At 42.3% G+C, this 239,010-nt stretch overlaps 1 protein-coding gene across 1 annotated transcript; it reads left to right on the forward strand.

Annotated features, from left to right (window-relative positions):
• The first annotated feature begins 13,078 nt into the window (after window positions 1–13,078).
• On the forward strand, window positions 13,079–230,635 carry FASN (fatty acid synthase). The gene is made up of 43 exons (XM_033960321.1): window positions 13,079–13,220; window positions 57,688–57,833; window positions 66,340–66,492; window positions 69,533–69,706; window positions 77,137–77,337; window positions 77,660–77,782; window positions 88,156–88,271; window positions 89,778–89,912; window positions 93,044–93,503; window positions 93,945–94,132; window positions 99,598–99,787; window positions 99,880–99,974; window positions 100,287–100,421; window positions 108,013–108,216; window positions 110,613–110,728; window positions 110,981–111,156; window positions 112,822–113,013; window positions 122,457–122,537; window positions 125,549–125,737; window positions 145,946–146,125; window positions 146,203–146,406; window positions 150,342–150,652; window positions 150,829–151,218; window positions 152,467–152,631; window positions 155,193–155,311; window positions 159,170–159,324; window positions 159,544–159,747; window positions 163,107–163,257; window positions 165,860–166,038; window positions 166,517–166,636; window positions 169,215–169,337; window positions 194,580–194,803; window positions 211,639–211,840; window positions 213,720–213,871; window positions 215,547–215,638; window positions 216,140–216,291; window positions 223,329–223,574; window positions 224,362–224,550; window positions 225,308–225,535; window positions 225,671–225,891; window positions 227,534–227,632; window positions 227,718–227,969; window positions 228,382–230,635. Exons 2-43 carry the CDS (start codon window positions 57,707–57,709, stop codon window positions 228,520–228,522), a joined length of 7,554 nt encoding a protein of 2,517 aa, XP_033816212.1. The 5' UTR covers window positions 13,079–13,220; window positions 57,688–57,706; the 3' UTR covers window positions 228,523–230,635.
• The last annotated feature ends 8,375 nt before the right edge of the window (window positions 230,636–239,010 follow it).

Genomic DNA, 239,010 nt, shown 5'->3' on the forward strand with positions numbered 1-239,010 from the left:
GTAACTATCCTGAGGAGGTGAGTCGCCACTCTGAGTCCGAGGTAAGTGCACACACTGTAAACAATACATTAGGGGTCACACTAACTCAGGCGGGGAACTCTGTACAGGGACTTAGCAAACATAAGGTATGGAGAGCTATGTATGTCAATGCACACAGTTTGGGCAATAAAATTCTGGATTTAGAGACGGAAATACAAGACAAAGTCTGCAGCGGTCAAATCGGCAGTCAGGGAGGCCAAACTTCGTATGGAAGAAACTCTAGCAAAAAACATCAAGAAAGGGGACAAATCCTTCTTCAGATACATTAGTGACAGGAAAAAGAACACAAACGGGATAGTGCGCCTTAGAACGCCAGACGGGAATTATGTGGAAACTGACTCCGATAAAGCCAAACTACTGAATGATTACTTCTGTTCAGTCTTTACCTGCGAGGCACCAGGGCACGGGCCTCGGCTGGATTCAAAGCAAAGCATGGATGACCCATTTCAGGAGTTTGAGTTCACACCAGCTGATGTTTACAAAGAACTGTCAAGGCTCAAGGTGAACAAAGCCATGGGACCGGACAATCTGCACCCAAGAGTGCTCAGAGAGCTATGTGATGTTTTGGCGGAACCGTTAGCCATGCTCTTCAATCTCTCCCTAAGTACGGGTACCGGGGTCCAGTCCACAGTTGCAAGCAAGGCAAAGATCAGAAGACCCATTCTGGAATTTCGAGTTTACTCCCAGCAGCGTCTACTGTGAACTATCAAGACTCCAAGTGAACAAAGCCATGGGACCAGACAATCTACACCCCAGGGTGCTTAGAGAGCTCTGTGATGTCCTGGCAGAGCCGTTATCTGTGCTCTTCAATCTTTCCTTGAGGGCGGGAAGAGTCCCCTTGGACTGGAAAACAGCCAATGTAATCCCACTCCACAAAAAGGGCTGCAGGACAGAGGCTGAGAATTACAGACCGGTGAGTCTCACATCCATAGTGAGTAAACTCATGGAAACACTAATTAAGCATAAATTGGATACGATCCTGGACGAGAATAATCTACGGGATCCCCGCCAACATGGATTTACCAGGGGCAGGTCCTGCCAATCCAATCTAATTAATTTCTTTGACTGGATAACAAGGAAACTGGATGTGGGTGAGTCCCTAGATGTCGTGTACTTGGACTTTAGTAAAGCTTTTGATAGCGTCCCACACCGCAGACTATTAAGCAAGATGAAATCAATGGGACTGGGAAAGACATTAACTACATGGGTCAGTGATTGGCTAAATGGTAGACTTCAGAGAGTGGTGGTGAATGGTGCCCCTTCATAAACGTCAGAGGTGATCAGTGGAGTGCCTCAGGGCTCGGTCTTGGGCCCGATCCTCTTCAACATATTTGTGGGAGATCTGACTCAGGGGCTTCAGGGTAAAATCACATTATTTCGCCGATGACGCCAAACTATGCAACATAGTAAGTGAGAACACTTTACCAGACAGTATGACGCAGGACCTACTTCTATTGGAACACTGGTCCTCGACTTGGCAGCTAAACTTCAATGCTAGAAAATGTAAGGTCATGCACCTTGGCAGCAGGAATCCATGCAAAACTTACACACTTAATGGTGAGACCTTAGTTAGGACCAAGGCGGAACGTGATTTGGGGGTAATCATTAGCGAAGACATGAAGACTGCCAATCAAGTGGAGAAGGCTTCATCAAAGGCAAGACAAATGATGGGTTGTATCCGTAGAAGTTTTATCAGCCGAAAGCCCGAAGTTATAATGCCGTTGTACAGATCCATGGTGAGGCCTCATCTGGAGTATTGTGTACAATTCTGGAGGCCACATTACCAAAAAGATGTGCTGAGAGTTGAGTCGGTTCAACGAATGGCCACCAGGATGGTCTCGGGACTCAAAGACCTCCCGTATGAGGAAAGGCTGAATAAGTTGCAGCTATACTCACTCGAGGAACGTAGAGAGAGAGGAGACATGATAGAGACGTTTAAATATATCACGGGCCGTATTGAGGTGGAGGATGATATCTTCTTTCTTAAGGGTCCCTCGGCCACAAGGGGGCATCCGCTGAAAATCAGAGGTAGGAAATTTCATGGCGACACCAGGAAGTTCTTCTTCACCGAAAGGGTGGTCGATCGTTGGAATGAACTTCCACTTCAGGTGATTCAGGCCAGCAGCGTGCCAGATTTTAAAAGGAAATGGGATACACATGTGGGATCTCTAGGGGGTAAAAATGGAAATGGGATACACATGTGGTATCTCTAGGGGGGTAAATTCAAGGGGGTGGGGTCGTTAGAGTGGGCAGACTTGATGGGCTATGGCCCTTTTCTGCCGTCATCTTCTATGTTTCTATGTTTCTATGTCTCTTTGGACTACCCTGGATAGTAGATGCCGATCTTTGTTTCCGTTCCATTTGTTCCCTGAATTTTGGCCCATAGAGACTCTACCTTATATTTTGTCTCCGGCATGTTCTCTCTAGTAGACTCAATTCCCTCTATGCAGAAACATGGATGCATTTATTTTTTACAAAAATTTCTAACCTGCCTAGACCTAAGCTGCTTACAAAAATACAAACATAATCATATAACTTACAAATAAGTGCCTTGCAGCCCACAAACTGTCGTTACTACTATTAATGTTGATACTATCAGATGTACACAGCAATACTCCTTAATTCGTTGTATGTACAGCTTCTATTTATTGTATTTACAGTTTCCCTTTATTGTTAACCGCCTAGAAGTCGCAAGATTGTTGGCGGTATATAAGAATAAAGTTATTATTATTATTATTATTAAACAAACATATCTGAAACATCTTGAATTAGGATCCGAGGTCAATCAAGAGAATGCCTCCACAAACAAAGTTGTTTTTAATAGTGTCTTGAATTGATGCATGTTAATAATGTACAGGGTGGGGAGGGGTATCCAAGACAAGGGGACATGCAGGGGCTTGTGCAGCTGCTCCTGTCATCCTCCGGATCACTATGCAACAATCCTCAGTGCAGTGTTATAGAATAGGATCATTACATGCCCAACCACCATTAGCTGCGTGCCAGTGTTTCCAGCAGGTTTCAGCAGGCGTGAGTCTTTGTGCGCAAAGCTGGATACAGGAATCCAGACTGAGCATTATTTGTAAAGGCTGGTGCTTGGCATGGATCTTCCTGGCTGCCAGTTATAGACTTCTCTCCTAAGTGATATATGTGTGCCCACAGCCTGGTTGCTAAAAGCTTAGCTAATATTTTAATATCCACTGTGGTTTCTTTTCCTGTTTGTTTTTTTTGCCAAGACTTATCACACAGTTTTCATTCCCACCACTAATTTGCCTGTTTTTAGTGCAAAGTTAAATGAGGAGCTAAAATATCCCTTCCCAGCTTTTAGTTCTTTCACTTTGGGCTCCTTTTATCAAGCCGCGCTAGTGGGGTTAACGCGCGCGACTTTTCATCACGTGCTAAATCCCACGCTGGCCTAAAAAGTACCACCCGCTCAAGAGGAGGCGGTAGCGGCTAGCACGGCTGGCGGTTTAATGCGCGTTAAACCGCTATGTCTCACTTCAGCCACTGTCTTTGCTCCTCTTCCACTGAAGCTTTTGTAAATGTATTTATAAGCACTTTGAATGCTTTCCAAACCGTACATTGTAACCTCCAGGGTAACTTGACCCAGCCTCTTAAGAGTGTAATCTGACCTTGAACGGAATAGGTAAAGGTGGAATAAAAAACTTAACATTTCATTAAGGCCCTCTTTTACTAAGCCACAATAGAGATTTCTACCACAGCCTGAAACACTAAGGGTCCGATTCACTAACATGCCTGATAGTGACCGATCCGTGTCCGATCCGGGCAGGGCCAATCGATTCTGGAAGCCAGAATATTCTAATAGGGGTGATCAGAGGCACACCCCCATCTGCCAACATGGATCGCTAGATAGCAATCCCGATGCATGCGCAGACCATCTACTTTGCCTGTAGATGGTCTGTGCATGTATTTGTTGTCTGTTTTGTTTTTTAAACTTTTTTTTTTACTGACCCCGACTCACCTGCTCTCTGCCACCCTTCCCTGCAGTGCGAGCCCTTGGTTATACCCCTCAGGTTTAAAGCAGGTTAAAACCACGGGGGAGGCAGAGAGCAGGTCATGGCGGAGAGCTGGGGAGCCAGAGAGAGAGTCGGGGGAGCCAGAGAGCAGGTCGTGGCAGAGAGCAGGAGAGCGGGGAGCAATAGAGAGAGTCAGGGAGGCAGACAGCAGGAGAGCAGGGAGGCAGAGAGCAGATCGCGGCATTGAGCAGGAGAGCCAGGGAGGCAGAGAACAGGTTTATTTCAGGGCTTCAGGGCTGGCAGGACAGTCAGAAAGGATGTGAGTGACTGGTTCCCAGCAGTCGCTTCTTAGTGATCGGCCAGCCCAGTCGGTGTTCAAGAAAAAAGTTTAGTGAATCGTGTCCCTGCCTACTTTTGCATGCCGCTTCCCCTCATATGCATGCATGGATTAGAACCGGGTCGGTACACAGATTAGTGAATCAGGTCGCAAACTGATCAGTACATGATCAGTTTGCTTAGTGAATCTAGCCCTAAATGCTCCAACAGTCATAGGAGCATTTAGCACTCCAGGCCGCAGTAGAAACCTCTACTATGGCTTAATAAAAGTGTGTGGCGGTGGGGGTGTTAAGATAATCCACTCCATCTCTTTCCCTTCTCCTTATCATGTAGAAGTCCTTAAAATACCTTTTTATATTCTCATCCTTTTAAACACACTTTTCCATTCTTATCATCATGGTCTCCAGTTTCACCATTGTCAGTTTAGTCACCAAGGCCATTCTAGGTACCTAGTTTAATTTTTTTTACTTGGCTTAATTGGTGCTGAAAACACCATTAAAAATCAATTAGCCGATAGGTGCCTAATTCAGTAGGCGCCTTCAACTCCAATGTAGGCGTCTATACCAAGGTGCTTACTTTGGCAAATAGGCATTATTAGGGGTGGATTTAGGTCAGAGTTTGGGCATGGATTAAGTTAGGCACTGGTGTATTAGACCAAGAAAACCCTGGCTTAATATACTGGCGCCTAAATTATTCACACCTACTGGCAAGATGCAATTCTACAAACTGACAAACTGTGATTGACCTGCAGTAGGTGGCTGTTTTCCTAGGCGTTATTTATAGAATCTGGACTCAAAAGTCTACTTGTTTTACTATTTTCTCTGCATTACTCAGCTGCTCACACAGCACAGGTGCCTTTCCTCTATTGCTATATTTCTCCCTTTCCTTCCCTTCTCGTTTCAGTCAATTTGATCGTTTTTGAATTTTGTGTTAAATCAATATGTCTGTTTTAAATTTTACTATACGCTTTTTAATTTTTGATGAGCAATTGAATCAAATTTTAATGAAACTTGAAACCTACTTTCTGGTAGGCACCTGCCACCCAAATAAATGCAATTAATGTCAATTATGAGTTGTTAATTGCCAATTATCAGCGCCGATTAAGTTACGCACCTAGATTGGCTAGGTGCGCTGATCTAGGTACTTAGCTTTAGTTGCCATTATCCAGTTAGCATGTACTAATCAGAATGTGCTGGCTAGATCAGTGTTTCTCAACCCGCGGTACATGGGCTGCCTGTTGGGGGTACGTAGGCTAACCACTGCCCGCCCGGGATCTCTCCCTGGCTGCTCCCCCACTGAAGCCACTGCTGTCGATTCCTCCCTGCCACCTGACATGCTCCATCCCCCCGCCCGCCGCTGCTACCACCTGACACGCTCCATCCATCCTCTGCAACTCCATAGAAACATAGAGTATGATGGCAGAAAAGAGCTGACGGCCCAACAAGTCTGCCCACTCAAGAACCCTCCCTCCTTCGAGAATCCATCTTTTAAGCATTCCTTTTGAGCGACCCCCCCTGTCTGTCCCATCGTCCCTTGAAGTCGAGCGTGGTATTGGCCTCAACTACCTGACTTGGAAGACCATTCCATTGATCAATTACCCTTTCGGTGAAGAAGTATTTCCTGGTGTCCCCATGAAATCTTCCCCCCCTGAGTTTTAGCGGATGCCCTCTTGTCATCGTTGGACCCGTAAGAAAAAAGATTTCTTCCTCCACTTCAATGCGGCCCTTGTCCCCCCTTTCTCTGCGCTCTTCGAGAGAATATAAGCGCAGCCTGCTCAAACGTTCTTCATATGGGAGATTTTTAAGTCCTGAGACCATCCTAGTGGCCATTCGCTGAATCGACTCCATTCTCTTCACATCTTTTTGATAATGTGGCCTCCAAAACTGAACACAGTACTCGAGGTGAGGTCTCACCATGGATATGTACAACGGCAATATAACTTCAGGCTTTCGGCTGATAAAGCTCCTTCTGATGCAGCCCAGCATTTGTCTAGCTTTGCTGAAGCTTTCTCCACCTGATTGGCAGCTTTCATATCTTCCCGGATGATTACTCCCAAGTCCCGTTCTGCTACAGTTCTGATTAAGTTTTCATCATTCAGGGTGTATGTTCTGCATGGATTTCTGCTACCAAGGTGCATTACCTTACATTTTTTGGCATTAAAATTTAGTTGCCAAGTACTGGACTATTGTTCTAGTAAAAGTAGGTCCTGCACCATAGTGCCGGGCATAGTTGCGCTATCAGGTTCTGCTGCGCTGCCCACAACGTTGCATAGTTTAGCGTCATCGGTGAATAATGTAATTTTACCTCGAAGTCCCTGAGGCAGGTCCCTTACAAAGATATTGAATAGTATCGGGCCCAAGACCAAGCCCTGAGGTACTCCACTGGTCACTTCCAACGTTTTTGAGGGAATACCGTTTACCATTACCCTTTGAAGTCTACCGCTAAGCCAGTCTTCTACCCATGCAGACAGTGTTTCTCCTAGGCCCATCACGTTCATCTTGTTCAATAACCTACGGTGTGGGATACTATCAAAAGCCTTACTGAAGTCTAAATACACGATATCCAGGGACTCTCTCTTATCCAGTTTCTTTGTTACCCAGTCAAAGAAATTTATCAGATTGGATTGATAAGACCTTCCCTTCGTAAAGCCATGCTGGTGGGGATCCCTTAGTCCTTCGTCATCCAGAATCGTGTCCAATCTGTTTTTGATCAACATTTCCATAAGTTTACATACTATTGATGTGAGACTCACTGGCCTGTAATTTTCGGCCTCTGACCTGCATCCCTTTTTGTGGAGCGGAATAACGTTGGCAGTTTTCCAGTCCAAGGGAACTTTTCCCTTGGTTAGGGAAAGATTAAAAAGCTCAGCTAACGGTTCTGCCAGAACATCTCTCAATTCCCGAAGTACTCGGGTGTAGATTATCCGGGCCCATGGCTTTGTTTACCTTTAGGTAAACATTGCCTGCGGTAAATGCAAAGTCCCGGAATGGGTCCTCCGAGCACCCCTTTGTCTGTGGCTGAGGTTCGGATCCTGGCGCTTCACAGGTGAAGACTGAGCAGAAGTAGTTATTGAGTAGTTCTGCTTTGTCCGCGTCCGAGTCTATAAAGTTGCCATCAGGTTTCTTTAGGCGCACAATACCTCTTGAGTTCTTCTTCCTGTCGCTAACGTACTTAAAAAAGGATTTATCCCCCTTTTTAACCTATCTTGCTAAATTTTCTTCCATCCGGAGTTTGGCTTCCCTGACTGCCGTTTTAACATTTCTAGATTTCGCCAGTTAGGTTTCTTTAGCTTCCGGCCGTTGCGATTGTTTGTAGGTTACGAATGCACAGATGGGCCAGGCACGTGCAGCGACTGCACTCAGCCAGCCCACAAGCCTTCTCCTGTCAATCGCTGCTTGGCTGGCCCGGAACCTTTTCTCCAACATCAGAATTGACATCAGGGGGAATGCTTGTGGACCTTCTGTGTGCAATTGCTGCATGCACCTGGCCCTTCCTTGCCTGGAGTTGCGAGGACAGCAGGGAATAGATGGATGGAGCGTGTTGGGTGGCAGCAGCAATGGCAGGGGAGGGGGCAGGGGGTGGATGGAGCATGTCAGATGGCAAGGAGGAATCGGCGGCAGCAGGTTCAGCGGGGAGCAGGTAGGCTTCAGTGTGGGTCGGCTTCAGGGGAGGGAGGAAGGAAGGGGATGGGACAAAGGCTGGAATGTAGGGAGGGGGAGGGGCACAAACTTGACAGGAAGGGAAGCATGAACATTGGAAACAGAATGGAAAGAGGAAGGGGGCACTAAACTGGGACATAAGTGGGGAGGGAATAGAAAGGGAGAATTGTTGAGTATGAGTGTGTGAGGGAGAGATGGTGCACATGGGGAAAGAAAGAAAGGAAAATTGGGCATGGAGAGAGAGGAGTGAAGTAGAGATGCATGGAGAATAGAAGGATGAGAGGGAGAAATGTTGGATATGGTGGTGGAGAAGAATCAGAGGGACAGACTGAAGGGGATGCAAGGGGGAGGAATGTTGGGCATAGTGTTGGAGGGAGAGATGTGGCATGGTACTGGAGACGGGTGATAGAAGGAGAAATGGGCATGGGACTGGTGGGCAGTGGTGAAAAATGCTGCACATGATCTGGGGGATGAGAGCGGAAGAAAAGTTGGACTAATGGAGTAAGAGAGAGAGATGTTGATTAGGGAATGGAATGAGGTCTGGAGAAGAGGAAGCATGCAGGAGGCAGAAAGAAAAAGAAAGAAAAAAATATTGGATACATTGTCAGAAGGAAGTGCAACCAGAGACTTGTGAAATCACCAGAAAACAAAGGTACGAAAAATGAAATTATTTTCAATTTAGTGATCAAAATGTGTCAGTTTTGAGAATTTATATCTGCTGTCTATATTTGCACTATATTTGTCTATTTATCTATAGTTGTTACTGAGGTGACATTGCATATTTTAAAGTCATCTGCCTTGATCTCTTTGAAAAAAAACCCCAAATATAAATAATAATTAATGTTTTCTCTGCGTACAGTGTGCTTTGTGTTTTTTTTAATTTTGTGATTACCATTAAGTATTAATAAGATGGCAGATGAAATTTAATGTGGACAAATGCAAAGTGATGCACATTGGGAAGAATAACCTGAATTACAGTTACTGGATGCTAGGGTCCACCTTGGGGATTAGCGCCCAAGAAAAGGATCTGGGTATCATCGTAGACAATACAATGAAACCTTCTGCCCAATGTGTGGTGGCGGCCAAGAAAGCAAACAGGATGCTGGGAATTATTAAAAAGGGATGGTTAACAAGACTAAGAATGTTATAATGTCTCTGTATCGCTCCATGCTGGGACCTCATCTGGAGTATTGCATTCAATTCTAGTCTCCTTATCTCAAGAAAGATATAGTGGCGCTAGAAAAGATTCAAAGAAGAGCGACCAAGATGATAAAGGAGATGGAACTCCTCTCGTATGAGGAAAGACTAAAACGGTTAGGGCTCTTCAGCTTGGAAAAGAGATGGCTGAGGGGATATACGATTGAAGTCTACAAAATCCAGAGTGGAGTAGAACGGGTACAAGTGGATCGATTTTTCACTCCTTCATAAATTACAAAGACTAGGAGACACTCAATGAAGTTACAGGGAAATACTTTGAAAATCAATAGGAGGAAATTTTTTTCACTCAGAGAATAGTTAAGCTCTAGAACGCATTGCCAGAGGTTGTGGTAAGAGCGGATAGCATAGATGGTTTTAAGAAAGGTTTGGACAAGTTCCTGGAGGAAAAGTCCAAAGTCTGTTATTGAGAAAGACATGGGGGAAGCCTTGTTTGCCCTGGATCGGTAGCATGGAATATTGCTACTCCTTGGGTTTGGGCTAGGTACTAGTGACCTGGATTGGCCACCATGAGAACGGGCTACTGGGCTTGATGGACCATTGGTCTGACCCAGTAAGTCTATTCTTATGTTCTTAAGATTATATTGTGTGTATATGAAAAATGGATGGAAGAAATTGCATTACAATTAGTACTATTATTGTGGGGGTGGAGTCTGGGCGGGTCTGGGTTGGAGCTTGGCTGGGGGTACTCAGTTGGTATTTGTAGGCTTAGGGAGCACTTGGCTTGAAATGGTTGAGAAACACTGAGCTAGATAACACTTCCACAACGCCTCTGAAAAAAAATTTAAAAATTAAATAGTGCACAATTAGCATATGCTGATCGGAAAATTGCCGTAAAATGTTTTAATGTATTTTGCAGTAAGCCTTTTCCCCCCATATTAAGAACATGCTAGCACTTAGCACCATTTGGTTAAAAGGCGCCTAAGTTTGTACCTCTAGCATTGGATGGTTGTGACGCCCAAGATCACAAAGAGGGGCAGTGAGATTTGAACCCTGGTTTCTCTGGTCTTTAGTCTACTCCTCTAACTACTAAGAAACTTTTCCACTGCATGTTAAGTCATGTACAGAGTTTGAGAAATTGAAGGAGGACAGCGCATGACTGGGAATCTAAATGGTACTGACATTTAAGGTGGGAAACAGCAAAATAATGTATATGGGAAAAATAGCCCAGATCCTAACTAGTGCTGCCCGATTCAGGAAAAAAAATTTCGATTCGATTCAGCCTATTGAATCGATTTTTCGATTCGATTTTCCTGCCCATTTGGGTGGTTTTCTCCAAACATCCTGATGGGTTTATTTTATAGCCTCTTCACCCCCTTTGCCCTCTCCTACCCACACTGGTCCTGTGGTGTTAACAAAATAAACAAACAAAAAATACTTTTCCTCTCTGTATTAAATCCTAGCTCACGTTTGCGATCCAACACCAGCTCTGGAAGGATACACATTTCAAATCTGACATATTGTAATCACAAAACAGAAAATAAAATTATTTTTCCTACTTTTTGTTGTCTGGTCATTTTTCAAATCTTGTTGGTCCCATGTTGGTCTGGTTGTCTTCTGATCAGATTCTCCTTCTTTCTCCATGCTAACTATCCATCTTCCATCTCTGTCCTCCCCTTCTGTTTTCTTTTTCTCCCCCGGAGGTCTGGCATCTTTCCTTTTTTTCATTTCCATCCCCCCACAGCTGCAGTGATGGACTCCACCATCCACAGATCCACCATCTCTCCTTTTCTCATCTACCCTTTCATCCAGCATTTCTCTTCTGTGTCCCTATTCTTCTCTCCAGTACTGTCCCCCTTGTGTCCCTGTTCCTATGCTCCCTCCATGCCCAGCATCTTAGCTCTCCCCATATCCAGCTTCTTCTTTCTCTCTTTCTTACCTCCTGTATCCCCTTCCCCCAGGTACAGGCTTTCTCCTATTATCTCTCCTGCCATCCTGCACCCTGCCACCTACTTTGGAGCAGTATCTGTCCCTTTTGTACCCTTCCCCCTGTGGTCTTACATTTCTCTCTCTCTCTCCCTCTCTCCATTAGTCCAGCACCTCTCCTCTACTTTCCTCCCCCCTCTTTTTGGTTTGGTCTCTGTCTTCCCTTCACTTCACCCCAGGTCTGGCATCTCCCTTCCCCTCTCTTACTCCTTCCTCCTCCTCCCTCTGCACAGGCCTGCCTCCCCGCCGCTAAAGGAACTCTTCCTCTTCCCTCTGCACAGGCCTGCCTCCCTGCCCTGAAGGCCTGCTCCCACCGCGAAGACCTGTTCCCCCCTGCCGCGAAGGCACTTTCTCTCTTCCTCCCCACCGCGAAGGCCTGCTCCCTCTATGAAGGCCTGCTCCCCCCCCCCCGCCGTGAAGGCCTGCTCCTCCCGCCGTGAAGGCACTCTTTCTCCACCACGAATGAACACCTGCTCCCCCCGTAAGCCTGCCCCTTCCCCGCTCTTACCTCCTTAAAGCTAATAGGGCAGCCTGCAAGCTTGCTGGTGTTATAGCGATCCCTGCAGCTGCCCATGGTCTTCAGCGGCACATTCTCTCTGCCGCGATCCTGCCCCTGATATCAGAGCAGGGGCAGGACGTAGCAAAGAGAACGTGCCGCTGAGGACCACAGGCAGCTGCAGGATCGCTATAACACCAGCAAGCCTGCAGGCTTCCCTATTAGCTTTAAGGAGGTAAGAGCGGGCAAGCTGGGGGAGCGGGCAGGAGCCTTAAGGAGGTAAAAGTGAGCAAGCTGGGGGAGGCCTTTCTGTCTGACCCTCCCCCCTCAAGCAGGAGCAGCAGTGGATGGCCAGCAAGAGGCAGCGCTGCAGCTCCTGCTTTAGGAAGGCATGGGGGAAGGGTTTGCCATTGAATCGGGAGGCTGATTTTTTATTTTTATTTTTTTAATGAATCGATTCAAATCGTGCATCGGGCAGCACTAATCCTAACCACACAAAGGTGGGTTCCAGATTAAGAGGCACCATCCACCTTGAAATCTGTTCTGTGTGCACAGCAGCAATCAAAATAGCACATGAAGTGTTATGAATTATTAGGACAGGAATAGAGAATAAAAGAAAGCGGATCATAATGCCTCTGTATGGCTAGCTATACTGTATGGTGCATATATAGAACGTGGTTAGTCTGACATCTCTGCTGAAACCTTTGGGAGGCCCAGCTGGTGGTGAAACTACCATGGCATCACTTTCAGCTTCTCAGATGAGTGCAAGCCCCAGTGGCACGACGAGCCCATGTACCGTGACTGGAGTTCACCTTGTGTATTGTGTGCAATTCTGGTCAGCATCTCTCTCAATAAAAAGGTACAGGCAGTCCCCGAGTTACAAACACCCTACTTAAGTACCCTTCATTTGATTTCACTGAGCAGTATTTCCAGCAGCATAAACTCCTACACTTCTGTAGCAGATTCAGAAATGATGCATGGCCACATTAAGAACAGTGTGTGGTTGTGCATGCTGTACCTTAGGGAACACCGGTAGGGACAGTTGATCCTTTTGTCAGCTGGGAGCAGAATCTGAAAATCTACAAGTTCTGAGTTACATACAAATCTGACGTAACTCGTTCTTAACCCGGGGACTGCCTGTATAGGAAAGTGCAAGGAAAATAATAAAGGGGATGCAAGAAGTCCCCTGTGAGTAAAGGCCAAAGATATTAGGGCATTTCGTATGAGTGACTGTGAGCAAGGGACAGAAAAATACGAAAGTACAAAGATAAGGGAAGGTTACTGCAGTCTAATCGTTTGCCTTCCGTTGTGTCGGTCAATGTGCCCACCACTCCCTTGGCAAAATTGGACAAGTGCCCCCTCTAGGTGAAGCAGGGAGGAGCCGCTCTCTCGCTCTCTTCCTCCTCCTCTCTGCTTTTGGGAGAGGGGGGCGCGGATCACCCCATGGCTCTCATTGGACTGCGCTGGGGAGGAAAGTGTCAGCCCATGTGGCGTGGCTCAGGCAGCCTGTCTGGCACTTTATGAGTCCGGGCAGAGGCGTCTGAGCTGCAGATCGGCTGGCAGGGAAGCAACCAGGTACTGTAATGCCGACTGGGGTGGGGGAGAGGGCAGTGGTGCGGCAACATCTGTCTGACTGACAGCTGCAGCTCAAGCCTTCTGGCTATGCTTTGCTTCGCCCTTTGTGCTGCGTCTTATAGGACGCTCCTTGCCAGTGATGCGTGGAAGAGAATCAGCGCTTCCAGATCTGAAAGCCGGCAGCAGCCATTTTGCTCCCACGTCATGCTTTGCTTCTTAGTGTTGTATGTGAATTGTTTCTCTGTCACTTGTTACCCATAAATAGAGAAAAGAAAGTATTCATTTTGGTTAGTGGGGAGGGGGGAAGGGCTTGTATACCAATGAGGGATTAAGTGACTTGCCCAAGGTCAGAAGGAGCAGCGCTGGGGTTAGGATGTTTTCTTTCTCTTAATTATGTTAAGCTTATTTTTGCCTTTCTGGGCCTTACAGACCTCTTCATATGGATTCAGTGATGCTCCCCATTACCCCTCCCCCCCTAATCATCTGTCATATCCTGTACCACCTGGTCTTTCCCCCTCCTTTGAGTCATAAGCACCCAACTACTTGAATGTGGCCAGGGAGGAATAAGCATTCCAAACCATTAGAAAAGTGGGCTGCTATGGGTCCTCTTACATCTCACTACGACCACCAGCTTTCCCATTAACTCCTGTCTCATCCAACCATGCCACCTTTTCCTTCAGTACATCTGTCACCCCTGGCATTTCTCTTAGCTGATGTGTCACTTTCCATCGATCTTTCCCCTCAACCCACTATTTTTGGTCTCATTTTTATGATGATGATTTTCTGGAATAATACAGACAAGTGTCCAGTGATTCATATGGTCTAGATTCCATTCAGGAAAAAGATCTAGGTATCATAGTGAGCGATGCATTGAAAAGGTGGAATAACTCCTGTGTATGCTCCAAGGCACAAACTCACCTTCTATGCAGTTCTGCTTCCCACATCTCAGAAAAGATCTAGCAAAATGAGAAAAGGGTCAGAGACAAGTGAACAGAATCATTAAGGAGATAGAACAGCTCTCATTTGAGAAAAGGCTGAAGAGGTTACAGGTCTTTTATTTTGCACAGGGGAAACAGGTAGATGCAAATTGATTGTTTACTCTTTCAAAGAATACAAAGTCTAAGGACATGCTATGTAATTATGTACTGCCTGTAAGCCACTAAAACATTGGACATTCAGGTACAGTGGAGGGGGAGAGTGTGGCATAGTGGTTCAAGCGACAGCCTCAGCACCCACGCTGTCACTTAATCCCCCATTGCTCCAGGTACATTAGATAGATTGTGAGCCCACCGGGACAGATAGGGGAACATGCTTGAGTACCTGAATAAATTCATGTAAACCGTTCTGAGCTCCCCTGGGAGAATAAATGGTGAAAAGTTTCAGCCTCTGATAACCAGAGCTGGTATTGTGATGTCATAATGCCTAAGAGCCAACCTTATCAGTGATGTCACAATGGCTGGATTGTCCTACACTTGGATCACTTTTACTACATTTTGATTTCTAGAGTGGCGCAGTGGTTAAAGTTACAGCCTCAGCAACCTGAGATTGTGAGTTCAAACCCACGCTGCTCCTTGTGACCCTGGGCAAGTCACTTAGAACATAAGAACTGCCATCAAGGTCCATCAAGTCTGGTGATCCGCTTACGCGGAGGCCCAGCCAGGTGTGACCTGGTGAAAACTTAAGATGTGCATCTAACTTGCCCTTTAATCCTAAAACGGTGGGTTCCGCAACAACCTCCACCAGGAGAGCGTTCCAGGTGTCCACCACTCGCTGTGTGAAGCAGAAACATAGACATAGAGTATGACGGCAGATAAGGGTCGTCGGCCCAACAAGTCTGCTCACTCAAGACTAACCCTCCCTCCCTGGGGTATCCATCTTTTAAGCATAACTCTGTGGTACCCCTACCTATTTGTCCCATCGCTTCTTGAAGTCAAGCACGCTACTGGCCTCGACCACCTGGCGTGGAAGACCATTCCATTGATCAATCACCCGCTCGGTGAAGAAGTACTTCCTGGTGTCACCATGAAATCTTCCCTCCTTGAGTTTCAGCGGCATTTGCCCTGAGCTTGTCCCCCCTCAACTTCAATCCATGACCTCTTATCCTAGTCACATTTGACATCGTAAATAACTTTTATCCTGCTCTATCTTGTCGATTCCTTTTATTATTTTAAAAATCTCAATCAGATCCCCTCGCAGTCTCCCCCTCTCAAGGGAGAACAGTCCCAGTTTTATAAGTCGTTCTTTGTAGTTCAAGTTCTCCATACCTTTTACCAGCTTCGTTGCTCGCCTCTGCACCCTCTCCAGCAGTTTTATATCCTTCTTTAGGTAGGGAGACTAGTGTTGGACACAGTATTCCAAGGGTGGTCTGACCATTGCTCTATAAAGCGGCATTATGACCCTCTCCGATCTACTCGTGATTCCCTTCTTTATCATGCCCAACATTCTATTTGCTTTCTTTGGTGCCGCTGCACATTGTGCTGACGGTTTCAGGGTCCTATCTTTCAGTACCCCCAGGTCTTTTTCTTGTTCACTCTTACCCAGAGTTGCACCTGACATACTTAATCCCCCCATTGCCCCAGGTACATTAGATAGATTGTAAGCCCACCGGGACAGACAGGGAAAGTTCTGAGCTCTCCTGGGAGAACAGTATAGAAAACCAAATCAATCAATCAATCTGTCCCCAGAGGGCTCACAGTCTGAGTTTTGACCTGAGGCAATAAAAGGTTAAGGAAGAAGGAGCTGTAGAAGGATTGGGATTAAACTGCGATTCGCTGACTCCCAGACCTGTACTCTAATCATTAGGTTGCTCTTCAGAAAAAAAATACAGCTGCCTCTGCACCCAGAGGTTGTGAGATCAAATCCCAGTGCTGCTTCTTGTGACCCTGAGCAAATCACTTAATCCTCCAGTGCCCACCGCTTTGAATATCAGCTTTGAAATGCCAAAGCCACAAAAAAGTAGTATGCAAGTCCCTTTCCCTTTCATCAATCCCAGAATCCTGCTTCCAACAGTGGCCAACTCAGGTCCCAAGTACCAGGCAGAAACCCAAAGAGTAACAACATTCCAGAGCTGAGATTGTGATGTCATAAAGCCTCATTCTACCAATGCCCAAGAGCCAACCTCATCAGTGATATCACAATGGCTTAATTGTCCTATAATCGGATCACATAAGAACATAAGACTTGCCATACTGGGACAGACTAAAGGTGTGGCTTGCTGGTTGAGCTGCTGCCTCTGCACCCAGAGGTTGTGAGATCAAATCCCAGTGCTGCTCCTTGTGACCCTGGGCAAGTCACTTAATCCTCCAGTGCCCACTGCTTTGAATGTCAGCTTTTAAATGCCAAAGCCACAAAAAGGCAGAATTCAAGTCCCCATTCTCTTTCTATTTTCCCTTATTTAAGTTCTGAAATTTGTTGCCAAAGGATGTGGTAAAAGCACTTAGAGCCGGACTTCACAAACAGCGCCAATATCAGTCAATCACGCAAGGGTGCTGTTTGTACAATCACGGCTATGTGAAAAGTAGGTGCTGGAAATGTAGGCCAGGATTTTAAAGGCCCTACCCTTCACGAGAACCGTGCTGACGGAGGCTCCTTATGATATCTAATGCCACTTCTGGCATTAATCACGCCTACAGTGGCGTCAGGCATCTTAAGGCACCTCCATAGGTGGGTTACTGGCAGCCTTTTTGGAGACGCCCTTAGGCGCATTCATTTTTTTCATAATAACATTTTAATTGGGTTTTAATCGGCACAGCCAATTAGTGTGCCAATTAAGTTAGAGGGCGATAGGGCACATTTTTAGAATCAGGCCTTAGTGTAGCTGAGAACCAGAAGAGAGCGAGAGGGCACTCTTAGTTAGAAGGGAAAAGGTTTCGTACAAATGTAAGGAAGTTCTTCTTTACCCAGAGAGTGGTGGAGGTCTGGAATGCTCTCCCGGAGGCTGTTATAGGGGAAAGCGCCCTTCAGGGATTCAAGACAAGGTTGGATAAGTTCCTACTGGAACAGAACATACGCAAGTAAGACAAGACTCAGGGCACTGGTCTTTGACCTAAAGGCTGCCGCGTGAGCGGACTGCTGGGCACGATGGACCACTGGTCTGACCCAGCAGCGGCAAATCGTATGTTCTTATGTTTAACCTAAGCAGGTAACAATAGCAACAGAGAATCTAAACATCTCATCCAATCTGCATATCAAATGTACATTTCTAAAAAACAAGTGTGTCTCCAGCCTCCTCTTAAATTCACAGACTGAAGACAAAAGGCGGATATTACCCTCAGTCTATCCATTTAAAATTGTCTGGACAAAGGTAGAGTAGTGAAAGTCACTGCTTATCCCAGGGGTCAGTAACATAGAATCTTGTTATTTGGGGGGACTTTACCCAGGTATTTGTAACCTGGTTTGGCCATGGTTGAAAGAAGGATATTGACTAGATAAAACTTTAATCTTATCCAGTATATCATGTTACCATATGGCTCCAGAAAAAGGAGGACGGATTGAGACATCTGGGTTTTCCTTCCATTGAAAGCAATGGAAGTAAAACCCAGATGCCTCAATCTGCTTTCCTTACTTCCATTGCTTTCAATGGAAGGAAAACCCGGATGCCTCAATCTGCTTTCCTTACTTCCATTGCTTTCAATGGAAGGAAAACCCGGATGTCTCAATCTGCTTTCCTTACTTCCATTGCTTTCAATGGAAGGAAAACCCGGATGTCTCAATCTGCTTTCCTTACTTCCATTGCTTTCAATGGAAGGAAAACCCGGATGTCTCAATCTGCTTTCCTTACTTCCATTGCTTTCAATGGAAGGAAAACCCGGATGTCTCAATCTGCTTTCCTTACTTCCATTGCTTTCAATGGAAGGAAAACCCAGATGTCTCAATCTGTCCTCCTTTTTCTGGACTCAACACACGACAAAAAAGGAACACACAGTCTTCCTCTAATAGTTAACAACGGAGCTCCTTTTTTGTTCCTTTTTTGTCGTGTGTTGAGTGGATCAATTTTTGGAACACTAAGCACATAAGCACATAAGCATTGCCTCTGCCGAATCAGACCATAGGTCCATCATGCCCAGCAGTCTGCTCCCGCGGCGGCCCCCCAGGTCAATGACCTGCAGTGATCCATTACTCTACTATTCTTTTACTCTTCAGCCTTTTGTACTGTATAGTAACCCTCTAATTGTACCCCTGGATCCCCTTTTTCTTCAGGAACTCATCCAATCCATTTTTGAATCCCAAAGTCATACTCTGCTCAACCACCTCCTCTGGAAGCGCATTCCAGGTGTCCACCACCCTCTGTGTAAAGAAGAACTTCCTAGCATTTGTTCTGAACCTATCTCCCATCAATTTTTTTGAGTGCCTTCTAGTTTTTGATGTTCCTGCCAGTCTGAAGGATCTGTCTCTCTCCACCTTCACTACACCCTTCATGATCTTATAAGTTTCTATCATATCCCCTCTTAATCTCCGCTTTTCCAGGGAAAAGAGCCCCAGCTTCTTGAGCCTCTCAGCAAATGAGAGGTTTTCCATGCCCTTTATCATTTTTGTTGCTCTTCTCTGGACCCTCTCGAGTATCGCCATATCCTTCTTAAGGTACAGTGACCAGTACTGAGCGCAGTACTCCAGATGTGGTTGCACCCTCGCCCTATACAGCGGGAGGATAAACTTCCTTGGTTCTGGTAGTGATACCTTTTTTGATAATGCCCAACATTCTGTTCGCCTTTTTTGAGGCTGCTGCGGTTTCATTGTTCTATCTACCTAAACCCCCAAGTCCTTTTCTAGGTTGCCTTCCCCCAGTACCATCCCTCCCATCGCATAGTTGTACATCGGGTTCCCTTTCCCTACATGCATAACTTTACATTTTTCTACATTGAAGCTCATCTGCCATTTATTTGCCCACTCACTCAGTTTGTTCAGGTCCCTTTGAAGTTCTTTACATTCCTCTACAGATCTAACCTTACCGGAGAGTTTTGTGTCATCCGCGAATTTTATAACTTCACTAATTTGATTTTGCATTACCCAGCAGTGTGTTAGGGGCTCCTTTTTCTGGAGCCATATGGTAACCCTAATTCTTGTGCCCCATCATGATGACTCTGTCTCAAATGATAATGGTATATGAAAGAGTCAAAAACAATGAGTAAATCACTTCCTGTCTCATTCACCACTGCTGGATTTTCCCATCAGCTCTTGTCGGTTTCTAGCCACTACCCCTGGTCTTCTCCTTTAGCAAATGTCTAAGAACATAAGAATAGCCAGACTGATGTCCATCTAGCCCAGTCTCCTGCTTCCAAATGGTGGCCAATCCAGGTCGTAAGTACCTGCCAGAATCTCAAAGAGTAGCAACCGATCCTGGGGATAGCAGTGGCTTTCCCCATTTCTAACTCAATAGCAGACTATGGACTTTTTACATTACATTACATTAGGGATTTCTATTCCGCCATTACCTTGCAGTTCAAGGTGGAATACAAAAGAATTATCCAAGATGTATTACAACAAGAACTTACAAAAAAAAAATTGGTCATTTTCAAAGAGAGTAAGGTTATTTGTTTGGGGTAGTTGGCTTTAGTGAGAGGTGGAATTTGAAACTTGTGGTATTATTTCTTTTTTCAGAGTTTTCTTGAAGAGTATGGTCTTTATTTCTTTTCTAAAAGTCTTGTAGTCGAGGGATGACGTCAGTAGATAGGCGATTTGATTGTCTAGTTTGGCTGCTTGAGTGGCCAGGAGGCCATCATATAGTTTTTTCCGTTTGACCTCCTTAATTGGGGGGTATGAGAATGGGGTGTGAGTTTTCCTATGTCTGGTTGCGGTGTTGTGGATAAGGCGGTTATTCAGGTAGTTTGGATTGTCTCCATATAAAGTCTTAAATAGTAGGCAGTAGAATTTAAATTGTATTCTTGCTGGGATCGGAAGCCAGTGCGATTGGAGATATGCTTCTGTAATGTGGTCATGTTTCTTTAATGAGTAGATGAGTCTTAGTGCTGTGTTTTGGATAGTTTGTAGTTGTTTTGTTATGGTTGTAGGGCATGGGAGGTAGAGGATATTACAGTAGTCAAGTAGGCCTAGTATTAAGGACTGAACTATGAGCTGGAATTGTGTTTTCTCGAAGAATTTCCGAACTTGTCTTAAGTTTCTCATGACTAAGAATGACTTTTGTATTGTTTTATTGATTTGCGGTTGCATGGTGCAGCATCTGTCGATAGTTATTCCTAGCAGTTTTAGGGTGATTTGTATGGGGTAGTTGATTGCATTGATTTCAATGTTGGTTATGGTTGGTATTTTGTTGTTTTCTAGGAGGATGAATTTCGTTTTATCTGGGTTCAATTTCAGTTTGTGATCTTTCATCCAGGTTGCTATTGATTTTAATGTTTGGTATATTGTGTTTGTCATGGAGAGTTCAGGTTGATCGAAGGGTATGAGAATGGTAATGTCAACGGCATAGCTGTAGGAGGTTATGCCTTGTTTGTCCAGGTGAGAGCTGAGGGAGGCTGTATAGAGATTGAAGAGAGTCGGGGATAGAGGGGATCCTTGGGGAACTCCGCAGGAGTTTGATCAAGGTTCAGATTTTTGTTTGTCTGATTTTACTCTATAGGTTCTTGATTTAAGGAATCCTTCAAACCATGTGTATACTTTATCTGTGATACCTATTGTATCTAGGATTAGGATTTGTAGTAGAAAGTTATGGTCCACCAAGTCGAATGCAACGGTCAGGTCTAGTTGTATGAGCATCATTTTTTTTTCCTGTGCTGTGATGTTGTCTGGCTGTGTCCAAGAGAGATCCTAGCAGTGTTTCCGTGCTGAAGTTGTTTCTGAAGCCGGATTGTGTGGGATGGAGTATGTTATGGTTTTCTAGGTAATTGGAGAGGAATTTGGCAACTAGTCCTTCTATTATTTTGACGTAGAGTTGAATAGAGGCAATGGGTCTGTAGTTGGCTGTTTGGTCTATCGGTCCTTTGAGGATCGGGGTGATGATGATTTCGCTGAGGTTGGTAGGGTAGTGGCCGTTTATTAGCGAGATTTGTATCCAGTTTAGAAGAAGAGCGCGGAATTTTGTGCTGGATGTTTTTAGGAGATATGGTGGACAGTTGTTGAGGTCACAGAATGCATGGCTGTATTTTTTGTAGTATTTGTTGAATTCGGGCCATTGTATGTTGGGGAATTGAGACCATATTCTATCTGCTGCAGTAGAATCTCTATCTATGGGGAGAATTGTGAATTCGTTAGGATGGGTAGAGGTGCCATTGAGGGTAGCTCTTGCATTGGTAATTTTATTTTGGAAGTGTTCTGCTAATAGAGTGGCTGAGGGGGGGGTAGTATTGTTAGTGGTCAGGTAGGGTTTGATGTCGGTTAGGGTTTTTAGAATTTGGAATAGTTTTTTGGTGTCTTGGGTTTCAGTGCCTATTAGGTTGGTGTAGTGTGCTTTTCTCTTGTCCTTTAATTGTGATTTGTATTGTTTGTTGATTTTTTTCCAGGCGGATTTTGTATGATCCGAATTCGATTTTCTCCATTTTCTCTCTAGTCGTCTACATTGTCTTTTGAGTTGTAGCAGTTCGTAGTCGAACCATTTATCTGAACTCCTGCTGGGTCTGGATTTGGTTTGCAGTGGGGCTAAATCATCAAGGGTGTTGGAGCATAGTCTTTCCCAATGTAAGATGAAGTCCTCGGGGTTGTTTTCTAGAATAGTTTCATCTATTTTAGACCAAAATATGGAGGGTTTGATGTGTTTGCATGAGGTGTATGTTACTTTATTGAGTTTTGTTATAGTTTTTTTGTTGTTTTTGGTCCAGTTGATGTTGAAAGTGTAGGTATAGTGGTCTGACCAGATGGATCTGGACCATGTTCTGTTAGATGTATGAATTTCTGTTAAGGATGGTTGGTGGGTCATGAAGGCTGCAATATCAAGTTGGTGGCCTTTTTCATGAGTTGTTTGTGGATTTAGCATTTGGAAGGATAAGGGTTTGAGAAATGAGAGAAAGTTGTCTACTTGTTTGGATGATTGATCATCTAGGTGTAGATTTAGGTCTCCTAGGAGTAGGTTGTAGGTTGCTATTAGTGAGTTTTGGTATATGAAGTCTTCCACTTCGGTTCTTGCTAAAGACCAGTTTCCTGGTGCTATGTAGCAGAGCATGCAGTTTAGTGTGTCTTTTAGTGTGGTGCTTGATGTTAGATGTTTTCTCAATTATATTAAGGGTTAGATCTTGTTTGATTAAGATTGCTAGGCCTCAGCCTCTTTTTTTTTCTCTGCAGACCACTGTTATTTTGTATCCTTGTGGGCAGACTTCAGTTATTCTGGGGTCTGAGTCGGAGGTTAACCAGGTTTCTGTGAGGAAAAGACAGTCCAGGTTTTCTTGTGTTATCCAGGTTTTGATAACCGCTTAGATCACCGGCAGGCCAGTTTCGGCAGAGCCTCCTCTCCACCCCTCCCCCGTGTTACAGGGGAGAGAGCCCAAGAGAGGAGCAGCGCATTCGGCGCTTGGACCACCGGCAGGCCAGTTTCGGCGGCTCTGTCCCGCAGAGCCTCCTCTCCACCCCTCCCCCGTGCTACAGTGGAGAGAGCCCAAAAGAGGAGCAGCGCATTCGGCGCTTGGATCACCGGCAGGCCAGTTTCGGCAGAGCCTCCTCTCCACCCCTCCCCCGTGTTACAGGGGAGAGAGCCCAAGAGAGGAGCAGCGCATTCGACGCTTGGACCACCGGCAGGCCAGTTTCGGCGGCTCTGTCCCGCAGAGCCTCCTCTCCACCCCTCCCCCGTGCTACAGGGGAGAGAGCCCAAAAGAGGAGCAGCGCATTCGGCGCTTGGATCACCGGCAGGCCAGTTTCGGCAGAGCCTCCTCTCCACCCCTCCCCCGTGTTACAGGGGAGAAAGCCCAAGAGAGGAGCAGCGCATTCGGCGCTTGGACCACCGGCAGGCCAGTTTCGGCGGCTCTGTCCCGCAGAGCCTCCTCTCCACCCCTCCCCCGTGCTACAGGGGAGAGAGCCCAAAAGAGGAGCAGCGCATTTGGCGCTTGGATCATCGGCAGGCCAGTTTCGGCAGAGCCTCCTCTCCACCCCTCCCCCGTGTTACAGGGGAGAGAGCCCAAGAGAGGAGCAGCGCATTCGGCGCTTGGATCACCAGCGGCCAAGTTCGGTGGCCCTTTTACTGCTGGGCTCCTGGCCTCATCTCTACCATCCCTACGTTTGAGTAGGGGAGAGATCGAAAGAGAATCAGGGCCATCGCCAAACGGAACCAACAGCCACATCGGCGGGTCTCAAGTACGCCGCTCCGACCTTCCCCTCGACCCAGCAGGGGTAACTTTTTCTTATGTTTAAGCTTAATTTGTGAAACCCTTCACCACTAAGTCTATCCGTGTACCCATCTCACTGTAAACTACACTTCTAGCTACAAAAAAAAAAAAAAATTGACATTTCCATTGTACCTCCAACCATCATCCCCCCTTTGGCTGGACTGTTCCGTGTCACCCCAATCCTACGTTGGCTGGACAGTGTTTTTTCTCTCCCCAACCACAATCCTCAGCCTCTCTTCCCATTCCTCCTTCAGAAAGATCTGTATCATGGCCTGCCCCAACTCCCAACCGTGCCTACCACTATTCCTACTCTATCTGATCTGGCTCAGAATTTACCTTATCAACTCACTCACCCCTACCCCTATCCCTGTCCTTAACCCCACATTCCGTGCGGTCAAAACTAACACCCCTACAATCTCTCACCGCACACTATATGATTACTCTGATGCAGGCCCCTTCCCAATACCAGTTCTACCACCACTACGCAGACCGACCAAACCATACATTAAAAAAAACGATCACTAAAAAAACTGACTTACTCACACATTTGTCCAATTGACCCGGCCAACTACCAGAACCTACATGGCTTTTACTTAAATATAAGATCCATGAGGAACAAGTCCTTACTTATTAAGGACTGGCTGAAAGAAACCAGTCCCGACTTCGCTCTATTTACAGAAACATGGCTACTATCCGATAACGATATTATTATCCAAGACTGCCTTCCCCCAGGCTTCAAAATTTTATCACTAGCCAGGACCTGGGGCAGGGGGGGGAGGCCTAGCCATAATTTTTAAAGACAACCTACACTGCTCCATTCTAAACTCAAAATCCACTCCCAACCTAGAAATTCTTTCACTCTCACTATCGTCCAAATCCCTAGCGGCTGCATTAACAACCCTGTTTTATGTTCCACCAAAAAAATGGAACCTTGCCAAGGATGACCTCTCCGAAGTTTTACTAACTAACTCTCTATCTTGCCCTTACAACCTACTGTGTGGAGATATCAACATCCACCTGGAAAAAATAGACCAACCCGAAACCACAGAACTCTGGTCACTCATCTCTTCACTAGGGTACCTCATACCTACCCCAGTTAAAACCCACCAAAGAGGCCATCAATTAGATTTAGTTACTTTCTCCTCTAGGGAGCCACTCAACCCCAAAATATTCTGGAAACATGAACACTGGACTGACTCATTATGGTCGGATCACAGTCTTTGCAATTTTGAACTCGATTCCCAACTAAAAACTACAAACCCAACAAATAATAACCCAAAAACGAGAAATAAAAAATTCCACACTAGCAGGGGTAAAATAAATCCCGTAGAATTTTGGTCTCACTATGAGATCATATCAGATCAAAACGAACAAACCGATCAATTTATGAACTCCTGGATTGATGACAGCACCAATATCCTAAATAAAATGGCTCCCATTAAAACACGCAGAAAGAGACTTAAAAACCTAGAGGGCTGGTTTGACACAGAACTGCTAATGCTAAAGAGAGACCTAAGAAAAACAGAAAGACTCTGGCTAAAATCAGGATCACAAGAGCACAGAATCGCCTGGAGACAAAAATTAAAAATCTACAAAAATCGGACCAAAGAAAAACGCAAAAACTTCTATGCCCTCAAAATCGGCGACATCTCAACCAACAGTAGCAACCTTTTCAAGCTGGTAAATGATCTATACAATATAGAAACATTTATCGACACACCCGAAGAGCCCACTCTAACTGCAAATAGCATGGCTGATATCTTCACCACCAAAATACAAAAACTAAGATCCTCCCTCACCGACCCAACCAAGCCCCACTGGTGTTACCCTATTCTACTAGACTCTGACGATTCCAGAGCCGACCTATTCTGGAATACATTCTCACCCATAGATTGGCAAACTTTTAGCAAACACTACAATAAGTATGCCAATTCCTACTGCAGACTAGATACTTGTCCTCCTAATGTCATGAAATTAGCCCCAATCAATTTTAAGGCCAAAATGATGATTTGGATGAACTCTCTTCTATCCTCTGGGAAGTTCCCAGTAGAACAAGGGCACATTATGATCACACCAATTAAGAAAAATACTAAAGAGCCATCTAACACTGCATCCAACTTCAGACCTATCGCCAATATCCCCCTGACTACCAAAATAGCAGAAGGAATAGTAAACACCAAACTCAACACATACTTAGAAAAACACAATATCTTACATGACAACCAATCTGGTTTCCAGTCAGGTCACAGCACTGAAACAATTTTAGCCTCTCTGCTTGATTACCTTCATCAATTATTCAGCCTAGGCTCAAGCGCTCTAATATTGCAACTCGATCTGAGTAGCGCTTTTGACTTGGTTGACCATGCCACTCTACTAGACTGTCTATCATCTATTGGAATCTCAGGTCACGTTCTCAATTGGTTCCACGAATTCTTGACAACAAGAACCTACAAGGTGTTCAAGGAGGACACTACCTCTTACAGCTGGGACAACCCTTGCGGGGTCCCACAAGGCTCCCCCTTGTCCCCCACCCTATTTAACATCTACCTTGCCTCCCTAGGAAACCTCCTGCAGAATTTAAAGCTCAAATTCTTCATCTACGCGGACATCACCATAATCATTCCGCTCTCTTACCTTACCTCAGAGCTTCTAAACTCACTATCTTTCACCCTAAATCAGATCGAACTCTGGATGACAGCGTTTAGACTAAAGCTAAACCCAGAAAAAACTAAATTTTTCTTAGTATCCCCAAATGACAAAATCAAGGAAACTGCGCTACATGTTAACGGTCTAGACTACTGTATTGAGCAATCCTTAAAAATACTAGGAGTCACCTTAGACAAGCATCTCACACTGGAGAAACACACTGACCTAGTGTTTAAGAAAAGTATCTCAGTGCTCTGGAAACTCCGCACCATTAAAAAATACTTTGACGACACCTCCTTTTGTCTGCTGGTCCAAGCTTCTATTCTTAGTGTCTTAGACTACTGTAACATCATTTATCTAGACGCCTTCAGAAAATCACTAAGAAGCTGAGATTGGTCCAAAATACCGTCATCCGCCTTATCTTTGGCCTGAAGAAATGGGAACACATATCCCCTTTCTACCACAAGTTGCACTGGCTGCCATTCGAATCCAGGGTCCTATTTAAGTTCTCTTGCATCTGCTACAAAACCGTATCTGGTATGTCACCAGACTACCTTTACCCCCACTTCAACCTAAACTATAATAATAAGAGCTCCCGCAGAATAACTATGTTTGCTTTTCCCTCACTGAAATCGTGTCATCTTAAAAGATTCCTCGAACGAACCTTCTCTTTTCAAGCGGCCAAACTAAATTCATGGCTCGCCCAAATTATACTTGACGCCTCTTCATACCTCCACTTTAGAAAAAAGCTCAAAACTCTACTTTTCAATGGACCAAATCCTTAATGCCCCCCTCTTCCGCATTAATCGTTCCCCCTCGCCACACTAGAAAAATAGAAAAACAGATCAAAATCCCTTCTTTGCAACTGAGCAATTCCTTAACCCTCCCCTCCCCCTCCTCAACGCTTCCCATCTTCTCCTTGTTGCCCCCCCTCTCATCTAATATGCTCTGTTCCCCCTTCTCTTAAATCCAGTTGTATTCTCTTACAGTACTTACTGTATATGCTCTGTATTAGCCCTTAACCCCACCCAAATTGTCAATGTAAACAAGTTTTGACCTTTCGATTGCCTTGCTATGTTCCTCCTTGTTCAATCGCACTGTATGTAATTCATCTATTTGTTGTGAACCGCCTAGAACTCCCTGGGTATGGCAGAATACAAAAAAAAAAAAAAAAAAATTAAATTAATTAAATAAGCTCTGTTTTTAGACCTAGCGCTCTGATATTTAAGTAGGCGCATTTGAGCGTTGATATCTCTGTGTGATAGTTGTGGGTTGTGTTTGGATATATAAGTGATTTGGTGTGCCGGTGTGGTTTAGTCTTTTCCTTTAGGAACATGCCCAAAGCTTTTTGTTTAATCCAGATGCACTAATTGCTGTTACTACATCCTCCAGCAATGGGTTCCAAAGCTTAACTATTCATTGAGTATAAAAATATGTCCTCATATGTGTTTTAAAAGTAATACTTTAATAAAAAAAACTATTAATGTTGCTACTCTTTGGGGTTTCCCCAGGTACTGGATGGGCCACTGTGGAAACAGATGGACCATTTTAGTCTGACCCAATATGGCTACGCTTATGTTCTTACCACATAACTTAATTGACTGTCTCCTAGTCTTTCTACATTTTGATTCACCACTCAGGATTTTGTAGACCTCAGCCCTCTCTTTTCCAAGCTAAAAAGTACTAGCTTCTTCAGCCTTTGATCATTCCCTTCATCATTTTTGCCACCCTTCTTTGAACTTTCCACTGTCTCCTTTCCTCTCAGTTCTGGATCAATGCTATTGTTGCTAGGCATTAGGCTCCGCCCACCCCCCTGTGTCACTGGAAGTGACATCACCTAGGAAACGCCTTCTAGCTTTAACGACTTCTCTGCGATGCTCATACTCTGCAGGTTTTTGTCAATGCAGAATCCCCTGTTCCACCAAGTCTTCCCTGTTCAGTGCTGTTCTGGGCCATGCCCACCACCCTCTTGCTTCACTGGGGGTGACATTGCCAAGCTAACATCGTATATTTTCAATTTCCTCTTCATAGTTCTTGCCACTGGTGTGAGGCTTATCAAGGCCTAAGACCTACTTGTCCTATCATTTTCTGCTTGCTGATTCTTTGTATTTTGCCTAACCTATCCCAATATTGTGGGTGCACAGTTCTCCTTCCCTCAGCCTCATAAGGTAAGATGTCCAACTCTCCTTAGAGTTTCATGTAAAGCTCTTTCATACTCTGCTGCTTCTGCACATTGACCTTATCTTACTCTCTCCACACTAGTCTCATCAATGTCTGTTCTCTGTGCTTTAAGCTTCACTTGATCCATGATTTTTTAAATGGAAGGAAATGAGATAGTCTGTGTTTTACAGCAACCTAGCTGTTAAAAAATAGTCAAACCTTTTTGGAGTAATAGTGTTTTTAACCATGCCTATAAGCTGCTTTCCTTCCCTTGGTGCTTTGAATTAACCATCTCCACTTCTCCCCATTTCTTGAGGGTCTCTTTTTCTGCATTTGCTCTAATTACTCTCACTTGTTTTTATTGGTCTATTCCACCCCCCACAACCCCTATACCCCAAGCCTTTGTTTAGCCTGTCTATGATGTTCAATCTCTTTATTTACTTTGCTTCACTTCTCTTATTCTTTTAGGGGACTTTAACATCCACTTCTTTAAGAACATAAGAACATAAGAAATGCCTTCACCGGATCAGACCTTAGGTCCATCTAGACCGACGACCCGCGCACGCGGAGGCTAAGCTAGGTGTTCCCTGATGAATACCTTGTTTACCCGTATCCCTCAATGTGATTCGCAAGAAGGTGTGCATCCAACTTGCCCTTGAATCCCAGAATGGTGGTCTCCGTCACAACCTCCTCTGGGAGAGCATTCCAAGCGTCCACCACTCGCTGTGTGAAATAGAACTTTCTGACATTTGTCCTGGGCCTGTTCAGTCCATGACCTCTTGTCCGTGTCACATTTGACAATATGAATAACGATGTTTCTTGTTCTATTTTGTCGAATCCTTTTAGTATTTTAAAAGTCTCTATCATATCCCCTCGCAGTCTTCTCTTTTCGAGGGTGAACAATCCCAGTTTTCCGAGCCGTTCCTTGTAGCTCAGATTCTCCATACCTTTTACTAGCTTCGTGGCTCTCCTATGAATCCTCTCCAGTAGGGTTATATCCTTCTTTAGGTAGGGAGACCAGTGTTGGATACAGTACTCCAAGTGTGGTCTGACCATTGCTCTGTAAAGTGGCATTATGACGTCCGCCGATCTACTCGTGATTCCCTTCTTAATCATGCCCAATATCCTGTTCGCTTTCTTTGCCGCCGCTGCGCATTGAGCCGACGGCTTCAGGGTCCTGTCTATCAGTACCCCCAGGTCCCTTTCTTGTTCGCTCTTGCCCAAAGTTACACCTAACATTTTATATTCATGTTCCTTGTTTTTCCTGCCCAGGTGCATGACTTTGCACTTTCCTATATTGAACTTCATCTGCCACTTTTCCGCCCATTTCTCCAGCTGGTTCAAATCTTTCTGTAGTTCTTCGCTGTCCTTTGTCCTTATTTGACTCAAATAATTCAGTAGCTAAAGATTTCAGAGTCTTCTTGTCCATTCATAATGTCACTCAGCATATTACTGTTTATACTTACTAGGCTGGCTAAACCTTGGATCTCTTAGTTACATCATCTCCATCCATAGAAACATGACGGCCCACCACTGCATCCGCTATCTCCTCCTCTCCCTAAGAGATTTCATGTGCCTGTCCCACACTTCCTTGAATTCAGACAAAAACTTCGTGTCCACCATCTCTACTGGAAAACTATTTGACTCATCTACCACCCTTTCTGTAAAAAAATATTTCTTTAGTTTACTCCTGAACCTATCACCTCTTAACTTCATTCTATGACCTCTTACTCTGGAGTTTCTTTTCAATTGAAAAAGACTCACCTCGTATGTATTTATGGCTTATGATGTAGACCACCGACCATTTTAGTAGCGTTCCTTTGGACCAGCTCCATCCTGTTTATATCTTTATGAAGATGCGGTCTCCAGAACTATATATAATATTCTAAATGAGGTCTCACCTGAGTCTTATATAGGGGCATCAGTACCTCCTTTTTCCTACTGGCCATTCCTCTCCCTATGCACCCAAGCATCCTTCTAGCTTTCACCATCGCCTTTTCAACTCGTTTGACCACCTTAAGACCATCACATACTATCACATCCAAGCTTCACTCTTCTTTCGTGCTAACGTCATTCCACTCCACAAGAAAGGCTCCAAGATGGAGACAGCAAACTACAGACCGGTGAGTCTCACATCAATAGTGTGAAAACTAATGGAAACTCTAATCAAACGCCAATTGGATATGATCCTGAACGAGGAGAATCTACGGGATCCTCGTCAACATGGATTTACTAAGGGGAGATCCTGCCAATCCAACCTGATCAGCTTCTTTGACTGGGTGACAAGGAAGCTGGATGTTGGGGAGTCCCTGGACATCGTATACCTGGACTTCAGTAAAGCATTCGATAGTGTACCACACCACAGGTTGCTGAGCAAGATGAGTTCTATAGGATTGGGTGACACATTGACGAAATGGGTTGGGAACTGGCTTGGAGGTAGGCTTCAGAGGGTAGTGGTGAACGGCACTCCTTCCGAAATGACGGAGGTAATCAGTGGAGTGCTGCAGGGCTCGGTCCTGGGCCCGATCCTATTCAACATCTTTATAAGAGACTTGGCAGAAGGGCTGCGAGGTAAAATAACATTATTCGCCGATGACGCCAAACTATGCAATGTAGTGGGCAAAAGCACAACAGACATAAATTCAATGTCCGACAACATGATGCACGACCTACTCCTACTGGAGCGCTGGTCTAGGTCCTGGCAACTCAGTTTCAATGCCATAAAATGCAAAGTCATGCACCTGGGCGCCAAAATCCATGCAAGACTTATACCCTTAATGGCAAGATCCTAACAAGAACTGAAGCAGAACGAGACTTAGGGGTGATCGTCAGTGAGAACATGAAGACTGCCAATCAAGTGGAGCAAGCTACATCCAAGGCAAGGCAAATCATAGGTTACATATGCAGGAGTTTCATCAGCCGTAAGCCTGAAGTCATTATGCCATTGTATAGATCCATGGTGAGGCCCCACCTGGAATACTGTGTGCAATTCTGGAGGCCGCATTACCGTAAGGATTTGCTGAGACTGGAGTCAGTCCAGAGAATGGCCACCCGGATGGCCTCGGGACTTAAAGATCTCCCGTACGAGGAACGGCTGGATAAGTTGCAGCTGTAGTCACTCGAGGAACGCAGAGAGAGGGGTGACATGATCGAGACATTCAAGTATCTCACGGGCCACATCGAGGTGGAAGAAGATATCTTCTTTTTCAAGGGTCCCGCGGCAACAAGGGGGCATCTGTGGAAAATAAGGGGCGGGAAACTGCACGGGGACACCAGGAAATTCTTTTTCACTGAAAGGGTGGTTGATCGCTGGAATAGTCTTCCACTTCAGGTTATTGAGGCCAGCAGCGTGCCTGATTTTAAGGCCAAATGGGATAGACACGTGGGATCTATTCACAGAGAAAGGTAGGGGAGGGTCATTGGGGTGGGCAGACTAGATGGGCCATGGCCCTTATCTGCCGTCTGTTTCTATGTTTCTAACAGTTCTTCATTCCTTAAACTACAATTTCCTCGGGGTTTTGCAGACCAAATAAATGACCATGCATTTCTTAGCATGAAATCTTAGCTGCCAAATTTCAGACCATTTCTCAAGCTTTGCAAAGTCCTTTCTCATGTTATCCACACTATCAGGGGTGTCTACTCTATTGCATCTGTAAAGAAGCAAATCTTACCAGTCAGCCCTTCGCTTTCAAAAATGTAAAAAAAAACATTGAGGCACACCACTGGTAACATCCCTTTCCTCAACGCGATCTCCATTGACTAGAAACATAGAAACATAGTGGCAGAAAAGGGCTATAGCCCACCAAGTCTGCCCATTCCAAAGTATTCGCTCCCGAATTTACTCCCTTAAAGATCCCACGTGAGCATCCCATTTACTCTTAAAATCCTTCACGCTGCTGGCTTCAACAACCTGCAGTGGGAGTTTGTTCCACTGATCCACCACTTTTTCGGTGAAGAAGTACTTTCTGGAGTCTCCTTGAAACTTCCCTCCTCTGATCTTCAGCGGATGCCCTCTGGTGGTCGAGGGACCCATAAGACGGAAGATATCATCTTCCGACTCAATGCGACCCGTGATGTACTTAAACATTTCAATCATGTCTCCCCTTTCTCTTCGTTCCTCAAGTGAATACAGTCGCAACTTCTTTAGTCTTTCTTCATACGTTAGATCCTTTAGCCCCGAGACCATCCTGGTGGCCATTCGCTGAACCGACTCGATCCTCAGCATGTCTTTACGGTAGTGTGGTCTCCAGAATTGAACACAGTACTCCAAGTGAGGCCTCACCATGGATCTGTACAATGGCATAATGACTTCAGGTCTCCTGCTGACAAAACCTCTGTGGATACAACCCATCATTTGTCTTGCCCTGGAGGAAGCCTTCTCCACTTGATTGGCAGCCTTCATGTCATCACTAATAATCACTCTTAGATCACGTTCTTCCTTGGTCCTAACCAAGGTCTCTCCATTTAGTGCATAAGTTCTGCGCGGGTTTCTCTTACCCAGGTGCATTACCTTGCATTTTTTAGCATTGAAGCCCAACTGCCAAGTCGTTGACCATCTTTCCAGCAGCAGTAAGTCCTGTGTCATATTGTCAGCTAATAAGCTGTTGCCTACAATGTTGCAAATTTTGGCGTCATCGGCGAACAGTGATACCTTTCCCCTAAGCCCTTGCGTCATATCTCTTATGAATAAGTTGAATAAAATCGGGCCCAAGACTGAGCCCTGCAGTACTCCACTGAGCACGTCCGACGCTTCTGATGGGGTACCGTTCACCACCACCCTCTGTACTCTACCGCTCAGCCAGTCCCCAACCCATTTAGTTAGAGTGTCTCCCAAGCCCATTGATTTCAGCTTGTTCAATAACCTTCGGTGTGGGACGCTATCAAATGCTTTACTGAAGTCCAAATACACCACGTCCAGTGCCTCCCCGGCATCCAGTTGTCTAGTAACCCAGTCAAAAAAGCTAATAAGATTGGATTGGCAGGATCTACCCTGGGTGAACCCGTGTTGGTGGGGATCACGTAGATTTTCCTCATCTAGGATTGTGTCAAGATTCCGTTTGATCAGTGTTTCCATGACTTTACACACTATAGACGTGAGACTCACTGGCCTGTAGTTTGCTGTCTCTGTCTTGCTGCCCTTTTTGTGGAGTGGGATTACGTTGGCGGTTTTCCAGTCCAAGGGGACTCTTCCTGTGCGTAGGGAAAGATTGAAAAGCACAGATAATGGTTCCGCCAGGACTTCACATAACTCCCTGAGTACCCTGGGGTGTAGGTTGTCTGGTCCCATGGCTTTGTTCACTTTGAGTCTTGATAGTTCGCTGTAGATGCTATCTGGCGTAAATTCGAAATCCTGAAACGGGTCTTTCTGGTTATCTCCCGTCTGAAGCTGTGGACTGTCTCCCGGTGCCTCACATGTGAAGACTGAACAGAAATATTTGTTTAGTAGTTCCGCCTTGGCAGAATCCGATTCTGCAAAGTTACCGTCCGATTGCTTCAGGCGTACAATCCCATCTTTGTTTCTTTTCCTGTCACTAATATAGCTAAAGAAAGATTTATCTTCTTTCTTAATGTTCTCTGCTAGATTTTCCTCCATTTGGATTTTGGCCTCTCTGACTGCTTTTTTGACAGCTCTGGATCTGTCTAGATAGCCCTCTTTCGCCTCCTGTTTTCCTAAATGTTTGTAGGCGATATATGCTTCTTTTTTCTTTTTAACTAGGTCTGAAATATCTTTGCTGAACCATTGGGGTTTTTTGTTTCTCCTGCGTTTACTTACTGTTCTTATGTAGCGGATTGTCGCTTCATGTAGGATGGACTTTAGAGTCGACCACATATCCTCCACATTGTCAGCTTTTACCTGTTTATATAGCTCTTGATGGATAAATTCTCCCATGCGGTTGAAGTCTGTGCCTCTAAAGTTGAGAACCCTCGTTGCTGTGTGTGACTTAGGGAAACCCTTCTCGAGATTGAGCCATACCATATTATGGTCGCTGGAGGCCAGTGTATCACCTACTGAGACTTCCGAGACGCTATCTCCGTTGGTGAGTACTAGGTCTAGTATTGCCTGGTTCCTGGTGGGCTCCGATACCAATTGCTTGAGACGTGCACCCTTTATGGAGGTTAAAATTCTTTTGCTGCTACTTGTAGTCGCGGAGAGTGTGTTCCAATTTGTATCAGGCATGTTGAAGTCTCCTAGACTACTACCCTTTATCCGATTCTCTGGTCACCCAGTCAAAGAAATTGATCAGATTTGTTTAATAAGACCTTGACTCTAGTGAATCCATGTCCTGTAATTAACTGGATTCCAGAAACTCACTATTCTCTGTTTTAAAAGTGTTCTCATTAATATACGTACCACAGAAATCAGACTTACTTGCCTGTAGTTTCCTACTTCTTCTGTACTTCCACTTTTGTGGAGAGGGATCACATCCGCCCTTCTTCAGTCCTCCGGTACCACTCCCGACTCTAGAGAAGCACTGAAAAGGTCAGTCAGCGGAGCCACCAGAACTTCCCTAAGTTCCTTCAGCACCCTCGGATGTACACCATCAAACTCCACTCCATAGCTTTATTCACCTTCAGTTTAACTAGCTCCTCATGAAAACAATCCTCTGAAAATTGATAAGGGTCTACCACACCTCCATCCCTATTTGCATTGTGCGTCAGCTATGAACAAAGAACAGAAATATTTGTTAAGTAATTCAGCCTTTTCTTTATCAGTTTCTATACATTTCTCCTCTTCACCTTTGACTCTCACAATGCCACTTTTGCACTTCCTCCTATCACTAATATATCTACAAAATGTCATGTTCCCCCGTTTTACCATGTTAGCTGTTTATTTTTTTTCTTCTATTTGTATCTTTGCTTTCTTGACTACTCAACCAGCCTCTTAACTTTTCTGGCTTTTGAAAGCTATCCTCTTTTTCCTTACTTTCTCAGCTTCTACATTTGAGAACCAAAGTGGCCTTCTTTTCCTTACTTTCCTTACAAAATGGTTTGTTTCCCTTACAAAAGCTCCTTTCAATTTTGCCCACTGTTTTCCTACTTCTTTCAGATGTTCCCATCCAGACAATTCCTTGATGTAATCCCCCATCTGAAGAAAGCTAGTTTTTTTAAAGTCTAGAACTTTTACTTTTGAATGAGCCCTTTCTACACCCATCTTAATATTAAACCACACCATATGGTAATCACTGGATGCCAGATGGTCACCCACTATAGCATCCCCATCTCGCGTGGGTTCCTTAATCACCTGCTGGAACAACTGTAGAGAATCCAGGATCTCCCTACTTATAGGACATCCTGCAATAGGGATACCCCAATCAGCATCTGGCTTATTAAAATCACCTATAAGTTGTATTTCCTCTTTCACAGCTATATTTTGAATGTCTTCTATTAAAGCTCTGTCCATTTCTTCTGTCTTTGAAGGAGGCCTGAATATCATATCAATGTAAATACATTTTCCATTCCCTTTTTCTAGTGCCTCTTCCCTACTCTGTAGATCCCGCAATCATTAAAATGATCTTTAACATATAATGCTACTCCCTTCTCCTTTTCTTCCTACCCTATCTTTTCTGAACAGATTATAGCCCAGTATAACTACATCCCAGTCATGGCTCTCTGTGATCACTACTAAATCCAACTCAGCTTCTTCCTTCAGAGCCTCTAGTCTTTGTCATTTTTAACGGAGTAAAAAATTGATCCACTTGTACCCATTCTACACCACTCAAGATTTTGTAGACTTCAGTCATATCTTCCCTCAGCCATCGCTTTTCCAAGCTGAAGAGTCCTAACCTGTTTAGTCTTTCCCCTTTATCATCTTGGTTGCTCTTCTTTAAACATTTTCTAGTTCTGCTATATGTTTTTTGAGATAAGGCAACCAGAATTGAATGCAATACTTCAGGTGGAGTTGCACCATGGAGTGGTACAGAGGCATTATAACAGTCTTAGTCTTGTTAACCATCCCTTTTTAAACAATTCATAGCATCTTGTATGCTTTTTTGGCCGCCGCCACACATTGGGCAGAAGGTTTCAGCGTATTGTCTACAGTGACACCCAGATCTTTTTCTTGGGTGATGACCTTGTTTCCTATACTTTGAACATTAGTATATACAGCTTTCTAGACATTGATTCTTTTTCCCATTTGTGTAGTGGTATTTAGTGATTCACTTACCTGAGGACTTATACTCACCCGGAGGCTTTGATCACCCTGCCCCAATGATTCTAGTTTAAAGCCCTTTTCAGTAGGTTAGCCAGTCTGCTGCTGAAAACACTTCTTCCCTTCTTTGATAGATGCTCAGCAGCCCTTGGAAAATCCCCATATTCCAGGAAGCCAAAATGATCTTGACGACACTGTCTATGCAGCCAAGTGTTCATCTACAGGATGCAAGCTTCTCTGCCCAGATATTTACGCTTGACAGGGAGGATCAACGGGTACACCATCTGCGCACCTGACTGCTTCATCTTCTCTCCCAGAGCCATGAGGTATTCCGAGGGATACCTAGCAAAATCATTAGTGCCAATATGGATGAGCAGCAGCAGATAATAGTCATTAGGCTTGATGAGTCTCGGCAAGCTCTCCATAACATCTTGAAATTTTGGCACCAGACAGACAGCACACCTCCCAGGACATCATGTCTGGTCTGCAGATGGATGCCTATGTACATCTCAGAAGGGAATCACCATTCGCCTCCTAGTGGTCACAACTTTGGGGGATTTTGAACTTTGGTCCTACCTATTCCTAATGTGGCATAAAGAAGCAGATGGATGTTTTTATTGCCAAATCCTTCCAATTCACTATTTTCAAAGTGTATTATGTAGACTAGTGGTTCCCAACCATATCCTGGGGGACCACCAGCCAGTCACGTTTTCAGGATAGCCTTAATGAATATGCTTGGGGCAGATTTGTATAGAGAATAGTTAAGCTTTGGAACGTGTTGCCAGAAGATGTGGTGAGAGCGGATAGCGTAGCTGGTTTTAAGAAAGGTTTGGACAAGTTCCTGGAGGAAAAGTCTATAGTCTGCTATTGGGAAAGACATGGGGAAAGCCACTGCTTGTCCTGTATCGGTAGCATGGAATATTGCTACTCCTCGGGTCTTGGCCACATACTAGTGACCTGGATTGGCCACCTTGGAAATGGGCTACTGGGCTTGAAGGACCGTTGGTCTGACCCAGTAAGGCTATTCTTATGTTTTTATTATATGCAAATCTCTCTCATGGATATTCATTAAGGCTATCCCGTAAACCCAACTGGCTGGTGGTCCCTCAGGATAGGTTGGGTTTATGGGATGGTGCTTGTTTGCAGTGCTTCTAAATCTCAAGGGGTGTGTTGGAGGCATGGCATGGGTGGGCTTATGATTTGGATGTTTTTCTGCAGTAATTTAGCATTTTAGAAAACGTCCAGTACACAATTTGGATCTTCGGGCAAGACCTGTTTTAACAAATTGACCAGATGACCTTTGGAGGGATGAAGGCATGACCCCTCCCACCCTCAGTGATCTGAAGAAGAAGGGGTTACCTTTGAAATGTAATCAAACAATGCACTAAGTTAGTCCAATAAAAAAGGTAGAATCTTTATTCCTTTTGTTTTATTTTTATTTCATTCTATATAATATCTGAAAATTACAGAAATGTAGCTGCTTACCAATTACAATAATTTCTTGATAAGGTGAATGCTCATCACCCTTACTAAACTGGGGGCTCCTTTATCTAAGGTGTGCTAGCGTTTTTAGCACACACAGCAGATTAGCGCACGCTAATCCCGCGCTACGTGGCTAGAACTAACATCAGCTCAATGCTGGCGTTAGTGTCTAGTGCGCCCTAACGCAGTTTAGTAAAAGGAGCCCTGAGTTTAGGTAAAACTTCTCTACTGAGCATATACTTCTAGCCTTGGTTAACTTCACCCACATAACTTTGGACTGTTTCTTTCTCTAGACCTTGCTGCTGCCTGTGAGTTGGTTCACCACCAAAATCTTCTTTACTGCTTAGAATATGTAGGATTTACAGGGTCTGTGTTATCATGGTTCCGCTCATATATGATAGAGCATTTCAGGTCTTTTGGTGTAATTCTTTTTCTACTTCCCAGAGAAATTATTCAGGGTTCAGTCCTTGAAACTGTCCTCTTTAACAGTATTCTTTCGCCTCTGGTATTGCTCGTTCAGTCACTTGGAATTCCGTTCTACATCTTTGCTGATGATGCTCAGTTATTTTTCCCTCTTCACTCTCATTCAGATCATGCTTTTTCTGAGGTTTGCAGTAGGCTAAATCTAATTGCAAAGTAGTTTTCTGACAATAGGCTAAAATTGAATTTGACCAAAACTGTTGCTGTTCTTTTCCACTTAAAGGGTCCGTCATAACAGAGATGCTTATCTTTTATTCAATACCTTGAATAAAGATAGGGTGGATTCAGGGAGAATCTTGGGCTTAGGAGCCAACTTTTCAAAATGATTGGGGTGCTTGACTCACCCCAAATTACCAAGTCCATCTAAAGGAAATTAAAGCATGGTGGGCTGTAAAGACAAAAAGCATAGCAGGAGGAGTTGTGGGTAAAAGAAATGCCAGGGGTACCACCACAAGACCCACCAAGTCTCTCTTGCTCCCCAACCCCAACTCATCGTCACAGTTGACCATCCTACTCCACATTCATGCTATGCCTTCCATTCTACCCTGGTCCATCTATACAACTCATATTCTCCCCCCTCCCAGCCAGTCCTCAATAGTTCATCTTCCCTAACAAACCACACATTTTCTTTTCTCTTAGACCATCTAAGTCCCTCTCTGCCTCGATGTCTTCTTCCTCCTCTCATCTTCTTATTTTGTTTTCCCTCACTTCAAGGCAGTTTGACTTTTGTTTTCGAGTAGGATGTTTAATATCACCCCCATTCTCTGCTCTCTACTAATTCCTTCCCCCATTGGGTTTCCTCTCACTCTACCTTGGTCAGTGCCCCTCCCCTGCAAGCTAAGCTCACCCATCCTTTATACTTCTGCGCCTTTCAAAATGTTTATCCCCACCCTTCCTGGCAAGGATCATATTCCTACTCCCCCTTCCCAGAGTCCCAGACACTATTTATATCTAGAGCTCACAGACTACAATACAACAGCAGTTCCACATCCAAAAGAGCCCTGTGAGCTGCTCCACCACCTGAATGCCCAAACCTTGGATGCTTAGCAATCTTTTGCTCTCAGACTGAAAATCCCTGTGAACCTAGAGGTATACATTCATATCAACCCATCATGTGCCAGCGCACCTGCTAAAGCTCTAGCGGTTATGGAGTAAGTGCTTGAGTGGGAAGCGAGTTAGCACTGACTCTAGTGCCCTCTGCAAAATTGGAAACTGGCATCTCATTTGGCCCGATGCCCCCTCCTTTATTAACGATGACTCCAGCACTACATCCTTCTTACCAAATACTAGGGTTACCAGATTTTTTAAGTTAAAAAAGAGGACACGTGGCCCTGCCCCATCTCATCCCCAGTCACACCCTGTTCCACCCTTAGCCTGGCCCGGCCCTGCCCGGTTCTTCCTCAGTCATGCCCCCATGCACACCTGCCCCACTTCATCACTAGATCACCAGGGCTGTAAGCTAAGGTGTAGAGGGGTCCTGGAGGTGGGAGGCTCGCGAATAACCACATTTACAAATGCAAAACTTGCAGATATGGAAGAAGACCCATATGTGATGCCAGAGTTTGAAAAATTGCTGGAAGAGGTTACAGGAGAGATGGGTGAATTTGGAAGGGGGTAAGAGGTTCTTGGTTTGATTTTTTTCTCTTGGCTCAGCTGCTTTTCATTCTCATTATCAGCACAGCTCTGCCATAGGCTAGCTTTTGGGCACCAAGTAAAGTGTGGAGGGGTCTGGGAGGTGGAGGAGGGCGAGACTTAAGGTTTGGGGGGCCCCTAAAGTTATTTGCAAATACATAGTATTTACAAGGGGACTGTCCCCAATCCCTGTGAATATGGAGCGGGAAGTGCACTGGCTCAGTCTCTTCTCCCCCCTCCCCCCTTGTCCTTCCAGTAAAAACATATTAGTTCTGATTACTACAGGGCTGTATGAGAAGGCCAAAATATAGCTAATTCCTACCCTTGACCCAGCCCAGCTGGCACAGAAATCTTTACTAAATCTTAAACAATTTTCCAACCTTTGTGTCTGTAGTTTAGCTTCTGTTTCTGCTTGATCTTGGTTTTTGCTCTGTCCTCAAGTTCCTTCTTTGAAGAATTCTCTTCCAGGCTTCCTTCATCATTTTTTTTCCTCCATGTATATTTATCTCTCTCTATAGGATTACCATATTCATGCAAAAAAGAGAACATGTGGCCCCACCCCCAGTCCCATCCCCATGGGAACCTCTTCTCCTTCAGTGAACTTGAGCCCACATGTGGAGGATGCGACATGATGACGTCAAATGCATGTGTGCATGTTCACGTGCACGGACGCCCTCTAGAAGAAGCCCTGAGCTCAAACTGCCAGGTTTTCAAAAACTGCCCAGACACACAGGCAGTCCTCTAAAAAGAGGACATGTCCAGATAAATCCAGACATATGGAAACCCTATCTCTATTGCTTCTCTCATCTTATCACACTTTCTTCTAGTCTTACTTCTTCCTCACTTTCATGTCTGTTCTCTCCACAGTGATCCTCTCCCCCTTTTTTGCTTGAGAGCGAAACGTGGCCATGTCGGGTCTTTGTGGCTAATAAATCATATGTCTTCTACTCGGGCTAATCTTTGTTGTGGTTGTTGTGCTCATTCCTGTAATACCATGATCAAATTACTGTAATTCTCTTCTCCATGGCTTCCCCTGGTGTCAACTCTGGAGATTACAGGTGGTTCAGAATACTTGAAGTTTGATGGTGCTTCACCATAAGAGCATAAGAATTGCTGCTGCTGGGTCGGACCAGTGGTCCATCGTGCCCAGCAGTCTGCTCCCGCGGCGGCCCTTACGTCAAAGACCAGTGCCCTAACTGAGTCTAGCCTTACCTGAGTATGTTCTGGTTCAGCAGAAACTTGTCTAACTTTGTCTTGAATCACTGGAGGGTGTTTTCCCCTATAACAGCATCTGGAAGAGTGTTCCAGTTTTCTACCACTCTCTGGGTGAAGAAGAACTTCCTTACATTTGTACGGAATTTATCCCCTTTTAACTTTAGAGAGTGCCCTCTCGTTCTCCCTACCTTGGAGAGGGTGAACAACCTGTCTTTATCTACCAAGTCTATTCCCTTCATTATCTTGAATGTTTCGATCATGTCTCCTCTCAGTCTCCTCTTTTCAAGGGAGAAGAGGCCCTGTTTCCTCTCTTTCCTTTAAGGACCAAATAAATTCCTTGGTCATGAAAAGCTTCTTTAGTTTGCGAATGCTGAGGAAGGTTAGACATCTTTTTTATCAACATAATTTTTCTATCTTAGTTCAGTCAATTATATTATCTCGTCTTGATTACTGTAACACTATCTACCTCGGCATTACAAAAATTTGTCTTCATAGATTACAATTAATTCAGAATACTGCTGCAAAGCTGATCTTTGGAAAATGTAAATTTGACCATATGACCCCTTTGCTTCAGAGTCTTCATTGGCTCACGGTTTATTTTAGAATTCAATTGGAATCTTTTATCCTCTTATCCCTTTATTTTGGAATGTTTACCGATTCTCCTTTGCAATTTAAACTCTCCATTCCTTCTAAAAAAGGGATTAAAGGAGTCAAGATCTTCAGTCAAACTTTCTCAACTCTGAAATGATCTCCCTTTTATTGAAGGAATTCCAGTTCATTTCAATTTTTCCGTAAATCTTTAAAACTACTTTATTTGCCAAACATTTTGAAAATTAATTCTTTTGAAATTTTGCTATTATCTTCTTTTCATCATTTGTAAATCATTCCCTGTTTATTTAATTGCTGTAAACCGAGTTGAGCTTTCTCAGAATGATGACTCAGTATACAAAATTAAGCTTTAGTTTAGTTTTCTCTAACCTCTCACTGTACAACAACTCCTCCAGCCCCTTAACCATTTTAGTCGCTCTTCTCTGGACCCTTTTGAGTAGTACTGTGTCTTTCTTCAAGTACGGCGACCAGTGCTGGACGCAGTATTCCAAGTGGGGTCGTACCATGGCCCGGTACAGCAGCATGATAACCTTCTCCGATCTGTTTGTGATCCCCTTCTTAATCATTCCTAGCATCCTGTTCGCCCTTTTCGCCGCTGCCACACATTAAGCGGACGGCTTCATCAACTTGTCGACCAGTACTCCCAAGTCTCTTTTCTGGGGGGTCTCTCCGAGTACTGCACCGGACATCCTGTATTCGTGTATAAGATTTTTGTTACCGACATGCATCACCTTACACTTATCCATGTTAAACCTCATTTACCATGTCGCGGCCCATTTCTCGAGTATGTTTATGTCATGTTGCAGGTCTTTGCAATCATTCTGTGTCTTCACTACTCTGAATAACTTCATATCGTCTGCAAATTTTATCACCTCACTCACCGTACCAATTTCTAGATCATTTATAAATATGTTGAAGAGCACAGGTCCAAGCACCGAACCCTGCGGCACTCCACTAATGATGCTTTTCCAGTCCGAGTATTGTCCATTTACCCCCACTCTCTGCTTCCTATCCACCAACCAGTTTTTAATCCACGTGAGTATTTCACCCTCGATTCCATAGCTCACAATTTTTCAAAGTATTCGTTCATGCGGGACCTTGTCGAACACCTTCTGAAAATCCAGATATACAATGTCGACTGGGTCACCCTTGTCTATCTGCCTGTTAACTCCCTCAAAGAAGAGCAGCAAGTTTGAGCAGCAAGTTCGTCAAGCAAGATCTTCCTTTGCTGAAGCCATGCTGGCTGGTCCTCATCCAACTAAAGAACACTGGTTTCCTGAATACTACCAGATCATGTTTAAGATTCCCTGTCTTGCTCATCAGATATACTATTCTGGTATCCCATCTTTTAGAAACATAGAAACATGATAGCAGATAAAGGCCAAATGGCCCATCCAGTCTGCCCATCCGCAGTAACCATTATCTCTTCCTCTCTCTAAGAGATCCCACGTGACTATCCCAGGCTTTCTTTAATTCAGACACAGTCTCTGTCTCCACCACCTCCTCTAGGAGACTGTTCCATGCATCTACCACCCTTTCTGTAAAAAAGTATTTCCTTAGATTATTCCGGAGCCTATCACCTTTTAACTTCATCCTATGCCCTCTCATTGCAGTTTCCTTTCAAATGAAAGAGACTCGACTCATGCGCATTTACATTACATAGGTATTTAAACGTCTCTATCATGTCTCCCCTCTCCCGCCTTTCCTCAAAAGTATACAGATTGAGATCTTTTAAGTCTGTCCCCATACACCTTATGATGAAGACCACATACTATTTTAGCAGCCTTCCTCTGGACTGACTCCATCCTTTTTATATCTTTTTGAAGGTGCAGCCTCCAGAATTATATACAGTATTCTAAATGAGGTCTCACCAGGGGCATCAATAACTCCTTTTTCTACTGACCATCCTCTCCCTATGCAACCTAGCATCCTTCTAGCTTTCGGCGTCATCTTTTCAACCTGTTTGGCCACCTTAAGATCATCGCATACAATCACACCCAAATCCCGCTCTTCTGTCATTCACATAAGTTCTTCACCCCCTAAACTGTACTGGGTCAGACCAATGGTCCATCAAGCCCAATAGCCCATTCTCACGGTGACCAATACAGGGCAAGCAGTGACTTCCCCCGTGTCTTTGTTAATAGCAGACTATGGACTTTTCCTCCAGGAACTTGTCCAAACCTTTCTTAAAACCAGTTACACTATCTGCGCTTACCACAACCTCTGGCAATGCGTTCCAGAGCTTAACTATTCTCTGAGTGAAAAAAATTTCCTTCAATTGGTTTTAAAAGTATTTCCCTGTAATTTAATCAAGTGTCCCCTAGTCTTTGTCATTTTTGATGGAGTAAAACCTGTTCTAACCCTTCACACAGACTCTTTGATCTGCTCAACATCACTTATTGGTAGAAGCAGATCTGCTGCCATTCTGCTAGAGCTTCTGGTTTTATGTCTTTTTGTCACCTCTACACTGTGGTATTCTTTGACTCTTGAGCTATGACCTGACCTTTCCTCCAGAAATTTAAAGCAATCCTTAAAATTCATTTTTTCCCACAGGCCTTTCCTTCAACCCAACCAAACATTTAACATGTTCTGATGATCTGGTATTTTTATTGTTCACTGATTACACTTTCCTTCTCTCTTATTGTGTCAGGCCTTAACTTGCCCCTTATTCACTTAAAATTCCCATTTATGACCAACTGTAACTTGATTTTCCTTCCTCCTCCTAGATATTATTGTTGTAAAACATTTAGATATTTAAATAAAGCTGAAATGTGAATCTGTGATATATTTCAATTGTTTTCCCCCTCAGTTTCTAAGTGTTACATCTGCTGCAGGGCTTCTTATTTGCTTCATCTCTTCCCTATCACATCCCACCATTGTAGGCCTGTCCCCTTTGCCTGCTCCTAGCTTTCCCTTCAGCTCTTGTGTGTCACATTCCACAATCATTTGCCTTTACCTTCAGCCTATCTATTACATCCACCCATTTTCACGTCATTTGCTTTATCTTCTTACCTTTGCCAACTTTTAATGGAAAAAGATACCTTCTTCAGCCTAAGACAAACTACAATATAGAAAATGTGGTTTCTATCATCACTTGCCCATGTTCTCTGATGTATGTTGGTAAGACATTAAGAAAGAACATAGAAGCAGTATCAGATGTGGTCCAACATTCTCCGATCTACGTAATCAAGTCGCATTGGAGAGTAGGATAGAACGATGCTGTATAGGAATTAATAATGAATGAGATCTTTCTGGGACAGACCGAAGGTTCATCAAGCCCAGGATCCTGTTTCCAACAGTGTTGAACCCAGGTCCCACTAGATCCTAAGTAGCAAAACAGATTCTATTCTGCTTATCCTAAGAATGAGCAGTGGATTTCCCCAAGTCCATCTCAATAATGGCCTATGGACGTCTCTTTTAGGAAATTATCCAAACCTTTTTAAAACACTGCTAAGTTAACTGATTTCACCACACTCTCTGGTAACGAATTCCAGAGTTGAATTACATGCTTAAATCTACTACTTACTAGCTTCATTGCCTCCCCCTAGTCCTAGTATTTTTGGAAGGAGTAAACAGGCGATTCACATCTACCCATTCCACTCCACTCAGTATTTTATAGACCTCTATCATATCACCCCTGAGCTGTGTTTTTTTCACGCTGAAGAACCCTAGCCGCTTCCACCGTTCTTCATAGGGAAGTCATCCCATCCCTTTTATCATTTTTGCCACTCTTCTCTGTACCTTTTCTTATTCTGCAATATCTTTTTTGAGATATAGTGACCAGAATTCCACACAGAATTCAAGTTGCGGTTGTACCATAGAGCGATACAAGGGCATTATAACATTTTCATCTTTTTCCATTCCTTTCCTGATAATTCCTAACATTCTATTTGCTTTCTTAGCAGCCGCTGCACATTGAGCTAAGGGTTTCAATGTGTGTTCAACAATGACACCTAAATCCTTTTCCTGGACAGTGAGTCCTAACACAGAACCCAGTATCACATAGCTATAGTTCGGATTCCACTTTCCCGCATGCATCACTTTGCACTTGCTCACATTAAACATCATCTGCCATTTTGACGCCCAGTCTTCCAGTCTAACAAGGTCCTCTTGCAATTTTTCACAATTCTCTTGCAACTAAACAACTTTATGTCATCAGCAAATTTAATTATCGCACTAGTTATTCTCAGTTCTAGATCATTTATAAATATGTTAAAAAGCAGCAATCCCAGCAGAGACCCCTGGGGAACACCACTATTTAAAAATAGATAAGCTGAGAACTTCTTGCTAGAATCAAACATGCAGCATGTAAACAGATGTTCAAGGAGGAAAAGCCTCAGAACCCTGTTAGGGAAAACCTTTCTCTAACTCGAAAGAGTATAGATAGCATCATGGGCATAAAAACCTCCTCTCTGCTGTATTACAGCTGATGTTTAAATATGCACCACTTAGGGCTCCTTTTACTAAGGTGCGCTAGCAGGAAATTACACCACGTGCTACGCTTTTAGAACTAATGGCAGCTCAATGCTGGCGTTAAGGTCTAGCGCATGCGGCAATGTAGCGTGTGCTATTCCGCACGTTAAAGCCCTAACGCAGCTTAGTAAAAGGAACCCTTTAGTGTCCATCATAAGTGAATGCAGTCCAAAGAAACTGTTGATTGTTGTTAGCAAAGTAATTAGAATAAATTATAGGAACTGTTTCGTGTTCTAGACTAGTATCGTGAGGAAGTACTGCAGGAAAAACGTATCTCTTAGCTTATTTTGCAATGAGAAATGTTTTGACCGGCTGGAATTTTAGACAAGTCCTACAAGCTTGACTATTGTAATAGTATTTCTTTAGGATTACTGGCTATATGTACAAAATTCAGCAGATTCCTAGATTTCAATGGGGAAATCCCGCTTTGAACATATCGCTCCAATTTTAAAGAAACTTCACTGCTTACCAGTCCATCTTGGTGTACAGTTTAAAGTTTTTCAGATAGTTCAACAAGGAATTTATGGTATTTCACTAAATGCTTGGCCTTCTATAGACCAGTTAGGTCATTACAATCAGAAAACTGCATGTTATTTCCCACCGTCAAATCCTCCTTTTCTGCTGCAGGACCACTTTTGTGGTATGGTGTATCAGAATGTGTTACAATATAGGAAATGATTGGGACAGTTAGACCATGGCAACATAAGACCTTTGAGAACAGGTGAAGAGCTCTCTGAGTAGGATCATTTTATTCATTCTGCATATCATCATTGTTATGTTGGGTTTTATTATTTTGTATGTTTTATTGGGAGCAACTTAGGCTTTTTAAACGGGTTATAAATACAGTAAACCTAATCTAATCTAATCCTTAGGTTTGTATACCGCATCATCTCCACGTTCGTAGAGCTCGATACGGTTTACAGTAGGAGAAATAGGAAGGAACTACAACAGAGGATTAGAGGTAGACGTGTGAAGAAAATTTAGAGGACTTGGGATGCCAAGATAGAAGAGTTTTCTTGATTCCTAAGTTGGAGGGAGACTTACATTTTTTGAGAAAAGCCAGGTTTTCAGATGTTTGCGGAAAACTTGGAGAGGGCTCAAGTTCCGAAGAGGGGAGGTAAGGTTGTTCCAGAGCTCAGTGATTTTGAAGTGGAGGGAGGTCCCTAGCTTTCCTGTGTGGGAAATGCCTTTTAGTGAGGGGAAGGATAGTTTTAATTTGTAGGAGGATCTGGTGGTATTAGGGTTTGCAAGTGTTTTGCAAGACATTTTATTAAATTTTAACTTATACAAGCAATGTCTTGCAATACAAGTACATACAGTATACACACGTCACAACTTAACCGATGGTTCTTCTCTGTCTGACGCTGCAAGAGTGTAGTGACTGTTCTAAATAAGCGACGTCTTGCAATATGAGTACATACAGTATACACACGTCATATCATCACAACTGATCCGATGGCTCCTCTGTCTGATGCTGCAAAAGTGTAGTGACTGTTCTAACTGAGCAAGGTCTTGCAATACGAGTACGTATGGTATTTTGTATTAAAGGTTTGGGTTATGGAACGAATCGTCTGAGTTTCCATTGTTTCCTGTGGGGAAATTCACTTTGAAATACAAGTGCTTTGGATTACAAGCATGCTTCTGGAACGAATTATGCTCGAAAACCAAGGTTTTTACTGTAAATTAAATAAATAAAATAATAAATATTTTAAATAGATATTTAAGAACCTAAGAATAGCCTTACTGGGTCAGCCCAAAGGTCCATCAAGCCCAGTAGCCCGTTCTCATGGTGGCCAATTCAGGTTATTAGTACTTGGCCAAAACCCAAGGAGTAGCAACATTCCATACAGAATCTGTATTCCATACAGAATAGCAAGATTCCGGAATCCCAGAGAGTAACAAGATTCTAGAATCCAAAAGAGTAGCAAGATTCCGGAATCCCAGAGAGTAACAAGATTCTAGAATCCCAAAGAGTAGCAACATTCCATGCTACCGATCCAGGGCAAGCTGTGGCTTTCCAGGGAGAGACGAGTATCATTTAACCTGGGCGAAGAATGCGGCTTGTTATATGTACGTAAATAGACAGATGTCTTTGTATTTTGTATTTAGAGGAGCCACCTAGCTGTAGAAAGCAGGAATTGCATCTTAAAGCAAGTATTGTACTTAGTAACATAGTAAATGAAGGCAGATAAAGACCTGAACGGTCCATCCAGTCTGTCCATTAGTTACATGCCTTATAAATTCATGATTAAGTTAAATTGTGTTGTTTCTTTGATATTTCTGGGTCATAGACCATAAAGTCCACCCGATACTGTCCTTAGGTTCCGTTGAAGCTCATTTCAGCCCATCCAACCGCATCATCGTTTTTGAGATACAGACTAAAAGTCTTCCCAGCAACGTCCTGATCTTCCAAGTTACTGGAGTTCCTATAGATGCCCTCCCCAGCCCATCCTACACTGAATTGCTATATACCAGCCTCAGTTCTTCAGTTTATACCACAGTTCTTCAACCGCCGGTCCGCGGACCGGTGCCGGTCCGCAGAAAATTCCTGCCAGTCCGCACAGGACCAGCGAGATCAACATCTTTAATTTCCTGCCGGTCCACACAGGACTGGCAAGACTGAGGAGCTGTAGTTCACGCAGGGCCAGAGGGATAATGGGGAGCCTCCGACAGCGTGCTTTCTTCCCTCCCAGCGGCTCTCCTTACTTACAAGAGCAGTGATTCAGGAAGGAAGCCTTGGAACTTTTGCTGAGTCGGGCCGCCTCTGATGATGCAACTTCCGCTTTCCTCAGAGGTGGTGCGACCCAACAAAGGACCCAAGGCTGCCATACTGAATCGCTGCGCTGGCAAGTAAGAAGAGTTGCAGGGAGGGGAGAAAGCCACTGTTAGAGGCTGGGAAGCTGCCGGGCATGGTGAAAAAAAAGGGACAGCTGCTACTGGACCTGGAGGGGGAGAAGGATAGATCTTGCTGGGAGGGGAGGATGGAAGGAGTCTGGGAAGCTGCTGGACAAGGGGAAAAAGGGACAGCTGCTACTGGACCTGGAGAGGGAGAAGGATAGATCATGCTGGGAGGGGAGGAGTCTGGGAAGTTTCTGGGCAAGGGGAAAAAGGAACAGCTGCTACTGGACCTGGAGAGGGAGAAGGATAGATCTTGCTGGGAGGGAAGGAGGGAAGGAGTCTGGGAAGCTTCTGGGCAAGGGGAAAAAGGGACAGCTGCTACTGGACCTGGAAAGGGAGAAGGATAGATCTTGCTGGGAGGGGAGGAGGGAAGGAGTCTGGGAAGCTGCTGGGCAAGGGGAAAAAGGGACAGCTGCTACTGGTTCTGGAGGGAGGGAGAAGGAGAGATGCTGCTGGGAAGGGAGGAGGGAAAGGAAAGGGAAGAGAGTTACTGCTGGACAGGGGGAGGAGGGAAGGGAGAAGAAAAAAGGAAGGAAACAGCTGGCAGGGAGATTAGAGGAGGGGAAGGGGAGAGATAGGAATGAGATGGGAAGAGGGGTAGCAGAGAAATTGAGAGGGTCAAAGATGCTAGATCCGGTGTAGGAGAGATAAAAATGAAGAGAGCAGTGAAGATGGAATGAATCATGTAAAAAGGAGAGAGGGGGCTTAGGCTGGATGGAAAGGGGAGAGGGGCATAGAAAGAAGACAAATAACCATATGGAAGGGGGAGAGGTCAGACAGTAGATGGAAGGGGCAGATGCTGGATTGAAGAGACAGAGAGGGCAGATGCTGGAAGGAAGAGAGTGAAAAGAAGATGAAAGCAGAAACCAGAGACAACAAAAAGGTAGAAACAAATAATTTTATTTCTATTTTGTTATTAGAATATATCAGATTTGAAATATATATCCTGCTAGAGCTGGTGTTAGACATAACTGGGGACTGCAAAGTGCAGGCGATGGCTTAGGGCTCTTTCTGACCAGGGGTGCAGTTGCCCTACTTGCACTCCCCTAACCCTATTTCTGCTATGTGTGACTGCGGTATTCTGTTAGCATGATATTTCTGTGTAGCATTCTGTAATAATTTGGCTTATTCAGTTTTTTCGATAGTAGAGGGGATATATGTGAAGGGGAGGGGAGACAGGGGTTTTGTTGATCCTTGCTCTGTATTATTTGTATTTATAAAATGACAATTGTACAGAATATTATTTCATTTTATACTTTAATAAAATACATTCAGTATAAAATCATAACTGAGGCTTGTGCAGATGGGATCAGATGGTTTGCGAGGACCGAGCACGTGGAGACGGGGCGGAAATGGTTTTTTTAAAAATTTCAGTCTTAGTAGTTTGCCGGTCCACAAAATAATTTTTTTTTGTCCGCCGGTCCATAGGTGTAAAAAGGTTGAAGAACACTGGTTTATACCATTCATTTTCTAATTAGAGATCCTCTGTGTTAAACCCACGCTTTTTAAAAATTCTATCACTGTTTTCTTTTCCACCATCTCCCTCGAGATGGCATTCTAGGCATCAACCACCTTCTCTGTGAAAAAGAATTTCCTAACATTACTCCTAAGTCTACTTCCCCACAACTTCAATTTATGCCCTCTAGTTTTACCATTTTCCATTCCCTGGAAACATCTGTATCATATCACTCCTGTCCCTCCTCTCAAGCATATACATGTTCAGGTCTTCCAGTCTCTTCTCGTACTTCTTTTGACACAAACTGAGGAAGGAGAATAAGGAGTAAAACCTTCATTGAAAATGAAGGTGAAGATTTAGACCCCCTTGAGAACCTGGAAAGGAACATTTACTGTGTAGCTGCATTAAAAACTTGTCCAAATCACATGCACATTGCAAGAATTATATCTTATTGTGTCAGCATTAATAAGAACCCATCTAAGAGAAGTTCATCTTTGCCTTAGAGACTGACAAAAAACATCTGATTACTTGCTGAGAGTGACAACTTTGAACATTCTTGGATTTTCCAAAGAAGAAATAGTTGGGTCAACAAACCATACGACCTCAGGTCAAGATGGCTTACCAGAAGTCCTATCGAAAAGTGCTGACAGATCTACAATCAAGCCCTGATAGGAGGAGGGCTCACTCCCAGAAATTATTGACCTCAGCATTAATAATGCATTGTCAGGGGATTGAGGGGTATAGCTAAAGGGGTACTATAAAGGATAAAATGTCTTAAGTGAAAGAACACTACAGGTCATGGACCTGGGGGGGCCGCCGCGAGTGCGGACTGCTGAGCACGATGGACCTATGGTCTGACTCGGCAGAGGCGATGCTTATGTTCTTATGTTCTTATATTTGGCACTAGGTGACATAATGCTTCAGTGTGACTCTGTCCAATCAACATATATGACGAACATGATAATCCAATAGAAAGTGGTTATGTGATTTGTAACCAGGAAATATCTTCTATTTTGGGCCACTAAAATGAAGTATAAAAGTAGCCCACTTGATTCATACTTCAGAACGGATTCCACATATCAGATATTTTGGCTATTCTGTACGTCATCCGTTAGCTCAATCTGCTGTATCTTTGGTCCATGTAAGCTGACTTTTGTTTATTATTAATAAATCAATTTCATATACAGCAATTGGGTTGTCAGTGTGAGGTCATTTCCTTGAAGGTTTTGCAGCGGCCTTCAAAACCCCTTATCATTTTTGTTGCATTCCTCTGGACTGCTTCAAGTCTTCATATATCCTTCACCAGATATAACACAATACTCCAAGTGTAACATCACCTGTACAGAGGCATCAACACCTCCCTTTATCTGCTAGTTACTTCTCTTTCTCTACAATCTTTCTTCTTTCTACAGCCACTGCCTTAACACACTATTTTATCATCCTCAGATACTATAACCCCCAAGGTCCGTCTCCCCATCTGTGCATATCAGCCTCTCACTTCCCAGCACATACTTCTCCCGAAGATTTTTACTCCTTAAATGCCACACAAAAAAGCTCTATGGGAAACAAACAAAATCCAAAAAGAGGTAGAGATGGAACATTTTACGTCAACCAGGGATTTTCCATAAAATTGAGTCTCCATGATGAAATATATTTGGAAGAATTTCTTCATCATGGAGACTCAATTTTGTGAAAAATCCCCGGTTGACATGTACTGTTCCATCCCCACTTCTTTTTGGATTTTGTTTTACTTCCTAAATGCATCACTCTGCACTTCTTTGCATTGAATTTTAGTTGCCAGGTGTTAGACCATGCTTCTAACTTTTGCAGATCATTGTTCACATTTTTCATTCCCTCTGGGATGTCCACTCTGTTACAGATCTTGGTATCATTCGCAAAAAGGCAAACCTTACCTTCTTACTCTTCGGCAAAGTCGTTCACAAACATATTGAATAGAATCGGCCCCAGCATCGATCCTTGAGACACTCCATTACTCACCTTTCCTCCTTTGAGCTAATTCCATTAACCATTCAGCATCTGTCTGTCAGCTAGTTTCTAATCCAGTTTACCACTTTGGGCCCTAACTTCAGCCCATCAAGTTTATTCAAGAGCCCATCAAAGGCTTTGCTGAAATCTAAGTAAATAATCCAGTTCTCTGGTCGCCCAGTCAAAGAATTCAACCAGATTCATTTGGTATGATTTACGTTTAGTAAAGCCATGTTGCCTTGGATCTTGTAACCCATTAGATTCTAAGAAATTCACTATCCTTTCCTTCAGCAACACTTCCATTATTTTTCCAATTACCGAAGTGAGGCTTACCGGCCTGTAGTTTCTTGTTTCATCTCTGTGACCAGTTTTGTGAAGAGGTGCCACATCTGCTCTTCTCCAGTCCCAGAGAACCTCTCTTGTCTCTAAGGATATATTGAACTAATCTTTAAGAAGATCCACCAGAACCTCTCTGATTTCCCACAATATCCTGGGTTGGATGTCATCTGATTCCATGGTTTTGTCCACCTTCAATTTTTCAAATTGTGCATAAATACTTTCTTCTGTGAACGGCACAGTACCCACTCCATTCTCACATGTAATTGTGCCAGCCAATCACGGTCCTTCTCCAGGATTTTCTTCCGTGAACATAGAGCAGAAGTATTAGTTTAGTACGTTTGCTTTTTCCTCATCATTCTCCACATAGCAGTTCTTAGCTTCTTTCAGTATCGCAATTCCATTTTTTATCTTCTTCTTTTTACTAATATACCTGAAATAATTTTGTCTCTCTTTTTTACATTTCTAGTCATTTGCTCTTCCGCTTGTACTTTCACCAGACATATCTGTCTTTTGGCTTCTTTCAGTTTTATCTGGTATTCCTTTCTGTATTCCTCTTCTTGAAGTTTTTTATATATCACAAATGCCAACTCTTTTGCCTTTCTTTTCTCTTCCACTAGTTTGGAGAACCATATCGGTTTCCTTTTTCTCTTGTTTTTATTTATTTTCCTTACATAAAGGCAGGTAGCCATTTTTATTGCTCCTTTCAGCTAGGTCCACTTTTTTTCCACTTCTCTTATATCCTCCCTTCTTCTTTTATTCAGATAGTTTTCAAGTTTTTTCCAAGTTTTATTAAAATTTTGTTATACCGCCAAATCAAATTTCAAGGCGGTGTACATCCAAAGGTTAAAAAGTATATATATTTATAAATATAGAACACTAAAGGCTCCTTTTACTAAGCTGCGGTAGCTTTTTTAGTGCGTGCTGCAGATTGGCGCGCGCTAAAACTAACACCAGCTCTATGGAGGCATTAGCATATAGTGCTCGCGGCATTGTAGCGTGCACTAAGCGTACACTAAAACCGCTAGCGCAGCTTAGTAAAAGGAGCCCTAAGTTTTAGGTTGTCATACAAAGACTTGACAAAATAAGCAGACAAACTGGAACAAGAGGGAACTGGTAGAACTAGAGTATTTAAAATAGAAAGCACAAATGGAAAGAACACAAGGAGAAGGATCAGGTGTCAGGTAAGTCAATAAAATTCAAGAAGGTTACGTCCTTAGCAGGATGGTTATACGTTAAAAGCGTCCTTTGGTAGATTTTTAATTTGGACTTAAAGTCAGTAACTGACTTCTCTTAGGTAATTTGGTGTAGCGTTCCAGAGGGTAGGAGCTGTTATGCTACTAAAGTTCGCATGTTTGAAATCCAGGACTTGGAGTTTTGTGTGGCCACCCTTCACTTTAGCTGAATCATATGATGATCACTACCTCCCAGGTGGGCCCCCACAAGGATATTAGAGACACTTTCCCCACTTGTGAGCACTAGATTCTCATGGCGTCTGAGCAGAGCTCCTTGAAAGGCATCCATGATCTCTCTAATTCTTTCCGATTCCACAGACAGAGCTTTTCAATCCATATCTGGCAGGTTGAAATTACCCCACAACAGCACCTCCCCTTTCTATCCCAACTTTTGCATATCTGTAATCAGATCTTTATCAATTTGATGTGATTGGGTCGGAGATCTGTAGACAACACCCACATGGATATAAGTTCCATCTTCTCTTTTCAAAGTGATCCATATTGCTTCCTCTTCTCCCCAGGCCCCCTGCATTTCAGTCGTTTGGATATCAGTCTACTGAGCTACTCCTCCACCTTTTTGACCATCTCTGTCCTTCCTAAAAAGATTATAACCCAGTATGTTTGCATCCCATCCATGGGAATCACTGAGCCATGTCTCTGTGATAGCAACAATATCCAAGTCTGCCTCTAACATCAAGGCTTACAGATTTGCAAAAATTAGACAGTTCTAAATCTAATAAATGCTGGCACTGTAATCTGGAACCAGGGACATTAGATCACTTACTATATCATTGTCCCTACATTAAAAGTTTTTGGAATTCAATTTGGCCACAAATTAATAAATTGATGGAAAATCATATAGCAATATCATATGATACAGTATTATTTGGAATGATGATGAGGAAAAAAAGTCAAATTTCACCAGAAAATAACAAGCTTTTATTAATTATGACAGGGGTTGCCATTCAGCATATAACCAACAATTGGAAGAATTATAATAACCTAAATTATACATTTTGGTGGAATACAATATGTCATATATTCAAAATGGAAAGAACAATAGCAATACAAAGAGGGACATATACTAAATTTATAAAAATATGGGGGCCATTGACAAAATACTGCAATGAATAAAAAGTAAGATTTTTCTTCTTCTTTTCTTCTTTTAAATATCTTCTTTGTGACACACATAGAGGGAGGGTAGTAAAAATAATTTTACATAACAAACTATAATATGATATATAATATGTAATGTATGATTGAAAAGTAATAGAAGGGTGGGGGGAGGGAGAGGGATAAAATATATTTAGAATATAATGTATTAGATATAAAAGTGATATTGTGTATTTATCAATTGTAATTTAATATTTTGTACACTTCATGTAAAATTTGAAAATAAAAAATAATATGAAAAAAAAAAAAAAAGGCTTACAGATCCTGATTTTTGTTGCTTGAACTGTGAGCGTTGTGGTCATTGCTTTCCAGCTACCATTCTGTGGCAATCTTGTATGTATAGTTTTTAGTTTCATCTCATTTCCTGTTGTATTACTAGGAAGTGAATTACTAATATTGCTGTTTTCATTGCAATTTTTATTACCATATTATCTTGTTTTTTGCTGGGGGTGGCCACCGGAAGTAACCTCCAAATGTACGCCACCCCCACCTTCTAGTTTAAATGCCTAGAAACATATTGCCTCAATTTCTCAGCTAGGATTCTCTTTCCTGCCATAGTAAGGTGCAGCCCATCATTACAATACAGTCTCTTGATCTTCCATGTATTGCTCCATCCTCCTATGCACCTAAAGCCTTCTTGATGACATCAGACTTTCAGCCACCTATTGAAGTTCTCTGTTTTGCACTCTTTCCTCTCCCTTTCCATATGTAGGCAATACTTCCAAAAAAGCTACAGTATTTACAAAAGGTTATAACCCCTCCCCCAGCTCCCGAAAAGCTTTCTGTACTGCAAATGGGGTATTGCTGGCTAGGTCATTATTCCCAAGAGGATAACAGCATCAGCTTTAGAATTCTTAGTTTCTTCCCTAATTATAGACAGTATTTGTTTGGTATTCCTGGTACCTAGGATCCTGGGAGACACTTCACTGTTTTAGGCTCCTTGACTTTATTCTAAGGTTAATTACATTACATTACATTAGTGACTTCTATTCCGCTCGTACCTTGCAGTTCTAGGCGGATTACAAAGAAGCTAACTGGACATTTCCAGGAACATTACAGTTTAGAAATTAGGACTACAAAGAAGCTAACTGGATATTTCCAGAAGATTTGCAGGTTCTAGGTAGCGGAATACATGGTTGATACTTAGGAGAGAAAAAAATTGCCTTTGGTGATGGAATCCCTTAACAGTCTGGTTGGAGCATTCTTATTTTTACTCAGGGGATACTTTTCATCTTGAGTTACTTTCACTAGTTCCAGTTCCATCTTAATTCTTTTTTTCTTTATCATTGCAATACTCTAAATGGAGCAAAATAATTCTGTAGGGGCAACAATCGTGAGGGTGGATGTTTGTGTCACATGTCGCAGTCTACCTGATCCTACTGTGATCCATTTATTCCTAGGTTGTTTCATTCATTGAGGCAGTGGTGGTAAATTGATTATGTGGGATGATCATATTTGCTTTAATTGCATCCAATTCCTGCTTAAGTTTACAGGGCTCCTGTTTAATATTAGCAAACTGAAGACAGATGGGGCAAGCCTTAAGCCTCCAGATGGTGTGCCTTGGAACTAAAGCACCATATACTCACCTATGTGGATATATCTATGTGTAAATGACCAGCATTCCAGCTCTGCAGTATTCAGTAAATACTTGCCAAGATGCAGTGATTCATACTTTACAATGCAGTGATGCGTACTTTACAGTGGCCATTGAAATAAGCAGAGTTTGGGTAAATTGTGGCCAGGGTGCAAACTTACATACATGGGAAATAAAATTTGTACATGTCCACATATAATTTATTTATTTATTAGAATTTAAGATAAGGTAGCTTATGTTAGTAATCTATGAAGAAAAGTAGGACCTTCAAATAGGCACTTTCCTAGCACCTAAATCTAGGTGGCCTATTTTATAATTACCCTCCCTGTGTTAATCTAATACCCGCTTAAATCTGATTTCCTATAAAATACAGACTGGGCAATGCATCCTCTTTAAGAAAATAACTCACTCTTGTATGAGTTAAAATGAATGTACTGTTTGCCCCTTATGACTAATGTAAAATTAAGACTTTTCATTGTTTCCTCTGAAAGCACCTATTTTACAAGCTTTTATATGCTGGTATGCGAGACCCACATAATGACTAAGCAACTACAGTGTGCCTAGGTAGAGAATAGAGATATACAGTAGAGATAGGATAAACCCAAAAAGTAGAGGGAAAGAAGCCCAGATAATTACATCTGAATAATATTTTTCCTTTCAATCATCTTTGTGTTGCAGTGATTCTATCTTTGCAGAGATGGAGGACATTGTGATTGCAGGAATCGCTGGTAGGCTTCCAGAATCTGATAATCTGCATGAATTCTGGGAGAATCTTATTGATGGAGTAGACATGGTTACTGAGGATGATCGGAGGTGGAAACCAGGTAAGCCAGCTATAGAAAATTAGAAAAATAGAAAACACAGAAAATCCAGGGGGATGAACAAAGAAAGGGAATGTGTGGGCTGGGACATCTACCCTACAGAAGTAATGCTAGTGAAGAGCATAATCTGAAATCTTATTCTTGCCAGACTTTACCGGATTAGGGAAAATGAGTTAAAAAGATGGCTGCTTAGCAGGGTTTGTGACTAGAGCCTCATGCTTAAGAGGAAAGGAAAGATCAGAATACATCTCTTGGAGTCTTCAAAGACCTCTTCTCCTTGCTTGATGGACAAATCCTTGGCAACATTGGAAGTCCATCCACTGGATATAGAATCAACCCTGAGTCTTGAGGATAATTTCTTGACTACAATTCCTAGTGTGCATCAAAGGTCCTCTATTGTTACAGGTACCACGTCAGTAAGACATGACTACGGTAGTGGTGGATGAAGGAGTGAGGCAGGTCTTGGAGTTCATTAAAGATTTTCCTGTGGCTACTAAGCTGATTCTTGTGTCATATGATGATTTGAGATGCTGCATTTGGGAGCCAGATGAAGGCAATTAAATCAATCTTCTGTTATATTAGCTCAACCATGGGAAAAGAGTAGTTCAGTAACACCTGGGGTTGTTATTTCCAGTTCCATGTGACTGGCTGTAGAATCCTTAAAGCTCATGTTGCTAAATGTTTGGAAGAACCTATGGTGTCCTTTAAAGCTATGCAAAGAAAATGTATGAATTTTGAAAATAAGGTAGGAGGTCATTCTGTAAAGCTGAATAAATAGAGTAATGTGTTGCAGAAATATCTGCAACAGAACAAGATGGTTGTTACAGTGATGGGAGGAAGAGACTTCATAGCCCGGGGCGGCAGCATAATTTTGGGAGTACCACCAATGCTGCCGAATATGGCTTAAAAATCATTCTCCCACTGAGAGAAATGTGGAGGTCCTGGGCTTAGGGAAGGATTGTCTTCAATTGAAAGAAAGTGCATTAGCTTTTCAGAACCTGGTTAGTATATTACGAGCTCTAGAGTTCAATCCCAGCCAAGTAATTAGTGCAAGAGAGCCAAACTAAGAACATAAGAATAACCTTACTGGGTCAGACCAAAGGTCCATCAAGCCTATTAGCCCCGTTCTCATGGTGGCCAATCCAGGTCCTTAGTACCTGGCCAAAGCCCAAAGAGTAGTAAAATTCCATGCTTCCAATCCAGAGCAAGCAGTGGCCGTAAGCGTGAAGTCATTATGCCATTGTATAGATCCATGGTGAGACCGCACCTGGAGTACTGTGTGCAATTCTGGAGGCCACATTACTGTAAGGATTTGCTGAGACTGGAGTCGGTCCAGAGAATGGCCACCCGGACGGAAGGTCTCGGGACTCAAGGATCTCCCTTACGAGGAACGGCTGGATAAGTTTGCAGCTGTACTCACTCGAGGAACGCAGAGAGAGGGGTGACATGACCGAGACATTCAAGTATCTCAAGGGCCGCATCAAGGTGGAAGAAGATATCTTCTTTTTCAAGGGTCCCGCGGCAACAAGGGGGCATCCGTGGAAAATCAGGGGCGGGAAACTGCACAGGGACACCAGGAAATTCTTTTTCACTGAAAGGGTGGTTGATCGCTGGAATAGTCTTCCACTTCAGGTTATTGAGGCCAGCAGCGTGCCTGATTTTAAGGCCAAATGGGATAGACACATGGGATCTATACACAGAGAAAGGTAGGGGAGGGTCATTGGGGTGGTAGACTAGATGGGCCGTGGCCCTTATCTGCCGTCTATTTCTATGTTTCTATTGATCTTAGTTTCAAGAAGTCAATCAAAACTTATCTCTTTGACAAATTTCTCTGACTCCACTTCTGCCTTGATGCATTCCTAAAACACTCCCAGGTAAACTCGATTAATCTTAACATGCTAATGTAATTTTGAAAGTTTTTTGTATTATCACTGTCTGTATAGAGTCTCTTCCTCTGTAAACCGTTTTGAACTATTTGTGGTATCGCAGTATATAAAATAAAGTTATTATTATTAATCTGAAAAAAGATTTGTTGTAGTTAGTGTGTCAATCTGATCTCCAAATGATAGATAAGAGTTCAGAGTTATGCCTAGTATTTTTGAATGGCGGCTCCTGTTCCCATTACATTTAGATCATTTAATTAGTATAACAATGCCCAGAAGATACAAAGAAAACAGAATATTATTAGACACTTGGAAAACATTAAGATATATAAATAACCTATCACCAGATCCAATTTGTAAATCACTAAATCAATCTATTTGGGTAAACTCCAGGATCAAAATTGGCAGATTTAAGATCGTCTGGAAACAATGGATAAGTGCAGGTATACGAACATTAAATGATGTCATTTCAGAAGGTTCACTGCTTAGTTTTTCACAATTGCAAAATAAATTTGGCTTAAATAAATCACAATATTTTAAATGGATGCAATTGAAGCAGGCCATTCAGGTAGGGTTCCCTGAATGGAAAAATCTTAATACTCAATATAGTTTGCAGGTTTTATGTTTCCAGGCGGATTTCTTGGGTCACCAAGCCACAAAATGGTACAAATTGATATATGGATTTTTAAATAAAAAAAAGAAAACTGGTCTTAGGGATATTTGGAGTATTGAGATTGGACAGACAATTTCTGCGTCTCAATGGCCACGATTTTGGTCCTGGAGATTAAGATCTACAAAGTCAGCATCTATGAGTCAAACATGGATGTTTTTATTACATAGAGTGTTATGGACCCCTACGCGCTTGCAAAAGATAGATAATACTAGATCCAATAGATGCTGGCATTGTAAAATAGAAATAGGGACGTTAGATCATCTAATTTTTTTTTGTCCCTGTGTAAATGCCTTTTGGAATATGATTTGGCCCCAAATTAACAAATTACTAGAAAATCATGTAGGACTCTCATATGACACTGTATTATTTGGAACTGCAATGAGAACTCAGAGTCCGATCTCAGTAAACAATAATAAACTACTATTAATATTGACAGGAGTCGCCATGCAACAAATAACTCAGAATTGGAAAGACTATACCAAATTAAATTATACGTTCTGGTGGAACTCTGTCTGTCATATATACAAAATGGAAAAAGTAATAGCATTACAACACGGGAACATTCATAATTTCAATAAAATTTGGCAACCATTGACTAATTATTCTAATGATTAGATTTCTTAGCACAATTATAATACTTATATAGAAAAGGGGAGGGACATGTATAATTTTTAGAATCATTAATTGGAAAAAGGGGAGGGATGTATAACTTTTGATTATATATAATATATACTGTTTATAAATTAAGTTGTATTAATGATAGATACAATGATATATAGTAATTAATTATATCACTTGAATTTCAAACATTGTAAAAATTGAAAAATTCAATAAATAAAATTAAAAAAAAAAAAAAAAAAAAAAAAAGAAGATTTCTCAATCTTGAGTTTCTCTCCTGTTGACAACTTCAGATTCGTGGACAGTAATGAATCGTAGTCTCCAACCCAACCACTTCAATCTTTAGTTTATTTAGTTTAAGGGAGTTCTTCTTTATCTACATGCCCAGGTAAAAATATAAGAATAGCCTTACTGGATCAGACCAATGGTCCATTAAGTCCAGTAGCCCATTCTCACAGTGGCCAATCCAGGTCACTAGTACCTGGCCCAAACCCAAGAAGCAGCAACATTCTATGCTACTGATACAGGGCAAGCAGTGGCTTCCCCCATGTCTTTGTCAATAACAGACTATGGACTTTTCCTCCAGGAACTTGTCCAAACCTTTCTTAAAACCAGCACACTATCCACTCTTACCACATCCTCTGGCAATGTGTTCCAGAGCTTAACTATTCTCTGAGTGAAAACAAATTTCCTCCTATTGGTTTTAAAGTATTTCCCTGTAACTTCATCAAGTGTCCCCTAGTCCTTGTAATTTTTGATGGAGTGAAAAATCAATCCACTTATATCTGTTCTAATCCACTCAGGATTTTGTAGACTTCAATCATATCTCTTTTCCAAGCTGAAGAGCCCTAACTGTTTTAGTCTTTCCTCATACGAGAGGAGTTCCATCCCCTTTACCATCTTGGTTTCTCTTCTTTGAACCTTTTCCAGTGCCACTATATCTTTCTTGAGATAAGGAGACCAGAATTGAATGCAATACTCCAGATGAGGTCACACCATGGAATGATACAGGGGCATTATAACATTCAATAACCCCTGCTAAATATTGCAGGATAGCATCAAAAGACTTTTTATCTAGGAATAGGAGGAAGATATCATCAGCATAGGAGAAAGTGTGGACATGAGGCAAGAGAATCTTTTTCCCAAGGTTCTTAAATGTAGGTTAAACAGTGAAGGGGACAGTGGAGAGCCTTTTGGTAGACCACAGAATGCTTTCCAAGTTTGAGAATTCTTACTTTATAAGTTCTATTTCCTAAAAATTCAGCAAACTATTTTAGTAACATAGAAACATGATGGCAAATAAAGGCCAAATGGCCCAACCGCAGCATCCACTATCCCACATGCCTATCCCAGTCTTTCTTAAATTCAGACAGTCTCTGTCTCTACCACCTCTTCCGGGAGATTGTTCCACACATCTACCACCCTTTCTGTAAAAACGTATTTCCTTAGATTACTCCTGAGCCTATCACCTCTTAATCTCAACCTATGCCCTCTCATTCCTGATCTTCCTTTCAAATGAAAGAGACTTGACTCATGCATATTTACGCCACATAGGTATTTAAACCTCTCTATCATATTTCCCCTCTCCTGCCTTTCCTCCAAAGTATAAAGATTGAGATCTCCAAGTCTGTCACCATACGCCTTATGACGAAGACCACACACCATTTTAATAGCCTTCCTCTGGACCGACTCCATCCTCCAGAATTGTACACAATATTGTAAATGAGGTTTCACCAAAGTCTTATAAAGGAGTGTCAATACCTCCTTTTTCCTTCTGGCCATACCTCTCCCTATGCACCCTAGCATCCTTCTAGCTTCCGCCATCATCTTTTCAACCTGTTTGATCACCAAATACAATCACACCCAAGTCCTGCTCTTCTGTCATACACATAAGTTATTCACTCCTGAAACTGTACCTATCCTTGAATTCCTAATTCACTGAACTTCAAGAGTAATAGAGAATGGTCTACTGCATCGAATGTGGCCGAGACATCAAACTGCAGCAATTTAAGTAGTGCCTTTGATTTAGTCGATCATGTTATTCTGATTGATTGTTTGGAGTCAATTGGATTTTCTGGTATGTGTTAAAATGGTTTCAGGGTTTTATGAGTAAACGATTGTATCAAGTCTATAGTGATAATAAACAATCCTGCAGCTGGGTAAACTCTTGCGGAGTTCCGCAGGGTCGTCCTCTATCCCATACATTGTTTAACATTTACCTTGCCTCATTGGGGAATTTATTACAAAGTTTAAAAATCAAATTTTACATCTATGCAGACAATATCACTATAGTTATTCCCCTTACAACCCTGACCTCAGAGACAAAGAATCATCTGTCATTTATTTTAAAGCAAATTGAATTATGGATAGAAACATAGAAACATAGAGTATGACGGCAGAAAAGGGCTATAGCCCTTCAAGTCTGCCCACGCTAATGACCCGTCCCCAGACTTCACCCCGCTAGAGATCCCAAATGCATATCCCATTTCTTTTTAAAATCGAGCATCATTTACCTTGACTTCCAAAAAGCCTTCGACAAGGTACCACACGAAAGACTGCTAAGGAAGCTATGGAACCACGGGATGCAAGGGGAGGTCCACCGATGGATCAAAAACTGGCTGGCGGACAGGAAACAGAGGGTTGGAGTAAAGGGACATTACTCAGACTGGCAATGGGTCACGAGCGGAGTTCCACAGGGGTCGGTGCTGGGACCGCTCCTGTTCAATATATTTATTAACGACCTGGAGGCAGGAAAAAAATGTGAGATTATTAAATTTGCGGATGACACCAAACTATACAGCAGGGTCAAAAACATGGAGGACTGCGAAGATCTCCAAAAAGATCTGACAACGCTGGAAGAGTGGGCCAAAAAGTGGCAAATGAGTTTCAACATAGGGAAATGCAAGGTCATGCATATAGGGAAAAAAAACCCAATGTTCACTTACAAAATGGGGGGATCACCGCTAGGGGTGAGCAACCTAGAAAGAGACCTGGGAGTGATGGTAGACACAACATTGAAGGCGTCGGCGCAGTGCGCCACAGCCTCAAGGAAAGGAAACAAAATGTTGGGTATCACGACCAGGACTAAGGAAGTCATCCTGCCACTGTATCGTGCAATGGTGCGCCCGCACCTGGAGTACTGTGTCCAGTACTGGTCGCCGTACCTCAAGAAGGACATGGCGGTACTTGAGAGAGTTCAGAGAAGAGCAACTAAGCTAATAAAGGGTATGGAGGACCTCTCATATACTAACAGACTGAAAAAGCTGGGACTTTTCTCCCTGGAAAAGCGGAGACTTAGAGGAGACAAGATAGAAACCTTCAAGATCATAAAGGGCATAGAAAGAGTAGACAGGGACAGATTTTTCAAATTATGGGGAACCACAAGTACAAGGGGGCACTCAGAGAAATTGAAAGGGGGAAGGTTTAGAACAAACGCCAGGAAGTTCTTTTTCACCCAGAGGGTGGTGGATACATGGAACGCGCTACCGGAGGATGTGATAAGCAGGAGCATGCTACAGGGCTTCAAAGAAGGTTTGGATAGGTACTTGGAGGACAAAGGGATTGAGGGGTACAGATAGGAGTAGAGGTAGGTTATAGGGATAGGATTAGAGGTAAGTTACAAAAATTAGTCAGGGACCACTGTTCAGGCAATAGGCCTGATGGGCCGCCGCAGGAGCGGACCGCTGGGCAAGATGGACCTCTGGTCTGCCTCAATGGAGGCAACTTCTTATGTTCTTATGTTCTTAATCACCTGCAGTGGAAGTTCATTCCAATGATCGACCACCCTTTCGGTGAAGAAATACTTCCTGGCGTTGCCATGAAATTGCCCGCCTTTGATTTTCAGTGGATGACCTCTTGTGGTCGAAGGTCCTTTAAGAAAGAAGATATCGTCTTCCATCTCGATGTGGCCTGAATTCAAATTGAAACTTAACTCAGATAAAACCAAATTTTTTTGGGCAAGCCCAAATGCCAAAATTAAAGACTCATCGATTTCTCTGAATGGTCAGGACTTCCCTATTGACTATTCCATAAAAATTCTGGGAGTGACTTTGGACCGTCACCTAACTTTAGATGTACACATGGATTTATTGGTTAGAAAATGCTTCTCAATATTATGGAAACTCAGAGCCATCAGAAAATATTTTGATGCAGTATCGTTCTGCTTATTGGTTCAATCTTCCATTTTAAGCATGCTTGACTATTGTAACATCATTTATTTGGGAACCTTCAAAAAAAAACCTTCAAAGACTCCAAATTATTCAAAATTCAGCAGTTCGATTGTTTTTTGGTTTAAAAAAAATGGGAACACATAAGTCCCTATTATCAAAAACTTCACTGGCTGCCCCTGGAAGCAAGAGTTTTGTTCAAATTTTTCAGTCTTTACTTTAAATCAATATTTGGGCTAGCCCCTATGTACTTGGCCTCTCAATTTAATTTGAATAGCTCTCTTAGGCCCACACGTAGAATTCATATGTTCACCTATTCACCAATAAAGACCTGCTGTTATAAAAGATTCCTGGACAGAACTCTCACTTTCCAGGCAGGTAAATGGAACGATTGGCTGGGTAACATTATCATGCATTCCTCATCCTATTTTAGTTTTAGAAAATCAGTAAAAACAAAATTGTTCAATCGATTTGTGACCTAAGAATTCTATAGTTTTTACTTCTTCTATTCTGTATGCATGTATCTGATAACTCTATATTGTGACTATTTCTCTGATTGTCCAGCACCTCTTGTTGTAAACCGCCTCAAACTATTATGGCTTTGGCGGTATATAAGAATAAAATTATTATTATTACCCTTACTTAGGTCAAATGTTGCTTTTGAAGTTAATTCTAGCAATAAGGATTCAGTACTGTGCATTGTCCTAAAGCTATGTTGTGAACTGTGAAAACCATCTGTCAAGTTTAGGAAGCCTGATAGTTGTGCCAGAATGCAGAATTCTAAGAGATTTGTGAACCATGGTATTACAGACACTACTCCCTGCTTTCCATATTTTATATCCGAGGAGTGCTGAAAAGTTCTCAGCCCAACCAACCCACTTCCTAAATTCTGAGCGTTATTTTGCCACTGTAGCTGAAAAGAGTGTTATCTTATTTCATCAAGTGCCAATCTGCAGAAACAAAATTCTATGTTTTGACATTGTTGCTGATCATTCATTGAACCATATCCATGTCATTCTCATCTTGGTTGGGCTGAGAACTTTACAGCACTCCCTCATATATATATATATATATATGTGTGTGTGTGGAGAGAGAAAAAGAGAAAGAACATCTTGAATCTCATTTGTTATTAATATTTTGAATTTCTGATTAAAGTTTCTTCTTCTCAGGACTGTACGGACTTCCAAAGCGAAATGGCAAGTTGAAAGAGATCAACAAATTTGATGCCTCTTTTTTTGGAGTTCATCCAAAACAAGCTCACACAATGGATCCTCAACTACGTTTGCTGCTGGAAATATCTTATGAAGCAATTGTAGATGGAGGTAAATGGAACCGGACTGGTCTTCTGATAGTTACATTTATTCTGTCAGAAGAAGTGAAAAAGACCTAGGGCTAGATTCACTAAGCCCACCAATCATGTTTGTGATCATGTACCGACCCGATTCACTAACCTCTGTGCCGATCCGATTTGATCTGCACATGCAAATGAGGGAGAACGGCATGCAAAGTAGGAAGGATGCAATTCACAGAACAATTTCAGGAGCACCGACTGGGTTGCCCAATCAAAAAACAAGTGACTGCTGAGGACCAGTCACTTGTACAAAAACCCTGCTCTCTGCCCCTATTCTTATACTCCAGCCAGTACTTCTCTCTGCCCCGATTTTCCTGCTCTCTGCCACAATTCTGCTTCTCCTGCCCAGATTCTGCTTCTCCTGCTCTCTGCCCCGATTCTCCTGCACTCTGCTCCAACTCCGTGGCTTTAACCCACGGTGCAGCCCTACTTTTAACCCGCAAAAGTTTCCAGCTCTAAAAAAAAAAAAAAGTTTCCAGCTTTTCCTTCATGGTGAGCATGCGCAGACCATGTACAGGCAAAGAAGATGGTCTGCGCATGCTCAAGGATCGCTCTCCAGTGATCTGTACGGTCAGTGGGGGGCGTGCCTCCATTTACCCCATTTGCATGAGGACACGTTGAGAATTCGTCAGCCTGCCACGGATCAGACACGATCAGGAAGGTAAGTGAATCTAGTCCCAAGTTGCTAATGGTAAGATAAAGATCTGGAGGCAGCAGGAGTTTTTGATCAAGAAAGTCGAGATGGGAGGGGTTTAAGCAAACAGTGTGGATGGCAGAGGTGGGGGTGGGGGTGTTAGGATTTATTTATTCATTGATTAGGCATTGTATTCCATCTAATACCGGAGTGGCTTACAAAATCACACAGATAAAAATGTCAAATCAAGTATAAAAGCAACAAAGTTCTGACAAAGAATCATACAAGCAGAATCCTTATTCATACCCACCATAAGCTTAAACCAAAACAAAAAATGAAGACTTGGAAAATGGGAGTACAGTTATGAGAAGGATCAAGAGGGCTGTGTCAGTGACAAGGACTAGAGGTTAGAAGGCTGCAGTTACTGCGTCCAAACTGACACAGCTGGCGAGAGGCCATTTTTTAGGTAAAACCAATTTTTATTGATGATAACAGGCAAGAGTACAAACCAATGCAACAAAATGTCAGCAAAATATCATCAAGATTTACAATATCAAGCAGGATCCCCAACCCTCCTCCTCCCCGGTCAAAGTGCAAAGAAACCTCCCAAAACCCCTCAGCCCATCCTCCCAACCTCCCTCCCCAAAGAAACCCCCCCTTTGTTCCAAACCCCCCTATCCTAGGAATACTACTCATACCCTTATCTAACCCCCCCATTTCAGTCCCCTCCCCCAGCCCCCAACTCCCAAACCCAACCCTACTAATGTGTCTCAGGTGGATGAATCCTAGTTACAGCCAAGGTGGTATGTGTAGTAGAGTCCCCAAGTTTGTTAAGGAAAGTAACTGCTAGTGCTGGGGTCAGCCTATGAATATAGGGCCCCCAAGAGGCCATTTTTTCTCCAATAAAGATTATTACATATAGATTATAGGTGGATTATGAAGATAAAACAAAATCATTTCTTCTCTGTGGTTTTTGTTTCCTTAAGGGCTAATGTGCTAATGGATTTTGCTATATCATGTGTCTGGGAAGAATGTTTAGAATATCTTCTCATAAATCAGCTTTGCTAATGATCTCCACCAAATTACTAGATTGATTGATTTACTGGGATTTATTAACCGCTTTTATGAAGACGGTGATGTAACATCCTGACGTTGGTCCAAGTACAAAATAAACTCATCTCCACATACGTGGAGGGGCATAATCGAAAGGAACGTCTAAGTCGCAAGTTGTCCAAAGTAAAGAACAGCTTAGGACACATTTTCAAAAAATACATCCACATTTTTTTCCTTTTCAAAAATCATCTAGATATATGTCCTGTCGATCTGATCATCCAAGCCGCTAAATCGTCCATCTTTATATCACATTTTCGTCCCACTTTTCGTCCAAGTCAAAAATGCCTAGAACAAGCCCTGTTGGACATGGGAGGGGTCTGCAAAGTGATGGACTGAACACCCAGACATGACACCTAAATAGTGAGGTACCTAACAGGGCACTGCTGTGAATGTCACAAAAAGGGTGCCATGTCTTCTCACTACAGCTCCCTTATAGGTCATGGTGAGCCCCCACACCACCTCCAGAATCCCCTAGACCCACTTATCTACCACTCCAATAGCCCTTATGGCTGCAGGAGCCACTTATATGCCAGTAAAAAAGGGTTTTGGAGGTGTATAGGGGAGTGCACATGTTTCAATATCAGTGTAGTGATTACAGGGGCTTATGGGCATGGGTCCTCCTCTCTATGAGTCCCTAACCCACCCCCAAGATGACTTAAGATGCCTTTGTGCAGCATGACTAGGCTTTCCTATGCCAGGCTGCCAGGTGATGATGTTCTGGAGGCACAATTTTCAAGTTGTGATTAATATTTTTATGGGGGGGAGTCGGTGATCACTGGGGTAGTGTGTGTGAGGTCTGTATTATGTGTTTGCAGTGCTTATCTGGTGACTTTAGGTGGGTTTTTGTGACTTAGACCATGTTTTAAATGGTCTAAGTCACAACGTCCAAGTTCCGTCAATCCTGTGCTATATAACTTTCGGTTATACATGCAGTACAACTAAGTCTAAGCCTGCCCATGTCCCGCCCTGAAATGCCCCATTTAACTATGGTCGTTCAGCGGCACTATGAAGGCCTAAGTCATTTAGAAATACGTTCAAACCTGGTTTTATTATCGACACTTGGATGTATTTTGACAATGTTCGTCCAAGTGCCGACTTAGGCCGGTTTTTGGATGTTTTTCTCTTTCGATTATGAGCCCATAGGGTCATCCTAAATTTTTCTGCAACACAAAAAGGAGAAGGTCAATTTATAAGCCTCAAAGGCATCTTGTACAGGTCTTTTGGTTGATGCCCCTGCATAATGTATATTTGGTTTCTTTCACAGGTATTAACCCTGCTGTGTTGAGGGGTTCAAACACAGGTGTATGGATTGGGGTTAGTGTTTCTGAGGCTGGTGAAGCATTCAGCCGGGACCCAGAAGAGCTTCTTGGCTACAGCATGACTGGCTGCCAGCGTGCCATGTTCGCCAATAGAATATCCTATTTCTTTGATTTCAAAGGTAACTCTGAGGACAAGGATGTTTCTAGAGAGCTTTAAAGGAAGGGAAAGGGATTATATACCGCCTTTTTATAGTTTTACAACTACACTCAAAGCGGTTACACATTGCCCCTCTCCTCAAATCATTTCATTGGCTCCTCATCCATTTCCGAATACAGTTCAGACTCCTCTTACTGATTTACTCAGCAGCCCCTCCCCCCCTTTGCTCCCTCTTGTGAACTCCGTTCATCGGGTAGGTCCCTCCTATCCGTACCTTTCTCCCCCACTGCCAACTCCAGACTCCATTCGTATGCCTGGAACAGACTGAGACTGCCTGACTTATTGCGTCAGACTCAATCACTGGCAGTATTCAAATCCAAGCTTCTGGGCTCCTTTGAACTCCTAATTCCCACACACCGTAAGGTACCTATGCTCAACCCCTATATGTCCTCTTTGTCTGTCTAAATTAGATTGTAAGCTTTTCTTTTTTTCAGTTCAATCTTTTTATTATTTTTTTCAAACAAGTGTACAAGGAATACCAAAGCAAAGATATGAGGGCATACAGGATTGTGATTGTAAGCTCTTCTAAGTAGGGACTATCTATTATACGCTAAATGCATTTCCTTCTCTGAAAGGTATTAAATGCACTGGGAAGTTTAGTAAATCTTTTACTTTTAAATTGGTGAGAATTTGGAATGGACTTCTGGATTCTCTGGTAGATCAATTATTTCAATTTCGAAAAAGTTTAAAAACCTGGTTGTTTTCACAATAGTTAATTTGATTTTAGATGTCTTATAGTAATTTTAAGCAATTCAACATGCTTTTTTCTAACTTTTTCTATCCATCTAATATAACCAATTTCTGTTTTTACTTGTTATGTTTCATTTTTTAACGAACTGTAAACCGAGTCGAGCTCCTTAGGGAATAGATTCGGTATATAAAATGAAGATTAGATTAGATATACAGCACTTTAAAAATAATAACTCATAGTAGCCTACTACGCATTTTGAAAGCACATCAGGTAGGACTTATCTACTCTGTGACCCTTTTTCTTTTCTTTTCATAATCTGGTTCTGTGATCTCATTTCCATTGTTGCCCAATATATTAATTAATCTTTCAGTATTTTATGGTTATCCTCCTTGCTTTAGAATTCCTTTGTGTCAGTGGGATGCCTTCATGAAGCTCTTATAAAGAGAAATGAAAGAGCAGGCCATAACTGGCAAAAGCTGCCCAAAATGCTCAGGAAAGAAATAAACCGAACTGGAGAGGCATTTTTTGTGCTGTTTCTTTCTCACACACGCAAGTAAGAGCATAAGATTATTCCCTCTCTGCCCTCATTGTGGATCAAAATCTGTAAGCACGGTCTCATGCCATTCACATTTTTACTGGTCACCAACAGTTTCACTACTGGGATAGTTCAACCTCCTGGAAAAATGTATGAGTGACACCCTTTACTCACTCTCACAGCCTCTAATCTATACTTCATTTCTAAAATCACTGAAAAAAATGTATATTCTCAATTGCTTGACTTTATCTAATTTAATCTAATCTTCTATTTCTGCTTCACACATACCTAAGCAGGCTCAAGGTGACTTACAAAGAAAAGTAAGAAGGAGCGGAGAGAGGCAGGGAGAGAAGGGGAGGAGACATGGGGGGAACAGAGAATTCAAGTGTCAAAGAGGTAGGTTTTCAGTTTTTTCCGAAATGTGATGTAGTTGGGTTCCGTTCTGATTGTTTCAGTGAGGTCATTCCAGTGAAAGATTTGTTTGTACTGGAGATTCTTTGTTGAAGGAAGGTTTAGTAGGATCCAATTAAGGGTTCTGTGGGAAGAGTTAGATGAGTGGAGCTGCTGAGTTTCCGTGTATTATTTGGAATATGATGCATGAAGTTTTAAATTTTATTCGCGATGGAATGGATAACCAATGTAGTTGTTTGATGAAGGCTGATATTGAGTCATATTTTTTCAGGTTGAAAATTAGTCTTAGAGCTGTGTTTTGTATGAGTTGCATTTTATGGATCAGTGCGGTGTTGATTCCCATGTAGGCAGCTTTACAGTAGTCCAGCTGTGGTAGGATCATCGACTGTACAATCAGAGCAAAGTGATGCTGATGAAAGTATGGTCTGATGAATCTTAGCTGCCTCATGGTAGAGGGACTTTTTCCGGATGTTAGAGATTTGAGCTTCCATGGTTAGCGTGGAATCAAGAATGCATCCTAGGATTTTAGATGTTTTATCGACAGCAAGGGTGTGGCCCGATCGGAGAGTGATACCTGTCGGTGCTGTATGTTGGGCTGTGTGGAAGTATAAGATTTTGGTTTTGGTTTGGTTTAGTTTTAGATTGTTGATTGTTGCCCAGTTTTGGATTCTTTCAATATTGGTTGAGACTTTGTTAGTGACATCTGACTGGTTGTTGGTTGTGGGGATGAGGAGCAAAATGTCATCTGCGTAGGACATTATGCTTTCATCATCGAATTTGATGTTTCCGAGGGAACTCTTGAAAAGGTTAAACAGAATGGGGGAAAGTGAAGAGCCTTGAAGGCCTTCCAGGGTTTGGAGATCTCTTCATTCTTTTTAATGATGTATTCTCTGTTTTGTAGGAAGTCAGAGAACCATGTTAGCACTGTTCCTGTTATGCCAATTTTAGACAATTTTGTTAATAGAAGGTGATGACCCACGGAATCAAAAGCAGCTGAAATGTCAAATTGCAGGAGTATTGCTTGACGTCCCATACTGAGTAGTTATTTGGTTTTTGTGATTAAAGTGAGGATGAGAAGTTCAGTGCTGTGTTGTTGACAGAATCCGAATTGGGTCAGGTGGAGACATGAGTGTTGCAAGTTGTTTACTTACATGGGTCTCGATGATTTTTGTTAGGATAGGTATGCCAGCGATGGGTGTGTAGTTGGAAGTCACGGAAAGATCTGCTTTTGGATTTTTTGGCATGGGTGTAAATGCTATTTTTCTCAAACCATGATCCTGCATCCATACAGAAACCACAGTCACTTCCATTTTCAGTGATTTTCACCCACTGCAAACTTGTGTCCAGGCAATAGCAAACTGGTTGGTTATTGGCCCACAAACTCAAACTCAACCCCGATAAAATAACAGCATTCTGGATCTCCTGTTCATTCATTGACTCCTCCCTCCGTTCTGTTAACACTCTTCAACTTATCCATAACCTCAGTCTGTGGCTTTTGAAATCTGGGTATATGGATTGATGATAAGTTATCATTCATATAACAGATCTCTAATGTAGTTAAATCTGGTTTTCTAGTCTTCTCTCAAGGATTTTCTTGAATTCAACTTGCTCCATATTGCTATCCACACTTTCCTTACACTTCACAACTGTGCTGCCCACTTTCTGTGTAAGGCTTCCAAATATGATCATGTTTCACCCCTTTTGGCTCATCTGCATTGGTTACCACTGTGGAGAAGGACTTTCGCTCTGGAGCTTCCTTGTACTTCTCTTCTGTTCTGTAAACACTGCCTAAATCCCTCGGCATCTACAAAAATGTACGCCAGCTGTGTGTTAATTATACTTAAGCGCCATGAACGACACCTAAGAAAAAGCTTAGACAAGTGCAATGTATGCCAGTGTTTTACTGGGCTACATTGTAGGCGTCTAAGTTCTTTAGTGAATTGTGTCTAACAGCGCCTAAGTCCCACTCCGCTCCTAATCAAGCCCACTTAGGCGTAAGGCGCCCTTAGGCATCCTGCTGTAGATGTGTTAATGGCACCAAACTGTAGATGACTCCCGGCGCCTACTTATTTTTTTAATGAGTTTTTAATCAGTTTTAAACAATGCGATCAATTATTGCACTGATTAAAGCCAATTACAGCATCATTTCTAGAATATGGTCCTTAGAGTCCACCAGTCATACATCCCTTTAAAACCCAGCTCTTCTCATTACCCACAAATTGAACAGACTATTGTGTATTTGTGTATATTTGTTGTCTGTTGAATGATGTTTCTGTCCTATATTTTTATGGAGTTCCTTTTCTTTTCATAATGAATCATTGCTGTGTGTAAACTGCTTGGACCCTTAACTGGCACAGGCTGTATATCAAGTCAATAAATAATAATAATATTGTGCCAGAGGTTGTGGTAAGAGTGGATAGCGTAGCTGGTTTTAAGAAAGGTTTGGACAAGTTCCTGGAGGAAAAGTCCATAGTCTATTATTGAGAAAGACATGGGGGAAGCCACTGCTTGCCCTGGATCAGTAGCATGGAATGTTGCTACTTCTTGGATTTGGACCAGGTACTAGTGACCTGGATTGGCCACCATGAGAATGAGCTACTGGGCTTGATGGACCATTGGTCTGACCCAGTAAGGCTATTCTTATGTTCTTATTATATGCAAATCTCTCTCATGGATATTCATTAGGGCTATCCCAAAAACCCAACTGGCTGGATAGGGTTGGGAACCGCTGTGGTAGGCGGCTTTCTATGGTGCTTGTTTGCAGTGCTTCTAAATCTCAAGGGGTGTGTTGGAGGCATGGCATGGGTGGGCTTATGATTTGGATGTTTTTCTGCAGTAATTGAGCATTTTAGAAAATGTCCAGGGCACAATTTGGATCTTTGGGCAAGACCTCTTTTAACAAACTGACCAGATGGCCATTGGAGGGTACTGGGCTCGATGGACCGTTGGTCTGACCCAATAAGACTTCTCTTATGTTCTTAATTTACTGAAGGACTTTGGAAGACTGGTTATTCAAATGACAGATGACATTTAATATGGACAAGTGCAAAGTGATGCCGACAGGGAAGCAAGGTTCCAGTGTCACCACCTAGGAAAAGGATCATTTGATAAATTCTAGGAATTATTAGGAAAGGAACACTCTTTATCATTTGTTGATGCAATCACACCCCGAGTGTTGTGTGGAGTTCTGGTCACTTCATCTCAAAAAAAGATATAGTGGGACTGGAAAAGGTACAAAGGAGGGCAGCCAAAATGATTAAGGACAGACTCAACTTATATAAGAACATAAAAATAACCTTATTGGTCCATCATAGGGGTTATCAGATGTCCGGATTTACCCGGACCTTTCCTCTTTTTAGAAGACATGTCTGGGCATCCGGACAGCTTGTCAAAACCCGGCTTCCTTTTCAGATTGCATCGGGAGGGGGCATCTGCGCTTGCGTGAACGCACATATGCACGTGATGTCATAGCGTCCCATCCATGCATGTGCGGATGCCCTCCTGACTGATGAGAACAGGCTGAGGGGGGCGGGGCCGGGGCGGGGCGTGGGCGTAACGGGGATGGGATGGGTGGAACTGGGTGGGCCTGGGGGGCGGGTGTAAGTAAAATCTGGTAACCCTAGTCCATCAAGCCCAGTAGCCCGTCCTCATGGTGGCCATTCCAGGTCACTAGTACCTGGCCAAAACCCAAAGAGTAGCAACATTCCATGTGGAATCCCCAAGGAGTAGCAACATTCCATGTGGAATCCCCAAGGAGTAGCAACATTCCATGTGGAATCCCCAAGGAGTAGCAACATTCCATGTGGAATCCCCAAGGAGTAGCAACATTCCATGCTACCTATCTAGGGCAAAGCTGAAATGAATAAGGCTCTTCAAAGGATCATGGAACATATAAGAATATAAGAATTGCCGCTTCTGGGTCAGACCAGTGGTCCATCGTGCCCAGCAATCCGCTAACGCGGTGGCCCTCTGGTCAAAGACCAGCGCCCTATCTGAGACTAGCCCTACCTGCGTACATTCCTGTTCAGCAGGAACTTGTCTAACTTTGTCTTGAATCCCTGGAGGGTGTTTTCCCCTATAACAGCCTCCGGAAGAGCGTTCCAGTTTTCTACCACTCTCTGGGTGAAGAAGAACTTCCTTACGTTCATACGGAATCTATCCCCTTTCAATTTTAGAGAGTGCCTTCTCGTTCTCCCTACCTTGGAGAGGGTGAACAACCTGTCTTTATCTACTAAGTCTATTCCCTTCAGTACCTTGACTTGGTATACCATGTTTCTGTGAGAACATTCAGAGTGGTTTACATTTTTTTACTTATGCAGGTACTTTTTCTTCAATTTGGAGAACGACATGGGTTAGAGCTCTATAAAATAACAAGTAGAATGGAATCAGTAAATGTCTTGAATTTATCAGGCAATATATAAAAAAAAAAAATCTGATAAACCATAATTAGCCTCTGGACTGTCTTGCCAGAGGTTGTGATTAAAAATTGCTGGTATGCATAAGAACGTAAGAGTTGCCACACTAGGTAGTCCAAAGGTCCACCAAGCCCAGTATCCTGATTGCAACAATGGCTAACCCAAGTCACAAGTTACAAATAAAACAGATTTTGTGCTGCTTATGCTAGGAATAAGCAGAGGATTTTCCCATGCCCATCTTAATAATGACTTAAGTGGACTTTTGTTTTAGGAAATTATCCAAACCTTTTTTAAACCCTGCTAAGCTAACTGCTGTCACCACATTTTCTGGCCACAAATTCCAGAGTTTAGTTAAACACTGAGTGAATATATATTTTCTCTGGTTTGTTTTAAATCTACTACTTAGTATTTTCATCAGATGCCCCCTTGTCCTACTATTTTTGGAAAGAGTAAACAAGCGATTCAGTTCTACCCATTCCAAATCTATCAATCCATCGTAGCAGGATTCCATTCTACTGACCCCAGGGGTAAGCAGTGGTTTTCCCCAGGTCTACCTTAATGGTTTATGGACTTGCCCTGGCAATGAGTTCCAAAGCTTAACTTCTCATATATGTTAAGAATGGACACTGCAGAGCTGACGTAATGGCAGGCATCGTTCATCGCAGCAATGTTATCTGTGAATTTTCAGTAATACTATCTGCATATTGCCAGGCGGGACAAGGGCAGAGTCTGCAGACGGTTGCTGATTTTCAACCACTGTCAGTGGCTACACAAATAAATGTAGGCCAGAAATTATTGGGCAATAGCTGTCACTGGCTATCTGTATAGCGGTGGCAGTCACTGCTCTATAAAGATATTGTAAAAGTAACAGCCACTTTTAGTCTTTTGGCGTGAGTTCTCACCATTGAAGACGCCGTTACTTTTACAAGACTATTCACCATTTCAGTGATCTTACAATCCCCTGAGGATGCCAAAACCGGGATCCCTGTTGGGACATTTGAGAAAACCTCTCTTATACAGACAGGTCCTCAATTACAAACTTGGATCTTTCACAGAAAGACTGGTCAACTATTGACTTTTTATGACTTTTAAACGTTGTATTAATAAAGTATCTCTTTTGCCTCGTTGTGATTGTTTGCATTTGTGTATTTTGAGGCAAATTTCTTCTTTCTTTACCTGCTTTGCTTGTTCCTCTAAAATGCCTCAGACCTTCAAATCGAATTGTGTTATGTACAAGGTACAAAATGACTGGCCAAAGACTTTCATGGTAGTTTCAGTACTTTTTGTGCTTTGTTACAAATCAGGAAATGCACTTAATCTGGACAAATGATTGATTCCAGGTCCCAGTTTGGCTATTGACACAGCCTGCTCCTCAAGTCTCCTTGCTTTAGAAAATGCGTACAAAGCAATAAAGCACGGAGAGTGTGATGCAGCCATTGTGGGAGGAGTCAACCTTCTGTCCAAACCCAACACATCGGTCCAGTTTCTGAAACTAGGCATGTTGAGTCCAGACGGCACTTGTAAATCCTTTGATGCTTCAGGTAACTATATTGCTTCTCTTGTGACTAATTCTTCAAGAAATTCCTGAAACAGTCCTAACATCACAAATACCTTCCTTCCTCCCTCCTTCTTCCTGCAACACAGATACTACCTTATCTACTCTTTACCTTCTCTAGAAATGACCAATGATCTTCCATTGTAACCCACCGTTTATAACTCTTTTGTAATCCGCCTTGAACCGCAAGGTAATGGCGGAATAGAAATCTCTAATGTAATGATTCCTTCTTTTTTTCTGGCAGTATAATAAGAAAATAAGGTTATTCTTGCTTTCACTTTTATCTCTCTCTCCTCCTCCTCTTGTAGGAGATGGATATTGTCGCTCTGAGGCAGCTGTAGTCATCCTAATGACCAAGAAATCCATGGCCAAACGGGTTTATGCTACAGTTGTAAATGCTGGGAGTAACACTGATGGCTACAAAGAACAAGGTAATTGAACGGGAAGAGGGCCTGACAGAATCTTCTCGACTGGACTCTCTGAGAACATTTGTGTATATATGATTGCAATATTTAAATTTGCTGCAACTAATTCAGTATGGATGAATCAAAGGATGAAACTGGTACAATTGCTGAAATGCATAACATTACTTTTCAGATTTTCAAAAAACAGTCAGGCAGTATTCAAGCAAAATTATACATTGACTGGGGCCAAAGAGCATAAGAGTGTGGATTTTCAGCCTTTCATTAGACTGAAAATCCATCTGAATGGCCCAGTTCTATCTGTATAAGAAATATGTGGAGGGAGACCAGGCTGAGAAATTTTCTTGAGTAGCAAGATTTAGCTGCTGCATTGGTAATTCTTATAGAAATATGATGGCCCATCTAGTCTGCCCATCCACATCATCTACTGTCTCCTTCTCTCTCAGCTGGTCTCTGTCTCCACCACCTCTTCTGGGGAGCCGATTGTTCCACGCATCTACCACCCTTTCTGTAAAAAAGTATTTCCTTAGATTATTCCTGAGCCTATCACTTCTTCACTTCACCCTATGCCCTCTCATTCCAGAGCTTCCTTTCTAATGAAAGAGACTTGACTCATGTGCGTTTACGCCACGTAGGTATCATATTTTCTATCTCCTGCCTTTAAGTCTGTCCCCATAAGCCTTATGACGACGACCACATGCCATTTTAGTAGCCTTCAGAATTGTAGACAATATTCTAAATCAGGTCTCACCAGAGTCTTATACAGGGGCATCAATAGCTCCTTTTTCTATAAAAAGATCTTTTGAAAAGTTTTCTGTATAAAGAGGCATTTGAGACATGGATAAGATAACTTGCTTGCACTTATATCCAGGTCTCAAATCCTCCTCTCTTATTTCGCCTTTCTCTTCATTTGTTGCCCCCTCCTGATGTGTTACCCATAAATGTTTCTCCTCTTTCTTTAATGATTGTAGCTCATCCCCCTTTCCTTTTGTATCAGTAATAAATTTGTATGTATATATTTTATTGTGTAATAAACTGTCTTATCATATGTCCCCTTTTTAATTTGTATTATGCATTGAAATATCAAATTTTAATAAAACTTGAAACTTGATGAGTGAGTTATATCCCAGTGCTCCACTCTGGAGTTTTTCTGAATTCCCCCTCCTTTTTTTCCTTCTCTTCACGCAAGCCTAAAGAAATGTTTCTGATCTGTTCTGCTTATTTCTTTCTATTTGGTTGGTCGAAAGTCCAGCTCTGCCTGCGTGGAGAAGAAGCAGACTGAGGCCAATCCCTGGTGGTACCTGTTAGCCAGCCTGCAGAAGCCTTTTTGGAGCTCGTAACCATTTCCTCGTAGCATTTCTCACCTACTGTTTGCAGGGGCTGTCAGCAGTCTCACAGGGTGCCGGCGGCATTTCGCCTCCCCTCTTTTTTGCACATCCGCGGTCTGTGGGGGTTGGAGGCTCAGTCAGACGCCCAAGGATTCAGCACTAGAAGGATGTTGAGTTGTGAGGCAGTGATGCATGTTTGGTGCCAAAATGCTGCTGCAGTGGTCATCTTGGATTTCCTAATTTTTTTCAAAGTTCTCCAAAAGCTCCAAATCACCTCATTTTGCCTCAAAACTGGCAGGGCTGAAGTCTTCAGGCTCCTTTGACCCTAATTCATGTTAGGTTGGCGCTGGATGGGCGCATGAAGTGCATCCATGCACCATATGCCACACAGTATGTGAAGTGGGATGGGAGTGGCTGCTCTCTAAAGCCAAAGAACAGGCGGGAAGACCTTTGGTTGGGGCAATTTTCCTTTCTAGGCCCAAGAATAGTGGTCGTCCTAAGCGCAGGGGCACGGAGGCCGTGGAGTCCAACAAACGCAAACTAAAGTCCTCTACAGGAAACTCAGTGCTGCCTAGTATGGCTTTTTCTCTGGAATTTGTTAATTTCATGTGGAGAGCCTTTCTGGACAGCCGACCTTTCAAGGGGAAGTCTGGCAGCACTTCAGACAGCGCACAAGAGGCAGGGGCTCCCAGGGTGTGTCTACCTCCTAGGGTCTAGGGGACCTTTCCAAGGGAGATTCAGATGATGATGGATCTCCTTGCTATGCCACCGCTGTCTCAGGACTGTCAGGGGATACAGAGTCGCAGTCAGGCATGTTAGACCCTGTGGTGGCTCTTGATCTGGGGGGTGATCCCATAGTTCTCCAGTTAGTCAAACCTTCGGCTCTCTTGGACCTGATTACTGATTTACTTTGGGAGTTGAATTTGCAGCATTAAAAAATAGCCCTAAATGAGACAGGATGTATAAATAAAAATTTGCAGAGCATCCTGAGAAGCCTTGAGAAAAGGGTCCCTGTCGGGCTTGTCAGAAACTCTGCACACTTAAGATAAGTAGCACTTCAAACCAAAAAAGTCTACAGTATATGGGACAGTAAGAAATAAGTTGAGCACTAGGAAGAGGAAGGCATAGACAGGGGGTGGGTAAGCAGAGTGGGCAGACTTGATGGGCTGTAGCCCTTTTCTGCTGTCATCTTCTATGTTTCTATGGGTTTGTGATTGAAACTGTGAACCATTGAGTCTTGGTATTGGGTAATATATCCCTATCCAAGTAGGTTTCTGAGACCCTTAATCCTTCTTTCTCTCTTGAAATATCCTAAGGTGGGATTTTTGGTGGACAAACCATCTTCCCTGATTTCTTCAGTTGAACGTGGACTCCCAGCAGGTCCCTTCTGCTATCTTCTCTATCATGAGTGGAGTGAGAACCCAGTCTTCTACACTTCCCTGGCATCCTGACATTGGGATGCTCTGGAAGGGTCCTTAAAGTTGCCAGGACTATGGCTTGGCTGTAGCCGATGACACCAGAGTGTCACCAGCTGTTCCTTGGTAGCGCAGGTTACAAAGCGCACCTCCCTGCCGAGTGAGGGAGGCGTGGAGTTAAAGCAGGATCATACAGTGGATGTGGTTCCCAAGAGCTGTTTGAGGCTTTGGCTTTAGGAATCAAAGCAGCCACAGTGGCACCCTTTCTGACCCTTGCCTGCCATTCTAGGTTACTGAGTCTTGAGCGCCAGAATGACGAGCCTTTACCCCAACTCCTATTAACAGGAGTGGATTATGTAGCAGATGCTCTATACGACATCATCAGAGTCATGAGCAAAGCTTTGGCTTATTTAGTTTAAGCCCACAGGATGCTCTGGATCAGGTAATGGGCTGGTGACTCCTTCTCCAAAGCTATTCTCAGCAGACTTCCTTTCAAAGGGGAAATGTTATTCAGGAAAGGACTGGATGATCTCATGACCAGTGTAGCAGACCCAGAACTTCTAGAGGCTCAGGGTGTTCTAATTTTGATGGCTCCAGGCAGTCTTGGCAGTACTTGGGAGCCACATCCCAGAGATCCTTACAGGGATCCAGATGCAACCAGGCCTCCAGTTCCCTTCCAGCATCATCTGCCAAAAAACCACAATGACATCAGGTCCCTCTCAAGATAGGGGGACAGCTCTTGGACTTTCTGCAAGACTGGGCTCAGATAACCTAATTGCTGTATTCTGGAAATCATTTCACCTGGCAGTGACCAGAAAAAGTAGACAGAGTGGAGGCTACAGTGAGATTCAGGCCATAGAACATATGCCACCTGACAAATACTCCGGCTCAGACAAATACTCCATATACTTAATTGTGTGAAAGAATGGCTCAGATGATTGGAGACACATTCTGGATCTTACGTCAATGTGGTGCTCATGGTTTCGCGCTTTCACAAGGAGACAGTTCGTTCTGTCATAGTGGCGGTGGTTCTGGGGGAATTCCTGGCCTCTCTGGATTTGACAAAGGCCTATTTGCATATGCCTAAGTTCCTGAGGTTTCATGTTCTAGAAAACCACTAGTTCTCACTCCTTCTCTTTGGCCTAGAGACTGCTTGCACTTTCACCAAGGTGATAGTGGTAGTGGCTGCCCACCTGCGATGACTGGCTGATCAGGGCTCCATCATTTGTCTGAGTTCTGGAGAGCCTGGGCTGGATAATAAATTTTTGAAAGAGCCAGTTGACTCCAACTCTGTCCCTAGAATATCTGGGTGTCTTGTTCAGCATGGCAGACGGTCATGTCTGTCTTCCAGAGGTAAGCAGACAGAAGCTTTGCTCTCAAATAACAAGCTTGCTAGCCAAATCAACTCCGTCAGCGTGGCACTATCTCCAAGTGCTAGGTTTCATGGTGGTCACAACAGATGTGGTTCCCTGAGCTAAAGCTGGCAGGTTTCCTCTCCAAAATTGCTATTACATTGGTCTCTTTAGACAGACTCTCTGCAGAGGTCCCTGCCCTGGATACTGGAAGCCCAGGCCAGTATGGACTGGTGGCTCCACCCTAAGTCACTAACCAAGGGCATACCCCTTGCTGGTCCTGGTTCGGGTTGGGGCAGCTGAAGATGAAGAGAAGCTTCCCTTGAGGCTTTCCAATCTGCTCTCTGCTCTTCCTGGCCGGATATCCTTTGAGGGAGGAAGGGGAGAGGCGAAGCGATCTCCCACAGCAGGTCCCCTTGCTGGTCCTGGTTCAGGTTGAGCCAGATCATCAAACACAATCACCCCCAAGTCCCGCATTTCTTCCATGCACAGAAGTACTTCGTCTCCTATACAATACCGTTCTCATGGTTTTTTGCAGCCCAAGTGAATGACCCTGCATTTTTTTTTAGCATTTAATCTTAGTTGCCAATTACCAGACCATTATTCAAGCTTTGTCAGATCCTACCTCATGTTATTCACACCCTCCGGGATGTCTGCCCTATTACATCACTCACAAAGATGCCCAAGGACAGTTTGTGAAAGTAGAATAATTCCAAGTAAGAACATAAGAATATCTTACTGGGTCAAACCAATGGTCCATCAAGCCCAGTAGCCTGTTCTCTTGGCCAAAACCAAAGGAGTAGCAATATTCCATACTATCAATTCAGGGCAAGCAGTGGCTTCCCCCCTGTCTTTGTTAATAACAGACTATGGACTTTTCCTCCAGGAACTTGTCCAAACCTTTCTTAAAACCAACTACACTATCTGCTCTTACCACAACCTCTGGCAATGCATTTCAGAGCTTAACTATTCTCTGAGTGAAAAAAATTTCCTCCTATTGGTTTTAAAAGTATTTCCCTGCAACTTCATCGAGTATCCCCCTAGTGAAAAATCGATCCACTTGTACCCATTCTACTCCACTCAGGATTTTGTAGACTTCAATCCTATCTCCCCTCAGCCATCTCTTTTCCAAGCTGAAGAGCCCTAACCATTTTAGTCTTTCCTCATACGAGAGGAGTTCCATCCCCTTTACCATCTTGGTCGCTCTTCTTTGAACCTTTTCTAGCACCACTATTTCTTTCTTGAGATAAGGAGACCAGAATTGAACGCAATACTCCAAATGAGGTCATACCATGGAGCAATACAGGGGCATTATGACATTCTTAGTCTTGTTAACCATCTTTTTTAATCATTCCCAGCATCCTGAAGTTCTTGTATGTATAATAGGTTGAGTTTTCTTCAATTATATTAGAATGATAAATGAAGAGTAATACTGGAAAGTACTGCTCTTTCTTCATTTATATCTACAATAAAATTCTATGAACATTTGTTTCCAAAAACATCTCTCAATAAAATAACAATAAAGTAAAAAGAAAAAAAGTCCACCCGCTGTCCTTTCTTTGTACATTTGTGGATGGAGAGCAAAACAGCCCCACTCAGAGATGCACATCTACATTCTTCACACTGTAGCGGTGAAAATTATTCTAATAAGTGCAGGACATTCCTAGTGTTTCAGTAGTGATGCTTGTAGGAAATTTTAGTGAACACATTTCTGTGGTCCCAGTAGTGAAGCATGCCAGGGCTTTCTGCTACTTCTATCTGTTGTTGCTAAAGGATTTGGGACATTAAGACAGCTTAGAGCTATTAGAGATTTTTTTAGATGAGAAATCATTGCATATGTTAATTGATGCCTTTGTATTGTCAAAGTTAGATTATGGTAATTTAGTATATGCAGGTATTGGGTTAGGACAGTTGAAACATATACAAACAGTGCAAAACACTGTTATTAGATTATTAGGCCGTGCATATATTTGTGATCATGTGACACCTCTCTATTTAAAATTCCACTGATTACCAACAGAATTTAGAATCAAATTTAAGATCTTGATGTTGGCACCTAGAGCATTATTTGAGCTACAGCCTGGTGTTATTTTATGCCCCGAGACGTCTATTACGATCTTTGAATGACAATAGGGTAGTTGATCCTCATAGCTCAAAGGCACATCTTGCATCAACTAGAGATTGTGCGTTCTTTGATCTAGTTCTGCCGTTATGGAAGAATTTGCTCATAGATTTGAGAAAAGAAGAAACATACATCAACTTTAAAAAGACACCTAAAAGCGCATTTTTTTCAATTGGCTTTCTCAAATTGAATATTTGAGTTTGGGACTGTTATCTGTAATTATATAATGATTAATTTTTGATATGGAAAACCAATTTTTTAACTGTTTGTATTAATTAGGATTGTTTTTATTAGAATTGCTATTAGAATTATTATTATGGAGATCTTGATTGCGTGGAGGAGCATAATCGAAAGGGACGTCTAAGTCCGTTTACATCCATCTCGCAAGTCGTCCATAGTTAAAAAGAGCCCAAAACACATTTTCGAAAGATATGTACAACTTTTTTTTACTTTCGAAAATCATCTAATTATACGTCCTGCCGATCTGATCATCTATCTTTGGACCACATTTCCGTCCAACTCCAAAACGCCTAGAACAAGCACTGTTGGACGTGGGAGGGGTCTGCAAAGTGATGCACTGCACACCCAGACATGCCACCTAAATAGTGGGGTACCTTACAGGGCACTGCTGTGAACTTCACAAAAAGGGTGCCATGTCTTCTCCTCCCTACAGCTCCCTTATAGGTTATGGTGAGCCCCCCAAGCCACCTCCAGAATCCCCTAGACCCATTTATCTATCACCCCAATAGCCCTTATGGCTGCAGGAGCCACTTATATGCCAGTAAAAAAGGGTTTAGGGGGTGTATAGGGCAGTGCACATGTTTATGTATCAATGCACTGATTACAGGGGCTTATGGGCATGGTTCCTCCTCTCAATGGGTCCCTAACCCACCCCCAAGACGACTTAAGCTGCCTCTGGCCTGGACGACTAGGCTTTCCTATGCCAGGCGGCCAGCTGATAAGAACATAAGAAGTTGCCCCCGCTGAGTCAGACCAGAGGTCCATCTTGCTCAGCGGTCCGCTCCCACGGCGGCCCATCAGGCCTAGTGCCTGAACAGTGGTCCCTGATTAATTTTGTAACTTACCTCTAATCCCATCCCTTTAATCTACCTTTACTCTTATCTGTACCCCTCAATCCCTTTGTCTTCCAAGTACCTATCCAAAGCTTCTTTGAACCCCTGTAGCGTGCTCCTGTTTATCACATCCTCTGGTAGCGCGTTCCATGTATCCACCACCCTCTGTGTGAAAAAGAACTTCCTGGCGTTTGTTCTAAACCTCTCCCCTTTCAATTTCTCTGAGTGCCCCCTTGTACTTATTGATCCCCTTAATTTGAAAAATCTGTCCCTGTCTATTTTTTCTATGCCCTTCATGATCTTGAAGGTTTCTATCATGTCTCCTCTAAGTCTCCGCTTTTCCAGGGAGAAAAGCCCTGGCTTTTTCTGTCTGTCAGTATATGAGAGTTCCTCCATGCCCTTTATTAGCTTAGTTGCTCTTCTCTGGACCCTCTCAAGTACCTCCATGTCCTTCTTGAGGTACGGCGACCAGAACTGAACACAGTACTCCAGGTGTGGGCGCACCATAGCACGATACAGTGGCAGGATGACTTCCTTTGTCCTGGTCATGATACCCTTCTTAATGATACCCAACATTCTGCTTGCTTTCCTTGAGGCCGTGGCACACTGCGCCGATGCCTTCAATGTTGTATCTACCATCACTCCCAGGTCTCTTTCAAGGTCGCTCACCCCTAGCGCTGATCCCCCCCATTTTGTAAGTGAACATCGCGTTTTTTTCCCCTATATGCATGACCTTGCATTTCCCTATGTTGTAACTCATTTGCCACTTTTTGGCCCATTTTTCCAGTGTTGTCAGATCTTTTTGGAGATCTTCGCAGTCCTCCATGTTATTGACCTTGCGATATAGTTTGGTGTCATCCGCAAATTTAATAACCTCACATTTTGTTCCTGCCTCCAGGTCGTTAATGAATATATTGAATAGGAGCGGTCCCAGCACCGACCCCTGTGGAACTCCGCTCGTGACCCATTGCCAGTCTGAGTAATGTCCCTTTACTCCAACCCTCTGTTTCCTGTCCGCCAGCCAGTTTTTGATCCATCGATGGACCTCCCCTTGCACCCCATGGTTCCATAGCTTCCTTAGTAGTCTTTCGTGTGGCACCTTGTCGAAGGCTTTTTGGAAGTCAAGGTAAATGATATCTATGGATTCCCCTTTATCAACCCAGCTGGTTACCCCCTCAAAGAAGTATGATAAGTTCGTGAGGCATGAACTGCCCTTGCAGAAGCCATGCTGGCTCGACTTTAGCTGCCCATAGTTGTCGATGTGTTCCCAGATGCTGTCTTTAATCAGCGCTTCCATCATCTTTCCCGGGACCGAGGTCAAGCTCACCGGCCTGTAGTTTCCTGGATCTCCCCTTGAGCCTTTCTTGAAGATGGGCGTGACATTTGCTATTTTCCAGTCTTCCGGAATCTCTCCAGTTTTTAGGGATAGGTTGCATATTTGTCGAAGTGGCTCAGCTATTTCGTTCCTTAGTTCCTTGAGTACCCTTGGGTGAATGCCATCCGGACCTGGCGATTTGTCGCTCTTTAGCCTGTCTATCTGCCTGAGGACATCCACCTTGCTCACCTGGACCAGATTTTCATCCTGCTCTCCTTTTACGATCTCCTCGGGCTCCGGAATGTTGGTTGTGTCCTCCCTCGTGAAAACTGACGTGAAGAACTTATTTAGCCTGTCAGCTATCTCCTTTTCCTCTTTTACCACTCCCTTTCTGTCCCCATCATCCAAGGGTCCCACTTCCTCCCTTGCTGGTTGCTTCCCCTTAACGTACCTGAAGAATGATTTGAAGTTTGTTGCTTCCCCTGCCAGTCTCTCTTCATATTCTTTTTTTGCTTTCCTAACCACTCGATGACACTCCTTTTGGTGTTTTTTGTGTTCCTTTTGGTTCTCCTCTGTTTTGTCCTTTTTCCATTTTTTGAATGATGCTTTCTTGTCACTTATCGCCTTTTTCACTGCATTTGTTATCCACACTGGGTTTTTTGTTCTATTTTTTTTGCACCCTTTCCTGTACTTGGGGATGCACAGGTTCTGTGCTTCGTGCACTGTGCCCTTGAGTATGGTCCAGGCATTTTCTACGGACTCCATCTTCCTTGCGCTGTCGTTGAGTTTCTTTCCCACCATTTTCCTCATGGCATCATAATTCCCTTTTTTGAAGTTAAGTGCAGTCGTTGTAGTTCTTTTCACCTTTGATGATCCAATTTCTAGCCTGTACTGGATCAGGTTGTGATCGCTGTTTCCTAGTGGGGCTAGTACTGCCACCTCCTTAGAGGGTCCCCCTAGTCCGTCGAGGATTAGGTCAAGAGTGGCATCACCCCGTGTTGGTTCCGTGACCAGCTGTTCCATGAAACAATCCCTCGTGACCTCCAGGAATTTGGTCTCCCTCATGCAGTTTGAGTGCCCAATACTCCAGTTTATTTCCGGGTAGTTGAAGTCTCCCATCACCACCACACTTCCGCTTTTGCATACCTGCCTCAGTTCAGCCTCCAGATCCTGGTCGATTTCTTCCGTTTGTCCAGGTGGGCGATAGTACAGACCCAATTTTATGTCTGCTCCAGTTCCTCCTGGTAGCTTAACCCATAGTGATTCCAAGTCTTCCGCCCTTACAGTTGTTTCCATCCTGGTTGAAGGTATGTCCAAGTTCCGTCTAGGCTCTGTTGTTAAACTTTGGGTTATACATGCTGTACAACTAAGTCTAAGCCGGCCCACGTCCCACCCAACTCCCGCCCTCGACACGCCTCCCGAAATGCTCCATTTAGCTTTGGACGTTGAGCGGCACTATGAAGGCCTAGGTCGTTTTTAAATACATCCAAAACCCGGTTTTATTATCGGCGCTTGGACGTTTTTGAAAAATGTTCGTCCAAGTGCCAACTTAGGCTGGTTGTTGGACATTTTTCTCTTTCGATTATGAGCCCCTTTAGGAAAAAAATAAATAACGACATTTGTAACTTTTGCTATACTCTTTTCTATCCTATTTTTAAATGGAGTTCCTTTCTTGATGAATCTGTATTATATATTGAACACCGCTTGGATCCTTTTATAGGCTGTTATGCGGTATAGAAAGTTAAAAAAAACCCAAAACATAAACATCTGTCCCCAGGTGTGACATTCCCGTCAGGTGAAGTTCAGCAGCAGTTGATGGCTTCTCTGTACAAAGAGTCCAGGATCCAGCCTGCAGAAGTGGAATATGTGGAAGCTCATGGCACTGGCACGAAGGTTAGAACAAATATGCTTTCTATGCATCTTTCAAAATGTACCCAGGAAGTTTTCTCATCACTTATGCTCCTCATCCCAGGGCAAGTGTTAGGGGACCCCTCTCAAGTTTCTGCCCTGGACCCAGCCTCATCCGACACATTAGGTAAAAAATAGATGTCATCTCGTAGCACAATTATTTGTGACTGTTATATATATTTTTTTAATATTCTTTATTCATTTTCATATTTTACATCCAGTGCACAAAATATTAAATTACAACAAATTATTACACAATATCACTTTTATATCTACTACATAAAATTCTAATAATATTTTTACCCACCCTTCAACTGCTTTCCAATCACCATATACACATTATATAACATATTATAACATATTATGTAAAATTATTTCCATTACCCATCCCTCCTGATGTGCCATAAAGAAGAAAAAGAAAAGAAGAAGAGAAAAACTGATGATTATTCACTACAATATTTTGTCAATGGCCCCCATATTTTTATAAATTTAGTATATGTCCCTCTTTGTATTGCTATTGCTCTTTCCATTTTGAATATATGACAAATTGTATTCCACCAAAATGTATAACTAAGGTTACTATGATTAAGAACATAAGAAGTTGGCCCCGCTGAGTCAGACCAGAGGTCCATCTTGCTCAGCGGTCCGCTCCCGCGGTGGCCCATCAGGCCTAGTGCCTGAACAGTGGTCCCTGATTAATTTTGTAACTTACCTCTAATTCCAGTTGTTGGTTATATGCTGAATGGCAACCCCTGTCATGAGTAATAAAAGCTTGTTATTCTCTCGTGAAATTTGACTTTTTTTCCTCATCATCATTCCAAATAATACGGTATCATATGAGAGTGCTACATGATTTTCCAACAATGTATTAATTTGAGGCCAAATAGCATTCCAAAAAATTTTAATATGGGGACAATAATAAAGTAAATGATCTAATGTCCCAGGTTCCAGATTACAATGCAAGCATCTATTGGACTTAGAACTATCTAATTTTTGCAAACGTACAGGGGTCCAAAATACTCTATGTAACAAAAATAACCATGTTTGTCTCATAGATGCTGACACTGTACATCTCATTCTCCAAGACCAAATTCGTGGCCATTGAGATGCAGTAATTTGGTGCTTAATGTCAATGCTCCAAAAGTCTCTTAGACCACTTTTTGGTTTTTTATTCAAATATCCAGATAATAATTTATACCACAATGCGGCTTGATGTCCTAGGAAGTCTGCTTGGAAGCATAGAAACTATACTATACTATACTATACTGTTATTAAAGTCCCCTCTGCATCTCACCTCATTCTGTCTCTTTGGAAATGAATTGAAACAAAGATTGTACTGGCATGTGATATGAAATGTATTGATTTAAATGGTATTTCTGATTCCCAAGTTTAGGTGAAGCAAATGCTCTTGTACATTCATTATATCCGTGGCACACTGAGCTGAATCCCCCCTCTTTGGAAATGACACATTCTGCTTTCTCTTTCTGGTAGGTTGGAGATCCCCAGGAAGTGAACGGAATCGTCAATGTTTTTTGTAAATCAGACCGAGAGACATTGTTGATAGGGTCCACTAAATCAAACATGGGACATCCAGAACCTGCCTCTGGACTTTCTGCATTGGCTAAGGTAACTGTGCACCGCAACACCCTAAAGAAACCTGCAGTAAACAAGCCATTGGGATGTAGGGGGGAGGGGGTCAGCAGTTTTAGTAGACTGGCCACACAGACATCTCAGGAGAGCAGTGGGGCATCTTTGGGAACACCACAGTGAATGTCACATAAAAAGACCCACCGTAATCCCCTTATAGTGTTTGGTGAGCCTGGACCCAACTGTACACCATAACAATAGCCCTTAAGCCTGCTGTGTGGCATATGGTGCATGGATGCACTTCATGCGCCCATCCAGCGCCAACCTAACATGAATTAGGGTCAAAGGAGCCTGAGGACTTCAGCCCTGCCAGTTTTGAGGCAAAATGAGGTGATTTGGAGCTTTTGGAGAACTTTGAAGTGGGATGGGAGTGGCTGCCCTCTAAAGCCAAAGAACAGGCGGGAAGACCTTTGATTGGGGCAATTTTCCTTTCTAGGCCCAAGAATAGTGGTCGTCCTAAGCTCAGGGGCACGGAGGCCGTGGAGTCCAACAGACGCAAACTGAAGTCCTCTACAGGAAACTCAGCGCTGCCTAGTATGGCTTTTTCTCTGGAATTTGTTAATTTCAGGTGGAGAGCCTTTCAGGACAGCCGACTTCCATGGGGAAGTCTGGCACTACCAATTATATGAGATTTAGGTGCTCATTTCAAAGCAGATGAGCATCTTAAAAAACTATCCAAATCCTGATTTTAGAAAGTCAGCATTTTGACATTCCACGCTGCAGTTTGTCCAAATAGCAAGGGGGGCATGTTTTGTGCAGGACTAGGGAATGCCCTAAAGTACGCCATGCAACAGGGAATTTTGAAGAGAAGAAACACCCATGTCTAGACCTGTTTCAGTCATGTCCAAGTTACAAAACGTTGCTCTAATTGAGCAACTGACTACTGGAGAGATTAAGGCATGATCCCTCCGTAATCCCCTTCCCACACCCCTGAAAGGGAAACCAGGCTCTATGTCAACTACAGGGGTTATGGCCATTCGGAAGAGTAGCTTGGTGGTTAGTGCAGTGGAGTGTGAGCCAAAGGAACCAAGTTCAAGTCTTCCTTCAGCTGTACCAAAAGATCTAGGACACCTGCAAGCCTGAAGGATATTGAAGTGGTGTGCACTCAGGTTCCTGGAAGAGTCAGAGTGGGGTTTGAATCAGTGTTCCTTGTTTTACAACTCCTTGCACTGACCATTGAGAATGACATATGCACAAATATGTCCTTGTCCCCGTGCGATCTCAATATTCTGTCCCTGTCCCTGCCCCATTCCTGCAAACTCTATCCTCTTCTGCACAAGCCTTGAATACTTTAAAATCATAAGTGTTCGAGGCTTGTGAGGTTACGGCAGAGCTTGCAGGAATGGGAAAGGGACAGAACTCGCGGGGACGAGGACAAATTTGTCCCCATGTCATTCTCTACATCTGTTCTACAGGGATGTCTGTGTGGCTATTGTTTTGAAAATGATGCCATAGATCTCAATCTGTTTATTTTAGAATTTGAAATGAAACCACAAAACAGTTTTGAACATTGTATAGACACAACAATGATGCAATAATGGTAGAACAGCTTTCAAATATCACTTCCCTCCCCCCCCCCTCCCACCCACCCACCCAGCCATCTGTCCTTCCCACCAGCTGCGCAGCTAACATAAAACACCTACAGAATTCTGATGATGATCTGAGGTCTCGGCTCTTATGACCCCAGACAGATGTTCACGTTCCTGGTTTTTGGACATTCAACAGCTGGATAATGGCTATTTATTTTGGATGTTGCCTCATAGTCATACTTGAACAGGAAGTCTAGATGTTTCCTGTTTGATTCTGGCTGTGAAATGGACTTTTTTTTTTTTTTTTTTTAATGCTCCTCTTAAAGCTTTGTTGAGGGAGATAGCAGTGTCCTCTAGGGAGTCTCCTTTTTTTTTTAGACTTGCTTGGCTTACGTGTCTTAGGTCTGTCCTGTTAGTTTTATGGAGTTCCTTTTCTTATCTGGTTTGATGGATTTTATATTGTAATCCGCTTTGGTCTAGAAAAGTTAAGTTTTTAAATAAACGTAAGCACACAGGTTGGCTGGTGTCAGGGAAAGGTCAACTTTGATGCTGATGATCCCACTTTCCCTAGGAAGCAACTCTGCATCAGCGGACAACATAAGCTTTATTTGCATTTGCAAACAGAATACAGTCTTCTCCTGGGCAGCTGAGTTAACCTGTAGGATCCCAGTCAGTGGAGCCAGTATAGGAGGAGGGTTGAGGATATTAAAAAGCAAAGGTCTCCTTTGACTAAAGTGCACGAACAATGAACACACACTAAATGCTAAGAAGCCAATAGGAATAAAAAGGAATTGTTAACACACCTCAGTAAAAGCAACCCAAAGACTTGTCTGTGGAATTCACAATCTATTGAGCTGCCTTTTGACATTAAGGGAATTCAGATGAGTATCCGTAAAGATAGCCTGCTAGAGCTGCCACACTCTGTGGACTTGAAAGAGAATTTTAGCGTGCACATGGACGTTCCACCCCTATTCCTGTCATGTTCAAGTTCATACCCTCTGAGATAAGTAGTTTTAAGAAAATGTTGAAGAAACACCTCTTCTGTAAGACGAAATATGGAACTTGATTGATAGTTTTTGGATGTGAGGCGCTGGTAGCCTCTTTGTCATTTGAGGAGGCTTTATATTATCACCATTATGTTTTATGCTGTTCGATTTGTTGTATTGTATGTGATTCTGTTTGTGTATGTACTTCACTGTGACCCGCCTTGGGAAAGGCAGGGTATAAATGAAGAAATACAAATACTAAATTCAATTTTTGAACATTAATTAAAAAAAAAAAAAATACTTCACAGTCTTCCAATCACTAGATAGGAGGTAATATTGATGGAGCATATTGGCTTGATATCTTAAGGACTTGAGACAGTGAAACCTACATAAACTGATCCTATTGTCTGGGTCTCACTGCTTCTGGGTAAGTGGAACCGATATTTCAGCCATCATGCTGTGGCTTTCTTCAAGTAGAACCTATCCAGACTCGGCGAGACCCGGACACCAGCCGCAGAAGCCTAAGAGAATGACATAAACTTCTTTGTTCCATAAAGTCAGCAGAGATGTTGAAGTGTTCATATGTGTCTTCCAGGTGGTTCTTAGTCTGGAGAAAGGACTGTGGGCCCCCAACATTCACTACCACACACCAAACCCTGATATACCTGCCTTACAGGATGGGCGTTTGAAAGTGGTCACTCAGCCAGTACCAGTGAGAGGTGGCATTGTTGCTATTAATTCTTTTGGCTTTGGAGGATCTAACGTCCATGTCATTTTGAGACCAAATGAAAAAAAGCCTGTCTCTTCTGACTGTCTCAGTTTTCCACGATTGGTGCAAATCTGTGGTAGGACTCAGGAAGCTGTGGAAACTCTACTGGAGCAGAGCCAGAAAGTTGGCCAGGACACTGCATTTATAAGCATGCTGAATGATATCTCTGGGATCCCGACCTCAGCCTTGCCATATAGAGGCTACACACTGGTAGGCGGTGAGAGCGACGTGAAGGAGATTGAACACATTCAGTCTTCTGGGAGACCCCTTTGGTATATCTGCTCAGGTAATAATCAATTCAATTTGTGATTCTTTGCTCCCTGTTACAGTTATTGGAGATGGGTCCTTCTGTAGCTTTACATCACCCTTTAGAAATCTCCTTCACACTCATCTGTCTTTTTTCTGTAGCACTAGCAGTTTAATACAGGTGCCCAAGTCCAGCCCCTTGGGTTACCTATTCTTCTGATGCCACTTAAATTATACAGGAAAGTTATTGGCATATCTTTCTGTGGATTTGCAACTGACCTATCTGTATAAATCAGTTATATGGCTAGTAGCATAATATCTCTGTATTCTTAACCTCTTAATCACCATCCCTTCCTCAATTGATTTATTGAATTGATATATTTTTGTAGCTTCTCTTGTTTTTCAAACACTCACCATTGGGTGGTCTTGAACGTCAGCCCCTAAGTGCTAGAATCTCTGATTGCCATATTCTCATCCATAGGTATGGGGACCCAGTGGAAAGGCATGGGACACCGACTAATGCAACTGATGCTCTTCAAGCAGTCCATCTTTCGCTCAGACCAGGCTTTGAAGGACACTGGACTGAAGGTGTCCGATCTGCTCTTGAATGCCGATGACAATACCTTTGAGGATACAGTTCATGCGTTTGTTGGACTGGCAGCTATACAGGTAGAAATCTTACCTTTTCTGAGAGCAAAAGCAACTGTGACTGGTTAATAATATTTTTATTTTAAAAATGTTTATATCACCTAAAAATCTAGGCATACAAAATAATTCAAAACAATCCTTCATCTATCTACCCACGCTGCCGATCATATTCACATAAAGGGGTCCTTTCACTAAGGCACACTAAACGCTAATGCGTCCATTAGCACGCCTTCGTAAAAGAGGGGGAAAGAATTGTCTGATCTTGCATCAATTCATTCACATAAACACATCAACTCATACCCTACAATAAATAACAGATTGAATCCCTTCCTATCAATAATTATTTGTATGTATACACTGTACATTTATTTGTATAAAATTGTTTTATTTTTGTCTCCCAATTTTAAATTGTCATACGCATTGAAGTACTTGACATTGCATGTACAACAAACTTTTAATAAACTTGAAACTATTGGAGAGATGTACAGTTGGGTACAGTAGGTTGTGGGTGACCTTTGGAGGGATCCACACAAAGTGTAGAAGAAATCCCACCTATCAAAGCACAATAAATGTTTGCATGAGAGGAAAAGGAGTTCAGAAGCTTTAACCAAGACACGGTGGCTGTGGAGCGGTGAATGGCCTTGTCCTCGCAGTTAAGGGAAAGAATGCACGCGGTCCCTTCCCTCCTTCCTACCTACCGGCCGAATCTATCTCCCCCCTCCCCCTTACCTTCGCGGCACGTTAGTTTCCAAAGTAACTTGCTCAAGCCGGCCAAGCCGGAAGTTGCGTCAGAGGAGAAGCTTCCGCCCACAGACGCACGCGACTGCAGGCAGGCTCAGCTGGCTTGAGCAAGTTATTCTGAAAACGCGCTGCGAAGGTAAGGGGGAGGGAGATTCTCGGGCCATGCGAGGGGTGCTGAAGGGCGGTGAGGTGGCGAGAGGGCAGGGTGGTGGTGGAAAAGAAAGGAACAGATGCTGAAGGGGGGTGGAGTGGAACAGACGCTGAAGGGAAATGGGGAACAGAGAATGGGGAGAAGACGCTGAAGGGAAATGGGGAACAGAGAATGGGGAGAAGACGCTGAAAGGAAATGGGGAACAGAGAATGGGGAGAAGACGCTGAAGGGAAATGGGGAACAGAGAATCGGGAGAAGACGCTGAAGGGAAATGGGGAACAGAGAGTGGGGAGAAGATGTTGGAAGGGAAGAAGACAGAGATGCCAGACTATGGGGGTACGGAGGGAAGAAGATGGATGCCAGACCAATTGGGGGGGGATGTGAAGGGAGAGGCACAGTAACAGAGCAAATGGAAGACGCAGAGAGAAGACAGACAGTGGATGGAAGGAATTGAATAAGAAGATGAGGAAAGCAGAAACCAGACAACAAAGGTAGAAAAAAAATTTATATTTATTTATTTTTTGCTTTAGGATAAAGTAGTATATTAGTTGTGTTGATAAAAATTTATAAACAAAGCCCTGCCAGCTGAACATCTCTTTCTCTAGTTCAGCAGCCAGAACTTTGATTTATAAGAAAGGAATAAGCTAAATATTGCAGTTTTGAAGCTTGTATGGATGCTGCGGGGATAGTAGTCACGGGGATAGTGGTCATGGTGGTGGGGCAGTGACAGGGATGGTGATCGCGGGGACAGGGCGTTGATGGGGACAAATTTTTTCCCTGTGTCATTCTCTAGTTCCACGTTTTTATCATCGATCCTGAAAAACCTCTCATTCCTATTCTTTTTTTTATTTAATTTTTTTTAATTCATTCAAACTTTAAAACTTCATGCTTGAACAAGTGCAGCATGCTCAATGAAACAGACCACGCTTCTCTTAGTGGTTGCAGGCAGCCCTGGCCTGGCGGGACCCGTTTTGCCATACTATCGGCTTTCTCAAGGGTTCTCTTGGGATTCTGCAATGTTTTAACAGTCAGTCATAGCACTTTCTCTATCAGTTGTATCCCCAATGGTGGTTTCATTGAGCATGTTACACTTGTTCAAGCATGAAGTTTTAGAGTTTGCATGAATTTAAAATAATTAAATAAAAAAAGAATAGGAGTGAGAGGTTTTTCAGGATCGATGATAGAAACGTGGATCGCTTATTGAGATAAAGACCTGATCCAAGATGGCCGCGAGTGGCTGAATTCTGGAAGCGTTCCTCAGATGCTCGGGAAAGATTGAAATTACCTTCTTAGTTTCTTCAGTTTGACTGAACGAGTGTTCTTCATGCCGAAAAGGAGGGGGAGAAGTGCTGCAGGAGCCTCGCGGCGCCCTGAAAATCCCCCAACGATTACTATCGAGCAAATGTTGAACCTGCTTCAGAGGGAGTCAACGGCATCAGGGAATTGCCCGTTGGAACCGGCGACGCAGAGTGACGTCACTAAAGGGATCCCTGGGCTGGAGGTCACGCTCAGCCCTGATGCAAGAGACACTCCTCCTCAGCCACAGCGCACCAGCTCACCACGGGAACCAGGCCTGTCCGAAGAGATAGGGTCTGCTATCTGGGAGGCTCTTTCATCGGTGAGTCTGGAGACAGATATCCCCCAAGACTTTTTGAGTCTTGGAAGAGATACAGAAGCGCTGGGAACATCGGAGAAGAGAGAGGAAAAACAAGACAAACAAACTACATCTTTGGAAGGTGAGAATGGGTCCTCTGTGGTTAAAAAAACCCACTGAAATCACTATGGAGTCTCTTTGGGATTTAGTAATAAAACCGGGAAACACTTTGACTCCACAAATTAGAGAAATGGAAAAGAAGATATGCAAACAAGAACAAGAATTAAATAAAATACAAGTGGATATGACCTTAATTAAAACAAAGTTGGAAAAAAATGAACTTGAAATAACTGAGGCTAAACAGGTACAAGAAATAGTGGTTAAAGATTGTGTGAAGATTAGACGGAAGCTAGAAATGATTGAAAATGGCCAGCGAGCCAATAATTTAAGATTTCTAAATTTTCCTAGGGTTTTATCTATGACACCCAGGGAAATGTTAAAGAAATACTTTTTGGAAGTTTTCTCAGTGTCCGAGGAACTAATTCCGCCTTTTTCCCAAGTATATTATTTGCCTGTTAAAAAAAATGGAACAGCAATTGGGTAACCAAAAACAGCAGGAACCACAAATGGATATTTCCATTTTATTGGAATCTTCTACAAAGGATTTGGTCACACCAACAACATTGTTAGCTACTGTTGCTTTAGCACCAGATAAGAATTGGATTATGAAGATGTTCTTTAAAAATAGAACTAAAGAGTTCCTGGGACAAAAAGTACAGATTTTTCTAGACGTTATCAAAGAGACTCAAAAACGGAGAAGGCAGTTCTTGTTATTAAAACCAGGAGTAATTTCAGTGAGGGGAAAGTTTTTTCTTAGATTTCCCTACAAATGTATTGTTCTTCATGGTTTAGATAAATATGTTTTCTTTGAACCAATGCACCTAACAAATTTTGTGGCTTTGAAACGTCTTGAGAAAGAAGGAACAACTGGAATAATAACTGACTCATGATTAGAAAACTCCCTCCACTTCAGCCACTTTGTCTTGCTTATTATTGGTTATTTTTCCCCCCCTTTTTAATTGGTAATGTCACTCTTTGAAAGTCTTGGATCCAATAATTGGGGACTATAGATTGCTTAAGTGTAAGAGAATATGTTATATGTTTTCTTCTTATTATTTATGTTAAGGATTACATCTTACTGTACAAGATATAATGCTTGATAATTTTTTTTTTAAATGATAAATAAACAATTAAGAAATGTGGAACGTCATAAGTCTTGGTTAAAGGTTCATGCCAGAAAATCAAGCAGGTTCCTGAGATCCTTTTCCTCTCATGCAAACATTTATTGTGCTTTGATAGGTCAGATTTCTTGTGCATCTCCCATATACTATCTTTGTTTGGATATCAGTACTGCACTGGATTTTAAAGATGACCTTTGGAGGGCTCACTAAACTAAACTAAAGCTTAACTTTATATACCGGGTCATCAACCTAAGGATGCTCGACTCGGTTTACAACAATTAATTAAGAACTGAAAGAAATAAGAATAGAAGTTTCAAAAGAGAATTAATTTTCAAAATGATAGAAAAGTTTTTGGAAATTTACAAAAAGATTGGAAAGGACTGGGGCTCCTCAAAGTTAAGGGGAGTTCATTCCATAGTTGCAAAAGTTTAAAAACCAAAGATTGACTTTAATTCCTTTTCTGGAAGGAAGGGAGAGTTTGAATTGTTGGATGCCTCTTGCATAGGAGAATCTGTAAACGTTCCATAATAAGGGAATGAGGGGAATAAAAATACCTTATAAATTTTGAAAGAGATGCAGGCACATTTGAATTGAATTCTAAGATAAACCGGGAGCCAATGAAGACTCAGGAGCAAAGGGGTCACATGGTCAAATTTACTTTTTCTAAAAATCAACTTCGCGGCGGTATTCTGGATTAATTGTAATCTTTGGAGACAGTTCTTTGTGATGCTAAAGTAAATAGAATTGCAATAATCTAGTCGGGATAATATGATTGATTGGACCAGAACAGAGAAGTATCGATGATGAAAAAGATGTCTAACCTTCCTCAATATTTGTAAACTAAAAAAGCATTTCTTGACGAAGTAGTTTATTTGATCCTTGAAGGTAAGAGAGGAATCAAAAAGGACTCCCAATATCTTAGAAGATAACTCAATCTGCAAAGAGGCCCCAGATTCCAGAGCTACAGTAGGAGGAAGGCAGTCCAGTTTCGGGCCTAACCACAGAAGTTTAGTTTTAGTTGTATTAAGCTTCATCTGGACAAACATAGCCCAGGCTTGAAGTTTGGAAATGCAATGATTTACTTTAAAAACTAAATTGGTAGTATCCGAATCAATCTCAATCAGTATAAAAATATCATCTGCATAGGTGAACAGCATTTCCCAAGTTGACAACTTAAAGGTATTCAGTGTGGTCATATAGAGATTAAATAGAATTAGAGAAAGCGGAGAGCCCTGGGGAACCCTACAAGGAGGCCGCCAGGAATTGGAGATATTGCCATCAATATTAACTGAGTAAGAGCGAGACAGTAAAAATTTGGATAACCAATCCAGAACAACCTGATAAAGACCTATATCTGAAAGTAAATGGAGTAAAATGTCATGATCTACTACATTGAACGCTGCAGATAAATCAAACTGGAGCAAAATAGAACATTTATTTTGAAGTCGTAATTGTTGAATTTTCAAAAGAAGAGAAATCAATAAGGTCTGCTGGGATGGCCGTGTGACTAGTCTGCTAAGAATGCTCGCCACTCCTACGTCCCAATGGCTGGCTTTTGTGTGGTTTCATAAATGGTTCAAGATAGACATACTGAGGTCTAAGAGGTGGCCATTGTCGAAAAAATAAAGATAGATGTTTTTCTGTTTTGAAAATGGTCATTTTCCCTACTGGAGTTTTGGACATTTACTTGGATTTAGACATCATATCGCAAATGCCCCTCTAAATCTGTTAAACTTTTCTCTCATGTTGGCTTTTTAAGATTGCTCAAATTGATATCTTGAAAGCTATGAATCTGGAGCCAGATGGCATTCTTGGCCACTCTGTTGGAGAACTCGCTTGTGGTTACGCAGACAATTCCTTGAGTCATGAGGAAGCCATTCTTGCTGCGTACTGGAGAGGTCGGTGCATCAAAGAGGCCCAGCTGCCCCCTGGAGGCATGGCTGCTGTGGGTAAGAGCTTGGATGTTTTATTGATAGGATTTATTAACCACCTTTAAGACTTCAGTTCTCCTCATGAGTTTTGCCATGTGTATTTTCTGCAGGTTTGACATGGGAGGAATGTAAAGTTCAGTGTCCTCAGGGAGTTGTTCCTGCATGTCACAATTCAGAGGATACAGTCACCATTTCAGGGCCCAAGGTAAGCAAAGAAACGTAACCAAAAAGTCAGATGGAGGAAGTAGTTTTAAGTCTCAAACCAAGAGGCTGCTTCTGTCTGAGAGAAAATCAGAAGGGACTCTGCAGGCTGGCACATCCATGGCAGGGATTTAGAGAGATGAGAGGGTTCTGTAGTTGTCTACTAACGTCCAAAGAAGTGTACTGTATATATTTGGCCTGTAATAGTAGAGTCTGTAAAGAAATGAGCCCTGGGAGAGAGTCGTGAGAAATCTCTGCGAGGGATTCAGATGCAGAGTCACAATAATCTGAAGCAAACTTTTGTCCTGCCTGCTAGGATGCAGTGAGTGAGTTTGTAAGCAAACTGAAAAGAGAAGGCGTCTTTGCTAAGGACGTGCGGAGTGCGGGAGTAGCATTTCACTCGTACTACATGGAATCTATCGCTCCCTCACTGCTGAGTGCCCTGAAGAAGGTAAGATTGAGTAAAATGCTCTTTCTAAGATCCAGTAAGTGCTAGTGTGAGTTTCCCACAGCTTAAAGTGACTTACTGTGAGTCAAGCTCAGGAGTGATTTTGTATCTGCACGCACAAACCACATACTTAAAAAAAAGTTGGATTAAGCATCAAATTTCTGCTTCTCAATGGCCACGAATTTGGTCTTGTAGAATGAGATGTACAGTGTCTGCATCTATGAGACAAACTTGGTTCTTTTTGTTACATAGAGCATTTGGACCCCAGTTAAATTACAAAAGTTGGATAGCTCTAAGTCTAATAGATGCTGGCATTGTAATCTGGAAGCGGGGACATTGGATCACTTAATTTTTTTACTCTCCCTGTATTATGACCTTTTGGAAATCAATTTGGTCTCAAATAAATTGTCTATTAGAAAATCATGTAGCCCTTCGTATGATACAATTCTATTTGGAACATCTATGAGAATAAAAAGTCAAATTTCATCAAATAATAAACTTTTATTAATAATGACAGGAGTTGCCATTCAGCATATCACCAGCAATTGGAAAGATTACACCAGACTTAATTACACCTTCTGGTGGAATTCGTTGTGCCATATATATAAAATGGAAAGAATAATTGCCATACAAAAAGGGAACTATAATAACTTTAAAAAGATTTGGGGGCCATTGATAGCATATTGTAATGATTAGACACCTTTTGCATAAAAAGTATATTATAGTAATGGAATGGGGGGAGATATATAGTTATACTATTGGTTTTTTCAGTATTTTTGAATATAATATATGTATAATATGCTTGATTTATATTATTTCTGGAAAGGGAGGGTGGGGGAGGGATTTATATTTATGTTTATGAGGATAATAGTATCGATTTTCAAGTGATCTGTTTGATTTATTTGATATAATATTGTACACTTGTTATAAGATGTAAAAATGAATAACGATTTGGGAAAAAAAAAAGTTGGACAGCTCTAAGTCTAATAAATGTTGGCATTGTCATCTCGAAGCAGGGACTTTAGATAATTTATTGTTCTACTGTCCATTTGTTTTGGCTGTTTGGAAATCAATATGGGGCCAAATAAATTGCTTGTTAGAAAATCCAGTGGCATTATCCTATGATACTGTGCTTTTTGGCATGTCAATGAAAACTAAAAGTCAAATATCATCTAAAAACAACAGGCTTTTATTAATAATGACAGGAGTTACCATACAACAAATTACGAGCAATTGGAAGAACTGGACGAGGCGTAATTATAGTTTTTGGTGGAATTCACTATGTCGTGTATAAAATGGAAAGAATATTAGCCATTCAGAAAGGGAATTTTAAGAAATTTCAGGAGATTTGGGAGCCATTAGCAAATTACTGTAATGTTTAATTAATATTTTTCCCTGGAAAAGCGGAGACTTAGAGGAGACATGATGGAAACCTTCAAAATGTTTAATTAATGTTTTTCCCTATGTCATGCACATCCGGGAGGGGGAGGTCGAGGGTCTGTTAGATTAATAAATTTAGATATATTGGGGTTCATTATAGAAATTTTATGTGATTGCATTGTGATTGTTCAGGAGGGAGGGGGGATTAATTCTGAAATGGATTTAAATAGAATATTAAGTGTGTTATTGATGTATAAAATGTAGTATTTATGGTTACACTTACTGTAAGTTTTGAAAATAATAAAGATTTGGAAAAAAAAATAATAGTTTTTCTTGGGGGGTGGGGGTTTCTGCAAACCGTTTATTGTAGGATTAGTGCCAGTCTCAACATATAAAATACTTCTACTTGTACTTAAAATTAAATTTTCCCATTCTCCTGCTTTCTTGGACAAATACCTTATCCCACATGCTCTCAGATCCTCCAACCAGAACCTATTAACAGTTCCCTCAATCAAAGACCATTTTTTCTGTAATTGCCCCTTCCCTCTGGAATGCAATGCCATCGCATATCCGCAGCGAAAACGCTTTAAACAAATTTAAAATCAATTTCAAAACATTTGAATTTAAAGATGCATATCAAAATAAAATAAATGAATAAACAAACAACAACACAGAACTGCTTTTAAGAAGCAACTTCCCTTCCTTTCATTTTTATTTTCATAATGTAATTAAAACTTTCCTTCCCCCCCCTTGCTCCCCACATATTATACCTATGTCTTGGTCTTCACTACCCCATTTTTATTTCCATTTTAGTTGTTTTACTTTTAAGATATTTACAATTTTTAATATTGTAAGCCGACTAGATAAACTTGGAAACTCTTATTGCCTACAAAACAGGTGTCCTTAAGTGCTCATGTGCTAATATTTTTAATGGATGACAAAATTAGAGCTTGGCCATTAATGCAAAAATATAGAAACCTGGCCATTTTCTGACACACCATGGCCAATTTCTACTGCAGTTTAGTAGAAGGATCCCTAAGTACTACTACTCAGAGACGTAGCGAAGGCGCCTGGGGCGGTGATACCCCTCTCCCACCCTCTTCCCAACCCCCCTGCTATGCACACGCATCTCTTCCCTGTACCTTTTTAACTTTGGCACAACAGTGAAGAACTTGCTGCCCGCATTGGACTGAGAAAGACATGGGGCAAGCCACTGCTTGCCCTGGATTGGTAGCATGGAATGTTGCAACTCTTTGGGGTTCTGGAATCTTAGAAGGGTATAGATAGAGGATTACTATACAGGTCCTGGACCTAATGGGCTGCCGCGTGAGCAGACTGCTGGGCGTGATGGACCTCTGGTCTGACCCAGCAGAGGTACTGCTTATGTTCTTATGTTGAGATTCCGGAATGTTGCTACTCTTGGTTTTGGCCAGGTACTAGTGACCTGGATTGGCCACTGTGAGAACGGGCTACTGGGCTTGATGGACCATTGGTCTGACCCAGTGAGGCTATTCTTATGTTCTTATCAAGACTAAATAAACTTGAAATTCATCCCTGTCTTTGGAATTTGGTCACTAAGGAGATGAGGATGACATGGAATGACACTGTTTTTACAAACATGTTTCTTGATAATCTTTTACTCAATCATGGTATTAAGTCAGGGAATCCATTTCTGCTGTTTTAATTCTTGACTACTGCCGTATGACTAGACGCCATTGCTTAAATGATCTATTTTTCTTATGTTATACTAGCTGATGCCCCGGCGTTGCACGGGTATTTAATTATAGCAATAACACTGTAAATGGATTCAAATAAAGATATTTTATAGTGGTGAATGAAATTATTTTTTTACAGCTTAATAAAAAGTACAATATTCAAATTATAATGTGAAATATTTGACAAAATGAATACAATACAACTAACGCAAAACGTGATTATAAACAACATTTTTAATTTCACCTCCTGGAGCAAGAACATATAAATTCTTGGGTGAACCCAGCTTTGAGCAAGCAACATAGAGTTGTGGGCCGCGAGACCCCCAGAACATATCACCCCAGGTAGTGAGGGATCTGCATACCAAGTTTCGTTCAAATCGGTCAAGCCGTTTTTGAATTACTGTGAGAATGGCAGCTTTTTACATTTTTTCCATTGACATGAATGGGTGAAATCTGATTTTCTGTTTGTAGCTCCGCCCACGTGTGCAGGTGGGCCGCGAGACCCCCAGAACATATCATCCCAGGTAGTGAGGGATCTGCATACCAAGTTTCGTTCAAATCGGTCAAGCCGTTTTTGAATTACTGTGAGAATGGCAGCTTTTTACATTTTTTCCATTGACATGAATGGGTGAAATCTGATTTTCTGTTTGTAGCTCCGCCCACGTGTGCAGGTGGGCCGCGAGACCCCCAGAACATATCACCCCAGGTAGTGAGGGATCTGCATACCAAGTTTCGTTCAAATCGGTCAAGCCGTTTTTGAATTACTGTGAGAATGGCAGCTTTTTACATTTTTTCCATTGACATGAATGGGTGAAATCTGATTTTCTGTTTGTAGCTCCGCCCACGTGAGCAGGTGGGCCGCGAGACCCCCAGAACATATCATCCCAGGTAGTGAGGGATCTGCATACCAAGTTTCGTTCAAATCGGTCAAGCCGTTTTTGAATTACTGTGAGAATGGCAGCTTTTTACATTTTTTCCATTGACATGAATGGGTGAAATCTGATTTTCTGTTTGTAGCTCCGCCCACGTGTGCAGGTGGGCCGCGAGACCCCCAGAACATATCACCCCAGGTAGTGAGGGATCAGCATACCAAGTTTCGTTCAAATCGGTCAAGCCGTTTTTGAATTACAGTGAGAATGGCAGCTTTTTACATTTTTTCCATTGACATGAATGGGTGAAATCTGATTTTCTGTTTGTAGCTCCACCCACGTGTGCAGGTGGGCCGCGAGACCCCCAGAACATATCACCCCAGGTAGTGAGGGATCAGCATACCAAGTTTCGTTCAAATCGGTCAAGCCGTTTTTGAATTACAGTGAGAATGGCAGCTTTTTACATTTTTTCCATTGACATGAATGGGTGAAATCTGATTTTCTGTTTGTAGCTCTGCCCACGTGAGCAGGTGGGCCGCGAGACCCCCAGAACATATCATCCCAGGTAGTGAGGGATCTGCATACCAAGTTTCGTTCAAATCGGTCAAGCCGTTTTTGAATTACTGTGAGAATGGCAGCTTTTTACATTTTTTCCATTGAAATGAATGGGTGAAATCTGATTTTCTGTTTGTAGCTCCGCCCACGTGTGCAGGTGGGCCGCGAGACCCCCAGAACATATCACCCCAGGTAGTGAGGGATCTGCATACCAAGTTTCGTTCAAATCGGTCAAGCAGTTTTTGAATTACTGTGAGAATGGCAGCTTTTTACATTTTTTACATTGACATGAATGGGTGAAATCTGATTTTCTGTTTGTAGCTCCGCCCACATGTGCAGGTGGGCCGCGAGACCCCCAGAACATATCACCCCAGGTAGTGAGGGATCTGCATACCAAGTTTCGTTCAAATCGGTCAAGCCGTTTTTGAATTACTGTGAGAATGGCAGCTTTTTACATTTTTTCCATTGACATGAATGGGTGAAATCTGATTTTCTGTTTGTAGCTCCGCCCACATGTGCAGGAGGGCCGCGAGACCCCCAGAACATATCACCCCAGGTAGTGAGGGATCTGCATACCAAGTTTCGTTCAAATCGGTCAAGCCGTTTTTGAATTACTGTGAGAATGGCAGCTTTTTACATTTTTTCCATTGACATGAATGGGTGAAATCTGATTTTATGTTTGTAGCTCCGCCCACGTGTGCAGGTGGGCCGCGAGACCCCCAGAACATATCACCCCACGTAGTGAGGGATCTGCATACCAAGTTTCGTTCAAATCGGTCAAGCCGTTTTTGAATTACTGTGAGAATGGCAGCTTTTTACGTTTTTTCCATTGACATGAATGGGTGAAATCAGATTTTCTGTTTGTAGCTCCGCCCACGTGTGCAGGTGGGCCGCGAGACCCCCAGAACATATCACCCCAGGTAGTGAGGGATCTGCATACCAAGTTTCGTTCAAATCGGTCAAGCCGTTTTTGAATTACTGTGAGAATGGCAGCTTTTTACATTTTTTCCATTGACATGAATGGGTGAAATCTGATTTTCTGTTTGTAGCTCCTCCCACGTGTGCAGGTGGGCCGCGAGACCCCCAGAACATATCACCCCAGGTAGTGAGGGATCAGCATACCAAGTTTCGTTCAAATCGGTCAAGCCGTTTTTGAATTACAGTGAGAATGGCAGCTTTTTACATTTTTTCCATTGACATGAATGGGTGAAATCAGATTTTCTGTTTGTAGCTCCGCCCACGTGTGCAGGTGGGCCGCGAGACCCCCAGAACATATCACCCCAGGTAGTGAGGGATCTGCATACCAAGTTTCGTTCAAATCGGTCAAGCCGTTTTTGAATTACTGTGAGAATGGCAGCTTTTTACATTTTTTCCATTGACATGAATGGGTGAAATCTGATTTTCTGTTTGTAGCTCCGCCCACATGTGCAGGAGGGCCGCGAGACCCCCAGAACATATCACCCCAGGTAGTGAGGGATCTGCATACCAAGTTTCGTTCAAATCGGTCAAGCCGTTTTTGAATTACTGTGAGAATGGCAGCTTTTTACATTTTTTCCATTGACATGAATGGGTGAAATCTGATTTTATGTTTGTAGCTCCGCCCACGTGTGCAGGTGGGCCGCGAGACCCCCAGAACATATCACCCCACGTAGTGAGGGATCTGCATACCAAGTTTCGTTCAAATCGGTCAAGCCGTTTTTGAATTACTGTGAGAATGGCAGCTTTTTACATTTTTTCCATTGACATGAATGGGTGAAATCTGATTTTCTGTTTGTAGCTCCGCCCATGTGAGCAGGTGGGCCGCGAGACCCCCAGAACATATCATCCCAGGTAGTGAGGGATCTGCATACCAAGTTTCGTTCAAATCGGTCAAGCCGTTTTTGAATTACTGTGAGAATGGCAGCTTTTTACATTTTTTCCATTGACATGAATGGGTGAAATCTGATTTTATGTTTGTAGCTCCGCCCACATGTGCAGGTGGGCCGCGAGACCCCCAGAACATATCACCCCAGGTAGTGAGGGATCTGCATACCAAGTTTCGTTCAAATCGGTCAAGCCGTTTTTGAATTACTGTGAGAATGGCAGCTTTTTACATTTTTTCCATTGACATGAATGGGTGAAATCTGATTTTATGTTTGTAGCTCCGCCCACGTGTGCAGGTGGGCCGCGAGACCCCGAGAACATATCACCCCAGGTAGTGAGGGATCTGCATACCAAGTTTCGTTCAAATCGGTCAAGCCGTTTTTGAATTACAGTGAGAATGGCAGCTTTTTACGTTTTTTCCATTGACATGAATGGGTGAAATCAGATTTTCTGTTTGTAGCTCCGCCCACGTGTGCAGCTGGGCCGCGAGACCCCCAGAACATATCACCCCAGGTAGTGAGGGATCTGCATACCAAGTTTCGTTCAAATCGGTCAAGCCGTTTTTGAATTACTGTGAGAATGGCAGCCTTTTACATTTTTTCCATTGACATGAATGGGTGAAATCTGATTTTCTGTTTGTAGCTCCGCCCACGTGAGCAGGTGGGCCGCGAGACCCCCAGAACATATCACCCCAGGTAGTGAGGGATCTGCATACCAAGTTTCGTTCAAATCGGTCCAGCAGTTTTTGCGTGATCGCGGCACATACACACACACATACATACCTCCGATTTTATATCTATAGATTGTTGTTTTTCTGTTAGTTTCTTTCTAATTGGTTTATTTTATGCTGCTAGGCCACTCGGAGTTCTTAATGGAAGTAGGGGAGATACAGTAAACAGATGACAGTATTTTACAGGGCTTTACATTACTATAGCATGAAACTGGAACAGCAAACATGATGGACGATAACAGAAAATAGCCAACAAACCTGTCCAGTCTGTCCATACTGCTAAGGATATTTTCCAGCAGCCAGCCACAAAATCCTCCTTTAGATGCCACCATTTTTAGGTAGAAGAACACACCTAATTTCCCTTTTTAATCCTTCTCATCACCCCACCTAACCCTTTGTGTGAATTTATTTTCAAAATATCCAACGCTAATGCTGTATTCAGAGAAGAGGTTTGGATTCTAACTTTGCCCCCGCTGTTGTAGGTGATCAGGAATCCCCGGCCTCGCTCCCCCCGCTGGATCAGTACTTCTATTCCAGAACAGCATAGTTCTTCTGATCTGGCCCAGCTGTCTTCTGCCGAGTACCACGTTAACAACTTGGTGAGCCCGGTTCTGTTCCAGGAGGGCTTGAGGCATGTTCCTGATAACGCTGTGGTGGTAGAAATTGCCCCACATGCTTTACTGCAGGTATCTATAATTTATTCTCATTAATACATTTGAACCAGGCAAAGATAATTAGAAAAGAAGCTGTTATACCATATATGTTAATGTAATGGGATATCACAGAGGGTTAACTCAGGCTTAGGGCAAGCTCTCGATGTGACTAAGCCAGGGCAGAATAATCACATGAGGATACCAGGCCCGGGACAGGCCAATACAAGCAAATTGTGCAAGTAAACCAGACCAGCAGAAAGATAAATCAAGCTTGGGATAGCAGTGAGGGAGAATAATTATGGCATGATAAAACAAGTGAGCATGTTGGTATGTGTAATAAAAAATTTCTACTGAATAATTTTATATACTTTTTAAAAATGACTACTTAGTCTGATCTGTCACTGTATCAACCACCAATATACAATTTCTCCAGAACCACCTAGACTAGACTAGAAAATGACCCTCATTTGCCTTCAGGGCACTTGTCAGACAGATCTGTTGTGTAACCTTTTCTCATCACTCTCAGTCTCAAAAGAAGTCACTTCATCCTAACAGTCCTCTGATTTAATTTGCCTGGCATCCCAATGCTCTGTTCTTTCATGAATCAGACCTTACACATTGTAAATAAAACAAATTCTTTCCCATTCCACTCATTCATTTCACTTATTCCAGTCATATTTTCCCAGTTATAGCTGGAATACCCCATAAAACACCCTCAATGGGGTAATTTGGTTTTCTGGTTACAACTATGAGTATTAAACCCTGAAAATCATCCCCCTCCTGCCTCGAGACCACTTGATCTTCTCAGTGAGCACAGAGACAGACAGACGGTTGCAGCGCTACCAATTTGGAGAGTAATATTTGGAAAGATGAGAGGGAAAACGACATAGGATGAGGGTGAGGAAGATGAGGTTGGGATGTACATTCTTAAGTTGCAGTGTGCGTTTGAGTAAGCTGGGGTTGTACATGGGTAGGTTGGGCTGTACACCACATACCCCATCCTCAGCAATCTCTTTTTAACACTGCTCCCACCCAACCCCATCAATTATACTTCCCTTGTCCCACCATGGCTTGAGTTCCCTACTTTTTCCCAGAGCCAAAGCAATCAATCTTTCCCTTTTCCCTTGTGCTTCCAGAAGGCATTTCCTCCCCCCCCCCCATCTCTTGCAGCCCCAGCACTCGTGCCCCCTCCCTTTCTCACATGATTCCCTTCCCCTAAGGCTCCAATATTCACTCTTCCTCCCTTCCTCATGGTTCGAGGAGTCATTTTCCCTCTCTTTCCCCACTTCCTTTGTGGCCTCGGAGGTCACTCTTCTGACCTTCCCAGTGTCCCTCCCATGTGGATCTAGTAGTCACTTTTCCCCTTCTTCTGAAGTCCCTGCAAATCAGTCATTCTTCTCTTTTCCCCTCATGGTCCCAGCAGTCACTGTTCCCCTGTTACCTGTACCCCAGAATCATCTCCTCCTTCTCTTCTCTCCCAGCCACAGCACTTCCTCTTCTCATTCTTTCCCCTGCTTTGGCCCCTATAGTTGGGTTGACCTTTACACTCTCACCTCCCCCCCAACCACAGCAGACATTCTGATAATTCCCTCAGCTTCCCCCAGCCCCAGCAGTCACGTTTCCTTTTCCTATGTGTTTGTAATAGTATTTCACCCAACTTACTTCTGTCCTGCATTCCTCACAGGCTCTCATTACCTCATACCTGCTCCAGCTTGGCCCACTGACCACAGGGCTTCCTTCTCCCACACTGTTTCAGCTCAGCCCATGGAGAACAGGGACTCTTGCATAGCCCTACCAGAGAGCTCCATTACAAAGTCTAGCTTCCCTTAGCCTTACCCAGTATACAATTACTGTGACATTAGAATAGCTGGCGACGCAAGCAGCAAAACTTAACTACTCCATCTCCAACCTGTTCACAGCAACAGGCGACCTCAAAACTTTTCGAAAAGAAATCAAAACCCTTCTTTTCAAAATATTTATCCAGATATCTTAACCCAACCCTTCCCCCTCCTCCTAGATAAATTCTCCCCCAAAACCTCCACTTAAATAATCTCTTCCTCCCCAAAACACCAACCAAGTATTCAGATCCCTGAAATGTAACGTAATCTTATTTGTACTCTAACTGTAATCTATTTGTTATATCACACAGTAACGTACAATCAATTTAATATCTAATTTGCAAGTTCTTCCGGAATTAATCCAGCTACCTCTCCTCCCTTGTAACCAAAAACAAACAAACAAAAAAACTGTTGTAACTTCACTGGAAATGTCCAGTTAGCTCTTTTGTAATCCGCCTTGAACTGCAAGGTATAGGCGGAATAGAAGTCCCTAATGTAATGTAATGTAATGTAGTTACTTCAATCTGAGCCTAAGAAAATGTGAACAAATTGACCATTGACAATAACTTTTTTCATTATATGCATACCCAGGCTATTCTGAAGAGAAGTTTGAAGCCAACCTGTACAGTCCTTCCCTTGATGAAAAGAGGACACAGCAACAACTTGGAGTTCTTCCTAACACATGTGGGAAAGATCTATCTGAATGGGTAGGAGCAGCAGAAAAGGAAGAAACAACAGGAATTAAGGAGAGTGACAAAGAAATAGCGAGAAATGCCCAAGAACAAAGATGGAGGGAGAATGACAGATGAGATAGATAGAAAGAGACTGGAGGAGACTAAGGAGGATGAAAACAGCAGACCGTTACCAAACGCAGATGCAGACCTAGTACTGATGGTGTCACCTGTCTCTCTGAGACAAGATAATGTTCCTTTATTACATATGTTCTTTCTTTCTTTTAGGATAAATGTAGACTCAAATAATCTCTTCCCACCCATTGACTATCCGGTACCTTCTGGGACACCTCTCATCTCTCCCTTCATTCGCTGGGACCACAGTCAAACCTGGGATGTTCCAAAAGCTGAAGATTTCCCAGCAGGCTCTGGGGGATCCACATCAACCACTGTCTATAATATTGGTGAGTGGCATGGAGATTTTAACAGGCAGCCTAAATCTTTTGGGGAGAGCACACAAACAGCCTTTGTAGCACAGAGGAGAGAGAAAGTGTAGATTTCCAGAAAAGTCAGCAGATCCAGTGTGTCTTGGAGTGTTCACAATGAGCTATTTGGTTTGTCTAAAGCAGGGTTTCTCAACGCGGGGTACGTGGGCCACTCATTGGGGGTACATGAACTGATGGCTGCCCGCTGCCGCTTGCTTCCTGACCGCCGCAACAACTCCAGGAAGGTAAGGGAAGAGCCAGCGTGCAGCAATTGCATGCCACCAGCCTACAAGCCTTCCCCCGATATCTGCTGGCCTGGACCTTCTCTCCGATGTCGGGGGAAGGCTTGTGGGCTGGCAATCGATGCACGCTAGCCCTTCCCTTCCTGGAATTTCATCGAGCGGCAGTGGCGGACCAGGGCAGAGGAGGAGGAATTGGCGGCGGGTAGGCAGGCTTCGGTGCGACAGGGAGAGAGGGAGGAAGGCGGGCTTAGGCAGGGAGGGAGGAAGGCAGAGGAAGGCAGGCTTCAGCAGTCAGGGAGGGAGGACGAAGGATAAAGGCTGGAAGGCAGTGAGGGGGAGGGCGCACAAACTCAGGATATAGGGAGGGAGGAAAGAAGGAAAGAGGCACTAACTTGGGACATGAGAGGGAGGGAGGGAGGAAGGGGGCACTAACTTGGGACATAGGAAGGAGGGAGGGAGGGAGGAAATAGAAAGGGACAATTGTTGGGCCTGAGTGTGTGAGTGAGAGGGAAACAGATGGTGCACATGGGGAAAAAGGAAGATGAAAATTGGGTATAGAGAGGAGTGAGGTAGAGATGCATGGAGAATAGAAGGATGAGAGGGAGAAATGTTGGATATGGTGGTGGAGAGGGAACAGAGGGATAGATTGAAGGGGATGCAAGAGGAAGGAATGTTGGGCATAGTGATGAAGAGAGAGATGGTGCAGGAGAGGGGTGATAGAAGGAGAAATGGGCATGGGGCTGGTGGGCAGTGGTGAAAAATGATCTTGGGGATGAGAGAGGAAGAAAAGTGGACTCATGGAGGGACAGAGAAAGATGTTGGTTGAGGAATGGAATGAGGTCTGGAGGAGAGGAAGCATGCAGGAGGCAGAAAGAAAGATTGGATGCACAGTCAGAAGGAAGTGCAACCAGATACTCATGAAATCACCAAACAAAGGTAGGAAAAATGATTTTATTTTCATTATAGTGATCAAAATGTGTCAGTTTTGAGAATTTATATCTGCTGTCTATATTTTGCACTATATTTGTTTATTTTTCTATAGTTGTTACTGAGGGGACATTGCATATTGTAAAGTCATCTGCCTTGACATCTTTGAAAAAAACCCCAAATATAAATAATTAACATTTTCTCTGTGTACAGTATGGTTTGTGTTTTTTTAATTTTGTGGTTACCATTATGTATTAATAAGATTATATTGTGTGTATATGAAAAATGGATGGAAGAAATTGCATTACAATTAGTATTATTATTATAGAGGTGGAATCAGGGATGGAGTTTGGGCAGGTCGGGGGTACTCGGTTGGTATTTGTTAGGCTTAGGGGGTACTTGACTTAAAAAGGTTGAGAAACACTGGTCTAAAGGATTAGAGTATATGTACAAGGAATGTTCTTTCCCATTGCAGATATGAACCCTGAATCTTCAGATAACTATTTGATTGGACACTGCATCGATGGGCGGGTTCTGTACCCAGCAACTGGCTACCTGGTGCTTGCTTGGCGAACCCTGGCACGGTCTTTAGGAATCGTCATGGAACAAACACCTGTCATGTTTGAGGACGTCACAATCCATCGTGCAACAATTCTTCCCAAAACAGGTGAGGATAAAATCATTTAGAATCAAACCCAAAAGCTAATCCAAAATATTAATACATATATTGAATAGATATTCAAAGACAATTATGTGAACCTATTTGAGCCCTATCTGGCTATTCTTTTGTTCTTATGTAAAGCTACTGAAGCCTTTAAAGCTTGTTTTATTTTAGATGAAAGCTATTATTGAAATATATTAAATATTGAAATAATAGCACGCAGCAAAGAAAATGAGCTGACTGAATCTTGCAAAAAAAGCAGCAATAACTAATCCACTCTGAAGAGCCGAAATGCGACGGAGCCCATTCAGTTCTTATGGTCTGCATTGCATTTGTCTCACCAGAATTCGCTACCATGGCTTTGTAAAAGAGGCCCTTTAAGTGTAATCAGCACAATTGGAACAGGGAGCTGGAGACATGGTGAAATTTTTATGGAAGAGGTTTAAGAAAGCAGAGTGGGAGACCTGCCAAAAGTAGAGAGTTCTAGTCATCTAAACATTTCACATTTAATATATTGTACCACAAATAATAGAATTATCTATTGCAATAAAATAATAGGGACGGGGGTAGGAAAATGAAATCACCTAAACAGACCCACTGTACAATCATCTTTAAATAGGGGAAAGTGTAATTACTTTAAGACATGATAGAAAGGAAGGTGGTGAAACGAGAGACAGAGACCAGAATGTGATTATTGCCCCCTAATTCACTCACTAGTAGAGGAAACGCTTGAGATAAGTAACAGGTCTTAAGACAGCTTTTCACTTCGGTTTTTGATCAAAATTCTAAGGGGAATGAGCAAAGGGCCCACTGGCAGCATGTCGATTGGGGAAAGAGTAGACTGCAGAGACGAGCGACAAGGGAAACTCCACCAGTGACAACCCAGAGCTAGGTGTCAAGGAGTTGCAGGTCACTTTGAGGAGTGTATGCTCTTAAGGCTATTGGAAGCTGTAATTGAGGTTAATTCAAATTCTGGGGGCAGTTTGAATTGTAACTGTGAAAGATGAGAGTTGGGGGCAGGTAATATTGGTGGTTTTTTTTCTGATTAATGGCCTATGAAGAGAGGGCAGAGGAAGGCCTGTATGACGGGGGAGGAAGGATGGGGAAAGGGAGGTAGGCCCGAGATGGGAAGTGTAAGTGGTTATTGGGTATAAATTTTATGAATTTGGAAGAGCAATCTTTGCAGAGTCCACAGAGCAAGAATGTGTCTCTTGGAATATAATCATGGCTAGAGGGAAAATGAAGTGTTTCTCCATCAATGTTAAAGACAGGGAAAAATACAGTTGAGTTTTTAGACGTTTTCTGAATTCCTCATAAGTAGTGGGTGAAAGCAGTTGATCTAGGTCTTTACCCCACAATGCTGCTTGATGTGAAAGAAGGTGGTCATGGTGTTTTTTCAGTTTACAATCTCTAACTGGGAGGGAAATGAAGTAGGAATGAGAGCTTCTCTTGTGTCTGTTGGCAGAGAAGGAGAAAAGGTCAATTATGTATTTAGGGGCAAGTCCATTTAGCGCTTTAAAGCAGAAGCAGGTGAATTTAAACTTTATGCGTGCTTCCATTGGTAGCCAATGTAACTGCCGGTAATAGGGTGATACATGATCGAATTTCTTTAGTCCGAAGATTAATCTGACCGCTGCATTTTGCATTAGTTGTACACGTCGCATATTTTTTTGGGAAATGGCTAAGTAGGCAATGTTACAGTAGTCAAGTTGACTTAGTACGAGGGATTGGACCAGGGTTCTGAATGCCGACGTATCGAAATAAGCTTTAATGGATCTGAGTTTCCAGAGAGTGAAGAAACCCTTTCTGATTAAGGAGTCCACCTGGTCTTTCATGGTTAGGCATTGATCTAGATTTACACCTAGTATCTTTATGGTGGGCTGGTTAGGGTGATTAAGTTCATTGATGCATAGAGGTGTTTTGGTGTCAAACGGATGTGGTGAAGCAATGAAGAATTTTGTTTTTTCTGAATTAAGTTTGAGCTTGAAGTTTGTCATCCATTGTTCCATCATGTTTATGGCTTCTGAAGCCTTGGGAATAGTTTCCGAGATAGAGCCAACAAATGGGATTATAATCATGAAGTCATCTGCATAACTGAATAGTTTTATCCCCAGCTGAGTTAATTGCAAGCTCAGTGAGGACATGTAGACATTAAATAGCAATGGAGACAATGGTGACCCTTGTGGCACACCGGATGGATTGCTCCAGGTATCGGAAAGCTCATAATTGAAGCGTACCTGATAGGTGCGGGATGTAAGGAAACCATGAAACCAGTTCAGCACCTCGTCTTTGATACCAATGGCGTCTAGGCATTGTAGCATTTTCCTGTGGTTTACCAGGTCAAAGGCTGAACTCATATCGAATTGCATAACCAATGCATTGAGGCCCCTGCTAAATAGTAGGTGCAGGTTGTCTAAAATAGCTGCAATTACTGTCTCCATAACAGATGTTTTTCCAGGAGAGATGATAGAGCTAGAGATAAAAACGGTGAGATAGACACAGGAGATGCCTAACTAGAAAGAGGATGGAAACAACATGGCTGTTGAGGTGATACGTTAGGCAAGAGTGGAGGGAACTATGGCCAAAGCTGGATGGACCTCTACAGTCTGTGTCCACAAATGGCAAAAGCCAAGTGAAGCCTCGGCATCTCCAGTATTGATCACTTGCCGCTGCTATTTAATATATTCATAAATGATCTAGAAGCAGGGACGAAGTGTAAGATAGTAAAATTTGCGGACGACACCAAACTATTCAGTGGAGCTCGAACTAAAGAAGACTGCGAAGAATTGCAAAGGGACTTGAACAAACTAGGGGAATGGGCGACGAGATGGCAAATGAAGTTCAACGTTGAGAAATGTAAAGTATTACATGTGGGAAACAGAAACCCGAGGTACAACTATACGATGGGAGGGATGTTATTGAATGAGAGTATCCAAGAAAGGGACTTGGGAATAATGGTGGACATGACAATGAAGCCGACGGCACAGTGCGCAGCGGCCGCTAAGAAGGCAAATAGAATGCTAGGCATAATCAAGAAGGGTATTACAACCAGAACAAAAGAAGTTATCCTGCCGTTGTATCGGGCGATGGTGCATCCGCATCTGGAGTACTGCGTCCAATATTGGTCGCCGTACCTTAAGAAGGATATGGCGATACTCGAGAGAGTTCAAAGGAGAGCAACACGTCTGATAAAACCTTTCATACGCTGAGAGATTGGAGAAACTGGGACTCTTTTCCCTGGAGAAGAGGAGACTTAGAGGGGATATGATAGAGACTTACAAGATCATCAAGGGCATAGAAAGAGTAGAGAGGGACAGATTCTTCAAACTTTCAAAAAATAAAAGAACAAGAGGGCATTCGGAAAAGTTGAAAGGGAACAGATTCAAAACGAATGCTAGGAAGTTCTTCTTTACCCAACGTGTGGTGGACACCTGGAATGCGCTTCCAGAGAGCGTAATAGGGCAGAATACAGTACTGGGGTTCAAGAAAGGATTGGACAATTTCCTGCTGGAAAAGGGGATAAAGGGGTATAGATAGAGGATTACTGCACAGGTCTTGGACCTGTTGGGCCGCTGCGTGAGCGGATTGCTGGGCACGATGGACCTTAGGTCTGACCCAGCAGAGGCATTGCTTATGTTCTTATGTTCATGCTGTGAGCGAGAGTGGTATGCAGCTCAGAGGGGAGGGGAAGACATTATGACTGCTAAGTTGAATGCTTGGGGGATGATGTGTAGTTATTACCAAGACTCCATTGTGTTAGGCTGCCCATATGGTTGGCATGGTGGAGACTTGACAAGCAGTGGGGAGTGCGGCTCTGGTCATCTCGTGGGCAGACTGGATGGATTGTGTGGATCATTATCTGCCCCCATGTACTTTGTTACTGTGTATGTTACTGTCTTACTGTGTTTACAGTGTGGTGTGCATGTGTTACTGTGAACTGATAGCAAACGGCGGCAAATAAAGACCTGTGGGGTCCATCCAGTCTGCCTACCAAGATGACCAGAGTTGTACTTGCTATAACAGCTAGGTTACACCCCCTCTAAGCCCTGGAGGATGTGATAGGACAGAGTACATTAAGGGGATTCAAAGAGGGATTGGACAAGTTCCTGAAGGATACAGGGATTGAGGGATATAGATAGAGGTAGAGATAGAGATAGGATTAGGATTAGGATAGAGGTAGAGATAGGATTATGAAAGGGTATAGATAGAAGAATAATTGGGATTGAAAGGTTTTAGACAAAGGATCACTTACAGGTCATGGACCTGATGGGCCGCCGCGGGAGCAGACTGCTGGGTGCAATGGACCCCTGGTCTGACCCAGCGGAGGCAACTTCTTATGTTCTTATGATTAAAAAGTGAAACTCATTTAAGGTTTGCTTTCATTCCATCCTTGCCTGATTAGGGGAAGACTTATCTTTAATATTTGTGTTGTAGTACGTGAGATACATTCAGTCAGTTCCTGTGTTCAGATTTGTGAGTTTCATATATGTAGAGGTAGTAGGTTGTGAATTATTGCTGGGGTGTAACAAGAAATGAAATCCAGGAAGAATGCAAAGTGTGGAGTGATGAACGTTTGAAGAGAATACTCCACCCTCTAGTACTGAAATCTTCTATGTTGGATTGATGATGTGGACTTTAGAAGCCCCCAGACACCTGCTGTCCTATGGATGTATGAGACAAGAGTCAAGAAATAACAAAATGAAGACCATAAAAATCCCCCTTCCCTTGTAATATGGGGCATCACAACTGTTGCACCGAAGCCCTTTCTTTTTTTTTTATAAATCTTTATTAAGTTTCAAAACCAACAAAAATGCAATACAGTATCTATACAAATAATATTAATCATATATGCATTTATAATCAATCAAAATCCATACAACAATAAAAAAAACCCACCCAACCAACATTTCATAAGGGAATAGAACCATACAAAGAAATACCCCCCTCCCGCACTCCCCCCCCCGGGTGTGTGTGCAATATACCAACAGGAACATAGGAAAAGACAACTACAATGAATCCATAAAAGATGTCAAAGGGCCCCAGATTAACTTAAATCTCTTAGTGTGTCCCAGCATATCCGCAGCTAAAACCAAGTCAACATGGCTTCTGTAAGGGTAGGTCATGCCTCACAAACTTATTGTACTTCTTTGAGGGAGTGAACAGCCAGGTGGATAAAGGGGAATCTATAGACATCATTTACCTTGACTTCCAAAAAGCCTTCGACAAGGTGCCACACGAGAGACTGCTTAAAAAGATATGGAACCACGGGGTACAAGGGGAGGTCCACCGATGGATCAAAAACTGGCTGGCAAACAGGAAGCAGAGGGTTGGCGTAAAGGGCCACTACTCAGACTGGAAAGGGGTCACGAGCGGAGTTCCGCAGGGGTCAGTGCTGGGACCGCTCTTGTTCAATATCTACATAAATGACCTAGAGGCGGGAACAAAGTGTGAAGTCATTAAATTTGCAGATGACACCAAACTATACAGCAGGGCTCAAACCAAGGAAGACTGCGAGGAGCTCCAAAAAGATCTAACGCAGCTGGAAAAGTGGGCCGAAAAATGGCAGATGAGCTTCAACGTGGGAAAATGCAAGGTCATGCATGTGGGGAAAAAGAACCAGATGTTCACATACAAAATGGGGGGAACACCACTAGGGGTTAGTAACCTGGAGAGAGACCTGGGAGTGATGGTAGACGCAACACTGAAGGCATCGGCGCAATGCGCCACAGCCTCTAGGAAAGCAAACAGAATGCTGGGTATCATTAAGAGGGGTATTACGACCAGGACGAAGGAAGTTATCATGCCGCTGTATCGTGCAATGGTACGGCCGCATCTGGAGTACTGTGTCCAGTACTGGTCGCCATACCTCAAGAAGGACATGGCGGTACTTGAGGGAGTACAAAGAAGAGCAACCAAACTGATAAAGGGAATGGAAAATCTCCCATATACCGACAGATTGAAGCAGTTGGGACTTTTCTCCCTGGAAAAGCGAAGACTTAGAGGAGACATGATAGAAACCTTCAAGATCCTGAAGGGCATAGAAAAAGTAGACAGAGACAGATTTTTCAAATTAAGGGGCACCACAAGTACAAGGGGGCATTGGGGGAAATTGAAAGGGGACAGGTTTAGAACAAACGCTAGGAAGTACTTTTTCACTCAGAGGGTGGTAGATACATGGAACGCGCTTCCAGAGGCTGTTGTGGACAAGAAAACACTAAATGGATTCAAAGAAGGTTTGGATAGATTCCTAGAAGAAAAAGGGATTGGGGGGTACAGATAGGTATAGACCATTGCTCAGGCAATGGGCCTGATGGGCCGCCGCGGGAGCGGACCGCTGAGCAGGATGGACCTATGGTCTGCCTCAGCGGAGGCAACTTCTTATTATGTTCTTATTATGTTCTTATTATAAATTAAACATAAATTTGCCCACCAAAAATTAAAATTAAGGCGATCCCAGTTCTTCCAGTTGTGCGTAACCATTTGTATGGCTATCCAGGTCATGATAAGGAAAAGTCGACCTGTATATCTGTCCAATGAGGGCTTCAGATGTAATATCGTCCCAATTATGAGCCTCATATGTCAAAGGAATCGATGCCTCAAGTATAGCATTAATCTGTCCCCATATCGACTTCCAGAAATTGAGTATCAAAGGACAATAAAACAGCAGATGATCCAGTATCCCTATATCAAGATGACAATGCCAGCATCTATTAGACTTAGAACTTAGAACCTTTTATCATCCTAGTTGCTCTCCTCTGGACCCTCTCAAGCATCGCCATGTCTTTCTTAAGGTACGGTGACCAGTATTGGACACAGTATTCCAGATGTGGTCGCACCATTGCTCGATACAATGGCAGGATAACTTCCTTCGTTCTGGTAGTGATACCTTTTTGATAATGCCCAGCATTCTGTTTGCTTTCTTTGAGGCCGCTGCACATTGCGCCACTGGCTTCATTGTTGTATCCACCAATACCCCCAGGTCTTTTTCTAGGGTGCCTTTCCCCAGCACCCTTCCTCCCATCGTATAGCTGTACATGGGGTTCCCTTTCCCCATGTGCAAGACCTTACATTTCTCCACATTGAAGCACACAGTTGGGCAAAAAGATGGCAGATGAGCTTCAATGTGGAGAAATGTAAGGTCTTGCACATGGGGAAAGGGAACCCCATGTACAGCTATACGATGGGAGGAAGGGTGCTGGGGAAAGGCACCCTAGAAAAAGACCTGGGGGTATTGGTGGATACAACAATGAAGCCAGCGGCGCAATGTGCAGCGGCCTCAAAGAAAGCAAACAGAATGCTGGGTATTATCAAAAAAGGGGACAGATTCAAAACGAATGCAAGGAAGTTTTTCTTCACTCAGAGGGTGGTGGAAACCTGGAACACGCTTCCAAATGAGGTAATAGGACAGAGTACAATACTGGGTTTCAAAATGGGACTGGATGACTTCCTGGAAGCGAAGGGGATTACAGGGTATAGATAGAAGGTTACTCTACAGGACATAAGCGAAAAGCGTATGACAGTTTTAGGGTATGAGCACTATCAGGTCCTAGATCTGAGGGGCCGACGCGTGAGCGGACTGCCGGGCACGATGGACCTCCGGTCTGACCCGACAGGGGCAATTCTTATGTTCTTATCTAACTTTTATAAACGAAAAGGGGATCCAAAAAGTTCTTTGTAATAAGAAAAACCATGTCTGTCTCATAGATGCTGACGCTGTACATCTCATCCTCAAAGTCCAAATTCGTGGCCATCGAGATGCAGAAATATATTGCTTTACCTCGATGCTCCAAATGTCCCTAAGACTATTTTTTGGTTTCTTATTCAAAAATTCAGAAATTAATTTATACCACCGGGTGGCCTGATGCCCCAGCAAATCTGTCTGAAAGCATAGGACCTGCAGACTATAATGATTTTTAAGATTCTGCCAGTCAGGGAACCCACTCTGAATAGCCTACTTCAACTGCAACCATCTATGATTTTGAAATTCCGAATGTTTGTTGCAGTTGTGAAAAATCCAGCAGTTTCCCATTAGATATAATATCATCTAATGTTCGAATGCTTGCCTGCATCCAATGTTTCCAGGAGAACCCAGACCCGCCTATTTGAACCTTGGAGTTTAGCCATAAGGACCCTTTCAATTCCTATGGGCTATGGTGCATTTACTGCAGCAACATCGCTACTACAGCTTTGGAAAAGGGGCCCATGATTTAGTAATAAGGTCCAACTGTGCGTCATGAACAAAGAATGAAAAGAAACGTACGTGTATTTGTGAGGGAAGCAGGATTTGGCCATGTGAGAGGGAAGAAAGGGAGGTCTACTGCTGATCTCCTCTAAATTGTGTATGTGTGTGTGGGAAGGAGAGTAGCGTTTGTTAATCCCGAGAGAGTGAGTGTGAGGGAAGCAAGATCTGAAACTCTTGAAACAGACTATATGACAGAAACAGGTTTGGGACCCCTGGGAGAGAGAGAGTAATAGAAGAGGGGTCTTTGTCCCTGAGAGAGGGAGCATGAGGGAAGTAAGGTCTGAGACTCTTGAAAGAGAGAATGTGAGAGAAGCAGAGTCTGTCTCTCTCAGAGAGAGTGTGAGAGGGAGTCCGGGTCTGGGACCCCTGAGAGAAAGAGTGTGTGTAAGGGTAGCAGGATCTGGATGGACCCTGCGAGAGGGAAGTGGAAGAAAGGAAGGTCTGGATCCCCTGTAAATTGGGAGGGGAGAGGAAGGTCTGTAAATCCTAAGAGAGAGAGAGTGAAGGAAGCAGTAGCTGTATCTCTCAGAAAGACAGTGTGAGGGAAGCAGTTTGTGTCCCTGAAAGAAGGAGTATGAGGAAAGCATAGTCTGAGACCCTTGAAAGAGAGTGTGTGATGGAAGCAGGATCTGGGACCCCTGAGAGAGAATGTATGAGGGAAGTAGGTCCTGGAATTCCTGAGAGAGTTTGACAGAAGAAGGGTCTGGGACCCCTGAAAGAGGGGGAGTCCCTTTCCCCACCAATTGTTTTAACCTTTAAGTGTGCTCTGTTATAATTATTGTAATTCAACTCTACTTCCGAAATTGTGTGTAGGCAGTATATGTGTCCTATGCTAAAAGTCTACTGTAATATTTTAACACCAATTTTTATTTGTGTTTTAAAAGCTTTCTTTTATTAAAGCTGTACACCGCTTAGAAATTTGAATTAGCGGTATAAAAAAAGTTTTAATAAACTTGAAACTTGAAAGCAGGGTCTTGAGCCCATGAGAGAAGGAGGGGAAGAAAAGTCTTGTACCCTAAAAAGAGGGAGGGGGAGGAGAAGATGAAGGGTCTCCACCCCTGAGGAGGGGAGGGGGAATAAAGCTGCGTCTGGGACTTAGAGGGAGGATGCTAGTTTTTTGTGTAAAGAGCAAATCAGGATAGAAACAGCGAGATTTAAGGAAGGTGATGAACATGTAACTATGAAACCCAAGTCTGATCTCTTACAGGCTTGATTCAGTTGGAAGTCCAACTTCTGTCAGCATCTGGATTCTTCAATGTTTCTGAAAATGGGACCTTGACAGTAAGTGGTGAGTATTATTCCCAGATTAGTCCTGTGACGGATGTTTGTGCTGTGGAGAGTGACTATTTTTCATGGCTAAGTCTCGTGGGTGGATTTTCTGCTATGGAGGTTGAGGTCTGTTCTCTCTCAGTCTTGTTTGTTTTCTAGAGGGGGCATTTCTTCTGTCTGTTTTGTAGGAAGTGTTTGTGTTATATAGAATGGGGGCTTCTTCTGCTTCAGTCTTGTGGGACACCAATGTTTTCTAGAGGGTGGGGTGTTTCTTCTGTCTCAGTCTTGCGTGAAGTGTTTCTTTTCTAGAGGGAATTGTTCCTTCCATCGTAGTCTTGTGGAAAGCATTTGTTTTCTAGAGGAGGCATTTCTTTTATCTCAATCTTGTGGGGAGTGTTTGTTTTAAAGAGGTTGGATGTTTCTTTTGTCTCAGTCTTATGGGAAATGTTTCTTTTCTAGAGAATGAATATCTCTTCTCTTTGTCTTGTGGGAAATGTTCCTTTTCTAGTGAGAAGTGTTTCTTTTCTAGAGTGTGAATATTTCTTCTCTTTGTTCTTGTGGGAAGTGTTTCTTTTCTAGAGGGAGTTGTTCCTTCTGTCATAATCTAATGGGAAGCGTTTGTTTTCTAGAGGAGGCATTTATTTTATCTCAGTCTTGAGGAACGTGTTTGTTTCTAGAGAGTGAATATTTCTTCTCTTTGTCTTGTATGAAGTGTTTGTTTTCTAGAGGTTGGATGGTTCTTTTGTCTCAGTCTTGTGGGAAGTGTTTCTTTTCTAAAGGAAGTTGTTCCTTCTGTCGTCTTGTGGGAAGTATTGTTTTCTAGAGGAGGCATTTCTTCTGTCTCAGTCTTATGGGAAGTGTCTCTTTTCTAAAGAGTGAATATCTCTTCTCCTTGTCTTGTAGGAAATGTTCCTTTTCTAGTGGGAAGTGTTTCTTGTCTAGAGTGTGAATATTTCTTCTTTTTGGTCTTGTGGGAAGTGTTTATTTTCTAGAGGGAGTTGTTCCTTCTGTCGTAATCTTATGGGAAGCATTTGTTTTCTAGAGGATACATTTATTTTATCTCAGTCTTGTGGGACGTATTTGTTTTCTAGAGAGTGAATATTTTTTCTCTTTGTCTTGTATGAAGTGTTTGTTTTCTAGAAGTTGGATGTTTCTTCTGTCTCAGCTTTGTAGGAAGTGTTTGTTTTCTAGAGGGAGTTCTTTCTGTCGTCGTCTTGTGGGAAGCATTTGTTTTCTAGAGGAAGCATTTTGTTTTGTCTCAGTCTTTTGGGAAGTGTTTCTTTTCTAGAGGGAGTTCCTTCTGTTATAGTCTTGTGGGAAGTGTTTGTTTTCTAGGGGGAGTTTCTTCTGTCTCAGTTTTATGGGAAGTGTTTCTTTTCTAGAGGCAGTTTTTCCTTCTGTCGTAGTCTTGTGGGAAGTGTTTGTTTCTAGAGGAGGCATTTATTTTATCTCAGTCTTGTGGGACGTGTTTGTTTTCTAGAGAGTGAATATTTCTTCTCTTTGTCTTACATGAAGTGTTTGTTTTCTAGAGGTTGGATGTTTCTTCTGTCTCAGTTTTGTAGGAAGTGTTTCTTTTCTAGAGGGAGTTGTTCTTTCTGTCGTCTTATGAGAAGAATTAGTTTTCTAGAGGAGGCATTTTGTTTTGTCTCAGTCTTGTGGGAAGTGTTTCTTTTCTAGAGGAAGTTGTTTCTTCTCTCGTTCTCTTGTGGGAAGCATTTGTTTTCTAGAGGAAGCATTTCTTTTGTCTCAGTCTTATGGGAAATGTTTCTTTTCTAGAGAGTGAATTATCTCTTCTCTTTGTCTTGTGGTAAATGTTCCTTTTCTAGAGGCAGTTGTTCCTTCTGTCGTAGTCTTGTAGGAAGCATTTGTTTTCTAGAGGAGGCATTTTATCTCAATCTTGTGGGACATGTTTGTTTTCTAGAGAGTGAATATTTGTCTTGTATGAAGTGTTTCTTTTCTAGAGGTTGGATGTTTCTTCTTTCTCAGTTTTGTGGGAAGTGTTTCTTTTCTAGAGGGAGTTCTTTCTGTCGTCTTGTGGGAAGCATTTGTTTTCTAGAGGAGGCATTTCTTGGGAAGTGTTTCTTTTCTAGATGGAGTTGTTCCTTCTTTCGTAATCTTATGGGAAGCATTTGTTTTCTAGAGGAGGCACTTATTTTATCTGTCTTGTGGGATTTGTTTGTTTTCTAGAGAGTGAATATTTCTTCTCTTTGTCTTGTATGAAGTGTTTGTTTTCTAGAGGTTTGATATTTCTTCTGTCTCAGTTTTGTAGAAAGTGTTTCTTTTCTAGAGGGAGTTGTTCTTTCTGTCATCTTCTTGTGGGAAGCATTTGTTTTCTAGAGGAGGCATTTTGTTTTATCTCAGTCTTTTGGGAAGTGTTTCTTTTCTAGAGAGAGTTCCTTCTGTCATAGTCTTGTGGGAAGGGTTTGTTTTTTAGCGGGGGGGGGGGGGGGGTTTGTTTCTTCTGTGTCAGTCTTTTGGGAAGTGTTTCTTTTCTAGAGGGGGTTGTTCCTTCTGTCGTAATCTTATGGGAAGCATTTGTTTTCTAGAGCAGTGATTCCCAACCCTGTCCTGGAGGAACACCAGGCCAATCGGGTTTTCAGGCTAGCCCTAATGAATATGCATGAGAGAGATTTGCATATGATGGAAGTGATAGGCATGCAAATTTGCTTCATGCATATTCATTAGGGCTAGCCTGAAAACCCGATTGGCCTGGTGTTCCTCCAGGACAGGGTTGGGAACCACTGTTCTAGAGGAAGCATTTCTTGGGAAGTGTTTGTTTTCTAGAGTGTGTGAATATTCTTCTCTGTGGGAGGTGTTTGTTGTTTAGAGGTTGGATGTTTCTTTTCTAGAGGGAGGTATTTCTTCTGTCTCAGTCTTGTGGAATGTGTTTGTGCTAGGAAGGGTTTATGTTGTTTTTTGACCAGTGTTGTGAGAGATGTTTGTAGTGTGATGGTGAATGGTTTTTCCAGTTCATTTATATACAAGATGTTTATCCTGTAGAAGTTAAGTCTCGTTCTTGTCCTCTTTCAGGGAAAATTAGCGTGCTGGAAGAAAACAGTTTTAAAAACCTTCAGAATCATCTCGGTGTTTCTGTAGCTGCAGACTGTGATTCTGACACCAGTTTACGGCTTTCAGCAAGAGACATTTACAAAGAGTTACATTTGAGAGGATATGAATATGGGCCCACCTTTCAGGGCATTGTCGATTCCAGCATGTCAGGTGAGAGGAGAGTACAGAGCTGATGAACAGAGTTGTCATTTTTAAAAATTTATATTTAATGTGAAGCTTAATTCTGCTGCTTTGGCAATTGTTGATATATTCAGCCAGCAGCAGGCATCTGTTTGAATGGTATTAGTGCGATGTCCAGCACTTATTCACTGTGTTTTCATATTGACACATAAGCCCTGGGAGTTTGGCTGTCATTGCTGATATTGAGCTATTACTTCCAAAGATCAGCCGTTTCTGGCCAGTTCAATCTCTTAGAATATTGACTGTGTGTCAGGTAGCTGGGCATTCACCCCCTGCCCATCAAGTGGTCACAATATCCACAATGAAGATGCATATACTGCCAATCTCTCATTGCGGAGAGCCTGAAAACCTGGCTGGCTGGAATGCCTCCATTGTGGACTTGGAAGCACTGACTTATGCTCATAAGGTTTTCAAATCCTTCAAAATGCCAGAAAGGGACTATCTTCGCATTTAAATTGTGTTTTGGATACAATTCCCCTCATCCTCAGCTGGTGATGGTTGGCTTTTTTTAATCATAGAAACTAGAAATATGATGGTAGATAAAGGCCAAATGGTCTATCCACAGCATCCACTATCTCCTCCTCTCTAACGGGCTACTAGATGTGAGGAGTGCTACACCCATTATATGCAGGTGCCTGTCACTCCCTAGTGGACTCCAATCTATGTTTTGTACCTGGGCAATGCAGGGTTAAGTGACACCCAAGGTCACAAGGAGCTGCAGTGGGAATTGAACCCAATTTGGCAGGATCACAGTCCACTCCGTGCCAGCTTGATTTGCTGAGGGGACATAGGATTGAAGTCTACAAAATCCTTTGTGGAGTAGAACGGGTACAAGTGGATCAATTTTTCACTCTGTCAAAAATGACAAAGACTAGGGGACACTCGATGAAGTTACAGGGAAATACTTTTCACTCAGAGAATAGTTAAGCTTTGTGGTAAGAGCGGAAAGCGTAGCTGGTTTTAAGAAAGGTTTGGACAAGTTCCTGGAGGAAAAGTCCATAGTCTGCTATTGAGAAAGACATGAGGGAAGCCACTGCTTGCCCTGGATTGGTAGCATGGAATGTTGCTACTCTTTGGGATTCTAGAATCTTGCTATTCTTCGAGATTCTGTATGGAATGTTGCTACTCCTTGGGTTTTGGCCAGGTACTAGGGACCTGGATTGGCCATCTTGAGAACGGGCTACTGGGCTTGATGGACCGTTGGTCTGGCCTTGTAAGGCTATTCTTATATTCTTATATACTATTTATCATTTGTAGAGTGCTGAAAGGCGTACACAGCACTGTACATTTTTACATATTCAAGAGCTAATTTTAGGAGGCTGGCCACCAGAGCTTATGCAGGCTTGTCCAATATTCAGCTGGGACCCTCATAATTAATTTGGTCTAGGAATGCTCCCCCCCCCCCCCCAAAATTCCTTTCATGGCCTCCTAAAGAAAAAAAAAGATCCTCCCCACCCCTGCCTCTTCCCCCTCTGATTTCTCTGATGGTCCCTGAGGGTTTTGGGGGGCAGGAGTAAATGCTGCTTGATCCTGCCCCTTGCAACTTCCCTTTGAAAATGGCTGCCATGACTTCTAACAACAGCTTACTGGACTACACAAAGTACCATGAGTTGCCACAAGAGATCAATGGCAGCCATTTACAAAGGTCCACAGCAAGGGGCAGGAGTGAAGGGGATTTGCGTCTGCCCCAAGTGACCCCCCCAGACTACCAGGGAAGTCAGGAAAGCCCAGAGGGGGACCTACCTACAACTTGGGATGTTAGGGGTAGATGGTGGGGGCCCATTTCTAGGAGAGGAGAAGGGTTTTCTTTCCCATGAGCTGGGGGAAGGGGGTAGATGGGGGGGGGGAGGCTTTTCTGGATCAAATCAGTTATGTAGGTTCCAGTCAACATTCAGTGCCAGAGCCCCCAAAGCTAAGTGGGTTAATATAGGATAGCTTTTGGGGTGTCCTCTAATGACCTGCTTAGCTATGTGGGTGTTGGCATCTGCATAACCCCCATCTCCTCCCTAACGCTATTCCCAGTACCACTTTTTCTGGGGCTGGTCAGAGGTGATATTCAACAACACTGCCTGGTATAGTGCTGCTCAGTTTTGAGGCTGGGTGGCCCAGAGCTTCTCCTGCCCCTTAAATTGCTGTGAATATTGGGGTATGATCCTAGCCAAAGTCCTGTTCCCACGCTTTATCCCTGTCTTTGAGGATATCCCTGAGGGGCTGGGGTAGTCAGTTGTGAGCATGGGGCAACTCAATTAGTCTGTGTTCACCTAACAAGTACAATCACTGATCTCACTAGTGATTGCACTTGTTAGGCTAATTCTCCCACAAATTGCATTCAAACTAAGAATCACATTGATATAAAGCCGATGTTCAGACACCATAGAGCAGATCTGACAACACCATGTTTTGTTTTTATTGCCAAGCAGAGGTCAGAGTTTTTAAGCCAACATCTGGCACGCAATTGTCCTTGTACTTTTTAAAACTTTCTGCTAGCTGCCCAAAGAAATATTTTGGGAATATAGCTGTTATCCATATGTACAACATAACCAGTTCAACAGAGCTGAGAAATTATTAACAGTACCACCTCATGGTACATTTGTCTAGTTACCCTTCATTAATTAAGAACATAAGTGGTGAACTGGGTTAGAAAATGGTTGTCGAACAGACGCCAGAGGGTGGTGGTTAATGGAAGTCGCTCAGAGGAAGGAAAGGTGAGTAGTGGAGTCCCGTTCAATATGTTTGTGAATGACATTGCTGAAGGGTTAGAAGGAAAAGTGTGCCTTTTTGCAGATGATACCAAGATTTGTAACAGAGTAGACACCGAACAGGGAGTGGAAAATATGAAAAAGGATCTGCAAAAGTTAGAGGAATGGTCTAATGCCTGGCAACTAAAATTCAATGCAAAGAAATGCAGAATAATGCATTTGGGGATTAATAATCAGAAGGAACCATATATGCTGGGAGGAGAGAAGCTAATATGCACGGACGGGGAGAGGGAACTTGGGGTGATAGTGTCCGAAGATCTAAGGGCGAAAAAACTGTGACAAGGCGGTGGCTGCTGCCAGAAGGATGCTGGGCTGTATAAAGAGAGGCGTAGCCAATAGAAGGAAGAAGGTGTTGATGCCCCTGTACAGGTCATTGATGAGGCCCCACTTGGAGTATTGTGTTCAGTTTTGGAGACCGTTTCTGGCGAAGGATGTAAGTAGACTTGAAGCGGTCCAGAGGACGGTGATGAAAATGATAGGAGGCTTGCGCCAGAAGACATATGAGGAGAGACTGGAAGTCCTAAATATGTATACGCTAGAGCAGTGGTTCCAAAAACCCTGTCCTGGGGGACCCCCAGCCAGTCGGGTTTTCAAGATATCCCTAATGAATATGCATGAGAGAGATTTGCATACCTGTCGCTTCCATTATATGCAAATCTCTATCATGCATATTCATTAGGGATATCTTGAAAACCCAACTGGCTGGGGGTCCCCCAGGACAGGGTTTGGGAACCACTGCCCTAGAGGAAAGGAGGGACAAGGGGGATATGATTCAGACTTTCAAATACTTGAAGGGTATTAACGTAGAACAAAATCTTTTCCAGAGAAAAGAAAATGGTAAAACCAGAGGACATAATTTGAGGTTGAGGGGTGGTAGATTCAGGGGCAATGTTAGAAAATTCTACTTTATGGAGAGGGTGGTGGATGCCTGGAATGCGCTCCCGAGAGAGGTGATGGAGAAGAAAACGGTGACAGAGTTCAAAGAAGCATGGGATGAACACAGAAGATCTAGAATCAGAAAATAATATTAAATATTGAACTAAGGCTAGTACTGGGCAGACTTGCACGGTCTGTGTCTGTATATGGCCGTTTGGAGGAGGATGGGCTGGAGAGGGCTTCAATGGCTGGGAGGGTGTAGATGGGCTGCAGTAGGTTTTGACGGAGATTTCAGCAGTTGGAACCCAAGCACAGTACCGGGTAGAGCTGTGGATTCTTGCCCAGTAATAGCTAAGAAGAATAAATTTTAAAAATTTAAATTGAATCAAGTTGGGCAGAATGGATAGACCATTCGGGTCGTTATCTGCCGTCATCTATTATGTTACTATGTAAGAATAGCCTTACTGGGTCAAACCAATAGTCCAACAAGCCAAGTAACCCGTTCTCACGGCGGCCAATCCAGGTCCCTAGTACCTGGCAAAAACCCAAGGAGTAGCAATATTCCATGCTACCGATCCAGGGCAAGCAGTGGCTTCACCCCTGCCTTTGTCAATAACAGATTATGGACTTTTCCTTCAGGAACTTGTCCAAACCTTTCTTAAAACCAGCCAAACTGTCTGCTCTTACCACAATTTCTGGCAATTGTATTATGGCCACTTAGAAGATCAGTCAACAGCACTCAAAACCTTCAAAGGCACAGTGGGATGTATAATAATATAACACTCTATCCTTTTGTTAATTTTTCTTTATCTAGAGGATCCTCAGAGTGCCAGTAGGATAGCTTAACTCTATATTGGCTGCAGTCGTCATTGGTCCTCATAGAACTTTTTTTTTTTTTTTTTTTTTTAATAAGAACATAAGAATTGCCGCTCCTGGGTCAGACCAGTGGTCCATCGTGCAGCCCTTAGGTCAAAGACCAATGCCCTAACTGAGTCTAGCCTTACCTACGTACATTCTGGTTCAGCAAGAACTTGTATAACTTTGTCTTGAATCCCTGGAGGGTGTTTTCCCCTATAACAGCCTCTGAAAGAGTGTTCCAGTTTTCTGCCATTCTCTGGGAATCTATCTCCTTTTAACTTTAGAGAGTGCCTTCTTGTTCTCTCTACCATGGAGAGGGTGAACAACCTGTCTTTATCTACTAAGTCTATTCCCTTCATTATTTTAGAAACATAGAAACATAGAACATGACGGCAGAAAAGGGCCACGGCCCATCTAGTCTGCCCACACTAATGGCCCACCCCCTAACTACCTCCATGAAGAGATCCCACATGCCAATCCCATCTTTTCTTAAAATCTGGCACGCTGCTGGCCTCAATTACCTGTTGTGGAAGATTATTCCAGCGATCAACCACCCTTTCGGTGAAGAAATATTTTCTGGTGTCGCCATGAAATTTCCCACCCCTGATTTTCAACGGATGCCTTCTTGTTGCCGTGGGTCCTTTAAGGAAAAAGAGATCCTCTTCCACCTCAATACGGCCTATGACATATTTGAATGTCTCGATCACGTCTCCCCTCTCTGTGTTCCTCGAGTGAGTACAGCTGCAACTTACCCAGTCATTCCTCATATGGGAGATCCTTGAGTCCTGAGACCATCCTGGTGGCCATTCGCTGAACCGACTCAACTCTCCGCACATCTTTTTGATAATGCGGCCTCCAGAATTATACACAGTATTCCAGATGGGGTCTCACCATGGATCTGTACAACGGCATTATGACCTCGGGCTTACGGATGACGAAACTTCTACGGATACAGCCCATGATTTGTCTAGCCCTGGATGAAGCTTTCTCCACTTGATTGGCAGTCTTCATGTCTTCGCTAATGATCACCCCCAAATCACGTTCTGCTACAATCCTTGCTAGGATCTCACCATTTAGGGTGTAAATCCTGCATGGATTTTTGCTGCCAAGATGCATGACCTTGTATTTTTTGGCATTGAAACTTAGTTGCCAAGTCTTTGACCAATGCTCCAGGAGGAGTAGGTCCTGCGTCATACTGTCGAGCATTGAGCTTTTGTCGGGCACTGTGCTTTCATCTGTTGTGCGATTGCCTACCATGTTACATAATTTGGCGTCATTGGCGAATAATGTAATTTTACCTCGAAGCCCCTCAGCCAAGTCTCTTACGAAGATGTTAAATAGGATCAGGCCCAAGACCGAGCACTGCGGCACTCATCTGATCACCTCCATCATATCGGAGAGGGTACCGTTTACCACTACCCTCTGAAGTCTACCTCTAAGCCAGTCCCTAACCCATGCGGTTAATGTTTCACCCAGTCCCATCGAACCCATCTTGCTCAATAACCTGCGGTGTGGGACACTATCAAGCGCTTTGCTGAAGTCCAAGTACATGACGTCCAGGGACTCCCCTATATCCAGCTTTCTTGTTACCCAGTCAAAGAAGCTGATCAGATTTGATTGGCAGGACCTTCCCTTCGTAAAACCATGTTGATGGGGATCTCGTAGATTCTCCTCGTTCAGGATCGTATCCAATTGGTGTTTGATTAGTGTTTCCATAAGTTTACTCACTATCGATGTGAGACTCACCAGTCTATAATTCTCAGCCTCCGTCCTGCATCCCTTTTTGTGGAGTGGAATGACGTTAGCTATTTTCCAATCCAATGGGACTCTTCCTGTTCTTAGGGAAAGATTGAAGAGCACGGATAATGGTTCCGCTAGGACGTCACTCAACTCCCTGAGCACCCTGGGGTGTAGTTTGTCCGGTCCCATAGCTTTGTTCACCTTGAGTCTTGATAGCTCCTCGTAGACACTGCTGGGTGTAAACTCGAAATTTCGAAATGGGTCTTCCGAGTTTTCCCTCGTTGGCAGCTGAAGGCCGGATCCCGGCGCCTCGCAAGTGAAGACCGAGCAGAAGTATTCATTTAAAAGTTTGGCTTTGTCTGAGTCCGATTCTACATAGTTCCCTTCGGGTTTCCTAAGGCGTACTATCCCATCTGTGTTTCTTTTTCTGTCACTAATATACCGGAAGAAGGATTTATCGCCCTTCTTGATGTTCTTCGCAAGGTTCTCCTCCATTCGGAGTTTGGCCTCCCTGACTGCCGTTTTGACCGCTTTAGACTTGGCCAGATAGTCTTCCTTGGATTCTCGCTTCCCTGATTGTTTGTAGATGATGAACGCTCTTTTCTTCTTTTTTATGAGGTCTGAGATCTCCGCAGAGAACCACTGTAGTCTATTGTTTCTTCGCTGTTTACTTACTGATTTGACGTAGCACTTGGTTGCTTCGTGTAAGGTTGATTTCAGAGTTGACCACATTACCTCTACATTATCTGTTTCGGCATGGTTTTGCAGTGCCCAATGGACGAAATCTCCCATGCTTTCGAAGTTTGTGCCCTTAAAGTTGAGGACCTTGGTTGATGTGCTTGACTTAGTGAAACCTTTCCTGAGGTTGAACCATATCATGTTGTGGTCACTGGAGGCCAACGTATCGCCTACCGAGACCTTTGTGACACTTTCTCCGTTGGTGAGTATTAGGTCTAGTATCGCCCGATCCCTAGTGGGCTCTAATACCATTTGTCTGAGTCTCGCTCCCTTTATAGAGGTTAATAGCTTCCTGCTGCTGCTGGTCTTAGCGGAAAGATTGTTCCAATCTACATCAGGCATATTGAAGTCTCCTAACAATACTGTGTCTCCACGCAAAGTGATATTCTCAATGTCTTCGACTAATTCTATATCCATGTCCTCCTGTTGTCTTGGAGGTCTGTATACTACACCAAGATACAGGCATTTGTCCTTCCCCCTAGCCAAATTCACCCAGAGGGATTCCCCGGTGTACTTGACATCTGCGATTTTGGTAACTTTGATGTCCTCTTTAGTGTATAGTGCTACCCCTCCTCCCATTTTGCCCTCTCTGTCCCGCCAAAGTAAGTTGTATCCCGGTATAGCCATATCCCATCCATGGGAGTCCGTGAACCAAGTCTCGGATATCGCCACCACATCTAGGTCGGCGTTCCTCATTTCTGTCTCTAATTCCAGAATCTTATTGCCCAAACTGTGGGCATTAACGTACATAGCCCTCCATACCTTATGTTTGCTATGTCCCTGTGTAGATATTCCTGCTTGAGCTAATTGGACTCCTATAATACTGTTTGCAATGTGTGTACTTACCTCCGACTTGGAAATGCAGTGTGTACTTACCTCGGACTGAGAAATGGATTGGCAACTTACCTCGCCAAGTTGGTTACTTGCGCCAGCACGTGAGTGGGTACCCTCCCCCAACTTATCTAGTTTAAAGCCCTACGAAGTAGGCGGGCTAGTCGGTGTCCAAAGACGTTCTTTCCCCTTCTGGTCAGGTGAAGTCCGTCAGGACTCTATAGTCCTTGCAGTGCATCTCCATGGTTCAGGAATCCGAAGTTCATCTCCCTGCACCATCCGTGCAGCCAGTCGTTTGTCCTCTGGATACAATCCTCCCTGGCTCTTCCCTTGCCTCTCACTTGGAGGATTGAGGAGAAGACCACCTGCGCTTCCATCCTCCTCAGCTTCTCACCTAGGGCTCCAAAGTCTACAGATATGTTCTCCGTGGTGTTCCTGGCAGTGTCGTTCGTTCCAACGTGGATGAGAAGCATGGGGACATGGTCATGGGGCTTGATAATTCTGTCTAGGCAGGCAGTTTCATCTCGGACACTGGCTCCTGGCAGACAGCAAACCTCTCTTGATTGCATTTCTGGTCTCAGCAGGGAATCCCCAATGACTACCACTCTGCACTTTTTTGGGGAGAGCTGATCTGTTGTCTCCAGAACTGGAATCATCTGGTGGACAATTTGCTGTAACTCATTGGCAGATTCCTCCTGTAACAGCTGGAATCTGTTCCTCAAGATGATTAGTGGGGTCGATGTTAAACTGCCCTGTGAACGAGAGAAAGAGACAGAGGAAGAGGAAGGTCTTCTACGTTTGCCGGTAGAGGAAGTTACCAGCTGCCAGGAGTCAGCATCTCCAGCCTCTTCTTGTACCCCAATCGTTAGTTTCAGGGTTGCAGGTTCGGACAGTTTGGGCGTCCTGAGGATGGTCTTGTCTAGCTCCTGCTCGGTGACCTGGGTCAACTCCTGGATGACTTTGTCTCTCACGCGCTTTACCTCCTCTCTCAGGCTCCTCAGCTCCTGCAAGATGTCTCCGTCTAGCTGATCCATCTCTTCTGTCTGTGTGGAGACTGTAGTCAACTGCTTGGGGATGGCCTCGGTCTGTACAGAGACCTCTGTCCTCCATCCTGGCTCTCCTTCCATCTGTACGTGGAACGTGGCCATCCCCTGGATCCCTTCGGTGACTGGGCTGCTGATCTTGATTGTAGCCCTGTTGCTTCTTGCTCTTCCTGCCATTTTCAAATTTATTTTTTTTTTGTTAGTTTAGATATTTGTTAGTTAGTTATGTCTGCCTGATCGTTAGTGAGCTAGAAAAGTCTGCCTGTTAGATAGTATGAAAGTCTGCCTGTCAGAGATTGAAAGTTGGAAGGATAGAGGTAGTTAGTTAGTTAACATAGTAACATAACATAGTAGATGACGGCAGATAAAGACCCGAATGGTCCATTCAGTCTGCCCAACCTGATTCAATTTAAATTTTTTAATTTTTTCTTCTTAGCTATTTCTGGGCAAGAATCCAAAGCTTTACCCTGTACTGTGCTTGGGTTCCAACTGCCGAAATCTCTGTTAAGACTTACTCCAGCCCATCTACACCCTCCCAGCCATTGAATCCCTCCCCAGCCCATCCTCCACCAAACGGCCATATACATATAGACCGTGCAAGTCTGCCCAAATTGTTAGTTTAGTCTGCCTGTTTGTTAGTTGGCTAGAAAGGGCTGCCTGTTAAATAGTTTGAAAGTTTGAAGGATAGAGTGACTGGTAAGGTCTGGTCCACTATAAATGCACCTGTTTAACTTTCAAAATCCTATATGGTATCTTCCCTCCCTTTATCCCTCTTTCTTGGAATTCCTCAAACCCTAATACCACCAGATCCTCCCACAAATTAAAACTATCCTTCCCCTCGCTAAAAGGCATTTCCCACACAGGAAAGCTAGGGACCTCCCTCCACTTCAAAATCACTGAGCTCTGGAACAACCTTACCTCCCCTCTTCGGAACTTGAGCTCTCTCCAAGTTTTCCGCAAACACCTGAAAACCTGGCTTTTCTCAAAAAATGCAAGTCTCCCTCCAACTTAGGAATCAAGGAAACTCTTATATCTTGGCATCCCAAGTCCTCTAAATTTTCTTCATACTTCTACCTCTAACCCTCTGTTGTAGTTCCTTCCTATTTCTCCTACTGTAAACCGTGTCAAGCTCTACGAACGTGGAGATGATGCGGTATACAAACCTAAGGATTAGATTAGATTAGAAGAGACTCAGTTTCTCTAATCTCTCACTGTACGGCAACTCCTCCAGCCCCTTAACCATGTAGTCACTCTTCTCTGGACCCTTTCGAGTAATACTTTGTCCTTCTTCATGTAAGGATCAGTATTCCAGGTGAGGGCGTACCATGGCCTGGTACAGCGGCATGATAACCTTCTCCAATCTGTTTGTGATCTCCTTCTTAATTATTCCTAGCATTCTGTTCACCCTTTTTGCCGCCACTGCACATTGCGAGGACGGCTTCATTGATTTGTCGACCAGTACTCCCAAGTCTCTTTCCTGGGGGGTCTCTCCGAGTACTGCACTGGACATCCTGTATTTGTGTATAAGATTTTTGTTACCGACATGCGTCACCTTACACTAATCCACGTTAAACCTCATTTGCCATGTCGCAGCCCATTTCTCGACTGTGTTTGTGTCCCGTTGCAGGTCTTCGCAATCCTCCCGCGTCTTCATTACTCTGAATAACTTTATATCGTCTGCAAATTTAATTACTTCACTCGTCGTACCAATTTCCAGGTCGTTTATAAATATGTTGAAGAGCATGGGTCCAAGCACCGAACCCTGCGGAACTCCACTCATGACGCTTTTCCAGTCCGAGTATTGTCCATTTACCCCCACTCTCTGTTTCATATCCGCCAGCCAGTTTTTAATTCACGTGAGTATTTCACCCTCGATTCCATGGCTCACAATTTTTCGAAGTAGTCGTTCATGCGGAACCTTGTCGAATGCCTTCTGAAAATCCAGATATACGATGTCCACCGGGTCACCCTTGTCTATCTGCCTGTTTATTTCCTTGAAGAAGTGCAACAAGTTCGTCAAGCAAGATCTTCCTTTGCTGAAGCCATGCTGGCTGGTCCTCATCAGATTGTGTCCGTCACCTCTAGTACAGTATCAAGTTAATTTTTCACTTTTATTGATTAAGATGACACTGCACTAGAGCTATAAGTTACAAAGAAAAATGAACAATAATTCCCCAAAAAATTTTAAAAAAATGTTCCATGGGGTCCAATGACGACTGCAGCCAATATAGGTTTTGTTTCTGAAAATCTGGTAGCCTTACTCTCTGCATTCCTTGAGTAATGCATTTGTAATGTTGCGCAGTAGCTTATATAGTAAATATTGTGTTCCAGATAAATGTTTTTGATATAAAAATGTAGCAGGATTTTAAGACCATTAATTTGGGATGATAAGCTCCTTAGGAAGTATGTAGCCTGTAAAATGATGATTCCAGACCCTGTACACTGGATCATCAAGGATTGGGTAGAGAGCAGAATCAGGACTTTTCCCCATACAACTCACCATACAAATAAATGTCTGATTTTGGTGTTGTCTCAAACCTTTTCTAGCCCTACAAAAGCTACCCAGGACTTACCGAACAAATCTATCATTTCATAACAGCACCAATATATGTAGGAAAATGTAAATATCGCAATGAGCCCTAGAATAGTCACCAACTGAGAAACTGAACACACCGAATTTCTACAGATCCATATTCGGACACTTGGCCTTGCAGCCACACATGCAGAACAGAGATAGCCAGAAAGACAGAAAGAAACATATTTCCTCCTGTACAATAGATGTACTTTCTGAATTTAGACATATTCCAAACACTAGAATGAAAATAAAATAATTTTTTTCTACCTTTTTGGTCTGTTAACTTTGTTTTTCTAGTTTGGTCCCAATCTTTGATTCTGCTGTTCTCTATCTGTTCTCTTAACTCCAGTGGTGTTCCAAGTGGGGTGCGGGGTTTGGTCCATCCTGGGTGCAGCCCATAAGGTAGTGCTCCCAGGGCTGGCATCTTCCCCTCCAGCAGCCCCTGCCACAACCTTCACAGCTTGCTGCTCTGCCGGCGTCGGGCCTTCCTTTCTGCCAGGTCCTGCCTTTACAGAAGTAGGTGGGACTGGCAGAGATAAAGGCCTGACAACAGCCAGAGTAGCAAGTTGTGAAGGTTGTGGCTGGGGCTTCTGATGATTGAAGGCAAGTTTTTAGCAGCTGGGGTTGACAGAGAGAGAGAGAGGGGGGGGGGGGTATACCCATCTGGGGGAGAGGGAAGAGAGGAGAGGAGAGAAAGATGCCAGAACATATGGGAGGGAGGGAAAGGAAGGATTAGAGATGCTTGACCATGGAGGGGGAGGAAGAAGGAAGGAGAGGAGAGAGATGCCAGGGCATGAGGAGGAGGGAAGGAGACAAATGCCAGATCATGGGTGGGATGGGGTAGAAAGAAGGAAGGAAAGGAGAAAAAAGAGATGCCAAAGCATGGGGGAGACAGAGGAGAGAGAAAAATGGAGAGAGGTGAAGCTGATATTAATCAGGTATAAAGAAGAGAGGGGTATGGGCTAGATGGAAGGGGGAGGGTATACACAATTTATGGAAAAAGGATAGAAAGAGGGAAGATGCCATATTGTTCAAAAAATATCTCCCATCACTCTAACCTCCTCCCAACGAGTTCCCAATCAACACCTTCAGAAACACCCACCTATATCTCCTTGTCTGTGATTTAGAAGGTACTGTAACCCTTCTACACTACACCTGATCTAACTTGATTCAATCGATATATAATATCTCCTGTGATATGTTTTATCTTCTGTGACATGTATTATCCTCTGTGTTATGTACCATTCTGTTAAATTGTTGTATCATAATTCTACTGTTCCTGAAATCTACTCTTATCCTGTAATGTAATTCTACTGGAATTGCCCAGACATCTTCTATATTGTAATCCGCCTAGAACCGCAAGGCACAGGCGGAATAGAAATCCCTAATGTAATGTAATGTAATGAAAGGGGGAGAAAGAGTGCAGACACGGAATGGAAGGAGCAGAGAAAGAGGACACATGCTGGATGGAAAGAAGAGAGTGAAGAGAAGATGAGAAAAGCAGAAACCAAAAATGACAAAAGGTAGGCAAAAAAAATTTTTTTTTTTTTTTTTTTTGTTGCTTTAGAACAGTGTATTGCAAACTGTGTGCTGTGACCCACTAGTGTGCCTCCTGAGATTTCAAGTGTGCCGCGAGATGCTGGGGAGGAGGAGAGACGTCAGCTGACTGCCTACAGGACGCGCTTCTCCTTCTCTCAGCACATCTTCCCTGTCGGCACCCCCCACGGACAGCGCAGGGCCCGACTGGAGAGGCATTCGCGCATGCGCAGACGTCACCAATCGCACACTTTCGGATGCCTCAAGCTGCAGCCACTAGGTTTAGTATGCCACAGCTCGACACTGCTTTGTAGCTGTATTGATAAACTTTTATAAATAGAAAATGGAAATAAAGTATTTTTTTTATTGGACTATCAACTTTTGGAGACCAAATCACAGAGAGACAAGATGGCCGCGCTGTAGTGAGGACGCTGAGTCGTACTCTCCTGCTGTGTGTAATTTTCCTGCCCGTTCTCGGGCTAAATCTGCTGGTAGTATGCCAAAAAGACGGTGCAGAGCGGCTGCTTCAGTCCAGCAGCCAGCATCCGCCTCAACAAGACAGGAGGAGATAACTCGTTTCCTGACATCTTCGCTGCAGGGCGTACCGGCTGAGCCGAATTGGAGGGAGATTTCAGCTCACAGGAGTGAAGTCTCGCTTAGTTCCACGGGAACTGCACCTCCTCTGCAGCCGCGAGACTGGGGAATAGTGGTGGTTCCACAGGGATGGACTGCGTTACCAATGGAGCTGGAGGGCTTGCCTAATCCTCAGGTTTCCTCAGCGGGAACAACTTCTTCAGAGAAGGTTGCTGAGATTTCAGCGAGTGAAGGACGTATTTTTCTCAGTCCTTCCTCTGGTAAGACCTGCTGAAATCACTTTAGAGTCTATTTGGACAGTGTTAGACTCTTTTTATAAATTATGTGCAGGAACCTTACCTCTGGTGAATATTCCAGAACAGAGATTGGATAAACTTCAGGAAGAATTGAAGGATCGGGGAGAAAAAGTTAATAATTTGGATCAGAGAACTCAAAGTTTACAAGCCTCTCAGGCTACTATATTGCAGGACAGATTATTGTTTGCCAGGAAAACGGAAAATTTTGAAAACTATATGAAAAGGCTGAATCTCAGAATGCTTAATTTTCCTTAAGTGCTAACAATATCTCCCAAAGACATATTTTACAAGTTTTTGAAAGAAATATTCAAATATCCTGAAACCAGACTTCCTCCTTTACATAGGATATATTTTTTCCAGTATCAAAACAGAAAGCTTCAGCCCCAGTTGTCTCTTCTGAACTTCCTAGTCTCCTGAACTTTTTTTTTTTAATTCTTTATTCATTTTCCATCTTACATCAAGAGCACAATAATATCTCAGTTAAAACTTGTATACATCACTTGAATTTCCTTATAATATCATCGTAAATACATAAATTTATACCCCCACCCCCTTCCCTCAAATATTTTAATCAAAAAATATCGTATAAATATTATATTCTTATCTATTGATTAAACTTTTAATAGAACTTTATACCATCCCCCCTCCCCCCTATGTATAATTGTACTTTCATTGGAAAATGGTGTCTAATCATTGCAATAACTTGTCAATGGCCCCCAAATCTTTTTAAAATTATTCTAATTCCCTTTTTGTATGGCAATTGTTCTTTCCATTTTGTAAATGTGGCACAACGAATTCCACCAGAAGGTATAGTTAAGTCTACTGTAATTTTTCCAATTATTGGTGATATGTTGTATGGCGACTCCTATCATAATCAATAAAAGTTTATTGTTACTTGATGAAATTTGACTTTTTGTTCTCATTGACATACCGAACATTATTGTATCATATGATAATGCTACATGGTTTTCTAATAAACAATTGATTTGAGACCAAATTGATTTCCAAAAGGCCATAATACAGGGACAATAGAATATTAAATGATCTTAAAGTCCCTGTTTCCAGATTACAATGCCAACATCTATTAGACTTAGAGCTATCTAATGCTCTATGTAGAATTAAAAACCAAGTTTGTCTCATAGATGCAGACTCTAATTTTTCTTTTTTCAACCATCTTTATTTTCTCTTCTTTATTAATTTCCAGGTACTTTAGTTAGATTGTGAGCCTTCGGGACAGTAAGGGAATTTTTTAAGTACCTTCTTACTTCTCATTTATAATCTTAATGTATATTTTCTTCAAACCGCTTAGAACCTAACGGATGTAGCGGTATATAAGAAATAAATTACATTACATTACATTATATTACTCTGTAGATCTCATTCTCCAAGACCAAATTCGTGGTCATTGAGACGCAGTAATTTGATGCTTTATCTCAATGCTCCAGATGTCCCTAAATCCACTTATCAATTTATACCACTGTGCGGCTTGGTGACCCAGGAAGCCCACCTGAAAGCATAAGAACTCCAGACTATACTGATTATTGAGATTTTTCCATTCAGGGAACCCCTTCTGAATAGCCTGCTTCAGTTGCAACCATCTAAAGCTTTGTGATTTATTAAGACCATATTTATCTTGAAACTTCAGTGGAAGAAGTAATCTGTCGTTCTACTCTTGTGGTGACGTTTATCTTTCAACAAGACAAAGAGGCACTTCTTAGACTGTTTTTTAGGCTGAAAGAGGTGACCTTTCTGGACAGTAAGATTAACATGTTTTCAGACGTTAGAGAATGACACAGTGGCGGTTTATCCGCGGCTACTGCATTTAGCCGCGGGTAACCCGCCAAAACGGGGAATGAAAAATAGCAGCCTCTGCAGGGACGGGGACAAAGCCATTCACCGCCCCGTGGAGCGGTGAATGGTCTTGTCACCGCAGTGAGGTATCAAGGATCGCGCGGTCCCCGCAGCCCCCACCCACCCATCCGCACGCCGGCTCGATCGTTTAACCAGCTTCCTCTCTCCACCTCACCTTAGTTTGCCGGCTTTCTTTTTCGGCGACTGGCACGCTTTCAAAGAGCCATGCATGCGCGGCTGCTCAGTATTCAATCTTCTGCTCTGACCCAACCAGAAACAGGAAGTTGCAGCAGAGCAGAAGATTGAACTTTGAGCAGCCACGCATGCGCGGCTCTTTGAAAGCGTGCCGGTCGCCAAAAAAGAAAGCCAGCAAACTAAGGTGAGGTGGAGAGGGGAAGCTGGTTAAACGATCGAGCCGGCGTGCGGGTGGGGGCTGCGGGGACCGCGTGTTCCCGGCTCACACAAGGAATGATGGAGTGAAAGGGAAAAAGTTTCTCTTCCTTGGAAATAGATTCTGAAGTGACCTCATCAAAGAAGACAAAGAAATCCTTTAAACAATGTCAAAAGAGCCCAAAAGAGAAAACTGCTACTGCCGTGAGACTCCATTATTGAAGGAATCAACTTGAAATCACAGTTCAAGAGACAGGAAAAGGTTAAATGCCTCATGGAATCCTCAGCCACAACACAAACCAAATTGTGAATGAAATCAGAGCAGACAGTAAGAATTATAAAATTGATGTCTAATGCTGAGGCATTAGAAATAATGCCTCAGCAATACAATTTTCAGAAGTTCTATTTGCTCATGGTAAGGGAGAAGAGAGACTGCTAGTGATGGTGGGGGGACTGATAAAAGATATGAAAGAAGGGTGGTAGAAAGGAACAGATGGTAAAGGAGGAAGGGAAGGGTGGTGGTGGAAAGGAATAGAACAGACATTGAAAGAGGGTAGAGAGGAACAGACCCTGAAGGGAAATTGGAAGGCAGAGTGGGGAGAAGTCGCTGGAAGGGAAGAAGACAGATGCCAGAATATGGGGGAGCGGAGGGAAGAAGATGGGTGCTAGACCAATTGTGGGAGGGGGTGAAGGGAGAAGCACAGTAACAGCAAATGGAAGACGCAGATAGAAGACACACAGTGGATGGAAGGAATTGAATGAGAAGATGTGGAAAGCAGAAACCAGACAACAAAGGTAGAAAAAAAAATGATATTTATTTATTTATTTATTTTTTGCTTTAGGATAAAGTAGTACAGTATATTAGTTGTGTTGATAAAAAATTATAAACAACGCCCTGCCAGCTGAACATTTCTTTCTCTAGTTCAGCAGCCAGAACTTTGATTTATAAGAAAGGAATAAGCTAAATATTACAGTACTAAGGCTTATATGGATGCTGCGGGGACGGTGACGGGGCGGTGAATGGGATGGCAGTGGCAGTGACGGGGCGGTGAAAGGGATAGCGGTGACGGTGATGGGACGGTGAAAGGGAACGGCGGTGACGGGGCGGTGCAGAGGATGGTGGGCCGGGGACAGTGCAGTGACGGGGACAGATTTTTTCCCCGTGTCATTCTCTACCAGACGTCTCAAAAGCAACTCAAACCAGATGGAAAACATCTTGAATTGAAACCGTTTGTAATTTCATTGGAGGCCAAATATCAATTGAGATATCCTTGTAAATGTAAGATCTTTTTGGATCAGAATTACTATATATTTTTTGAGCCCTCTCAATTACAATTTTTTCTTGAAGAAAAGGTAATAACAATCTCTAATACCTTAAAAGTATGAAGATGTAACACTACTAAATTATAAAGTTTTTGCTTTTATTCTTTATAATTAATCTCTCTGATATGTGAATTGTCTCTCTCCCAGAATGTGGATTAATGTAGATTGAATTTTGTTAATTATGTAACGGACATTTGATCCAGATATTATTATTTCCTGTAGAATTGAGGAAGTTCTCTCTTTTTCTTTTCTATACAGTGGAACCTTGGTTTACGAGCATAATTCGTTCCAGAAGTATGCTCGTAAACCAAATTGCTCGTATATCAAAGCGAGTTTCCCCATAGGAAGTAAGGGAAACTCGCTTTGATCCATTCCACTTCCCCCCCCCCCGAGGCTACCAGCGCTGCTCCAGTCCCCCCCCTTGAGGCCACCGATGTTGCTCCATACCTCCCCTCCTGCGATCTGGCATCTCCCCTGCGAACCGCCATCCTCCCCCCCGCTCACATCGCGCCCCCTCCCCCGCAATTCTACATCCTCCCTGAATACCGAAATGAAATCCCTTACCCCGATTGGGCACCGGCATCAGCACCAATGCATAGGACATGCCAGTGCCGGTGCCCGAAGATCCTCTCTCTTCTGGGCTGGGCAGTGCGTCAGAGATCCTCCCTCTTGCCTGTGCTGGGCTGGACTGGGCCTTGAGCTTTTGCGTATGCTCAAGGCCTTCTGGTCTCGCTCTCTCCGAGATTCTCAGATTCAGAATCTCAGAGAGAGCGAGACCAGAAGGCCTTGAGCATGCGCAAATGCTCAAGGCCCAGTCCAGCCCAGGCAAGAGGGAGGATCTTCCGGCACCGGCATGTCCTATGCGTTGGTCCTGGTGCTGGTGCCCAGTCGGGGTAAGGGATTTCATTTCGGTGCTCGGGGGGGATGTAGGATCGCGGGGGATGGCGCTCGTAAATCGAGTCAAACTCGGTTTCCGAGGCGCCGATTTTGCGAATGTTTTGCTCGTCTTGCAAAACACTCTCAAACTGGTATACTCGTAAACCGAGGTTTGACTGTATATGTATGTTTATGTATGTATATATAATGATAAATAAAGAAGGAAAAAAAATCTTTTGGAGACCAAAACCCACTTCCTCAGGTCAGGACAGGATGCTTTAACAGCAGTACACTGTCCTGATCTGAGGAAGGAGGTTTTGGCCTCTGAAACCTAATTGAAAAATGGATTAGTCCAATAAAATGGTATTTTCTTATTTTCCATCTGTTAATTTGTAAAGTTGTGATTGTTATCTGCTATCTTTATATTTGGCACAGTATTAGGGGACATGCATTTCTGATTCTGTGGTGTTGCACTATATGCAGAGTCTGGCTTCTTGGCGGTTCAGTTTAACTTTTGTCTACATATTTCCATGCAGGGTGACGGTGTATCTGTGTTCTGTATGTATGAAAGGCATGGTTTCCTGTTAGCATTGACTGTGCACGATTGATCTGTACTAAACTGGCTTGTTTAGTTTTACAACAGGTGTTTTGATGTTTTAGTGCTCACTGCAGTGTTTAAGATGCTGCCTTTGCCTAGGTGCACTCTTGTTATGTGACTTGTGGATTATTACTACAAATATATTTTATTATATAGAGGAGGGGGACTCCCGGGTGTCAATATGCTAAGTACGCCACTGTGTACGACCTTCTGTCCATTTGTTATTTCTTTTCTTTCCTCTTAACTCCATCCATCTTTGGCACTGATCTCTCACATTCAGCTTACCCAATCTATGTGTAGCATATCCTCCTCTCTTTCTTTCCCTTCCCCACTCTATCCATGTGTGGTGTATGTTCTTTCTCTCTTTCCTTCTGTTTCCTCCATTCATGTGCATCCCCTTCCTCTCCATCCATGTCAAGCATTTCTCTTTTTTCCTCTCCCCTACTCTTTTCCCTCCCTCCCACCCAACCATGCAGCCTCACCCACTCTTTCCAATCTCCATCTCCCCACTTTCCTCAGTCCAACATTGTCCCCTTTCTCTTCCTTCTCTCCCCCCTGCCAAGTCCAGCATTTCTCCTCAAACCTTCCTCCCTCTCCCACCACCTATGCTGCCTGACTCTTGAATCTGGGCCCCCAGCAGTAATAAAATAGTAGAAAGCCTGGCACTAGCACTACCTTCGAGCAATGCGCTTGGGAAAGCTCTGTTGGTTCTGCCCTTCTTGACACGTATCAGAGGGGTGGTATCAACCGGGTCTCCATGAGTGGATTGGCTCAAAGGTTCTCAGGGATGATGTTAGCATTGGTTTCAGGGCTCAGGCCTTGTACTGTTTCATTACTGATGGAGGCCTGGACTCAGATACAGGAAGTGGGAGGGAAAAGGGTTCAGTCTGAGACTGTATGATGGAACTGGGGGGGGGGGGGGCAGGCTGTTTATTGGGGATAGCACTTGCACCTCATAGCAAGGCCTATGACACTGCGCCTCCACAGAGCAGGTACAGCATAGGTGACAAAAGTGCAATCTTCCCACATCTGTGACAGTGTGCTCCGGAAGAAATACCTATTGGAGTACAAATAATCCAATCTTCATGTCTGCAGATCCTTTATTTCTTCTTTGAGATCATTATTTTTAAATTGTGGTGGTGGTTTTAGTAACATGGATGCTTGTTCTCGTAGAACTGACTCATTGTAAACATGCAACTGAATGATTTTTGCCAAGTGCCCAAGGGAGCATGGATTAGGTTCTGATTTAAAGTCTGGAGATGCAGGAACCAGGTCTGTTTTATGTTCTGTACAGGTGACAACGGGATGTTGCTATGGAAAGGAAACTGGGTGATCTTTCTAGACACAATGCTGCAAATGTTTATATTGGGGCGGAAAGGTCGTAGCTTATGTTTGCCGACAAGGATTCGCTCTGTGTACATTGACCCCGTCTGGCACAAAGAACAGATCTGTGTCGATGAAGCTAGCAGAGAAGGTAAAAATTACGCAAGTTCCAGTGCTTTTGGGTCTATATGGCGTCATCCTCAATATTGGCTGTCTTTTCTCTTCTAGTTGTTACTGTGGCTATTAATCGTCGCTTGAACAGGACTGTAGCAGGAGGAGTCCAGATTTCAGGCCTTCATGCTAACGTTGCCCCACGACGCCAGCAGCAGCAAACTCCACCCTTATTGGAGAAATATTGGTTTGTTCCCTACTTTGAAAGCGAATGTCTTTCCAAGTCTACTACGCTTCATGCTATGCTTGAGAACTGTAAAGGTAGGTAGATCTCAAAGCGATACTGTGTAAGTGGGATGAAGAAGGAAGATTGGAGGGAGAATGTGCAAGTTAAGAATATCATCTGTGCTGTGGACTAAATGGCATCACGACCTGTGATGAATATTCATGAGTGGGTGTGACTAGCCACACTCTAGTGAGGAATCAAGCATTTTTTAATATGTATTTGATATCCCCTCATTAGAATCTTTTTTTGGTTTAAATCTTTTATTAATTTTTCAAAGTTAACAAAAATACAGTACAGTATCTACACAAACAGCATTATTCATATATGCATTTATAATCAATCAATATCCCCACCCAACCTATACCTTGCAAGAGAATAAAACCATGACATAAATATCTCTCTCCCACCCTCCCTCCCCTTGGTTGTGTGTGCAATATACCAACAAGATCAAAGGGAAAAAAAAAACCAAAACCAATTACAACGCAACCATAAAAGATATCAAAGGGCCCCAGATTAACTTAAATCTCTTAGTATTGTTTACGTTCTGCTAAGGATCTCCAGATTCTTCTCAACTGATTAAGTTCTGCCCAATTACTAAGATTCACCAGATTCTATTTAATTGTTTTAGTCTGCCCAACTGCCAAGCCTTCCGTTACTCTTGCCTCCCACCCCTCCAAAGGCTCTCCCAACTCCCACCATGAAACCACACCTATGGATCCTCCTTCTCCTTCTCTGCTCATCCTCCAATATCTCCTTCTGCCTGAAACTTCCCCCTCCTAACTTACTGAACCCCATTATTTTCAGTCCTATCTACCCTGGTGCCAAAATCCCCACGCTTTTGCGCACCAGAAGTTATCCCTCCAAAAAAAAACCCCGAAGAATCAATCACGCCTCCTTAAAGCCCATTCCCCCTGCCAACCCTCCCAACCACACCTCTGACTCTCTCACCCCAGTCCCATCTCTCTACTGCAACGCCAAATCCGCATGCAACAAAACCCAAATTTTGAAGGATCTTCTTGAAGATCTTAACCCCGGATTCCTATTCATCACTGAATCATGGATCGCAAAAGACAACATATTCTCTCAAAACAAACTCTGTTCTCACGGTTACCAAGGCCTCTTCTCCCCCAGAATTAACCGAAAAGGAGGCATTTCACTCTCTCCTCTCCCTTCCTCCCACTTCCATCAGCATCTGCCCCCTTTCTCTCCCTCCAACCCAATTCTATCTAGGATCCTTCCGCGCCTTATATCTCTCTCCCCTTTCTTTGCACCCCAATTCCATCAGCATCTGCCCCCTTTCTTTCCCTTCAACCCAATTCCATCCAGTATCCTTCCCCTTATATCTCTCCCCTTCTCCTGCACACCAATTCCATCAGCCCCTTTCTCTTCTTCCAACGCCCTTCCATACCACCCTGCCCCCTTTCTCTCCCTCCACCACCCTTCCATGCTCCTTTCTCTCTCCCCCTCCAAACATTGCAGCTGCCGGCTCTGCCCGCTGAGCTCCTTTGCCCAAAAGCAGCATTAGAACAGCTGACGGCAAGGGGTTACCCCCCCCCCCGGCAATGTCCCCTCCCACAGCAACGGCAACAGGCCCCCCCTGCAGCAATGTCAACGCCCCTCCTCCTGCAGCAACAGCAACGCGGCTGGATCTGTTACAGAAGGGCCCGCGATGACTGCTTCTGCTGGTCTATCCCCCTCTGACGTCACTTCTTCCGGAGCAAGTAAGTGATGTCGGAGGGGGATAGACTGGTAGAAACAGTTATCACGGGACCTTCCTGTAACAGATCCAGCCGCGTTGCTGTTGCTGCGGGAGGGGGACCCCGTCCATTCATTGCCATTGCCACAGGAGGGGGGGTGTTGCCGTTGCCTTGGGGGGGCTCGTTGCCGTAGATGCCAGGAGGGGGCCGTTGCTGTTTTAAAAAATGGCAAGGTGGGTCATCCTCCTTCAGCGGGCTCCCCTCACAGTTTTGGGCCCTAGGCACGTGCCTATTGGGCCTATTGATTAATACGGCCCTGCTCCCAAGACATCTCCCAGTAGACAGCAATAGCAGAGAACGGCCTAGGTAAGACAAAGCTACAGACCAAAAGCATCCTGAAAATTGAATGCTTCTAAGCCAGGCCTAAATTTCTGAAACAAATACACTGAAGGAAGATGAGGAAGAAGGGCATCCACAGTGAGGAGCCATGACGCTAAGGGGCTGGTTTTTGAAACAGAAAAACATTTTTAAAATGGCATAAAGCAGCAGACGGACATTTTGTCCACAAAAATATCTAAATCACTATTTCTGAAACTCATCTTTAAGAAGTTTTTCTATGTAGTTCATCTAAATCTCAAGGGGGTGTGTTGGAGGCGTGTTTTTTTGGGGTGAGACTAGGACAGGCGTACAATTTGGACATTTTTTTGCGATAATGGAACATGATAAAACCTCCAGGGCAAAAGATAGGATGTTTTTGACTAGACCTATTTCAAGAACGATTAAGTGCCAAAAAGATAACCAAATGACTAGAAGACTCCTGGAGGGATCAAGGCATAACCACCCTTAATCCCCCGGTGATCAGTGACCTCCTCCCACCCCCATAAGAGGTGAAAGTGGCATATCAGAATCTATGAGAGCTGCAGATATAATGAGAGCAGAAAGCAGGTCCCTGGAGTAGCCTAGTAGTCAGTACAGAGGCCCGAGCCCAATACAGTCCAATCTCCCACTCCAACTGGTACACTTATGGTGGAAAGAGTGAGCGCCCCAAAACCCCAAAATGCTTACTGAACCCCTATATAAGGCCATTCTAATGCTATATAATTGGGTACAGTACATTTTTGCTATGCCTGGAAGGCTTACCATATGATATAAGGAGCTACGATGTGATGAGTACCTGGGTCCTTTTATGTGATGTTCACTGCAGTGTCCCCTAAGCTGCCCCACTGCCCTGTTGGCCCCCCCAGACATCCCATATCATATGAGGAAAAGCTAAAGAGATTAGGGCTCTTTAGCTTGGAAAAGAGACAGCTGAAGGAGCTATGATTGAAGTCTACAAAATTCTGAGTTGTATAGAATGAGTAGAAGTGACTCAGTCTTTTACTCTTTTGAAAACTAGGAAGACCAAGGGACACTCAGTGAAGTTACATGGTAATACTTTTAAAACAAATAGGAGGAAATATTTTTTCACTCAACAAATAGTTCAGCTCTAGAATCTGCTACCAAAGGATGTGGTAACAGCAGTTAGCACAGCAGGTTAACAACAACAACAGGAAAGGGAGAACAACAGTCCAGAATTATAAGAGTAATATAATATAGCTTAAACAAAATTATTATTGTTTCATTACAAATATGTTGAGAACAAATACAATTTCAGTTCTTTAAGAAAATGAATATAAGAAGGACATGGTTTGATATCTCATAGGGTTATGTTCCAAAGTTTTGCTATTTGAAATGGAATAGACTTTTCAATTTAGCACCTCTAAAGGAGGGACATTATTATAACATGAGATATGTCCAAGTTCAATGATCACTAAAGTCACCCAACAAAGTCCATAGTCTGCTGTTGAGACAGAGCTGGGGGAAGCCACTGGATCGGTAGCATGGAATGTTTCTACTCTTTGGGATTCTGCCATGTACTTGTGACCTGGATTGGCTACTGTAGAAACAGGATACTGGTCTGAAGTATCCTGTTTCTGACCTAGTATGTCAAGCTGTACCTCCTAGACACTGCCTTGGGTAAATCTCTTCATAAAGGTGGCTGTAAATCCCAAGAAATAAATGAAACCTGTTCTGGAATAACTGGGAAGAGTAGATGGCTGATTAGTCTTTCTCTGCCATCATCTACTCTACTATTGTGACCTGTCATTGGTTGTTTTTGAGCAGTCCTGCAATTAACAGCAGCTAAACTTAAGTATGTGTTGGGGGTTTCTCCCTAATAGTCACACGTTCATGAATTACATTTTGTGTTAATAACTTGTCTGTTGCTACTGTAGGGATGATAAAGGACTTACAAAGCAAGGTGGCCCTGTGTGGGGTTAAACTGGCAATCCCAGGGCTAAATGCTAGAAAAAGGGATCCGGTGACTGAGCCCTCCGAGAAGAGTCTCTTACATCTTCTGCACCAGATCTGCCAGCTGGACCTCAATGGAAACCTGCACTCTGAACTTCAGGAGATGGTTAACCAGGAGAAGACATGTCTTCAAGAGGATCCCCTCATCAATGGTTTATTGGACTCTCCAGCGCTGAAAACCTGTCTGGACACCGCCCTGGAAAATCGAAGTGGTCACAGAATGAAGATTGTTGAGGTGAGTTCAAGTTTAGCAGTCATCAGCCTTCACTCAGCGGTTTGTTTCTCTTCTTCTTGTTTTCTGCCTTTCACTTTGAACTGTCTATTCTCATGAGATGTTTCTCACTGGGGACTCTTCATGCTCTCCTTGTCTCTTGCTCCCTCTTCATGCTTTTTCCTTCTTTTCTTCTGCAGGCTTTGGCAGAAGATGGAAACTTGTTCTCTCGTATTCCAGCTCTTTTAAACACACAGCCTTTGCTGCAGTTAGAGTATATAGCCACTGATGTTCAAACAGATATCCTCTTGGCTGAGCAGAGCCAGCTGAAGGACACTGGAATTTCTACGAAGCAGTGGGACCCTAAGAGTGTTGCGCCAGAGGCCTTGACCAATGCTGACCTGGTGATATGTAACTGTTCCACATACTTTCTCCAAAATCCACCTCAGGCTCTATCTAACATGACAAGTGCAATAAAAGAGGGAGGATTCCTTTTACTACACACACTTCTCAAAGGAGACACCCTTGGAGAGACAGTCTCCTTTCTTTTAACTCAAGACCTGGAACAGAAGCAAGGATTCCTTTCTCAAGTAAGGCAGCTTCCAGTTCTGACTATGTATTGTCCTATTACTATGGAGCTTGAAAATTATTAGGGTGATTTGGATGTTGTTTCATAAGTTGTTGGTTCGTTGTGTTTGTCTCATTTCTTCTTGTTGTATGACCTCCAAGATTTCAAATAGGGTGATTTTTATGCAACCCATGACCTGGAAGTACATTTTCCAAGGAGAAGGGAATCCCATGCAGGATTTTCCATTGAAAATGTTGCTAGAAAAGTGGGTCCACGGCCAATGTTGGAAACGGGATACTAGGCCTGATGAACCTTTGATCTTACGTCCTTATGTAGATGCAGATGTAAATGGATCTGAAGATTGCATGGACTTTCTATTCTCTGACCTGTCACTACCTCTTCCCACCTTCTTCTGAATGCGAGGAAAGTTTGGTCAACTTTGTCTCTAAAACAAAATGAAAATCTTTAAAAAAAAAATAAAGAATAGTGATATTAAGAGGCCTAATTTCAAAGCACTTAGGGCTCCTTTTACGAAGCCGTGTTAGCAGTTTAACGCATGTAATAGCGTATGCTAATTTGCCGGCTGCGCTAGGCGCTACCGCCTCCTCTAGTTTTTCGGCTAGCGCGGGGGTTAGCACGCACTAAAAAGGTGCTTCCTAAAAGGAGCCCTTAGACTTAAGCTTGCGACAATCTAACCTTCCTCTACAATTAGGGTTTATATAATGCCTATCAAGGTTATCTAAGCGGTTCTACAATCAGGTACTCAAGCATTTTCCCTCTCTGTCCCGGCGGGCTCACAATCTATCTAACGTACCTGGGGATATGGAGGATTAAGTGACTTGCCCAGGGTCACAAGGAGCAGGGTGGGGTTTGAACCCACAACCCCAGGGTGCTGAGGCCGTAGCTCCATCCACTGCGCCACACACACAATGTGATGTAACCATTTCCCCATGATTGCTGCTTCGGCCTCTTATCTTGTAACTTGCCTTGAACCTGTACTGGATAAGTGCGATTAAGAAATCCTGATTAGATTAGATTAATCTATGGAAGGTTGTAAGTCTAAGTGCTTTGAGAATGAATCCTCGTAATGACCCACCTTTACAAATCTGATCTCAAGATGATTTACAAACAATTGGTAGGTCCCTATCCAGGAGAGCTTACAATCTGAGTTATACCTGAGACAACAGAGGCTGAGGTGATTTTAGGTGATCTGAATTCCCCATCACGCATTTACTCGCTGCTTAGAAGCTGTTTGTGTTTGTCTTGGCAGGTAGAGTGGGAGCAGTTGTTCACTCAAGCATCCTTGGAACTGGTTGCTGTGAAAAGATCCTTTTATGGTTCTGTTATCTTTCTGTGTCATCGGCGGGTGCCGGAGAAAACGCCCATCTTCCTGACTGTAGAAGACTCAAATTATAACTGGGTGGAACCTCTGAAGGTAACAGCTTTCAGTTCTGGGAATATGTTCCATTGAGAGCAATTTTAAAAGACACCAAAGTATAAGGGGCCTGATATTCAGACCACAGAAGACAGCTCGACTATCTCCTGGCATGACATAGCCAATGGCTGGGCTAGCTGCTAAGCGCTATTTAATCAGCCAGGAGCCGTTCATGGCCAGTTAAATAGCACTGAATATCGGGCGGATAGTGATTTATCTGGATAAATGAATCTGTCTAAAAATACAAGTAGTTTTCATTAGTATGTGTACATATAGAGGATAAAAATGAATTTAGACTGGTCACTATTACAAAGCGCTTATGTGTTCAGTACCTGCTTTCTTTAAAATTCAATGCTGGATAACGGGACAACTCAGTGTCTGGCCAGTGGTCATCCTGTTAGATTTAAGAGTGGCCGGGGGTGTTTATTAACATGTGCTGTTTTTCCACCTAACGCACCTTACATTTAAAACATAAGCACAGTATGTGCGATAAGTATAGAGGACATGGCAGTGATCTGCACTTATTACACAGGACAGACACTAACCTCACGGTCCACATACTACATGCATGCAATATAATGTGGGCGCCAGGCCCAGCCATGAAACCACAGCACTAACTATCATCCAATTCCCCTTGAACAGACCCCTCTTCCAGTTAGACTTCCCAAGCCAAGACCCCTCCCTTAGATAAGACTCCACCCCTGCCATAATCAGCCTCTTCCAACAGGAATCCTCCTCTGACAGGAACCTCCTTCACAAAATAATTGCCCTGATGGAAGTCCAATTTTGGATGTTTTGTGGGAAACGTCCAAAGTCAGACTTAGACATCCTATCGAAAATGCCCCTGCATGTAAATAAATTATCTCTTTGGGCTTAGTCCTGCCTAAACAGATGAGGCCACTGCATTTTGCACATATAGATAAATGATACATTATCTGTTTATGTTTTTGTCAGCCACAGATCTGAAAATTGTCCCCAATTTTATGTATTTGATATTTGGGTAGTGCAAAAAAACTCCACTTAAAGGTAGCTGAGAGTCTGCTTAAACCACCACCTCCACATCATTTCCAAAAAACTTCCATAGAGTGACAACTCGTTGTTAAGGTTTAAAATAATTGAGGACTGAAATATTTTGCAACTGTGAGTGTGTAAAGCAATCTGTTAAAATGCCAACATTTCACAGCACTAAGCCGTTTCTTCAGGGCTTGAATCTTCACAGAGTGACAGTGTTGTGCTCACGATCTCACCAGTGTCTTTTGATATTTGGCAGCTTAACCTTTGAGTGGTACTTGTGTGAGACTACCGCTAGGGGAAGAGCAATCAGAAGCATTAAGGTCCAGGGGGGCTTTGTAGGGAAGGTGGGGGCTGTGATCTGATCACAGGATCTTAATTCTGGGGCATCAAAAGAGCCCCTTTCAAAGGTATCACACCCAACTTGGGCTTACTGCCCACATGTTCCTGGCTGCAGCAATGCAAATTGATATTTATTTAAATATTTCTCACCTGCCTAGTCCTAGGCGGTTTACAAAATACAGTCATAAAATGCAGGCCCTTACAATAATTACGCCTAAACAAAGAACAGGTACACCAATTTCTTCCAAAAGACAATCACCTGACATGGCCAACCAAAAACGAAAACAAACAATCATTAAATGCTTCCATGAATAAAGTGCTTTTTAATACCTTCTTAAATTTTGGATATTATTTACTGCAAGGATCACGAACTTGCAATGATAGTCTTGGTAAATATTGCTGTGGTAAACTGTATTATTTTACTTAGGGTTACCAGATTTTGTTAAGCTAAAACCCGGCCACATGGCCCCGCCTCCCTGCTCCGCCCCATTCTACTCCAGCCCCACCCTGTTCCGTCCAAGTTCCGCCCCAGCCCTGCCCCTCACACCTCTTCTCTTTCCTCAAGCTCGGAGGCACATCTGGAGGGCCTCCAAGCATATGTAGATGTGATACAATTACATTACATGCATGACATCATCGCATCAGACCTGCGCATGCTCAGAGGATCTCCAGACATGGCCCCGAACTTGAAAACCCGGACAAACTGCTGCTTTTTAAAAATCTGTCTGGACACCCAGGTAAATTTGGACGTCCGGTAACCCTAATTTTACTGCACCTCAATATGAGTCTTTTATTACTCAGTGGCGTAGTAAGGGGGAGTTGGACCACAGGCGCCAATACCTCACCACCAGTGACCAGCATCTCCTACCTTCAGCTCTCCATCCAATGTCACTTCCGACCCACCCTCTTTGCTGATATAAGTTCCTCCTCTTAGTTCTTTTGAATCTGTGCTATTGCTTTGATTTGACTTCAGCTGCTCTAGGCAATTGCCTAATCCTGCCTAATGGCTGGAGTTGTTCTGGAGACCCTATTGATTTTATTGGGAACTCAACTATGTGAATTTCCCTATATGCATTTTAGGGAACTGTAAGTGTTGAAGAAGCAAAGGGAAAACATAATCTGAGAATTGCATATAGACTGAACATGGTATCCATGGAAATATAGAGAAAGAGGCTGTTTAACCATATCCTTGGCATTCTTCTTTCCAGTCAATCTTGGTTAATTCTTCAGAGCAGCCTTTGTGGCTGATGGCAACCAGCTGCGCGAACTCTGGAATTGTAGGACTGGTAAACTGTCTGCGACAGGAACCCGGTGGGCACAGGATCAGGTATGGCGTCTACTACTTGGATTAGTATATGATATGGAGCAACCAGGGAACAGGCCAGCTTGAGATAATCAGAAGCCTGACTTCCTAACTTTTATACCCTTTCTTTTGCTGCAGCTGCTGAGAGCAAGAATTTGTTTCTTCCTGCACCTCATATCTCTGTGGAAGTCTGAGCCTTGTGATACAGGATCTTATGTTTCACAAGACCAGCATAGGAGTTTCCATACCCCACAGCTCAGACTCAGACAGCAGGTCAAAGATCAGTAGCTCTGAGGGCTAGCAGAGGTGGGGGTGGAAAGTGAGAAGGAGGCTGGCATGCTGAGGTAGAGACTGGGGAAGTAGCCAACTGGCTTGCTGGGGGAGAGCGGGTGGCTAACTGGCTTGTTGCAGTAGTGATAGGGATAAGGCTCACTAGTTTCTTTAGGTACGGAGAGGGGTTAGGAGAGATGGCTTATTGGTTTCCTTGGATATGGAGAGGGGTTAGGAGGGTGGCTTCTAGGGTCAGGACAGGAGGACATCATGTTGAAGATTGAAGGAACCAACCAAAGATGGCTGGACACATTGAAACAACCATGGGGATGTCACTGGAGGACCTTACCAGACTAGCACAAAACCGATTTCTTGAGCCATTCCTTCCTAACCTCTCTCTGTATCCAAGGGGCAAGGGAGGTGGCTGACTGGCTTGCTGGGTGGTGATGGTTAGCTGGGATATAGGATGGTCATTTTAAAGGAGGAGGGAGATGATGGGGATCAGTGAGTACCAACATCAATAAATAAGGAAATCCAAATCTGAAAATCACATAAAGACCAGCTCCCATGGGACACCTTCATAGTTTGCCTGCACTCAAAAGCTGCATAAAAATTAGTGGAGAAAAAAAGCCGACAGTTGTTCGGTGTGGAGTATCCTTGAAGGATACTATTGAAATAAGATATTTAGGGAATTCCAGTAGAGAGGTTTCAGTAATGATGAAAGAAAGCCAGAGGAAAGCAGAGTAAAGGATACAAATTATCCCTGTCATCTTCTAAGCAGCTTGTAAATGCAAGAAAAAAAACTTATGTAATTTTGTAAGATAAGCTGCATTTCCATGCAAAGTTCTAAGAGTGATCTTATATGACTGTAAAACTGTGACCTGTTCTGAGCTCTTTGGGGAGGATGGGGTATAAAACCAAATAAATAATTTACAGTGTCTGTATACAAGTGCTAGAAAGGGATTGGGATTTGTATACCGCCTTTTTTTTTTTTTTTTTGTAGTTTTACAACCACACTCAAAGCGGTTTACATACAGGTACTTCAAACATGTTCCCTAGCTATCTCGATGGGCTCACAATCTATCTAATGTACGTGGGGCAGAGGAGGATGAAGTGACTTGCCCAGGGTCACAACCACTGTGCCATCTCAAAGACCTGGTGAATGGGACAGTGTGTTTCAGGGGTACAAATTATACATATTACAATGATAAAGTAGATCAAATTGGAGGAGGGTAACCTAGTGGTTAGAGCAACTGAAGTTGTGAGTTCAAGTCCAAGTGCAGTCACTTAACACTTCATTCCTTATAGCCGTATTATCAAGTCCCATCCCCTTTGCTGTTTACATTCTGCATGACAGATAGAAGCATGGATTCCATAGGGGACTATACTACCGTCTGAAGAAATGTTTTCAAAGATTAGGAAGTCTGGCAAACAGTGTAATAATGAGTGATTTCAGTCACCAACAAAATTATCCAGTCATATATAGAACTCATTCATCCACCCTTTTTAAATAAAGAAAAAAGCCTCAATTATCGAAAGCTAAAAAAAATTGAACCCCTTCAAGATATTCAAAATGGAATGGCTCACCTTCTTTCATGGGCAAGAAAAAAAAACTCCACTTAATTTAAACACCACATGTGTACATCTAGTTCATAATTTTCAAACATGTGAAGTGAACAGTCAAAAAATTCTGAAACCCCTATACATCTGTGTACTTGACTCCTTGCTTACAACAGAGGGTAACAAAATAGTGAGTGAGTTCTTCAAAGTTCAATATCTAAGCAAAAAGACAGTCTGCTACTCCTGGAAACATTGCACTAAATCAGGGGTGTCCAACCTGCGGCCCTGTGAAGTATTTTGTGCTGCCCCGGTCGAGGGCGATGCAGTGTTTTCCTCTGCTGCCTCCGGGTGTTTACCATCTTGCCGGCTCCCTCCTGTGTCTTGCTGCAGCGTTTGCGCGGCCCCAGAAACATTTTTTTCAGCTAATGCGGCCCAATGAAGCCAAAAGGTTGGACACCCCTGCACTAAATGCACAAATAATTCCACTTCAAAGGCTCCCAGTATCCCAATACTGACTGGATAAATGTTACATCAGGGAGAAATCCTAGACGTAATAAATGATTGCTTCTTGAAACAACTAGATTTACCCCCTTTTTTACTAAACTGTGGTCCAGAGCGCTAAATGCATGTGCATTTAGCACTCCGGGCCACGGTAGAAACCTCTACCACGCTCTAGTGAAAGGGCCTTAGTCCTTAGGGGAATGCAGGGCATTGTATGAAGGAAAGGTAACTGTTGGTTCTGCTGGGAAATAGTGATCATAACATGATCAAATTTGAGATGATATCTGGAATGACTTCACGAAAGAAATCTACTTCAAAAGGGCAACTATGATAAAATGAGAAAAATGGGTAAAAAGAAGGTAAAAGGATTGGCAGCAAAGGCTAGAACTTTAAATCAGGCATGGACATTATTTTAAAAAATCATCATGGAAGCCTCACCTTGAATATTGTGTTTAGTTCTGGTCTCCTTATCTCAAGAAATATAAAGGTTCAAAGAAGAGCGACCAAGATGGTAAAGGGGCTGGAACTCCTCTCGTATGAGGGAAGGCTAAAACGGTTAGGGCTCTTCAGCTTGGAAAAGAGATGGCTGAGGGAGAGATAGGATTGAAGTCTACAAAATCCAGAGTGGAGTAGAACGGGTACATATGGATCGATTTTTCACTCCGTCAAAAATTACAAAGACTAGGGGACACTCGATAAAGTTACAGGGAAATACTTTGAAAACCAATAGGAGGAAATCCTTTTTCACTCAGAGAATAGTTAATCTTTGGAACGCATTGCCAGAGGTAAATGGTTTTAAGAAGGGTTTGGACAAGTTCCTGGAAGAAAGGTATGGGACATGCAAACAGAGTAGGATCTCTGAAGGTGAGGAAGGGATTGTACAGCTGAGCAGTTGGAAGGGGTGCATTAATGATTTTTTACCTCTTGCAGGGTTGGATAGCTTTACTGGATTTATGGATGGGGGTGTCTTGATCCTTCATTTGTTTTTTCATTTTCTAGAACTTGTTCTAAGAACTGGGGGGGGGGTTACTTTTTATATAAATAAGAAATGCTTTTTTTCAGAGATTGATGTCTAATGTTTATTATTGTTCATCTTGAATATATCAATAAAGTCTCCATCAAAAAAACAAACAAACCAAGACCCCCCCCCCCAAAGCAATTGAGCAGTTGGTGTGGATGGGCAGACTGGATCGGTTCCATGGCCTTTTTCTGCTATAATGTTCTATGAGTGACATTTTTTAAACAAATTGGAACAAATATTTTTCCCTACTCAACACAGTAAAACTGGGAATGCAGTGATACAAGTAGTCCAGCTGGATTGAAAAGGATTCAGACAGGCACCCGGAGGAAACCATTTTTAGACACATGGACTGGATCGATTCTTTGGGATCCTTCCATGTTCTTGTGACCTTAATTGGCTATGATTGGATAACAGGATGCCAGGCTCTAAAGCCTCTTTGGTTTGACCTAGTAAGGCTGTTCTTATGTTTTGCATGAAAGATTAAATAGAAAAATCTAAGAGCAACGAGAATTATTTTCTTTGGGTTTTAGGTGCATCCTTGTATCAAACGTAGAGACTTCCTCAGTCATTCCCTGCCTTCATGCTACTTCAGCAGAGACACAAACACTGCTCCGAAGAGACCTGACCATGAATATTTATCGGGATGGACAGTGGGGTGCCTTCCGGCATTCCATGCTACAGCAAGGTGACTTTCTTGGTATCACCTGAACTTAGGAGAATGTAGCTCCCACTTCCAGCTGTGATCCCATAGTGCTTGCTTGCATTGCCAGTTCCACAGACAAGGAAAGCAATAAATCCAGAGGCATGCATGTGTGGGGAGTGCCATTCTTTAATGAGATGTCCTGTGTAAGATTCTGTTTTTTGCAAAGGATTTTGAGAAATCTGTGTTTTGTTGCTTCTACAGATCTTCCTCAGAAAGTAACAGATTGTGCTTTTGTGAATGTTTTGACTCGTGGTGACCTGTCCTCCCTCCGCTGGATCTTTTCTCCCCTGCGACATTTTCAGCCAAATAATCCCAATGTCCAGCTCTGTAAAGTTTATTTCGCATCTCTCAACTTCCGAGATATCATGTTAGCAACTGGGAAACTACCACCCGATGCCATCCCAGGTAAGTGTGCTCCAATCCCGCTTCTGCAGAAGCATCCAGGATGTGCGTGGCTAAAGAAATGTGGTTTAGTCTTCATTTTAAACCAAGCTTTTGCAGTTTTCATGTGGGGTTTTCTCCACATTCATGATTTTTGTGTGCACCGAAATTGACTGAACATATGTTAATTATTAGGTGTATGTACACAGAAGCATTCTGGCCCAGATTCTCTAGATGCCCAAACTCAGTGAAAAATGCTGTTTTTCAAGGCGCCTACCGACACCTAAAAAATTAGCGCCAGAATCGCAGCTCCGTAGGCTCTTTATGGTACTTAATGACACTGTAGGCATGGCTAATGCCACAAGTGGCATTAGGTGCCATAAGGGCGATTCACTTCAAAGGTAGGTGCTAGAAACCCTGGCTTACATTTCTGGTGTTGGAGACGTGATTCTCTAACCAGCGCCGTTGTGGGATTGACACATGATCGGTGGCTGCTTTTATTTATCATTCTGCCAAGGGAGCTCAGAACGGTTTACATGAATTTATTCAGGTCCCGGGGCAATGGGAGGATTAAGTGACTTGCCCAGGGTCACAAGGATGCTGAGGCTGTAGCTTTAACCACTCTAGAAATCAAAATGTAGTAAAAGTGAGCCAAGTCTAGGACAATGAAGCCATTGTGACATCACTGATGAGGTTGGCTCTTATTGGTGGAATGAGGCATTATGACATCACAATCTCAACTCTGGTTATCAGAGGCTGAAACTCTTCACACTATTTATTCAATTTTCTATACCATTTTCCCCAGGGGAGCTCAGAATGGTTTACATGAATTTATTCAGGTACTTCAAGCATTTTCCCTTTCTGCCCCGGCGAGCTTACAATCAATCTAATGTCCCTGGGGCAATGGGGGGCTTAAGTGACTTGCCCAGGGTCACAAGGTCAATGTGGGTTTGAACCTACAATCTCAAGGTGCTGAGGCTGCAGCGTTAACCACTGTGCCACTCTCCCCCATTAACATGGCTCCAGTTAGAGAATCCAGGCCTCTGTGCTTTTTAAAATTGTACACATTCAGATTAACCCAATGCAGGCCCTTATGTACTGTAGCTTAAAAGAGACCGAACTTCCATCTTTCAGATGAGAGATGTGTTTTCTTTTCTTCAAGGGAGATCAGATAAATGGCAAAAATGAAGATCATTATTTGAGCTTGCATTGTTAATAAGTATGTTTTTATTGTGATCTGCTGTAATATAAATCTAATATAATAAAACGCTAAGCGCGCATGCGCACTCTTACCACTTGTTCCCTGATCCGTATGTCTGTGGACAGCAAGAGTGCGAATGCGTGCTTAAAACGACCCCACGCTCGCGGCAGCAGAACCGAAATAGCGGCCCGAGAAGAGAAGCACTGACCAAAAAGACTCCTTTGCCGTCTCCCCACTCACTCTGTAAGTTTTTTTCGCGGTCTGACCCTCCCATCCCTTCCCGACGTCTGACCGGCTCACTTAGTCCTTTGCCGCCCCCCCCTTCCCTTCCCACGGTCCCAACTACCAAGGGAAGGGAAGGGAGGGGTGGTAAGGGACTAAGGGAGCCGGCCAGACTGCGGGAAGGGAAAGGGGGGTAGGGGAAACGCTGCAGCAGTACAGGGAAGTGGTGTGGGGGAGGGAAATGGAGGGGAGGGAATGCTGCTGCTGTGGAGAGACAGAAAGATTGAAAGAAAGACAGACAGCGGGAGGAAGGGAGACAGAAAGAAAAGAAGAAAGACACAGGGGCAGGGAGAGACACAGAAAGACAGACAGACAAAGGGGGCCAGGGAGAGAGACAGACAGAAAGAAAGACAGCGGGAGGGAGAGAGAGACAGAAATAAAGACAGACAGACATATATTCTAGCACCCGTTAATGTAACGGGCTAAAATACTAGTTTTAAAATAAATAAATAAATAAATAAGCAAGCTTGCAAGGTTAAGCTACGGAACACGTTGCCAGCGGTTAACATAGCTGGTTTCAAAAAAGGTTTGGACAAGTTCCTGGAGGAAAAGTCTGCTATTGAGACAGACATGAGAGAAGCCACTGCTTGCCCTAGATCGGTGGCATGGAATCTATTTGGGTTTCTGCCAGGTGCTTGTAGCTGGATTGGCTACTGTGAAAACAGGCTACTGGGCTATGCATGGGCTCCCTTTATGCAGGGGCCCGAGTAGTTGTCTCTTTTGCCCCTAGGTAAGAGCAGCGGATTATGAAAAATTGTAGGCGGACCTTAGGAAATTGGAAGACTGGGCATCCAAATGGCAGATGACAAATGCAAAGTGATGCACATTGGGAAGAATAACCTGAATCACAGTTACCGGATGCTAGGGTCCACCTTGGGGTTAGTGCCCAAGAAAAGGATCTGGGTGTCACCATAGACAATACAATGAAATCTTCTGACCAATGTGTGGCGGTGGCCAAAAAAGCAAATAGGATGCTAGGAATTATTAAAAAAGGGATAGTTAACAAGACGAAGAATGTCATAATGCCCCTGTATCGCTCCATGGTGCAACCTCATCTGGAGTATTGCATTCAATTCTGGTCTCCTTTTCTCAAGAAAGATATAGTGGCACTAGAAAAGGTTCAAAGAAGAGCGACCAAGATGAAACTCCTCTCGTATAAGGAAAGACTAAAACAGTTAGGGCTCTTCAGCTTGGATAAGAGACAGCTGAGGGGAGATATGATTGAAGTCTACAAAATCCTGAGTGGAGTAGAATGGGTACAAGTGGATCGAGTTTTCACTAGGGGTCACGCGATGAAGTTACAGGGAAATGCTTTTAAAACCAATTGGAGGAAAATTTTTTCACTTAGAGAATAGTCACGCTCTGGAATGCGTTGCCAGAGGATGTGGTAAGAGTAGATAGTGTAGCTGGTTTTAAGAAAGGTTTGGAGAAGTTCCTGGAGGAAAAGTCCATAGTTATTGAGAAAGACATGGTGGAAGCCACTGCTTGCCCTGGATTGGCCAGGTACCAGTAACCTGGATTGGCCACCGTGAGAATAGGCTACTGGGCTTGATGGACCATTGGTCTGACCCAGTAAGGCTATTCTTAGGTGCTTATGTACTAGAATCCACTTTGCTATGTCCTTATTCCAGATTGAAAGGTGGTATATATTAAGTCTTCCAATAAACTAAAAAAACTCTTAATTATAATGGCAGTAGTAGTTTTAACCCCCTCTTCTACAAAGCCACGCAAGCAGCTTCCACGCAGCCACAGCCCCGAAGCCCTTTAAATCTCTATGGGCTTCGGGGCTTTGTAGAAGAGGGGGTAAGTGCCATTCACTGACTTTTTTAAATCGTTGATTTTCCTCAAAAGATGCATTTTGGTGACAGTTTTCAACATAAAATTGTTTTCACTGTCTCAGGTGATTTAGCATTACAGCAGTGCATGCTGGGAATGGAGTTTTCAGGTCGTGATTCAACAGGCAGAAGGGTCATGGGACTACTTCCTGCCAAAGGACTGGCTACCATGGTAGACTGTGACCAACGGTTCCTTTGGGTTGTTCCGAAAAACTGGTAAGTCTTTTCTTGGTATTTCACCGTTAGCTTGATGAGAATTGTCTTGAAGTATGACATAGATCAAGTTTGCATCTAAAATCATTTCATATAGAATAATTTTTAAAGGTGTGATTTTTTTTAATACTTTTTTTAATTTTCAAATTCAGAAAAAACTACAAACATCTGACCCATAGTTGTCCCTTCCACAGATCAGTCATGCACAACAATATGTTTGAACATATTTTTACAATATTTCTCCCCATGGACCCTCCTTACAATCTACAACCTTTGATACCTTTCCCCATAAGTCCAAAACCCCCGCATTTTATTTACTAGTAATACTTTACTTTCCCTGATCATTATAATTAAATTTTTCATCCCTCTAAACATGAGTGTTTTATGGTTTATGCTATTGTGGCTTTCCTCCCTCCCATTCTCCTCCCTCTCTCCCTGATCGATCCTGAAGCAACCCTTGCTTCTATCTAAATCTTCATTTTAGGGACTTTTCCTTGGTATTCCTCCTACAATACCTCAAAAGGTTCACTTGGCAGCTGAGTGCTGCTTATCATCCTATCTTCCAGTTTCTTAACCACCTCTTCCCTCTGGGGTAGTTTGTTCTGTATCCAAAGACTATTACTGTGCACCTCACCTTCACCATAGAGTACCTGGATAATCATGGCTTTTCTCAGTTCTTCCCCTGACTGGAATGTTTACTAAGAAGCATTGAGGATCCACCTCTACCTGTACTCCAAAGTCTCCCAGACCATAACTACCGCTACTGAGCTTGATGGACCATTGGTCTGACCCATCTTTTTTGCTATAAATTACCGTTTAACTTAAAAAATTCAAAATTCTGTTGAAAATGTGGCTCTTTGAACAGGCGTTCCCTCCCTCTCCACAAGCGGAATGTGTGAGATTGGTGCCTGGCACTCACCTGTCTGTCCTTTGTTACGAGTGACTTTTCTCTTTACTATTTAAGAACTGGAGTTCCTTTTCCTTCTCTGTTTTTAGTTTTGTAAACCACTTTGCTCTGCATGTCTAGTAAGTGAATCAAGGAAAATGGAAATTAGATGGTGCTATCATAGAATCGCACAAGCCGGCGGCATATTTAGAATTTGGCCTGTCCCTGGGACTGCCTCCATTCACTGCAGGTGATGTTACATCGGAAAAGGCAGCAAATGAGCTCCTTTACCCACATATAGGGGGCTTAAGTCTATAAGTGCCCCTTCCATGCATAAAGCACTGTTTTTTTCCAACTTTTCCCTTCTTATTAGCATCTGTCTGTTTTTAGTCTTCGAATTTCAAACCTCGATAAGTCACCTGGTGACTGCACATTACTCCATATGCCTTTCTTTAGTGTAGTAACTGCCATTCCACACAGATCCCACAAAGAAATTTCATTCCGTTACCTCTTCTTCATTTCATCACATATACAGTGCTAGTCTCTAAAATCTGCCCTTCTTACAACCCTGGTTTTCTCTCACATCAACCTACAAGAGAACTCATATCAATACATCAGAACATCATCTATCAGGACACAAGAAATTGCATTTTCTCAGTTCAAGGCCCCAAACCTTCCACCCCACCTGAGAAAGCAAACCTCTTTGAACCAATTCCAAACCTTCGTCTTCATAGATGCCTTCAATTAACTTTCCACTAAACCAAACAAACACGATCTCTTTGTGATCTCTCCCCCTGCGATTCTAGCATTAGACTGTGGTTCTTCCACCAAACCCTCTTGCATTATGGCCTGTCACAACTCCTTCATCTCTTCTCTTTTACTCTGTGAACCACTCAGATGGCTTGGTCTAGAACGGGATAGTAAGTCTGAATAAACGGAAAACTTGAAATAGTTGACCCAAGTCTCTCAAATCCTCAACCTGAGATATTAATCTTGAAATAAAATTCTCTGCACTGCTAGACATACTTAAGCCTCTTGGCTGTTTCTTAGAAGTATGGAGGCAGAATGTCACACTTTTGAGCGCTAGGCCCTGTATTCTCGGTCTGTCTATGTGCTACCTTGTTTTCAATTGGTTTCAGGCTTTTCAGGAAACCTAACTAAACAGACTTTGTCTGCCTTCCCCTGTTCCCTGAGTCTTCATGCTAGCTAGGCAAGGCTTCCACCTACTGCTTCATCATAGTGTCCAAGTCTTTTGTTTGCTGACTTGGGCCTTCTTATCTTCAGTTTGATTGGCATGTTGCTTTACCACGTATATCGATGAGCCATGCTTGCTACCATGATTTCTCCAGCACAGAGAGGGACAGAGCACACCAAATACAATACAGTGAAAAAAAGCACAAAGGGCCTCAATGAACAGGGACGCGTCTTTATTGACCTAACCTGAGCCGTGTTTTGGCATACAATGCCTGCATCAGGAGTCTGCAAAAAATATATATTTATATACACACACACACAAATCACATGTACATAATTTAATAAAAACATGAATACCAACCAATGATAATTGATGTGAGAAATAAAAAATATGATGTGACACCCAAATGTCAGTGAGAAATAAAGTGAAGGTGAGAGATGATCCAAATGAGTTGTCAGAATCTTAAAAATTGCCTCCATATATAATTTCCTTGTCGTCTTCAAAGATGCTTGTTTTGGCCGTAGGACTCTGGAAGATGCCGCTTCAGTGCCCGTGGTGTATGCCACTGCTTACTATGCCTTACTGGTTCGAGGTCGAATGAAGAAAGGGGAGAGCGTACTTATTCACTCGGGCTCAGGGGGTGTGGGTCAAGCAGCCATCACCATAGCCCTGAGCATGGGCTGTGTGGTCTACACTACTGTAGGTGGGTGCTGATTTTCCCCAACTCCTTTCTCTCCTCACTTTACTTTCTTCCATCCGGATTCTGTCAGTATTTCTTTTCTTTTCCTTCCCTGTGACCTTACATAGTTTCCCCTCCTCCCTCCAGACAGCTTTGTACTCTCTTACCTCCCAGGTTTTCCTTCTCTTTAGCAAATTCCCCTTGTATCCCTTTTCACTACATGCCCACATCACGTTCTTCTTTTCCAGCAAACCTCATTCCCGTGAACATCCATCCTGAGCATCCTAGTCTAGTCCTTCTCCTCCATCTTTCATATTATGTGTCCTCCACAACCTTCCATATTCTTTCATGACCCTTTTCCCAACACTGCAAGACCCCTTATTCTTTCTACCAAATCCTGGCATAATCCAGGAAGCCCCTTTCGTCTCTTGCTTCCTTTCTCTTTCTGTTTTCCCTGTTGGTTCTCTATTGGACATTTTACATCAGAAACTTTTTGCTGCAGGTTCTGTGGAGAAGCAAGAATATCTGCAAGCAAGGTTCCCAGAGCTGGATGAGAAATGCTTTGCTAATTCCAGAAATACATCCTTCGAGCAACATGTGCTCAGCATGACGGGAGGAAAAGGTGAGCATCTGGAAAGAAGTGCAAGAATCCTTGATCCTGATGGCTGTTCTCCTCACTGTTTCCTGTTTCTAGACCATATATGATATGCAACGCTGTTGATAACTTTTTTCCATCCATAGCTTTTATATCTTGATTTGGGGGGTTTTACCTTGAATTCTGTAGTTTTGTTTTTGTAAAATCTTCTGGTCTCGGCAAAGTATAGGTCTTGACCCAAAAAATATATCGGCTGCTATTTTTATTAAACTAAAGAGCTTATTTTGAAGCATAGAGACATCTCAAAATGCTCAAATGGATGTCTCTATGCTTGGATTGTCCAAATCTCGATTTTGCAAAGGCAGAAAAAGGACGTCCAACAAGGGGAATGTATTGTGGACGTGTTTTGTTCGGGCCTAGGGAGGGCTCCATGTAGTGCTAGGGGAAAAAGAGCAGAAGAAAAAGCTAGGCAGAAGGAAAGATCAGGTTTTGGATGGATGTTCTAGAGTAAATCAGGTCTTGGGCTGCTCTTTAAATGTTCAGGGAAAGAGATCACTTGGAATGTGGAGCTGGGTTTTTTTTTAATGTATGGATAGAGGGTTGAAGTCTGATGTCCAGTGGTAGAGAGTTTCCAGATATTGCATATGGTTCTGCAAAGCTGAATGCAACATGATCTGAAATGTCTAAATGTAAACCTGTCAGAGGAGGGAGGCGTGTGAGAAGAGGTATAAGGAAGCACTAGGTGAAAGGATTTGACATCATCAAATAAGGAGGTTGACACATGAGCCAGTGCTTTGGAGACATCATATCGCCCTAGTACCACACTCTATTTCAGTGCGGGCAACCTTGTCACAAATACCCTGATTCACTTTCTAAGGTGTTGTGACGGTCGGTCGTCTTGTTCCCTCTTTTCATCCTGGTTCAGTAAACTTCTGCGTCCTGTTCTCCCCAACAGAGCCAAACTCTTTCCTATGTTTTTACATCAGGTTTTTTAGATTACGTTTGCATTCATTTTGTTTTTCGCATACACATTTCATCTTATTCCTTTCAAAGGATTCTATTCCACATTGTTCTTTCCAAAGGAAAATTAGAGATTAGAGATTCACTACCCTTATTTTAGTGCATGTTATGACGCTTCGTTGGTATGTTTTGTCCTCCCTTTGCACATTCAGATGGTGTCCACAGCCATCCACGTCACAACATTCCTCCTATTTTCACCTCTTAATTGCATCACATCCACAATCACACTTTAGTATTCACGTTGTACTTTGCATAAATATTTGCACCAGCACCATTTTGATTTGCTACACGAAGCGTATCCATCATGCACACCTCTTTTCCATTTGTTCAACATGTAATACGCCCTCATTTCTCACTAGGGCCCCTGAGGAAGATGTTTTAATCAAAACACAGAGCGTGTTGGGTCCCGGTTTCTCTAGAACAAAGGTGGATCATTTTTAAAACAACCTTTAATTGACTCAATAAAGTGTCTGCCTCAAGTACATCTGTTCTGCAGTCTTCGTTTTGGGTTTTGTTTGTTCGACATTCACTGCCGACGTGTTGGATTTCTCTTTTCTTGCTCACTACACTGACCACCAGGCCATCCAGACACCTGCTTGTTGCTTTACTAGGATGTCCCATAATATCTGCGGCTGTCATAAAGGCTGGCATCTTTGGGGGATGGGAGAGAATCAGTGACCACTGGGGGAGTGAGAGGGGCGGGGTATGCTTTCATTCCTCCAAAGGTCATCTGGTCAGTTTGAGTGCCTTTTTGGCCCTTAGATGCTGTGAAAACAGGTCTAACTCCGAACATCTAAATGACACCCTGGATGTTTTGAAAAAGGTTTAATTATCCCTGCAAGACATTTGAGTGCTAATCCTACCCAAAACATGCCTCTTACATGCTCCCTAACATTTAGGCGTATTGGAGGGTGAATGCCCTGAACAACGTCTAGGAAACTAGTTTCAAAAATCAGTACTTGGATGTTTTGGTGATTAATATGTCCATGTGCTGGTTTATGCCATTTTTGGATGATTTTCTGTTTGAAAGTGAGCCCCTTAGTGTAATGAGACTTGAATAAAGAAATGGAGAGCAGTTCATCTTGGTTCCTCTGCCATGTTGGAATCCTGCCAGTTCAGTTCAGCTGGGCCACTGGTCTATGGCTGTGGTCAAACAAGGAAAGGGATTAGAACTTGTAGACCGCCTTTTTGTACAGTAGTTACACAACTACACGCAAAGCAATTTCCATACATACAGGTACTTATTTTGCTCCTGGGACAATGGATGATTAAGTGACTTACCCAGGGTCACAAGGAGCAGTGCTGGGATTTGATCCCATTGCCTCTGGGTTTAGGGGCAGCAGCTCTACCACTGGGTCACTTCTCACTTCTACGTAGGTATCATGACACTGACATATTCACAGGTCTTGGGTTTTCAAGACTACATTTCCTTCAGCAAGTGGAAAAGATGCAGATTTTGAGGGAAGGGAGGTAGAAAAGGGGAGGGGCAGATGTATGGGGAAAGGAAGAGATGAGATACTGAAGGAGGGGTGAGATGAACAGGAAAGCTAATCCTTTTTTTTTTTTTCTCTCTCTTTTCCTGCAGGTGTTGATTTGGTTTTAAACTCTCTGGCAGAAGAAAAGCTGCAGGCCAGTCTGCGCTGTCTTGCTCGTCATGGACGCTTCTTGGAAATTGGCAAATTTGATCTTTCTAACAACAGCCCACTTGGTGAGACTTGGATCAGGAAATGTTCCACGACTAGAAGTTAAAGCATTCAATGCTTCCTGTAGTACAGAGGTACTCAAGACGCAGTACACATATTCCAAGGGGTAGGCGAGACCTTCCTCACCTCTGTAGCCCTGCTGCAGCTTCATCAGCAAAACCACCTTTAATAGTCTCAGGGCCACAATGTCCAAGTGTACGCCGTCTGCTCTGCCGGTCCCCCAGCCTTTCTGATGTCAACTTCCTGTTCCAGGACAGGGGACCAGCAGAAGACCATTTGATTTTTTTTTTTTCATTTATAATATCTTTATTCATTTTTTAATCAAATAACAAGTGCACAAAAATATATCATAAATTAATTCCAAAATAGCACTGTAATATCTAACACATAAAATCTAATAGTATAAAAATCTCCACCCAGCCACCCTTCATCAAATTCTCAACAAGAATACATTATACTATATTATGCAATATAACATAGCTTTTTAAATTTCACCCCAAATCCACCCTCCCCCTTGAGTGTGCTAAATAAATCTAAAAAAGCAAAGAAAAGGAAAAGAAAAGAGTTGATGCCTATTCATCACAATACTTTTCCAATGGCCCCCAAATCTGCAAAATTATTATAGTTCCCTTTTTGTAACGCTATTGCTCTTTCCATCTTAAAAATATGGCATAACAAATTTCACCAGAATGTGTAATTAAGATTATTGTAATTTTTCCAATTATTGGTAATATGTTGAATGGCAACCCCTGTCATAATTAATAAAAGTTTGTTGTTATGTGATGATATTTGACTCTTTTTCCTCATAGCCATTCCAAATAAAACAGTATCATAGGAATGCGCAACATGGTTTTCCAATAAAGAATTTACTAGAGTCCAGATTGAATTCCAAAATAACTTAATATAGGGACAAATAATAAAGTAGATGATCTAATGTCCCTGGTTCCAGATTACAGTTCCAGCATTTATTGGACTTAGAGCTATCTAATTTTTGTAAACGAACAGGGGTCCAAAACGCTCTATGCAACAAAAAGAACCAAGTTTGCCTCATAGATGCTGACACTGTAGATCTCATCCTCCAAGACCAAATTCATGGCCATTGAGATGCAGAAATCTGATGCTTAATCTCAATGCTCCAAATGTCTCTAAGACCACATTTTGTTTTTTTATTCAAGTATCCAGATAATAATTTATACCACAATGTGGCTTGATGTCCTAGGAAGTCTGCTTGGAAGCATAGGAACTCCAGACTATATTGATAGTTAAAACTTTTCCATTCAGGGAACCCCACCTGAATAGCCGGCTTCAATTGCAACCACTTAAAACTTTGTGACTTATTAAGACCAAATCTATGTTGCAATTGTGAAAATTCAAGCAGTTTACCATCTGAAATAACATCATTCAGAGTTCGAATGCCTGCAATAATCCAGTTCTTCCAAATGACTTGATATCCGCCTATTTTAATCTTGGAGTTTATCCATAAGGATTGATTAGTTGATTTATTAATTGGAATAGGTGTTAAATTGCTAATATATCTCAATGATTTCCATGTATCCATTAAAATTTTGTTCTCCTTATATTTCCTAGGCATATTAATACTTGGTACATGAACTAAATTCAAAGGAAACAAGAGACGCCATTCTAAATACAACCAATCTGGTGCATTATCTATGAGTTCTGGGAGGATCCAATACATACCCTGACGTAAAATATAGGCTTGATGGTACCTATAAAAATTTGGAAAATTTACCCCGCCCTCCTCAATTGGCTTTTGCAAGGATACTAAAGCAATTCTAGGCATTTTACCAAGCCAAATAAATTTCGTAAGAATACCATTAAGCTTTTTATAAAAGGACCCTTGAAAAAAAATTGGTATCATACTCATTTGATAACAAACCACAGGCAAAATCATCATTTTAATAGTTTGAACTCTCCCCCACCAAGAAATATGTAAAGGATTCCATTGCTCACATAACTCTGTAACTCTTTTCAATAAAAATTTTTTGTTTTGTAAATCTTTATTCATTTTCATATGTTACATCAAGTGAATGACATAAATTTAATAATAATTTTAAATATACATACTTGATAAGCTCATATATTAATATTTAAGTTAACATTTCATTTAGAAAAATTAATATAATATTCATATTAATATTTCAGAAATCTAAATTTATATACTTCTTAGTTAATAAAATATTATCCCCTCCCCTCCCCCCCTTCTAATCAAATATACATGAATAAATTTTTAAATGCAAATTCTTTCCATATTTCATATTATACATTCAAGTATTAATATATTGTATATTATTCAGACATATGTTCCCCCCCCCTTTCCCTTTTAATCAAATTCTAAACATGGGAAAATTATTATTCTTTACAAAATTCTGTTAATGGTCTCCAGATTTTTTGAAATTTATTAATATAACCTTTTTGTGTTGCTATAGTGAGCTCCATTTTGTATATATGGCAAACAGAATTCCACCAGAAGGTGTAATTCAACCTATCATGTCTTTTCCAGTTGAAAGTGATTTGTTGTATTGCTATTCCAGTTAAAATAAATAGAAGTTTGTTATTACTTGATGAAATTTGACTTCTTGCTCTCATTGTTGTTCCAAATAATATAGTATCATATGTCAAGGCTACCGGATTTTCTAACATCCTATTTATTTGGGGCCAAATTGATTTCCAGAATGTTAAGATGAATGGACAAAAGAATAAAAGATGGTCTAATGTCCCAATTTCAACATGACAGTGCCAGCATCTATTAGATTTAGAGCTATCAATTCTATGTAAACGTGTAGGGGTCCATAAAGCTCTATGCAAAAGAAAAAAACCAAGTTTGTTTCATAGATGCTGACATCGTACATTTTAACCTCCAAGACCAAAGTTGTGGCCATTGAGATGCATTAATTTGATGTTTTATCTCAATGCTCCAAATGTCTCTAAGACCATTTTTTGGTTTTTTATTTATATATCCAGATATTAATTTATACCACTGTGCAGCTTCATGACCTGTTGAATTTATCTGGAAACATAAGAATTCCAAACTATGATAATTAGTAAGATTTTTCCATTCAGGGAACCCTACCTGAATGGATTGCTTCAATTGCAACCATCTAAAATATTGTGTTTTATTAAGATCAAATTTATGTTGCAATTGTGAAAACTCCAGCAACTTACCATTTTTTATTATATCGTCTAAAATACGAATACCTGCTAACATCCAATCTTTCCAGATTATTTTGAAGCCGCCGATTTTGATCTTGGGGTTAAGCCAAATTGTTTGAGTTGTTGATTTGCTAATTGGAATAGGAGTTAGGTTACTTATATATCTTAAAGTCTTCCATGTATCCATAAAAATTTTATGTTCTTTGTATAGCCTTGGCATTATGATACTAACAACATTACTAAGACGTAAAGGAAACATGAGTCTCCATTCTAGCCAAAACCAGTCTGGAATATTGTCAGTGGGCTCTGGGAGGATCCAATACATACCTTGACGTAAAATATAGGCTTGATGATACCTATAGAAATTGGGAAAATTTACCCCTCCCTCCGCAATTGGTCTTTGTAATGTCACTAAAGCAATTCTAGGATTTTTCCCAAGCCAAATAAATTTTGTCAATACCTTATTTAACTTTATATAAAAAGAATCTTGAAAGAAAATTGGTATCATTCCCATTTGGTAACAAACTACAGGTAAGATCATCATTTTAACCGTTTGTACCCTTCCCCACCAAGATAAATGCAAAGGATTCCATTGTTCACACATCTCTGTCACTTTTTGTAATAAACATTTTTCATTAATTTTTATTGTGTCATCTAAATTTTTTGAAATCCAAATTCCAAGATATTTAATAGCTTCCTCCTTCCAGACAAAAGAGAATGTATCAAATAAACCTTTTGTACAATGTACATTTAATGGGAGTATTTCTGATTTATTCCAATTTATCTTATATCCTGAAAATTTTCCGAATTTTTCAATCAGCTCAAGCAAGTGTGGGATGGTAGATTCCGGATTCCTCAAATATAATAATAAATCATCAGCATAAGCTGATATTTTGTATTCTCTATCTGAATGAGGTATACCTTGTATTTCCTTTACTTGTTGGATTGCTAATATTAAGGGTTCTAAAACTATATCAAACAGTAAAGGAGACAAGGGACATCCTTGTCTAACTCCCCTCTGTAGATTAAATTTTTCTGAAAATGTATTATTAATATATAATCTAGCAAAAGGGGAGCTATATAATGTCTGTATCATTTGTATGAATCCAGGACCTATGCCAAACCATTCCATAGCCTGATACATAAATGACCATTCTACTCTATCAAAAGCCTTTTCTGCATCCAAAGATATCATAAAAGTAGGCTCATTCATTTTCTTTGTTAAGTATAACATATGGAATGCTAATCTTGTATTATGAGATGAATGTCTGTGAGCAACGAATCCTGTTTGAGACATGTTTATAATATGGGGGAGAGCACTAGCTAATCTTAACGCAAGTATTTTTGCTAATATTTTCCCATCAACATTTATTAAAGATATTGGCCTATAGTTTGAAACCAGAGTGGAATCTCTATTTGGCTTAGGTAATACAATAGTTAAAGATTCAGCTATAGTGCCATTTGTACAACCTTTATTAAGTTGATATTGAAAAAGATTTAATAAATAGGGTAATATAAAATTTTGAAATGTTTTATAAAATTCCACTGTATATCCATCACCACCTGGAGCGGATCCAACTCTAAGGGATTTCAAAGCTGTTCCTAATTCTTTTAATGATATTGGTTTTTCCAAACTTCGTTTTATATGTTCAGGAACTTTTGGACCCTCTAACATTTTCAGAAATTCTAAACCATCTTTTTCTTTATTTAAGTAAGTCTCGGAAGAATAAAGAGATTTATAAAATTTTAGAAATTGTTTTAAAATAGGCTCAATTTGTGTTAATGTGTCACCTTTTTCATCTTTTATAGCAATTATTTTTGATTTCTTTTTTTTCGCTTTAAGATAATTTGCCAAAATTCTTCCCGACTTATTTGAGTTTCCATAATACATCGCCTGCTGAGAAAATAAATCTTTCCTTATCATCTTTGATGAGATTTCATTGTATTTTACTTTAAGTTTTAACAGTTCTTGTTGTATTGAATATTCCCATTTTTCTATTAATTTTGATTCTAAAATTTTTATTTCTTTTTCTAAATTAGAAAAATCTTTTCTATTTTGTTTATTAAGATAAGCCGAATAAGAAATAATTTGTCCTCTTATTGATGCCTTAAAAGCATCCCATAATATTTCTCTAGAAATCTCATCTTTATCATTTGTTTGAAAATAATCTTTCATCTTTATTTGAAAATTTTCACAAAATATTGGGTCAGCAAGCAGTGTATTATCAAACCTCCATATTGGTCTATTTGTATTTTGATCTGAAATTTTAATTTCAATCCACACCCCACCATGATCAGATAAAATAATTGGATCAATGGCAGCTTGTGTTACTTGATGTGCTAGATGATTTGATATAAAAATATAATCTATCCTTGAAAAAGAATTATGAACATGAGAACAGAAAGAAAATTCCCGTCCATTAAAATGAAGTATTCGCCAAATATCTGTCAAATCACAAGTTTGTATTAAATTATCTAATCCCATAGATTTCATATATCTACTTGGGTTTTTATCCAATAAAGGATCCATTACAGCATTGAAATCCCCAGCTACTATTAAATTTGAAGTAGCCAGTGGTAAGATCAGTTTTTGAAGAGTCTTAAAAAATTCATTTTGATTTGAATTAGGGGCGTATATATTGAACAACGTCATGGTTGTATTTCCCATGCATATTTCCACACTTACCCATCTTCCATGAATATCTGATGCTTTAAATTTAAATAAAGCTGAGCATTTTTTATTAATTAGAATAGCAACACCTGCTTTTTTCCCTATGGCTGGTGAATAAAAACAATGTTTGACCCAACCTCCTGTCAACTTATTAGATTCATTGTTTGAGAGGTGGGTCTCTTGTATACAGCATATATCCGCATTTTGCCTTTTTAAGAACATTAATGCTTTTTTCCTTTTTATAACATTATTTAGACCATTAACATTCAAAGAGATTATTTTAAGAGTCATTTATATTTACAGTGTTGTAATACATTTTTTAAAATTAATAGTATAATGATGCTTAATCATATATTTCCCCAATACACTTAGTAAATTATAATATCCCCATTTTAATCCTTTCCCCCATTTATGTCTCTCCCTCCCAATCCCTCCCATCCATCCCTTCCCCTCCCTTCCCACCCCCATTCTATTAAATACGAGAACTTGGATACGCAAGATGAGGTTAGGTTTAAAATACCTCCCTCAAGCTACTACAGTATATTCTTATGTACTACCTTGAAATATTTCTAGTTAATTATTATAATACCTATGTATCTAGCAAATACATATTTTTTTTTTTTTCCCCTCTCTTTATGTTTATATACTCAAATTTAATGTATTCAAATTCATACTGAAGAAATAATATAATATAATATATTTCCTCTTGATGAAATTAGATATAAATTATCAATGAAATATGCAATATTAAATATATTTATCTCAAAATAAACTTTACTGATTTTACATTTTTAATTAATAGTTATATTACTGTAATTATTTCAATATTATGTAGATAATGAAGGTTCATCAAAGTAACACAGTCTATATGGTGAAGATAGTTTTGGAGTAGATAGGTTTAGAGAATGTATGGTATGGTCACTGGATTTGGTTCAATTTCATGCATTAATTCTTTAATTAAATGCTGTGAAGAAGGATCTTAAGTGAATTCCTTACTTAGAAGATACCTTTAACTGAACCATGAAATTGGAGCTTTTACTTCTTTCGTTTACCCTGCTATATTCTTGTGACTGGATTCTATAAATAATTAAATATCTACTGGAGAGCATGCTGCAAAACAATGTGAAACATTCTCTTGACTGAGATTACATAGAAGTTAATTTGGAAATTATCCTATTTGTAATGAGCTTATGTTATTGTATAATTCTGACAAAATTATACAGGTCTATCAACAGACATAAGCAAGAAATTTCTTTGGAAATTTCCCCTTCTTTTTGAAAGCAGTGCATATTAATGTCAGTCAAACTTTCCTTCGGTAAAGTTTTTAAGCAGGAAGTATATCCTCCTACAGGATGTAATTCTTTTCAGCCAATCACTTTTTGTTTTGACGATTTTTTAGTACTGTGATTGGAGAGTTCTTCCTTTCTACAGACAACTCCTTTTGTCTATAAATAGCCATTCAATGCCACTCCCCTATACTGTTGCCAATACTTCTTCTGTGCAAACGTTTTTTTCGGATTACTATTACAGCTGCGTTTCACTTGTAAGTAAATTTTCTTTAAAAATGCACATGTATTTTCCTTTAAAATTATAAGATTATGTAGATTGATTTCTGGTTTTATTTCTGTTAAGAATGTTGGTTTTGTATAGTTCCACTTTAGAGTTGAAGCACGTGTAGTTCTATTCAGTTGTTATTTGAAACCAAATCACAATTCTGAAGTTAACCGTAGGTCTTATTTATAAGAACTATTAATATAAATTAAAGTTTTATAAAGTATAAAGTATAAAGACTCATATAATTTACTCAGTCAAAATTTCAATCCTTTCCAATAAGAAACCTTTTAGGATGTCATAGGCTGCTCATATTGATCCATAAATTCTTGTAGTTTTGCAGGATCCGTGAAGTTTTGAGTTTTATTTCCAATTGTAACTTTCAGTATTGCTGGATAAAGGAGCCCATATCTAGCCCCTAGTGATTTCAATTGCGGTCTCATGTCCAGAAATATTTTCCTTTTTGATGCGGTTTCTTTTGCAAAATCAGGGACAATATGTATTCTTGAATCCTGACACTTGAGATTTTTATTTTCTTTTGCCAGTTGACAAATTTCCAGCGCCTGTTGATGTCTCAAAAGTTTAAATATTAATGTTCTTGGTCCTGTTTGTGAAGTTTTCCTTTGTGTTGGTATCCGGTGTGCCCTTTCAATTTCCAGTGGCATTTTGAATTTTAGTGGAAGTATTTTAGGTAGAAATTGTTCCAGGAAAGTTATAGGATTATTTTTTTCAACCCCTTCCGGTATCCCTATTATTCTTAAATTATTCCTTCTCTCTCGATTCCGGCTGTCTTCAAGATCTTTTTTTATTTCTTCAACCTCTTTCCATATTATTTTACTTTTTCTCATGTCCAGATTAATTTGTTCAGAATTATCTTCTAGTATGTTTATTCTGTGTTCCGTTTCTTCTACTCTTTTAGTTAACGCTGCTGCATCTTCAATAGCCTTTTGTAATTTTTTGTTGCTATCTAAAACAATTTCTTTAATTTGTCTTAATTCCTCCATTACATCTGGGCTGTTGTCTGATGGCAACGGAACCTTTGATGGAGTAGTGCTTGGCTCAGGTTTTGATCGTTTGTTACTCCCTGTACCAGATCCTCCAGTTCCTGAATCGCTTTTGTTTTGTTTGCTAGATGACATTTTTTGTCACTTCCCTTTTGTTTTCAGAAAAAATTTGAATTTATTTTGTAGTAAATCAAAAAAATATAGCTTGAGTATAGGGAGCTATTCGTTTACCCAACCATCGGAATTCGCGTCCAAGCCACGCCCCCATTTTCTTTCACTGTGTCATCAATAGTATTTTTAATTTGAATACCTAAATATTTAAATCTATCCTCTTTCCATATGAATGGAAAAGAATCAAATAATCCTTTCAAACAATAGACATTTAAAGGTAAAATTTAACCTGAGAATTTACCAAATGTATCAATCAATTCCAACAAACAAGGAATGGTGGTCTCTGGATTTCTCAAATAAAGCAGAATATCATCTGCATATGTTGAGATCTTATATTCCATATCAGAAAAAGGAATACCTAATATCCCCTTTGCTTGTTGAATAGCTAACAATAAGGGTTCTAATACAATATCAAATAGCAATGGAGATAAAGGACAACCTTGTCTAACTCCCCTCCGCAACTGAAAACTCTCAGAAAACGTATTATTAATATTTAATCTTGCAACAGGGAAGCTATACAATGTTTTAATCATTTGTATAAATCCAGAACCTATACCAAACCAATCTAAAGCTTGATACATAAAACTGCATTCAACCCTATCAAAGCTTTCTCTGCATCTAAATAAAAAGCAAAAGCCGGATGAGCCAAATTTTTGGATAAATTTAACATATGCAACGCTAATCTAGAGTTATTAGAGGGAATGTCTTTTAGCTACAAAACCAGTTTAGTGCATATCAATAATATAAGGGAGAGCCTTTGATAATCGTAAAGCCAAAATCTTAGCCAAAAGTTTACCATCCACATTTATTAGAGAAATAGGCCTGTAGTTCGAAACCAAAGTGGGATCTCTATTTGACTTGGGCAAAACAATTACTAATGATTCAGCCATAGTACCCTTAACATAACCATTAATAAGTTGTGACTGATGTAAATTTAATAAATGATGTGAAAGGACATTTTAGAATGATTTATAAAATTCTACCGTAAAACCATCACCACCTGGAGCGGATCCAACTCTAAGAGATTTCAACGCTGTTTCTAATTCTTTTAGAGATATAGGCTCATCTAAACTCCATTTTATATGCTCAGGAACCTTTGGTCCAATAATTAAATCTAAAAAATCGAATCCATCCTTTTCCATCTCTATATAAGGCTCAGAAGAATATAGGTCTTTATAAAAATTTAGAAACTGTTTCAATATTTGTCCAATTTGATTATTTATAATTCCTTTATCATCCTTTATTGCATTAATATTATTTCTTCTTTTCTTTGCTTTGAGGTAATTTGCCAATAATCTTCCCGCCTTTTTAGAATTTCCATAATACATTGTTTGTTTGGAAAACAAATCTTTCCTTATCATTTTTGAAGCTAATTCATTATATTTACCTTTTGCTTTTAAAAGAGCTTGCAATGTATCTTGTTCCCATTTATTTATCAATTTAGATTCAAATAATTTAATTTCTTTTTCTAAGTCTAAAAATTGAATTTTAAGTTGTTTTCTAAAATAAGCAGAATATGAGATAATAAAACCTCTCATAGTACCTTAAAGGCATCCCATAAATTTTCCATGGATATATCCTCTGATAAATTGAATTGAAAAAATTCACTAATTTGTATTTTAAAATCCATCAAGAATTTGTCATCCATAAGCAATGTATTATCAAATCTCCATAGAGGTCTACTATTCTCTGGTTGATCTAATTGTAATTCAATCCATATTCCTGCATGATCCGATATAATAATTGGATCAATAGAAGCTTTAATCACATGTTGAACTTTATGAGTTGGAACAAAAATATAATCAATTCTTGAAAAAGACTTTTGAACCTGTGAACAAAATGAAAATTCCTGATCATTAAAATGAAGAATATGTCAGATATCTTTTAAATCATATGACTGAACCAAATTATCTAACCCTAAAGATTTTATATTTTTACTTGGTTTTTTATCCATTAAAGGATCCATCACAGCATTGAAATCTCCAGTCACTACTAAATTAGAAGTAGCCAGTGGGAGTAACAACCTCTGTAAAGTTTTAAAGAAGTCTTGTTGATTTGTGGATCTGAGTTTACTAACTTAAAATTGGCCTTACATTTTTTATTTATGAGAATTGCTACCCCTGCTTTTTTACCTATAGCCGGAGCAAAAAAAAAACATTTCTTCACCCACCCACCTTCCAATTTCTGTGATTCAATCAAATTTAGGTGAGTCTCCTGTATATAATAAACATCCAGATTCTGGGTTTTTTTTTTAAATGACAATACTTTTTTCCTTTTGATCATATGATTAAGGTCATTGACATTAAAAGAAAAAACCTTAAAAGACATCATGATGAATAAACATATAATGAGTAAACAAAATCAAGCAAATAAAAGAAATTTTGAATCATGAACATAGATATCATCCTCCCTATTTCCAATTCTAGAATCTGAAAAAATTCCCATTTTAGCACACTCAATAATCCCTCATTCCCCCTCCCCCTCTGTAAACCAAAAGATTTAATAATCCTTATCACAACCATCCCCAAACAACACAGAAATTCCACCCTATTTCCTCCCAAACCCCCCCCAATATAATGACTGCCTAAGAACACACATTGGAATAGTAACCTCAAAGCCCCCCCACCCTAGGAAAACTATATTTTACTTACATCTATCTGTTCATTAAAGAATAGATCAAAATTTACTCATCTTAATCAATAAAATAAATATTAACCTAAATTAATGTTTCATTTCATAAACTCAATTTTACATTCCTAATAAAATTCATAATTAATTGATATACCTGTAAAAAAATTAATAATTAATATCATATCAATACATACTTCTACCATTTCAAAATAATACTTTATATTCCCAAAATTCATCATTCTTATCCATATGCATACATTAAAATCCATTCCCAATATTCCCAATAAATTAAATATACTCTATTACAATATTCTTGATTATATATAATAGAAATGATATATTCACATGACCTTAAAATAATATAAATATATATAAATATAAATATTCACGTAAATAAGATATTAAATATACCTACAACATTAAATTACCTCCAATAAAACTACTTTCACCCTTAAAATAAAACATGCACACCTTAAATTTAGTATAACCAACATCCAGACACCATACATTCCAGACATTTCATCCAAAAATGTATAATTAGATAAAATATATTAATCATTATATAAAATAAACAAATAATCCCTGATGATAATAAATATGCTATATACTATTGTAATTCATAACCAATAATAAAATATTATAAGGTATAGTAACTAAAACTCTTCAATTCTATATTATATTTATCAAATCTCTATCTATCACAACAAAATGGAAGCTAGGACTCCTCCTTAACGATCTGAAGTGTCCCAACCTCTTGATCATACCCTATGCCTTCGTATTTAACACAGACATAGTATTGTTTTTAAACAGAGTCCTGTGTTATACTTTCACAGTAATATGAAATCTGGACGATCCTGCACCTTACTATTTTCTTTCCGATACAACATTTATTTTTTTTTTTCCTTTTCCTTAAAGACATTTTCCTCCTTCCTTACACAGAAAGGCTTAACCAGGTAACAGCAACAGGACACAGTTCAAACTGTATTTCTTCTTTTAGTCCTCCTTAGCTGAGAATAAAGCAGGCATAGGCATCATTGCTACTCTGGATACCACCAGCAGAAAAGCATTCACTGTTCTTGCGCCTATGCAGTGCTGTGATCAGTCTTATCCTGTTCACATCTTCCTGCTACTCCACTGCTGTCTACTTCCACTTTACCAGGATAAATTAGTCTGTCCCTGGAAAAGCTCCTTTCCCTATATCATCCGAAAGGGGATTTCATTCTTTTCTTAGGTTTGCCCTCCTCTCGTCCTGCCTGCTCTGCATCGTTTTCCTTGGCAAATCTTTTGTTACAACCAAGGGTCCTGCGCTGCTCTGCCAGTGAACAATTGGATTTTCTTTTGCAATAAACTTCCACCTATTCCATAGCTGCTCTTATGACTAGTCACACTGGTAAGCGACAAGGAAAATCCAAAGAGATTTATTTAACTGCAGATCTCCAACCTAGCATTTTATGTATAAATATGATGTCATTTTTATTGTCCATAACTGCTTTCAAGTATTTTATTGACAGAAGAAGACTTTTAGCATCATAAAATATTTTCACTAACAGTTATCTAAAACATTTCTTCAAAACAATTCTTCAATTGATGCTACTGTACAGCTCAGAATTTAAATCCGTTGTCTCATGACTATATCCACACTCTCAGATAATAAAAATCATTTTTCCTTTAAAGATCTAAAACAAATAGGAATCTAATCTGGTGACAATTAAATATGCTTTTATTCCTTCATGACTATTTCTTTTCTTTTGCTTTCTAATATTATATCTGTTTAATTATTAACAATTCCTTCTTTTAGACAGAAATCATTTTATATCATTTAAACACCTTCCAAGAACTTATAAATATCTATACTATAATTGTTATATTTGTATCATATCCCATATCATGAGTTCATACAGCCCTTAGTTCTTTAAAAGGACATGGGCTCAGATTTTGAGAGAAAGTCTTTTAATTTCTCAGGGTCATCAAAAAATAAAGACTTGTCTCCGCTAGAAACTCTCATTTTAGCAGGATAATAAAGACCATACTTGTATCCTTTTTCTTTTAGTTTAGGTCTCATTTCAAGGAATTGTTTCCTTATATTTGCTGTGTTTTTGGCGAACTCTGGCAAAAAACATATTTTGGACCCTTTATAATTTAAATTCTTGTCACTTTTCGCTGCATTCAAAATATCTATCGCTTGTTGATATCTTAATAACTTAAAAAATAAAGGTCTTGTCTCCCTTGATTATCAGACCGTTTTACCGGAATCTGGTGTGCACGCTCTATTTCAATGGGGTGTTTGAAATTCAACTGTAACAGTTTAGGCAACAGATTCTCTAAGAATTGAATCGCATTACCCCCTTCTAAATTTTCGTATAAACCAAAAAGTTTGACATTCTTTCTCCTACTGCGATTCTCATAATCCTCAAGCTGATTTTTTAACTCTGTGATCCTCAAACTGTCAGTTTTACATCTCCTTTCAGCACGTTCTAAAATTTCCATTGTTTGATATTTCCATTTGGCGATGAATGTTTACAATTTCTTCTTTCATGTCAGCCATATTATTAGCATTTTCTTGTAACAGTTGTTTAATATATCTCAATTCACTCATAATTTCGGCTTTATTTAGTTCTTCTGTTGCGTCTCCCAGAAGAGGAACCTTAGATGGAGTAACTTGATCCTGCTTTTGACGCTTAGCAACCCCTCCGGTTTCATTTTTAGATTGCCGCGTACACTCCATGATCTTACACCGCAATACAACACTTTAAAGCCGAAAAGATTAAAAGATCTATCTTTAAAATAATGAACCGTTGCCCAGCTAAGAGGAGCGTCGCGATCACACTTCCATCTTGTGTGCGCGCTAAGCCACGCCCCCCCCCCCAGAAGACCATTTGAAGAAAAGATTGCTTTGGAAAGGAAATGAGATGCAATTGATGAGTTTGATCCATTGGTTGCATTTCTCTTTTTTTTCCCAATTCTTTATTATTTTCAAAACTTACAGTAAGTGTAACAATAAATATCACATTTAATACATCAATAACACACTTAATATTCCATTTATATCCATTTCAGAATTAATCCCCCCTCCCTTCTAAACAATCACAATGCAATCACATAACATTTCTATAATGAACCCAAATATATCTAAATTCATTAATCTAACAGACCCCCAACCTCCCCCCTCCTGGATGTGCATGACATAGGGAACATAAGAACATAAGAAGTTGCCTCCACTGGGTCAGACCAGAGGTCCATCGCGCCCAGCGGTCCGCTCCCGCTGCGGCCCATCAGGTCTGTGACCTGTGAAGTGGTTTCTGACTATTTCTATAACCTACCACTAGTTCTATCTGTACCCCTCAATCCCCTTATCCTTTAGGAACCTATCCAAACCTTCCTTGAACCCCTGTAATGTGCTCTGGCCTATCACATCCTCCGGAAGCGCGTTCCATGTGTCCACCACCCTCTGGGTAAAAAAGAACTTCCTAGCATTTGTTCTAAACCTGTCCCCTTTCAGTTTCTCCGAGTGACCCCTAGTACTTGTGGTTCCCCACAGTCTGAAGAATCTATCCCTGTCTACCCTCTCTATGCCGTTTAGGATTTTGAAGGTTTCCATCATGTCTCCTCTAAGTCTCCGCTTTTCCAGGGAAAAATATTAATTAAACATTACAGTAATTTGCTAATGGCTCCCAAATCTCCTTAAATTTCTTAAAATTCCCTTTCTGAATGGCTAATATTCTTTCCATTTTATACACGACATACTGAATTCCACCAAAAACTTTAATTAAGCCTCGTCCAATTCTTACAATTGCTCATAATTTGTTGTATGGCAACTCCTGTCATTATTAATAAAAGCCTGTTGTTTTTAGATGATAATTGACTTTTAGTTCTCATTGACATGCCAAAAAGCACAGTATCATAGGATAATGCTACTGGATTTTCTAACAAGCAATTTATTTGGCCTCATATTGATTTCCAAAAAGGCAAAATAAATGGACAGTAGAACAATAAATGATCTAAAGTCTCTGCTTCGAGATGACAATGCCAACATTTATTAGACTTAGAGCTGTCCAACTTTTGTAACCTAACAGGGGTCCATAATGCTCTATATAACAGAAAAAACCAAGTTTGTCTCATAGATGCTGACATCGTACATCTCACCCTCCAAGTCCAGATTCATGGCCATTGAGATGCAGGAATTTGGTGCTTAATCTCAATACTCCAAATGTCCCTAAGACCAGTTTTTGGTTTCTTATTTATAAATCCAGCTAACAATACATATATATATATATATATGTATATATATACATATATATCAATCATCTAAACTAAACTAAACCTTAAGTTTATATACCGCATCATCTCCACGGAAGTAGAGCTCGGCACGGTTTACAAGAACTTAAAAATGAGAAAGGGTAGGAAAAGCTTTACATAAGTTTATAAATCGAGTGGAAAAGTAAGGGAAAAGAAATTACATGTTAGAGAAGAGCCAGGTTTTTATTGCTTGCGGAATAAATGGAGGGAGCTCAGGTTCCGCAGCAGGATAGTAAGGTCATTCCAGAGACCTATGATTTTGAAAAGAAGTGATTTTCCCAGTTTACCTGCGTGGAGAATACCATGTAGGGAGGGGAAGGATAGTTTTAATTTATGGGCAGTCCTGGTGGAGTCAGGGCATGAGAAGTTGAAAGAAAGTGGGATTAGGGAAGGAAGGATGCCGTGAATAATCTTAAAAGCCAGGCAAGAGCATTTGAATTGGACTCTGGAAATCACTGGGAGCCAATGAAGATTGGCCAGGAGTGGAGAGACGTGTTCAGATTTACGTTTTGCAAAAATCAGCTTGGCTGCCGTGTTCTGAATAAGCTGGAGTCTTTGGAGGCTTTTTTTTGTTAAGCATAGATAAATGGCATTACAATAGTCAAGTTTGGAGAGGATGATGGATTGGACAAGGACGGCAAAATGTTTTTGGCGGAAGAAGGGTCTTGCTTTCCTTAGCATGTGGAGGCTGAAAAAGCATGATTTTGTCAAGGAGTTGAGGTGATCGTTGAGAGAGAGAGAGGAATCGATAATGATGCCAAGGACCTTGCTTGAGAACTCAAGGTGTAAGGCAGTGCCTGAGGGCAGTGCGAAGAGGGTGGGCAGGTGTTCTAACTTTGGGCCGAGCCAGAGTAATTTTGTTTTTGATTCATTTAGTTTCATCTGTACCGAGAGGGACCAGGAGTGGAGTCTCATTATGCAGGATGTTATGTTATCGTGGAGGTTGGTGAGGTTCTGGCCTATTTCAAGAAGGACAAGGATGTCGTCGGCGTATGTGTAAATTGTTTCAAGGGGGGAAAGTTGGAAGAGCTTCAATGAGGACATATAGATATTAAAAAGGATAGGGGAAAGGGGTGATCCCTGAGGGACACCGCAAGAAGGAGACCAAGGAGTGGACATGGTGCCATTAGAGTTGACAGTGTAGGAGCGAGAGCGAAGGAAGTTTGAAAACCAATAAGAACGGTGGAATCAATTCCTATCTCGGAAAGTTGATAAACTAGTATGTCGTGGTGGATGACATCAAAAGCAGCAGAGAGGTTGAATTGTAACAGAACAGTGAATTTGTTTCGAGAATGTAGTTGTTGCACCTTTGATATTAGGGAGACAAGGAGGGACTCGGTGCTGAAGCTGCTAACAGTTAGTTTTTGGGACAATAAGGTTTAGAATTTGGGTTGTAGCATCATAGAAACATAGAACATGATAGCAGAAAAGGGCCACGGCCCATCTAGTCTGCTCACACTAATGGCCCACCCCCTAACTACCTCCATGAAGAGATCCCACATGCCAATCCCATCTTTTCTTAAAATCTGGTACATTGCTGGCCTCAATTACCTGTTGTGGAAGAAATATTTTCTGGTGTCGCCATGAAATTTCCCACCCCTGATTTTCAACGGATGCCCTCTTGTTGCTGTGGGTCCTTTAAGGAAAAAGAGATCCTCTTCCACCTCGATACGGCCTGTGACATATTTGAACGTCTCGATCACGTCTCCCCTCTCTCTGCGTTCCTCGAGTGAGTACAGCTGCAACTTACCCAGTCGTTCCTCATACGGGAGATCCTTGAGTCCTGAGACCATCCTGGTGGCCATTCACTGAACCGACTTAACTCTCCGCACATCTTTTTGATAATGCGGCCTCCAGAATTGTACACAGTATTCCAGATGGGGTCTCACCATGGATCTGTACAACAGCATTATGTCCTCGGGCTTACGGCTGACGAAACTTCTACGGAAACAGCTCATGATTTGTCTAGCCCTGGATGAAGCTTTCTCCACTTGATTGGCAGTCTTCATGTCTTCGTTAATGATCACCCCCAAGTCACGTTCTGCTATAGTCCTTGCTAGGATCTCACCATTTAGGGTCTAAGTCCTGCATGGATTTTTGCTGCCAAGGTGTATGAACTTGCATTTTTTGGCATTGAAACTTAGTTGCCAAGTCCTTGACCAATGCTCCAGCAGGAGAAGGTCCTGCGTCATACTGTCGGGCATTGAGCTTTTGTCGGGCACTGTGGTTTCATCTGTTGTGCGGTTGCCTACCATGTTACATAGTTTGGCGTCATCGGCGAATAATGTAATTTTACCTCGAAGCCCCTCAGCCAAGTCTCTTACAAAGATGTTAAATAGGATCGGGCCCAAGACCAAGCCCTGCGGCACTCCTCTGATCACCTCTGTCGTATCGGAAAGGGTACCGTTTACCACTACCCTCTGAAGTCTACCTTTAAGCCAGTCCCTAACCCATGCGGTTAATGTTTCACCCAGTCCCATCGAACCCATCTTGCTCAATAACCTGGGTGTGGGACGCTATCAAACGCTTTGCTGAAGTCCAAGTACACGATGTCCAAGGACTCCCCTATATCCAGCTTTCTTGTTACTCAGTCAAAGAAGCTGATCAGATTTGATTGGCAGGACCTTCCCTTCATAAAACCATGTTGATGGGGATCTCGTAGATTCTCCTCGTTCAGGATCGTATCCAATTGGCGTTTGATTAGTGTTTCCATAAGTTTACTCACTATCGATGTGAGACTCACCAGTCTATAATTCTCAGCCTCCGTCCTGCATCCCTTTTTGTGGAGTGGAATGACATTAGCTATTTTCCAATCCAACGGGACTCTTCCTGTTCTTAGGGAAAGATTGAAGAGCGCGGATAATGGTTCCACTAGGACATCACTCAACTCCCTGAGCACCCTGGGGTGTAGTTTGTCCGGTCCCATAGCTTTGTTCACCTTGAGTCTTGATAGCTCCTCGTAGACACTGCTGGGCGTAAACTCGAAATTTCGAAATGGGTCTTCCGAGTTTTCCCTCATTGGCAGCTGAAGGCCGGATCCCGGCGCCTCGCAAGTGAAGACCGAGCAGAAGTATTCATTTAAAAGTTTGGCTCCGTCGGAGTCCGATTCTACATAGTTCCTGTCGGGTCTCCTAAGGCATACTATCCCATCTGTGTTTCTTTTTCTGTCACTAATATACCGGAAGAAGGATTTATCGCCCTTCTTGATGTTCTTCGCAAGGTTCTCCTCCTTTTGGAATTTGGCCTCCCTGACTGCCGTTTTGACCGCTTTTGACTTGGCCAAATAGTCTTCCTTGGATTCTCGCTTCCCTGATTGTTTGTAGATGATGAACGCTCTTTTCTTCTTTTTTATGAGGTCTGAGATCTCCGCAGAGAACTACTGTGGTCTATTGTTTCTTCGCCGTTTACTTACTGATTTGACGTAGCGGTTGGTTGCTTCGTGTAAGGTTGATTTCAGAGTTGACCACATTACCTTTACATTATCTGTTTTGGCATGGTTTTGCAGTGCCCAATGGACGAAATCTCCCATGCTTTCGAAGTTTGTGCCCTTAAAGTTGAGGACCTTGGTTGATGTGCTTGACTTAGTGAAACCTTTCCTGAGGTTGAACCATATCATGTTGTGGTCACTGGAGGCCAACGTATCACCTACCGAGACCTCTGTGACACTTTCTCCATTGGTGAGTATTAGGTTTAGTATCGCCCAATCCCTAGTGGGCTCTAATACCATTTGTCTGAGTCTCGCTCCCTTTATAGAGGTTAATAGCTTCCTGCTGCTGCTGGTCGTAGCGGAAAGATTGTTCCAATCCACATCAGGCATATTGAAGTCTCCTAACAATACTGTGTCTCCACGCAAAGTGATATTCTCAATATCTTCTACTAATTCTATATCCATGTCCTCCTTTTGTCTTGGAGGTCTGTATACTACACCAAGATACAGGCATTTGTCCTTCCCCCTAGCCAAATTCACCCAGAGGGATTCCCCGGTGTACTTGACATCTGCGATTTTGGTAACTTTGATGTCCTCTTTAGTGTATAGTGCTACCCCTCCTCCCATTTTGCCCTCTCTGTCCCGCCGAAGTAAGTTGTATCCCGGTATAGCCATATCCCACCCATGGGAGTCCGTGAACCAAGTCTCGGATATCGCCACCACATCTAGGTCGGCGTTCCTCATTTCCGTCTCTAATTCCAGAATCTTATTGCCCCAAACTGTGGGCATTAACGTACATAGCCCTCTATACCTTATGTTTGCTATGTCCCTGTGTAGATATTCCTGCTTGAGCTAATTGGACTCCTATAATACTGTTTGCAATGTGTGTACTTACCTCTGACTCGGAAATGCAGTGTGTACTTACCTCGGACTGAGAAATGGATTGGCAACTTACCTCGCCAAGTTGGTTACTTGCGCCAGCACGTGAGTGGGTACCCTCCCCCAACTTATCTAGTTTAAAGCCCTACGAAGTAGGCGGGCTAGTCGGTGTCCAAAGACGTTCTTTCCCCTTCTGGTCAGGTGAAGTCCGTCAGGTCCCTGTAGTCCTTGCAGTACCTCTCCATGGTTCAGGAATCCAAAGTTCATCTCCCTGCACCATCCGTGCAGCCAGTCGTTTGTCCATCATCAGTACTTCATTAAACCAACAATCCAATAGTGTTGCAAAGTGACAACTTGCTATTAACCTTAAGGTTTCTCCCTTCCCCCTGTGAGAGACACTCATAATATGACATGAATGTGCCTTAAAATACACCTCCTTGTTCTCGGGTCTGCCTGATACTGGCTTTATTTCCCAGTCCCTGGAGTTGTCATCAAAGCCCATCCCATAATCAAGTCACAGACCATAGAAGTTTGGCCTTACATCCCAATTACCGGAATTGCTGTCTAAGAACCATTAAGTTTTCTTTTGATTCCATCGTCTTTCCATTTAAGGATTTTTTGCATTTATCACTCATGTTTTTGAATTCTATCACCATTTTTGTAAAATTATAAGCCATGTTAAGGTTAACAGACCTTCCTGATATCATTTTCTCCTCTTTTTTTCCTGTCTGACTTATATTTCTAGGAGTGGAAATGCACAGTGAAACCCTTTCAGTCTGGACTGTTAGCCATGTTGAGGGAATTATTTACACATGTAAAATGGGTTTGAAGCATGTCCACCGAGTATTTAGGATCCAATGCAAAAATCAAAGCAGGTTAATATTTTTAAAAGGACTTCATGTGTTTAGCTGCTGCTAGACAGATGTGTCCCCTCTCCATACATTTTCAGTGGCTCATCTGGGCAGTGCCTTGAAATTTGGAAAGAATAATAATAATAATAACTTTATTCTTTTATACCGACATAACCAAAAGTTCTAGGCAGTTTACACTAAAAAAAAGCTGGACAATCAGCGAAATACTATAATACAATAACATAGTAACATAGTAGATGACGGCAGATAAAGACCCGAATGGTCCATCCAGTCTGATTCAATTTAAATTTTTTTTTTTTTTCTTCTTAGCTATTTCTGGGCGAGAATCCAAAGCTTTACCCGGTACTGTGCTTGGGTTCCAACTGCCAAAATCTCTGTTAAGACTTACTCCAGCCCATCTACACCCTCCCAGCCATTGAAGCCCTCCCCTGCCCATCCTCCTCCAAACGGCCATACATAGACGCAGACCGTACAAGTCTGCCCAGTAACTGGCCTAGTTCAATCTTTAATATTATTTTCTGATTCTAAATCTTCTGTGTTCATCCCACGCTTCTTTGAACTCAGTCACAGTTTTACTCTCCACCACCTCTCTCGGGAGCGCATTCCAGGCATCCACCACCCTCTCCGTAAAGTAGAATTTCCTAACATTGCCCCTGAATCTACCACCCCTCAACCTCAAATTATGTCCTCTGGTTTTAACCATTTTCCTTTCTCTGGAAAAGATTTTGTTCTACGTTAATACCCTTTAAGTATTTGAACGTCTGAATCATATCTCCCCTGTCTCTCCTTTCCTCTAGGGTATACATATTCAGGGCTTCCAGTCTCTCCTCATACGTCTTCTGGCGCAAGCCTCCTATCATTTTCATTACCCTCCTCTGGACCGCCTCAAGTCTTCTTACGTCTTTCGCCAGATACGGTCTCCAAAACTGAACACAATACTCCAAGGGGGGCCTCACCAATGACCTGTTCAGGAGCATCAACACCTTCTTTCTTCTACTGACTACGCCTCTCTTTATACAGCCCAGAATCCTTCTGGCAGCAGCCACTGCCTTGTCACACTGTTTTTTCGCCTTTAGATAAAAAATACAAATATTTGTAAAATAGAATTTCAGTAATAAAACTCACTAAGTAATAAACTAATCGAACAAAGTGGTCTTAATTAATTTCCGATAACATAGCTTGTTGAATACATTTATCTAACCAAGATTGTTGCCTACCAGCTTGAAATGCTAGGGTCCTATCTAAGAAGGTCTTATATCTACACCCATTCATTTTTGGATAAGCAAATAAGTAGAAGTTTCTAGTTTCTCTTGATGGTCTATGCAACACAAAATGAGGATAAAGGTAAGCTGGAAACAATTCCGATATCAGCTTATAGCAGATACAGGAAAATTTGAATAATACTCTTGCCTCCAAAGGCAGCCAATGAAGTAAACGTTAATATGGACTAATATGGTCATTTTTTTAAAACCAAAAATCAATCAAACAGCTGTATTCTGAATTATCCTTAATTTCCTTAGAATTTTTTTGGGTGCTCCTAAATAGATGATGTTACAATAGTCTAAAATAGATAAAACTAATGCCTGCACCAATAGTCTGAACAATAAAGGATTAAAAATATTTTTTTATGGTTCTTAATTTCCACAATATAAAAAAGCATTTTTCTACCACTAAGTTCATGTGTTCTGCTAGTGTTAAATGTCGGTCTAGTGTGACTCCCAGAATTTTGATAGATTTAATAATCAGGTAGTCATGACCATTAAGATGAAGCAATGAGTTTGTTATTTTGTCATTGGGACTAGCCAAGAAAAGTTTGGTCTTTTCCGTATTGAGTTTCAGTTTGAAATTAATTGTCCACTGTTCTATCTGAGTCATAATAGAAGATATCTGGTTTAAAATTTCAGTGGTAAAATTATTTAGAGGGATTAAAATAGAAATGTCATCTGTGCATATATAAAATTTAACATTTAAACTCTGTAATAAATGTCCTAAAGAGGAAATGTAGATGTTGAATAAGGTAGGCGATAGCGGAGAACCTTGGGTCACACCAGATGGGTTGCTCCATGAATGAGAATAATTACCGTTACAAATCACTTGATAAGATCTTTTCTTCAAAAAACCTTGAAACCAGTTCCAGACCCTTTCTGAAAGTCCTATTGTGTCTAAACAACTCAATAATATGTCATGATCTACTAGATCAAAGGCATTACTAAAACCTAGCTGAAGAATTAAGGCACTAGTACCTTTGCTAAATAGACCATGAAGATAATCAAGTATTGAAGTTAAGACGGTCTCCATACTATATCTTCTTCTAAATCCCGACTGATGGTCATTAAGGATATTAAATTTATCCAAATAACTTACTAATTTTAAATTAACGAAACCTTCCAGTAATTTGGTAAACAAAGGAATGCTTGCTATGGGCCTATAATTGGATTTTGTGGCAATTGATACCTTATGATCTTTACGAACAGGGGTAACCAAAATTTTACCCATTTCATCAGGAAACAGGCCCTTAATCAAAGAAAAAGTAGCCCATTTAAATAAATCCGCTTTAAAAGTAGATGAAGCATTTTTCATTACGTTTGGGGGACAATCGTCAATTTGACATATTTATTGAACAACTTTAAAAACTGTTGCCAGCCTGGGGCTTGGAAATGATCCCAGGATGGTAACGGGATAATCGTGCACCAGACACCAGTGTGCTGACAAACCAGCGCTGACAATTCGGCACAAGAAAGAAGCGTGCCACAGGAAAACTTAATTTTAAAGAGCTCCTATGGGGGTGTGGGGGAACCCCCTACCTTACTGCATCGTGTTCACGCTGCCATTGGGGGGAGGTGCAACCCCTCACATTATAGAGAAAATGAAACTTTTCACGAAAAAAAATCAAAAAAAGTTCTGTTTTCTCTATAATGCAGGATCCCAACCCCTCAAACCCCTCCCCCCCCAACAACAGCGTGAACACTATGCAGTAAAGTGGGGGAGTTCCCCACTCACACCCCGCTTCGGAGCTCTTTAAAATTAAGTTTTTCCAGCGCGCTTCTTTCTTGCGCCGGATTGTCGGCGCACTGGTGTCTCACACACGACAGATTATGAACCCCCAGAACATATCAGCCCTTGAGCCATCTTCCAAGTAACTAAGTTGTGAAGCATCATAGTTGCAAGTAGGAGATTGTAATGTTGCTCTTAAATCTAAAATTGTATTATTGAAGAACTCTACAAGAGTATCAGGAGACGGCGAGCATTCATTATCCGCTTTTGAAACCAGTGTAGTATCGGTTAAGTTATTAACCAGTTTAAATCTCTACTATTTATCTTGGCTGACCCTATTTTCTGTGCATAATGTTTTGAACGTTTTTCTTTAATCAGGAGTTTATAGTTCTTTAATTTAAGTCTCCAATTTACCTTGTCCTCCTCCCTATTTGACTTCAACCAAATCCTTTCCAGTTTTCTTAATTCCTGTTTAAAAACTAATAGATCAGTATCAAACCATTCATTGGAGGATCTCTGTCTCTTTTTATACATTTTTGATGGAGCTATTTGATCTAATACTTCCTTACTGAACTTTTTCCATCTTGTTGGAAAATTTGAGTCCTCCTCACCTTTAGGATTTAGCTCGTAATAAGACCAGACTTCTGTTGGATTTATACTTCCTCTATTGGTAATTTTATTTTTTTATTTTTATTATCCAATTTTGAAAGAGGCTGTTTTTTCTGCCAGCAAAATTCAAAATAGCATAAGTAATGATCTGACCAGATGTATTCCTTCCGTACACCTTGAATAAATTGAATTTTCGGCCAAGTCACTTCTTTCGTTGAAAAGGTGACCAAATCTAGTTGGAGACTCTTTTGATGCGTTTTTACTGATAAGGGTATAAAAAATCCCAAAGCAGCTAGTATAGAGAAGATATCAACTACTTCTGAATTTTCTATTTGTTCTAAATGTATATTTATATCTCCCAGTAAAAGATTATATGATCCTATCAATATATTTCTTGCAAGAAGTCTGCTAATGTTAACAAAACACATTCATTTATGTGCATTCGGGGGAGGTTAGGCAGTAAACTACATGGATGACCACTGGGACTAATTTTATGATTTCATTATGCAAAATAGTTCTTTAATACATGCTTAAAAAGTTGGCCAGGGTTGTCTATACATAAACATAGACACTCAGAAACATGCAACTTCCTACAGAAGCGTCGCAGGGATGGGGAATAAACAGTAAGTACCAGCACATACAGACACAACAATACCGAGGCCTTGGAACAGGTGTAACTCTCTGTGGTTTCAGGTAGGCTGTTTTGTACAGGATAAAGGCAGCTGCAGCCATTATAAAATGACCTTCACTATCTTTAGTGGATCACTAAAATCTAGCATCATTCTATTTTCTTGGCTCTTCCCTCTTATGTCACCCACTCATACGTAGCCTCAACTTTCCCCTTGCCTAGTCGCGTCTACTGCACAGCTCACCCTTGCTCTCAACCTCTCGTTTTCTCTCACACACTCTGCATATCCTCCTCTTTCTTCTCGCATGTGGTTCATGATGAGCTCTTTCTCATGTCTCTCCAGGAATGGCCATGTTCCTGAAGAATGTGTCAGTTCACGGGATCTTGCTGGATGCCCTCTTTGAGGAGGGAAACCGGGACTGGGAAGATGTGTCGAATTTGCTGAGAGTGGGCATCAGAGATGGGGTTGTGAAACCCCTCCGGAGTACTGTCTTTCAGAAGGAAAATGTAGAAGCAGCCTTCAGGTTTATGGCACAAGGAAAACACATCGGCAAAGTCCTGCTAAAGGTAAGAGGCAAGAGTCAACTTTCTTCCTTAGCATCATTGCTTTTGTTGCATCTTGTAGAGCCACAGGTTATGGTCAATGATGGTCTACATTATCAGATAGAACAGCATACTTTTTGTATGAGCAGCTGACACATGCTATGTACGTACATCATGCATGCATCCTTTGCACCTATAGTACTGCTAGACATACGCAGCACTGTACATTAAAACATTCAAGAGACAGTCCCTGCTCAGTAGAGCTTATAATTACATCAACTGAGAAACAGGTCAAATAGGGGGTTAGGAAGTTTCTCAGGCACAGGAAGAAAGTACAGTATTTTAAAATGAAATCTCCATGCATAGTTTCATTGCAGACCTTTTTTGCTGGTCCTTTTTTCACAGTAACAGCACAAACCATGTGAAACAGCACACAAGATTTCATATTTGGATATTGCTCCATTGGTGCACCACTGAACCTTTAAAATATGCCACTAACTGGATTAAGACTCCAGATATAGCCCAGGTTATGACTATAGTAGCCGAGGTTTACCAAGTTACTTTATAGTTTGATATACCGACCATCGACATGTATCTGGTCAGTTTACGATGCTAAAAGTTTAAGTTAAAATAAAGGTAAAATGGTGCAATAACATAAGCTGTATCTGGAAAAGTAGTTACACTGATGGAATTATCTACCAAGGTCAAAACTATGGTAACAATGGTTAGGGTTGGGATCATTGCTCCTTCGTGCCTTTGTTTAGGGTTCTAAGTACTCACTTCTGGGAAATTTTAAGAATTTTGGAAATATTGTACACTAGATTTTAAAATTCTACAAAAAAAATCAGCTTTCCTTTTGTAATATTTTACATGGAATGCCACCAGCATAAAACCTGGATCCTCAATGCCCTAGACCTGAGTACCCCCCCCCCCCCTCATCTGTCATCTCCCAGCTCAGGTTCAAACCCTGCCCCCTCCTTCAGTTGTTTGACTCCCCATCTAGCTTGAACTCCTCCATAAGCTCAATTTTCTCCCACCTACCACCTAAAAGGTTCCCTTCCAGGTCCACTGACAATCGGGCCGGCTCTTGCACGGAGCGTTGCAGCTTGGCCCTCCTCTCCCATCGGGGCGTGCGAGCTTGCTCCGTCCCTCCTTTGCCGGGAACTTTCAAATTCGGAGGAGGGAACAGCACTTAGCTGTTCGGTGCGCCGGCTAAGGCACACGGCAAAGGCACGCGCCTTAGTGCGTGCCTTTGCAAAGCAACTAAGCGGAGCCTAGCTAAGCTCCCTTACTCCACTGCTCCCTGCCTCCTGTAGCCGGCACATCCAAACAATGGGCGAAGGACACCACTCCGCCGCCACCTCTTCCCCCCAGCTACTTGGGGACTACTACGGAGAACTTCCACACACCTCCACAAGCTCTTCCCAACAACCTGCGCCTGATTGAGAGACCTCTACTTCTGCCCTGTAAGGCCCATGGGCCGGGAAAAAATCTGATAAGTATTTGCATGACTATTCCACCTAAACCTTCAGCACGACTTTTCCACTAAAAAAAAAAAAATTTCTGCATGATTATTCCAGCCAATTCCTACCCATTCCCTGCATGACTTAATCTACTAGCTCCCCTCTCATGCCTCTCAGTCTCTTGGACCACTCTATATAAGATGGCTCTCTTAACCAATTGTTTGATTTGGGCCCTCATGGTCTATTGCATCTGCTACAAAAGCAGGTCAGTTGCTGCATTTTTTGCTATCCCTATCCCAGTACTCATAAGATCTCGCCCAGCCAACTCAGACCATCTTAGAGCTGATAATCCTTCTCTATACGAATGCTCAGAATGGGGTCCCTTCCTAATCCCAGTCATACCCACCTCACAAAAACCTAGAAGACCCTACTGTAAAAGACAGCGGAAACTGAGAAAGATTACCTATTCTGTAACCACTGACGCTCCTTACCATCACACTCTTCACAAACGTTCAATTAGGAATAAGTCACAGCTGGTCAAAGACTGGCTGGAAGAAGCCAACCCCGATTTTGTTCTTCTAACGGAAACTTGGTTGGTCGCAGACAATGACATTATTATACACGACTGTCTGCCCCTGGAATTTAAAATTTATCTCTACCCAGAAGCAGAGGCAAAGGAGGATTAGCCATCATCCTAAAAGAATCTTTCAAGTCCACAATCCTAGCCTCAAACTCCTCAGCGGACCTCGAAATCATGTCCTGTAAACTCTGGTCAGATCAGTTAGAAGGCGCTCTAATAATCACCTTATTCTACATTCCTCCTAAGAAATGGCCAGCAGCCAAAGACATTTTCTACGAATTCCTCCTCACAAATTCTACACTAGGCCCACACAACCTACTGGCAGGCAATCTAAACATTCACCTTGAGCAGACAGAGCAGGGTGACTCCAAAGATCTAATTGCCTTCATTTCTTCATTCGATTTTTTTGTGCCGCCTCCAGAAAAGACCCACCAAAAAGGCCATCAGCTAGATCTTGTCACTTTTTCTACCAAAGAACCAACCAATCCCAAGATTTACTGGAACAAAGCCATATGGACCGACTCGCTATGGTCAGACCACCGTTTATGCAGTTTCAATGTCTACTGGCAAGTAAGACGTCCCCCACACAAACACAAGGTGACAAAAAGAACTAAAAAAAATGGTTGCTAGCAGAGGTATGGTGAACCCAATAGAATTCTGGTCACACTATGACCTATCTTCTAGCCCAGACTCAGACTCCTTCTCGGCAGACTCCTGGACCAACATGAGTACACAAATATTAAACAAAATGGCCCCCACTAAACTAAAAAAAATAAGAAACAAGAATCTGGATGGCTGGTACGATACCGAGTTAGGAAATATGAAACGGGAGTTACGGAAACTCGAAAGACAATGGTTGAAATCAGGGGACAGTGTGGGGTGGTCAAATTGGAGACTAAAATTAAACGAATACAAAAAACTAATAATAAAGAAACGCTCTAACTTTTACGCTCAAAAAATTGGATCGCCAAACACCAATAGTAGAAATCTCTTTGAATTAGTCAACAATCTCTATGACATACAGGCCTTATCCTGTTCTACCCTTGGTTCCCCACTATCTGGAGATGACTTGGCTGAATTCTTCAACAACAAAATCATCAATTTGAGATCCAAACTAGTGGGCTCCTCAACCAACCTTTTGGACTACCTGGTTGCCCAACACAAAGATGACCCTAGGGTAGACATGGCCTGGAATAACTTCACTACACCATCCTAGCAACAATTCTCCAAACATTACACGAAATACGCCGTTTCCTATTGCAGATTAGATTGCTGCCCCCCAGACATTATGAAAGTCGCTCCAATCTCTTTCAAAGCCAAGCTATACAACTGGCTCTCCTCTCTCTTACTAACCAGCACTTTCCCTGAGGATCTAGGCCAGATTTTGATCACCCCAATCGTAAAAAACCCTAGAGAATCTACCAAACTGACATCTAATTACAGACCAATTGTGAGCACTCCCCTATTCGTCAAGCTAATGGAAGGACTGGCCAACCATGATCTAGTATTGTATCTGGACAAATTTAGCATACTGCATGACTATCAGTCTGGTTTTCGTTCCGGATTCAGCACCGAAACTGTCATGGCATCACTTCTAGACTACCTCCATACCTTATTCAGCCAGGGTACAAGTGCTCTTATCCTGCAACTAGACCTAAGTAGTGCCTTCGATCTAGTTGACCATGCTATTCTGATTGCCTGTCTGGAATCAATTGGTCTTTCAGGTAATGTATTAAAATGGTTTCCGGGGTTTCTGAGCAAACGGTCATATCAAGTCTACAGTGATAATAAAATATCCTTTAGTTGGATTAACTCTTGCGGAGTACGGCAGGGCTCTCCTCTTTCCCCCACATTGTTCAACATCTACCTTGCCTCATTGGGGAACCTACTACATAGCCTAAAGGTTAAATTTTATATCTATGCAGACGATATCACCATTGTTATTCCCCTTACTTCTCTGACCTCCGAGATAAAGATTCATCTATCATTCATTCTAAATGAAATCGAACAATGGATGACCGAATTCAAATTGAAGCTCAACACCGACAAAACTAAATTTTTCCTGGCAAGCCCTAATGACAAAATCAAAGACTCCTTGATCTCCCTGAATGGTCAGGACTTCCCTATTGACCACTCCATTAAAATCCTGGGAGTCACCTTGGACCACCACCTCACTCTAAATGTACACACAGACTTACTAGTTAAAAAATGCTTTTCGGTTCTAAGGAAACTCAGAACCATCAGAAAATACTTTGATGCACCATCCTTCCGCTTACTGGTTCAATCATCCATCCTAAGCTTGCTTGATTATTGCAATATTATTTACTTGGGTTCCTTCAAAAAAATCATTCTAAGACTCAGAGTTATTCAAAATTCGGCAGTTCGACTGATCTTTAGGCTGAAAAAATGGGAACACATAAGCCCCTACTATCAAAGACTCCATTGGCTGCCCCTAGAGGCGCAAATCCTGTTTAAGTTTGCTTGTCTATGTTATAAATCAATATTTGGTCTGGCTCCCACATACCTGGTTTTCCACTTCAATCTGGCAAATTATCTTAGGCCCACACGCAGAATTCATCTGTTCACCTATCCAACAATAAAAGCCTGCCACTACAAAAGATTCTTGGACAGAACTCTTGCCTTCCAGGCAGCCAAATGGAACGACTGGCTTAGTAACGTTTTCGCACACTCTTCATCCTACTTCAATTTTAGAAAACTATTAAAAACAAGTCTGTTCAATCGATTTGTTAACTAAGAATCTACTCACCACTTCTTATTCAATCCTGTAACCCTATGAACCTTTTAGCTTTCATATTCTTTATTATGTAAGATTGTATTGCTGATTGTCCAGCGCCTCTTGCTGTAAACCGCCTTGAATTTATATGGCTTTGGCGGTATATAAGAATAAAATTATTATTATTACTATTACTACTTATCATTTCTATAGCGTTGCTAGTATAGGACAGCAGATAAAGACCTGAAGGGCCCATCTAGTCTGCCCAATAGTTACATGCATTATAAATTAATGATTAAATTGTCTTCTGTTTCTAGGCCATAGACTACTGGAATGTCCAAAGCCTTCTCCAGACCATTCTAAACCAACTAGCCATATACAGGACACAGACCATGTAAGTCTGCCAAGTTCTGGCCCTAGTTCTTTCAGTTATACCCTTCACTTTCTGATTAGAGATCCTCTGTGTTTGTCTCGAGCTCTGTCACCGTTTAGCTCTCCACCACCTCTCTCGGGAGGGCATTCCAGGCAAGCACCACCCTTTCCATGAAAAATAATTTCCTAGCATTATTCTTAAGTCTACAACCGAATTGGCCTAGCACCAAAGCTTGAGGCACTCCACTACTCATCTTTCCTTCCTTTGAGTGAATGCCATTAATCACCATCCTCTGACATCTGTCTTTCAACCAGTTTCTAATCCAGTTCTCCACTTTGGACCCTAACTTCAGCCCATCAAGTTTATTCAAGAGCCTCCTATGAGAAACCATAGAAACATAGAAACATAGAAGATGACGGTAGAAAAGGGCTACAGCCCATCAAGTCTGCCCACTCTGCTTACCCACCCCCTGTCTATGCCCTAATGACCCAATTTTCTTATCTTGACCCTCGTAGGGATTCCACATGGGTATCCCATTTATTCTTAAAGTCTGGCACGCTGTTTGCCTCGATCACCTACACTGGAAGCTTGTTCCAATGATCAACCACTCTCTCTGTGAAGAAATACTTTCTGGTGTCGCCATGAAATTTTCCGCCCCTGAGTTTGAGCGGGTGCCCTCTTGTGGCCGAGGGTCCCTTGAGAAAGAAAATATCATCTTCCACTTCGACACGTCCCGTGAGGTACTTAAATGTTTCGATCATGTCTCCCCTCTCCCTACGTTCCTCGAGAGTGTAGAGCTGCAATTTGTTCAGTCTCTCTTCATACGAGAGACCCTTGAGCCCCGAGATCATCCTGGTGGCCGTCCGCTAAACCGATTCAATTCTGTGCACATCTTTACTGTAATGTGGCCTCCAAAATTGCACACAGTACTCCAGATGAGGTCTCACCATGGCCCTGTACAACGGCATTATGACTTCAGGCTTTCGGCTGACGAAACTTCTATTGATACAACCCAATATCTGCCTTGCCTTAGATGAAGCCTTCTCCACTTGATTGGCAGTTTTCATGTCTGCACCGTATCAAAGGCTTTGCTGAAATCTAAGTAAATTACATCTAGCATTCTTCCTCAATCTAATTCTCTGGTTACCCAGTTAAAGAATTCAATCAGATTTCATTTGGCACAATTTACCTTTAATAAACCCATGTTGTCTTGGATCATGTAACCCATTTGATTCCAGGAATTTCACTTTCCTCTCCTTCACAAACACTTCCATTATTTTTCCAGAAACTGAAGTGAGACTTATCGGCCTGTAGTTTCCTGCCCCATTTCTGTGACCACTTTTGTGAAGAGGAACCATATCCACTCTTCTCCAGTCCCATGGAACCCCTCCTGTCTCCAGGGATTTATTGAACAAATCTTTAAGTGGAGCTGCCAGAACCTCTCTGATCTTCCTCAGTATCCTGGAATGGATGCCTTCTGGTCCCAGGCTTTGTCCACCTTCAATTTTGCAATTTGTTCATGAACACTTTCTTCTGGAAATGGCGCAGTATCCACCCTGTTCTCACTTAGAACATAAGAATAGACTTAATGGGTCAGACCAATGGTTCATCAAGCCCAGTAGTCCGTTCTCACAGTGGCCAATCTAGGTCAATAGTACCTGGCCAAAACCCAAAGAGTAGCAATGTTCCATGCTACTGATCCAGGATCTTTCTTAATAAGACTATGGACTTTTCCTTCAGGAAATTGGCTTTAAAAGTATTTCCCTGTAACTTCATCGAGTGTCCCCTAATCTTTGTAATTTTTGATGGAGTGAAAAGTCGATCCATTTGTACTCGTTCTACTCCATTCAGGATTTTGTAGACTTCAATCATTTCTTCCCTCAGCCGTCTTTTTTCCAAGCTGAAGAACCTTAACCTTTTTAGTCTTTCCTCATACAAGAGGAGCTCCATCCTGTTTATCATCTTGGTCGCTCTTCTTTGATCTTTTTCTAGTGCCGCTATATCTTTCTTGAGATAAGGATACCAGAAGTGAACACAATACTCCAGGTGAGGTTGCACCATGGAGTGATAAAGGGACATTATAACATTCTTAGTCTTGTTAACCATCCCTTTTTTTAATAATTCCTAGCATCTTGCTTGCTTTTTTGGCTGCCACCACACATTGTATGGAAGGTTTGATTATGTTGTCTACAATGACACTAAGATCCTTTTCTTGGGCACTAACCCCCAAAGTGGACCCTAGCATCCGGTAACTGTGACTTGGGTTATTCTTCCCAATGTGTGCTCTGTCCTCTCTGCAGTACTTGGACAAGGAACAGGAGAAATTGAGCTGGGTGTTCCTCTTGGGCAATGCAACTCAACTCAGGGGTCCCTTTACTCAGGCGCACAGTAAATGCCCTGCAGCCTATTGTTACTTTTGGGTTGAATGGGACGTAGTGCAAACTAATTCATTGGTGTACACTAAATCTGTTACTACATCTTCGTAAAAGGACCCTGAAGCAAGCTGGACCTAAAGGTCTACTTTTATAAAATGAGGTTGGTAGTTGGTAGGTTGGCGAAGGTGCCCATTGGTATACATTCTCAGTAGTTCAGATAATGTAGTTCCCACATTACGATATTGCAGGGCATCCCATTAGAGAAAGCATATATTGAGCAGCCTGAGTGTGCATGAAGTCTAATTCTCTTTCAGAAGAGTCCCTATGGCAACAGAAGTATTAGGCTTAATGGAACAGTGGATGATTTAATTTAAATTAAAGGTTAACTCAGGAAAAACAAAGTTTTTTGTGGCTTCTCCACATCCATATGATACTAAGACATCTTTGATCATAAATAAATGTAGCTACCCTGTTCAATCAACCATTAAGACAGGGGTGAGAACCACTACATTAAGATATTGGGAGTAATACTGGTAGACTCTTTGGCTAGAAAGGGCTTCATCATCCTTTGGAAGCTTCGATCTATTAGGGCATATTTTGATGTTCTATCATTCAGAATTTTGGTGCAGTCTCTTATACTTAGTCAGCTTGACTACTGTAATATTGCCTATTTGGCAATTTCTCAGAGGAATATGCAGCGACTGCGCATGGTTCAGAATGCAGCAGTCAGATTGAATTTTGGGTTAAAGAAGTTTGACCATATGACACCTTCTTACCGGAAACTGCATTGGTTGCCAGTGGAGGCACGGGTGAAGTTCAAGTTTGGTTGTTTCTGTTTCAAGGTGTTGTTTGGTTTAACCCCTAAATATATAACTGAGCTCTTTTCTTTTGCAACCAATAAATATAGGAGGAACTCACATTTGAATTTCGTCTTTCCGTCCGCTAGAGGTTGTAAATTTAAAAAACATCCTCAATGTCAATGTCAATACCAATACTAAGCGGCATTTTGGGGTAAGAACCTGGAACATCTGATCGAGCTTTCTAATTCATATGTGGAATTTGGGAGACATCTAAAGATACATTCGTTCTTGAAATATCTGGGTAATTAGCTGGTATGGATAATTGTAAGCTTAGTAATCTATTTAGATTCGTATAATGTTATTTTAATCATTTTATTTCTCTCTCTTATTCAATTGTATTTTTAATCTTTTGTAAACCGCACAGAACGTCACGATACTGCAGTATAAAAGTTGTTATTATTCTTATTAGAAATATGAAATGATCTTCCAGTTGATGGGAACAGTGATAAAAATCGACCTCAAAAGTCATCTGTCTCTAAAGACCACTTTTTTCTGTGGGATTAACTCTTGCCCCAGAAAATGCATTGTTTGTTCCCCCTGCTTAACAGAGCTTACAATCTAATCATAACAAATGAACAGGACAAATAGGGGTTAGGGAATTACTCGCAAAAGGAATGCTGAAACAGACATGGTTACTTTACAAGTGAGTGGGAGTTAGGAGTTCAAAGCAGCCTAGATTTGAATCCGGAGCTTCACATACTGACTCAGGCAGTCTGTTCCATGCATATGGTGCAGCAAGATCGAAAGGACAGTCAGAGATAGCAATAGAGCAGGGGTATCAAAGTCTCTCCTCGAGGGCCGCAATCCAGTCGGGTTTTCAGGATTTCCCCAATGAATATGCATGAGATCTATTAGCATACAATGAAAGCAGTGCATGCAAATAGATCTCTTGCATATTCATTGGGGAAATCCTGAAAACCTGACTGGATTGCAGCCCTCAAGGAGGGCCTTTGACACCCCTGCAATAGAGGAAAAGGGTACAGTTAAGAGATGCTTACCTGGTGAATAGGCAGGAGTGTAGGGAGAGATGAGAGGAAAGATACTGAAGAGCTCCTTTCTCCCCTTCCCAGCAAGAGCTCCCAGTTCTCTCCTCCTCTCTCTCTGGGCATTCTTGTCGTTTTCTCGCTCAATCTCAACAGCTCTCCCACATAATTTTCTGTGAATCCTCTCACTACACCTGCTGAGCTTCCCCCATCTGTCTCAATAACAGACTTTGTTGCACAATTGTAGCTTGAAAAATCAATAAAGATTTATTAAAAAAAAAAAAAAAGACTATGGACTTTTCCTCCATGAAATTTTCCAAACCTTTCTTCAAACCAACTGTGCTAACCACTGTTACCACATCCTCTGGCAATGAGTTCCACAGCTCAACTATTCTTGCAGTGAAAAAATATTTCCTCCTATAGTTTTCAAAAAATATCCATGTAATTTCATTGAATATCCCCCTGTTTTGTTTTGGGCTTTTTCACTTTTTGAAAGGGTGAAAAATCGATTCACTTAGGATTTTGTTGACCTCAGTCATATCCTCCCTCAACCGTCTCTTTTCCAAGCCAAAGAGGTCCAACCTCTTTAGTCTATCCCCTTTATCATTTTGGTTGCTCTTCTTTGAACCCTTTTCTAAAGCTGTTAAATCTGGATCATCTCTTTCCTAATAACTCCTAACATCTTGATTGTTTTTTTTTTGCCCCACCGCACACTGGACAGATTTCAGCACCTAGACTTTTTCTTGGATGCTGACTCCTAAGATGGACCCTAGCATCAGATAACTTGTGATTTGGATTATTCTTCCTAATGTGCATCACTTTGCATTTGTCTACATTAAAATTCATCTGTCATTTGGATGCCCAGTCTTCCAATTTTCTAAGGTTTTCCTGCAATTTTTTGCAGTCCACATTCTTTTAACAAGTTTGAAGAGTTTTGTGCCATCTGCAAATTTAATCACCATTACTTAGCTGCAGTAGGGAAAGTTAGCACACTGTGCTGGCCTCAGTGAGCAGCTTGCCTGTTGGGGGAGAGCGGGCCCTGTGTATCCACTGCTGTTTGGGAAGCTGTCAGGTAGTGCAAGCCCAGGTCAGTTCTACAGCTCACCTGCAATTGAAGCCCTGATGACTGCTGCAGAAGTACTATGCCTCCCACCAGTAGACCCAGATGACTGAGCCAATACTGCACAGTGCTGGAAAATGGAGTAGTGATAGAAGGAAAGGCCATCTCAGCCAGGCCTTTCATGTAGAAAAAAATCAAATCTCCAGACTTCTTTTCTGCTGAATAACGTATTATAATTTTATTAACAAGAGGAGTCACGTGATGTGCTGAGCGGGGTAGGACGTGCTTTGCTCAAGCTCTGGGGCCTCGGGTTCTTTCCCCCCGCACTGCTTCTCTAATCTTTATCACTCTTTGCTAATCAGTGGCTCTTCTGGCGGTGCTGGTATATGGACAGGTTTGTCCAACATTTGAGCCCGATTATGAGTGGGAGAGCCACTCGAAATGAGAAAGAAAAAACCACGTGCTCTCTGAAGTCCGACTCCAAGATGGCGGCGCATGAATCGGGCCCTGCGCTTCAGCTTTCTGCTGAACACATTGAGGTATTGTCGGCATCGGTGGTGCGTGCCTTAGAAGCCTGATTTGAGCAACTATCGGGGCAGCTCACTGCTATGGAGACTCTTCTGGCCGACACCACGAGGCGAACCGGGGACCTGGAAAACTGAGTAGTGTTGACGGAGGACGCTCACACCGCCTCGGCAGCAGAGTTGAATGCCCTGAAGGAACAGGTGCGTCGGCAAACTGAAAAACTGGAAGACCTCGAGAATCGCTCGCAGAGGGTGGGCTTCCCGGAATCGGTGTCAGATGCTACCGTTCTCTCTACTGTGGAGTCCTGGCTTCGGAAAGAACTTCTCCTACCTTCGGGTATGGGGCCGATCCAGCTCAAACGAGTGCACCGGCTAGGCAGGCGACCTGACGATCGCACCCGGATCCAGGTAATTATCTTGAAGATCCACAACTACGCTCACAAAGCAGAACTGCTACGCCAATATAAACAGAAGCGTAACACTTTATACTTTGATGGGGACCCCATCCGTTTGTTCCAGGATTACTCACCGGCCCTGCAGGAAAGACGCAGGCTATTCTCCCCAGTGTGTTCTGCCCTTTATGCACGCAAACAACGCTTTATGCTCCTGTACCCAGCGCTCTTGAAGATCTGGACGAGCGCTGGGTGGAAGATCTTTGACTCCGTGGCGTCCACTCAGGCCTATTTGGACTCGCTGCCTGAAGAGCCTCATGCCTCTGGTTCCAACTGATCGGTTTGTTTCTGTACCAGAACTGCTTGTTTTTACTTGCAATTGAGCTTAGACTGGACTCCGAGAGTGGTCATTGGATGGTTTCTCTTGGGCCAGCGTGTGGGCCCTTGTTTCTGCTATGTACCCCTGTTGGGCTTTAGCCTGTCTGTAGTGGGCATGTATGTGGGCTGGGAGTTGTACCTGGTATTCATGTCTGGGAGCGATTGCCTACCCGCTGCTCTCCTGTTCTTTTCCCATTGTTTAGTGGCTGGTGGCCGTAGTATACTTTCTTTTGGTGTTTCTCTATTTACCTTTGTCTACTATGGGCTTGACCATGGAGATTAGGAGTGTGGGGGTTGTATTTCTTGCGGGAGGGGGAGGAATCGGGCTGTGTGTTTGTTTGTATGCTTGCACTCTGGGGGGTCTTTCAATGAGCGGTTTCTGGGTCTGTTGTGTATGCTGGGGGGATGTATGAATGTGTCTTGTCAGTTTGTATTTTCCTTGGGTCTCCTTGGGGTACCATTTTGTTCTTCTTGATAGTACTGGTATGCTAGAGGGGGTGTGAATGTGGTTTGTCTGGTTTGCCGGTTCTGTTTCAGTAACTGACCCTGGGGGCTTCATCCCCCTTTTGGATCTTCTAGTTCCTTTCCCCAGCTGGGTTTTGGCGGTTGGGGAGGGGGGCTGTTGTGCACCTCGGGAGTGTATCTCATGATAGAGCTGCATTCCTGTTGGTTTCCATGACATATTTGGTTTGTTGGGGGGGGGACTGGGGGCCCCATTCACAAAGTACTCCTTCGCTCCGCTCCATCTGGGTGGTGCGGTGCGTTTTTTTGTAGTGCAGAGTTTGGGGGGTGGGTTTAGAGTTATGTGGGTGGGGGTGAGGTTGTTGGATCGGGTGGGTGGGTGGGGGGTGGAGGGTCCTCCTTCAATACTGGTATTATGTTTTTGGGATTTTGAATTGTTCTTGTTTTTCTTTTCAGGCATTGCCTTTTCTTTGGTTGTATTGCCTTGGGGGAAGGCTGGGCTCCTGGGGTAGTTTTTCAGTTTCTCTTCTACTTTCTGTATTCTGCTTGTTTCCTGATTTCCCAATCTGAGTACTCCTTTTCACCTTACCTCTTGGAATGTAGGGGGAATTACTTTACCGGTTAGGTGGTCAAAAATTTTAGCAGCCCTGCAGCGTTATCATTCGGATATCGCCTGTTTACAAGAGACCCGCTTGACGGACGCAGAACATCTGAAGCTGGGTCGCTCTTGGATAGGGGAGGTACATTTTGCTTCCTCCCCGGGTTGACATGGTGGCATTGCTGTGTTGGTCCGCAAGTCTTCGCCTATCGGTGTACAGATCCTTGCTAAAGCGCCTGATGGTAGATACTTGCTCTTGTGGTTGACGTTGGGTGTCCAACGCTATTTGTTGCTCGTGGTCTATGGCCTCAACTCGTCAGAAGCTGCTTTTCTACAACTGTTGACTCAACTCTGCTCTCGTTATTCTGGAGATCCACTTCTTCTTTTGGGGGATTTTAATTTGGTATTGGACCCTTCTACCGATAAGTCCAATACCCCCTCTGCTTCTTTAGGGGCCAAGGGTCGCCTTCTTTCTGATTTTTGTGATATCCTTTCAGTGGTGGACCCTTGGCGTCTTCTTCATCCGGAAGTCCGGGATTACACTCATCTTTCTTGGGCCCACAATACTTGGTCTCGGATAGATCATATTTTTGTGTCTTCGACATTGTTCCCTTCTGTTATTTCGGTGGAGATTGGTCCTTTGAATATTTCTGACCATTCCCCGCTTTGGGTGGATATTCATCTTGATGCGACTTATCTCTTTCCTGACGCTTTCCATTTTATCTTGCTCAGGATAAGGAATTTTGAACTTTTTTGCACGCCCAATGGGATGATTATACCACCAATAATGCTGTGCATGTGGATGATCCCGTTTTGTTTTAGGAGGCTGCTAAGACGATGCTTCGGGGTCACATTACCTCTTTTTTGAGTGCTCGAAATAAACGTATCCACAGCGGAATAGTTACCTTAGAGAGAGCCCTGCGTGCAGCTAAGAGGTTTTTCCTTGAGAATCCATCATCGGAAGCCCGGGAACGTTATCTGTCTACCCAAGAGGCCCTCAATTCTCTCATTCATTCACGATGGCAAAAAGGGGCAGCTTATCATAAACATCGCTTTCAATGTTTTGGGAATCGACCGGGGCGCCTTATGGCGAGATTGGTAAAAGTTGAGACCCAAAGGATGCCGATCTTGTCTCTTCAGTCCCCTGACGGGTGTAGAGAAACCCATACATCGCACATCTCTGTGGTCCTTTTTGATTATTTCCAGCATTTATATGACGCCCCTGATGATGTTTTTCCAGAATTGTTGTTGGACTATCTCCAGTCCTCTGGACTCCCTTGTTTTCCGGAGGACGTTGTGTCTTCTCTTAATAGTCCTTTTAGGGCGGTAGAATTGGAATCGGCTATTAAAGCTCTTCGTCCTGGCAAGGCCTGGGTCCTGATAGATTCTCGGAAGACTTCTATCGTATTCTTTCCTCCCACCTCTGTGGTCCTTTGCTGGCTTATTTTAATGAAGCTATTACTCGGGGCTCCTTTCCCCGATATGCTAATGAGGCACTTATTTCTTTATTGTTGAAACCGGGTAAGGAGGCTGATGAACCGGGTTCCTATCATCCTATTTCTTTGATTAACGTAGATCTCAAGCTCCTTTCTCGCATGTTGGCTGACCGTCTCACTCCACATCTTCCTAAGGTCATCCATGAGGACCAAGTGGGGTTTGTCCATGGTTGCCAATCAGTCTGTAATGTCCGTAAGGTCCTTTTTGCATCAGCTCATTGTCAACATCATCGTATTCCAGCTTTGTTTGTCAGTCTGGATGCTTCTAAGGCCTTTGATAGTATCCATTGGCCTTTTTTGTTTCATACCCTTGAACATGTTGGTTTGGGTGGCTTTTACCTTAATGCTGTGAGTTCTCTCTACTCTAATCTGATGGCTCCTTTGCTGGTTAATGGGACACGTACAGATTCTTTTCCCATTCTACGGGGTACTCAACAGGGTTGTCCCTTTTACCCTTACTTTTTCTTCTTTCTTTAGAATCTTTGCTTTGTACTCTTTGTGGGTTTGCTGAGGTACAGGGCCTTCGAGTCGCTGGGGTAGAGTTAAAGACCTTGGCTTTTGCAGATGATATGTTTCTGATTCTCACTAGGCCTGAAGACTCTTTACCGACGGCGTTGGACCTCATTTCTGAATTTGGCTTTTATTCTGGACTATCCCTTAATTTGGATAAGTCTGTCGCAATGCCCTCCTCTCTCAAATTGCGTACATCATGGAAGGGTGTATTTCCCTTACACTGGGCAGACTCCTCGTTTAAATACTTAGGGGTACTTATCCCACTTGACTTATCTAGTTTGTACCATTTGAATGTGGAACCGTTGTTCCTTGCACTTCAGAATAAATTGCAGCTTTGGGGAGCTCTCCTTTTTTCTCTTTTGGGAAGGGTTCATCTCTATAATATGCTTATTGTCCCGTGTTGGCTTTATGTCTTTCAGGTCCTTCCCCTTTACTTGACTTCTCGGGATGAGTGCCGTCTGGAATGCTTGGTTCAACGGTTTCTCTGGGCTGGCAAGCACCCTCGTCTGCCTTATAAATTGGCAGCGGCTCTGTGGTATAAGGGTGGTCTGGGTTTGTTAAACCTTCGTTATCTTACTATTGGTTGCGGGATGCGCTATATTAACGATTTCGTCCGGGGTACTTCTGTTTTTACTAATATCTCTGTGGAACTTTCCTGTTTTCGAACCGCTCATTTTAGTGCCTACTTTCACTCTATTCCATCTCCTTCCCCTGAGCCTCTCTCTAGCAGGGTGTTGCACCGTCCCTTGCAGAGGGCTTGGTGCTGGGTCTGTAAATTTAATTCTATTTCTGCTTCCACAACTCCTTTTCTGCCTCTCCGCTTTAATAGCTCCTTCTTTCCTGGGGTGGATGGGCCGAGTTTTGCTGGTTGTTGATGATGGGAACAATAAATCCTTTGCACAGTTGCGGGATGAATTTGATCTCCTGCCTACTGATTATTTTGCTTACCTGCAAATTCAACATTATCTTAATTCTTTACCTCCTGGTTCTTTGAAGGCATCCTGCCAGGAGATGCTGTCTATGGCTTTTACTATTAGTTCCCAGCTTCCAGTTCCCTTTAAATTTCATCATCGCCATTTGAAGGATGGGTCCCCCCTGTTTGATCATTCTAAATTGTGGGATGCTTGGGCTCGGGACCTAGCTGTAGAGTTACCTGATGATGTGCTTTTGCAGGCTGTCCATAGGTTGCTTGCCTTTCGCAAATATACCACTTTTTGGGAACAACATTATAAGTTGATTTTCTGATTATACATTTCCCCTAAGAGGGCTTATCTTGCTGGGTTTCGTGAGTCTGCTGCTTGTCTATGCTGCCAGGCACCTGAAACGGGCTTGAGACATATGTTCCGGACTTCCCTTTTGGACTGATGTTTTCTCTTTGTAGAGAGCATTTGGCACATTACAATTCAACACTCTCCTTTATTCTTATTTGGAGCTGTTCCCCATTATTACCCTCATCAAAGGGGGGCTGCTGCTTTCCTCAAGTGGACTATCCTTATGTCCCTGAAATGTATTTTGCTGAAATGGCTTGAGGGTGAAGCGCCGGATTATTCTCTCTGGCGGTGCCGGATGATTACTTTCCTGATGTGGAAACGGAGAGATGTGACGGACTTTTCCTCTCTCAGAGGGCGTGTTTTTCAACGCACCTGGGAACCCTTTTGGTCTACCCTAACTCCCTTGGCTCGTAGCCGATTGCTTAACTGTTGATTCCATGTTTATTTGCATCTTTATGTTTCTGTTGGTAAGCCTGTATCGTTTTGTATTATGACAACCAAAACAAAAAAAGACTTGTTACTTATCAATGGCTAACACATCTTCATTTCTTAGTTTGAAAGACTTGTCGCCATTTATCTTAGTTTGAGTGTGCTCACTCGTTTTGTATTATATCATTGCCTATGTTCGTGCTGTACTTGGAAAGAGGACCTTGGGGGGGCAGGGGGGACTGGGGGAGGGGAGTTGTGGGGGGGGTTGCACACAAAAATTTGAGCTTGTTTGCGTTCCATCTTGTGTATTGATTTGATTTTCTTATTGAGCTCAATAAAAATATATTTAACCATAATTTTATTGACAGATCCGAGAAGAAGAGAAGGAGATTCCTATGGGAGAATCTGAGCCTGTATTTCTTTCTGCTATTCCTCGAACCTCATGCCCAGCATCCAAGTCCTATATCATCACTGGAGGCCTCGGAGGCTTTGGTCTGGAGCTAGCACAATGGCTAATTGAGAGAGGGGCTCGAAAGCTAATACTGACATCTCGTTCTGGTATACGAAATGGTAAGTAGACACAAAAGAAGGTGCAAGAGGGTCTCTTTAGTTTAGGCTATTCCTTTTTTTGCAAATATCTTCATTGAAAGCCAAAGTCAGGTGCAAATACCAAACACTGCATAACAAAAAAACCTACAGAATTTCATCAACTCATATTTATCTAACAGCCATCCTGCAGTCTTCTGGTACTATGCTGGATACAATGCTGGATATGATACAATTCTATTTGGTACTACAATGAGAGCCCATAGTCAAATCTCATCAAATAACAACAAACTTTTATTTATAATGACTAGAATAGCAATACAGCAAATTACACGTAATTGGAAAAATTGGGACAGATTGAACTATAATTTCTGGTGGAACTCAGTTTGCCATATATATAAGATGGAACATGCATTTGCAACACAAAAAGGATATATGAATAAGTTCAAGAAGATTTGGGGACCATTAACAGAATATTGCAATATTTGAATTTCATTTTCCCATGATAAGAAAATAGTATAAAGAAGGAGGGGGGGAGGGGTTAAGGGGAGGGAATTATTCTCTTTATCATATATTATAAATAAAATATTATAATAGATGATATTCTTAAATGAAAATAACGTAATAAAGGGAGGGGGAAAAGGTTCATATTTAAATAATAATTGATAAAATCATTACAATATATATATTGTATAACTTTATAAGAAAAATAATTACAATTATATGATATATAAAACCATAAAAAAAATAAGACAAGAAATGTTATATATAAAATATATTATAAAAATATCAAGTGTATTGTTAAGATAATTGTATGAAAATTTATGACACTTGTTGTTAAATGGAAAAAAAATTCAATAAAAAAAAAACTTAAAAAAAGAAAAATTACAAATTTCTAACAATAGCTATGCAATTTAATTTTTTAATTCTATCAGCACTCTGAGATATATACCATCTGGTCTAGGTGATTTGCTACTGTTCAATTTGTCAACTGACCCATTACATCTTCCAGTGTTACAGAGATTTGTTTGAGTTTCTCTGATTCACCAGCATTGAATACCATTTTTGGCAGCGGTAATTCCCCCACATCTTCCCTGGTGAAGACCGAAGCAAATAATTAATTTAATCTCTCCACTATGGCCTTATCTTCCCTAAGAGACCCTTTTATCCCTCAGTTGTTTAACAGTCCAACCAGTTCTCTTCCTGGCTTCTTGTTTGTAATATACCTAAAAAAAAGTTTGTACTGCATGTTTTGCTTCCAGTGCAATCTTCTTTTCAAGGTCTCTCTTTGCCTTCCTTATTTGCACCTTGCATTTGACTTGACATTCCTTGTGCTGTTTACAATTATTTTCAATCGGATCCTTCTTCCACTTTCTGAAGGATTCTCTTTTAGCTCTAATAGCTTCCTTCACCTCACTTGTTTACTACACCGGCTGCCGTTTGGTCTTCCTTCCTTCTTTTTAATACATGGAATATATCTAATCTGAGCTTCCAGGATGATATTTTTGAATAACATCCATGCCGGATGTAAATATTTGACCTTTGCAGCTACTCTTCTAAGTTTACTTTTTACCATTCTCTTCATGTTATCATAGTCTCCTTTTTTAAAGTTAAATGCTGTTGTATTGGATTTCCTGTGTGAACTTATTCTAGGGATTATATCAAATCTGATCATGTTATGATCACTGTTATCAAACGACCCCAGCACCATTACCTCTCGCACCAATTCATTTGCTCCACCAAGAACTAGGTCTAGAATTGCTTCGCCCCTTGTTGGTTCCTGAACCAGCTGCTCCATATAGAAACTAAAGCTGAATTTCAGATGAATAGTGTATGTGGTACAGAAACCACCAAATTTTCGGTTCACAACCCCAACCACATTATATTGACTGTCTCATTGCAGGCTACCAAGCAAAGTGCATTCGAGACTGGCAGGAAATGGAAATTCAGGTGCTGATCTCCACTCATGATGTAGCATCATTAGAAGGAACACAGAGTCTCATCAAGGAAGCAATTCAATTGGGACCTGTTGGAGGAATATTTAACCTGGCAATGGTGAGTGGTATTGTCAGTAGGTAGAGGCTGATGGTATTGATCTATTGCCTTTAGTGGCTATAATGTATATTGGACTCTACTTCTAAGGCGCTATTTATAGAATATGGACCTTTGTCCCTCAAGGACTCATAATCTGAGTTTTGTACTTGGGACAATGACTTGCCAGGGTCACAAGTAGCTGTAGTGCCAGCAATTAGTAAATTTAGAATATACATATAATAAATCAAGTTAGGTAAAGTGTTGTGTAGTAATTAATTACTGTGCTTCTGTAAAAGTTTTGATACTTTTACTTGTACAGAAGTACAGGATAACATTTGTTACTTTTCCTGAAGTAATCATTTTGCCCATTTTGATTGCTTTGACCTTGTTGCATTGAATGGAAGGGAGTTCCTCAGTAAACGAAATGAAACCGCAAAACTGGGAAGAGGATTTTGCAATTGCAGTGAATCATTTCATCTTCAGTGACTAGAGCCTATAAGAACTGTGGAGTTGCCGGTGTTGGAACTGGTTAGATGAGTTGGGTCCCTTTAAAGCAGAGATGAAGCTGAAGCTGGAAGCAATTCTGCTTGCTCCCAAAATAGGACTTTATGGAGTTCATAATAAAAAAACCCCACATCTAAAAAGTGGCCTAAATGGCTACTTGGACGATCAAAAAGCCTGATCATCCAAGTACCCATAATCAAAGCTGGTTTTAGACATATCTAAAACCAGCTTAGGCCTTTCCCCTTCCTCTAAATGCACAGAGAGAAAAGAGGCATTTTTAGAGGAGGGGAAAGGGCGGGCGGTGGGTGGGAGGTGGGTCGACATAGACCTAGGCGTGCAGCAGGTATAATCAAAACTTTAGGCAGGTTGCCTAGTCGGTACTTAGACGAAGTCAAAACAGGTCTAAGTGCTGAAAAAGGGGCCGCTGAGCTGATGGTGGCTGCTGCGATCAGCTCAGCGGCCCCAGCAACCTGCCTACCCCCTACAGCAATGATCGCGGAAGGAGAGATGCCTCATCTCCCCTACCGCGATGCCATTTTCCCTGCTTCTACTTTCAACGTTTAAGGCCTTAGGCCAAAAGGGGACTTAGACGGGGTTTTTTGATTATGCCCCTCCATGTACTGACTTTTTGACATTTAACGGTGTACTTTTTTGTTTTCATTATATTTTCTACTTTAAACAACACTAGCAATATTCAGACTGGTACCTGAATGTAGAAGCCTTTTGAAAACTTATTTTTTTGGGTTTAGCATTTCCTTAGATAGAATTTTATTCCTAGGGAAAATGTGCACCTTCTAGGAATGGAACCTCAGGAGGGATTCCCGGTCACAGTCTTTATACTTTCATATTTATATTTTTTTTAACTTTCCTTATGATAATGGAGCTCTTTTTTCTTTTGTTTTTTGAATAAACATAAACATAACTATCCAGGTAAAGTTAGGACAGTCTATTTGCTACCCCAGCTTCATTTGCATAATTACCCCATTTAGAGACTGAATATTGCTGTGAGAACCCCCCTCCCATCTGGCATTTTTCAAAAGGACCATCCAAGTGATGGGGAAATGATCTTAGTGTTTTGCATACTGTAGAAGTAATATGTAACTAATAAGGCTATGGTGTAATTGCTGGACCCCCCATCCCCCAATAATGTAAAGATCTAGGGAGCTATGTTAACTGTTTCATTTCCATATAGGTCTTGCGAGATGCCATGTTAGAGAATCAATCCCCAGAATTGTTCCAGGAAGTGAACAAGCCTAAATATGCAGGCACCCTTCATCTGGACAGGTATGCTCGGCAGGAGGGAGCACTTGAGGTCTGATAGATGTAGGAGGGAATCAGGGGAGGGCTACTCTGGGTGGATGATTTTCCCTAACAGGGTTGAGCCAGTCCTGGAAGCAGAAACTTTGTAGCCCTGGTTTTCTTTGGAAATGTAATTGGGAAATCGGAGCTAAAGATTCCTGCATGTAGTGAGATATAAGGTCAGGATGGGATCAAACTTGCTGGGAAATTCTGGAGCCAGCTGAGAACTCATGTTACTCTGGTTAAACGTTTCATAAAAGGTAAGCAAAAGAGAGGTATTTTGATGGGGCTAATAAATGAAGAGGAGCTCTCCTGAAAGTCTCATAAGATAGTTGTGAGAGATTTAATGGAGTCAGGCACTTTGGTGATGAGAAGAGTACTCTGAGATACTCAGAGGATAAGTAATCTAATGGGGTCAGATACTTTGGTGAAAAAATTGAGGGACTTGGTTTATATTTGTCAAGTGGATCTGTTTTTCCATCGCAGTGTGAGTCGTAAGCTCTGTCAAGATCTGGATTACTTTGTTACTTTCTCCTCCGTGAGCTGTGGCAGAGGAAATGCTGGACAGAGTAATTATGGTTTTGCCAACTCAAGCATGGAGCGTATCTGTGAGCAACGACATCAAGACCAACTCCCAGGTATGGCAAGAGACTCCTTGCAATGAGATTCCTAATTAGACAGTCAAAATGCACTTAAGCATGTATATGGACAAACATATATACTGATAAGGGCCATCAGGGGACAGTTGCTTACATTTCTGTTGGCTTACACACAAACTTGAGACACGTGTACTTTTTGACTCCATGCTACAAAGCACATACAAATATTTTAAACCACTAGGAAAGGACGACACTCTATGAAATCTTTTATATTAAACTTAATAAATTTATCATAAAATCATCCTTTTAAAATTTTCCCTAAAAAATCTGAAATTAATCACCTTTAAATAACAATTTATATACTTTTCTTCTTTGAATTTCATCAATTTATCTTTTTTTTCCCCTGAATTAATACCAAATATATTTAATATAAGTTCATCCTTATACATGTCCATGAAATTAAAACCCCCACATTACCTTTGATACTTACACCATTTTCTCAGTCCATCCTTAAACATTAACTAATTTCAATATATATAGCTCCCTGACTGCTAGTTTATATATTAATAATAATTTTTCGGAAAGGTTTTGTTTGCAGAAGGGGGTTAGACAAGGATGTCCCTTGTCTCCTTTGCTTTTTGATATTGTATTAGAACCCTTGTTATTAGCTATTCAACAGACAACGGAGATACAGGGTATTCCCTATTCAGAACGGGAATATAAGGTCTCTGCTTATGCAGATGACATTTTGCTTCATTTGAGAAACCCTGAAACAACCATTCCATGCTTGCTTGAATTAATAGAGAAATTTGGAAAGTTCTCTGGGTATAAGATTAATTGGAATAAATCTGAAGTTCTTCCACTCAATGTACATTGTACAAAAGGTTTGTTTGACTCATTTTCCTTTATATGGAAGAAAGATGGAATAAAATACTTAGGAATTTGGATAAAAAATACACTGGAAGACACAATGAAAGTAAATGAAAAAGCTTTATTAAAGAAGGTAACAGAAATGTGTGAGCAATGGAATCCGTTACATTTATCTTGGTGGTGGAGAATCCAAACAATTAAAATGATGATACTGCCTGTGGTTTGTTACCAAATGGGAATGGTACCAGTTTTTTTTCAGGGGTCCTTTTATAAAAAGTTAAATAGTATTCTTACAAAATTTGTTTGACTTGGTAAAATTGCTAGAATTGCTTTAGTGTCTTTGCAAAAGTCAATTAAGGAAGGAGGGGTAAATTTTCCCAATTTTTATAGGTATCATCAAGCCTATATTATGCGCCAAGGTATGTATTGGGTCCTCTCAGAGCCCATTGATAATATTCCAGACTGGTTGTGGTTGGAATGGCAACTTATTTTTTCTCTGCGACTAAACCATGTTCTTAGTATCAAAATGCCTAGGATATATAAAGAAAACAGAGTGTTAGTTGATACATGGGAAACTATGAGATTTGTGAATAATTTAACACCTGTTCCTATACATAAATCAACAAATCAAACTATATGGCTTAACTCCAAGATTCAAATAGGCGGATTCAAGGTCATCTGGAATTACTGGATAATGGCAGGTATTAGAACTCTGGATGATGTCATATCAAATGGTAAACTGCTTGATTTTTTACAGTTGCAGCACAAATTTGGTCTTAATAAATCACGAAGTTATAGATAGTTGCAACTGAAGCAGGCCATTCAGGCAGGGTTCCCTGAATGGAAAAATCTTAATAACCAATATAGTCTAGAATTCTTGTGCTTTCAGGTGGGACACCAGGCCGCACAGTGGTATAAATTGATATCTGGATTTATGAATAAAAAAAAACAAAAACTGGTCTTAGAGACATTTGGAGCATTGAGATTAAGCATCAAATTACTGCATCTCAATGGCCACAAATTTGGTCTTGGAGGATGAGTTGTACAATGTTGGCATCTATGAGACAAACTTGGTTTTTTTCTGTTGCACCGAGCTTTCTGGACCCCTGTTCGTTTACAAAAATTAGATAGCTCTAAGTCTAATAGGTGTTGGCATTGTCATCTCGAAGCGGGGACTTTAGATCATTTATAGTTCTATTGTCCATCCATTTTGGCTTTTTGGAAATCGATTTGGGGCCAAATAAATTGTTTGTTGGAAAATCCTGTGGCTCTATCCTATGATACTATTTTATTTGGAATATCAATGAGGAAGAAAAGTCAAATTTCTGCAAAGAATAACAAGCTATTACTTATTATGGCAGGAGTCGCCGTTCAGTAGATTACATTTAATTGGAAAAATTGGAATTCATTAAATTATAGTTTTTGGTGGAATTCATTATGTCATATGTACAAGATGGAAAGAATGTTAGCCTTGCAGAAAGAAAATTTTAATAACTTTCAGGAGGTTTGGAGGCCATTAATAGAATATTGTAATGAGTAATTATTGGAATATCATTTTTCCCTAATAGGTATAATTGCAAAGTATGGGGGGGGATTTCTGATTTAATATTAAATGATTACATTAATAGGACAGATTATATAATATATTATATGATATATGCAACTACATATGAATTAGTAGGGTTGGGAGGGAGGGTTTAAATACTATAATTTAAGTTAAATTGATAGAGAATCAAGTAATATTGTATAAGTTCAAATGTTATTTTATGATACACTTGTTAGATGTAAAATGAATAAAGAATTATAAAAATACTAATTGCAATAAAAACATGTCTATGCACAATATGACAGATAAATCATAACATTTATATCCACATGACCCAAAAACAACTAATACTTCTGTTTATATTAATTTCCTTCTCAATAAGTCCAATTCAAATCTTTGTAAAATCTTTTAAAATCATAAGGGAAAGAATTCTTATCTCAAGCAGCTACTTTTATATTTTCCAAGTTTAGAAAATAAATGTTCCTTTTCTGTTTCTATCAGCTTGAATATATGTTTTCTTAAGAGACTTTTCCAATAATTCACAGGCTGATAACATTTGAATTTCTTTTGATGGAATTTTTGATTAAATCAAATTTTCAATGATCTTGAACTTCCTTTTATGTAATGACCATTCCAGAATGAAAAACCTTGTATCTTTACATTTTACCATCTTAAATGTCTTGATACAATTGCTTAAATGAAATATTTGTTAAAGTCAATAGTATTTATATTTCTCCAGCGTTCAGATTGTTAAATATTTCCTTTTTTCCTCTTGTTAGATTATCAAAATCCATCCTTTCCATCAGTTAACGTGTCTTGAAACTAAGAGATGTTAGTATGTCAAGGTTATTAAAATTCATATCAATTTAAGTAGACATTGGCTCAGTATTTGACAAGAAATCTTTTAACTTTTCCAGATCTTCAAAATATAAAGTTTTATTGCCACTTGTCACTCTCATTTTTGCTGGATAGTATAAGCCAGTGTTTTTCAACCGCTGTTCTGAGATGTTGCCTGGTGTGCCGCAGGGCTGCCATCAGGGCAGTACTACCAGTCCTGCATTCAGGGGCCCGGAGCTGACAGGGGGCCCGAGGCAGGGGCGCCAGTAGCTCGCCAAGGCAAAGTGAGTCGATCACCCAGGACTCACTTTGTCTTGGCGATCTAATCTATCGAGCCGATAAGTCTTCTTCTCCCCGACGTCAATTCTGCAGTCGGAGAGGAAGTTCGGGCCAGCCAATCGCTGCCTGGCTGGGCGGAACTTCCTCTCCGATTGCAGAATTGACGTCAGGGAGAGCATGCGTCGGCGTCGGCTTTGGGGCCTGTTATCCATTGGTGGGTCCTGTTCCCCGATGGCAGCGGCAGTGGCAGTGGCTTGGGGAACGGCAGGGAGAAAGAAAGAAAGGGGGCAGGCAGGGAAACAGAAGGAAAGAAGAGAAACAGAAAAAAAGAAAGAAAGGTCAGGGAGAGAGGAAGAAAAAGTTGGGGGAGGGAATGAGGTGTGGAGGAGAGAAAGCATACAGGCTGATAGAAGGGAAGAAAGATTGGATGCACAGTCAGAAGAAGAAAGTGCAACCAGAAATCACCAGACAAGGTAGGAAAAATGATTTTATTTTAAATTTAGCAAAGTGGAGGCAGTATTACCACAGTTTTCAAAGGAATTTGCCCAAATAACTTAATAGTTAACTGGGTAAATTCCCAGAGATGAAAACTTCCCTTCATTTACTATGCACAGTTCTGAATTTATATCTGCTGTCTATATTTTACAATATGGTCACCTTTTACTAAACCGCAATAGTGGTTTTTAGCGCAGGGAGCCTATGAGCGTCAAGAGCAGCGCTGAGCATTCAGCGCAGCTCCCTGCGCTAAAAACTGCTATTGTGGTTTAATAAAAAGGATGGAGGGTATATTTGTCTATTTTTGTATGCTATAAAAACCAAATACAGAGAGAGACTGAGAGCTGTTGACGAAGAGCTACGTGTGTGTCTTTCTTCGATTCCAGCCAGAATATCAGCTTTGTGTTCAGCCAAACAGGCCCAGGTTTCGCACTGAATAAAGTATTTTATAATTTTTCACTATTCTGTTTACTTAATATTTCATAATAAAGTAATTATAAAATACTTTCTTTGTGTTTATTTGATTCCTATTCAAGAGAATTACTTTATATATAGTCAATATAGGCACAGAGTTAAATTTTTTAACATTTTCTAATGGTGGTGTGCCTCGTGATTTTTTTCATGAAACAAGTGTGCCTTTGCCCAAAAAAGGTTGAAAAACACTGGTATAAGCCATAAGTGAGCCCTTTTTCTTTCATTTGTGGTCTTAACATAAGGAACTCCTTTTGCGTGTTCGCCATATTCTTTGCGAAATCTGGTACGAATAACAACTTAGAGCCCTTATAATTTAAGTTAAAATCAGCTTTGGCCAATTTTAATATCTCTAAGGCCTGCTGGAAACGTAGAAGCCTAAAAATTAGAGGCTTTGGTCTCACTTGGCTTTCTGACCGTTTTGTTGGAATCCTGTGTGCTCATTCTATTTCTAGAGGATTTTAAAAATTTAACTGTAATAATTTCAGCAGCAGATTTTCTAAAAATTGGATGGTATCTCCCCCTTCCAATCCTTCAGCTAATCCAATAATTCGTACGTTCTTTCTCCTTCCCCTGTTCTCATAGTCTTCAAGTTGTTTCTTCATTTCTTTAATTGACTGTCGTTTTTACATTACTTCGTATTGAGTTCCATCTGCTCCACTCTATTTTCCAACTGTGACATTCTTTGATTAGTGATTTCCATGTGCTTGTTTATATTAATCACTTCTTCTTTTACCTCAGTAATTTTATTTGCGTTGTCTTTAAGCATTTGTTTAATGCTCAGTAATTCCGCCATTACATCGCTCTTGTCTGACATGTCCGTAGCTTCCGCAAGGAGAGGCACTTTTGACGGCGTCACCTGATCATGCTTTACACACTTCACTATCCCTCGTGCTGCGAAAGCCGTTTCTAACTTCGCTTGCTGCGTAGTAGCCATGTTAAACAACTTTTTAATCCAACTACAGGAAAGAAAAAGCAGCGAAATACTTTTCAAATTTCCTGCCTGTTGCCCGGGTTAGAGGAGCACTGCGGTTACACCTCCATCTTGTGCGCCACCAAGCCACGCCCCTCCTCTGTGAAACTTTTTAATAGCATCTATTAGTGCATTATAGGAGTGGCCACTGAAATGTTCTCAGCCCAACCAGAGAATGATGTGGAGCCAAGAAACATACAAGTTATTACATTAGTGACTTCTAGTCCGCCTATACCTTGCAGTTCAAGGCGGATTACAAAAGAGCTAACTGGACATTTCCAACGAAGTTACAATATTTGGTTGATATTTACTGTACACTTGATGTAAGTTTAAAAATGAATAAAGAAAAAAAAATATATATATATATATATATATATATTTTTTTTTTTTTTTTGTTTTGTTACAAAAGAGGTGAGAAAGCTAGATAAATTCCGGAAGAACTTGCAATTGGATAGTAAGATGACTATACATTTCTAGGTAATATAACTTGAAATTGGATAGTAAGATGACTGTAATTTCTAGGTAATATAACAAATAGGTTACAGTTAGGTTACAAATAAGAATACATTACAGTTCAGGGATCTGTATTCTTGGTTGGTGTTTTGAGGAGAAAGAGATTACCTAATTGGAGGCTTTGGGAGGAGAAATTACCTGGGAGGAGGGGGAAGGGGGGATTAAGGTATCTGGATAAATTTTTTGAAAAGCAGGGTTTTGACTTCTTTTCGAAATGTTTTGAGGTCGCCCGTTGCCATCAGCAGGTTGGAGATGGAGTGGTTAAGTTTTGCTGCTTGCATCGCAAGAAGGTTGTCAAACATCTTCTTGTGCAGAGTGCCCTTGAGAGGAGGGAAGGCAAAAGGGGTCAGGGTTCTTCTTTGACACTTTTTGTTTCATTCATTTCATGGCTCCACATCATTCTCTTCTTGGTTGGGCTGAGAACTGTCAAGTGGCCCCTTGTATTGTGATGTCATAATGCCTCATTCCACCAATGCCTAAGAGTCAACCTCATCGGCAGGAATGATCCTAGCCAATGACCCAGGGTAGATGTAAACAAGGCTTTATTGCAGTGATGAAAGACACAAGATTAGAGTCATACATCTGAAGATAGTGTAGGAAATGATTATTATGAATATTTAGTCAAAGAATGAAAAACATCTGAGTAATTTTGCAAGAAATGATATAATCACGCAGAACCCTTTGTCAATCACAAGCTCAACCACAAATTCCCCAATCCCGGCGCAAAAGCTGGATTATTCGTAAGGGCTGAGCCTCGATATCCTATGACATGCAATTTCCGGTGACTGGCACTGAATGTCCAGTTTATGTTTGGTTGCCTAAGTTGATATTCGGTGTTGGCCGGCTATACCGAGAGCAGCCAAAGAGAAACTTGCTATTTATGCACTAAATGGCCAGCAGCTAGCACTTTACATTTCACAGACAGCTGATAAGCACTAATATTCCATGGCCATCTTGTGCCAAATATGAGGACTTAGCCACCAGCCAGGAGCTGTTCCCGGCCGCTTAAACTGCACTGGCTGGACTGTGCTTTATTTCATCGGCCCACATGACCTTGTTCTGATATCTGTGCTCTCTCTCTCCCTTCTCCAGGACTGGCAGTTCAGTGGGGCGCAATTGGTGACGTGGGTATTGTTATGGAAACAATGGGCAGCAACGACACTGTGATAGGCGGGACCCTACCCCAGCGAATTGGCTCCTGTCTGGAAGTTTTGGACCGTTTCATGAACCAGTCTTACCCAGTTATGTCCAGTTTAGTCCTTGCTGAGAAAACTATCTCTGCGGAAAATGAAGGAAGAGGCCAACGAGACCTGGTGGAAGCTGTTGCTCATATTTTAGGTACATTTGACTTTGAAACTTCATACCTAAATAAGCAGGATTTAGTATGAACATAGTACACAAAACTAGTATTACATGTGTATATACGTAGGATGATTGATTATGGTATAAATGTGTCTGTATTGAAAACCATCTCAGAAAACACTAACTCTACATTGTAACGTCTTTACAGAAGCTCATGTAAACCACTTTGAGTTGACTCCCCAGTCATTAGTAGCAATATAAAAGCTTTCAATAAGCAATCATTCAGAATTCTTTCAGGCATTTTAGGATATGCAGTCTAGGAAGTAAATAGAACCCGTAGGGCTTCTCGAATGCTCGCTTGGCTCTGGGGTGGCACTGCTTTTGCGGTTTTGCTTTAGGTTCTCATTATTGGCACTTCTTTCTTCCTTTTTTTTATCTAGCAGTTTCTATTAGGACACATTGTCCTAACCCCTGCCTAGCCTAGCCCTGCCAATTGGCCAAGAGCCAGAGGCTATCTCTCACAAAAGCCAACACCGATTATCTTAATGTACAACTAGTAGGCCATGGCAGTGAATGTTGCCCTCCGTAATCCAGGAAATGGAAGACTTGTAATGTATTCAGGTCCTCCTAATAGCAGCCTAGAGCAGTCACCGAGCCCAGACCTTGGCATAAACTGTAAAGTGTTGTTTTTGATATTTGCCATCTCTGTATAGATTCTTCTACCCAGGCAGAGAGGATTGTTTTAGGTGTCTTTTTCTTCTCCTGAATATTGTGATTAAAGTGTCTGATCCTGAAATGATCCAGCTTATTTCCTTATTGCTAGGTGTTCGTGATGTGAGCTGCCTGAACCCTAGTACCACACTGGCTGACCTTGGCTTGGATTCTCTAATGGGAGTAGAAGTACGTCAGACCTTGGAAAGAGACTATGATGTTGTTATGACAATGCGAGAAGTTCGACAGCTGACAGTAAATAAACTGCGTGAACTTTCTGCTAAGTCTACCACAGCAGAGAGTAAGTCAGAAGTTTAGAACGTTTTCAATGATATATCAGCAAATTGGTAGATGATGCTTTGAGCAGCAGCTATTTACATAATGGCTACTATCCTTTCTTCAAGCCACATATTCCATGCTAGATTTGGGTCATTCCAAAGAATGGAGACAAAGATACAAGGGGATGCTGAAAAGTTCTCAGCCCAACCAACTTCCTACATTCACCTTATTTTCTTAAGTGCCAATTAGCAAAAATGAAATTCTATGTTTTGACATTGTTTCAGATCATTGATTGAACCATATCCACGTCATTCTCTTCTTGGTTGGGCTGAGAACTTTTCAGCCTGGTTTGCATTCTTTGAACACACTCCTCCTTCCCAAAGCTAAATGTATTCTGAGCTGCAAAGCCAAAACCTATTTCAAATATAGCAATTTTGGCTTTTTAGCCTTCTGAGGACAGCTATAGGACTTTTTTTTCCCCCAAAGAATTCAAATACAATATGTCCCAGCCCAGAGTTTACAATACACATGGATATGAGATATCCGAGGCAAAGAGAGTTAAAAGTCCTGTTTAAAGTTACAAGAAGTGGTGATGGGAATGGTGAGATTCAAATCTTGATTTCACTAGTCCTGAGCCCATTGCTTTAAACACTAGCCCACTTAGGAGTTTTATCTGACAGGAAATGGGAAGAGGCAAAATGAGATTCTGCAGGGTTGAGTTCTCTCTATGCTATCAGTATAAGTTCTGGCTGTCACTTGCATCTTTATTTCCCTTTAAGAGCTCAAAGTGTCTCCAATGAAGAAAGGGGAGCAGGCAGAGCTTTCACAGCTGGACCTGAGCAATCTATTGGTGAATTCTAAGGCACCCACAATTATTCCGTTAAATGAGGTGCAAAGTGACGAGCACCCACTCTTTCTTGTACATCCCATTGAGGGGTCAGTTGCTGCTTTCAAGACTCTGGCATCCAGACTCAGTATACCTTGCTATGGTCTCCAGTGCACCAGAGGTAACACTTGTATTTAAATATATTTACAGCTCTGTGTCACTACAGAGCTTCTTTCAGCATGTGGCAGTAGTTTGCTGTCAGTGTTTTTATTTGTTTTCAGGACTGAGATGTTTGAAATGTAATATTCTTTTTCAGCTGCTCCTTTGGATAGCATTCAGAGCCTGGCTGCCTATTATAATAAATGCATAAAGCAGGTTCAGCCCCAGGGACCATACTGGATTGCTGGCTACTCTTTTGGCGCTTGTGTGGCCTTTGAAATGTGCTTCCAGCTGCAGAATCAAAAGAAGGCATCTCAGTCACCTGACAGTCTCTTCCTCTTCGATGGTTCTCATTCCTATGTGGCAGCATATACCCAGGTAAGGGCTGGCATTGAAAATTAATGTCTGCCAATAAGAATTCACATTTAGAGGCCAACTGAAACCAATTCAACAGCTGAAATTTGCCGTTCAGTTTCGGCCAAAAACAAAACCATCTCACCATCACCTGAAGGCTCTCCCTGAGCCTCCTTTAAAAAGCCCTGGTGGTTTAGTGGTGTCCCACCGCCTACCTTTTCAATCTCCTGGTGGTCTAGTGGCCTCTTCCAAGCAAGAGCAATCCCCAGTTGGTCTTGCTCCTGCCAGTTCCTCAGCCACAATGGCTGCTGTGACTTCCTGCAGCAGAGATCAAGTGGAATTTGAACCTGGATCTCTTGGCTTACAGTGTACGGCACTAACTCCTAGGCTAGGGTTACCATATGGCTCCAGAAAGCAATGGAAGTAAAACCCAGATGTCTCAATCCATCCTCCTTTTTCTAGGCCATGGGTAGGCAGGTCAGGTTTTCAGGACATCCACAATGAATATGTATGAGATGGATTTACATGCATTGCCTCCTTGAGATGCAAATCTATCTCATGCATATTTATTGTGGATATCATGCAAACCTGACCTGCCTGTGGCTCTCGAGGACTGGAATTGCCTACTCCTGTCTAGGCTGACCCTCTGCTCTGCATGCATTTGGATACCGCCATACAGACATCCATGTCCCTAGTTTATAAAATTGCTCTTCATGCTGGGTGTCTCCAGCAAATGGACATCCATCTCACATATTTGAACAGGAAATCTCAACATATTTCAAAAATGCCCCTCCACTTGTACCTAGCGCACACTGTAAGAAAAGAGCGCACTATTAACGACATCCATTTTGGAACAAAAAATGTCAAACATAGAAAATGACCCATCCCCATTAAGGGCTTCCATTCTGTCTACAAACCACTCACATATTCTCACACCATCTGTCGATCCCAAACACCATACAAATTGCCCCTCCTTGGACACAAACGAAGGGGTTTGTTCAATATTTGGGTGGCTGAGCACCCACATCTATTAGCCTTGACTGCTCCTTCCGTCCATCTATGGCTAGCTTTCTGCACACACGTTTATTCAAAGCAGACTCTGAGGAGCTACAGGAAGGTTACAAAACATGGAACTGGATGTCTAAATGCCAGATGGAAAATATGGTACATCAAGTCTGAAAATCAATCAATCCATCCCCCCCTCCCATTCTACATGCATCTTTATGGACTCTCTTTTTTAAGCAGTCCTGCACTTAGTCTCTCCATCCATCTCTAAGGAGTGGCCGTGTGGGGGCAGCAACATTTGATCCCAGTATTAGCAATGCCTTCCTGTATACAGCAGACAAAAACATTGTATTTTTGTGAGTGACTGTATAAAATGTATGAGAGATTGCTCATGCTCTCCGCTTAGAGCAGGGGTGTCAAAGTCTCTCCTTGAGGGCCGCAATCCAGTCAGGATTTCCCCAATGAATATGCATGACATCTATTTGCATGCACTGCTTTCATTGTATGCTAATACATCTCATGCATATTCATTGGGGAAATCCTGAAAACCCGACTGGATCGCAGCCCTCGAGGAGGAACTTTGACACCCCTGGCTTAGAGGGAACATAGCTCAGCCATCAGTTAACAACCCAGGTTCCAAATGTCTGTTGTTCTTCTGCAGAGCTATAGAGCTAAGCTGACACCAGGGAGTGATGCTGAAGCAGAAACGGAGGCTCTCTGCGCATTTGCCCAGCAGTTCACAAGCACAGAATATAATAAGGTAGAGTATATCTTTCATGGTCTGTGATATTGTGCACACTGTCTCTGCCTCGAAGGTACACCAACTTTCCTCTTCTTTTCGGCAGTTATTAGAGATTTTACTTCCACTAGAAAACTTGGATGCGCGAGTTAATAGCACGGTGGATCTTATCCTAGAGAGCCAGCAGCACATCAGTCGGGAGGATTTACATTTTGCTGCTGCTGCCTTCTACTCCAAACTGAAAGCTGCAGACCAGTACGTCCCAGAAGCCAAGTATCATGGAAATGTGACTCTTCTGAGGGCAAAGACCCACAATGAACATGGAGAAGAATTGGGCAAAGATTACCGACTGTCAGAGGTTAGTGAGACTTGCCGCTCTAAGCATTAGGTTCCACCTTTTTGATATAGCTTTCAATCCTTAACCCTACTCAACTGTATCCCGTTCCCCTTAACTGTATCCATGACATCTTGTTTGTATGTCTTGCCTGTTTCGATTGTAAGCTCTTTGGAGCAGGGGCTGTTTTCTTACTCTTTGTGTCTCTGTACAGCGCTGCATGTGTCTGGTAGCACTAAAGAAATAATTCCTAGTAGTAGTAGGTTCCAGGAATGCTAGAAAGAGACTGCAGTGCATTTACAGAATATGGTTCTCTCTTGGAAGAATGATAGCCCATCCATCTAGAATGAGTCTTCCTTTTTAGGGCCAGAGATAAGGGTTATCAATTGCTGAAAGTGTTTCTAGAGCTGATTGCTGTTCTCTCTGACTTGTACAGGTCTGTGATGGAAAGGTGTTTGTTCATATCATTGAGGGGGATCATCGTAGCTTCCTGGAAGGGGCTGGAGTGGAATCCATCATCGGGATCATACACAGTTCGAGAGGGCTGAATCATGGTGGAGCACTTCTTTCCTCTTGAATTCAGAGACTTTCAATGATGTCCCTTCTTTGGATGGAGCTTCATTGACCCATCATGTCCTATTTATTTTCTGTCTGTGATCCACCTCTTCATCTTTTCCACCTACCTTACCGTGACCTTTCTTTCAATGCTGCACAGATCCCAGAGACTGAATTTTTGATATAATGTACACTGAAGAATTTAAGCAGACACTTGTTGTCATATACGCTTTCTGTTTTAAAGTGCTCCAAAGCGATGTCCCCAGCACTAAGTGAGCAAGACTCAGAGCAGAGATGGCGGAGCTGACTCTGAGGCTCTGGCAAGCCTGTGACAAGTTTGGCAAAGTCATATAATGATGCTCATCTCTTCCTCATAGTTCCAGGGATGCTTTTGTAATTACAATTTTTGTTTAATTTTAAATATTATAAGTATTTATTTTAAACTAGAAGCACTTAATTTTTTAAAGATCTAATTAATAAACTTACCAAGTGTCAGGCAATATAATGCCAAACCTAATACTACTTTCATTGATTCACAGCTTATTCCATAAATATTATGAAAGATACAAGGTTAGAATTTGTGAACTGACCTGGCCTGGAATCTTCAATACCAAAAGAGGCACCTACACCTGCTCCTTAAGTCCCTCACCACAGGACAGGGCTGAGAGATAAAACCAAAACTTTCCAAGTACTGGTTCAAACTCCAAAATACATTAAGAAAGTGACTGTATAGCAAGCAATAAACATTCCAGGGTTCAAACCACTGACAGCTGTGGCCTGAATTAGGCCCAGATGTTCAATACTTGACTGTCAGGGCATCAAGTTGAAAACCCACCCAGAGATTATGCAGGAACCAGTTGATACTCAGTCCTGGTGCAGCCAAAGACAGGACTGGTTTGGTCGGCTCCGTTATCTGAGTCTGCCTGACACTAGCCAGACATTGCTGAGGCAGTCAGGAGATATTCAACAGCAATGCCCAGTTCAGTGCTGCTGAAAATGGCCTCCCAGCCCGTTGATTGAGCTCCTCCTGCTAGAGAATGACACGGGGACACATTTATCTATCTCCATTCCCGCCCTTGCCCCATCCTCAGGTTTGTGCAGATGAGGGCAGAGCAAATCTGTCCCTGTGTTATTCTCTACCTCCTGCCTGCTTAAACCCTTTTGAATGGCCACCTCATTCTATTTTTCTTGAGAATTTTCCTTTGAGGACTTGGAAAGACATATCTGAGAATAGCAGACACTGCGGCCTCTACACCTGTCTGTAGATCAGGAGATGAGCAGACAGGATGGGCCCTAAGCCTTTCCAAAGGGTTTGGGTGTGTCTCCATAATTTTCTTTGTTGACAGCAGAAGGGGATTATTTTTAGTGAAGAATTTAAATAATAGTTCTTTATAAAGTCAGAAATCCAAATCTGATGCTCCCATATATACGCCACACGATTTATGACCGTTTTTAAGGACAAAAGTCAGGGAGGGTGATCTATATTCGAGTCTGCTAGCATTTCCTTTCTCATCCCTATCCACCTACACTAGTTCCAGCATCTCCTCTTCCTCTCTCTCCCTCTGGGGTCCAGAATCTCTGTGAATGCTTTCCGTTATACCTCTTACAACAATTCAGATCTGCTTCTGAATTGGCGTGGGGCTTTCCTGTATAGGCCTGTGTTCAAGAGTGCTTCATCACATCCTCTGCCCCACAGAAAATGCATTGCTGTGCATTTCCTGTTGGACAGAAGTCGAGACAGGGTAGTACAGGAAGGCCTTGTGTTGGAGTGAAAACCACATTTGACCACCAGGAGCACGTACAGAGGAAAGCAGAACCATGGGGACAGGGGTGTGGGGGAGGGAGAATCTGCTGGCAGCTGCTGCTCATGAGACTGGGCAAGACCACAGATGTGATGCTTGATCCTGGGAGGACAGGGAAGGAAGATGCTGGCCATATAACCTATATACGAATCAATAAATGGGAGTGAAGGTTAGCGGTGTGACTTATACATGAATATCTACAGTAAAATGTGTCCAAAATTTATTTGGTTTTGCATTTCTCTTAGTCTTTGTTGCAAGGCTGCTCTTCAGGTGTCTTGTATCATGTTTTACTTCCTGCTATTAAAGGATAACTCATTTCCAGAGTTACATTTACTTCTGTTCTGTCCTTTTCAAGGTTTATTATAAGTCTAAGTCAAGGGCTGAGCCTGTGATATTGCAGTGTGAGGAACCTCAGGAGTCAAATCTGAAATACTTGGAGACAGTGCACTCGGGCTGGGGAGGGGAAGGGGGAGAAAGACAGAGACGATGAATGCCACCAGCAAAGAATCTGCCATCAAAGGATACAAAAAGGAGCAGACTGCTGGGCTAAAAAAGGGAGATGTCCTTGAAGATGAATACCACTAAAGGGGGATCCTCTCTATACCATTTATCATGTGCCATAAATAAGCTACTGTCCACTATCACCTGTCCTTCTATCATTGTATAGGTTCCTCCAAAAGGTCATTTTTACTATCATTTCTATAGCACTAAAAGACGTACGCAGCACTGTACATAACATAACTCTTAATTTATATACCACCTGTGCCTTTCAGTTCATTTAACATTCAATAGTCCCTTCTCAGAAGAGCTTACAATCTAATTTGGACAGACAAGACAGGACGTCTCAGGGTTGGGGAGTTTCTAGCAGAATTAATGATACGATGGTGAGTGGGATTTTAGCTTGGATTTGAATACTGCTAGAGATGGAGCATGACGTACTGACTGGCAGCCTGCTCCAAGCATATGGCGTGGCAAGAAAGAAAAGACAGAGTCTGTACTTGTCAGTGGAGGAGAACGGTACAGTTAAGAGGGACTTATCCGACGAACGGAGTTCACAGGGGGAGCATATGGGGAGATATTTCTAAGGTTTTTCTTTTTTCCAAATCTTTATTCATTTTCATTTCTTACAACAAGTGTACAATAAAATATCAATTAGATCATACAAATCACTTGAAAATCTAATCAAACATCAGCATAAATATATAAATAAAAATCCCTCCCCTCCCATCCCTTCCAACAATAGTATTAAATTCATTCAATATTACATATATTATAAACAAAAATAAGAAAAATTATAATTCTAAATACCCTCTCCCCTTCTAACTATGTTCTGAAAAAAAAATTTCTTTATACTTTTTCAAACTTACATCAAGTGCACAAAAAGAACATGAAATACCATCATATAACACTTGAACATCATACATTATATTCTTAATGTATTAATTATTTAAAAACTCTCCCCCCAACCATCTTGCTATACATTCATTAAAACCATAAAAGTCCTTCAAAATTTCAATTTTCCTATATCTTATCTTCCAAACCCCCTTTCCCCTATATATATTATCAGAGAAAAATGATGCCTATTCACTACAAAAATTAACCATCGGCTTCCAAATCTTTAAAAAAATTTTATAACTTCCTTTCTGTATTGCAATTGCTCTTTCCATCTTGTAAATATGACACAGGGAATTCCACCAAAACGTATAATTGAGATTAATATAATTTTTCCAGTTGTTAGTAATATGTTGCATAGCAACACCCGTCATTATCATTAAAAGCTTATTGTTATGTGCTGATAATTGACTTTTTTTTCTCATAGACATACTGAACAGAACAGTATCATATGATATTTCTACATGATTTTCCAATAAGCAATTTATTTGAGACCAAATTGAAATCCAAAAATTCCTAATACAGGGGCAATAAAAAATTAGATAATCCAATGTCCCCACTTCTAGATTACAGTGCCAGCATTTATTAGATTTAGAGCTATCCAACTTTTGCAAACGAACTGGGGGTTCAAAAAACTCTATGTATTAAAAAGAACCAAGTTTGTAATATTTCTAAGGTCTAATCTTATTCCAGATGGGATCCCTTAGGGAGAGGATGAGATAGTGGATGCTGCGGATGGGCAGATTGGATAGGCTATTTGGCCTTTATCTGCTGTCATGTTTCATGATTCTATATTTTCATGAAAAAGGCAAGTAAATAATCATAGCAACACAAAAAGGAGGTATAAATACAATACAATAAACCGATTTCTAGACTGCATAAGCAAGTAGTTCGATGTGGTTCACATAAGAGTATAAGAGAATGAATGAAAAAGGACTAAGGACTAGTTACCTATAAACTTATTAAAGAGATGAGTTCTTAATTGCCTTCTAAAATGAAGGTAAGAGTGGGATGTTGAGAACAAATGCATAAGATCACTGTCATGCATAGCAACTTGAAAAGAGAGCAGATGCAGATGCAGCCATTAGCTGGTGGAAAGATGAAAAAAACAGAGTTTTTCTGGAGTTTCTCTGAAATAAAAAAACAAATGAGTCTGTCAAGTACAGTAGTGCTTGACCAACAGCGACTTTGTAATAGAAGCAGCCCAATTTAAAAATGATATATGCTGCCACAGGAAGCCAGTGCAAATTTCGATAGAGGAGTAACATGATTGTGTATAAGTTTAATTGCAGCATTCTGAATAATACGCAATCTTGAAGTGTTTTCTTGATGCCCGCAAGATATACAATAAATGGACATAGACCGTGCAAGTCTACCGAGGTAAAATCTGGTAACCCTACAGTGACCAGATATGAGTATTTTATGAAGGGTTACAGAAACTTCAGACATAATGTGCCATGTGTGTTGAACTTAGGGGTGAATATGTGGAATAACTTGTAAGTTTAATGGCTCCACGTCATTCCCTTCTTGGTTCGGCTGAGAACTCCTCAGCACCCCTTCATATGAGTCATATGTTGCCTTTGTGGTCCAATAAAACATTGAAAGTGACGAACAATCCAAAATAAATAAGAATAAATTAAATTCAGAGAAAGTAATTTTAGAAGCATATCCTTGCATTTTCACAGGCAAGAGAAAGAGATAATGGTTACTGCGGATGGGCAATTTGGCCTTTATCTGCCATCATGTTTCTTTATAAATACTGATTTCTCATTGTTTTTATTTGAAGTGGAGATGTCCCTTAATACAAAGATTCAAAAGGTTGTATGATGTGCATCAACTTGAATACTATGTAGGAGTCTAGGAGACACGTTGTAAGCTTCTGGTGCCCTTTTCTGATCACATGCAAGGCTTATGGCAAACTGCAGCTCTCTTTCTCATCCCAGCCCTAGCCCAACACCTCTTCCTCCTTCTTAAACTCCCTGCCCCACCTCCTACCCCTTCTCTGGTGTCCCTCCCTCATTCTCACCCCAACCCAACACCTCTCCCCTGCTTCTTAAACACCATGTCCAACCTCCTACCCCTTCTCTGGTCTCTTCCTCATTCTCACCCCAACCCAACACCTCTCCCACCTTCTTAAACTCCCTGCCCCACCTCCTACTCATTCTCAAGTCTCACCCCCCCTTCTTAAACTCCCTGCCCCATCTCCTACCCATTCTCTGGTCTCTCCCCCTCATTTTCACCCCAACCCAACACCTCTCCCTCCTTCTTAAACTCCCTGCCCCACCTCCTACCCATTCTCAGGTCTCACCCCTCCCCTTCTTAAACTCCCTGCCCCATCTCCTACCCATTCTCTGGTCTCTCCCTCTCATTTTCACCCCAACCCAACATCTCTCCCTCCTTCTTAAACTCCCTGCCCCACCTCCTACCCATTCTCAGGTCTCACCCCCCTTCTTAAACTCCCTGCCCCATCTCCTACCCATTCTCTGGTCTCTCCCCCTCATTTTCACCCCAACCCAACACCTCTCCTTCCTTCTTAAACTCCCTGTCCCACTTCCTACCCAGTCTCTGGTCTCTCCCCCTCATTTTCACCCCAACCCAACACCTCTCCCTCCTTCTTAAACTCCCTGTCCCATCTCCTACCCATTCTCTGGTCTCTACCCCCTCATTTTCATCCCAACCCAACACCTCTCCCTCCTTCTTAATCTCCCTGCCCCACCTCCTACCCATTCTCAGGTCTCAACCCCCCTTCTTAAACTCCCTGCCCCACCTCCTACCCATTCTCAGGTCTCACCCCTCCCCTTCTTAAACTCCCTGCCCCATCTCCTACCCATTCTCTGGTCTCTCCCCCTCATTTTCACCCCAACCCAACACCTCTCCCTCCTTCTTAAACTCCCTGTCCCACCTCCTACCCAGTCTCTGGTCTCTCCCCCTCATTTTCACCCCAACCCAACACCTCTCCCTCCTTCTTAAACTCCCTGTCCCATCTCCTACCCATTCTCAGGTCTCAACCCCCCTTCTTAAACTCCCTGCCCCATCTCCTACCCATTCTCTGGTCTCTCCCCCTCATTTTCACCCCAACCCAACACCTCTCCCTCCTTCTTAATCTCCCTGTCCCACCTCCTACCCATTCTCAGGTCTCAACCCCCCTTCTTAAACTCCCTGCCCCATCTCCTACCCATTCTCTGGTCTCTCCCCCTCATTTTCACCCCAACCCAACACCTCTCCCTCCTTCTTAAACTCCCTGTCCCACCTCCTACCCAGTCTCTGGTCTCTCCCCCTCATTTTCACCCCAACCCAACACCTCTCCCTCCTTCTTAAACTCCCTGTCCCATCTCCTACCCATTCTCTGGTCTCTACCCCCTCATTTTCATCCCAACCCAACACCTCTCCCTCCTTCTTAATCTCCCTGCCCCACCTCCTACCCATTCTCAGGTCTCAATCCCCCTTCTTAAACTCCCTGCCCCACCTCCTACCCATTCTCAGGTCTCACCCCTCCCCTTCTTAAACTCCCTGCCCCATCTCCTACCCATTCTCTGGTCTCTCCCTCTCATTTTCACCCCAACCCAACATCTCTCCCTCCTTCTTAAACTCCCTGCCCCACCTCCTACCCATTCTCAGGTCTCACCCTCCTTCTTAAACTCCCTGCCCCATCTCCTACCCATTCTCTGGTCTCTCCCCCTCATTTTCACCCCAACCCAACACCTCTCCCTCCTTCTTAAACTCCCTGTCCCACCTCCTACCCAGTCTCTGGTCTCTCCCCCTCATTTTCACCCCAACCCAACACCTCTCCCTCCTTCTTAAACTCCCTGTCCCATCTCCTACCCATTCTCTGGTCTCTACCCCCTCATTTTCATCCCAACCCAACACCTCTCCCTCCTTCTTAATCTCCCTGCCCCACCTCCTACCCATTCTCAGGTCTCAACCCCCCTTCTTAAACTCCCTGCCCCATCTCCTACCCATTCTCTGGTCTCTCCCCCTCATTTTCACCCCAACCCAACACCTCTCCCTCCTTCTTAATCTCCCTGTCCCACCTCCTACCCATTCTCAGGTCTCAACCCCCCTTCTTAAACTCCCTGCCCCATCTCCTACCCATTCTCTGGTCTCTCCCCCTCATTTTCACCCCAACCCAACACCTCTCCCTCCTTCTTAAACTCCCTGTCCCATCTCCTACCCATTCTCTGGTCTCTACCCCCCTTCTTAAACTCCCTGCCCCATCTCCTACCCATTCTCTGGTCTCTCCCCCTCATTTTCACCCCAACCCAACACCTCTCCCTCCTTCTTAATCTCCCTGCCCCACCTCCTACCCATTCTCAGGTCTCAACCCCCCTTCTTAAACTCCCTGCCCCATCTCCTACCCATTCTCTGGTCTCTCCCCCTCATTTTCACCCCAACCCAACACCTCTTCCTCCTTCTTAAACTCCCTGTCCCATCTCCTACCCATTCTCTGGTTTCTACCCCCTCATTTTCATCCCAACCCAACACCTCTCCCTCCTTCTTAAACTCCCTGCCCCATCTCCTACCCATTCTCTGGTCTCTCCCCCTCATTTTCACCCCAACCCAACACCTCTCCCTCCTTCTTAAACTCCCTGTCCCATCTCCTACCCAGTCTCTCTCCTTCATTCCCACTGCAATCCAACACCTTTCCCTCATTCCTAAACTCCTTCTCCCACCTCCTACCCATTCTCTGGTCTCTCCCCCTCAGTTTCACCCCAACCCAACACCTCTCCCTCCTTCTTAAACTCCCTGTCCCATCTCCTACCCATTCTCTGGTCTCTACCCCCTCATTTTCATCCCAACCCAACACCTCTCCCTCCTTCTTAATCTCCCTGCCCCACCTCCTACCCATTCTCAGGTCTCAACCCCCCTTCTTAAACTCCCTGCCCCATCTCCTACCCATTCTCTGGTCTCTCCCCCTCATTTTCACCCCAACCCAACACCTCTCCCTCCTTCTTAAACTCCCTGTCCCACCTCCTACCCAGTCTCAGGTCTCAACCCCCCTTCTTAAACTCCCTGCCCCATTTCCTACCCATTCTCTGGTCTCTCCCCCTCATTTTCACCCCAACCCAACACCTCTCCCTCCTTCTTAAACTCCCTGCCCCACCTCCTACCCATTCTCAGGTCTCACCACTCCCCTTCTTAAACTCCCTGCCCCATCTCCTACCCATTCTCTGGTCTCTCCCTCTCATTTTCACCCCAACCCAACATCTCTCCCTCCTTCTTAAACTCCCTGCCCCACCTCCTACCCATTCTCAGGTCTCACCCTCCTTCTTAAACTCCCTGCCCCATCTCCTACCCATTCTCTGGTCTCTCCCCCTCATTTTCACCCCAACCCAACACCTCTCCCTCCTTCTTAAACTCCCTGTCCCATCTCCTACCCATTCTCTGGTCTCTACCCCCTCATTTTCATCCCAACCCAACACCTCCCCCTCCTTCTTAATCTCCCAGCCCCACCTACTACCCATTCTCAGGTCTCTCTCCCCCTTCTTAAACTCCCTGCCCCATCTCCTACCCATTCTCTGGTCTCTCCCTCTCATTTTCACCCCTACCCAACATCTCTCCCTCCTTCTTAAACTCCCTGCCCCACCTCCTACCCATTCTCAGGTCTCACCCTCCTTCTTAAACTCCCTGCCCCATCTCCTACCCATTCTCTGGTCTCTCCCCCTCATTTTCACCCCAACCCAACACCTCTCCCTCCTTCTTAAACTCCCTGTCCCACCTCCTACCCAGTCTCTGGTCTCTCCCCCTCATTTTCACCCCAACCCAACACCTCTCCCTCCTTCTTAAACTCCCTGTCCCATCTCCTACCCATTCTCAGGTCTCTCCCCCTCATTTTCACCCCAACCCAACACCTCTCCCTCCTTCTTAAACTCCCTGCCCCATCTCCTACCCATTCTCTGGTCTCTCCCCCTCATTTTCACCCCAACCCAACACCTCTCCCTCCTTCTTAAACTCCCTGTCCCACCTCCTACCCAGTCTCTCTCCCTCATTCCCACCGCAATCCAACACCTTTCCCTCATTCCTAAACTCCTTCTCCCACCTCCTACCCATTCTCAGGTCTCACCCTCCTTCTTAAACTCCCTGCCCCATCTCCTACCCATTCTCTGGTCTCTCCCCCTCATTTTCACCCCAACCCAACACCTCTCCCTCCTTCTTAAACTCCCTGCCCCATCTCCTACCCATTCTCTGGTCTCTCCCCCTCATTTTCACCCCAACCCAACACCTCTCCCTCCTTCTTAAACTCCCTGTCCCACCTCCTACCCAGTCTCTGGTCTCTCCCCCTCATTTTCACCCCAACCCAACACCTCTCCCTCCTTCTTAAACTCCCTGTCCCATCTCCTACCCATTCTCAGGTCTCTCCCCCTCATTTTCACCCCAACCCAACACCTCTCCCTCCTTCTTAAACTCCCTGCCCCATCTCCTACCCATTCTCTGGTCTCTCCCCCTCATTTTCACCCCAACCCAACACCTCTCCCTCCTTCTTAAACTCCCTGCCCCACCTCCTACCCATTCTCAGGTCTCACCCTCCTTCTTAAACTCCCTGCCCCATCTCCTACCCATTCTCTGGTCTCTCCCCCTCATTTTCACCCCAACCCAACACCTCTCCCTCCTTCTTAAACTCCCTGTCCCATCTCCTACCCATTCTCTGGTCTCTCCCCCTCATTTTCACCCCAACCCAACACCTCTCCCTCCTTCTTAATCTCCCTGTCCCACCTCCTACCCATTCTCAGGTCTCAACCCCCCTTCTTAAACTCCCTGCCCCATCTCCTACCCATTCTCTGGTCTCTACCCCCTCATTTTCATCCCAACCCAACACCTCTCCCTCCTTCTTAATCTCCCTGCCCCACCTCCTACCCATTCTCAGGTCTCAACCCCCCTTCTTAAACTCCCTGCCCCATCTCCTACCCATTCTCTGGTCTCTCCCCCTCATTTTCACCCCAACCCAACACCTCTCCCTCCTTCTTAAACTCCCTGTCCCACCTCCTACCCAGTCTCAGGTCTCAACCCCCCTTCTTAAACTCCCTGCCCCATCTCCTACCCATTCTCTGGTCTCTCCCCCTCATTTTCACCCCAACCCAACACCTCTCCCTCCTTCTTAAACTCCCTGCCCCACCTCCTACCCATTCTCAGGTCTCACCCTCCTTCTTAAACTCCCTGCCCCATCTCCTACCCATTCTCTGGTCTCTCCCCCTCATTTTCACCCCAACCCAACACCTCTCCCTCCTTCTTAAACTCCCTGTCCCATCTCCTACCCATTCTCTGGTTTATCCCCCTCATTTTCACCCCAACCCAACACCTCTCCCTCCTTCTTAATCTCC

This window comes from Geotrypetes seraphini, chromosome 10, assembly GCF_902459505.1.
Source record: "Geotrypetes seraphini chromosome 10, aGeoSer1.1, whole genome shotgun sequence".
Lineage (NCBI taxonomy): Eukaryota > Metazoa > Chordata > Amphibia > Gymnophiona > Dermophiidae > Geotrypetes > Geotrypetes seraphini.

Excerpts from the sequence above, each read along its gene's own strand:
- FASN (XM_033960321.1), top strand. The coding sequence starts at position 57,707 with ATGGAGGACATTGTGATTGCAGGAATCGCTGGTAGGCTTCCAGAATCT. Across the intron at positions 94,133-99,597 it reads TTGGACTGGCAGCTATACAG|ATTGCTCAAATTGATATCTT; the intron begins GTAGAAATCTTA and ends TGGCTTTTTAAG. Across the intron at positions 155,312-159,169 it reads CCCGGTGGGCACAGGATCAG|GTGCATCCTTGTATCAAACG; the intron begins GTATGGCGTCTA and ends TTTGGGTTTTAG.